The sequence below is a fragment of the Xenopus laevis genome, chromosome 8S, assembly GCF_017654675.1.
Source record: "Xenopus laevis strain J_2021 chromosome 8S, Xenopus_laevis_v10.1, whole genome shotgun sequence".
NCBI lineage: Eukaryota > Metazoa > Chordata > Amphibia > Anura > Pipidae > Xenopus > Xenopus laevis.
The window spans coordinates 19172906-19461263 of NC_054386.1; the positions used below are offsets into that span (position 1 = coordinate 19172906).

Genomic DNA, 288358 nt, shown 5'->3' on the forward strand with positions numbered 1-288358 from the left:
ATTTTTTGGACGCGCGTCCGTAAAGTCGATCGCGTCAAAATCTTGCGTATCAACACACCCATTGACGCCAACTAATGCTTGGCGTCAATTTCCGTTTTTCCAAATTTTTCGTGAAAATGTCAGATTTTCACGATTTTTCCGTGAAAATGTCCGAAATTCACTGGGTTTTTTTTTCGTGAAAATGTACAAATTTCACTATTTTTTTCGTGAAACTTTCTGATTTCACGATTTTCTAGCAAACGGGAGAAATTCGGCCATCACTACTTGCAAAGCCAATTGTCATATCCTAATGCTAGTTGTTCTGGAAGAGCAGAAGCAAATATTTGTCCTTTCTGTCATTGTTGCCCAAGTGTCAGGGACCGAAGATAAACCTGGATTTCTGTCTAATTCAAATGCCAATTGACAAGCCACAGTTCAACCTCCACACTAATTATGCAGATTCTACATCTACATCTAAGTCATTACTGGTATAATACATATACAATACACAAAAGCCATGAATATCCTGTAAATTATATCCTTATAAACGGTGAGTTCTGATGTCATCAGTTATAAACGGTGAGTTCTGATGTCATTTCTGTCACATGACTCAATGAAACTTGTGTATTATAATAAATAAAGTACCCCCTCTTGTAAAATATGAGGATATTAGAAGTTCCCTCGAAGTTCCATGACCTGTATAAAAACACTCGGCCTTCGGCAGAGACGGAACTAGGTGGGGGCAGGCCCTGGTGCGGGCCGTGCAGCCGGGCCCCGCCCCCCACCCTCTTCTGTGCGGCGCTGCAGTGGGTGCGTGGGGCGCGTGACTGCCGTTGGGCCCTGCAGGGGTGCGGGCCCTGGCCCAATTGCACCCCCCGCTCCCCCGGTAGTTACGCCACTGGCCTTCGGCCTCGTGTTTTTATATGGTCATGAATCTCCTCGGTAACTTATAATATCCTTCGATTTTACAAGAGGGGGTACTTTATTCACTATATCTTGCATGTTAGGTGGTGTGCACATGGGCCGCCCATGAACTCCAATTCATACACTACTTAAGTGTCATACAAGGGAGAAAAACCAGAGGGGAAAGAGTAAATAGGATCCCTGTACTTAGAGGGGTTGTTCATCTTTGAACTAACGTTTAATATGATCTAGAGAGAGAGATTCTGAGATAATTTGCAGTTTATTTTCATTGTTAATTATTTGTGGTTTTGAGTTATATAGCTTTGTATTCATCACCTATCCAGATTGCTATATTAGATATCTGTTGCTAGGGTCCAAATTACCCTAGTAACCATGCAATGATTTGAATTATAGACTGAATTATGAATAGGAGAGGGCCTGAATACAGTATAAAGATCAGTACAGGTATGGGATCCGTTATCCAGAAACCCACTATCCAGAAAGCTCTGAATTACGGAAAGTCCGTCTCCCATAGACTCCATTATAAGCAAATAATCCAAATTTTTAAAAAGTATTGCCTTTATCTCTGTAATAATAAAACAGTAGCTTGTACTTGATCCCAACTAAGATGTAATTAATCCTTATTGGAATCAAAACCAGCATATTGGGTTTATTTAATGTTTACATGATTTTCTGGTAGATTTTCTGAAGATCCAAATTATGGAAAGATCCGTTATCAGGAAAACCCCAGGTCCCGACCATTCTGGATATCAGGTCCCATACATGTAATAGAAAAAAAAATCTTTAAAAGTAGAACTAGCAATACATTTGTAGCTGTACAGAGCATTTGTTTTTAGATGGGATCAGTGACCCCCCCCCCCCCATTTGAAAGCTGGAAAGAGTCAGAAGGCAAAGGCTAATGATTAAAAAAACTATTAAAAAAAAATGAAGAGCAATTGAAAAGTTGCTTAGAATTGTCTATGTTATCACATACTAAAAGTGAACTTAAAGGTGAACCACCCCTTTAATGCCTGCTCAAGCCAGTGTACAAGGGTTAAATATAATATTATGGGGCAGATTTATCAGGGGTTGAAGTGAGAATTAGAATTTCGAATTTAAAAATTCCAATTTTCGAGTTTATTTTAGTGTAATTCGACTAGGGAATAGTTAAAATTCAATTCGAGGTTTTAAAATAATTCAAATTTCAAAATATTTATCATGTACTGGCCCTTTAAGAATTTGACTATTCGCCACCTTAAACGTGGCAAATTGCTGTTTTAGCCTATAGGGGACATCCTGGAATTGGGGTTTTTTTTTTGGTGATAAAACTCGATGTTTGCTGGTCAATCACCTGAATTTGAAAAATCCTATTTTTTAAAAATAAATTTGATTGGTCATTTTTTTTTTTTTACAAACTCCCATAAACTCGAAATTCGACCCTTGATAAATCTGCCCCTAAATGTATGGCACCCTAAGGTAAAAGATTTTGGGAATGTTAGCGTAATGCAATTTCTGTTATCAGAAGTGTTCTTTGTTTTCTTGAAGCAGGTTTACTAATTAGATGTAGGCTGCAACTGTAGTCCTATGGGGATGAAGATGCAGAACAGCATCAGTGGCTCTGCCTTAACTTATCCTATCTCTGAATGATGGAAACCAGGCAGTAACAGGTAGGCAGCTCTTTTCTACAGCATATGAGTAGCTGCACTAGTTCTGTGCCATGTTTTCAAGGTGCATAGGGAGCTTGTTTTGCTTTAAAGTAAATCAGATTTAAGACATTAAGGGGCCCATTTACTTAGCTCGAGTGAAGGAATGAATAAAAAAAACCAGATTTCGAATGTTTTTTTGGCTACTTCGATCATCGAATGGGCTACTTCGACTTCGAATCAAACGATTCGAACTAAAAATCGTTCGACTATTCGACCATTCGATAGTCGAAGTACTGTCTCTTTAAGAAAAAACTTCGACCCCTAGTTCGCCACCTAAAAGCTACCGAAGTCAATGTTAGCCTATGGGGAAGGTCCCCATAGGCTTCCTAAGCATTTTTTGGTCGAAGAAAAATCTTCGATCGATGGATTAAAATCCTTCGAAACGAAAGATTCAAAGAATTTTTTCGTTCGATCGAACGATTTTTCGTTCGATCGAACGATTTTTCGTTCGATCAAACGAATATCGCTAAATCCTTCGACTTCGATATTCGAAGTCGAAGGATTTAACTTCGACAGTCGAATATCGAGGGTTAATTAACCCTCAATATTCGACCTTAAGTAAATTTGCCCCTAAAGGGGTTGTTCACCTTTGAGTTAACTTTTAGGGGGTTATTTACTAAACTCCAAATGCAAAAATCACAAAAAAAATTTTTGGGAATTTATTAAACCCTGAGGATGGAAAAGTCAGAATCTGTAAATCTCAGTCCTGTCGAGGTTGCATATAAGTCAATGGGAGAAGTCCCAATGATTTTTTGATGTGTGCTGGGTTTCGTGCAATACACCCAAAGTTTTCTGCGTTTTCGCGCAAAAGGATAAGAAATCTGAGATTTTTTTCCCGCAAAGCTAATTTTTAGGAAAATGTAATAATAAATAAGTGTAAAAACCCGAGCGGATTTGATTTACGTTGAGATAAAAATCAGACTTTGATAAATAACCCCCTAGGGAGTTATCAAGACATCTAAAAGCTCTCGAGGTCCTCTATAAGTCAATAGGGAAGGTCCCAGTGCCTGCGATGATGTCCATACCGATATCCAATGATTTCGGCACAGAAAACTCATGTTTTTTGCAGAAAACTCCAAACAATTCAGAGTTTTCGGAGAAAGCTCTGAACATTGCCCGACCCTATATTTTCAGGCTTTTTTCCTTCATAAATAAAGTCCATTCGGGAATTCGGAGTTGCTTGAAGTTTGATATTAGAAATACTGAGATAAAATCGGACCCCCCGGAGAGTATGGAACGTGTTTAGGGGACTGATATGCTGTGAAATGTTTAGCCAATGATGATTGGAGATGCAGAATATAAAGCAGGTTAATGCTGATGGGTTAGTCCAGTTCTGTCATTGTCTTAAAGAACATTCATATATCATCGGCCCAATAATTAAAATAACTTATCCACCAGCTGTTTTTTTTTTTTTCTTTTCAGATTGAATCTGTATACTCCAATTTGCATTTTAAAAGCAATAATTAGCCCCTCCGAGTGCCTAAGCACGGATAGTGGCATAACTGGCCATGTAACCACAAGGGAGCCCTCCCTGGCGCATCCATTGAATCTCATGCGCACAGCTCGTTGCACGGCAGCTTGAGACATGTATGGAGACTTGTCCGCTTTGTTTTTAGAGCATTGTGAGACTGTAATTTGGGATCCCTTCTTTCTTGGATTTCCCCCTTGCTTTGAAATGCAATGTTTGATCTTTCAGATTGTCAAATTTTTTTCTCTCTGTTCCAAAACCTTTCTGAGCAGCAGAGGAAATACCAATGTCTTTGAACACATTGGGGGAAATTTACTAACCTGCGAAAATTCACCAGCGACGGCTTCGCACCCATCGCAACACTTCGCCAGACGAAAATTCGTTCAGACAACGCTAATTGACTGAAATGCGAAGTTGCGTCCAGGGCGCTGAACGTTGGCGAATTTTCACTAGTGTTACTTTGACAATTATGCATAGCGTTCAATTATGCATAGCGAAACTTTGTTAGAGGTCTTCACTCAGGCTAATTTGCATACGGCGGGAGATGATAAAGTTGAATGGATGCATATGTTGCAGCAAATACATTACATTACACAAGTCCAGGGAACCTTAATAAAGACAATAGAGTTGTCTAACAGTTCAGGGAGATTAGTCGCCCCGAAGAACAGATTTGTCGCCGGAGCGACTAATCTCCCCAAATCTGAGCGTGAGCCCTGACGCTAAAGTTTCTAATGCTAACAAGACTCCTGCTGCACAAATATGGCACAAATAGGAGATCACAGGGAGTCAGAACGGTAATGTAAAAGAATTGGGCAAATACTTTATGGCAAAATTATAAGCCGAGAATAAAGGAAAGCGTTGCTGCTCTGACTCACCACCTGGATCAATAAGTGAAGACTGGTGGCTTGTAAATGGTTGGGTGCTGGAAACCTTTTGCGTCCCGTGCATATTTGAAGAACGGAAAAGAAGAAGGTTCCGCACACCAGCGTTTTAAAAGTCCAAAATTGTATTCATCCATTGGGTAAAACAGGCACTTATGCAGAAGCTTGACCCGTTTCGGGCGCATGCTAATGCTAACGGACTCCTGCTGCACAAATATGGCAGCCCCCTCATAAGCGACACAGGGAGTCAGATAGGTCATGTAAAAGCATTGGGCAAATACTTTATGGCAAAATTATAAGAAGCATGCAAAGTCAATTTGATGGTAGATGTAAAAAAAAAAAAGGTTCATTTTCTGGTGTCAGTATCGCTTTAAGAGCACTTTTGTATGTGCCCTCATTGCCTTTATGTATTGCAGGTTGACTTGGCTCAATAGTCAATACATTTTTTAAGGAAGGTGGGAAGGAAAATGCCTTTATAATTACCTTATTACTGCACAACGATTATTGCACCTAGTTCCATAAATAGTAGCTATATGGTAAGAGCCTGTTTTTCCTATGTATATGGTTATACAGTACTAGGCAGCAAATATTTCAGTCTCAGATCAGCAGAGCATAAAATCTAATTTTTCTTGCCAGAGGCGCAGAAAACAAACTGCCTTGTCTTTGGTCATACTCAGTTGATATGGGAATTGCCCAGTGTCATATCCACCAAAGCACTTCCCCTTTATATGCAGACTCTCATGGCATATTAATGTCCCTAGAAAAGCTTTACATATAACAAAGTGATCTTTCTGAAAGCACGCAGGGCTTCTCTAGCGAATGCCTTCGATTTATGTTATTCTGCATCTGAATTTGGGAGCTCTCTAAAGCAGCCAAATGCCGAGATGGTGCGCCCAATTACCCTGGAATGAGTTGGACAGTAACAATGTGCATCTCCAAGTACAACCTGCTTCAGTGAAAATGATCCCAGTCATTATCTTTTCAATCCCAGCCCTTCTTCCTGCCTTGCCGTTAGTGCCCACAGAGTGCCACCAGGACATGGCAGTAGACAATACTGCCATTGGCTTTCTGACAGTTTAATTATACAATGCCAGCTATTACCCATTGACTGGAGTGATGGCTCTGTGATTCAGAGTGCCTCAACACCCTCCTACTTTAAGGCAATTGGACTGAAGAATATGCTGAAATGCCTCGAGATTACACAGCATATTGTCTTCATCCACATTAAAATCAAGGCTTTCAAAGCTAGAGATTTTCCTGCTGTAAGTGAAGAGTTTATCTTGCATTGCTTTGGATTTTTTTTTTTCTTTTGAAAATTGCAAATCAGATCATGGGCAAGACCGATTAACCCTTTGTCGGCCTCACATGTTATTGCGGCTCGGAAGAACTTTTCTGATTCAGACTCGTAGCAGACTGATTTAAGAATAAATCCTTTTAATAACCAAAGTAAGGAATGTCCGGCTAACCCCCGCTGTGTGGAAAGAAAAATATAAGAAATTAAACAGTACGTTCAGTTTATAGAAGATCAGTATATGAATTGTGTGAATTAAAGACATATAGGGGCCCATTTACTTAGTTCCAGTGAAGGAATAGAATAAAAAAACTTTTTTTTTTTTGGCTACTTCGACCATCAAATGGGCTACTTTGACCTTGGACTACGACTACGACTTAGAATCGAACGATTCGAACTAAAAATCGTTCGACTATTTGACCATTCAATAGTCGAAGTACTGTCTCTTTAAAAAAAACTTCGATATTCGAAGTTGAAGGATTTCCATTCGGCAGTTGAATATCGAGGGTTAATTAACCCTCGATATTCGACCATAAGTAAATTTGCCCCATACTGTAGCTATGCAATCATAAATGCTCCTTGGAGATTTAGGGGGTTATTTATAGTCCGAATTTATCTCAACATTTTCTGAAAAAAACCTTTGACCAAATCCGCACGGGGTTTTTTTGTCTTATTTATTAATACACTTTCACGAAAAAAAAATTCGAAAAAAAAAAATGAAAAATCTTGAAACATACGAATCGTACAAATATGTAGATTTCAGAAATCTTTGGTTTATTGCGCGAAACCCATCGTTGGGACTTCACCCATTGAGGCAGATTTACTAAAGGGTGAAGTGACTAACGCTGGCAACAGTTCGCCAGTGTTGCCGCTTTCAGACACTTTGCGATATATATACTAACGGGCGCAGGCGTAACTTCGCTAGCGAAAGAGACAACCGCTAGCGCTCATTCTCACTCTATCGCCAGGCGAATTTTCTCTCTGGTGAATGGACGTTACTCCGCGAATTCACTAAGAAGCAGATTTTACTGAATGTTACCTCTTTCGCCAAACTTGCCTTTGCCAGCTCAGACCAGACAAAGAGCATTGGAGTACATAGATCTTCCCTTAATCTTCTGTTACATCATATTTTTAGTCCCAAAAACCGCTTGCGTCTTTTCCTTTTTTCAGAGTGATAGCCTGCAAAAGTCCTTAAAATGTTTTTGGGTAACCAGGTTTCCCCATACATTCTCTAACATATGGAACATTAACTATACAGTGGGCTCATGTGTAGGGCAATATAACAACTCTATTGTCTTTATTAAGGTTCCCTGGACTTGTGTAATGTAATGTATTTGCTGCAACTTATACGTCCATTCAACTTTAAACTTCCCACCGTATGCAAATTAGCCTGAGCAAAGACCTCTAATGAAGATTCGCTAGGCATAATTGAACACTAGCACATGTTCGCTTTGATTGCCGAAGTAACGCTAGTGAAAATTCGCCAGCATTCGGTGCGCTGGACGCAATTTTGCATTCTAGTAAATTAGTGCTTTCTGAGCGAATTTTCACCTGTGTAGTGATGTTTGCAAAGCCGTCTCCGGCGAATTACGCAGCTTAGTAAATTTCCCCCATTGACTTATATGCAACCTCGACAGGTCTGAGATGCAAGATTTTCAGATTCAGACTTTTTCCATCCTCAGGGGATATTAAATCCTGAAAATTCTATGGGTTTTTTCCACTAAAAATTTGGATATTATACAAAAAAAAAACAAAAAAAAAAAGTTTTTTGGCATTCGGAGATTAGTAAATAACTCCCTAATAGTACCTGAGGTACAGACATGAAAATGTGTTTAGAGGAGCCCCAAAAGTATCATGGCAATGTAATCAGTGTCGGACTGGCCCACAGGGATACCAGGAAAACTCCCGGTGGGCCAAGGTGTCAGTGGGCCCTAATGCTGCTAAACTTTTGGCCTATTTCATGGCCTTTCCCTATTCTATGAGAACAAAGAGGCTAAATAGATGTAATAATAGATTATAGTATGTAAAGAAAACAAACTAGCAGAATAGAGGTTAATTGAGGAGATTAAGAATATTAGTACTAAGAGTGGGCCCCTGGTCTAAGGTTTTATGGTGGGCCCCTGGTCTAAGGATTTTGGGTGGGCTCCTGGTGTCCCAGTCCGACACTGTATGTAATTGTTATAACTACCAGAAAATCATAGGAGGGTGTTCATCTTTACAAGCATGTGTTGGGAGCAGACACAGAGGGAAGAGAGGAATTGGAAAAAAGAGGCCTGTGCTCAACAGAATGAGATACTGGGAATCATAACATTTTAATAGATAGAATAACAAGGAAAGTGAAGAAAAAATACTAGGGGGCAATTTTACTTAGGTCTGAATTTTCTCTTTGGAAATCTTCGCCATACTTATTCCTAAATAATCGGAAGGGGTTTTTTTACAGTGAGAGCTGTGAAGATGTGGAATTCTGTCCCTGAATCAGTGGTACAGGCTGATACATTAGATAGCTTTAAGAAGGGGGTTGGATGGATTTTTAGCAAGTGAGGAAATACAGGGTTATGGGAGATAGCTCATAGTACACGTTGATCCAGGGACTAGTCCCATTGCATCTTAGAGTCAGGAAGTATTTTTTCCCCCTCTGAGGCAAATTGGAGAGGCTTCAGATGGGTTTTTTGCCTTCCTCTGGATAAACTGGCAGTTAGGCAGGTTATATATAGAGTTAAAAGGTTGAACTTGATGGACATGTGTCTTTTTTCAACCTAACTTACTATGTTACTTCGCACAACTACGTCAGACATTATTTTGCTACGACTACATGTATTCATCAAAATGCAAAAATTTGTCTCAGGCAAATGATCGCTGGCATATTTTCGCTGTCAAAAGTTTCTTAGCGAATTTCCTCTTCGTTACTTTCTTCCTAGCGAAACTTCATTTGTATGTCTTTATTAGAGATGTTGGTGACATTGCTGGAATTGGCCACTTATTATTATTAAAAATGTCCAAGGAAGCAAAATAAAGACAAAAGAGATCCTCTGTTGTCCTAAAAATGAGCCCACCCTAAAACAAATGTGGCTGGAGTTTCAAATGCTCAAAAATTGTCTAAATAACATATTTAACATATTTAGATATTTAACAGTTACAACTTTTAAACATAATCCCCCAACAAAAATATGGGAAAACGCCAGTGTTTTTTCTTGTTTTACGATTTTTTTTAAACACAGGATATGATGTCACTGATGTAGTAATGTTGGGGATGTAACTTCAGCTTAACAATGCCCCAGGTAGAACCAGTCAAAGTAGACTTTGGCAAAAAGGGTAAAGTGATAAATTTGCTGATTCGCCGAAGCGAAAATTCACCTGGCGAAATGGTGCAAAAGTTCTCTAGCACTGAGTTTTTTCGCTAGCGAATTGTCTTCTTCTTTGACTTTTAGTAAATTTGACGAATGCACTGGAAATTGTCATTTTGGTGAATTTTCGCCAAAAAAAACAGGGCAGTGCCATGTTTACTGTTGTCGCAGGCAGTGGGGGATTAATGACATGTGGGGCCCCTAGGCTACATCCACACAGGCCCCCACAGGCATGCACGCAGTACCTTGCCTGCCTTCTCACAGCAGGTGTGCCTGACCATTCCCATCAACACAAATAAGAATAAATATTGAAAGGGCCTCCAATCACACACACAAGTCCCTAGGCTAGTGATCCCCAACCAGTAGCTCATGAGCAACAAGTTGCTTCCCAACCCCTTGGATGTTGCTCTCAGTGGCCTGAAAGCAGGTGTTTATTTTTGAATTCCAGGCTTGGAGATACGTTTTGGTTGTATAAAAACCAGGTGTCCTGCCAAACAGAGCCTCAATGTAGACTGACAGTCACATAGGGGCTACCAATAGCCAATCACAACCCTTATTTGCACCCCCAGGAAACTTTTTCATGCTTGTGTTGCTCCCAAAATCTTTTTACATCTAAATGTTGCTCACGCATAAAAAAGGTTGGGGAACCTAGGGCCCTAAATTTTTTTTTAGGGTACCCGGCTTACCCCTAAATTTCCTATCATATGGCACCTAAACTATACACTGGGCTCATGTGTAGGGCAATATAACAACTCTATTTTATTTTATTAAGGTTTCCCGGGCTTGTGTAGTGTAATGTATTGGCTGTAACATATACGTCCATTCAACTTTAACTTTCTGCCGTAATTAGACAATGCTAGCACAACTTCGCTTAGCTTGGCGCAGGAACGCTAGCGAAGCGTTCAGCTCTCTGGACGCAACTTCGGATTTTAGTGAATTAGCCTTGTCCTGGCAAATCTATGCCTGGCAAAGTGTTGCGCTGTGAGCGAAGCCGTCGCTGGCAAATTTTTGTCCCCTTTATATCTATCCTATTAGTGCTATCAACATACAGTATGCTGCTGGTGTGCAGGTGTTCAGAAATATAACTATAGAGTGTTGTCTTTTTCTGTCCAATGTTTAGGCGATCACTGTAGGTGTCTTACATTGCCATTTTCTCATTATATATTTGATCACAGTTTAAAAAATTTCCAACAATTAAAACCTGTATTATTTGTTTAGTGTTTACATTTTTTTAAGGATGTGCCCTACTGTGCTATATATTTCAGTCACCCTCCCTATCAGGTCGTTTCTCACTAGTATTGTGGCGCCATAGAGAGGAGCTAATTGGATTTGTTGTCACCTCTGGAAGCTGCCAGGAACTCACGTCTGCTCTGGTTACAGATGAAGACATCACAGTGACAGGCTTAGAGACGGCTCAGCTGCCATCCTAGGGCCACTAATAAAGCCATGTTGATTTGATGTCCGAGTGGAGAGGTATGGACAAGCTGCTCAAGTCTTTGCTTCCAAACAAAGCAGGAATATGCCGTGGGTACATTGTAGATCAGTAAGTAATCTTCTGCGCCTCTGGTACAACCTAACTCAGACTCCAACAAGAATTGGAGCCAGTTTGTTCCCAGAGAAAATGCGATCCTTTATTTTGCCACATTTATACCCACAAAGAATAATTCTAAACAGGACCGTTTAGCTAAAACCATTCAGTATTTATTCTGTGACTGATCTGTGAACAACTTCAAAAAAGTTGTGGGCTCTTAGTATTTGCCTCTTATTGAACCTAAACTGTCTCCCGTCAGTTCTAAGACCTTTGCATGTGATTGCACCTCTAAAACCTCGTTGTGCTCATATACACCCCAGTTCTTGCTACTTTGTGTGTTGTTCTGTGAATGCAAAATAATGACTCCCACCTTAATCTTAGAGATGGTGTAAGAGAAGAACAAAACCAAAGCTGAAGGCCGTAATACTACACTGGTTAAACATTATGTCAGTCCTCTTGGACAAAGGCCTCCAGACTGCCAGGCTCACATGCAGGCTCGGACTGGCAATCTGTAGGTTCTGGCAAATGCCAGAGGGGCTGCTATAAATTGCCATAGACAGTCACTATTTATTGGGCTAGTGAGGGGCTGCTTGGGCCTCTGTGTACTTGGAATGCCAGGGCCTATTTTAACCTGCTCACATGTGGGGTACCTGGAGGAAAGCTATGTGCAAGGTGTCTTGTATAAGTGCTGCATTAATGGAGGCATAATTCAAATACACCAGTTTGAGAGAATTCCTTAAACCTCACCTACTAAACTTGTTACTATGGGCAGCTTAATTGATCATCAACATGGTCAGTAGGACATGGTTTAAGGAGAACTAAAGCCTAACTAAAGAAGTAGACTAGAAATGTTGTACATGATGTTTTGTGCTTCTGTACCAGCCCAAGGCAACCACAGTCCTTTAGCAGTTAATATCTGTGTCTCCAAAGATGCCCCAGTAGCTCCCCATCTTCTTTTCTGCTGATTCACTGCACATGCTCTGTGCTGCTGTCACTTACTGAGCTTAGGGACCAACTCAAAATTAACAGTACACGTAGAATTTAAGGGCGTTATTTACTAAACTCCAGTCAGGCTTTTTTAGGGCAAAACTCAAGTTTTTTGATTTTTTTCTTTTTGTCCGATGCAGTAAAAAGCCAGATTATTAAAATAAACCATCTCAGACCTGCCAAGGTTGTGTATAAGTCAATGGCAGAGGCCCCTATACTATTTTGACGTTTCTGTGGTCTGCGGTGGAATTAGCCCAAAGATCCAACCTTTTTGGGGTTTTCGGCAACAAATCAATCGATTCGGGTTTTCGCTCTAATTTATCGTGTTTATTACCCGAACCGATTAAATTGAGCTTTTTTAATAATAAATAGGGTCAAATCGTGGATTCTAGTTTGGTCTGACTTTTTTTTATTTAAATAATCAGAAAAATTCAGATTTTAGTAAATAACCCTCTTAATATATAATAATAATATATGGCTGATTAGAAATTAATACAGATAATTACTACATGGCAGCTCAGAAAACAGTGCAATTTGCATCATAATTGAATAATCAGCCCTGTAGCATCAGCTTATATTACAGACAAACCTCCTTTTCTGCTGGATATTTTGCAATAAGCTTAGCTTCTCAACAGCTGCTCAGAGCCCACTGAGCATGTGAGTGTCACAGGCACTTTCCAAGATGGTGACCACCTGTGACAAGTTTGATCTTTTGAATTATTGCTGCTAATGAGAAGCTGAAACTTTAGACAGGTGCAATACAGTATGTGCCATTTTTAGCCATAGGGTTTAATTATCTTTTATTCTGGACATCTGGGGGTACCAACAATAATTTTAATTAATAAACAAAAACTTAAATTAGCAATGTCTGACAAGCTGCCCTTTTGTTGTACAAACCTCTCCCCTGATATCTGCTCACAAGAGGCCACTTGGCATTGTGGTTGTCACACCTGGAGGGCTCAAAATTTAATAAAAGTCTTTATGTAGAATATTAATGGTGTATGGCCAAAATGACAACAGCAAGATTAAGGGCAATTGTTTCCAATATTATTCGAAGCACGTGCATAATTGCATCTGTTTTAATGCATCTGCTGCATTTGCATCAAGAATTAGGGGGGAAATGCACTCGCACGGCAACTTGCGCCCAAATTTCACTATGCACACTGCACTTGCATTCGTAAACGAGGCATCAAATGTTACAAATATCCTCTCATACTGTATGTAATATAATAACAGACTTTTATTTGTAAATCATACAGGAACAACAGGAAACATTATTCTTGTGTAACAAGCCCATAACATTTATATAGATCTACAGTATATTATGATATAATACACAAAAGCCATGAATATCTTGTAAATTATATCCTTATAAACGGTGAGTAGTGATGTCATCAGTTATAAACGGTGAGTAGTGATGTAATTTCTGTCACATGACTCACTAAAATTAGTGTATTATAATAAATAAAGTACCCCCAGTTGTAAAATATGAGGATATTATAAGTTACCTCGGAGTTCCATGACCTGTATAAAAACACTCGGCCTTCGGCCTCGTACTTTTATATGGTCATGAAACTCCTCGGTAACTTATAATATCCTTATATTTTACAAGAGGGGGTACTTTATTCACTATATAACTAACAGCAGTACTTTACCCTTTATAGAGGATATTGACAATGATTAAAAACATTTAAAATATCTGTTGGACGATTTCCTCGCGATCCGACACGCTGCGCAAAAACGGTAAATAAGGTAAGATATGGAAATGTCGGATGAAGTCGCATTGGTGATCCAGCGCGACACGACTGGGGGATGCAGACGCAGCGTGCAGCGTCTGCATCCGACAGCCGTGTTGCATCGGATCAACGCTGTGACACCATCCGACAATGCTATTACTTACCTTATTTCCATCGCATCCAACCTGAGGTGTGTATTTTTACGCAGCACGACGGATCACGCCGAAATCACTCGTGGAGTTCCTCATTGTCAATATCATCTATGAAGGGCCTCTCAAGTGAAATTGGTCATCAGCCTGAACTGAACCATGTCAGTCGCCCCAAAGAACAGCTCGCCCATCTGTTACCTTTAGGGCTGAGCTACACGGGCGTTATTCGGCGGATCAGCGCGCGGCAATGAAACGCAGACGGCAAGTCGGATGCAATTGCAGGTGGCAAAATATAATCGGACTCAATGAAAAGTCGCAGATAAAAACTACATTACATCTGACGTGGCAGGACTGTCGGATATGACCGCAGAAAGCAGCGTCTTCATCCGACAGTCTAAGCGTGTAGTTTTACCAGCGACTTTTTAGTTGAGTCCAGGCCTGGACTGGCAATCTCTGGGTTCTGGCAAATGCCAGAGGGGCTGCTATAAGGTGCCATAGACAGTCAGTATTTAGTGGGCTGGTGGGGGGCTGTTTGGGCCTCTGTGTGGGCTGATTGGGCCTCTGTGTACCTGAAATGCCAGGGCCTATTTTAATTCTCAGTCCGAAACTGGTTGAGGCCCATTATATTTTGAAGTCTGCGACTACATCCGACCTGCCGCTGCGTTTCGACGCTTCGCGCCGATCCACCGAAAAACGGCGGTGGAGCTTAGCCCTTAGTGCAAGATAATGCCCAGTAGGATTAGCAGCAAAGCTGGCATTGTTGGGTTGAGGTTAGGGGCAGCTTCCAGTAGAAGAAGAAGGGTTTAGCATCCCATGCCAATGAGCTATGCTTGAGTTAGCAGATATTTCATAAAACATTTCCTAATGGAGCAGAAATGCGAGGGGTTAAACGATAATACTGCCTCCCTCGTTCAGGCTGCCTAGAGGGAAAACAATTAATTCCTTCATACATAAATTTTTACTTAACTATGTAATTATAGATGAATCCTATTAGTTTTAAAATTGCCTCAGTGGTTAAAAAGGTGTTTAAAACGAATGTGCTCTGGTAGGGAAATTAATTCCTTACTAATTTTTTTACATATACCGGTAATGATTGGGTATTCACATTTGTTCTTCTAATTGTTTTATTATCCTCTCACCAGTATTGAAAAAGCAATAGCGCCGTTAAGCACGCCGGCCTATCACAAAAGTTACATTTTCATTTAGGAAATCTTCAAATCGCTCTCCATTACATTTCATGGTTTCTATTTAGCTCAGAACCCAAAGCACATGAAACTTAACAAGAGGTTTTATTGGTAAATCATACGGTAACAAAGAGAGCTTTAATTCTTGTGTAGTGGCTACTTACACGGGTATTTATTCTGGCATCTCTAACAGCAGTGCAGTACCCTGTGATACGCCTTCAGAACAAATATCTGTCTGTCCAGTTGCAATTTAATCTATTTTATGCAGGATCAAATCATTATGAGACATAGAACTATTTCATACAAGTAAGCAAGACCCTGAAGCTGATTTCAGAACGACCTCTCGTTTCAAAAGAAAAGATTATCTTAGAATTAATTAGTAGAATGATTATTGATTTGACACGTGTTTGTGATGTTTTGTGATTGAGGGGGTGTTTGTTACTCACAGGAAAAAGTCATGCCTCCACTTGTGTTTTAAAAGGAATGCTTATCATATGGAAGCATTAAAGGACATGTAAACCTGCCACGCAAAAATGTAATCACTGAAGAGCCTCTTTGAAATCTCTGAATACCTGCCACTTTGGTTGTTCAAAGGTAAATCGTAAGGCTGCAGCATCCCCTTAATCACTTAGGATTCCTTCTGCTCTTCTAACCCACTCAGCCCCCTCCCTCTGGAAATTCCTTTGGCTGTTGGCTCATGAGCATGCTCAGTTATTCTCAACTTAGATTAATAAACACATCCTCCAGTCTAGCAGCCAATGAAGAGATATTATTGCTGGTTCCCATAAAAACTCTGCTCTAGCTGTCTATTTGTAAATCCTAACCCCTCTCCTAAGCTCAGAGTGACCGTTACAGTACGTCACTCAAAGATCCGGCTGTATCCACCCCACTGCCCGAGGCAGTCTAGATGCACTTTTGCAAAAAATTTAAATACGGCGCATGCTTGAATAAGTAATCTTCCTTTCATCCCAGCTTGCGGCTAGATTAATATTTTTGGCTCAAGCGCAGAAGCACAAGGAAGTAACAGTTACCTTAAGCAACATGGCGGCTGCGTCCTAGACCCGGGGTAAGAATTCAGAACGGCAAAAATGAATTATAGAGGCAATATGGTGACCAATAAAACCTATCGTTCTGTTACTACTCAAGGAGAACTACCTTGGATGCCAGGGGTTTTTTTTGGACATTTTTCGCCTGCTTTTTGTGTATTGTTCTTATTACTGTTGGGGGTCTTCCAGTTTCTCTCTTACAGTAATGGGGGGGGTAAAGTAAAAAGATGAGGGGCATAGTATAAATTGAATTGTGCTATTCCTGAGACCTGTACATTGGTTAACTGTCTTAATTCTTCGTAATTCTTTATCAAGTAGTTTATCATTGCATTGTAAGACTGAAAGCTTGACAAAAGATATCACTAACAGGAAAGAAGTATTTTCTTTTGCCGAATGTGAGATTAATCAGATCTTTTGAAACTAGTCCATAGAATACCTTTGGCCTGGATAAACCACAGGATATTCGTAGAGACCTAAAATAACTTAAGAATGGGGAAATGGAAGTCCACTTACATGGGGTCACACTGAGGCAATGCTATAAATCCTGGTTTCAGGAATGTTAAAATTCAAAACCACAAAGAGAGTACAGTAAAAACAGAAAATTCACCAGTCCAAGCTTTTATTTGAGTGTTATTCCAAATTTTACTAATTGGTGGTACAATGTTACAGTTCATGCATTTGCAATGTAAGGAAATCTTGCATTTTGTACCCAAGTTCTATTATGACTTTCTGATTCCTGCAGAAACTCTTGGCAAAGTTCTAAAGTCCCTGTTTAAATGAACTCCTGAACACAGATGTCCCATTTGTGCTGCATTAGTATTGTCTTTTCTCCAAGGATTTAATCCGGTGCTCAAAGCAAAAATGACCTGGCTCACACTGTTCTCTCACCAGCTGGCCTGGGACCTTCTTTACCCTGACCAGGACCTTCTCAGCTGTCAGCCATTTCCAGTCAACTGGACAGCTCAATCAGCAGGAAAGAGAATAACCCCTTGTTGCAAGGTCCCTTTTCCCAGTCTCAGTGTATTGTATCAAAAAGTATCCTTAGAATGCAGCTGATAACCAAAGAAAATGTATATAACTGTAAAAGTTATGATAACCTTTTATAAAAGAATGACAAATACATTTAAATGGTCGCTATTCAGTATAGTGACAGGTATAGTATATATTCTAGGCACAGCAATATCTGTGTAGGAGGTCAAACAATATGGCATCTCCGGCTCATGCATATTAACACAAAAATGCAAAGAATAAGGAGCACATTTACTAAGGGTCGAATTTCGAAGTGCTAGAACTTTGAAATTCGACCATCGAATTGAAAAAAATCGATAGTCGAAGTTTTTTTTTATTGAATTTAGCTGTTTTCGATCTAATTCAAATCATTCGATCGATCGTAGAATCGTTTCGAACTACTTAATCGATCGAACAAACGATTTTAAAAAAAAACAAACTTTGATTTCTAAAAACTTAGACAAATACTGGCTATAGGTTCTAGGAGGTCCTCATAGGCTAACATAGCAATTCGGCAGGTTTAAGGTGGTGAAGTGTCGAATTCTAAGTTTTTTAAAGAGACAGTACTTCGATTTTCGAATCATCGAATATTCAAAGTTTTTTCAATTCAAATCGAATTTTGGCCTATTCGATGGTCACAGTACCCAAAAATTACTTCGAAATTCGAAGTTTTTGAATTTGAAAATTCACTTCGAATTCACTTCAACCCTTAGTAAATGGGCCCCTTATGCACTACAATACATACTGCTTATGCATTGGGAACATTTTTCTTTAATAACTGCATCGTCATTTATAAATGATGGCATGAGATACATGTAAGGGAGTATTTTAGCTGAAGGCAAGCCAGCTTGCAGTACTGTACGGGTATGGGACCTGTTATGCAGAATGCTTGGGACCTGGGGTTTTCCGGATAACGGATCTTTCCATAATTTGGATCTTCATAACTTAAGTCTACTAGAAAATCATATAAACATTAAATAAACCCAACAGGCTGGTTTTGCCTCCAATAAGGATTAATTATATCTTGTTTGGGATCAAGTACAAGCTACTGTTTTATTATTACAGAGAAAAAGGAAATTATTTTTAAAAAATTTGAATTATTTGATTATAATGGAGTCTATGGGAGATGATCTTTCTGTAATTAGGATAACGGTTTTCCGGATAACGCATCCCATACCTGTACAAGCGGTGTAATAGATTAGTAGCTGATGAGGCATGTTTACTGCAAATGGTTTAGAATAAAATGTCAGACAAAATGTGCACTTCTTTCATACAGGTCATTCACACAATGATAGAAGGGATGCAAACTGTTCTATATGAAATTTCATTCCTTAACCAGCAAGTGTATTTTTTTTAGTTGTAATATTGGAGTATAGGCGCCATCTCAGGTCATTTTGTGATTTCAGAAAGAGCCAGCACTTTAAGATGGAACTGCTTTCTGGCAGGCTGTGAATGTGTCTTACTGGGACCTGGATTTGACTATTGAGTGCTGTTCTTAAGGTGGCCATACACGGGCCGATAAAAGCTGCCGACAGACCGTGTTGGCAGCTTATTGGCCCGTGTATGGGGCCCCCCGACGGGCTTCACCGATCGAGATCTGGCCGAAAGTCGGCCAGATCTCAATCGAATGGCACGAAAAGTCTATTCGTTGATGCGGTCCCACGATCCGACCGCCCATTGCTATTCGTTAGGATCCGATCGTTGGGCCCTAGGGTCCACGATCGGATCAGCCCGATATTGCCCACCTCAAGGTGGGCATATCGGGGGGAGATCCTCTCGTTTGGCGACATCGCCAAACGAGCGGCTCTCTCAGTGTATGGCCACCTTTAGATCTACCAGGCAGTGTACTCAATGTAACTGAAGGAGTCGGAGTGGGATATGGATTTAACTATTAAGTGCTGCTCTTAGATCTACCAGGCTTTTATCTTGTGTTAGGGAGCTGCTTTCTGGTTACCTTCCCATTGTTCTGTTGTTAGGCTGCTGGGGGGGAGGAGGTGATATCACTCCAACTTGAAGTACGGCAGTAAACAGTGACTGAAGTTTATCAGAGTCACATGACTCGGGGCAGCTAGGAAACTGACAATATGTCTAGGCCCATGTCAGATTTCAAAATTAAATATAAAAAAATCTGCTCTTTTGAAAACCAGATTTCAGTGCAGAATTTTGCTGGATGATGCGTTTTGAAAAAAAAACAAACATTTTTTGCCATGACAGTATCCCTTTAAGCCACTTTATAAACACTGGGCAGTATAAATCCCCATATACCCCATGTACTTGTATCACCTGGACAGCAGCTCTAGGCCACTTAATACAGAACCCCCATATGTACCTAACTTTCCTGATGCAATCACTGTGCCATCCTTTCCCAGGTCTCTGGTGTAGAGCATGCACAGTGTGACCCAGCCCGACATGTACGGTAATTGTTGGACATTGGCACCCATACCTTGCAACAAGGAGCAGTGCATCCTTATGTGGGTTTTCCCTGGAACAACAGGAGAAGGGTGGCAACTAAAGCAAGAAAGTAAGTAAGGTATAATGGTTAGCTCTATACAAAGTGCCAAAAGGCAATAAGCTGTGGTCCATCAGGTCTATTACCTGGCACAGAAATTATTGGGCCTCAAGTTCAACCCATTTCTCTTTCATGCAATTGTTTGCTGAAGTGAAACAAGAGTAAACATCATCACATCATATCCAAGCCAGCTGCAGAGAATGCATGGAAATAGCTCTGTAAAATGTACCAAATGATACTAGAATTTATCCTAATTACAAGACATCAATTAGTGCTAGAAATCAGCCAAAATGAAGCATAAATTAAGCCAACAGTGCACATTGAAATTGGCTGAAACATACCAGAAATAAAACATTTATAAAGTGAAGCTGTGATCTGTAAACCCTTAGCTTTAGCAGAAAGGGCACGCAGAAAAAATCATGTTTATCCATAGGCCGAGAAAACAGCCTGATTTAACTGTGGCCTAAAGCATTGTGAGTGCACAGCAAGTAATGATTGAAAGGGGTAATATAAACTGAGTAAATTGTTTTAGTCACCCTCCCCAGCAAATGCCACTGGAAAACACTAGCACCTGGGTAGGCATACCTCTAAACCAAATTTAAGATCCGTTATTCGGAAAGCACCATGTCTGGAGCATTCTGGATAACAGGTCCCATACCTGTATCTGAAACCTGTTATCCAGCAATTAATTTTTTTTTAAATTAATTGCTTTTCCTCTGTACTGTACAATGGAAACAATACGTTGTACTTGATCCCAACTAAGATAGAATTAATCCTTTTGAAGTTGTGATGTGCGGGCCGGCCCAATACCGGTGGGATCCACGGATCAGGCGGGTTTGGACAGACCTCGCACTCTTCTTCGCGGGTCGGGCAGGTTGAGCTCTTCTCCTGCTCTCCCCGCCTGCCACCGCCAAATGCCTTCAGTCTTCCAGGTTCTTGTTTTATAGACGATGCGCCTGCTCATCCCGCCCCTTTTGTGACATCATCAGCGGGGCAGGGCAGGTCTATAAAAGGAACTGGAAGTCGGATGCGGGTGGGCGCATGCTAAGGGAGGGCAGGTTAGGGTTGGCGAAATCCCGACTAACAAATCATTATTTTGAAGGCAAAACAAGCCTATTGGGTTTATTTCATCTTTAAATGGTTTGTAAGTAGACAGGGTATGACGATCCAAATTACGAAAAGACCCCTTATCCTGAAAACCCCAGGTCCTGACCATTCTGGATAACAGGTCCCATACCTGTATATCATTGGAGTTTGCATGAGTGTGAAAGAAATTCTATCTTTGGGAGGGGGGGGAACTCCTGTTGTAGTCAAACCAAACAGGGAAAAAGAACTAAACTTTGCTTTCGATCTGCCGGATAGAGTAGTAATTCCTCTGCGGTGGTTGATCTCAACACACATCTGATGCATTTAGGGAAGCAGGCTTTGGATTAGGCTGGGGGTTGTTCATGACATGGGCAGGGACAAATACCTACCTTTTTCCCCCAAACTGGCCTAGGAATAACCAACTCGCTCACCATACATTTTATTTGTCGGAGTCTTTTGTCCACAGCTTTATTGCACAACAGATTATTTAAAAATAGATAACACATACATCAATAACAATTATATTAACAACATTATAAACATACAAATATGAACAGTGATGTACCATTAACTTTTTAATCCTCTGCAAGGCCCCTGGCAATGGACCCAATTAGGTGCATGCAATCGTTAAGCCACCAGCCGCTTGTGCCTTCTAGCATGATGGGTACGCTGGATTGCATGGTACCACCAATACAACATACCCTCCCAGAGACCACTGCTCTTAGAGAGGAACACCACCAACAAGTTCCATTAATCAACTTGGTACTTGGTAAAAACTCCACTTAATTAACTCTCCCCATTGCCAGGGACCCACCGCCCAGCTGTGACAACGGGCTATTCCCTCTCATCACCTCTTGGTTAGTCAGCCCAATACTCACCATTCCTCATCAACTTAACCTGTGCCCCACTAACCCAGGCCACAATTGTGACAACTAGCACAAAGGGTTAATACAAGGGAGGGAGGGTGGGACTCCTTTTCTTTTTCCAAAATGGATGCCCTCCTTAGCAGTTAGTGCTACACATCCCTTTACAACTCCACCCCCCAACTACGTCACTAAACCCATTGCTAATCCCCTGCCAGGCAGCTTTGTCCCGCCCCTGACATGTACCCTTTGCCAGCATGCACTGTCCTGGGTTTCACTTTCTGCCTCTTTTGTTTCGCCTATTATTGGGAGATGCTATGACAAAGGCAAGCAGAAATGGTTTTTTTCGACATATAATAGAGATATGTATTTCTGACTATTTATTGCCAGTATAATTTCAGGTTACAGCCAGTAAACAGTAATAGTGTAATTCCACTTGCAAAAATCCACAGTCGCTCTCAGACAGTGCCAGCTTCATTCTGTACAGAAGCGAGTTTTGCTCTACTTGTGCGTGATCAAAAATGGATCTTTGGCATTTGTATGGTTAATGTTCACGCGAAAAATTGTCATTTTGCAGCACAGCAATCTGAGGGAAAAACAGCGTTGGGGAAATGACGGTTCTGCAGCACTAGACTTCAGCACTCGAGGGATCAATTATAAAAACACTCACTCAGCGATTTCTATTCAAATGAACACCTGAAGAGGAGGTCTCAGTGGTTGAGAAGCGTGTGGAGATTACCAGATAAATGTTAGCCCAATAAAAGAGATCATCATCTGCTATTTGTGTGCATTTAACTCGACACCAAAATGATCTTTGTGGATTGGAGCTATTTTTCCCTTCTTTTACCACTTTCATCTCAAATTCCCTTAACACTTTGTGATCTGAGCCGAAGCCAAATGGAAATGGAGAGTATAGCGGGGAGAATATGAGGGCCTCGCACACCTGAATACTGAATTTGTCTGCTACTTGTGCCTATGAATGTTCAATGATTTGCTCAGAGACGCAGCCATAAACCTCAGGGTGAAAAAAAATCACTTCTGGGTGTTTAAAAATAAGTATTTGCCTCCAGGATATTGAATGGATTCTGTCATGATTTTTATGATGTATTTTTTATTTTTAAATTACACTGTTTACACTGCAAATAATTCACTTTCACAATTCCTGAACCAGCAACTGTATTTTTTTTTGTTGTAATATTGGTGTGTAGGCGCCATCTCAGGTCATTTTGCCTGGTCATGTGCTTTCATAAAGAGCCAGCACTTTAGGATGGAACTGCTTTCTGGCAGGCTGTTGTTTCTCCTACTCAATGTAATTGAATGTGTCGCAGTGGGACCTGGATTTTATTATTGAGTGCTGTTCTTATATCTACAAGGCAGTTGTTATCTTGTGTTATCTCTTTACCTTCCCATTTTCCTGTTGTTAGGCTGCTGGGGGGGAGGGAGGGTGTGATATCACTCTAACTTGCAGTGCTGCAGTAAAGAGTGACTGAAGTTTATCAGAACACAAGTCACACGACTTGTGGCAGCTGGGAAACTGACAATATGTCTAGCCCCATGATTTCAAAATTACATATAAAAAATCTGTTTGCTCTTTTGAGAAATGGATTTCTGCTGGAGCAGCACTATTAACTGATGCGTTTTGAAAAAAATTGTATCTCATAACAGTATCCCTTTAACCCTTTCGTCTCCGTGCAATAAATCAAGTCTTCTCTAAAACATTGAACGCACTTGAAGTGAGTGCCGCTAGCTGGATCTTTGGTTTCTCTCCCTCTACTATTTAGACTTAAATGTTGTTGAATATCTAACAGAGCACTCCATTCTAAACTGGATTATGGATGGGATGATTGTTCACATTAGATTAGAGATGCAGTGCCTCTCTCTATGGGGCAAATTCACTAAAGCGCGAAGCAAATTCGCCAGCGTGACGTCATTTCGTTACTTCGCTGATTTACTAACGGGGGCTGGCGTAAATTCGTTAGCGAAGTGGACCTACTCTAGCGCTACTCCGCACCCTTACGCCAGGCAAAGTTGCGCTAAGGCGAAGGGTCGTAACTACGCTAATTCACTAACTTGCGGATTTTCATGAACGTTAACTCTTGCGCCAGACTTGCCTTCGCCAACTGAGACCAGGCGAAGTGCAATAGAGTAGATAGGGATTGCTTCAAAAAAAGTTGAAATTTTTTCTAAGTCCCAAAAATCGCTGGCGTCTTTTCCTTTTTTAAGGGTGATAGGCTGAAAAAGATCCAAATTTTTTTGGGGGTATCCTCCTTCCCCCCTACATTTCCTAACATATGGCACCTAAACTATACAGTGGGCAGGGTCGGACTGGGGGGCCCGGGGCCCACCGGGACCGCTGTCCAGGGCCCCCATCTGGCCCCCGCTACCTACTTTGAGCCGAAGCGCCGATCAGCATACTCCGTCAGGTGGCGCATCGCGCATGCGCAAAAATCACTAAGCGCGCATGCGCAAAAGGCGCGGGTGCGCAAATGGCGCGGGTGCGCAAATGGCGCACCAAAATAGTTTTTTCCGAAAAACTGTTTGGGAGAGGGGGTCTGGCCCGGCGGGGACCCACTAGGGTTGGGGCCCTGACACTGACAGTGGGCACATGTATAGGGCAAAATAACAACTCTATTTTATTTTATGAAGCTTTCCCAGGCTTGTGTAGTGTAATGTATTTGCTGCTACATATACGTCCATTGTACTTAAACTTGGTATCGTATGCAAATTAGGCATTGTTATCGTAACTTCGCTTTGCTTGACGAATTAACGCTAGCGCAACTTTGCTACCGTTCGCCTCCCTGAGCACAACTTCGCATTTTAGTGAATTTGCGTAGCGCTGGCGAGACTACACCTGGCGAAGTGCGGCGGAGTGTGGCGAAGGCATCGCTAGCGCATTTTCGCTGCTTAATGAATTTGCCCCTATGATTGCCCCTATGATTGTTTGGAATATGGTTGAATTTACTGGACTGAGTGCAGCTAGTTGGATCTTTGGTTTCTCTCCTGCTCCAAAACATTATCTTCAATTATTACATCTTACTCTTTCCAGACATGCCGAGTCTATAACAACATGGCACCACTTATTTTATGCTCGTTTTAGACCGCCATTTAAAATAACCAAATGAAATAACTAACTGCACAGTCACAGTACCTTTTTTTGGCACATTTACTTCTGTATCCACTGTATGAATGGGCAATTCCATGTTTCTTGACTTAACATTAGGCTTCACTAGTGATTGGTAGATAAATTTGGCAGAAAAAAAAAAAAAAAATTGGCGAGCGTCAAAATCATTCGGACGCTCATTGACTTTAATGCATTTGGACCAAATAGTCGTGCGCATAAAAATTGACGCTCACGTCAAAATTATTTTGATGGCCATTGACTTCAATGTGTTTATTTTGAATTTCGCAGTAAATACGCAAATTTTTCAGCGAAACCGCACAGATTCGCCCGTCGCTATACTTCACAATAACAGCATTGCTCATAATGATTTGGCATGCAACCATACACTAGGGGGGTTATTTATCAAGGTTCGAATTAGTATTTCTAATATAAAAATCCGACTGCCCGAATGGACCTTATTTATCATTGAAAAAGTCCGAAAAAATTGGATCGGCAAAAATCCGATAACTTCAAAGCTTTTCTTGAAAAGTATGAATTTTTCATACTTTTCTGCAAGTACAGGTATGGGACCTGTTATCCAGAATGCTCGGGACCTGGGGTTTTCCGGATAATGGATCTTTCCGTAATTTGGGTCTTCATGCCTAAAATCTACTATAAATTCATTTAAACATGAAATAAAACCAATAGGCTGGTTTTGCTTCCAATAAGGATTCATTATATCTTAGTTGGGATCAAGTACAAGCTACTGTTTTATTATTACAGAGAAAAAGGAAATCATTTTTAAAAATTTGGTTTATTTGGATAAAATGGAGTCTATGGGAGACAGCCATTCCGTAATTTGGAGCTTTCTGGATATCGGGTTTCCGGATACGATTTTTTCGGACATTTTGGTCCAAAACCCCCTGAATTATTGGATATCAGTATGGACAGCAGCGCAGACACTGGGACCTTCCCCATTGACTTATACAGGACCTCGAGAGCTTGAGATGCCGGATTTTCAGAGTCTGACTTTTAAGACCACCAGGCTTTAATAAGTTCTGAAAAATTCGTAGTTTTCTTTTCTAGTCCGAAAACTAATTTAGAATATTTGGAGCATAATAAATAACCCCCACACACATTTAGTTAATGGGGTGTTTATTCCAAATTCAAAATGTCAACTTATATAACCATCACAGATAAAAATACTGGGGTCTTTAAAACCCAACAAAAAAAAACATTTGCTTTAGATTTGACACTCCAAGTGCGGTTCTGCAATCCACGGAAACAGTCTTTCCCAAGGTTTTTCACACATTGCTAAGAAAGCTTATATTAGAGACAGAGAAAGAATAAGAATGCAGAGTGAATGTCATTGCATTTCAGATCATCTACTTGGAGACTAATATAAATGTCAATAAACTCAAGGCCAGTGTGAGTGTTCACCTTCGACCTATAGTTAAGCATTTAATCTTGTGGTTCCAACTAGAGGAGCAAGAGGTCACAGAGAGGGAGGATTAGAATGAGCATGATGGACAACATGTCCCGTGGACATCCAATCATAATTCAGATAGACATTTAAACTGTATTATGGGGTGGTGCCTGAAAGGGAATATCCTTGAACTCCAACCAAGCAGCAGTCAATTCAGTTTGTCATGGAAAATGGTGACATGTTCCTCCAAAAGAGTTGCAGAATCTTGCAAATACCATTCCAAGGCTCAGTGGTAAATACATGCCATTATCTCTCCATCATAGTCCCTCTGATTTCTACTTGTTTTTCTAACAGTTTATCCCTTTAGACAGTATACAATAAACCGAAAACTTGTACTGTAAGTTACCATGATACCACAATGCCACAACGCAATCACCTTTTATATAAGATTATACAGCAGCATTAAACTTAATTTACAAAAGCACAATTCTCATACTTAGTCTATTAGGTTCAATCCATGCACACAAGTTTGCATCATTCTTTGCAAAGCTTTACTATTATTTCAGGCTTGAAATAGCAAACAGTAGAAAACCAAGCAAGGTGAATGTCTTTCTCTAGGCTTGAACTGTATAAAATGCAGATAGTCCCATATGGATTCTATAAAAACCTCCAATTATGTCAACAATTGTTTTTTTTACAGATGCTCCTGGCCAATGTGGAATCATGTTTAATACTCAGCAATTGCCTTCACACCTTCACATGGATGTCATACAGCACACAAATAATATAAAGGATAGGTGCAGGTGTATCCATGTGCAAGCACTGTGTAAGGGTACAAGTACACGAGCGACTTTAAGGCGATTCCAGCGAATTCGACGCGGTGCGAGAGAAAATAAGGTAAGAAATACAAATGTCGGATGGTGTCGCAGCGTTCATCCAAAGCGTCACGACTGTCGGATGCAGGCGCAGCGTGCAACGTCTCCTTCTGACATTCGTGTTGCATCAGGTGAATGATGCGACATGAGGCCTGCGTTTGGCGCACTGCGTCGGATCCACTGGAATCACGCTGAAGACGCTCCTGTAGTTGAAACCATAAAAAAAAAAACACATCAATTAGGTACTTAAAGGAGAAATAAAACCTAAAAATTAATATGGTTAAAAATGCCATATTTAATATACTGAATTTATTGTACCAGCCTAAAGTTTCAGCTTGTCAATAGCAGCAATGATCCAGGACTTCAAACTTGTCACAGGGGGTCACCATCTTGGAAAGTGTCTGTGATACTCACATGCTCAGTGGGCTCTGATTGGCTGTTGAGAAGCTAAGCTTAGGGCTCGTCACTAATTATCCAGCAGAAAATGAGGTTTGTCTGTAATATAAGCTGAAGCTACAGGGCTGATTATTAAATTCTGAAGCTAATTGTACTGGTTTCTGTGCTGCCATGTAGCAATTATCTGTATTAATTACTAATCAGCTTTATATTGTGACATTTCTATTCTGTATATACAGTATATTGTAAATGGGGCCCTAAGCTCAGTAAGTGACAGCAGCACAGAGCATGTGCAGTGAATCAGCAGAAAAGAAGATGGGGAGCTACTGGGGCATCTTTGGAGTCACAGATCATCCCTGCTAAAGGGCTGTGGTTGCCTTGAGCTGGTACAGAAGCCCTACACATAATGTACAACATTTCTAGCCTATTGTTTTACTTAGGCTTTAGTTCTCCTTTAATTCATCCTTATCATGCTAGAGAGATAGGAGATCTATCAGGTCACCTAGCTCCATTCCTGTTTTGACACATACGACCATCAAACTGGGCACCGTAGTAATCAGTTTGAATTAGTTTGTACACAGTCAATTACAGTAAAAAATAGCCCAATCAGTGGCTCGTGAGCAACATGTCGCTCAGCAACCCCTTTGGATGTTGCTCTCAGTGGCCTCAAAGCAGGTGCTTGTTTTTGAATTCCGGGCTTGAAACAAGTTTTGGTTGTATAAAAAACAGGTGTACTGCCAAACGGAGCCTCCTGTAGTCTGCCAGTCCACATAGGGGCAACCAAATAGCCAATCACAGCCCTCCAACTCCAACATTTGAATGTGGTTGATGGGTAAAAAAGGTTGGGGGCTCCTGGTCTATGTAATGTCCAGTCTACTTTCCACAGAGCAGACTGGAAATTCCCTAGACCAACATAAGGGTACTCTGAAGTGGTGGAGCAGCTTGTGTGTATTTATCAATAGAAATACTCTAACAACTTATCAGCTCAAGATCTCCAATAACATGGCAAAGGATGAAATGCTGATCATCTCTTCCAATAAAGCCAATAGAAATACCTAAAAGCTTTAAAGCTTCTTGACACCGGCATGCTAGTGACTTGACTAACCATAGCTTTAGGACAGTGATCCCGAACCAGTAGCTCGTGAGCAACATGTTGCTCTCCAACCCCTTGGATGTTGCTCCCAGTGGCCTCAAAGCAGGAGCTTATTTTTGAATTCCAGGCTTTTAAGCAAGTTTTAATTGCAGAAAAAATAGGTGCACTGCCAAACAGAACCTCAATGTAGGTTGACAATCCACATAGGGGCTACTAAACAGCCAATCACAGCCCTTATTTGGCACTCTTTTGGGAACATTTTTCATGCTAGTGTTGCTCCCCAACTCCTTTTTAATTCTGAATGTTGCTCATTGGTTCAAGAGGTTGGGGATCCCTGCTTTAGGGAGTGCTTGCTAAATATATAAACATATATTGTACTAGATGCTATTATAACAAGCAACTTTCCAATATGGATTTTAAATTCTTTTGAACTAGTTTGCCCTGTTCACATTTGTACATTTGCGAAAGGTGCAAAAGATGAAAGGCTCAGTAATGTAATGTGTAAAGTCTGATTCAAATAGTTATTTTAGAAGATGCTAGTTATTTCTTGTTTATTATGCCGCACTTTGATGGCTGCTTTGCTGAAAACCCCCAAATCTATTTCAGCAGCATTAGGAATCATTCTTTGGTCGTTGAAGCTTAAAAACCCGACGGAAGCGCGGATGCAAATAGGAAGTAAGTGGAAATCGGCAAAATGAGAGAAACAGATCAGGATAAATCATTCTGAAATGCAGAGATTGTTTATAATTGTGCAAATGTGGTGTTTGCAGTAACCATCAAAGGAAAATCCACGGAGGACCATAAATGTTAACATAGTGTGCTAATCAGTGTCATTTAGCCGGCTGCTAGCTTTGAAGTCCTAGTATCCAGGTGGGGAATAGCTGGCTGTGAAGATTGGCGTTTAATGAGAATATTGTATTTACGCTATAAATATATTGCAGGAAAAAAATATTTCAGCATGCAGTTTTAATACACATTATACAAAAGAGCAAAGTGCTCCAAAACGAGGAGAATCAGTAACTGCATTTCTTAAAATGAAAGTGCTGTGTCCGGGTCTGTGCAGTGTTTCTTATGGACAGTATTGTCTATCTGGTGGTCAAACAGTTAAAATCAGAGTTTCAGGGATTTTGTTACAAAAAAAAAAGACATACATATTCAAAAGCTCTGATTTTCATATCTGCGCATACTAAGATTGTTGCCTGCTTATGCATGATGATATCCAGGCTAAGTGTAAATAATCCCTTATGCTTAACATCTCAGATCAGCAGTTTCTTGCCTACACCTGCTTGGCCTACACTGGACAACTGTGTTTGATTGGATTGGGTCTGCTATAAATGCAGAGGGGGAGGGGAGAGATGGGAAATTGAAAATGATCATCAAAACTGTCTTGGGCAAAAGAATAATGTGGCATCTCTCCAGATCTACTTGAATATTACCAAATGGGTGTTTTTCTAGAAAAAAACTAGTTTTCCAAATGGCGTGTGGTCTGCAGAATAATTTACTCTTCACCAAAGGAGTTGTTTACTATTTTTAGGGCAGGGTGCAAAAAACAGGGGCATTCAGCCATGTTTTTTGTGCTGTACCCAGCAGGTTGAAAAATTACTGCAGGCCTTTAGTTTCCAAAATGGAGCCCAAAGACTGTTCTTTATTCCACGAATGCAGGACTGTTTCCAGCAATGCTGTATTGATATGGTTTGGAGTGAGACACATAGTCATCCACATAATCGTATAAAAAGGATTTTCAGTGGCGAATGCAATAATAGTTGGGGTTGACTTACCCGGAAAAAAGAGGGGGTCCAGGTGCTTAAGCTCCAGACCTTCAGCTTGGGGAGGCAATTTAATGCAAATAGGAAAATAATAAAGGGCTGGCACATACCAGACCACACTCCACAATTATTTTAGTAAAAAAAAAAAAAAAAAAGGATTTTCATTGTAGCAAAAACATCACAGCAAAAGCCTTATGCGTTAATCATAGGCCTATGATTAAGTGCCCCCAAAACTTCTAAGTTCCAAAAACGCTGGCGTCTTTTCCTTTTTTTCAGGCTGCAAAAGTCCTAAAAAAATATGTAACCGGTTTCCCCCCATACATTTTCTAACATATGAACATTATTTTACAGTGGGCTCATGTGAAGGGCATTATAACAACTCTATTGACTTAATTAAGTTTCCCTGGACATGTCTAGTTATCAGTGTCAATGTAATGTATTAGATGCAACATGTAACAGAAAAAGGTCCATTCAACTTTAAATTTTCCACCGTATGCAAATTAGCTTGAGCGCAAGACCTCTTAATAAATTTGCGCTAGGCAGAATTGAATGCTAGCGCATTTTCGCTTTGATTTGCTCGCATTGCTGAAGTAAATTCGCCAGCGTCCATCGGCCATGGACGAAACTTTGCATTTCAGTAGATTAGCGTTATCCCAGTGAGTTTTCGCCTGGAAAAGTGTTGCGATGGATGCGAAGCCGTCAATGGTGAATTTTCACCACTTAGTAAGTTTACCACTTGGTTTCCACTGATTGGTTACCAAGCAGTAACCAATCAGTGACTTGAGAGGGGGGCCACATGAGTCGTAACTGTTGCTTTTGAATCTGACCTGCATATTATCGTAGGAAGAAAGTTTATGTACAATAATCGGTGCATGTGTGCAATACTGGTCGTCTCGCTGATTCTGCAGGATTGTATATTTTGATCGGACACCTTAGAACAGGGTTCCCCAACCTTTAGAAGCCGTGAGCAACATTCAGAAGTAAAAGTAGTTGGGGAGCAACACTAGCATGAAAAATGTTCCTGGGTGCCAAAATAAGGGCTGTGATTGGCCATTTAGTAGCCCCTATGTGGATTGTAAACCTACATTGAGACTCTGTTTGGCAGTACATCTGGTTTTTATGCAACTAAAACTTGCCTCCAAGCCTGGAATTGAAAAATTAGCACCTGCTTTAAGGCCACTGGGAGCAACATCCAAGGGTTTGGAGAGCAACATGTTGCTCGCGAGCTACTGGTTGGGGATCACTGCCTTAGAAGATGCCAGAACATCGTAACGTTAATGCTGAATCATCGGATAGAGCTAAAGAATTCTTTATTTTTTTTTTTTTCTACCTGCATATCTGACAATACAGCTTTTAACGTTAGTAGATTGAATGAAAGATTTCTCACGACCGATGAACGCGGGAAAGATTGTAATTGTAGCATGTATGGCCACCTTAAGAGTTTAATGCCAACGTTTTTTTGTCCAATCAAAAGGATGCCCAAATCCTGACTTGGGATCTGGATTTATTAAAAAAATGCAACTGACAACCTCCAAGAAAAATTGATAAGATATAGGGCACATAGCAGATCTGAAAACAGGACAATAAAAAGTCTTGCTTTTCTGTATCAGATGGACCTTGGTCTTTCTTCTCTTCTTCCTTTATCTTTTTGTTCTTCACTTTTGTTTTGTTTTTCTGCATTTTTTAAAAAGTAATAAATGAAACTAAGGAAACAAAAGAGGGACATACTGTACTATATATGCATACTTGGTATACATGGGTAATAGTAATATGAAGGCATATAAAAAAAACTAGCAAACTGAATCAACATTTTTTAAATTAAGAATACAACTTCACATCTCACTCTTCCAGCATCAGCGCTGCAAAATATGTTGGCGCTTTAAAAATACATAATATTAATATTATTACACATACTGGCACAAGTTTGCAAAAACTTATTACACAGGAGGAAAAATTGCTCACTCTGTGTATTTTTAGTACATTTACCCAATAGATTTCCAATGAATTAATGCTCAATAGCCTTTATTTAAGAAATGTAGGGTGGAAATATCCTAATGCTAAAAAGCTAAAAAGACTCGATGTAGTGTCCGAATCCTGAGCACATTATTTGTTGAGATATACAAGAATTTGATGTAAAATGTTAGCAGCATAGAGATGAAAGTAAGGAACCTCCGTGTATCAGGCTGGCTGCAGTAACCTCCACTCGTATTCAGTGAAGTTAGATAAATCCCTTATTTCAGATCTTAGAGTGACACCTGCAGCTGAAAAAGAGTCTCACGATGAGAAAACTATGTTAAATAGTTTTTTCCTAAACAGTAAATTAAAATAGTAGCAGTAAACACACATTGGCTCCCTGGTATTTGATGTTTGGGGAAGTGACCCCATTTCTTAGAAGGGGGAAAAAGATTACCATTTAGCATCTAAATAAATGGCATATCCATCTCTCAGTAAAATAACGTGTGTTTTCTGATAGCTCACCTTGGCCCCTGAATCTCTGAAACAGAGAACATGGTTATGAATTTAGAGTAAATTTAGAGTCACACTCAGATGCTGGAAAATAGGGAGTCACACTCAGAAGTTGGAAGATGCAGAACAACAATGTACAGAACAGTTCTCTTGGCTTAGTACCATAAAGCGGAGCAAACATGGTAAGATTGGTTTGTATGTTAATGTTGCCAAACAAGCAGATCATTACAACATTTAGCCACCAAACTCATTGGTCATCTCAGGACGATCTGATCATTTGGCCTCTTGGCTACTAATCAGAACATATTCAGGAACCAGTTGAGAGAAGAGCACATTAATGTACCAATGCTATCTTCCCTGATGGCATTTAATAACCTGCCTATTTAATATCTGGCTGGTTTTCATCCAGATAGTGATCAGGCAAGACCTCCCATCAGTGGTGTAACTATAGAGAAAGCAGACCCTGCAGTTGCGGGGGGCCATGAGGGAAGGATTTTTAGGACATCGTCAGGGGAAATTGTTATCCTGCATGCGCTGTCCTAAGCCAGAGGAATGCAATATAGCAAGCTTTTTTACTTGCCCATCCTCAAAGGCAGATGTCACACCTCGCTCCTCAGCCATCAGCTCTTGCTCCTCAATCCTTAGGGTGCACATATTCAGCCCTGCGCCCTGATAGTTACTTGTTCTCTGCGCTTTTTTTTTTTTTTTTTAACCTTCCGGTTTTTTTTTTCCATGTGATGCCATTTCTTTTAGCCAATAGGCGTTCCTGAGGAGCAAGAGCTGACGGCTGAGGAGGGAGAATCGAGGACCCAGGACTGATGGCTGAGTAGGGAGGAGTAAGAGCTGATGGCTTAGGAGGGAGGAGTAAGAGCCGACAGCTGAGGAGGGAGGGGCGAGGAACCAGGACTGATGGCTGAGTAAGGAGGAGTAAGAGCTGATGGCCGAGAAGGGAGGAGTGAGGAGTAAGAGCAGTGTCGGACTGGGATGCCAGGGGCCCACCAGAAAACCTTAGGTTGAGGGCCCACTTTCCAAACTATTATACTTCTTCTCCTCACTCAACCTCTTTATTCTCCTAGTCTTTTTTCTCTACATACTATAATCTAATCTACCATTATAAAACCTCTTTGTTCCCATAAAGAAATATGAAAAAGACCATGAAATAGGCCAAATGGTTAGAGGCAAAAGGCCCACTGACACCTGAGCCCAGCGGGAGTTTTCCTGGTATCCAGGTGGGCCAGTCCGACACTGAGTAAGAGCTGAAGGCTGAGGAGTGAGAAGTAAGAGCTGATGGCGGAGGAGGGAGGAGTAAGGGCTGACGGCTGAGGAGGGAGGAGCGAGTACCCAGGATGGGGTTATGACGTCTGCCTTTGAGGATGGGTGAATGAAAAAGCAGGCGATGTCGCATTCCTCTGGCATAGGAGATCGCATACAGTACAGCGATTTTGCCTGAGGATGTCCTAAAATATGATTGCAGGGTCTCCCTGCTCACTCCTCCTCCTTACTCTCTCTGCTTCACACAATGAAGGCGTGTCCGGGGGGGAAGTGCCCCCCCCCTTGCCCCTATGTGCAGACGCCCATGCACCGGTCCCCTCTGAATATTTCTTTGCATGGGGGGCCTGGTGCACTCTAGTTACACCACTGCCTCCCATGGCCATTTACACAGCCAATAAGCTTCCAATGTGATCTGAGTTTTTTTTTTTAGCTTGTATATTAACAGCTTTACTGCATTCAGTGTAGACTCTTAAAAAGTAACTGTGCTTTACTGTACAAAAGATAATTTGCCCAGTTTTAGTAAATAAATTCAAATGAGTATGGCAGCTGGAGCAAATGCATGATTTACTCGTCAATGTTGGTTTGGCAGCAGAACTGCTCTCTGTTTTTATAGGCTGCAACATACCCTGATGGAGACACGAGTGATAGCAGCAATTATAAAATACCAAAATCAGTCACTAGAAAGCATTAGTTTGCCAATTATATTAGTAGGTCTTCTGTAGCTCTGCTTTCCTTATATATGAAAGATTATTTTGCAGATCTCAATTCCTTGCAGCAGATCATTTCGAGATCGCAGATCATCTTTATGGCGTAATTAATACTCAATTTCCTATTAGTATCTGCAAACAGTGGTGGTTTAACACTACTTTAGGCCCCTAGGCTACAGTTTCCACAGGGGTCTGCCGGACCCACCGACCCCCTGCCCCTTTCCACAGGGCCCCCCCCAGCTGCTGCTGGACCTGGTTAGGTGCCATGCTGCCCCCCCCCATGCATGGCCGGTACCGGCTTTCTCGCTGGGAGAAGATTAATAAGGCACGTGTCTATGTGTGCTCAGGCTCAACATGCTGCATCTGCCTCTGCGCGTGGCGATGACATCACTGGCGCTTGCCAATTCCCCAAAGCCATACTCGCGTCTTGCTACCTTGCCTAATCCTCTATAAGCCAGCCAGAAAGTAGGTACCGCCTGTGCAGGAGGGCCCCAGAAGCAGTTTAAAAAGGTTTGTTTTAAACAAAATAAAAACAAATTGAAAAAGCCCCATGGGCCCCTAGGCAATAGCCTAGGTATTAATCCGCCCCATACAAAACTAAAGCTAGATGAAGTACCTAAAGATCTAATTAGATTTTTGACCACCCAACCGATGGACCCAGTCAGATCAGTAATGACACCGTATGGGCCTTTGCAGAGATGTAAGCTACAGACTGCATGTTTTAGAGTCCTGCAGTGGGTCGGGTACCCGCTGGTTACCTGCAAAAAAGCAGGTAACCTGCGTGTTGACGTTTTCGGTGTAGACGCGGTTCTGCGGGTAGGGTTGCAGGTCTTCTCAATATATATATCTTGGAAAAGGGATTATTTGGACCAAAATAAGTATAAGGACAAATCAAGCAAGACTGGCATTAAAGCTACAAATATGAATAATTTATAGACTTCAGAGAATTCATATTTATGGTTTTCACACATGAGAACTCACCTTTGATCTAATTATTTTTGTTACAAATATGGGCAGTTTTAGCAGGGGTCCGTTAACCTGTCTGTATGGGGTTTTTGTAATGCGAAAATTCAATAGGAATAATAAAAGACACAGAGGCCTTTTATGTTTTTGATTTAACACTTTTCAAGAATACATTATAGGCAACGTATTGACTAGTAAGGGTTTTTAGAAATTATTGCTTTTGATTTTGTGTCTGACTTGATTATGTAACCATTAATTGGCTCCTGATATATTACCATATTATGTATGTGATAGAGACCTTAGATTGTAAAATCCACTGGGGCAAAGACTGATAATCTCGGATATAATCTCCATGAAGGGCTGGGGAATATGTTAGTACTGTAGAAATAAAGGATAAAAATGTGTGACAGTAATACAACTTAGTTTTGGCATGGATGATATGGATTCAAAAATAGCTAAATGAATATAACCAATTGTGATGGTAAATATAAGCATGGAGACGTGAAAGCTGCAGACTGGAGAAATACTGTACATGGAAGACAAAAATGTCCCACCTGCACAAGAATAATATAAATAAGTAGCACAAACTATAGGAGATGAAGGTAAAATAACTATTGCTGAAAGCTTGCTTATTGGGTCATCTCAATTCAGGAGCCCCAGAAAGTGGAGATTTGGCTGGATAGTTAATTGTATGCAAAGTAAAAGCAATTCAAAACAATGACCATAGCATAAATAACAATACATTTATATACAGTCCAATACTAATGTATTATTACTATTAACAAGTACTTATAAAACACAAACATAAGGGCAGATTTATTAAGGGTAGAATTGAAAATTTTAATTTTCTCATTTTTTTTATGGTCAAAACTGTCAAATTCGACTAGGGAATTATCCAAACTCCATTCAAGTTTTTAAAAAAATTTAAATTAGATTTTTCAGATTCATCATACTCCGGCCCTTTAAAAATTCAAATGCGACTATTCGCAGTGGCGGAACTACCGGGGGTGCGAACGGGCCAGGGCCCGCACCCCCTCAGGGCCCCCCCGGCAGGCCATGCGCCACTGAAAATGCGGCCGTACGGAGGGGGCGGGGCCCGGCTGCGAGTCACGCACCAGGGCCCGCCCCCCTCTAGTGACGCTATTCGCCACCTAAAACCTGCCAAATTGTGATATTAGTCAATGGTTGACGTCCAGGGATCAATATGGAGATGTTTGCAGCCTTCTTTTCAGAGAAAAAACTTGAATCGAGTTTGATCCAATTCGAATCAAATTCAAAAACCCGAGTTTTCGGGTCATTTCAATTAGATTTTTTTAAATAAATCTCCCTAAGTCGAATTTTGGATTCATTCGAATTTAAGGGAGATTTAAAAAAAAAAAAACACCCATGAATTCGAAATTTGACCCTTGATAAATGTGCCTCCGTGTGCTGCGCTATACAGTAAATGGGTGCATACATGAAACATACTAGAAAACATACAAAATAACCATTGCAAAATAACCAATGTTTTATCTTCATTGACTCAGTCCTACCTTGTGACACATTCAGAAAAACTGATTTGTGGATAAGATAGTGAGAAGGGAAGTAATAGAAAAACACTGACATAAGCTAAAAAGTACGGTTTAAAGAAACAGTTTTCACTTGCATTATAAAAAAGCATGACAACCCATTGAATATGTTTTTTTAAGCCATTAATAACATTTGATGAGCCTTATTTAGGAAAAATACCCCTTATTTTTTTTGGGGGGTTCAAAAGGGATGTTTGTTTTTTTATTGTTTGTAAAAATGATTTATACATCAACATTTTTCCTAATGATATGTATTATAACAAAAAATAAATTAACATAGCATCCTTGAGTATTTAGGGTAAGCGTGTATATATGGGTGCCTCAGTGACAGCTGGTGGCACCTTAAGGGCAGAAACACATGCGAAAATTCGGGGAGATTTAGTCGCCCGACGAAAAATCGCCTCTTCTTTGGGCGACTAATCTCACTGAAAAGTCTTCTCACTGGCCAGAATCTAAATCGCCGGTGGCATGGCATTTGAATTGAGTTTTCCAAAGTCGCCCGAGGTTGAAACTTCAGGTGACTTTGGAAAACGAAGCACTCCGAGTGCCATCCTGCTGGCGATTTAGATTCTAGCCGGCGGTATGGTAGTTCTGGGAGATTACTCGCCCGCAGAAGAGGTGATTTGTCACCGGGTGACTAAATCTCCCCGAATCTTTGCATGTGGATACTACGTAAGCTTTATCAGAAAGGTCTATATAAATACACCAGTAAACCATCAAAGTAATGCTGCTCTGAGTCCTCTGTCAAAAGAAACACAGCATTTCTTTCCTTCTATTGTGTACACATGGGCTTCTGTATCAGACTTCCTGTTTTCATCTTAAACCTCCAGGGCTAGGGCTTGAGCATGCTCAGTTTGCTCCTCTCCCCCTCCCTATTGTAATCTGAGCTCAGAGCTATGAGCAAGCAGGGAGAGACTCAGGAAGTGATGTCAAAAGCTAGTATGGCAGTTGCTATCCTAAACAAACAGAGACAGTGTCTAATGCGGTTTACTCAGGTATAGAGAAGAATTCTAAAGAATAAAAATGGTGTTCTACCTTACACTGTTGTGGCTAGTCTATTGGCAATAAACTGCCTTGGTAGCTTTCCTTCTCCTTTAACCTTTTTTAAAGTTAAGCTAGGCAGGCAGGGTGACAAAAATAAGGGGTTAACTCAACTGTCCTGAAAATAAGGCACGCAAACACAAGTCTCTCTCATATATATATATATATATATATATATATGTTCTATTATCCGGAAACCTGTTATCCAGAAAGCTCCCTATTGACTCCATTTTTAGCCAACAATCCAAATTTTTCAAAATGATTTCCCTTTTCTCTGTAATAATAAAACAGTACCTTATACTTGACCCAAACTAAGATATAATTAATCCTTATTAAAAGCAAAACCAGCCTATTGGGTTTATTTAATATTTACATGATTTTCTAGGATCCCCCAGTTGTAAAATATGAGGATATTAGAAGTTACCTCAGAGTTTCATGAACTGTATAAAAACACTCGGCATTCAGCCTCGTGTTTTTATATGGTCATGAAACTCCTCGGTAACTTATAATATCCTTATATTTTACAAGAGGGGGTACTTTATTCACCATATATCCATCTATCTCCATCCATCTCCATCTATCTATTTGATACTATGCAACAATAAAATTACCAAGTTTTTTAAAGGGAGTGCTGGTCTGAAGATAATTGATATATATATATGTGTATGTATATAAAAACCCTTAAGCGTTACACGTGAAAATATGTTTTTAAGTCCAACCAAATGATTTTTTACAAAAGTAAAGTTGCCATGTTGTGCATCTTTAGAAAACTTCCAAGGTTCTCCTGCCTGTCCTATTTACAATTAAACTGTAATGGAATTGTTTCATAGAAAACACGAAAAGGATGGCACACAATGTGAGTTTTGCAAGAAAAGCAGAGCGGATTGTTTTTAAAGACCCTTTAAGAGACAATCCATTTTTATGAGCAATGTTACAGACCCACTTTTAGTATTTGATGAAAGAAAGAAAGGTAAAATTGATTTTTCTGTCCTTAACCTTCAACTGGTGAACGGAGTCTTTCCCTTTCCAGCTCTCAGATGTGGTCTCTCTGCAGTATGCAAATCCCTTTATGTTGAGCATGTCTGAGTGAACAAAAAGATTTCTTTGTAAAGTTCCTTCAGTGTTTTCTTGATTCCCAGCTCAGTGGCAGATGTGCTTAATGGCGCATAGACAAGGCACATTCCCTAATCCCTAAATGAACTTCTCTCGAAATATATACAGGATGAGCTTTATAGACTCCACTTTTACTACTAGACTATTAAGTCTTCTAGAAATGAATCGTTTAAGCGGACGGGGAAACAAAAAAAAAAGATAAAATAAAGTGGAATTCACAACTAAACACCTGTTTCTAAAAGTTAAAAGAGGGTAAGTAAAAGCAATGGCAGCCTCGTCTTATTGATATTACTTTGGGCCTGAAATGTAGAAACGTTGTGCGTCTCTCGCTAAAGCTTTTCATTTCTGTTTTACGGATTACACGAGAGACGTAAAATGTAATGATCCCACATTAAAGCAGTAAGGGTCTGGGTAGTGGAACACTAGGAAGATAATGTTTATTATTGTACGTGGAGGATAAAGCGCATGCTGATTCTGCTATGGACAAGAATAAGCCTTATGTTCATGGCTGACACAGGGGGCCCAGTATGAGTGGTCACGCCTTTTGCTTCATGATTAAAGGAGAAGGAAAGTCTTTTTATACTTGGGGATGCCAAAAGTTAGACACCCCAAAGTGATTGTATTTACTTACCTATCGGTAGAAAACTGCACCAGCCTGGGGTTCTTCCAGCGAGCAGCACAGAGAGATTGGCTTCCATCTTCTTCTTTCTTCTCGCAGTTGCACGCGCGCGGTAGAGCGAAAAGCCGAACTTCTACGAAAAAGCCGGCTATTTAGTTCTACTGCACATGTGTCTGCCCCTGGAAATTTGAAGAGCGACGACGTGAAGAAGACTTACTAAAATATTTTTGTATTTATATATTAATGTTTGTCTATGGTACATGTATTACTCTGTAATTGGGTATGCAATCCCTTTTAATCGATAATAGACCTTGTATGTCTTTCCCTCCCCCTATTTGCTTATTGCTGTTTGGCCCTTTAAATACTCACCCATTGTTGTAAGTGTCCAAGCCTATGATTAAGTGTCATAGTGACACGAAACGCGTTAGGCTAGACATGATTGTTTAAATAAAGATACAGGTATTACCTGTAGACCTATTATCCAGAACGCTCGGGACCTGGGGTTTTCCAGATTATGGATCTTTCCATCATTTGGGTCTTCATACCTTAAGTCTACTAGAAAATCATGTAAACATTAAATAAACCCAATAGGCTGGCTTTGCCTCCGATAAGGCTTAATTATATCTTAGTTGTGATCAAGTACAAGCTACAGTTTTATTATTACAGAGAAAAAGGAAATCGTTTTTAAAATTTCGAATTATTTGGATAAAATGGAGTCTATGAGAGATGGCCTTTCCGTAATTCGGAGCATTCTGGATATCGGATTTCTGGATAACGGATCCCATATCTGTATTTTCACTTATTGATTTTTGGTCTGATCTACTGTATATGTGGCTTACTAGAGTGCCATGAACCAATTTTTGCTTGACTGTACATGAGTTGTCCGCTTGCTTGGGCTGAGGACCTGGGGCAGGAGCACCTGGGCCACTACTCTACTTTGGTGAGTTACTCTACAATGTTTGGTTATGTTTTATGCTTAAATGCGTTTGGTTTGGATAACTTTTGGCACCCCAAGTATAAATGACTTTGCTTCTCCTTTAAGTCCACTACTTTTGCTTAGCAAACTCTGACAAACAGTAGAGCATGTAAAGTAACTTTCAGTTTGCACAGACTAAGGTCCTCCTGAACTTACATACATACAGTACATACATACATACATACATACAAGTCATATGGCTATAATGGCCCAAACTGCTCAGTGTCTGAATATGGGAATGTATAAACAGTTTTAAAATCTTAAAAAAGGTTGATTCCAGTACAGGTACAGGACCCGTTATCCAGAATGTTCAGGGTTTTCCAGATAAGGGATTTTTCCATAATTTGGATCACCAAACTTTAAGATTTATCAAGGGTCGACTTGAACTTTCTAATTTTTAAATTCGAAATTCAAGTTTATTTTAGTATAATTTGACTAGGGAATTGTCCAAATTCGATTTGAGTTTAAAAAAAATTCTAATTTTGAAATTCATCATGTACTGTCTCTTTAAGAATTCAAATTCAACTATTCGCCATATATGCCGAATTGGTGTTTTAGCCTATGGGGGACCTCCTACAACCAATCTGGAGTCATTTGGTGAACTTTTGAAAATCCTTTTTTTTTTTTTTTTAAAACTCAAATTGAATTCGATTCAAATTTGATTGGTGTTTGTGCTCTGGGCCAATACATGCTTCTGGAACCAAGGCATTTGCATGAATTCTATGGGGTAAATTTACTAAGCGACGTAAATTCACCAGCGATGGCTTCGCAACCATCACAACACTTCGCTCAGGCTAATTTGCATACGACGGGGAATTATAAAGTTGAATGGACGTATATGTTGCAGCAAATACATTACATTACACAAGTCCAGGGAACCTTAATAAAGAAAATAGAGTTGTTATAATGCCCTACACATGAGCCCACTGTATAGTTAATATTCCATATGTTAGAAAATGTAGGGGGGAACCTGGTTACCCAAAAAAAAATTTCAAGGACTTTTGCAGGCTATCACTCTGAAAAAAGGAAAATACGCAAGCGTTTTTTTGGACTTAGAAACTTTTTCCACTAAAATATGATGTAAGTAACAGAAGAATGAGAAGATCTATGTACTTCAATGCACTTCGCCTGGTCTGAGCTGGCAAAGGCAAGTCTGGGCGAAAGAGGTAACGTTCATTAAAATCTGCATTTTAGTGAATATAGTGCGTAGTAAAAAATTCGCCTGGCGATAAGAGTGCGAATGACCACTAGCATCTGTCTCTTTCGCTAGCGAAGCTACACCTGCGCCCATTAGTAAATCGCCAAAGTGAATGAAAGCGGTAACGCGGTTAAATCGCTGCCAGCGTTAGTCACTTTGCCCTTTAGTAAATCTGCCCCCATGCATGAAGGAATGAGGCTACAATGTGCAATATCCATGGAAAATTCTCAACCCCAAATAAAGCACAGCGACATACACACCCATTATAGTACAGTGCTATAAGGAATACGGAAATCCTAACAAAAGAGGGAAAGGTTTTGTATTAGGATTAAAGTGTGAAAATATACCCCATAAGAATGTACAGGTTGCATTTTATGGGGACGACTTATCAAGATTCAAATTAGAATTTTTGCCACAATTACAATTTTTTTTCACTAAAACAAATTTAAATTATATTTTCAAAAACTCGAATGCCTGGTATCAAAGGGGTTGTTCACCTTTGAGTTATATTTTATTATGATATAGAGAGTGATATACTGAGACAATTTGCTATTGGTTTAAATTTTTATTATTTTGGAGTTATTTAGCATTTTATTCAGCAGCTCTACATTTTGCAATTTCAGCCATCTGGTTGCTAGGGTCCAGATTACCCTAGCAACCATGCATTGATTTGAATAAGAGACTGGAATATGAACAGGAAAGGCCTGAATAGAAAGATGAGTAATAAAATATAGCAATAACAATACATTTGTAGCCTTAAAGCTAATTCGGGTTTTAGATGGTGTCAGTGACCCCCATTTGAAAACTGGAAAGAGTCAGAAAAAAAAGGCAAATAATTAAAAAACTATAAAAAATAAATAATTAGGACCAATTGAAAAGTTGCTTAGAAATAGCCATTCTATAACATACTAAAAGTTAACTTAAAGGTGAACCACCGATTTAAGTAAAAAAATAAATAAATAAAAAAAAATGGGAGTTGTCCTAGGCAAAATGTAAGCTATTTTTTAAATTCGAGTTTTGAAGTTTTAATTCGAATTTTTGTGTTTTTACACTCACAAATTCAAGTTTTTTAATCTTATAAACTCAAATCAAATTTAGGGATTTTTTTTCACAATTGTATCAATTGAGTTTTTTTCAATTCAGATTTTTTCATAAATAGGCAAACTTTCGAGTTTTTTTTAAAATTGTGAGTTTATTCAAAGTAGGGAAAAACTCTAAACTCAAAGTTACAGAATGGCAATCCTTTGAGGGGTTCTTCACTTATTTTGTATTTTATTATGGTGTAGTTTTGTAGTTTCATTGTAATATAATAACATTCAACTTATAGTATAAAAGGGAAAACTTTGGGACCTGTATACTTAGTTTAGGAGCCCTAAGCATTTAACACAACCAAAAGGATTCAGCTTAAAAATCAGTTAAAACCAGGTCCATTTTTTCCAGAAATAATTTGTGGAGGCTACTTGGACAGGGCATATCCAGGCTCAAGCAGTAGATTTATATTGGGATTAGGAATTCCTTGATTAAAACCACAGTTAAAAGATACTAGAGGAACTGCCAGTTGCTAGACGTGAATATGTAATGAAAAGAAAAGGTTTTATTCTTGGCTGGAGCTTTTCTACCAGCACTTCTGCCATCAAAAGGTGCCAAAGACAAATACATTCAATTTCACACAATATGTTACAAAAAAAAAAAAAAACCCCCAGAGCCTTGGTTTATCACACGAATGTATCCTAAAGTTCTGCGCATATCTGTGCAATACATGTAAGAATCTAGACAACACATGGCCAGAATCAGCTGGAAAGAGTAGATAAAACAGCAGTGACATATGGAGTGAAGCTAGAGGATGCTCTATGAACACTGCCGTTCCTTGATGGTGGCTGAAAACAATCAGACAGACCTATGGCTGGAACACTAAACGCCTCCGTCCATCTGGGAATCTTTTATTCCAACCCTGTTGTATCAAGATTAGATTTCTCCTTTTTTTCCCTTTTTTTATGGACTTATAGGGGCAAATTCACTAACGTGCGGAAATTCGACGGCTTCGCTTACATCGCCACGTGAAAATTCGCCAGGACAACGCTAAATTCACTAAAATGCGAAGTTGCGTCCAGGGCGGCGGACGGCGAAGTTTCACTAGCTTTAAATCGGCAAGCATATCGAACTTGTGCTAGCGCTGGCTAATTTGCATACGGCGGGAAGTTAAATTTCAATGGACGTATATGTTGAAGCAAATACATTACACAAGCCCGGGGAACCTTAATAAAATAAAGTTGTTATATTGCCCTACACATGAGCCCAGTGTATAGTTTATGTGCCATATGTTAAGAAATGTAAGGGGTAAGTCGGTTACCCTAAAGAAAAAAATACGATCTTTTGCAGCCTATCACCCTGAAAAACTGAAAAGTCACCGGTGTTTTTTGGGACTTAGAAAAATGTTCACATTTTTTTTTTGAGGAAGTCCCATCTACTCTATTGTACTTCGCCTGGTCTGAGGTGGCGAAGGCAAGTCTGGCGCAAGAGGTAACGTTCATTAATATCCGCCTCTTAGTGAATTTGCATAGTTATGTCCATTCGCCAGAGCGCAAATTCGCCTGGCGTTGAGTGCGAAGTAGCGCAACAGTCTCCTTCGCTAGCGAATTTTCACCAGCGTTAATCACTTCGCCCTTTAGTATATTTGCCCCATAGTTCCCAAATATATTACAAGCGAGTGTGTGTAAATACAATGGTCTAAACATCCACAGGCAGGTGGGAGATAGTTGGAATCCGGCTATTCCTCTAGCTGTTGGTGTAGGTTGCTGAACTGAGGTTACCCAGGATGTAGAAAGAATTGGCCCTGACAAAGTCATATTCATTCATCTGAAAGCTTTGCATCAATAGACATAGTAGAGGCTGCCGTTCCTCATGCTCCTAACAGTCTTGGCACAGTGACCAGGCACTGTCTGAACTCTGCTGGATGCTGTGTTCTTGGCTGGGAAAACAGGGCATGCCCTCTGTCACTCATGGAGAGCAGCCCTCTCCCAACTGTCTCTTTTCAACAACTTTATCATCAATCTCACTGTTAACAGCTTCACTGCAGACGGAAACTGCAAAACACGGAGCAGCGCCTGTGCCAAGTTTCTGGAAAACACAAGGAGCCCTAGAATGGGAAAGTTACTGAGCTAGAGAGGAGGATCTGCAGCTAATAAGGGTGAAAAATTAAAAAACCTGTTTTTCACTTTCTGTTTTCCGAAGCTGTATCAGAATATTCCTTTTCCACTCTCTCTCTCTGCAGCCCGAGGCCTTAATTTAAGAACAATCTAGAAGTCCAGCTGATTCTGAAAAATCAATTTTAAAATTCTAAAACTTCCCCCTAATCCATTCCGCAGCCAAACTCATTTTGAAAAATCATATTAGTCAAGGGTACATGATCTAATAAACCATTCAGCTTTAATAATTCAAGGTTTTTTTATGCACAAACCATATATATATTTTATATATATATATATTTTTTTTTTTTAAATGCCTTAGGACTTTATGTTATTGGCAAAAAAACCATCATGCAATATTGAGATAATTGGTTCCAACCAACCTGAACAAATCTGTACACTAAAAACAAACAATAGTTTGAGCAATTGGTTGATCTATTCTAATTCATTAACTCTAATTCCATCCTCCTGAGGAAAACAAACACACGCACCTTCAAGCAGTGCCCCCCATCATAGCGTAGACCCTGCAGCCTGCCCCTGGTACAGACACACACCAAAGGGCAGATTTATCAAGGGTCGAAGTGAAAATTCAAAGTAAAAAAATTAGACTAGGAATAGTCCAAATTCAATTTGAAAATGTGTACAGTCTCTTTTAAAATTCGACTTTGACCATTCTAAAATGAATTGCTGTTTTAGCCTATGGGGGACTGCCTAGAAACTATTTGGAGTCAATTGGTGGACTTTGAAAAAAACTTTTTTTTTTTTAAAAAAAAAAAATCGAATTTGATCTTACTTCGATTCGATCTTATTTCGATTCGAACGATCGAATACAGCCTATTCAACCACAAAAAACCCTTAAAATTTTTAGTTGGTCTTTTTTTATTTGAATTTCAAAGTTATGCGAGTTCATATGTCACCACTTCCCATAGTAGTCTATAGGAGACGTTCTGCCTCACAGGCACAAAAGCTTGGTTAAAGGAGAACTAAACCCCTTATTCATAAAAACCCTACCCTACCTAGTCCCCCCCCAGTCTAGGTGTAAACTCCGGTAATAGCCCCTAAGTCTTTACTTACCTCTCTTTAAAGATTCAGCACAGCGGATCTCACGGGGACCATCTTCAGCGCTTCTGTAATCTGGTAATCGGGGAGATTAATCGCCCCGAAGAGATTTGTCGCTGGGCGACTAATCTCCCCGAATCTGAGCGTGTCTCTGCCCTTATAGGTAATGTGTTGCTACACTCATTTTACTGCTTAATATTCTGACTCAATCATCACAGAAGGGATCAGATCTGGCAGATTATGTCAAATGTGGCGATTTACAGATAATCTAATTGTTTTATAAATGCACCACACCTCGGCTATTAGCAAAGACTAGGTCACCAGTGGGCTAAAAGCCTGTTAACTCACTGAGATCATCTTGAAGTCCCCAGGACATCTCATAGGAGTCTTATGCCAAACACATTCTGATAAAAAATATTACGTTGTTTGCAAACATATATGGATTGATGTTGGGTAAGTAGACTAGAAAGTTAGCAGGTTAGTGAACAAATCGGCACTAAACAGATTTTTTTTGTATAAGCTAGTGGTTCCCAAACTGCAGGGATGACCATGAAGGGGTTACCATGTTTCGGAATGTAAAGAAGGCTCTGTACATGCAGTGGTCAAGATCCTTCTGGGTAACTACTCCCAAATAGGCATGTACCCAAATTGATGGAGCTCAGTGGTGAGCGCAATAAGAAACTAGTAATTCTGAGTGTGGATCTCCATTGCTGCTAACCATGAGCTGTTAATTGTATTGTAAGTCTCAACACTTCCCAAACAGATCCCGACTGTCATACGTATGGACTCCTAAAGTAAGCACTGGCACAAACTTATTTTGCAAAGGAAATGGAGACCCGGCCAAAAGCAAAATCTTAAAGGAACAGTTCAGTATGAAAATAAAAACTGGGTAAATAGATAAGCTGTGCAAAATAAAACAAAGATGTTTTCGATAGTTAATTACCCAAACATTTAATCTATGACTGGATGTCCAACATAATAGTCAGAACACGGCTTTTCAGCAGTCTTGGTTTCCAATCAGTGACTTGAGGGGAGGCCATATGGGTCATAACTGTTGCTTTTGAATCTGAGCTCAATGCCGAGGATCAATTGCAAACTCCCTGAACAGTAATGAACCATGTTGCACCCCTTAAACATACTACTTCCTGCTGAAAAGGAAGTTGTGTTCTGTTCTATCAGACATCCAGTCACTCAAGCCTTTATACATTATATTTTTGGATAACTAACTATATTAGAAACATTTTTATTTTGCACAGCCTATTTACCCAGGTTTTATTTTAAACTCAACAGTTCTGTTATGTTTTGGGTAGCCATATCCCATCCTCGTCGCCAATTTGTTATGTTTTGGGTAGCTGAGGATGAGTAGAGTATAAGTGCTTTATTAGCAGGCTCATGCAGCCATTACACAACAGCAAGCAACTCGAACACCACAAGCTGTATAGAAAGTATGCACAGTATAAGTCTTGAGCACAGTGACATCTACAGGCCATTTGTATAAACACCACATATTCCTTTAAGACTCCCAGTAACTACAATTCGTGTTGTGTACCAATAATTATTTTTAGCACTTTTGTAATACTTAAATGGTACTGAAAATTATTTGTTTCAGTGTCAGACACTACAGTGCAGAAAATGCTGGGTTTGCTGGACAGTCGACCTGCTAGAAGGAGGAGGCGTGTGAAAGAAAATTTCGACAGAGATAAAGAGTTGCACCGTGGAATTGTGCTGGTTTTTATTTTTTTTTTTTCCAATGGAGAAATACATCTGTTTACAAAATAGATCTTGAAAAATACAAGGAGTACAGGTACTATAAAACAAAGCAAACTCCAGTCATGAGACAATACGTACATCATGCGAAAGCAACAGTCTAATCCCTGGATAATGAAAACTACAGATAAAAAGTCACTACATGGAGAGAGAAACAGGGGGGGAAAGCCACATGTATTTTAAGAATTCTAGCTCCACTAACATATTTAGGGAAGAAAGAGGTGTAGAGGCACCTACAGATAACTGTGTGTAAACAGAGGAATATACCCATTTTGTGCCTTCCGTCATAGCCCTAAATTGCATTACTACACAAAATACACTTGTGACCTTGCATCGCTTATTCTGTGTAATATCAGTGGGGGGTGTAAGTTTATAAAAAAAAAACACCAGTTCTAGAAATATACATTGTTTGGGAACACTGGAACTGTACACATGTGAGATGATGTGAAAATGTGATGAAACTGAAAGGGGGAGTAATAACCACTTATTTTAAGAACAGGCAAAAGTTCATCGTCAGCTTCCCAAGTATCCCCCCTTCTTTCACTCTTCTAACATTGCTACAGGCACTGGTACCCCTTTTTTTACCTTGCTAAAGCCACATTTTTTTTTAGCAGTTGAGGATAAGACAGAACATAGAATCAAGTGGATTAATGCTACAGCCGAGGAATTTAATGTTACCACTGTGTAAAATGCCCATTTGCCAGCGCTTACCTAGCTTTCTAAAACAATCAAATAAAAACTGCAATGAACGGCAAAATTTTTCTCCAGATATATCATGTTAAACACATGGTACACACATATACATATATATATATATTATACACAAAAGCCATGAATATTTTGTAAATTATATCCTTATAAACAGTACTGTTATAAACGGTGAGTAGTAGTGATGTCATTTCTGTCACATGACTCACTGAAACTTATGTATTATAATAAATAAAGTACCCCTTGTTGTAAAATATGAGGATATTAGAAGTCACCTCTGACTAGAGTTCCATGACCTGTATATATATATGGTCATTAAACACCTCGGTAACTTATAATATCCTTATAATTTACAAGAGAGGGTACTTTATTCACTATATAAACACAAGGTGACTTCTAATATCCTTGTTTTCCAACAAGGGGTACTTTATTTATTATAATACACAAGTTTTAGTGAGTCATGTGACCAAAATGACATCACTACTCACCATTTATAACTGATGACCCCATTTATAAGGATATAAAGATATTCATGGATTTTGTGTATTATATAGTGAATAACGTACCCCCTCTTGTAAAATATATAGTGAATAAAGTACCCCCTTTTGTAAAATATAAGGATATTATAAGTTACCGAGGAGTTTCATGACCATATAAAAACACGAGGCCGAAGGCCGAGTGTTTTTATACAGGTCAGGAAACTCCGAGGTAACTTCTAATATCCTCATATTTTACAACTGGGGGTACTTTATTTATTATAATACACAAATTTCAGTGAGTCATGTGACAGAAATGACATCAGAACTCACCGTTTATAACTGATGACATCAGAACTCACCGTTTATAAGGATATAATTTACAGGATATTCATGGCTTTTGTGTATTATAAGGATATTATAAGTCGCCGAGGAGTTTCATGACCATATAAAAACACGAGGTCGAAGGTAACTTCTAATATCCTCATATTTTGCAACTGGGGATACTTATTATTTATTATAATACACAAGTTTGAGAGAGTCATGTGACAAATGACATCAGAACTCACCGTTTATAAGGATATAATTTACAAGCTATTCATGGCTTTTGTGTATGTATGTATGTATGTATGTATGTATGTATGTATGTATGTATGTATGTATGTATGTATGTATATATATATATATATATATATATCTCTCCTGTGAGTGCTGCATCCTGCTTTATATTTCCTTTATGCTTTCACCCGGGCGATATAGATATATATAATATATGCCATTTTATTATATATATATATATATATATATAAAATAAAGGCCTTTTAAACTCTACAGCCTGTTAACAGTTAAAAGGACAAAGGCTAGTCGATCAGAACAGCAACTTCTACAGATGGGTTTTGCTCCTAAAGAGAATCAGAAATCTATAAGTAAGTGCATTTGCAGGACACTACGTTTGTAATTGAGTGGGAATATAGAAAAACATTAAAAGGAGAAAGAAAGAAAAAAAAAAGGATCATCCTTCTCAATGTATTACTGAAGCAAAAGCCTATAAAAACCTAGGTGAGAAAAAAAAAAAAAAAAGAACCCTCAATAGATCTTAAATAATGATCTCTGTGACATTAAAAAAACAGTTTAAACTCATGAAGCTTCCAGTGTTGTGATCCATCGTGCAGACCTCCAGGAAAATGAATGAAGTCAGAAATTAAAATAAAGAGGAAATCTAAAAGTTCCTAGCTACTGTTAAAATAAAACATAAAAGTGCATCAGCTGAAAGATTTTAGGCCAGTTGTATTTTGCAAATAAACATCAACCATTATTTCAGTCAGAATGTTAAGTACAGACAGATATGCAGTAATATTTTTTCATCTCTTCTTGAAAGGGAATAGAGTCCTTTAGTTATGCTGTCAACACATTAATAGCACTTTATTCTCGTCATACTAACCTGGACTTCCAGAAAGGCTGCCTGTAGCCCAGGACACCTTCAGAATAAAAGTCTAAAGTGTCAGCGGCGTGCCCTGCTAACCTCCGCAGTTTAGGCCTTGCAGCAGGAAAAAAAGCTGAACTGGTGGACATTGTTTATGGACCCTGAGGAAATTGTGTTTATCGGTTCAGTCTTAGTTTTATTGAATTCTTGATAACAGGAATAGGAGTAGCAGGGAGGACAGAAATATCAGACAGATCTGTACTTGATTGCTGGAGAAGAAAAATATAACACAAAAAAAAAAAATGATGTTAAAAGTTTAAGATTTTCATTATGTGACGGGGTTTTACCAGATATTCACATTCAAACTATGAAATTATAATGACTGTTTGCAGTTATTTATGGTGGGGTTTTTTTTTCTTTAAAGCAGCTGGCAAATAGAAACATGATTAGCACAAGAAGTTTCTGTATAACCAATAATTAATAACTGCAAAAGGTCATATTCCTACCTGGCACACAGGCTTGCCAAATATCTTCTATGTCTCAAATACTGATGGGCTTGAAGCAAAGACAAGCAGGCAGAGATTAACATTTTTTATTATGAAAAGAATTTAACAGGTGGCATTTAGGTGGCTAACACTTGCCTGCCCAGAACTGGCACGTGCTTCTTATGAAGAGAAGGAGGCTACTAGTTGACACAGTTTTAGCCTACACAATATTTCAAGGAAAAAAGTGTAATAAAGGGGCAAATAATAATAAATGTCTTGGCTTTGTCCATCTACTGTGTCTCATATATTAATATTACTTGCAGGAAAAAAAAAACAATCGTATACAAGAACCTTTCAACAAGCAATGTGTTCCCTATGAGTCCTTTGAACGCCAGACATGGAGATAAAAGCATTTTACTCTTCAGTGGCTAACCAGTATAGGAGTGCCATCTAGTGGACAAACCTTGTCAAGCACATGTACTAAATGCAAAAACAAAATAGTAGATTTTTACAGTTGGCTGCATTATGGTCCAAATTTAAAAATGAACCAGCAGAAAATGAATTTGCTTCCCCGTCTATTGTACCTATATGACACTTTACCAGTAGCGGTTCCTAGGCGGACCATAGATGATCTTCAGCGAGCAATCACAAAATTTTTATGGAATCATGAGACATCGTGTGGGACAAAAAGTGCTGATGGCTCCTAAAGCCTTGGGGGGTTTATCATTGCCCAACCTGTATAGCTACTATTTAGCGGCCCAGGTCAAACAGGTAGCGGGATGGTTCTCGGAGTTTCCTTTGACTACGTGGGCGGAAATTGAGAGGAATTATATGCTAAAGGGGTCCCCTGCATGCACACTGTGGACGAGATGTAAGCAGGCTGCTCGTATTCTCCCTTTAGAATCTATGAAACAGACGGCCTCCTGTTGGAGTACGGTGTCTTCCCACTTAGGATTCCAACCTCACTTATCTCCACTAATCCCGCTACTCGATAACCAAGACTTTCTGCCAGGTCTGACACCTTCTACTAGGGAACAACTAATTTTGGCCAAGATCACCCATCTTTACTCTCTATTTCACAAAACGGAAGGTACCCTCTGCACCTATAGGGATATAATTGGGAGGGACGGTGGAGGCTCAATTTCTCCTTTCTTATATATACAGTTGAGACACTATGCAATGACCATATTTCCAGCGGCACGACTTCCGCAGAATCACCCTGCTCTGGCACTTTGCAGACTTGCTCCTACTCAAAAGGGTTTGATTACAAGGTGGTATCTGTCTCTTAATGCACTGGATCTTAAGAAACATCCTCATAGGTATATGGCACGGTGGGAGCATATGCTGGGAACTGAGATCCCTCTCTCAACTTGGGATAACATTTGGGAAAATGCTAGGGCGACCTCAGTTTGCGCTACCATTAAAGAAAACATCTATAAAATTATACTGGGTTGGTATCATACCCCACAACTCTTACACAAACTGTTCCCTGATTCAGCTGATTCTTGTTGCTGGAGATGTGGGGATGTCGGGGGTTCGCTTCTCCATATGTTTTGGACCTGTCATAAATTGAAACGGTTTTGGGATATGGTCAGGGGTTGGGTTGAAAAGGTAACTATGATAATAGTGCCTCTGGATCCCTTAGTGTATGTGCTGGGCAATAAAATCCCTGTGATTCGGCATCCCACACAAAAAATGGTTAATTGCATACTTACAGCGGCTAGGGGTTTAATAGCTAAAAGTTGGAAGGCTTTGGCTGCCCCATCTGAGAAGGAATTCCTGGATAGAATCCGATATGTTCGGAGGATGGATTATCTAACGGCACTCAAACATGATGCGGTAGATCAGTTTAATAAGATCTGGGGTAGTTGGGATGCTATTGAGGCCTTGTCACACTCTTGCGCTACTGTCGGGAATTGATGTGTAACGGGTTGTGGGGATGTTATATGCTGTCAAATAAAGTCAATAAAGATGTCTTGGTGGGACGGTCGGGGATTTGATATATCTGTATTATGGGGAGGGGCAGGTTGGTGATTTGCCGGTATCATTGGGTCAAATATTTTACGGTCATGCATAGGAAAAGTTCTGTTTTCTGTGGGCTTGTATTATGGAAATTCATTTTGAGATGTTTATTTTGTCATGAAAGAACATGTCATGGCCCTCTGAGGGCAAACTGTTTGCTGTCTGTGTGAAATTTGAAAAATAATAAAAATTTTCTTTCAAAAAAAAAAAAATGAACCAGCAGCTCAGGGCCGGGCCAAGGTATTTTGGCACCCTAGGCAAGGGCTTCAATCAGTGCCCTCCCACCCAGTCCTGCATTACCATTTCCCACCTTACCATTCATATTGCCCCATGTACCTATGCTAGCACCCATCATATTGCCCCCACTTTTACTTATGCCAATGGCAGTCAATCCCTCAGATTGTCCCCAAGCCCCCAAACTTTACCTGTGTCAGAAAAGCCAAAACATCCATCATATTGTTTCCACAAATCTGTACTTAAGCCAGCGGCAGCCAAAAAAATCCATCACATTGCCTCTGATTTGTACCTGTGCCTGCAGGAGCCAAATATCCATCACATTGTCACAAACATCTGTGTACCTGTGCCAGCAGCAGCCAATCCCTCATATTGCTCCCAAATATGTATCTATGCCAGCAGCAGCCAAAAAAATTGACAATATTGCCACACATATGTACTTGTGCCAACAGGAGCCAAAAATCCATATTGTCCCCAAATATGTTCCTGTGCCAGCAGCAGCCAAAAATCTATCATATTGCTGCCAAATATTTATCTGTGCCAGCAGCAGCCAAAAATTCATCAAATTGCCGCATATCATCTGTTTACTTGTGCAAGCAGAAGCCATGTACCTGTGCCAGCAGCTGAGAACAGGGAGATGAAAAAAATTCCACTTAAAAGTGCGCCCCCCCCCCAATGATTGCGCCCTAGGCGGGCGCCTGCTCTGCAAATGCCCAGAAATGTGGAGGGTGTTTTTTTTAGTACAGGTGTTATATTCACTTAAAGTGATACTGACACCAAACAAACAGAGCATCCAAACATACCTATAGGTCAGGTTAACCGTTTTTTTCCTGAAAGTTCTATTTCGCTAAGTAAATCCTATTAGAGATTTTGGAACAGACTTTTTGGCAACCCGACTGTCTTCTGAGGCGGTCTGTCAAATGTGGAGTAGTGGACGTCAAAAACTGGTAAGATCCTAAACTTACATTTGCCTTTGCTTTAAGCCAGAGTAACAAAACATGTGACCTGCACCTTCTTTCCCAATGCTTATGAGCCTGCAGCACTGACCTGTCAATATGTTCAATTGCTGTGTGAGAGTCTTTCTTGTAGCTAATATTTGTTATGCTTCTCTCCCCCCAACCCCCAACACGTGCAGAGAAATAGAAAATACACTTTCTTGCTGTTCGTTGTCTGCCTGCCTAAAAGGGTTCTCCCCCTCCCTTTCCCCCTCCTGTTACACACACAGAGAAATTTAATTCTCGTTGTCCGTTGGCTGCTTCAAAGGGCTCTCCCTCTCGCCTTTACACGTAGAATTAGCAGAAACTGTCAATCTTTCAGAGTTAAGGTCCGATTCCAAACCGTAGGGAATTAGCAGACACAGTCAGTCTTTCAGAGTCGAGTTGAAGCGATATTTCTCCAAGTTTGTAGTTTGGTCTGGAATCGAACCATGATTCTGATAGACTGACTGTGTCTGCTAATTCTCTCTGTGCATGTTACGGGGAGGGGAGAGCCCATTGAAGCAGGCAACAGACAGCAAGAATGAAGCTTATTTTTTCTTCTCTGAGGGGGAAAAGGAGAGGGAAAGCCCCCTGAAGCAATGAGATTAGTTGATTTTTCCCCTTTTTTTCATGGATGCGTTTACATGGTAGTGAAGAAGAGCAAACATGGCTGTAATGCAACCCAATGTTGGACATTTTTTAAGGATCTAGAAGCTCATAAAAAAATAAAAATAAAAAAAAAAATAAAAAGAAAGAATGCAAGCTGCAAAATAAATAAATAAATATATAAAAAAAAAAATGTGGGTCAGTATGACTTTACAGTGACTCAAAATAGCAAGTCACTATTCTTTATTACAGCAACAGCAAATTGATGTCTTCTTGAGAAAGTTTTTTTTCTCCCCTCCAAAAAATTTAAATTTTTTGCATTTAAATTTTTAGTGCTTTTCCCAATTACACTAAAAAACAGGAATCATTTTTAAAGTTCAAGGAAAACGATACCCCCGAACAATGTAGATATTGCATAAAACAGCTCCTATGTAAAACCCTGTTTCGTGTAAATGAAGCAATTTCATAATAATATACGTTTTTAGTAGTATGCCACTTCATATGATATAAACTGTTGCGTAAATATTCATTTTAGGGGTAAAGTTTTCCTTTAAACTTTAAGCAGTAAAGTACTTGAAATAAAAGATAAGCAATACAATATTGAATCCTTAAAAATGGTCTGTAAATGGGATAATGGATCCCCAAACAAACATTAACTTAAAGAATAGGTAAAAAAATAAAAAAAAAATAAAACTATCCAAACAAAAAAAAAAGACAAAAGTTTATAACAATAGGTCCATCGATAACATATTAAAAGTCAATTTGAACGCAACTTCTGGTTCGTCACGAGATCATGGGTAATCGGACATTTTATTAAGCGAGAAAATGCACCAAAACAATAAGTTATACCTGAGAGGATGGCAGTGAACCTGGCACAGGGGATGAGGATTTTGCTTCACTATGGACTTCCTATGTAAATAAACAAAATAAAATGAATAAAACAAACTGAATAAAGCTGGGCAGAGCTAGGAAGCCTTTTGTTTTTATTGACTTATGTTCATAGTACCAGCTATACCACAATGATCCTGTGCCCCTGTGCTAATGGGGGGCACAGGATCAAAGATGAACCAGGGAAAAAATGCATGTACACAAAAAAAACAATAAAAGCACTCTCTAAAGTCTGAAATGCCATCTAATTTTGGTTTCTCCAAGATGTTCAAGACGGTCACGTAGAGCAAGAGCATTTGTCCAGTCTGGTGCACCAACACTCACCTTTAGTTCTTCAGTTTCTAATTTGTTTTGTTCATCCACATCTGCGGAAATACTGCTATCATTTTCATCCTATGGAACAAGAGGGATCAACTATGTATGTATGGAATATCTAGCAGACACAAACTACAAAGCATATGATTGTTCTTGAAAGATTAGCATTTTTACTTTATAGAACAAATGCTAGGGCCTATTAAAATTAAGAAAAAATACACCACTTTCTAAATACAATCAATTAAAAATTAATCAAGTTTATCTTCTCTATTCCTCTCTCAGCATCTGTTTCTCTTCATTCTGTTTTCATTCAGGAGTTGGGTGTCAGATGAATGATCCAATATATCTTATATTTGCCTAGAAGATGTATTAGAGCTCACTCTATTGACATCACCAGACTGTCTCTCTACATGCAGAATTTGTGCAAAAGGAATCAGTTGAGTGAGCTCTAATAAATCTGCTTGGAAAGGGAGCCCCCTATAAGATATATTGGATCATTCATCTGACACCCAACTGCTGCATGAAGACAGAATGAAGAGAAACAGATGCTGAGAGAGGAATAGTGACCATAAACTTGATTATTTCAGAAACAATGCATAATTTTTAATTGCTTGTATAAGAAGTTTCTTATTTCACTATGAGGAAGCTTATATTAAATTTTTATTTTTGCGATAGTTCCCCTTTAAAAACAATATACTATATTTATAACATAAGGGTGCACACATCATATGGTATAAATAATAATTCATTGTGTGTGTGAATGTGTGTATATATCCTACATTTTATCTCATTTTCATTTCATGTATTGCTTATAATATATTTGCCATATATATTTGTTATATATATATATATATATATATATATATATATATATATATATATATATATATACATATACACAAATATAAGAGTCCTCTGCACTCAACCCATTATCAATATATTTAAGACAGAGACATTTTGTGCATACTGCTACTGAAAAATGCCTTACCCTTTAAACAACACAGGGATTGTTTGTCCATATATTACAATATATTTAAGCTGGCCAACTACGTCAAAGTCATCCCATATCTGGCCAGTCCTATGCTCAATTTTATCTGATTCATTAAGAATTCTATTGCTTCATTATACATTTTACAAAGGGACTAAGTTTTACCTGCAACTTACTAGCTGCTTTCAAAGTAAAACTCCCAAACTTGGCTGCCATGACTTGGGGCAGCTGGGAAATTGACAATATGTCTAGCTACATGTCAGATTTCAAAATTGAATATAAAAAAATCTGTTTGCTCTTTTGAGAAATGGATTTCAGTGCAGAATTCTGCTGGAGCAGCACTATTAACGGATTCATTTTGAAAAAAATTTTTTTCCCCATGGTCTTCCAGCTTTCAGAGAAGTTGTTAGCTTGAAACAGACACATTTGTAGCTCTGTGACAGAAGGAGGGCCACCTGCTCACATTTAGGAATTCTTTTTTCTCATTATTCAATAACATATCAGAACTGCCTGCACTCTTGCCTGGAAGTATGTATTCAAAGACAGCTGATATGTACTACTGCATAATGACATGTGAGCAGTGCCATCCAGTTGAACCATAAATGCCTGCACCACTGCTTGGAGATAAATGCGACCTTCTGATATGCACAATTGGATACTGCCAAATAAGTATGTTGTTCATGTGTATGGTCCCCCTGCCCCCAGCTGTTATATAACAATAACCGCCTGCATCATTGGCTAGAGGGTAGTTAAATTGGGATGGCTGGGGTCTACTGTCTGATCTATACTATATTGACGGAGAAAGAAAAAAAAATTAATAAATGCTGGCGTTGTGGCAACAAACGTGGCACCTTATTATACATTTTCTGGGAATGCCCAAGTATACAGAAACAATGGTGTGAATTGATGGCTATTTGCAAGAATAAACTTCAGATGGATATCGGCAAAACAACAGCAACCATATTGCTCAACCACAATGTGATGCCGATACATATCTATAAAAATACCCTGATGCAATATGCTCTAAACGCGGCAACAATTTTGATTCCCCGAAAATGGAAATCCACACTTGTCCCTACAATACCCGAATGGGTCACAGAGATCGAAGAAATCCGCAAATTTGAGGAAATCAATGCCGAATCTCAAACTGCCATACGAAAACACTGGGCTACTTGGTTACCCTGGACTCAATATCTAGAGGAATTTAAACATTGAAAGAGAGGTGTTTGACCTGCCAAGCCTTATCAAGCCATACCAGGGAACCTCCCTATGTTTAACTCACTCTAAAGCTGACTTGAGTTATGATACTTAACCACTTATTGTCAACTCATTTGAATTGAAATGTTACTTTTTTACTGTCTAAGCCAGGGATCCCCAACCTTTTGAACCCGTGAGTAACATTCAGAAGTAAAAGGAGGTGGGGAGCAACACTAGCATGAAAATAGTTCATGGGGAGCCAAATAAGGACTGTGATTGGCTATTTGGTAGCCCCTATGAGGACTGATAGAATATAGGAGACTGTTTGGCAGTACAACTGATTTTTATACAACCAAAACTTGTCTCCAAACCAGGAATTTAAAAAATTATCACCTGCTTTGAGGCCACTGGGAGCAACATCCAAGGGGTTGGAGAGCAACATGTTGCTCACGAGCTACTGGTTGGGGATCACTGAGTCTAAGCTCTATTGTTTTAGGCCTGGAATCCCTTTCCTTTACCCCCACTTCCCTTTCCTGTCCACCCCAACTCTCTCCCAACCCAGCAGACGCATACTTTCTAAGGCACCAGACTAAGAACAGGACATTGTAGTTAGCTTTAAGAGGACATTGCAGTTACAATTTAGATATTTTGAGGTATCAATGTGAATAATAGAAAAAACAGAGCACAGATCACATATTTTTGAAATTGCACTGATTCTTGAATGTCATTATGTGAAAAGAGATGTACAATGTTCTCCAGAATATGATGAATGTGTACAGTGCTGGTTGGCTTTTCCCTGTTAACTCTAAATAAAAAAGATTTAAAAAAAAAAAAAAATGAAATCACAATTTGCTTAATTTAAGGAGGGTCACACCATAGGATCCATCATATTAGACTAATGAAAAATTAAGGTATATTTCCCCTAGGGATGCACAGAATCCAGGATTCAGTTCGGGATTCGGCCTTTTTCAGCAGGATTCAGATTCGGCCGAATCCTTCTGCCCTGCCGAACCGAATCCAAATCCTAATTTGCATATGCAAATTAGGGGTAGGGAGGGAAAACGTGTGAATTTTTGTCACAAAACAAGTAAAACATTTTCCCCTTCCCACCCCTAATTTGCATATGCTAATTAGGGATCGGATTCGGTATTCAGCCGAATCTTTGGATTCGGGGGTTCAGCCGAATCCAAAATAGTGGATCCGATGCATCCTCAATTTCCCCTTTGAAAGCCAAAATGAATCTATCTACATTATAAGCTCAGTACCTCCTCTGTTTTGTTTTTTTTGGGGATGTCTTCATTCGAAGGAGAAGATGTCCTTTTCACACCTGCCACTGGACTGGGCATTTTTGTAATTGTGTTTGAGACAGGCTTTTGAAGTTGGTTAACCAAACGCATGGAAGAAACAACTCGGGTCACCAAAGGTTTTGGCGTTGAAGAAAAACCTGGGTGTGTGGCAGTTTCAGGAATGCTTTCATTCAAACTACCTGCAAGCAGATCAAATGAGATATTACACAAGCATGTAAAGGAAAAGTTACAATAACCACATAGATGCAGCACAGTCATCTCCGCCCAACACTCACAGCATTTTTCTTTGCTTAGCGTAACTCTATGCAACTTTTTAATAAGTTTTTTTAAAAATCTTCAAATATTTGAAGTTATTTGTAAACGGCAACTGAAAGCAGTTTGATTCAGAGATCTATGAATGAAGCAGCAATGGACAATGCATCAGAAAACAGCTCTTCTCCAGCAAAGACTCCAATACCCACAATGCCATGTAGACTTTTGTTGTTCTCCTCCTTTCTGGCATTGTAGTTATATGGAGTTTTGGTTGCAGAGGAGCCAACTACCAATATTGCAACAGTACAAATGAAATAGGAATTTTAATATTGTACATGGGAAAGCTGCTTAGAATTTGGCTTTTATTATGCCAAGGACAGTTTTTGGATAGACAACACTATAAAGTCAATACAACTTATTAAAGGACCATTAAGATCTTACCCCCTAAATTTTCAGTGGAATTATTCTGTGGCACCATCACATCAGTAGCCTGGACGTTGGTCACAGAAAAGGATACTGGTGCTGCTGGGCTGTTTCTGCTTTGAGAAAAGAAATTCCGCATGTAAAAATGATCTGACCTTCTATAAGGCAATTACCATAGAAAGCATACAAAAATGTGTGCTGTGCGGCAAACCGTGAATGATCCCTTTAGGGCTTCAGCATACGGGCAGATTTAGTCGTCTAGCGACAATTTCCCCAAACTGCCTTCCCCCTGCATTCCGCCTGCTAAAATGAAAAATCGCCTGTGGCAATGTACTTGCGGTGCTTCGATTTCCGAAGTCGCCCAAAACTTTGAAAAATCACCTGCAGCATTTCCCTCGCGGCGCTTCGATTTCCAACGACGCTAGAAACTTCGGAAATCGAAGTGCCGCGAGTGCATTGCTGCAGGCGATTTTTCATTTTAGCAGGGGGAAAAGCAGTTCAGGGAGATTGTCACCACGAAGAAGAGGCAATTAGTTGCCAGGCGAATAAATCTCCCCGAATCTGCCCTTGTGCTAAAGCCCTTAGCCTCACTGATAAATGCGATTATTTATTGTATGTACTACCAGATAAAGCGATTTGTGTACAACAATGCATGTTTCTGTTATGCCACGATCTTCCATTCTTTAAAGGAACAGTTCAGTATAATAATAAAAACTAGATAGATAGGCTGTGCAAAATAAAAAAAAAATTCAATATAGTTATTTAGCCAAAAATGTAATATTTAACGTGACTGGATGTCTAACATAATAGCCAGAACACTACTTTCTGCTTTGCAGCTCTCTTGACTTCCACTGATTGGTTACCAGGCAGTAACCAATCAGAGACTTGATGGGGGGCACATGGGCTATAACTGGTGCTTTTGAATCTGAGCTGAATGCTGAGGATCAATTGCAAACTCACTGAACAGTTATGTCCCATGTGTCCCCCCTTCTTGACTGACTAACTCAGAGTTAGAGAGCTGAAAAGCAGGACACGTTGTGTTAGACATCCAGTCATTTCAGGCTTTATAGATTACATTTTTGGCTAACTATATTAGAAACATTTTTTTTTAAATATTTTGCACAGCCTATGCATTTCCCCAGATTTTATTTTTATACTGAACAATTCCTTTAAGGCGTATAGCTGCCGCATTTCTCAAGTTCATCAAGTTGCAAATATGCAGAGAAAGCATTTTTTGCATCATGAGAGCAGCCATATTGCTTGGCTTGAATGAGAGCTTTTTATTGAAGAGTGTAAATACAGTGTTTCCCGACACGTATCCACACTCATCTAATTGAGATGCACGGTCAGTTATAAATGCATATTGTTGGAAAGGACCAGCGCTCTTTTGTATTCAATTTAAAAACAGAAAACTATTGCACATAAAACTTGTGTACAACGTTTCGGTCCACATTAGGACTTTTATCAAGGATTCCATCATATGTGCGTAGTTAACATATATTCCCACTACTACTTTTTACTATAAATACATGCTTAAAAAAGGAGGATCATTACCCCTGAGACAATCCAGAAGAATTTAGTGGACTGGTTCTTGTGGCATTGGTAGGAGAAGGCACAGACATGCTGTTGTCACTGTCCACTGATAAATCAATGCTGCTGTCATTCAGAGATAACAGTTTTACACCTTCAAATGAATGCTGAAAAGTACAAAGGGTATTAGCAGTTGTAAAAAAAAAAAAAGCTTTTTCACTGTTCACAGCCAAAACCTTTTAAATATTTGAAAAACTGTGATGTCAGTTTATTGCCACAGAGGGCTGCACAGAGTACTTAGGGCTATTCCACACGGGCAGATAGCGACGCGTTTGCGGTCGCGGCGACAAAGCGCCGCGACAGTCGCCGCGACAAAGCGCCGCGACAGTCGCCGCGACCGGCGCAGGCGACAGTTTTGTATGGGCGCCTATGTAAAAACGCCTGTGCTAACCACACGAGGCGATGCGCTTTTCAACAGTCGCCTGAAAAAGCCTGGCGAGGCATTTTCAGGCGACTGTTGAAAAGCGCATCGCCTCGTGTGGTTAGCACAGGCGTTTTTACATAGGCGCCCATACAAAACTGTCGCCTGCGCCGGTCGCGGCGACTGTCGCGGCGCTTTGTCGCCGCGACCGCAAACGCGTCGCTATCTCCCCGTGTGGACTAGCCCTTAAAGGTATACTGTCAAGGGAATTTTTTTTTTTTTCTCCAAAACGCATTAGTTAATAGTGCTGCTAAAGCAGATTTCTGCACTGGAATCCTTTTCTCAAAAGAGGAAACATATTTGTTTATATTTAATTGTGAAATCTGACATGGGGCTAGACATATTGCCAGTTTCCCAGCTGCCCCCAGTCATGTGACTTGTGCTCTGATAAACATCAGTCACTCTTTACTGCTGTACTGCCAGTTGGAGTGTTATCACCCCCCCCCCCCCCAAGCAGCCTAATAACAGAACAATGGGAAGGTAACCAGATAAGTTACCCAACACAAGATAAAAGCTGCCTGGTAGATGTAGAGCAGCACTTAATAGTGAAATCCAGATCCCACTGCGACACATTAAGTTACATTGACAACAACCTGCAGTTCCATCCTAAAGTGCTGGCTCTTTCTGAAAGCACATGACCAGGCAAAATGACCTGATATGGCTGCCTACACACTAATATTATAACTAAAAAAATACACTTGCTGGTTCAGGAATAAAATTTTATATTGTAGAGTGAATTATTTGCAGGGTAAACAGTGTAATTTAGAAATAAAAACTACATCATAAAAATCATGACAGAATCCCTTTAAAACTTAGCGTGTCGCAGCCACACAAAGAGGTGTTGCATACACAATGGATCAGTGTGACATGCCACTGCAAAACAGGATACAAATATTTAGTTATAACAGAGATTTACCTTTTTCTTTTTGGGGAGCACATGACTAGGAAGCAGTTGATGAAGTTGCTTCCTCTTGACGTGCATTGCAGCAATTTTCATTTCAGTTTCAAACATTTTGCTGTTAATGGCCTGCCGGTACACTGCACAACACAAACAATTTAATGTAAAAAAAAAAAAAAACATATAAAAATATTTTTTAGACACACGCTTAAACAGAAGCTGGAAGTACGCGACATATTGTATATCAAATTAATATTCTAGATTTCTCTAATAGAAGCAAATTAATATTCTAGATTTCTCTAATAGAAGCAGGAACAGCTAACAAATATCTACTTTTTAATAAGTAGAACGAAGTACGCACTGTTGCAAAGCTGAAGTTCAGAATAGAGCTTAGCTAAAATAGAATGTTATAGAATGGCTAATTCTATGCAACTTTTTCAATTGGTCTTCATTATTTATTTTGTATATTTTTTAAATGATTTTCCTTTTCCTCCTGACGCTTTCCAGCTTTCAAATGGGGTCACTGACCCCCATCTAAAAACATAAGCTCTGTAAGGCTACACATTTATTATTATTGCTACTTTTTATTAATCGTCTTTCTATGCAGGCCTCTCCTATTCATATTCCAGTATCTTATTCAAATCAGAATGCTGAAACTGCGAAATAAAAAGCTATAAATCTAAAAAAAAAAACATAAAAAATGCAAACCAAATGCAAATTTCCTTGGAATATCACTCTCTACGTCATACTAAAAGTTACCTCACAGGTAACTAACCCCTTTCAGTTCAGCTACCCAGCATCAGTGCAGAGCAGACCTGCAGGCACTGCACATGTTACGTTATAAAAACTGCATTATTCCTAGCCATATGCATTTTAGATTTTCTTTCTCGCAAACCATTACTCCATAGGTGTTTTTTATTTAACTGATTTTTTATCACTTCTATCTACTGATGAACCGAATTCACTATTCGGGATTCGGCTGAATCCCCGAATCCTTTGTGAAAGATTCGGCTAAATACCGAACCAAATCCTAATTTGCATACACAAATTAGGGGAGGAAAGGAAAAAGTGTGGATCTGCATATCCGGATTATATTCCAAAACAAAATCCTGGATTCGGGGCATCCCTACCTCTAACATGTCAGCATATTTTAGTAGTCCAGGACTTATAATGTTGCATCATTAGGATTCTGGCCTTTCAAAAAGGGACGTACAGTTGTGTTCAGAATAATAGCAGTCCAACTTTACTAACCTGATCAATCACTGTTTTTGGATTATATTTCTACATGGCAAATAATTTAATTGTAGGTGTAGCAGAGTAATAGAAAACCAACAGACCCAACAGTCATGACATGCATGCTGCTGATTCTGTGTCATTGAATCATTAATTGAGGTTTGTTCCAAATAATAGTGTTCAAAATAATAATAGCTTGTTCCAAATAATAGCAGTGTGGAGTTCAATTAGTGAGCTCATTCATTCTGTGAAAAAACAGGTGTCAATTATGGCCCTTATTTAAGGAAGGAGCAAATGTTGTGCTGCTGGTTATAGTGCATTTTTCTGAAAATCGGAGTAAAATGGGTTGTTCCTGACATTGTTCAGTGTACTTTGTTTTCCTTCTCCAATCAACTTTTTAATCAAAGAAGTGCTGAAAATGATAGGCTGCTCAGCTAAAATGATCTCAAATGCTTTAAAATGGCAACCAAAATCTGAAAAATGTGGAACAAATGAAAAACTATCATTCGAATGGATAGAAGAATAGCCGACATAGCAAAGACTCAGCCAATGATCAGCTCCAGGAAGGTCTAAAAGGTACCTGAGAGTAATGTTACAATTAGAAGATGCTTATGTGAAGCCAAGGCCCATTGTTGAAAAAAAAAAAAAAAAAAACAATTTGCCAAAGAATTGCAATTTGCCTGGCTTAAAGGGATACTGTCATGGGGAAAATGTTTTTTTCAAAATGAATCAGTTAATAGTGCTACTCCAGCAGAATTCTGCACTGAAATCCATTTCTCAAAAGAGCAAACAGATTTTTTTATATTCAATTTTGAAATCTGACATGGGGCTAGATATTTTGTCAATTTCCCAGCTGCCCCTGGTCATGTGACTTGTGCCTGCACTTTAGGAGAGAAATGCTTTCTGGCAGGCTGCTGTTTTTCCTTCTCAATGTAACTGAATGTGTCTCAGTGGGACATGGGTTTTTACTATTGAGTGTTGTTCTTAGATCTACCAGGCAGCTGTTATCTTGTGTTAGGGAGCTGTTATCTGGTTACCTTCCCATTGTTCTTTTGTTTAGCTGCTGGGGGGGGGGGGAAGGAAGGGGGGTGATATCACTCCAACTTGCAGTACAGCAGTAAAGAGTGACTGAAGTTTATCAGAGCACAAGTCTCATGACCATGACAGTATCCCTTTAAAAATATACTTTAGATGTCACAGTCACAAAATGGCGCAACATTTTGTGGACTGATTAAAGCAAGATTTTTCTTTTTGGGTCTAGGGACCACAAATAGTTTGTCAGACGACCCCCAAACACTGAATGAATTCAAGCCACAGTACACTACATATGATTAACAATTATATGTGTAACACTTCTTACCTGTGTCAGTGAAAGACTGAATGTCATAAGTTAGATCAACACTCAAATTTTCGGAATTTTCCATTTTCTTAAACACTAGCCCTATGACCCACATTGTACGGAATTCTTCCCTGCGCGAGAATTAGATTATCAAAGAAAGAGTAGGGTGAAAATGACCATATTTTTTTCATTACAATAAAGAAGAGCAAATAGTAAAGAAAGGCTAATTTTTAAATTCAGTAGCATGCACAGTCATTCCTTTGTCAGCACAAGGAAAATACTTAAAACAAAGACTAAGTAAATGCAGGACAATACAACATAAACATTTAAAAAAAAAAAAAAAAGTCTCCAACTGTGACCATCTTTAGAAAATTTAAAACAGGTGATTAAAAAAATAGGTACATCACTTTAAAAATAAATACACGTTTTTGTCTTTTCTTTCAGAGAGCAGTGTTTTGGATTTCATTTGCACCTCAGTATGTACACGTAAGCGTTTCATTAAAAGATATACTAAAAAAAGAACCAAATATGAAAACTGCTTACACACTTTATTTTTGCATGTTTTGTGGGAATCATTTCATTTTGGGGGAAATATTTGTTCTATACTAAGGGGGTTATTTATCAAGGTCCGAATTTATCTCAATATCGGCTGCTACAAACTCCGATCTAACCCGCTCGGGTTTTTAACGCTTATTTATTATTACTTTTTCCCGAAAATTTGCTTTGTGGGAAAAGTTTAGATTTTCACAATTTTTTTTCATGAATTTTCCCCGAAAGCTCCAAAAACATTGTGAAATTGCCCGAAACCCCCGAAACAACCAGAAATTAATGGGACTGTTCCTATTGACTTTTATGCAACCTCGACAGGTTTGAGATGCCGTGGTTTTATATTCGGGCTTTTTAGCCCTCTGGGTTTAATAAATTCTGGAAAATTCGTGATTTTTTTTTTTTTTAAAAAAGTCCAATTTAAAAAAAAAAAACACAAATTTTTCAGATTTTGGGTATTCGGGACTTAGTGAATAACCCCCTAAATGTTGCAAAAGCCAGATAGGCTTGCCATATAAAAACAGCTTCATGGAGACAAAAATGAGATACAAAACTTACTTTTCCATGTTCTCAGAAGGTGCTGGGAATGACCGAGGGTTAACGTGAGCCAGTGTAATGAATTCATTTTTCTCTAAACTTCCAACAAGAATGCGAATCTTTGACTCTACCAAGCCTACCCTGTAGATGGAAGTAAAAAATAAAAAAAAATATTCAAGTTTTTGCTAAATAAAATCATGAAGTTCTATGCAGTGAAACTATATAACGTTTGAAGGGGTTTTTTGTTTTTTTTACCTTCCAACACTTTTTTTCAGTTCTGTTGATTTTAAATTGCTCACCAAAAATAAAGATTTTTTCCAATTACTTTCTATTTGCGACCGTTATTTTAATTTTGAACTAAAATTTAATGTTTCACCTTCTAAAGCAGCTGTCTGTTCTAAAAACTGCTACATTAAGTTGATACATTTCTTATGTTTGTGCCTGCTGAGCAGAATCACTGGGTTTAAAAGGATTAAAGGCAGCTGTTAGGATTGATACAATAGTTGCTAATATTCCACAGATACTGCTAAGAAATGTATCAATTAAATGTAGCAATTTATAAGTATTGTTACAATTAAGGGATAGTGCACACGAGGAGATTCGGGGAGATTTTGTCGCCTGGCGACTAATCGCCTCTACTTTGGAGCGACAATCTCCCCGAACTGCCTCAGCGTGTTTCGTGCTACTATGGAAAACACATTGCCGCGTGTGCTTTAGCGCAGGCGACTTTTCATTATAGCCTATGGGAAAACACGCTTAGGCAGTTCGGGGAGATTATCGCTCAGGAGACGAGGCGATTAGGTGCCAGGCGACAAAATCTCCACGAATCTCCTTGTGTGAACTAACCCTAAAGTTCAGAATTGGCACCTGGATTACTGGGCTGCCAGACTGAAACGCCAGAGACGGAACATTCAACTTTAGACCAAGTTTGGAAAAAGTGTAACAAATAAAAAATGGAAAGCAATTGAATAATCTCAAAACAACTAAACTGAAAATGTGTTTGGAAGGTGAACAAGCCCCTTTAAAACATCTGCTTACAAATTGGTTAAACAGTGGAAAAGGAATTCCACGTCTACCTTAAAGGGGTTGTTCGCCTTCAAATTAAGTTTAAGTATGATGTAGAGAGGGATATTCTGAGACAATTTGCGATTAGTTTTCATTTTTTATTATTTGTGGTTTTGAGTTATTTAGCAGCTCTCCAGTTTGCTATTTCAGCAATTGGGTTGCTAGGGTCCAAATTTCGCTAGCAACCATGGACTGATTTAAATAAGAGACTGGAATAGGAGAGGACCTGAATATAAATATGAGTAATAAGTAGCAATAACAATATATGTGTAGCTTTACAGAGCATTTGTTTATAGATGGGCTCAGTGACCCCCATTTGAAAGCTGAGCAGAATCCAAAGAAAAAGGCAAATATCTAAAAAAAAATATGAAGAGAATTGGGCAATCTATAACCTACTATAAAGGTGAACCACCCCTTTAAAGGGATTGTTCACCTACCAGCACTTTTTCAGTTCAGTTGGTTTCAGACAGTTCCCCAGAAATAAAGACTTTTTCCAATTACTTTCTGTTTTCTATATGTGACCGTTTTTCTAATATTGAAGCAGCTCTGGGAGGGAGGGTCGCTGACCCTGTGAACTGTTCTAAATTGATACATTTAGTGGATACATTTCTTATCGTTGCCCCTGCTGAGCTGAATCCGAGTCTCATTACAGGCAGCTGTTAGAATTGATACAATAGGAAAAAGGAAAGTAATTGAAAAAAAGTCTTTAATTCTGGAAACAATTGAACTGAAAAAAGTGTGTGGAAGGTGAACCACCCCTTTAAAGGGGTGTTCACCTTTAAGGTAACTTTTAATGTGTTATAGAACGGTCAATTGCATGCAACTTTTCAATTGGTTTTCATTATTTTTTACAGTTTTATAGTTATTTGCCTTTTTCTTCTGACTCTTTGCTTTCAAATGGGCGTTGCTGACTCCGTTCTTAAAAAAAAAAAGCTAAATAACTCGAAAATCACAAATAATAAAAAATTTAACTAAATTGCCTCAGGATATAACTCTTTATATCATACTAAAAGTTCTCTCAAAGGTGAACGACCCCTTTAAGACAACTTTATAGGTTTACTGTAGTGATGTGCGGGTCCGGACCCACCCGATATCCGCCCTCCCACTACCTGCGTCTGCTCAAGCCCGACTTCCATTTATAGACCCACACTGACCCGCCGATGATGTCACAAAAGGGGAGGGGCAAACAGGTATGCAGCTATAAAACCGGAAGCCAGCAGTGTAAGGTGGTGCCTGCCACCCGCAAATGGGGGTGCGAGGTCGGCCCTAACCAACCCGCAGGTCCGGCGGGTATTGGGCTGACCCGCACATCACTAGTTTACTGTTTGAAATATGAAAAAGAAATTGGTAAATGTGTCATGTCTTCATCTAAATCATGATGAAAATCAAAGTTAATATACTTGCCATTCCAGCCGCTGTTTTTCCGTTGGTGCACTTGCAAGTAGGAGAATATAATGCCTTTGAAGATAAAGACAATATGACATATTTAAATGGGCATACGCATGATATGGATATACTTGCTGTAATATATTCAACATTATCTTATTCAAGTTAGCATGGTTTATTTAGCCACACAGATACTAATAACAGAGGCATAGCATAGTTTACCAGTTTTACATGTACACACCTAAAATCTACATACAGGCACAGTTCACCTTTAAATTCAATTTTCGTATACAGCAGACTGCAATATTTTGGGACAATATGCAAATTGTCTTAATTTTCCATGGATTGTCTTTTTTCTATTTTTTTGCAGCCGTAATCTTCAGTTCAAAAATGTAACAGCTATTTGTTTGACAATACAAGCCTCTGCATTGGCATAAAAACAATACTTTCAAGGTTGAATAATTATTCTGTGATAAGTGCTACTCTCCACTTCCTTTCTGGGTGTGTGCCATGATATCGAGAGAGCATTTTCATGGCTGAACATTTCATAGGGAAACAAGTCATAAGCTAAGGCAAAAATCTTAACATTTGGATCACCTTTAGAAAAGTAAAAAACCTGCAAGAAAAGAAAAAAAAAACATGCCTTATAGAAAATACGGTAGCAATGAAAAATCTTACAAGTGATTAGGCCAATGGAAAAGCTGAAATAGTAATAGTTTGAAAAGCCACTCAAACAGAAGACAACGGTTTTAAAAATAATTAAGAAAAGGTTAGTTTGGATGGTGAAAGCTGTGGTTGTGGGGGGGAGTATAATTTGTTTTCGTAAAATGAACCACATCAATTTTTTTTTTTGGCAAAGTTGCTCCCATGAATTCTGACCAGGCTCTCCACCTTACTGGATCCGTCACTCACACTAGAGTAGCACAATCGTACGGTTTATGTAGTGAACTCAAGCCTATGCAATCACCACACTGCCCCCAGCATGGTTGACCTACAGAGTTTCTTGCTTCCCATCACGGATTGAGAGATGGATGAGTAGTGCTGCACTGGAAAATATTTAGGAGCAGTTTGGTGAAAATGAGCATTGCTGTGGTTTATTACAAGTAATACTGGCGTGCCAACCTCTGGAATAGGTCAGTATACTTTATTGTTTTGTACGTATACCTGGTTAAATTAGTTATCCATGCTTTATGGATGCTTCAGCTTTACTGGAGTTTCCTGGTTTGATCATCAAATTTGTGAAATTTCCAGAAGTCCATCATTTTAAGCATAATCAGATATAAAAATGCATGCATTTCTTAAGATGCTTAGATCTACTTTTGCATGTGGCACTGTACTTCATCAATACATCCTCATAAATGGGTTTGTGTCATTAAGCCTTTCTATTGACTTAAAATGCACGTGTATCTGCACGTCAAATATAAAGTGCTTAATAAGAGCTTTCACAGACCCTTAGTACACCAGTCATGCAAACAGTCCAACAAATGCAAGCAGCATTCCATTATATGACAATAGAAAGCCTTGGGCATATTACACCATGGGACATGATAAAACAGGTCTGAAACATTTGGGAAAAAGATAAAGCAAATACTTGTGTGTACAAGCCCATAGACTCGCATTGGTCAAACTCAAGTCTAAGCTGCTCTGTGAGAGATCGGTCCTTTTGGATTTGATGGCTAGTGAAGACACCTATGAAGAGAGAATTTTCCCGATACCCCCATTAAAAACACCTTGACTAGTTATTCCAATAACAATTTTGAATCAAACTGAATGTCAGTAGCGCCTAAGCAAAAAGCAACCGTAGCTGCAAAAACTCTTACTGCTTACTGGCAATCACAAGGTGCCCCACAGAACATTTTGTATGATCCCCATTCTAAAAAGGAACCAGAAAATCCCAATTCCAACCTTGACAATCACTTTCACTTTAGTTAATACAAACCTTAAATAATAGAATACCACTATGTATGGGCAAATTTGACCAATTTTGCTTTGCCAAATATTTGCCATGGGCGAAATGTCGCTGACAGCCATGAAAGTCTATGGGCGTCAAAAAAATTTTTTTGACGCGAGACGCCATCCAAGTCTATGGTCATCATTTTCATGGCGAAACAAGGCAGAAAAATTCGCCCATCCCTAAATACCACTGTCACAAATAAAAGAAAAAGTAAACATTTTTTAAATGTTTAACATCAGTTATTAAAAGTGTGAGTGCCTCTTTAAAGAATGACAAAGCAATAGAATAAGACACATCGTTTCTGACTAACTCCAATACCATAAAAAATGACGAACCAGATACAAGGACCTAAAAATCTTCAAAAACAATTTTTAATCAGTGACAAAGAGAGTCATTGAGTTAAGCTGAGTGAGTGAAGTCAGCTTAAACATGGAAAGGAAGCCATACTTGGTGGTTTACAATGTGAATGGTAGACAGCATGAATACTGTTCAAAACTGCCAAGATGTGTATATAGACAGGTAGAAGGAATGACATTAACTTACCAGTCAGAGGAAGGTAAAAGTGCTTTAATCAAGTTGAACTTCCTTATTTTTTGCCATTACTAAACCCATTTAGGGAAACAAAACACAGAGACACTCAATTTTCTTTTTTTTTTTCTTTTACTTTTTTTTTTATTGGCTATTTTTTTTTATTGACTATTGATATACAGTCATGTTAAAATTTGATACAACATATAACCCATGTCACTTTGAAATTGCTGGAAAAAAAGCAAATAAAATTGTTACACTGTAGTATCTCTAACAGGTAAAAAAAAAAATAGCAAAGATATGCATACTACCCCTCTGCTAAATTCTGGATATATACAGTCATATGAAAAAGTTTAGGAACCCCTCTCAGCCTGCATAATAATTTACTCCACTTTCAACAAAAAAAAGAGAACAGTGGTATGTCTTTCATTTCCCAGGAACATCTGAGTACTGGGGTGTTTTCTGAACAAAGATTTTTAGTGAAGCAGTATTCAGTTGTATGAAATTAAATCAAATGTGAAAAACATGCTGTGCAAAAATGTGGATACCCATGTAATTTTGCTAATTTGAATGCATGTAACTGCTCAATACTGATTACTGCCAACACCAAATTGGTTGGATTAGCTCGTTGAGCCTTGAACTTCATAGGCAGGTGTGTCCAATCATTAGAAAAGGTATTTAAGGTGGCAAATTGCAAGTTGTGCTTCTGTTTGACTCTCTTCTGAAGAGTGACAGCATGGGATCCTCAAAGCAACAAAGATTGTTCAGTATCATGGTTTAGACTGTCAGTTTTAACTGTAAGGAATGTAATCAGGAAATGGAAGGCCACAGACACAGTTGCTGTAAAACCCAGGTGTGGCAGTGCACTTCAGGATGGAACTGCTTTCTGGCAGGCTGTTGCTTCTCCTCAATGTAACTGAATGTGTCGCAGTGCAACCTGGATTTTACTATTGAGTGCTGTTCTTAGATCTACCAGGCAGCTGTTATCTTGTGTTAGGGAGCTGCTATCTGGTTACCTTCCCATTGTTCTGTTGTTAGGCTGCTGGGGGGGAAGGGAGGGGGTGATATCAATCCAACTTGCAGTACAGCAGTAAAAAGTGACTGAAGTTTATCAGAGCACAAGTCATATGACTTGGGGCAGCTGGGAAACTGACAATATGTCTAGCCCCTTGGCAGATTTCAAAGTTAAATATAAAAAAAATCTGCTCTTTTGAGAAACGGATTTCAGTGCAGAATTATGCTGGAGCAGCACTATTAACTGATGCCATTTTTTCCCATGACAGTACCCCTTTAAGGTTAGTATCACACAGGGACTTAAATCAGCCTTCTGAAATATGCAGGCCAAAATCAGTACCAGGTAGTAGCACCCTATTCTGTTCACATACAAATCTGTTGTGCTGGCTCCGGAGCAAACACACTCGGCTGATTTCAGCACGGAAATGCAAAGTCTTGCTTTCGCCCCCAACATCAGTCGAGTGTGTTTGCGCTTATGCTAACAGAAGAGGGAGCTACTGCCTGCGTATTTCAGATTGTTTCATCTAGACTGCACATGTATTGCAACGCAAAGCATAGAAAGATCAAGGGTACCCCCAAAGAACGGGTTCCACGTTAGGTTACACACAAAAAAAAAGTCCTGAAATAATTTATAGTGGGTGCAAATTTAATCTGTAGGATTTATATATAAGAGGTATGGCATCTATTATCCAGAATGCACAGGGCTTGATGAAGGGCTTGATAAAGACTTTTGCTAAATGGGAGAATAATGCTTAAAGGGTATTAAAAAGCATGAAAACACACACAAAAAAGCAGGTCTGATTACAGTTAAAGCAGATTTATGCTTGCACTAGTGAGTAAAAAAAATGATTTAAAAAAATAAATCAATAAATAAATTAAAAAAAAAAACACCCCTTGGGAAGCTGCAAAACCATTTTTTAAAGCTTACTTTAGATATTGGATACCTGTGGGTCTCATACCTGTATTAAATATTATATTAATGTGCTGTCAAAATCTATTTCTCCATGGAGCAACACATTTAATCATACAGTGTGACCCAGTGAAAAACTTCAAAATGAAGAACAAAGTGTTTGAAATAAAGCTAATCTCGCTTCTATTTGTGAAAAAGGTATTAAACCAATACTGTACCCTGAATTACAACAGATTGCCCAACCAGTCAACCTTGTGTATAGTACAAGACTTTGGTTTGATTTCAGAAGCAGACTGCAGTAGCAAGCATAAGATAAGCACAAGAACAAATATCAAGCACTATATTTACCATCTTGATATATACAATATCAACATCACTTTACACTGGATCTTTAAGAAAAATGGAATGTCTGCAAGCTTAAAGGGGGAACGATAGCAAAAATTTAAAGAGATACAGACACCAGAAATTAAACCTTTTTTACATCTATCATAACTTTGTGTTTGAATGCTATCTATAATTTTTCCATAAAAGTATTTACAGATGCCTTAACATTACCCATCTGATCCCCCATGTTCCTGTATGAGGGGGCTGTCATATTTGTGCAGCAGCAGTCCGTTAGCATTAGAAACTCTGACAGGTTAAGAAGGGACAGTCAGGTTGGCAAAACAGTCAGGTTTAGGAACTTTAAGTAACAATTACTTACAAAAGCAACCCTATGAGTAAAAAACAAAATGACCTATAGGTAACGATGTACATTAATATTGTGAATAATAATGTTTTAGTGTCAGTATCACTTCAATATAAGCTTCTGCATAATGAATTAAGAAACTTTCTAAATACATTAGATTAAAAATTCTGTACTGTTTCTCAAATAATCAAGTTCATCTTCAGTATTCCTCTCTCAGCATCTGTTTCTCTTCGTTCTGTCTTCAAGTCTTCATGAAGGAGATAATCATTGACCGTTAGATCCAATATATCTTATAGGGGGGCTCCTTTTGCCTAGAAGATGTATTCGAGCTCACGCTATTAAAATCACCAGACATCATGTCTCACTACATGCAGAATTTGTGCAAAAGGCAGTTATTTTGTTAGATTTTGTTTGTACTGGAATCAGTTATTTGAGTGAGCTCTAATACATCTGCTAGGAAAGGAAGCCCTCCTATTAGATATATTGGATCGAACTGTGAATGACTGACACCCAACTGCTGCATAAAGACAGAATGAAGAGAAACAGATGCTTACAGAGGAATAGTGAACATAAACTTGATTATTTCAGAAACTATGCAGAATATTTAAATTATTGTATTAGCAAAGTTTCTTATTTCAGTATGCTGAAGGTTATGTTATGGTGTTCTTATTGTGATAGTTCCCCTTTAAAGCAGAACATTTTCAAGCTTAGGCAATAATTAAAAACTGCTATTTATTCAAACAAAAATTATTATTTAATGGTAAATTATACCTTCAGAACAAATACTTAACCAGAAAATTTATATTTAGATCATAACTGAGCTAGCAAAGAATCTTGTCGAATTAACATTCTTTTAAGTGATCATTAAATAATTCACATAATGGGGATTCTAGCTGTTACAAGTATGGGACCCGTCATCTAGAATGCTCAGGACCTGGGTTTTCTGGATAATGGATGTTTCCGTAATTTGGACCTTCATCCCTTAAGACTACTAGAAAATCATTTAAACATTAAATAAACCCAATGGACTGGTTTTGTTTCCATTAAGGATTAAATATATATTGGTTAGGATCAAGTACAAGGTTCTGTTTTATTATTACAGCGAAAAACGTTTCAGAAGAAAGTTCAAAAGAAATCATTCTTGATAATTTGGATTATTTGATTATAATGACTCTATGGGAGACTGCCGTTACATAATTCAGAGCTTTTTGCATAATGGGTTTCCGGATTACACATCCTATACCTGTACAGGTATGGGACCAGTTATCCAGAATCTGGATAACGTATCTTTTCCGAAATTTGGATCTTCATACATTAAGTCTGCTAGAAAACAATTTAAACATAAAATAAACCCAATAACGATTAATTTAATTGTAGTTTATTACCGAAAAAAGGAAATCATTTAAAAATTTGGATTTGGATAAAATGGACTCTATGGGAGACGACCTTTCCATAATTTGGAGCTTACTGGATAATTTCTTGATAACAGATCCCATACCTGTATAATTAAATAAGTTTCATTTATGGAATGTTTTATGCCATATGGACCTGTAATTAATGGGTATAATTTCCCATTAGCATTCATCTAAAGAAATAAAACAAACAAGTGCCATCTCTAATAGCTAAATAGGGAGGAATGAAATATTTAGACAAAAAAATATATAATGGCCACAGAATTTAATGTATAGTAAATGAAATTGTTCTGCAGTTTGAATATTATAGCATGAACACCACCCACTTACTTTAGTGCATTTGGCAAGGCAAAACAGGTCAGATCCATCCATCACTAGAGCTATACAATTGTTAAATATTTTAACTGCTTCTTAAAGAAAAAAAAGTAAGTTTATGATGATCATAAGAGTGACCACACTAATTTAAAGAATGCCTATCACCTAATACTTGGGTTTACATACAGTACCTCCGCATGTAATTTTTCATATTTCATCTTCCTCTTTTCATCTTATGTAAACTGTTCTAAATTGATACATTTAGCGGATACATTTCTTATAGGGATGCACTGAATCCACTATTTTGGATTTGGCCGAATCCTTCTGAAAGATTAGGCCAAATACTGAACCGAATCCTAATTTGCATACGCAAACTAGAGGTGGGAAAGGAAAGTGGAAAAAGAATGTTTTACTTCCTTGTTTTGAGACGAACGAACATGATTTCCCTTCCCACGCCTAATTTACATATGCAAATTAGGATTCAGATTCAGTTCGGCCACACACAAGGATTTGGCCGAATACTGCTGAAAAAGGAAGAATCCTGCCCGAATTCCGAACCGAATCCTGGATTCGGTGCATCCCCATTTTCTTATTTGTTCCTGCTGAGTAGAATCTCTGAGTTTCATTAAAGGGGAACTCTGGCTTGCAAACCAAAATTTTATATAGAGGCCCACATAACAGAAAACCCTAATATACCCATCACAGTTACCGGTTTTAAGGGCATGGTTAACTAAATGAGATTGCTCTAGTTTGTATTAGAAAATACAGTGTTGCTCCAACACAGCACAACCAAAAAAGAACAATTCTCTATTATCAGTTTCATGATGTAGACAGATTCAAATTAGAACTGTGTTAAGATAAGATATTGGTTGCTTTAAAAATGTGCATAACCTTTAATGGACAACCTATGCAAAGTCTTATTTAATTATTAAAGTTCGAATGCCAAAAACTCTTAAAGTTTACTATAGAATACAAATTATTAGCTCGGAAACAAAAACTCATTTTTCGTGACTAATTATATCCCCCCGAGGATGGAAAAAGTCATCTCAGACCTGCGAGGTTGTATATCATGCAGAAATCCAAAGATTTTGCAATTTTCAGGCAAAAAAATACAAAATAGAGTTTTTGGGCGGAAAATCTGAAAAATTCGAATTTTCGTACAATTTTCAAAAAAAATTTCAAGCCTTTTCCTGCACTGGATTTTTTTGGGGAAAATGTATTGATAAATAAGGGTAAATAACGAACGCGAATTTGGTCAGAGTATATTTCAGAAAATTTGGATAAATAACCCCCTAAATGTATATAAATAATTTTCTATTCTGAATAACAAACAAAAAACTAAAAAAGAAAGAGTTGGGCTGCAAAGAGAACTGGTCAGTTATTTAGCCCTTAAATAACCCTACAGGCTGAAGATCTTGCACAGACATACATGTCAAATAATAAAGCTGTAACAAGTAAAGTAACTCTGCAAATAATTATGGTTATATATGCAGTTTAAAGGAAATTGTGTTTGAGCAAGTTCATTTTCCAACTTCGCCTGTCAGAGTCCAGGTAAAAAAAGTTATCCTATCTGTATATTTTATGTTATACGATTATATATTCTGGTGAATATGACCTGTGTATTCATAAGTGTTTAAAACTTTAAGGTTGGTTATTTCATGGATTCAACTTAAACTACACGGATAATAAGGAAGATGGGTGAAAAGAATCCTTTTTAATTAAAATTGTACCAGTGTGTAAATGTTTCAAGGTGAAAAAATTTTTACTATAAAACGCAATGGGTACAAATTAAAAAAAATTTACTCCACACATACCTCATTAAAGTATAACATCTCTTTTTATTTTTATTGATGATTTTACCCCAAGCAAACATTGCCAACAGGTTGTAAAATACATACTTGTACTTTTGAAAGAAGTTGGGAGCATCAAAAAGTTTGGACCACTCTGCTTTACCAAGCAAGATTTCATCTGTAATGGCCAGTCCTGAAAAAAAAAAGACTGCAGAGTCATTGAAAAGCAAAGTCATAATTACACTACAAAGTGATCATTTTTATTACAGGTATGGGACCTGTTATCCAGAATTATCGGAATCTGGGGTATTCAGAATTATGGATCTTCCTGCCTTAAGTTTACTAGAAAATCATATAAACATTAAATATATCCAATAGGCTGGTTTTGCTTCCAATAAGGATTATTTATTTCTTAGATGGGATCAAGTCCAAGCTACTGTTTTATTAAAGGACAACTAAACCCTAAAAAAATAGATAAAAATGCCATATTTTATATAATGACCTTTTTGCACCAGCCTAAAGTTTCAGCTTCTCGATAGCAGCAACGATCCAGGATTTCAAATAACGAAAATCCTGGATCGGGTCACCATCTTGGAAATAGTCTGTGACACTCACATGCTCAGTGGGCTCTGAGCAGCTGTTGATAAGCTAAGCTTAGGGGTTGTCACAAATTATCAAGCAGAAAATGAGATTTGTTTGTAATACAAGATGATGCTACAAGGCCGATTATGAAATTCTGATGCTAATTGCACTGGTTTCTGTGCTGCCATGTAGTAATTATCTGTATTAATTACTAATCAGCCTTATATTACAACATTTGTATTCTATGTGTACTGTATATTTTGAGTTGGTCCCTAAGCTATGTAACAGACAGCAGCACAAAGCATGTGCAGTGAATCAGCAGAAAAGAAGATGGGGAGTTACTTGAGAATCTTTAGGGACACATCTTTATTGCCTTGGGCTGATAGAGAAACCCAAAACATAATGTACAACATTTTTAGCATACTTCTTTAGTTAAGCTTTAGTTCTCCTTTAAAGAGATAAAGAAAATCATTTTTAAAAATTGTGATTATTTGATTATAATGGAGTCTATGGGAGATGTTCATTCTGTAATTTGGAACTTTCTGGAAACGGATCCCATACCTGTACTACTTATTCATAATCATCTCTGCAATATTACCTTGTTTGAACTCTTCAATCATAACTGCGCGAGTTGACACCGAAACATTGTATGTAGAATTTTGCTGAGGGTAGGCTGGTGTGATTATAGGCATAAGGTGGTACCTATCACTGGGATTCACCTGCAGTATTGAACAAAATTAAACAAAAATTTCTGCATCAAAAACATAAAATGTCAAAAACTATAACAAGCAATTATTTCTGATATTCTGTTTTTTAAAGGGTGGTTCACCTTTGAATTAACTTTTAATATAGTTACATAGTTAAATTGGGTTGAAAAAAGACAAAGTCCATCAAGTTCAACCCCTCCAAATGAAAACCCAGCATCCATACACATACCCCTCCCTACTTTTAATTAAATTCTATATACCCATACCTATACTAACTATAGAGCTTAGTATCACAATAGCCTTTGATATTATGATGTATAGCCTTTGTTATTAATATGATGTATACTGTAGAGTGATAGTCAGACAATTTGCAACTGGTTTTAATTTTTTATTATTTGTGTTTTTTGAGTTAGTTTTTATACAGCAACTCTGCAGTTTGCCGAATTATCCTATCCTGGTAACCAATCAGTGACTTGAGGGGGGCCCACATGGGTCATAATTGTTGCTTTTGAATTTGCGCTGAATGCTGATGATTAAATTGCAAACTCATTGAACAGTTATGTCCCATATGGCTCCCCTTCAAGTTCGCTGACTAACTCAGAGTTAGAGAGCTGAAAAGCAGGAAGTTGGGTTTTGGTTATTAGGTTAGACATCCAGTCACTCCAGCCTTTATACATTACATTTTTGGCTAACTATATTAGAAACATTTTTTATTTTGTACATACAACCTATTTACCCATTATTTATTTGTACACTGAGCTCTTCCCTTTAACCTGATGATTTGGCTATACTATCCGTTTAAACGTAGAAAATCTGTAAAATCCTCATAATATAATGCTGATAAGTCTTTTGCAGGGATGCAAATACACCAGCATATTTAGCAATCTGCAAAAGCCACCAAACAACATAAGGAATTGAGTTAGAGAGCTGAAAAGCAGGAAATTGGTTCTGTTCTGGTACACATCCAGTCACTCCAGCCTTTAGCACACTGGCAGATTGGGGGAGATTTAGTCAGCTGGCGACTAATCGCCTCTTCTTCAAACAATCTCCCCGAACTGCCTTCCCATTGCTAAAATAAAAAATCGCCTGCAGCAATGCACTGGCGGGGCTTCGATTTCCGAAGTTGCCCCATGAGGAAAGTTCAGGAAATCAAAGCACCGCAAGTGCACTGCCGCATGCGATTTTTCATTTTAGCAGGCGGAAGGCAGTTCTGGGGGGATTATCGCCCCGAAGAAGAGGTGATTAGTTGCCGAACTAACTATATTGGAAATATATTTTTATATTGCACAGCTAATTTATTCAGTTTTTATTTTTACACTGAACTGTTCCTTTAAAGACAGAATTTTTAAAACTTTTGTTCTGACAAGCATCATTACAGCCCAATTAAAGGGATGTACAACAAAAAAAATAATAAAATGTTGTCTAATGAAAGAAATTGTAACTAGTGCTTAGCGAAATTTTCACCTAAAAAATTACACTCAAGACTTCAATGGAATAAAAAAAAAATCGCTGCATCGAGCGTCAAAAAAAGAAAAATAAATAAATTTGATGCCCAAAGACTAATGCATTTTGGCAAATTTACACCTTTTCGTGAATTTTTGGCAAATCGAAAATGGTCAGATTCACCCATCACTAACCGTAACTAATATCCAATATATGGCTACATTTTATTTTGTAGGCCGAAGCAGTTTTTTCATGGTTTAATTGAACAAGAAATATATTTTGTACAAAAAACTTAAAAACACAGGAATACTAAATCTAACTAGTCAGTAATATAGTTTGCCATTTACTTTAGTGAATTCAGGGAGGAGAACTGCAGCAAATTAAGCCTTTTGCATGTCACTTTGTGCTATATAACCATCAAGCTGAAAATAACTATTTATCTGGTAATGAAAAAAAAATTGGGGGTAAAAAAAATTCTGTAACAAATGATGCATTTCAAAGCAAACAACCAACTAAGTTTTACTGACCCTAGGATCCCAGACAGGTAAATTCAGATTGCACTCTTCTGGTTGCTTCAGTAGCACAGGATTAGGCCATTCCCTAAAAAGAATAAAAACAAGATTTAGGGGTTATAATTCAGTGTCATAGATTAACCCTCAGCAAAACAAAAAAAACCATGAAGACAAATCAAACGTTCAAATCACAAAGTCTTTATTAAGAAATAACTTACCGAAAGTCCGCTTGCGCTCGTCTTCAGAAAAGGCGATGAGGCAACGATTCATCTTGTGGCGCTCGATTTCTCCTCCCTGGCTATAAGGAAGGCAGGGAGGAGAAATTGAGTGCCGTATGATGGATCGCCCGGTCGCTTTCTGAAGAGGAGAGCAAGCGGAGTTTTGGTAAGTTATTGCTTAATAAAGACTTTGCAATTTGAATGTTTTTTTTGTTTTTTTAAAAAATTGATGTTACTGTTTCTTTAAAGGGATACTGTCATGGGAAAAAGAAAATTTTTCAAAATGAATCAGTTAATAGTGCTGGTCCAGCAGAATTCTGCACTGAAATCCATTTCTCAAAAGAGCAAACAGATTTTTTTATATTCAATTTTGAAATCTGACATGGGGCTAGACATTTTGTCAATTTCCCAGCTGCCCCCAGTCATGTGACTTGTGCTCTGATAAACTTCAATCACTCTTTACTGCTGTACTGCAAGTTGGAGTGATATCATCCCCTCCCTTTTCCCCCCAGCAGCCAAATAAAAGAACAATGGGAAGGTAACCAGATAACAGCTCCCTAACACAAGATAACAGCTGCCTGGTAGATCTAAGAACAACACTCAATAGTAAAAACCCATGTCTCACTGAGACACATTCAGTTACATTAAGAAGGAAAAACAGCAGCCTGCCAGAAAGCATTTCTCTCCTGAAGTTCAGGCACAAGTCACATGACATGGGGCAGCTGGGTAATTGACAAAATGTCTAGCCCCATGTCAGATTTCAAAATTGAATATAAAAAAATCTGTTTGCTCTTTTGAGAAATGGATTTCAGTGCAGTATTCTGCTGGAGCAGCACTATTAACTGATTCATTTTGAAAAAAAAATTTTTCCCATGACAGTATCCCTTTAAGGTACATGATCATGTTTCAGATTTACACAAAATAAGAAATTTAAAATCATTTTATTTAAAGGATGTCTGTGGGAGACTTTCTGTAATGGTTTCTCAATAATGGGTTTCAGGATAACAGATCCCATTTCTGGGATATCACTTTAAAACAGATACTGCACTAGCACAGCCCTTAACCCAAGAACAAATGCCTAATTATACAACACTTTCATTGAAATTAGGAACACAGGGTAATGTATAAAATGGTTTACTTCAAGTTATTACACATTAAAAAAGTGGTGATAATTTGAGGTTTTAGGAACAATTCAGCTATGTTCTGTTAATATTTTTCAAAAGAATAAATATAATTGCTCCTTTATATAAAATAAAGATTTTTTTAACTCACCATTTTGAAAACACTAGGAAAAATTTATGAACAAGAGTCGATGCAATTGCATTTGGATATAGTTGGCATGTCCTTGCTACCAACATAGCCCATGAAACACCGCCAAGAAAACCAAGTATATTTGAGTAGATGTTGTGACCTGGATACAGATAATGGGAACAACAACATAAGCAACTACTAGCTGAACAATATATTTTTTAGGGATGCACCAAATCCACTATTTTGTAGGCCGAACCCGAATACTTTGTGAAAGATTCAGCCAAATACCGAGCCATATGCAAATTAGGTGTGGGAAAGGGGAAAAAAAATTACTTCCTTGTTTTGTGACAGTTAAATGATTTCCCTCCCCGCCCCTAATTTGCATAAGCAAATTGAGATTTGGTTCGGCCAGGCAGAAGGATTCAGCCGAATCCTGCTGAAAAAGGCTGGATTCTGTGCATCCCTAATATTTTTTAATTACTAAATTATTTAAAAGACTTACGTTTGGCCCATAATTTGATTGCTCTGAGAGTTAACCTGAAGCTGTCTATGTTTGGTACTAAATGAAGAATTTCATCAGTCACTCGGCAACCTGTAAATATATGAGCATGAATTCTAATAAATAAAGCTGGAACAACTTAAGCAAGTCACAATAACGATTTAAAATAATTACAATATACAGGGCCACAATTTAAAGGATGTTTATTATATGACTTGGCAGATAATCTTAGGGTTATGAATGAACTTGCTGACTAGGAGTGAAAAACTGTGCCCTCTAGTCTCCAAGTTACAAATTATTGAATAGGAGTAGCAATGGCAAGAGCAAGATATTAATAAAATCAATTACACAAGTTTTCCAAATTTCAATTCAACTGTAAAAACCTTACCATTCAGACTACGTATACATCGTATGTCTAAATTTTTCAGCAGGCTGTCATCTCGGAGGTCTAAATCCTCAGGTATTGTCTGCAGTGCAAGTCTTGCAAATAGGATATCAATCTGAAGAGAATAACAAAATTACTTATTTTAACAAGATTTCACTTTAGTGCAAATTTCCCTTAAAAGACCAGCAAATCGCTGCAAAGAAAAAATAAAATCTGCATTTTTTTAATAAACATGATATTTGCAGAAGACGACAATTCATTTGCATACTATTTGCTTTAATCAAATATTGTCTTTGCTGATTTTAATGGGACACATTTGTTTCTCGAGAAGACAGGAAGCACATATGGGACAAACAGTTATTCCCAATTATTGGGTGGCTCTAAGGAGGTTATTTACTAAACTCCGAATGGAAAAACATGTGATTTTTTAAAAACATCTGACTTTTTAAATATCACAAATTTTTTCGGAATTTATTAAACCCCGAGGATGGAAAAGTCGGAATTTGAAAATCCAGCACCTTAGACCTGTCGAGGTTGCATTTAAGTCAATGGGAGAAGTCCAGATGATTTTTTGATGTGAGCTGGGTTTCATGCAATACGCCGAAATTTTTGAGCAAAAAGCTTAAGAAATCTGAGTTTTCAGGTGAAAAAATCAGAGAGAAAAAAACTTGAAAATCAGATGAAAAATCCTAAAATCGTGAAGTTTTCAGCAAAATGTAATAAATAAGCGTAAAAAACCAGAGTGTATTTGATCGGAGTTTGTAGCAGAAATATTGAGATGAATTCGGACTTTGATAAATAACTCACTAAGTGTTCCAAAAGAGAACCTCCATTGCTGTACATGAAGGTATGCACAGTGGCATGACAGATAACTTAACCAAATGCTGGTATCTTGGAATTCCTTTCTCGCCCATCTGTGCCTACAAAATTGATAGGATTCATCTGGACTACAATGTGACAGGGCAAGTATGCATATCCTATGATGCACCAGAAAATCAACATGCCTGCTTCATTGTATTTTTTGTATAGTTTTTTTTTTTTTTTGGAAGTGACACACAGGGAAATTTATGGGTGTATGCCCACAATTATTCTTGCTCTCCTAAACACAAGGTGTGAACTGAGTCGCGATTCTAGGCGATTACCTGAAAACATCTATGCAATTCCCACTGAGGCCAACACAGTTCAATGTGTAGGCAAATGTACTTAAAAATAACTATAACACACAAGATCGTCCAATGTGCCTTGTCATAAGCATGACATGGCTATTATATATGAGAGAACTAGTACAGTATCAAGCAAAAATGTCATGCCTTATTGCAAATATTCATTGTAAAGCAAACAGTAAGTTGAATATTTACCTCTATCCCATCAAAGCACAATTTAATCACTGGTACAAATGCTTCTTCAACAGACTAAAAAGAAAAGAACCAAAATTATTCTTGTTTTATAATATGTTTATTAACCAAGGAGAATGTTATACAACCCATGCTAACCGAGAACTGAAATTGTGCTTAATGAGCTACTGGTTCCCTTAAAAGATGGGATTACTGACCTTTTAGTTTTCTTAAAAAGGCCATTCTAAACCCATCCCCCTGTTCACCTTTAAAGGAGAAGGAAACCCCCTGGGCGCAAAACCCCTCCCCTGTGTTGCCCCCCCCTCCCTCCTCCCCCCCCTGGAATACCTGTCCCCCTGGGCAAATGCCCCTAACTTGTTACTCACCCCTCTGCGCAGGTCCAGTCCACGGAGTTCACAGACGCCATCTTCTCCCAAGCGATCTTCTTCCTGCTTTGACCGGCGTTTTTGGGCAGTAGGAGCATTTCGCCAGTACGGATCTACTGCACATGCGACAAAAGTCACGAAGTGAAATCGGAAAACTTTGTGACTTTTGGCGCATGTGCAGTAGATCCGTACCTGTAAATGTTCCTACTGCACATGCACCAGAAGACGCCGGTCAAAGCAGGAAGAAGACGGCGCCTGTGAACTCCGTGGACAGGACCTGCGCAGAAGGGTGAGTAACAAGTTAGGGGCATTTGCCCAGGGGGACAGGTAGGCCAGGGGGAAGGGGGGGCAACACAGGGGAGGGGTTTTGCACCCAGGGGTTTCCTTCTCCTTTAACTTAAAGGAACAGTAACACAAACATTTTATGTGACAAATCCACTATAAACTGCTTCAATAACAGCTCTATTGTACATAAAGTTTATTATATTCAATGCTTTGTCCAAAAAACATTAAATCTCTGCTTCCAGATGTACACTGTAGAATGTCGAAAGGGCGATTCTGCTAAATCTGAGGTAGGGCACTCCACATCTCTGCCTAGACTGCTGAACCGGAAGCTAGTTCTTGCTGCTGTACTGAGGATTTTACAGACCTCTGCAGGATTTACTTCTGTGCTGCAAGCAGGGAAGGAATGTCCGTAGCGTAATTTAATTCTGGAAGTGGGTCCACAGCGGTAATTTATTGGGTCCTGGGTGTTAGATTTATGGCTGATCTGGGTGCTACCTTTACCGTTCGCAGCACTGAACGAGCTAAAGCAAGCTTAGGAATAACTGCTGCGGGGCATTCCTTTTCCACTCTCAGCACTCACAGAAGTAATATATATATTTCTGGCATGGCATAAAAGAGATTACAGTGAAGGTAGCTAGAATCTTACTCTCAAATCTTTGACTTCTTCCTGCTGCTTCAACTTCTCATAAAAAGATGAAAAAAAGTCACTTCTATCAACATGCCTTGGAGCAACACAGAGAGCATCAATATCAGCACCTGTATATCAAAGGCAAAACACTGATAATTACAGATGCATAGGAAATCCATTTCTTAATTACCAGACCAAAGCCAATAACATTTCACAGGGTTGTTCACCTTAAAATTAAAAATTTTAGTTATAACATATTGAGACAATTTATCACTGTTGTTCCTTTTGGTTGCAGGTTGAATATTTTTGCTTTGTTCACCAGCTATCGATATAACATCCAATTTACCATACCAACTAGAACATGGTTTGAATTTGTTACTGGAATATAAATAGAAGAAGGCCTGAATAGAAATAATAATAAAAATTAAGCCTCATAGTCCAATTTTTTTTTGTTTTTGAAAAGCTGAAAGTACATAAAACAACCAAAAAAAAAATTAAAAAAAAATTAAAATCTGAAGACCAACTGAAAAGTTGCTAAGAATAAGACATTCTGTAACAATACTAAATTAACTTAAAGGGGGGGAACAAACTGAAAATGTAGTATCAGCTGTACCTTACTGTCATAGAGGCAGCCATTCAGAGCTGAGAAAGGAGAAAAGCACAGGTTAAACAGCAGATAAAAGATAAGTTCTGTGGCATACAATGGGATTCTTCAGAGCCTGTTATCTACTGTATATCCTGTGCTTGAATGGTTGCCCCCTTGACTATACAGCATATAAACTATAGTAATGTTTCTGGAGCAAACACACCAATTTTACCAGTGCAGCGCAACACTACATATATTCTCATTCTTTTAAAACATTTTTTTTGGTGTTTCTGTTCCTGACTTTACATCCCTTTTAAGTTTTCATTTTTGTGATAGATCCCCTTTAAGCTATCAAACTAGATAGTTATAGCAATAAAGCATTGCACGGCACTGCGGTTCCTTAACAGCACTTTACAAATAAAGTAAATGAAAACACTTTTGCTGTTACCTTACCTTTAGTATGAACACCTAATCGGTATGATCCAAAAGTAAAAATCTTTCCACCTACATTTTCAATGACAGACTGTGGAAGATGCTAGTGAAATAAACAGAAAGTTAGCTTTGTAGCTGATCGGTCCAACCTTTCAAAATTAGTGATCAGCAAAACTTTAAATAAAATTTATTTTTGAAGATGTATTCATTGAAGCCAATCTCTCATCAAATAAAAAACAATTCCAGAATTGTCTGGTCCTTTCTACGCATATGTACATGTATATAAATACATTTTTTTATCTTGTTAAATTTTAGTAAGACCCCTGCTTGTTTTAGATTATTTTAAAACCCTGAGTAACTAGCAGGCATTATAAAATATGCATACACAATGCAATACATGTTTGCTTGGGTTAAAAAAATATATCAATTAAAACATTGAATCTCTTTTTAAAGGGGTTGTTCACGTTCCAAACACTTTTTTCAGTTCAGTTTTCAGATTGTTCCCCAGAAATAAACTTTTTTCAATTACTCTCCATTATTTTTTATAGTTCTTGCAAAATCTAAGTTAAGGGCAAGGCCACACGTGGCGTTTTTACGTTGCGTTTTTAAAAAAGAAACTAATGGAAAACGCACTAAGGCAATTCTCACAGGGCGCTTGCAAGCTGAAATCCGCAACAGGACGCCAGTATTGACGATTATAGCAGAAACGCTGATGTGTCAAGAAACTACCAAATTAATACTCTATGGCAGGGGTCCCCAACCTTTTTCACTCGTGAGCAACATTCAGATGTAAAAAGTGTTGGGGAGCAACACAAGCATGAAAAATGTTCCTGGGTGGTGCCTAATAAGGGCTGCGATTGGCTATTGGTAGCCCCTATGTGGACTGGCAGCCTACAGGAGGTTCTGGTTGGCAGTACATCTGGTTTTCATGCAACCAAAACTTGCTTCCAAGCCAGGAATTAAAAAATAAGCACCTGCTTTGAGGCCACTGAGAGCAACATCCAAGGGGTTGGGGAGCAACATGTTGCTCGCGAGCTACTGTTGGGGATCACTGCTCTATGGGATCTGCAAGTTTGAAACCAAACTTTACGTAAATACGTAGCGTATTTTAAATATGGCGTTCCAATTCTTGTGAGATAAATGACGCATATACGTTTTTACAACCGGTTAGGTAATTATGTTGTGAATTGACAATCATTCCTGATCCATTTTGCATGTAAATAATTTTTCTATTTCTTAATAGCTTTTCTATTTCCAGCCAGCTGAATTATGGGGAACAAAACAAGGAGAAGTGCATGTTGGGAAAAGAATCCTACGTGCTGAAAAACGCATGTTGAGGGTCGCATGTGGTTTTAGTGGCGTATTTAGGCAATGTAAAAACACCATGTCTGGCCTTGCCCTTGTTGATTGTTCTTAGTAATTCAGGTGCAGACTCTAAACTGTTACAAATTTGCAACATTTAGTTGATACATTTCTCAGCAGGATGTCTGGGGTATTAGCAACTATTGTATCAATTCTAACAGCTGCCTGTAACGAAACCCAGAGATTCTACTCAGCAGGGACAAAGATAAGAAATGTATCAACTGAATGTATCAATTTAGAACAGTTTAACAGGGTACGTGCCCCCACCCCCATGCCAGAGCTGCTTTAGGGTCAGGCCACACAGGGCGCTTTGGGGACTAATCGCCTCGTTTTTGCAGCGATTCGTTTTCAGAAATTGCCCGAAGTAAGAAACTTCGGAAAACAAATCACGCTTGTGATTAGCGCCAGCGTTTTTTTTTTTCATTTTAGCCGGCGCAGAGTCAGGGAAGGCGTTTGGGGAGATTGGTCGCCGCAAAAACGAGACGATTAGTTGCCAGGCTACCAAATCTCCCCAAAGTGCCCTGTGTGGCCTGACCCTTAAAAGGTGAAAAATTACATTTTAGACTTCAATATTAGAAAAACGGTGACACACAGAAAATAAAAAGTATTTGGAATTTCTGGTGATCGATCTGAAACCAACTAGTTGTTTGAAGGTGAACCACCCCTTTAAGGCTATATAGAACTTTTGGTGACATTGAATATGTAATATTACCTTGAGCTCACTGATTTCCCGGATCCATTCTTTTACCAAGTTGTTTAATTTCCCCAAAATTAAAATTCTGCAAAAATATTCACATAAAAACAGCAAAAGATTAAACATGTTCTCATCCGAATTACAAAGCATTTGACATATCCTTTGGAAGAAGTTATAAACCATTTTGGAATTATTTGCAATAAGGAAAATGCTACAAACTCAAAGGAACAAGACGATTGTATTTACAAAAAACCTGCAAGGGCAATATCTGATGTATTTCAGCTTTGATGTTAGTGAAGACTTTTGAGAATACTCTGAACTGCAAGGAAACCCAAAATGATCCTTCACCAAATCACTGAAGAGGAAAACGTCCAGCAAGAAGACGGTCATGCTAAAAGTGATATACTCAAACAAAACTAAATACAGGAAATGTTTTAGAACCACTAGCCATAATCACTAGGGGCAGATTTACTAAGGTTCAAATGGTAAATTAGAATTTTCAAATTTGTTTGGTAAAAACTCAATACAGAGTTTAAAACCACCAACTCGAATTCTAACTCAAATGTGAGATTTATCCCACCTCGACCCTGGAAACAGCTAGTTCAATTCTTCACCACCTAAAACCTGGCAATTTTACGTAGAAGTCCCCTTGAACCATTTGAAGATGTTAATAGCCTTCCTGACAGTTTTTTTTTTTTTTCCAAAGGAAAAATCAATTCGAATTTTCAGGTCGTTCCTATTTGATCGAATGTTAGACATTTGAGTTTTTTCATCAATGACATCCAAATCAATTTGTGAGTACATTTGAATTTATTAGAGTTTTAAAATTTTACATAACTAAAATTCGACCTTTCATAGAGAGTCAAAAATCTGCCTTTTAGTACTTAATAAGAAATCAATATGCAGGCTGCAGAAAACATTGTGTTAATTTACACAGAGCAGTAGTCTGTTACCAAAGGTAACTACGAAAGTTAGGATTTGTTTCTAGTTCGACAGCTTTTTTGTTTCTGCACACTAAAAGGCAGGCTATAAAAAAAAAAAATTTAGGAAAAGAAATGTAGTTCAGAAATTAAGTGATATCAGAGGCAGTCTAATATCTAAAGTTAGCCTTTAATACCATTACTTACCTATGCTGCAACTGCTCTTCCTCTTCGAAAACTCCATAAGGTTTTAAGGTTTCAATTAGTTTTTGCGTGAGGGTACAATCTGTATCTTTGGGTGCGGCTAAACTTATAGGTGAAGTAATACCAAAGGTCTTCTGTGACTGCTGTGATCCCTGGCTCACTAGAGGACTGAAAAAAAAACAAAAAACAATGCAATGTTAAAATATTAGCTTTAAAATATAGGCATTAACAGTCAAAACATTCTACCCCATTTGAAGTCAGCCTCTAGGGCACTACACTGTATAAATTAGTTATAGGGATCTTTTTAAACTGATATGGACACAAAGTTCTGGAATGTACACGCATTACTTTAAGGATTGTTAAGCAGCCAATAACACAGAAAATCATAATTTTTCATTTTTCTTTTTTTACTACAACAGTGGTGTACGATTTTTTGTACTGCCCAATAATGTCACTGTCTACATCATACTAGTAGATAATTTAAATCTATAGCTTAAAGAAACAGTTCAGTGCAAAAATAAAAACTGGGTAAATAGATAGGCTGTGCAAAAAAATTTTTTTCATTTAATTATTTAGCCGTAATTGTTAATCTATAAGGCTGGAGTGACTGGATGTCTAAAATAACAGAACCCATCTTCCTGCTTTTCAGCTCTCTAACGCTTAGTTAATCAGCCTTTATACATTACATTTCTGGCCAACCAACTATAATGAAAACATTTTTTATTTTGCACAGCCTACTTACCCAGTTTTTACTTTTATACAGAACCATTTCTTTAAATGCTGAATAAGCACTTTCCATTTACGTTTATGGAACCATAGCAAGTTTTAGGGGAGTTTGTTTTTCATTTTTGTGTGCGTTCTTTTTGTTTAAAGGAGAACTAAAGCTTAACTACATAAGTAGCTAGAAATGTTGTACATTATGTTTTGGGCTTCTGTACCAGCCGAGGCAACCACAGCCCTTTAGCAGTAAAGATCTGTGTCTCCAAAGATGCCCCAGTAGCTCCCCATCTTGTTTTCTGCTGATTCACTGCACATGCTCTGGCCTGCGGTCACTTACTGAGCTTAGGGATCCTCACAATATACAGTACACTTAGAATGTAAATGTCCCTTTATAAGGCCGATTAGTAATGAATACAGATAATTACTACATGGCAGCACAGAAACCAGTGCAATTAGCATCAGAATTTAATAATCAGCCCTGTAGCATCAGCTTATATTACAGACCAACATCATTGTCTGCTGGATAATTTGTGAAAACCCCTAAGCTTAGCTTCTCAACAGCTGCTCAGAGCCCACTTAGCATCCGAGTGCCACCCTGTGACAAGTTTGAAGTCCTGGATCATTGCTGCTACTGAGAAGCTGAAACTTTAGGCTGGTGCAATAAGTTCAGTATATAAATAATTTTTAGCCACATGCATTTTTAAGGTTTAGTTCTTCTTTAAGGGTCCTTTAAAGGACAGAAGGCTGGATGTGAAGACTATGGGCAAAGTAAAACATTCTGAGGAACATGATAGATGACACACAAATAAAGGACTAGGAGAGGAAGCGAGTGTATTTTTAGGCCAAAAAGCACAAATACTTGCACTGGTCAAATGCCACTGAAGTGAAAAGCAACTGTGGAAGGTAGTCATGGGCAATTTGCTGGCCTGTGTGTCTAAGGACTTTTGACCAAGTCTAAGTTTTACCTACACATCCAACTAGAAAGCGAGTGTATCATGAAGAAGGTGGAATGATCATATCCGATAAAGGAATTGTTCAGTATAAAAATAAAAACTGGGTAAATAGATAAGCTGTGCAAAATAAAAAAATGTTTCTAATATAGTTAGTTAGGCAAAAATGTAATGTATAAAGGCTAGAGTGACTGGATCAGTGATGTGTGGGTCGGGATTTACCCACACGACTTCCGGGTTCCTTTTATAGACCCACGCTGACGATGATGTCACAAAAGGGGTGGGGCGAGCAGGCACAGCGTCTATAAAAGAAGAACCTGGAAGTCGGAAGCTGGCATTTGATGCTGGGGGGCGAGGAGAGCAGAAGAGCTCAACCCACCACCCACGAACACGACCCATGGGTATCGGGCTAGCCCGCACATCGCTAGACTGGATGTGTAACATAACTAGAACACTACTTTCTGCTTTGCAGCTCTCTTGGTTTCCACTGATTGGTTACCAGGCAGTAACCAATTAGAGACTTGAGGGGGGGGCACATGGGTCATAACTTGCTTTTGAACCTGAGTTGAATGCAGAGGATCAATTGCAAGCTAACTGAACAGTTATGTCCCATGTGGCCCCCCTTCAAGTCCCTGACTAACTCCGAGTTAGAGAGCTGAAAAGCAGGAAGTTGGTTTTTGGTTATTAGGTTAGACATCCAGTCACTCCAGCCTTTATACATTACATTTTTGGCTAACTAACTAGATTAGAAACATTTTTTTATTTTGCACATACAACCTATTTACCCATTATTTATTTGTACACGGAGCTCTTCCCTTTGGCTATACTATCAGTTTAAAAGGCCTATGTTTCAGACTTTACAATGCAAAGAGAAATAAATAACACCCCGAATATAATTTTTGCTTAGCCAGTGACCAATAAACACCTCTTCCCATCCTTAAATAAACAAGTCCTATGAAGACGGGGACGATGACTTGCAGATCTAAATGTGAAGAGCCACAAGATGGGCATCCTAATGCTGACTGCTCGTTAAAGGAACAGTTCAATGTGAAAATGAAAACTGGCTAAATAGGCTGTGCAAAAGAAAAAATGTTTCTAATATAATTAGTCACAAATGTAGTGTATAAAGGCTGGATGTCTAACAATAGCCAGAACACTGCTTCCTGCTTTTCTATAACTCTAAGATAGTCAACGACTTGAAGGGGAGGCCACATGGGACATAAATGTTCAGTGAGTTTGCAATTGATACTCAGCATTCAGCTCATTCAAAAGCAACAGATATGACCCATGTGCCCCCCCCCTCAAGTCTCTGATTGGTTACTGCCTGGTAGCCAGGGTAACCAGTCTGTGTAAACCAAGAGAGCTGAAAAGCAGGAAGTAGTGTTCTGGCTATTATGTTAGACATCCAGTCACTCCAGCCTATTTAGCCAGTTTTAATTTTTACAGAGAACAATTCCATTAAGTTTTAAAAGCAGTTGTGCTGTAGAGCTGCAGGCAGGGTATTACTGCACATGTATCGATGAGTAAGTTCCGCAGTGTTTGTTTATATAGGAGACTAGTCCGTGAGTGAACCATGAGCCAACACTCCACCAGGGCTGCTTCCTCTACACTGACCGACCTTCAGCTTTTTCGCAGTTCATTTCCCCAAGCTCTGACTGCAGAACACACAAAGCCAGTCACTTCCCCTCTACAGTCACCGCATCCGAAGTTTCCGCCAACCTTTCCGACCAATAATGTCCACCATTTTAAAATATTCCTTTAGCCCAATGTTGCGGGGCATTACTTCCGACCCATAAAAAGCGAGCCGTAAATAGAGACACGCCTGGTTTAACCCACGGGCCCCTCACCTGTTCACAGGACATCGCCCTTTATACTTACAACGGCATGGTCACCCTCCCCTCCCGCAGCAGCAGGGCATGATACTCCGAAGGAAGGCGGCGGAAGAGGAGAATCCCCTCTTCTAGAAACCGGTTCCGACGAACAACAATGAGCTACCCTAACCGGAAGCTTCCGCCTAATAGCTTCCTGTCTGTTCTAACATGGCGCTCACTGCTACCACAGCAACCTCCTGCGTTACGTAACTCCCCGGGGCGGAGCTACGTTTCATCAACAACCCTGACGAAACCGAGGCGTCAAGAGAGATGTATTGAGGAAAAATATCATTCCTCCCATGTAGTGGGAGGAGCTTTGCGGTGCTAATTTCTAACACACAGCTGTGGGCTATGGTTGGTGCTTCAAGGGGAACCAAAATTAAATAAATAGGCCCACATAGCACAGAAACCATGTGCGTCCACATATAGGGGCAAGGGGGGGCACTGTCCCCTAAACTTGTACTTCAGGCCTATCTTGCCCATGTGCCAATGCCACAGCCCGGGACCCTGAGGGAGAAGGCACTTACCCCACCACACGATCATCATTGTCAGACTGGGACACCAGGGGCCAACCCAAAAACTTGAGACGGGCCCAATCTCAGTACTATTATTCTTCCTCTCCTCGCTCAATCGCTATTTTCCTAGTCTGTTTTCTTTACATAATATAATACTATCATCTATTATTCCATCTATTTCAGGCAGTCCAAAATGCGGCCCCGGAGTAGGGTTGCCACCTGGCCGGTATTTTAAACACCTGCCAAGGCCGGGGCCAGTATTACAAATTTACAGGCAATGTAGCTGTCGGAAAATTTGTAATACACTTAAAAAGACCGCTCGGCCCGCCCCCAATCCCCAGTAAACTTACCTTGTCCTTCGGTTTTTGTCCTGGCCGCGACGTGGCCCCGCCCCTTTGCATCACAACTCGCCCCCTTTGACGTCACACCACACCCATTTTTGTACCCGCCCCCCACCAGCCGGAAAAAAAAATTGCAAAGGGTGACAACCCTACCTGGGAGCCAATTTCAAATTTACACCAGCCCTCAGCCTCCATCATGAAATTAATAATAATGCGGCCCCCCAGCACAGTGCAATCAGGAATCCCATAGCAGTAATATTAAGGTACATTAGTGAAAACGATCTGCCACTTGGTCTATACTGCTGCCTGTGTGCTGAAGGTTAGCAATAGACACGGACTCTCATGTAGAGACGCGTTGTTTTCGCATACTTCTTTAGCGCTGAAGCAGTGCCGTTTCTGTGTATATTGCGCCTGAGGCGGCTCCAGTAATGCTGCCCCCCTAGCCCGATTCCATTTCCGGGGGGATGCAGCAATGCTAGTGCGGAGAGCGCAATTCCACTCTCTCGCCCTAGTAAAGTCGAATTTCCGGTTTAAAAAGCGGCTTTTTGCTGCCCCTGGAAAACAAGCTGGCGATGCCGCCTGAGGCGAGCGCCTCAGCTCGCCTCATTGGCGGATCGCCCCTGGGCTGAAGGTGTCAATAGACGTACTGACGTGCCAGTAGAGTAAACTAAAGAAGTATGGCATCACTACGTGCCGTTACGTGTCTATTGCTAACACCTTCAGCACACAGGCAGCAGTATAGACCAAGTGGCAGAACATTTCACTATTGTACCCAAATATTACTGCTACAATTACTCGATTCCTGTAATTTAATGTTAATGGTTCAAAGAATGTCGGGCTGAATGGTCGGCCCCCCACACATTTTCACCAATCTGGCTCTCGTTGCAAAAAGTTTGGGCACCCCTGATCTATTTAGTCTTTTTGTCCTCATAGAAATAAAGAATGACCATAAAATAGGCCAAATGTTTAGCAGCATGAGGGCCCACTGACACCTGGGCCCAGTGGGAGTTCTCCTGGGATCCCGATGGGCCGGTCGACACTGACTCTAGCATACCTCCCAACATTTTGGAAGTAAAAAGAGGGATAAAAAAAATTTCCGCACGTAGCGCAGCTAATTGTTTGAGCACGCCCCTTTCTGTGACCATGCCCCCTAATTACCATGTTCGTTTAACAAAATTTGTCTGGTTATGAAAGTTTGAAAATATTTCTCCTTATCTAAACTGTTTATTTGTGTCTCAAAATTGTTATAAACTATCTTATTTGCACCTGTTAGCTGTTCTGTGCTCTCTGCTAAAAACCAATTAAGTTAGAAACTTTGTTTCTTTTTATGGCTGTTCAGTGCAGAGAAAATACAGAATTTTTAGTACAAATGAGGGACTGCAGGTTGAGCTGTCAAAAGAGGGACTGTCTCTCCGAAAAAGGGACCGTTTGGAGGTATGCTCTAGGTCAGTGATCCCCAACCAGTAGCTTGTGAGCAACATGTTGCTCTCCAACCCTATGGATGTTGCTCCCAGTGGTCTCAATTTATGTATATTGCAAAGTTGCTTGAAATGATGTTTACTTTTCAAAAAGCTTAAGTTATGTTTTTGTTGAGTTTCCCTTTCAGTGTTAATCCTAGTAAAGAAGAAGCTGAGCCAATTTTAGATTGTGTAATATATGTATTTTTACAAACAAAATACATCATATGTCAGTGATGATCTCCCTTTCCCTCACTGTCCTACTACTGTATTTTGTAGTTTATAAACTCTGCTCTTACTTCAGTGTTTTTCACTTGTTCAGTTTAAGAGCACAACATATATGTGACCATGGATGAATTGTCAGTAGTGATGGGTGAATTTATTCACCAGGCGCGAATTTGCCCATTTCGTCGGTGGCGATGGTTTCGACGCTGGCGTCAAAGTTTTTTAGACGCCAATGATGGGTTGCTGCAATGTATCACTAATATTTCACAAATTTTGCGAATTTCAATGGACAAACTGGACAAATTCGCCATCACTAATAGTCAGCCGTAGATAATTTCAAAAATATCTAGGACTGAAAGTAACTGTTCAACCCAAATCTTGCTGTAAATGACCCTCATTGTGGGCTTTCAGACTTTTTTTAAGGCAGGTTGTATGTGGCAAGCTAGGGTTGCCACCTCGATGGTATTTTACCCGCCTGGCTGGTAAAAATGATAGTTGATCCCATTGTTATTAATAGGGAAAAAGATAAATATATAGGAAAGCCAGTATTCTTTTTCCAGAAAAGGTGGCAACCCTAATACTATCATATAACCCATTTCAAGTTAATCTGATAAAATTATTAAAGGAGAACTATCATGAAAATGAGAATTTAATATAAGCTTCATGCTGAAATAAGAAACTTTCTAAATACAATCAATTAAACATTCTGCATTGTTTCTGAAATAATCAAGTTTATATTCACTATTCCTCTTTCAGCATCTGTTTCTCTTCATTCTGTCTTCATGCAGCAGTGTGTCAGATGAATGATCCAATCCAATATATGTTATGGGGGCTCCCTTTCCTAGCAGATGAATTAGAGCTCACTCAGATAACTGATTCCAATACAAACAAAATCTAACATGATAAATGCCTTTTGTACAAATTCTGCATGTAGAGAGACAGGATGTCTGGTGATTTTAATAGAGTGAGCTCTAATACATCTTCTAGGCCAATGGAGCCCCCCTATAAGATATATTGGATCATTCATCTGGCTCTAACTCCTGAATGAAGACAGCATGAGGAGAAACAGATGTTGAGAGAGGGACAGTGAATATAAACTTGTTTATTTCAGAAATGGTTTCATTTGATTGTATTTAGAAAGTTACTTATTTCAGTATGCTGAAGCTAATATAAGTTATCATAGTCATTGGTGGAGAAGCAACTGCAGATTTTCAGATCGGTTCAACCAAAAATTTGGTCAGGAAATTATATCTGTCAATGGATATAAATAAGCAAATGTAATCATCTGGCAATCTCCTATGGGTGATAGCATTACTGAATGTAAACAAAATGGCAAATCTAGGAAACTATACATCCTTGCCAAGAGTGTGGTTTGCATAACATTTTAGAAACTGACTGCTGCAATATACAGCATTGTTCCTCCCACTAGCACTTGAGGAAAAAAAGACAATATGCTCTTATAAATGTCTGACACCTCCTAAAAACTGATACCACAAATTGGTTGGGCAGCAAAATAAGATGTGGTTTCTAGAAACTCTGAGGTATAAAAGTGCATTACAATTGTCATTACAAAAACACATAAAGGGGAACAGACCCTGTAAGTTTAACATACAAAACCATATATTCAAAAGTACACATTTATACAGATTCTCTCCATTCTGTGAAAGTGCAAAGCTTTACTATATTTATCTTTTTATGAACAAGTTAGTTATGAAATATCATAAAATTGTCTCAAACCTTGCAATGCCCTTAGGTACTAAGATAGATATGAATGTCAGAGTTCTTCTGAACAGTTTGCTTCCCATTGATCAATGTGCAAAGCTGAACCTGCACTATACAGCTGACTAGATGCAGGTGAATATCTAACCACACGAAGCACACTCCAAGCGATTTTAATATCTTCATAATCTATTTAGTAAAGGTGATTCTCACTTTTGAAGAATTGTTTCTCCATATGCTCCGTATCTTTATATTTGTCTGTTAGTAAGGATTTACCAAGTACTGTATCTGCTATATTTATACAAACTTCTGCAGCTTATGGTCATAGAAACACTGCCATAGAATCACTGTCATAGAAGCACTGTCTTGAAGTACTACTTAATACTGTATGCCCTGTCTCTTCCTCATTCACTTGCATAGTATTAATTGTAATGGTAGTGACACTTCAGACTCTTCTGTAATGCGCATGTAGCTGGACAGAGCTAAACTAGAGGATGGGGCAAATGCCTAAATACTAATTTTGGCAATAGTTGCAGTTAACTAAAGGAAAACACTCCTTTTTTGTATTTATATAGCCTATGGCAGTGCTGTCCAACTTCTGTGGTACCAAGGGCCGGAATTTGTCTGGCCTATAAGGTGGAGGGATGATAATGGAAGCCAGTGTTGACCACTCCCTGTTTTTTTAACCACAACCACTTTAAACCACACCCATGTTACCACAAGACCATGTCCATATTAATGGTGGTAGCACACCAAAAAAACAAATGGCTGGCGATCACTGCAGAGATATCACTTATCACTTATCACGTGAAAAAAGTTGTAACATTAAGACATACCCTTAAATCCATATGCCTCATCCTCCCCTGTGGATAACACAGCACCCCCAGCACATGATTAAATGCCTTAGGGCCCCTAACAATAATTTTCAATTGTTAAAAAACCCCAGAACAAACCCCACCAGGCTTATGTTCCACAAGCAGAGCGAGACACATACAGGCAGAATATGGCACAAACAAGGAGCATAGGATAGCCAGAGTATGGCACACATAGGCAGAGTATGGCAAAGCCATTGGCCATAGGGCTGGCAGAGTATGGTACACCCAAGGAGAATAGGGCAGGCATAGCATGGCGTACCCAGGGTGCATAGGGCTGGCAGAGTATGGCACACATGGGGAGCATAGGGCAGGCAAAGTATGGCAAATAGAGGGAGCATAGGGCAGGCACAGTATGACACTCACAGGGAGCATAGGGCAGGCAGAACAGAGCAGAGACAGGGAAACCTATCAGGACCACTCTAAGATGTACTACATACAGTGACACAGTGCTGGTGCCCCTTCAGCAGTTTTAATGAGTGTGAACAGGTGAACAATGTGGGCACTTTCACTCTGGGTCTCAGGTGTGAACAGTACAGGGCTTTAAGGGTGTGAAAAATAGAGGTGTTACAAGTGTAAACAACACAGGAGGGATTACATGTGTGACATATACAGGAGATTGAAGTCTGAATTTGAGGTGCAAAACAATGTAAAGGTAACACATGCAAAGCAGATACAGCAGGCAGACTTTCATGTGGGGGGCCACACAAGGGGGCGGACTGCAAGTTGGACAGCCCTGGCCTATGGCATTTATATAATATGAAGCATGTGGATATACTTTGAGCTACAATTGTTCAAACAGGCTGACAATACCCCGATTTAGAATGGTCAAAACAAATGCTATGTTACAACACAAAAAAGTATTTTTAGCTTTACACTCAGACCACATAAAAATACTGTTTTAATCAAACACCGCTTGGTTCCCAGGCTATTCTTCTCACAAGCAATGCTTACAACTTAGTTTGAGCTTTTACCTGTACTAGTACTTACTTACCACCAGTAATGTGCTGCAGCAACTGAATGAGAAGTCCCCCAAGGTTAGCAAAATAATGGGGTCTTTGTTTGATATTGCACACTTGCTGTGCTGTGGTGGGCTGACATAAATGATTAACCCTTGGGTTAATGACAGAATCACATGGGGTTCAATGCAGACATGTCAGTTAAGAGAAATATCTGCTGTTGTATGGGTCTTCTTAAAAGTACACACTGAAGTCATCTGTTTTTACTTTATTTAGGCAAAATACTGAGAAAATATATTTTAAAAGAGACAATTATGCATTTGAAAACATAATGTTCATTCTGTCTGAGGGTTGTTTCTGAAGATATATTCTGCCTGTAAAACAAGAAAAAAAGAGAACATTCAAGCCATTATCTTGAACCACATTACTTTTGGCAAAATTAAAAAAAACAAGGTGAGCAAACTAAAATTCTTCCTTTCCAATTGTGGAAGGACCGGCTTTTTAGCAGATTTAAATAATTGATATAGTATAAGTATAGTTTATTTTGCTCAACAAACACAAGAGCAAATTAATAATTCCATTTAATGATAATTATTTTTAAATTATTTTAAATATAGCATTAAGTAACAATTAATGCTAGTCTTTGGGTGGCACTTTGGGGTATAGTACAATGATGGTGGCGCTGCACAGCAATTTCAGCAGAAAGGAGCACTGGGGCTGGCGTCAAATTTTAGCAGTTGAATTCACTGGAGGATGCCATTGGCATACCCAATAAATATCACTTTACTTGTCCTTTAAACACATGACTTTTTTTTAGAGGCAGATTTATCAAAGTGTGAAATTAGAGCCCACCACCCACTTTTTGTTCATTCCTATGGGATTTTTAGAAGCACATTTATTGCTGGGTGATTAAGGCAAGGGCACACCAGTGTATTGCTTGCTTCTCTCAGATGCACTGAAATCAGCGGCTGCATTTAAAAGTACAGAATCCACGTGTGTAGCTACACAGAGCTGATCGAAGATAGGCTTCAAAATGCCTGCTTTCTTATTTTTCAGGCTGATCTTCACTCGGCTCGGCTCTGTGTAACTGTACACAAGCAGAAAGCACTTTCATTGCATCTGCTTCTCTCCGCCTCATTTATATTCATCAGACAGAGAGAAGCGGGCAATACACTAGCGTGCACTTGCCCTTAGAATTCACCATTTGAAAAATCCTCTTTGCTGATTTTTTCTGCAGTGACACTGCAAAGAGCTTTGTAATATGCCTGTACTATTTTAAGAGTAAGAATAACTCCTTTAAGCTACATTTCTTCTATACAGCCTTCCTTACCAGAAAGTCTACAGGGTCATCTGGTCTGACTTTACAGCACTCATTCAGCCCTTGCATGAGAGTTGGCATAACATTCTTCATGAGATAGTTTCTCAATGGAACAGACTGTGCTTCTAGTAATTCTCGCTCTTGTCGCTTCACTTCATCAAGACGTCTGTTCTACAAAAAGAAAATATATATGAAAATGAGGCGAAGTATAACTAATAACTTGAAATGCAACTCCACGAGTAATGCTAACACTTTACAGTCAAAAGTGAAAATCACTAGCAAGAATTAGTTAAAGCTATTCAACCTTAAAGCTTTTAATTGCAATAACAATTTAAATTGAAACAAATACATTTCTTTCCCATATAAACGTTGTAGTGTTTCTGATGCGAACACGCAGTTCTACCAGTGCAGGGCAACAGTACATTATATTTTAATTACTTTATAAAAAATTTATTTTTTGATTTTCCTTTAAGACAGATCACGGACTCCCTAACTTAAAATAAGATACATTAGTTGATACATTGCTCAAAAGCACTGGCAGCAGCAAATTAACACGGCATCGCCCCCTACCCCCAGGAAATAGATAGCAGGGCTGAAGACACTTTTATTGTATATCTAATGTGTCAAGTTGAACACATACTGTAACATGCTGCCCCAATTATAATAACCCTGACAACCAATAACTGTTATGCAAGCCATTGCAATCTGTTTCTGTACCGGTATGTTGCAGGTTGTTTCCTTTCAGGTTGTATCCTTGAATTTTTAAACTTGTTACTAGGGATGGGCAAATTTGACTCGCTTAGTTTCGCCAAAAATTCAACGCCGGCGAATTGTCGCAGACGCCCATTAAAGTCTAAAAAAATTTTGCCGCGCGTCTTTTTGTTTTTTGACGCACAACACCATACAAGTCTATGGGCGTCATTTCCACGGCGAAACAAGGCGAGAAAATTCGCCCTTCCCTACTTGTTACTCTTCAGCTTTCGGTGAACCAACACTACCAGTTTCCTCAGTTGTTGACTGGGAAATGTTAAATCTCTGCTTTAAAGGAAAACTATACCCCTGAACAATGTAGATCTCTATTAAAATGTATTGCATAAAAAATCCATTTGAATAACACTGCTTCTTCGAAATAAACAGTGTTCATAAAAATATACTTTTTTTTTCAGTAGTATGTGCCTTTGGGTAATCCTAAATAGAAAAATGCCATTAAAAAATGAAGGGCCATCCCCTAGGACTGTACGATTTACTGTGCACACAAACAAACCAACGCACACATACATGTTATGTCACATGAGACATGAGACAAAGTTCTGTCTTTTACTCTCACACTTCTTCCTGTTACAGAAAGAGCTGCTTTATTTCTGGTCAGGTGATCTCTGAGGGAGCACAGAGAATATCTTAAAATGGGAACGCAACGTAAAAGATGTACAAGTGCAATATTTGCTGATATCTATATTTCGGTTTGGTAAGATTCTTTAGTAGGCTACATATTATGATATAAGCTTTCTATTGCTTAAGTATTCATTCTGGGGGTATAGTTTCCTTTCTAAGTAAGTTGTCTTTGTACTTATCCAGAAATAAAATGTCCTTAATAATATAATTAATATATTTGAACTGACTCTGTTTTAAACATACCCATTCTTCCCAGCGAGCAACTTTTTCTGCTGCCTCCTCTGCCTCTTTTCTCTCCAGCTCAGCCTTTCTTTCTGCTTCACAAGCTAAAGATTCTTGTGCAGCTTTCAACTCCTGTTCAGCAAGTTCTTCAGCCGTCAGACCATAGTTGCGAGATTCTCCAACCGCTTTACAAATCTGTTTGACTACATCTTTGTAATAGGGATCATCATCTTTAGTTACGTCTAAAAAATGAGAGATAAGTTAAGCAAATTCATTTTTTACTTAACTGTTATTATAGTTTTAAACTTACAAAGTGATCTGAATAATCCTGATTACAATGTGTAAAACTGTCCAGTGTATACATGTGCATGGCTGCTTGACGATGCAAACTAATTCATGAAAACACTGTTTGGTTCAGATTACTATACTGGGCAGGCCATAAACTGGCTGGCCCTTCAAAGTCAGCTAAACAATCAGTCAATGGCCAAACATATAACACACAATTTACCCAGGGATGGTCAAATGCTATTGTTTTGGTCTGTCAGGACAAAAGCCTGGATTATTGGAAGTTCAGGAAGTGAAGAACTGTTGCTCCACTTTACTATTCATCTGCTTATTGGCCAACAAAGGGTGGACAAACATCACTGATTATGTTGCCCCTAGCAGCAAATCAGATCTTTGCTTTTGTTTTCTAACTTGTAGGTGACTGTTCAAATGTAATTGCTGATTGGTTGCTGTGGGCAACATCATCGTTGATGTTTGTATCTAATGTTAATATGCCCCAAAGTGTACTACCAAGATCACAGCATGGTTAGTCGAAGCTAATTCCTCAAACTGCCAGACATGCCCAAATGGTCAGACATTACTATTGAAATCAGCCAAACTGCCCAACAGTGTTGTCCCACCCTGCCTGGACCTTCATGTTTGTGCCAGTATCACATCAGGTTTTCCTTCAATGTATTTCTGTTTTCTGTAAAGTAGTACTGGTATTTATATATTATATAAATAAATAAATAAATATAAATGATATGGTAATATAATATACATAACATTATTACTACGTCTAAATATACTATACCGATATGTAGCGGGTGGATTTCAGCCTCATCAAAATAGTTGAGAACAGTTTCATCTTCTGTGTTTAAATCTCTAAACGTTGCAAGAGATCTCAAAAACCTGTCCTGAGCGTAGTGTGTTCCAACAACTACACTCTCTGGGAGATTAATCACTCGATTTTTAAGAAAATCATCAGAAGCATCCAGAGAGAATACAAAATCTGCAAATACACAATAAATACAAAGTTTTAAAGCAGGAATCAACTAGTTGTCCTGTATCCACTTTAAATGAAGAACAAAAGTAGCTAAACCAAGCTACATTATATCAGTAATTTTGAAGGTAGTTTTAAAATTTGGGGAGGCCTAATGCCTAAAAGGTCCCATCAATTTCTTTGCTTGACATCATACTATTTTCTTGTCATGTTGAGATCAGACATGTGGTATACAGAGGCCTGCTATTTGCACAATGCCGTACTCACAATGATAAGAACATCCAATTGCATCCTTTTTTTGCACTTTGCTGACTGTGTGGGGTATTGTAAATAAGCCCTATTGCCTTCTGTGACCCCCTACTGCTATCTCATTGTTTTGTTCCTTTTCATCTTCCAGTAGTGTGCTAAACCTATCTTTCTTCCAACAAGTTGCTATTAATCCCAGAAACTGGACTGTGTTACCGCAAGACCAACATACACACATTGATCATATAATTACAGCTGAAAACAGTCAAGCAGTGTTGGGGCAAAAATATTGCCAAAGTTTTGCACCCTCGCTAACATAAAACTGTAACGGTAAAAAGGGCTCTTGCAGTGCAAACAAAAAAAGCACAAATCTGATTAAATGATATGGTTTACTGGACTGAAGCAAACATTACCCATTTTACCATGTATTTATGCAAGTGATGCAAGTGATGCAAGCAGATTTACTAAGGGTCGGAATTTCGAAATTAACAAAACTTCGAAATTCGACCCTCGATTTGAAATCCTTCAACTTCGAATGTCGAAGTCGAAGGATTTTTAGCGTATTTGAGCGATCGAGTAGAAATCGTATGATCGAACGATTTTTAGCGATCGATCGAAGGATTTCTATTCGATCAAAAAAAACTTAGAAAAGTGCTGTGGAAGGTCCCCATATGCTAACATTGCACTTCGGTAGCTTTAATTTGGCAAAGTAGGAAGTCGAAGTTTTTTTTAAAGAGACAGTACTTCGATTATATTCGAATAGTCGAACGATTTTTACTTCGAATCATTCGAAACAAAGTCGAAGGTCGAAGTAGCCTATTCGATGGTCGAAGTACCCAAAAAATTACTTCGAAATTCAAACTTTTTTAAATTTGAAAATTCACTCAAGCTTAGCAAATCTGTCCCTAAATGTTAGTGAAAAAATGATCATCACAATAAATTCTAATTCTTCATTATCAATGATTTTTGATTAATTTGCTTATCCTTATTATCCATTATTAGATAGATACATTCTTAACCTTCTAATGAGATTCTAGCAAGTTGTGCATCTGAAAATTATTTAGATTTTTATGATAAATTCCTTACAGAATTTAATTAAAGCAAATGTATTATAATATTATTTTCTGTGATTTGTTCTGACAAATATGCAACAAACCTGGGGTGATAGTTTTATCAAAAGGTGGAGCTTTTCCTCTGCTTTCTTCCTCTTCTTCCCCTTCCTCCGCTGAAACACAATACAGCCATGCAAATTAGCCAAAATTATAGGCCAGTGTCAATAACTATTCAGTCTTAGATGTTAATTTATAGACAGTACTCCCATCAAATTTTACTTTGTGCTCAAAATACCAACTACTGCCTATTATTAGGGGTAAACCAATACTCTGATTTCAGCCCCTGTGGCACTTGATCTAGAGTAAGGTTGGCACAAAGAGCCTCTATGGCTTTACTCCAGAACGCAACTAAGCTTTTTTTGCCATTGATAATCAAACCAGTACACCTATCTAGTATACTAAAGGTTAATAAGTGTAATAATCTATTTAATTCACAAATATCACTGGTATGTATATCAAGCATCAGATGAGCTGCAGGAATAATACTACAGGATGAAAAGTGGGCACACTTAAAAAAACACACACATCTAGCAGAGCCCTCTTGAAGACCAATACCTAATTATAATAATATGATGTTTTCAATATAAATAGGGAACATGTGGTTAAAATCTAACAGACACTATGGGACCGATTTATCAATATGTAGAGCTCTCCACAGATACTCACCCACTTTCTCACTTTTCTATCAAATGGTGAGCTCTAAATTTCACCCTTTGAATGATTAGAAAGTGGATACGTTTATCTGTGGCGAGCTCTAATTTCATATTTTGATAAATCTTCCCCAATACGATTGCATTTTAAATCCCTTTCTTTAGAAGTGGTTTACATACAATTGAAAAGCTCCTTTGCTTGCTCGTAGGTCTTAGGATACCCATCAAGGACAAAGCCTTGGTTCTGGCAAGGCATGGATTTTAATTTTTCCCTCATAAATTTGATCACGTAGGTATCATCAAGACGTCCTATATATACAGAAAAAAGACAAATTATTTCATGATCAGGAGTTACGAAGCAGCAGCCCTTTGGTTATCTTGAGCATACTAGGGTGAGGAGAGATGAAGTGCAGGCACAGTTGTAGTAGCACAGTTGTAGTAGACAGCACTATATCTTCAATGCATGACTAAAGGTGGCCATACACGGGCCGATAAAAGCTGCCGACAGACCAAGTCGGCAGCTTATTGGCCCGTGTATGGGGGCCCCCGACGGGCTTCCCCGATCGAGATCTGGCCGAAAGTCGGCCAGATCTCGATCGGATGGGGTTAAAAATCCCGTCGGATCGCGGCCGCATCTGTTCGTTGATGCGGTCCCGCGATCCGACCGCCCGTTTGGCGAACGCTAGGATCCGATCGTTGGGCCCTAGGGCCCACGATCGGATCAGCCCGATATTGCCCACCTCAAGGTGGGCATATCGGAGGGAGATCCGCTCGTTTGGCGACATCGCCAAACGAGCGGATCTATCCGTGTATGGCCACCTTAAGGGTACAGAGGGCAGTTAAACATCCAAAACCATAGCTTTAAACTTGAGGTATTAAAAAATCTGATAGACAGATGCTGTATATGTATATATATATCTATATATATATATATATATATATATATATCTATATATATCTATCTATATATATATATATATATATATATATATATATATATATATATATATATATACATATGTATATATATACACACACACAGCTCACAGATGAGTACATGTATTAATCACCTCCATTTTGATCCATGTTTTCTTTCACAGTGTCTAAAAGCTCCTGCCAGTTCTCTGTTGGCTCCTCCCCCTCCTCTTCTTCTTCCTCCTCCGAAGATTTCACAAGCCTTTCCTGCGGACATACAGAACAGAGACCCTTTCATGTAAAATTAATAAAAATTCGATACATTATTACAATTTTTGGTGCAGTATCTCAGACCCAAGTGTATAATAGTACTATAGGTATGGGATCCGTTATCCGGAAACCCGTTATCCAGAAAGCTCCAAAGCTACGGAAAGAATCTCTCCCATAGACTCCATTTTATCCAAATAATCCAAATTTTAAAAAATGATTTCCTTTTTCTCTGTAATAATGAAACAATCTTTTACTTGATCCCAGCTAAGATATCATTAACTTTAGTAAAGTTGTAAAATAGCACACAACCGATGTGCTAACAGGATCACAAGATAGGGAGCTGCAGTGGACACCCCTGTAAATAGCTGCTGAACCTCTTTAATGCTTACCAACTTTTCAATGGCCTCAGTAATGACATCTTTTATTTTTATGTGATGTAGTTTGTAATGTTTGCAGATTAAGTCAGCGGCAGTTGTTTTCCCTACTGCTGGTGGACCAAGAATGCAGATTCTAATTGGCTGGAACAAAAAGAAAGAATGGTCAAAATGTAATAATAAAGTTATACTTGTATTCTAGTCTTTGAATTCAATGTTTTTTCCTTTTTTAATCTCTCGTTACTTTCCAAGTTTAGTGCTTCAGTGTTTTATACCCACTCAAAACAAAGACTTGCCTTACATAACAACATTCAACATCTTTGTCTCAAGGGGTCTGGTCGAAATGTATTAACATTGGTTTATTATCGAAATGCCAGCCCTAAGTTAAGTCAAATTAATCATTTTCATTTTTAGTGTAATTGGTCCTTTAAGAATGAACAGACATTATTATTAATTATGGAATTAAGGTTACCAGAAGTCCTCGTGTTTGCTTGAATTCTTTGATGACCAGTTCAACATTCTCCACCAGGCCTGTCTGTGTAACCCAGTTAATATTAAAATTCTCTTTCAAGAACACAGCTTCCATCCTCAGATTCACTAGCAGGTAATCAACATCTAACTGCTAAAGAAACAAACATCAATATTAGCAGGAGGCAGTCTAAGGTATGTTATCTACTGGAAAAAGTTGAAAGGAAACACCAGCCTGTATTAAAGGAGAACCAAAGTTTAAAGGAGAATTCAACCCTAAAGTAAAAAAAAACCCTACCCCCCTCCCTCCTCCCCCCAGCCTAGCTGCTACCCCAGGCAAATGCCCCATACTCTTTACTTAACCCTCCGTGCAGATTCTGACCAGCGGAATTCACAGCAGCCATCTTCTTCTGTTCGGTAATCTTCTGAATGACGCCAGCGTATTGGCGCATGCACAGTTGGAGCAATTTTCTGTTTCATGACAACTGCGCATGCACCGGAACTCACAAAAATTGCTGAAGCGCCAGTCTCATTCCAAAGATTACCAAAGTGGCTGAAGATGGAACAGAATATACATGGAGGGATAAGTAAAGAGTTAGTAGCATTTGACCGGGGTAGCAGCTAGGCTGGGGGGGGGTCTATGTTGGGTAGGGGTTTTTTAACTTTAAGGTTTAGTTCTCTTTTAAAGTCGTCAGCTCAAAACGTTGTTCATTGTGTTTTGGGCTTCAATACCAGCCCAAGGCAACCACAGCCCTTTAGCAGGAAAGATCTATGTCTCCAAAGATGGCCCATCTTCTATTCTGCTGATTCACTGCACATGCTCTGTGCTACTGTTAGTTACTGATCTTAGGGACTGACGCACAATATACTGAACATATAGAATATAAATGTCACAATATAAGGCTGATTAGTAATTAAAACAGAGAATTACTACATGGCAGCACAGAAACCAGTGCAACTAGCATCATAATGTAGTAATCAGCCCTGTAGCATCAGCTTATATTACAGACCAACCTCATTTTCTACTTGATAATTTGCAATGACCCCTAAGCTTAGCTTCTCAACAGCCGCTCAGAGCCCACTGAGCATGTGAGTGTCTCAGACATGATGAGATGGTGACCCCCTGTGACAAGTTTGAAGTCCTGGATCATTGCTGCTATTGAGAAGCCGAAACTCGAAAAGTCAGAGATTTTTAATACAGTGCATAGTTACAACATAAATTGATGTGGATCTGATAAACTTCAGTCACTCTTTACTGCTGCATTTAAAATTGGAGTGATATCAACCCCCTACCTTTCCTCCCCAGCAATGGGGAAGGTAACCAGATAACAGCTCCCTAACAGAAGATGAAAGCTTCTTGGTAGATATGAAAATAGCACTCAGTAGTAAAATAGCCTGCCTGAAAGCAGTTTCATCATGAAGTGCTGGCTCTTTCTGAAAGCACAGGATCAGGCAAAATGACCGAGATAGCTGTATACAGACTAATAGTACGAGTAAAGAAAAATAAACTTGTTTCAGAAATACCATTTTATATGGTAGAGTGAATTATTTATGTAAATTAGAAAAAATTAAGAATGCCGTTTGCCTGTATAAATGTTTTAGATCTGCCTATCTGCTCACATGCAGAGGGGGTAAAATATAACACAGATTCAAGTTCCCTGTCAGCAACCTGATGGTTAGTATGAACCTTGAAAAATTAAATTTACTGTTTTTAAATCTGCCCTCATCTTCTAAACCAGGGGTCTCTGTGATTGGCTATTTGGAAAGCCCCTATGTGGAGTGTCAGTCTAAAGGAGGCTCTGTTTGACAGTAAACCCTGTATTTTTGCAACCAAACTTGCCCTCAAATCAGGAACTCATAAATAAGCACCTGCTTTGGGACTACTGGGAGCAGCAAATGCAGCCAGTGACTCAAAGCATTTCAGTTGTTTGCAGCTGAGAACATTTGTGTGGTTTAGAACACAAATACAATTGTACTTAAAACATAATAAACACTATTTGTGAAACAGGTTTATTAAATATCCACTACAGTTTAAATCAGATTTTATCAGCAAAGAAATTTGAAGTTAAAGTTGACTTTTTATCAGTATTGCATTGTATTAGGACTGCATGCATAACTGTAAGACCTATATAAACAAATAAAATATGTAAAAAAAAGCAAATAAAAAAAAACAGGCACACCTTTAATTCTTTCCTTAGAAATGCATTTTCTTTAGGAACCTTCTGGATTTTTCCTGGGCCAAGACTGATACTTATACACTATAAAAACAAAAGTCATTATGGTAAACATTTTTTACAACTATAAATTCAATATGTGACTCAATTTCCACAATATATATATATGTTTTTCTTTATTTGATCGTTTACATTGTTTCTGGAGATAAATAAACATTGCAAAGATTTACCTTAACAATTTCTTCCAATGTGTGCACAGAATCATCTACAGCTACAAGATAATGAGTTCTTGGTCTTTGGTCTGCTATGTTTTGCACCACCCTAGAAGAGAATAAAAGTGCAAGAAATTAAGTTACATGTATTGGATATTAACCTAATGGATGTGACTGCATAAACTGCTAATTATAGTAGAAACCTGGGGTGTATGGGATACTCAGCTGTTCATAAAGTTATATTCTGTAAGTATCTTTGAAGGTAGAGAAACCTGTGGTGGGTAAAACCCTCTTGCTAATATAAGAAAAGGTACAACGTTTGCATGTCTTGTCACCTATAGCAACTAGTGAGCAACTAATGAGTAGTTGGCATTTACTGGCCACTTGTTTAAATGCAAACATCTTATTGCTTGCTATGGTATATTGCAAATGGGCAGACTTTTCATACATATGGGGGTAATATGTTAGGGTTAGAAAGCTTAATAATACTTAATTGAATTACACCATGTTAGAATAATCCTGTGAACTTTGGAAAGCTCGGTATTTGCTAATTAGGTTGTATTAACCAATGAATATCTTAGTGGTGTCATTAGTTATTATGATACCACTAAGTACAATTAGCTACAATTTGTCCTTTGTTACTTGTGTCACAACAATTATTGACACTTATGTAGCATAAATTCACTTGGGCCATGACCTTGTACATTGTATATTGTCCTACAACTTCTTTATATCCTTATAATACACAAAAGCCATGAATATCTTGTAAATTATATCCTTATAAACGATGAGTTCTGATGTCATCAGTTATAAACGGTGACTTCTGATGTCATTTCTGTCACTTGACTCACTGAAACTTGTGTATTATAATAAATAAAGTACCCCCAGTTGCAAAATATGAGGATATTAGAAGTTACCTCGGAGTTCCATGACCTGTATAAAAACACTCGGCCTTTGGCCTCATGTTTTTATATGTTCATGAAACTCCTCGGTAACTTACAATATCCTTATATTTTACAAGAGGTGGTACTTTATTCACTATATATTGTACAGCTGGGGTATTTTATTCCTTATATATTTTGTTATAGGAAATCAGTCAGGGTTTTGCATCTCCAACTCAAAACACCATTCGGATTGATATTGAAACTTTCAACCCTGACATTTAAAGTTGCTCACAGCTCTGCCCCATGCTCTATCTGTAAAATTATCTCCAAATATTCACTAAATATCTCATCATGCTCTTCTAATGAGCTGCTCCTTGGTATGATCTCTTTAAACATGGCTTAACCCCATCTAGCATAGCTCTCCTTTCACTCCTACGTGATACTCTGCTCAGTAACATACATCAAACGATAACAGATGGCACTCAAATCCATCAAATGTGCCAAATCATTTTCTTGTTTATTGAGATGTCTGCACACAACATTTCTTCCTGGTACACTTTATATTACAGGATATATAGAGTTTATTGGTGCCTGGAAGAGCTAATCAGAAGTAATACTAGTGTGAATTCTTACCCAGCCAAGTCATTGATGTGAATCAGTGGGATATAATTGGAACCATCTCCAAAGACTTGCAGTGCAGGGGTTTCCCCAAGCCACGCTTCCTTCAGAAATAAGCATATATGGTAAAAATCTGTACCATCAAAGGTTTTCAGGCATTTGTTGTTGTTTTAGCCCCCCTTTTATAGTCCAGTGTCTTTAACTAATTAATCAAAAGCAGCTTGGCATTCACAAAAACAAGACTGATATCACCTTGTATTTGTAGTTTGTTGGAGTGTGGAGTATCTGCAATATTGTGCATTCACAAAAACAACTCAGGTCTAAAATAGTAAAAATGTTTATTGAACAAACCATATCAAATAAAGATTTACGCATGTTGTGCTCAGTGCAATTAGTCATTGGCACCCAATAGCTAATATCCATGTTGCAAAATGGAAAACCTTATTGTACCAGTCACCCTTCTATAATTCAAGGTCAAGGGAGATCTAATGCAGTGAATAAGCATTGCTTTCTATAATGGGTTAAGTCGAATTTAAAAAATAATATAATGACACTGTTATGATATTTATGCACCATTGTTACAAGCACCGGGTTACCTTGCTCACATGGATGGTCAAATAACAGCATGGACCCTTTGTCTGGCATGTCTAATGCATAAAACTGATTTCTGTGAACAAGGAAAACTGACTTTGTAACTTGTACTTACCCTAAAAAATGTATGCAGGATACCCTCTTCAGCGCCATATGGAAGTCCTGAAGCCACAACATAAGTTGAGAATTTACCTTTGTTCTGAAAAATGGATCATACTGTTAGTCCATATATTACCCTTTCACAAATTCAGCAAATATATGTTTTCATGTTGAGTAAAGCATTCCCACTGTAATTCTTAAGGGTAAGGGCCCACGGGCAGATTCGGGGAGATTAGTTGCCCCGGGCGACTTTGGAAAACGAAGCGCCGTGAGTGCCATCCCGCTGGCGATTTTTCATTCTAGCCGGCGGGAAGGCAGTTTGCGGAGATTGTCGCCCCGAAGAAGAGGAGATTTGTTGCCAGGGCGACTAATCTTCCCGAATCTGCCCGTGTGCCCTTACCCTTAATCACATTAGTTTCAAAGATTCATAACTTCTATGGGTGTAACATAGGTACATCTCACTTTTTTTACTTTTTGTACAATCCCTGTACAAATTATTTATATGTGGCCCCCCATGAACACAACAAGCACACAGTAATAATTTTTTTTAGCCACACCACTTGTGTCCTAATAAATGAGCAAGCAGTTATGTAGGTTTTGCTAGGAGAAAAAGGTGAACTTGTTGGGTGTATTTTTTTTTTTTAGTCACAACTACTATGGGACAATCACAAATTTGAGTTTTTTGAGCTTGTAAAATCACAAATTCGAGATACTGTAGTATTCAATCAAGTTTTTATATTCAGATTTTTTAATAACTAAGCAACATTTGAGTTTTTCTAAATTATGAGTTTATTCAAAGTAGAAAAAAAACTCTCAAATTCAGTGGAACTGATAAGTAGCTGCAATATATGTTCATGGAAAATGTCTTGTTCCTAAAGTTTGTTCCAATGATTTTGCTATGGGGCCCAGTAACAAGTCTGTAGTAGTTCATATAAATAGTAGAAATAATTAATTATTGCGCTAATAAGTCAGTCAGGGGCAGTGGAATTGACTTTTTCATTTATTGGAGTTTGTGCTAAATTAAACTCTACCAATCTGCCTATTACGCTAGTCTGCCCAATCACTGAATAAGTTACATAAGTTTCTTACATGAACTACATATGTTTTTGCATATGTAACATACATCTTTGCATAAGTGATGTAAATGTGTAAGTCTAGAAGGTCTAATGATATTGCTGTGGGGCCCAAAAATGAGTTATTCCAGTGCTGAAAAGTTCACATAGGAGACACTCTATAATTCAGTAAATTGATCCCAATAAAACAGCTGATCTTACTCTATAAAAAGCAGTTCATAAAATAAGTTAATAAAATAATGAATGTGCTAATAAGTCAGTGATTGGGGGTTAGTAGAATTTACCTTTCGTTTTTTTGCCATGATTTTAAACTTTGACCTCGTGCCTTTTTATGGTCATGGATCTCCTAGGTGACATAATATCCTTATATTTTACAATACGGGGTATTATTTATATGGTCATGAAACTCCAATGTGACTTATAATATCCTTATATTTTACAATAGGGGGTATTATTTACTTCAGAATTTACTATAAATAGCAGAAGGTTACCATGCATCAGCCTTTGTAAATATAAAGGAACCCTTTAATGAGGTCACAAATATGAGCTTGCCTATATCTGATACCAGAATCATAAATAAGTTACTCACTGATTTTCCAAGTTTAATTACAAGTTTCTCAACAGCTAAGTGATCTTTAAAATTCATGTGACATTTTCTTCTTCGATAGTCATCTTCAGTAAATGGAATGTCTGGATCATCCTATTGAAAAATAAAATGTAATTTTATTGTTTTGAGACAGAAGAAACGGTGAAAATTTACAATTGTACATTATAAGTACATAACAATGGTAAATTGCACCTACCGGATCAATAGGTTTGCTTCGGGCCCAGGTCAGAATGGTAGAAATCAGTATGAACATTTTGGGGTTCTCAAAATTATCTATTTCGGTATGTAATGCTAAATGAGACAAACAACAAAGTTACTAACAACGTTTTGGAAAAACCATACTATATGTACTAAGACAGTGGTTCTCTGGGGAGGAGAGTTAAGTACAAAGGTTAGTGAGGGAGAGAATGACAGAAAATGCCCATTCGCTTTTTTAAATTCGCATATTCACCTGAAAGCCGAGTGTGAAGATTAGTTAGGGTGAAATTTAGTGATAGTATATATTTGTTGTCCTAGTTTTTCTTGGCACTATAACTAAATGACTGATGCACCAACTTTTTACTATTTCTGTCCTCATTTCATGAGCTAAATGGGGCCCTGATCAAATGCTAAAAGCTGAAACTTCATGTGGGGCTTGAAATGAAAAAGTTTGACAATCACTGTACTAAGAGGTACAATCTGTTTTCACTTATCTAGTTTCCATGTGTGAAGCAAATCAATATTTCAAAAGCGTAGTACAGGGATATGTCAAGCACAGATACAATTATATTAAAGTGGTTTCTTGGCTGCTAGGGGGCATCCCAAAAAAAACATCTGCACTTAAAATACCAGCTTTTCATTAGAAAGATCTTATAGGAATCATTTTAGAAAGTTAATGTAAAAAGAATATAAAATAATGTATATCTTTCTGATGATTAATAATATATATCTTTAATATATATATATATATATATATATATATATATATATATATAATATTTCTGATGATTAAAATAAAGGTACTGTCATATCTGCAAAAAGCCAAAACTTATAGCAAATAAAAGTGTTATCGAGGGACCCCCATGCTATGGTGGGCTCTGGGCAAATGTCCCTTCCACTCATTTATTAAAATGACTTTTTCTGAATAAGTGCTCATTATGTTATTTTAGTACATTAAGAAATAGTCATACAAACCAGAAACTGCCCATGATGCCTCATCAAGCTGAGAAATGTCCTCTGTGATATTGTAGACAATTATATCACATTCCAAAAGCTGACCTAATAATTCTTCTCTCCTGGAAACCTAAAAAACACAAAAATGAAAAGGTATACCATAGAAGGCCTGATAAAGTATTGTGATTGGAGTAAGTAATGTAGAAAAAAAGGTATCATAGTTAAATTACATCCCAGCTACTGTATTGCATTTTTGTGACAATTAAACAAGAAACAAAACTTTACTGTGTAAGTTTCCACTGGGAAGTTCAATTTTGTGCAATTAGGATTCAACAGTGTTCCCACTATTTGGAATAGTCCTTCTTTTTGTTTAGTGGGTGTATCCTCATTAATCGATAGGTTATCATCTTCTTCGCCCTCTTCAGCAGGTTGTTCAAATGTGGCACCAACTATACAGCCAGATAAATACTACAAGAGAAAGATAGTTAAGCAATGATTAGTGCCAGAACTCCAGGTACATATATTTAAACAGATTTAATAAATGATATAATAATAATCCCACCTGAGCAAGTATGCGGTTTAACAGGTATGGGGTTACCTTAGCAGTTTAAAGCATATGATTATTACAATATTTATATTATTCTTAATACAGCAGATTTGTTTTTAGGGGATGCACATCAAAGAGCAGTTGACAACAAAGCAAAATGGGTTTGTAGTCAGGGCAACATAGTGACAGTAACACTTTACATGGTAGTACAATTTCAGTCATCCCCAAAGTTGTCAAAAGTGTCAAAAACTGTGCTTCAACAACAGTTGGTGGGCTACAGGGTTGACAGTTATGTTTTCACTGGGACTAATATGACTAAAGACAGCCCAGCAGACAAGCAATATTGGAAGTATTGTTTCAGTATTGTTAAAGGAATTGTTAAGTATAAAAACTGGGTGACTAGATAAAAATAAATAAAAAATGTTTCTAATATAGTTATTTAGCTAAACATTTAATGTATAAAGAATGGAGTGACTGGATGTGTAAAATAGCCAGAATCCTGCTTTGTAGCTCTCTTGGCTTCCACCGGTTGGTTACCAGGCAGTAACCAATCAGTGACTTGAGGGGGGGGCACATGGGTCATAACTGTTGCTTTTGAATCTGAGCTGCATGCTTAGGATCAATTGCAAACTCACTGAAGAGTTATGTCCCTTGTGGCCCCCCTTCAAGTTGCTGACTAACTCAGAGTTAGAGAGCTGAAAAGCAGGAAGTTATGTTCTGTTCTGTTATGTTACACATCCAATCACTCCAGCCTTTATATTATTTTGTACAGCCTATTTACCCAGTTTTTATTTTAACACTGAACTGTTCCTTTAAGCAATTTATGATTATAGGGCGGTGTAAAGGTAACATAGACAATGCTATAAAACAGAAAGACAAAACTGATTCAGGGTTTACAAGATACAAAATCATATTTAATAGTATTAAGCATAGTCAGATGTGTGTTAAGGAAGACACAGGGTAAGTAACTGCCTTGGGCACATTTTTTAGAGAGCTTAGTGACATGGTTGGTTCTGTAAATACTTCATGAGTACTTTCATATTAGGTAAATATATACACTGCTTTTGTGACAAAATTACACTCTATGAGCATTACACTTTATTTCCCATATAGACATTTTAACTAGGGCAGCATCATAGGAGAGAGGATGGCGTGAGTGCCAATAGAGATTTTTTTTAAAAGTATTCTGTTGTGATTCTTATGATGTTGTTTTTATTTCTAAATTACACTGTTTATGCTGCAAATAATTCACTCTACAATATAAAATTTCATTCCTGAACCAGCAACTGTATTTTTTTTTGTTGTAATATTGGTGTGCAGGCAGCCATCTCAGGTCATTTTGCCTGGTCATGTGCTTTCAGAAAGAGCGCAGCACTTTAGGATGGAACTGCTTTCTGGCAGGCTGTTGTTTCTCCTACTTAATGTAACTGAATGTGTCGCAGTGGGACCTGGATTTTACTATTGAGTGTTGTTCTTAGATTTACCAGGCAGCTGTTATCTTGTGTTAGGGAGTTGATATCTGGTTACCTTCCTATTGTTCTTTTGTTAAGCTGCTGGGGGGAAAGTGAGAGGGTGATATCACTCCAGCAGTACAGCAGTAAAGAGTGACTGAAGTTTATTAGAGCACAAGTCACATGACTGGGGGCAGCTGGGAAATTGACAATATGTCTAGCCCCATGTCAGAATTCAAAAATAAGTATAAAAAAAATCTGTTTGCACTTTTGAGAAACAGATTTCAGTGCAGAATGCTGCTGGAGCAACACTATGAACGCATGCGTTTTGAAAAAATAAACATTTTTACCCATGACAGTATCCCTTTAAGTTATCTTAATGCACTTCTTAATATTTGCTGCCAAATCTGAGGAGCTGAAGAGTAAAAGGTAGACATCCCCAATCCAATGAGTCCGCTCCATTACTAGGGCAGGACTCTCACTGCAGAGCCTTCCCGCCTGCACAACCAGAAGCAGTGGCTTAGCATGCATGCTGGGAACTTTGTCAGGTGGTGCAATCAAGGTTGTGCTGCGCCTGCTACATGAACCTAGGGAAAAGCTGCTGTGTGTGTGTGCATCTGAATATGTGAGTATTCATGTTTGTTTGTGTGCCTTTGTATTTGTGTGTGTGTCTGCCCATATGCATGTACTTATTTGAATATGTGTGCACATCACTGTTCATATCATATGAGTTTTTTAAGCCTGGTTTGTATAATTTTTCAGATGTTACATGTCGTATATGCCAAGTCGCAGTTGCAGCAGATTAAAGGAAAAAAGAAAACACTGGAGATGTTGCCACCTCTTACCTTGCCAATATTTTTTCCTGTGAATGAATCTATCTGGTTAATGAAAATTCGCTTTGGTCTCACAGTTTTCTCTCCTGATTCAGCCATTGTACCGACAGAATGTTTTGTCTCAGGCGGTTGCTAAGCAAACAAAAACCAGTTGCCGAGCAGGGTCCTTCCCTGTTGCTTGACAAAGGCACTGAGAGAGACACCTCTGGGAGACATTAACCCTTTTTACTGCCAGACAATTTGCATACTATAGTTGCACACAATTTTCGTTATTTTCTTCTTTTTTACTTTAGGACATTTTCTTAGCAAAGCTAAAAAATAAAATAGGATCCCTTATCCGGAAACCAGATATCCAGAAAGCTCCGAATTACGGAATGGCTGCCTCCCATAGACTCCATTTTATCCAAATAATCCAAATTTTTTAAAAATGGTTTCCTTTTTCCCTGTAATAATAAAACAGTAGCTTGTACTTGATCCCAACTAAGATATAATTAATCCTTATTGGAAGCAAAATCAGCCTATTGGGTTTATTTAATGTTTAAATGAATTTCTAGTTAACTTAAGGCATGAAGACCCAAATTACGGAAAGATCCGTTATCCGGAAAACTCCAGGTCCCGAGCATGGTGGATAACAGGTCCCATACCTGTACTTTATTTCAAGCGAATATAAATTTTATAAAGACACTTTAGAGACCAATTTATTGATCTGCACAGCATACACACTAGTTCTATAGACAACAGCATCAGATAAAGCACCACATTTTTAGCTTTTGCTTTTATTGTTAAAGCGGTTGTTCACCTTTAAACAAACTTTTAGTATGATATAGATAGTGATATTTTGAGACAATTTGCAATTTGTTTTCATTTTTAATTATTTGTGGTTTTTGAGTTATTTAGCTTTTTATTCAGCAGCTCTCCAGTTTGTAATTTCAGCAATCGGGTTGCTAGGGTCCAAATTTCCCTAGCAACCCTGTATTGATTTGAATAAGAGATGGGAATATGACTAAGAGAGGGAATGCAATAACATACAGAGCATTTGTTTTTAAATGGGGTCAGTGACCCCCAATTGAAAGCTGGAAAGGATCAGAAGAAAATGGCAAATAACTCAGAAAGTATAACATATAAATAATGAAGACCGATTGCAGTCACAAGTAGGTAGGAATTGGACATTCTATAGCATACTAAAAGTTACCTCAAAGGTGAACCACCCCTCTAATGATATATATACTGCAACCTTATATTTATGACAAATATAATGGGTGGTTTAAACGTTCACTGCAGAGACTTATTTCTTTTACCCGCCTTGTAAATCTTGCTAGAGAACAAAATATTAAAAAGTGTGTGCAAATGCAGTATGCAACTCAACTGACAGCAAAAGGGTTACTTGGGCCAGGTCTGGACTGAGAATTAAAACAGGCCCTGGCATTTTAGGTACACAGAGGCCCAATCAGCCCCCACCAGCCCACTAAATACTGCCTTTCTATGGCACCTCATAGCAGCCCCTCTGGCATTTGCCAGAACCCACAGATTGCCAGTCCGGGCCTGCTTGGGGCAACACAGAAGTCCCTAGAGCAACTAATGCCCAATTAATGCAGTTTTCTTTACCCTTGGACTATCTTGATTTGGAGCCTTGACTTGCACATCTATAAGGTGGGTGACATACAACTGCAAATCCCTGCATCATAGCACATAGGAAATATAGACACGCAGCTACCGCTTACCTTGCCAATATTTTTTCCTGCAAATGAATCTATCTGGTTAATGAATAGTCGCTTCGGTCTCACAGTTTTCTCCCCTGCTTCAGCCATTGTACCAGTTGATGTCTTGTGTCAGACAGTTGCTATGCAAACAAAAATGCTGCTATGCTGGGTGGGGCCTTCTGTGTTGCTTGAAAAAAGACGCTGGCTGAGACATCCATTGCAGAATGTATTTGCATGTGTTTTTTTCATGATTTTGTTATTTTAGGGGCTTTTCCTTTTAGTTTATCTAGGAAAACAATATTTTTTTTTTAGACAACATAAGCTTTATAAAAATATATTCAATGCAAAGGTCTATTTTTGCCATATATACTGTAGTTCAATGAATGAATGCATCACTCACAACTTTATTAACAATGAGTCTTTGAGACCCAACAGGACTACCCTTCCTTGCAGCACCATATAAGCAACCCTGACATGCCAATCGGTAAAGTTGAAACAATTGAAAGTCCCTGCATCGTTTCAGATAGATAAACAAGATGGTGTGACTATGTCTAATATTTTTTACCAATACAGGTATGGGAACTGTGGTCCAGAATGCTCAGGACCTGGGGGTTTCCGGATAATGGATCTTTTCGCAATTTGGATCTTCACCCCTTAGGGTAGGGGCACACGGCGCGATTTCGCCGCGATTCTGCGCTAAGCGAGTTGTCGCTGCGTTTTTTAAGCCGAAATAGCTTTGCTAACTTTGGCGCTGGCGTCAATGCAAATCGCGGCGAAATCGCTGCGCTAATTCACACGCGGCGATTCGTTTTCTATTGTCGTCCGAAGTTGCCTCGCTGGGCGTTTCCGGGCGACAGTAGAAAAAGAATCGCCGCGTGTGAATTAGCGCAGCGATTTCGCCGCGATTTGCATTGACGCCAGCGCCAAAGTTAGCAAAGCTATTTCGGCTTAAAAAACGCAGCGACAACTCGCCCAGCGCAGAATCGCGGCGAAATCGCGCCGTGTGCCCCTAGCCTTAAGTCTACTAGAAAATCATGTAAACATTAAATAAACCCAATAGGCTGGTTTTGCTTCCAATAAGGATTAATTCTATCTTAGTTGGGATCAAGTACAAAAAGAGAAAAAGGGAAGACTTGGATTATTTGATTACAATGGAGTCTATGGGAGACAGCCTTTTCAGTAATTCAGAACTTTATGGATAACAGGTTTCCGGATAACAGATCCCATACCTGTACCAATATAATTGTCTGTGAATTTATGGATGCAAGAGTTAAAAAAGCTGCGAGGCTGAACTGAATTTTTATAAACTACATTTAGGGGCACATTTACTATTGGTCGAATATTGAGGGTTAATTAACCCTCGATATTCGACCGTCTAAGTAAAATCCTTCGAATTCGAATATCGAAGTCGAAGGATTTACCGCATTTCCTTCGTTCGTTCAATCGTAGGAAAAATCGATTTTAATCCATCGATCGAACGATTTTCCTTCGATCAAAAAAGCTAGGAAAGCCTATGGGTGCTCGGTAGGTTTTAGGTGGCGAAGTAGGTGGCGAAGTAGGTGGTCGAAGTTTTTTTTAAAGAGACAGTACTTGACAAGGCAAGAGTTGGCCAGTTCTCCATGCTCTTCCATTTGCATTTGCATATCCTTTCAACTTTATGCCCTAAGGGCTCTTACAGACAAGCGTTTTGAGCTGCACTCCTCTGCGTTCCGGTTTCATGCATTCAGCTGCAGGGGATCGCAGGAGTAGATGCACTGAATTATTTTCAATGGGGCTGTACGCAGACGCATGTAAGCGCTGAACGCAGGATGGGGCGCAGCATGTTGCATTCTTCCTTCGTTTCCTACATGCGTCTGTGTGAGTTGAATTCATTGCGTCTACTCCTGCAATCCCTTGCGGCTGAACGCATGAAACCGGAATTCAGGGGATCGCAGCTAAAAACGCTTGTCTGTAAGAGCCCTTATAAAGGGCTGCATGGCAAGATAGTCTAGATGCCTCTTGTTAATAAAGCTGTCACTGACGCACCCATCCAGAGAGCTACAGTATATGCCATGCTGATCAATAAACTGGTCTCTGCAGCAAATATATTTTTATAACAATAATGTTGTCCTGTAAAACACATAGGTGTATATTTATCAAAGAGTGACGTTAGAGATGGCTACAGTTCGCTAGAGTGAAATTCTGCCACTCTCCATGCATTTCTATGGGATTTTTAAAAGAGAATTTACCAATGGGTGAAAGTGAAAATTCACCTTTTGATAAAAACGCCTTTCAAAATCCAATAGAAATAAATGGAGAGTGGCAGAATTCCACTCTAGCGGACAGCGGCCATCTCTAGCTCTTTCATTAATATACCCCATAGTTCTCAGAAAAAGCACTTAATTTGAAAGTGAACACAATATTGAATAACTGCATGCAAATGCTGTATGCAAATCGGCTGGCAGTGATAGGGTTAAAAGGTGTTTCCGCAAGTGCTTTTCCATACTTCCCAACATTTTGGAAGTAAAAAGAGGGACAACATTTTTTTTTCCGCACGTAGCGCAGCAATTTTTTTGACCACACCCCTTTCTGTGATCACACCCCCTAATTACCATGTTTGTTTTCCAAAATTTGGCAGGTTATGAAAGTTTGAAAATATTTCTCCTTATCTAAACTGTGTTTTTGTGTCTCAAAATTGTTCCAAAGTATCTTATTTGCACCTGTTAGCTGTTCTGGGCTCTCTGCTAAAAGCCAATTAAGTGAGAAACTTTGTTTCTTTTTCTGGCTGTTTGGTGCAGAGAAAAGAGGGACTTTCCAGTACAAATGAGGGACTGCGGGTTGAGCTGTCAAAAGAGGGACTGTCCCTCCGAAAAAGGGACAGTTGGGAGGTATGCTTTTCATAATCAACAGAGAAAGCTCTTTGTTGCCTAGGAACTGCCTGAGACATGACATCTAATAGGTACAATTGCTAAAGCAGTAGAGAAAACTTTGAGACCAAAGTGAATTTTGGTTGTGCAGCGCGCATGCGCACTAACGTGGTGCTGCGCGCGTGCTCACTGACACGCATACACATACCCGGCACCGGAGTGCCGGAGTGGCAGGGGTTCTGGAGGGGGGCCCATAGCCCTGGTGTGCCCCAAGCCCCCCAGTCCGACCCTGGGCAGATCATTTCACTAATCATGTACCCAAATATTACTACTACGGCTATGCAATTTCTTGTTTAAATGTGGTTCAGAGAATACAGTAAGTCCAAAGAGACTCCACTTCTCCACTTCCTAAACGCCGTGTACACATCCATCTCCACGAGTGAATGATCCTGATCACAAGCTAGCTACCTCGGAATTGATGTCAGGTTCAATGGTCGGCCACACATTTTCACCTCACTAAATCTGGCCCTCGTTGCAAAAAGTTTGGACACCCCTGATGTAGAAACAATTAATTTAATAAGCTTCTAAATATAAAGTAGGATTTAGCTAAAGTCACACGGATACTAAAATGTGTTTATTCTCATTATAAAATAACAGCCGTGCACATTGTTAATGCATATGATGTACAGTATATTCATTGGTGGCGTTTTATATCAAGTGGAGATAATGTTAAGTATCATTCCCAGTATTCAGTCAGTTTTCATTTTATTGGCAGGTAACAAAAAGAAGTCCTGTTTGCCGGCACACCAAACATACTCGACCCTCATTAAGTAAATAATATGTGATAAGCAAAAGTCAAAAAAGTTAAATATAAGAGCCAGCATATAAAATTCCAAATGCATTTCTCAAAGTTTTTTTTTTTATCTTTCTGGAAACGAAAAATATACAAAAAATATACAACTACTGTCTTCCACATAACCCTGATAAGGAGCATTTCATACGGCTAGAAATCTTTCTGCAATTTTGTTATCATTCGAGAGATGGCTGCACATGAGAAAATGAAAACTGCACAGGTCAATGCACCTCAGTTATTTAGACAGGACTGGTTTGGACGAAAAATGCACATGTTTATCAGTTGTAGGGGCCCCTACGGGTTAATCTGCCCTGCAGCTTTAAGGCCCCCACCTTTTTCTTAGAGTGATCTGCCAGGAGAGGTGTGACAGCTTCCTGCTACACTGCACTATAGTGTGTGTAAGGAGTGGGCTCTTCCTCTTTCGCCTCTGGATGCTGATCCAGCTGGGTGTGCTCAGGGGGACTGAGTACACCAGGCCCAGAAGAAGGCATGTGTCCAAGTCAGGGACCAGGCAACCCCATGAATGAGGAATAGATATACTAGGGCAGACTTGTCATAGTCTCTCTAGGAGTATAAGGCAGTAAGGTTAGAGAGAAAGAGCAGCTGAAGCTCCAACAAGGATTTGCAGTAAGGGAGTAGCTTCCCAGAGGCTTTATGTGTTGCCTCCAGTCAGGGACCTCAGTGAAGAGGGACTGTAGGGTAGAAGCTGCTTTCCTGACAACTTCCAGGAGGGAATGTGTGTGAATTCTGCAAATGCCTAATGGAGGCTCTTACTCATGTCTTCCTCTTCCTGTGTCTGCTGTAGGTGAGCCTGCCTGCAGATCTGTGTGACCTCTCTATATGCTGTTGCCTCAACTCCTGCGTGAGTACAAACCTGATGTCACTTGCCTCGTGCATAGTAATAAACCTTGTTCCTGTGTTATTGCACAGTAGCCTGTGGGAGTTGTAATTACACTACACCACACCTTTAAAGGAGAAGGAAACCCCCTGGGCGCAAAACCCTTCCCCCCCTCCCGTGTGTTGCCCCCTCCTCCCTCCTCCCCCCTGGCCTAATGCCCCTAACTTGTTACTCACCCCTCTGCGCAGGTCCTGTCCACGGAGTTCACAGACGCCATCTTCTCCCACGCGCGTCTTCTTCCTGCTTTGACCGGCGTCTTCTGGCGCATGCGCAGTAGGAACATTTACCGATACGGATCTACTGCGCATGCGCCGAATGTCACGGAGTGAAATAGGAAAACTTTGTGACATTCGGCGTATCCGCAGTAGATCCGTACCGGTAAATGTTCCTACGGCGCATGCGCCAGAAGACGCCGGTCAAAGCAGGAAAAAGACGCGCGTGGGAGAAGATGGCGACTGTGAACTCCGTGGACAGGACCTGCGCAGAGGGGTGAGTAACAAGTTAGGGGCATTTGCCCAGGGGGACAGGTAGGCCAGGGGGGAGGAGGGAGGGGGGGCAACACAGGGGAGGGGTTTTGCGCCCAGGGGGTTTCCTTCTCCTTTAATCTTCCATATAGCGAAGGCCCTAACCTGAAGTGTTAGAGTCACGTGTAACCCATGTTCTAGTGCACTAGCTGGTGAATTAACCCCGTATGGCCCAAATAGGTGTTACACAGTGTTATTATTAACATGTATTTTTAGTGCACCAACATATTTCTCAGCACTGCCTCTGCACTAATTCAGCCGTGTAGGTCTGCGCCTACTATTTAGTAATCACACCAGGCTACCATCATTGAAGGTATTTTTTGCTGGTTCTCTGTTCACGTTGCATCGCCTTTATTATGTAACAATTTGAGTAAACTGCAGTTAGTACAGCAGATTGGAGTCACAAACATGCTTGTTCAAACTCTCCCCCATTAAATACAATAGATATAGATATAAGTGGATTCTAGTCCACTTCCACCTATGGGGCAAATTTACTAAAGCGCGAAGCGGCTAACGCTAGAGCAAATTCGTCAGCGTGACGTCATTTAGTTACTTTACCGATTTAGTAACGGGTGCTGGCGTAAATTCGCTAGCGAAGTGGACCTACTCTAACGCTACTTATCACCCTTACGCCAGACGAAGGTGTGTTATGGCGAAGGGACATAACTACGCTAATTCACTAACTTGCAAATTTTATGAACGTAACGTTACCTCTTGTGCCAGACTTTACTTCACCAGGTCAGACCAGGCGAAGTTCAATACAATAGATAGGAGTTTGTCCAAAAATAGTTGAAATTTTTTCCAAGTCTTTTACTTTTTTAAGGGTGATAGTATGAAAAATAACGTACATTTTTTGCAGGTACCCTCCTTCCCCCCTACATTTACTAACATATGGCAACTCAACAATATAGTGGGCACATGTGTAGGGCAAAAGAACACCTTTATTTTATATTTTAAAGGTTTCCTGGGCTTGTGTAGTGTAATGTAGTTGCTGCAGCATATACGTCCATTATATTTTAACTTCGCGCCGTATGCAAATTAGGCATCACTAGTGTAACTTCGCTTTGCCTGACGAAGTAACGGTAGCACAACTTCGCTACCGTTCAACTCCCTGAGCGCAACTTTGCATTTTAGTGAATTTGCGTAGCGCTGACAAAACTACACCTGGCGAAGTGTGGCAAAGCTGGCGCAACTTTGAATTTGCCCCTATATATTTTAAAATCTCTACCTATTACATATCACCTAGGGTCTCTAATGACAAATTGGTGGACTGGAAACTACCTAGTATTATATATTTAGCTGTATTTTGCAGCACAAATTATTTATTTTTTAACACAATTATTTTTTAACACAATTATTTATTTTTTAACACAACAACACAAGTGATATCATAGCCTGTATGCCGAAAAGTCCTGAAAATTTTAAAAAATTGCTGGCGTTTTTTTCATATTTTAAAGCGTCTTTTAAATTGTCTTTAAAAATTCAAACTATTACAAATTTTTATTTTAAATGTTTATTTTTATCATTTGAGGGGCATGCCACACTTGTTTTAGGGTGATCTCATGTCTAGGGCATTAGAGGTCTTTTATTTTGCTTCCTTGAACATTTTTAATAATAAGTGGTGACTTCAAGCATTTGCACCAACATCTCTAATAAAGACATATATATGACCTATATGAACCCGCCCTATTCAAATTGACCTAAGTATAAGAGTACTAACGAAGTTTCTCTAGGCAGAAATGAATGTTAGCGAAAGTTTACTATGAAATGCTCGCGCTGACGAATTACCGCTAGCGAGACGTTCAGCTGAAGAGACGCAACTTTGCATTTTAGTGAATTAGCATAGTGGTAGCGAATTTGCGCCTGGCGAAGAGGCTAAAAGTGTGCCGAAGCCTTCTCAGGTGAAAATTCAGCCTTTAGTGAATTTGCCCCTTGGACGGAGGCTACACATCAAGTTGCTGTAAATGAAACGTTTATGGAACCTAATCTTTTTTTTTTTTTTTTTGTGTATTCACTTTTATTAGTCAGAAGCATATCCATACAATAGAAAAAGGTAACATTGTACACAGTGGACGGTAAAGATACATCAATTTTTTCGCAATACATGTACAATGTCAACAATCACAGTACATAAAGCTTAAGACTTCCTCAAAATTTGTCACACAGTTTAATTAACTGAACAAAACATCCAAAACTGTTGCTGCCTGATTACCTACTTAATATTTAAAGGGTATTTGCTCCAAACCTAATTCTATCTCCCTCCCGTCTGGTCGTATATTTCAATGATGAGTCCTAATCTTTTTTTTTTAATGGTCCCACACTGTATCTACACAAACCTTGAGGGAAAATTATCTGTTTTGCATCAAGCAGAAACCACCCATATACTGGCATAGTGCATTGTTACATTGCCTGTCTTTGTTGCTCTGCCCATGCCAAAGCTGTATTTCAATTCAAACACTATTTGGATTAGCTGCTAAACAGTTGGCACTAGATATTACCAATATATTGGTGGCATCAGACAGTTTCACGCTCATTAATAAATCCACTGGTGACCCTCAAGTCTTGTTGCACCCAGATAAATGTCAGGACATATTTGTAGGATTTGGAAGGAGTGGGTGGTGTTGAGGTCAGCTGCATCCGTGCCCACAGCAATAAATAATGTTTAGAAAAATACACCGTTATGTGCAGATATATGTATCCCATCTGGGATAAACAAAGTTATATAATTTCTTGCTGTCTCTTAGAAAACGTGCTAAATAATAAACATCCTGAATGTCAACACTCCGTTAGTACTTTCCAGGGTTTACATAGTTACATAGTTAAATCAGGTTGAAAAAAGACAAAGTCCATCAGGTTCAACCCCTCCAAATGAAAACCCAGCATCCATACACACACCCCTCCATACCCTCACATAAATTATATATACCTATTTCTTCTAGTCTAAAGGGTTGGCCTCTGGTACGGTGATCCACATGTAACATAACTGTTTGTACTACAAACTTTAAATGGCAATAAAGCAGTGCCACAGTCCTCTGGGGGGGGACCAGGGCCGCCATTAGAAATCAAGGGGCCCTGTACAACAAAATTTTCTGGGCCCTGACCACCAAGTTCCACCCCAGATCCCACCCACACCAGAGTTAAAAGACCACACAGACATCAGTGCTAAAAACCCCACAAGTTATAAAAATCCATTGATGGTCCAGGCCCCCTTATAAGTTAAAAAAAATAATTGGTGACCAGGGCCCCCCTGTAAGTTAAAAAAAAAACATTGGCACCAGGGCCCGCAATAAAAGTTTTTAAGAAATCATTGGTGGTAAGGGCCCTCCATACGTAAAAGAAAAAAAGTTTACGCCAGGGCCCCCCATAAAATTAAAAAAAAACAAAAACATTGGATGCAGGGCCTATAGCGTATTAAAATAATACATTAGTGGCTAGGGGTTTAATTAAATAAAAAAAACACACACTAATGTTCAGTAGAACTGAACTCGTGGCTTCAGGACTTCAACTTCGGCTCCTTTTGTGACTTCGGGTCTTTTCTCGGCTTCAGGACTTCAACTTCGGTTCTTTTCGCAGCTTCAGGACTTCAGGTTCGGCTCCTTTCGTGGCTTTGGGTCTTTTCGCGGCTTCAGGACTTCAACTTTGGCTCCTTTTGTGGCTTCGGGTCGCAGCTTCAGGACTTCAAGGTCGGCTCCTTTTGTGACCTTGTGTCTTTTCTCAGCTTGGGGACTTCAACTTCAGCTCCTTTCGTGACTTTGGCAATTTTCGCACCTTCAGGACTTCTGCTCCTTGTGTGGCTTCGGGTCTTTTCGCGGCTTCGGGTCTTTTCGCGGCTTCAGGACTTCAAGGTCAGCTCTTTTTGGTCTTTTTGCAGTTTCAGGACTTCGCTGTTCTGGACCTTGACTTTTCATCGTTTCGGGACTACGGATGATGCGACGCAGCTTTGGCGCTGTCAGGGGGAGCCCGGCTATTTAGAAAAGTGCAGCACAGGCGGGCCCCCTTTTAGGCCTGGGCCTGTTACAGTAGTACCCTCTGTGCCCCCTGATGGCAGCCCTGGGGGGGACCAACCATGAGTCCAGGCTAAAGCCGGTGTCTTACCTACTATATACTACTACTATGTGTATACTACTACTATGTATGATGTACATCTGTCTATAATTTATATTCATAGCATATATCCCTTCAGTTCAGTACAAAATCATCTTTGGACAGATGCCCTTCTAGGCAGTCTTGAACATCCTAAATATGGGCTGCTTTATATATATACATTATAATCCTTACTTCATCCTAAAACTTTAACAGATTCCTTTGGTACTTTCAGATCCTTGGAAATTAGAAATGCAGAGCCCAATGAGAACCAGAACAAAGTGAAGCCACTAACTAAATCATTTACATCAACCACCATCATCTGCTACTGCTACTGTTATGAAGAGAAGTTGAGATCGTGGGTGAGTGCTCAGGTTAGTCTCCATAAAATCTTCAAATTTATAGATGGAAGTCTGCAGGTTAGATGTTCAGTATATGTACATAGCAGTCTCAAAGTGACTTCAGTCTATAGATGTGTACGTAAGAGAGAACTGTGTCTCAAAAGTCACCCAGTAAATCTGCACATTAAACCTCGCTGCCTTTTAACTGGCAAAGACAATGGGATAATGGTGAGAACAGATATTTACTCCCGTGATTGGGTCCTCCTTAATTCTTGGTGCCATAGCAGCTACTGGGTCTACTGGATCCAAGTTTCTTGCACAAATTCTCTGCCATTCTTTTGCCATACATAGAGGTGTAGCTGTATCTATGGGTTGGAAGCTAAAAACGGGTCCTGTGCTATTCAGCTTGGGTACTTTAATTAAATATAGTAATTTAATATTTTTAGTCATTTAAATATTTAGTAATTTAAACAAGAGGCCTCAAAGCAAATCTGCAACATAATTTGGGTCTTCAAAATATCGGGAGAAACCATCTGGATTAGGGTCCAAGGCTGAGTTGCCTTTGAGGTGACAGTTGACACTGGGGGGTGGTGGTAAAAAGCTTTAAATAAAGTAGCCGTTGTGGAATTGCATCGGTCAGTGTTTTATGGAATTAAACAGGGTTTGAGTATATTATGTAAATATTAGTATATTATGCTATGGACCCTACTTGTGACCCTGAGTCAATTAGTGATACTGGATCTGCTCAATAGTAAACTAGTATAAAGATAATCTTCAAGTATTCCCTTTTTTCTCTCTCTTTTTTAACTATGTTATTTCACATTATTCCATCACCCCTATTGTAGCTTTTAACACCTCTCCACTTGCCTTTCTCCTTTTAAACCCTCACCTTTCCTTTCCCACCTTTCACAGACCCGTTTTTACCAGATAGTTCCACGTAGATTGTGACAAATGAAATCTAGGCACTAGGCTACTTTGGGGTGATTTTCTACTGGGTAATCAGGGCACTCACTATAATTGAAATGCAAATTTTATTGTTTTTAAAGAGGCTGTTCACCTTTAAATAAACATGTATTATGATTTAGAGAGTGATATTCTGAGACCATTTGCAACTGGTTTTCATTTTTTTGATTTTTGAATTATTCAGCTTTTTATTCAGCAGCTCCCCAGTTTGAAATTTCAGCACTCTTATTGCTAGGGTCCAAATTACCCTAGCAACCATGCGTTGATTTGAACATGAGATTGGAATACGAATAGGAGAGGCCTGGATAAAAAGATGATTAATAAAGTATCAATAACTATATGTGTAGCCTAATCTAGCATTTGTTTTGTTTTTTTCAATGGGGTCTGTGATCCCTATTTAGAAAGTTGAAAAGAATCACAAAAAGAAGGCAAATATTTTAAAAACTATAAAAAAAAAAAGAAACAACAAAGACCAATTGATTGCTTAGAATTAAGCATAAACCACCCCTTTAAGAGTAAGTTTTTTATGTTACTTATTATTTTTTCCCCCACCCTATCAAAACAATTAAAGGGACAATGCTATGTCTTCTGCCAATAAATGAATAATTGTGCTTGTGCCCAGTCCACATCTTCAACTGTATTCTCTTGAGCCATTGATGGCTTTGATAGTGTAGAGAACATCTCATTTTGCCCAAAATAAATGTGTGTGAGCATTTAGTAGAGGTGCTCCTTGTATATACGGGTATGGGATCCGTTATACGGAAACCCATTATCCAGAAAGCTCCAAATTACAGAAAGGCCCTCTCCCATAGACTCAATGTTATCCAAGTAATCCATATTTTAAAAATGATTTCCTTTTTCTCTGTAATAATAAAACACTCCCTTGGATTTGATCCAAACTAGGATATAATCTTATTGAAAGCAGAACCAACCTATTGGGTTTATTTAATGTTTACATGATTTTCTAGTTTTTTTTTTTCTCAATTGAACTTTTATTGAGTTTTCAAAAAATAAATCAGGGCTACAGAAAAAAAAGAAGGGAGGGGGGAAAGACAGTATACATAATCAAAGTTGTAATCTGAAATACAATCAATAAAAAAAGCTCTATAAGCTCCAACAAGACAGGAAAGTGGAAGGTGTCAAGACAATAGGGTCCCGTACAACCAACATGTTGTCTAGAGGTTTGTTGATTTTCTAGTTTTAATGTGTGAAGTTCCAAATTATGGAAAGATACATTATCCAGAAGCCCCAGGTCCCGATAGGGTTGCCACCTTTCCTACATTCAGAATCCGGGCAAGGGGCGGTACCCGTGACGTCAGAGGCGGGACAGTGATGCAAAGTGGCGGGCCTGTGACGCAAAGGGGCAGGACTGTGACATGGCAGCCTGTGATTGGCCATAACACCGGAAAGCGGGTAACAGGCTTGTCCAGTTTTCTAACTTCTGGGCAGGTGGCAACCCTAGGTCCCAAGCATTCTGGATAACTGGTCCCATACCTGAACTGCACTGGACTTGATCATAAAAAACAACTTATTAGAATGGTTAACTAAGGTAAAAAAAATGCAAAATATAAAATAAAACTCTTACGTGACAGAAAGGCTCTGTTGAGAGGAGAGTCCGGCTGGAAAGGAAAGAACAGCTGATGGGATTGAATTCTGCATCCTGAAACAATCCAAGCATATAAGGTCAATGACGCTTGGTAAGTGTGTGACTAATATACTAACACGAATACTTTAATCTCGTTCAATAGTGATTATTTAATGTGCCCACCCTGGGGCAAATATAACCGCTGACTGGAGACACTGAGTCTAAAAGGCACATGGTACTGATTTAATAGAGCAGTTGCAAAGCTTTATTTGTAACACTAAAGGAAATCCGGCTGTATTTCAGGATATATTTGAGCTTTACCGTCCGCAAACTAACGTTTTTGTACAGTAGGAATGGCTGCAATGTAACAAGAGACATTAAAGGAGAAGGTAAGGCTTGCAGCACTTGGGGTGCCAAATGTTAGGCAACCCCCAAGTGATTATATTGACATACCTGAAACCCAGGGGCCGGTGCTCCTTTCAGCAGAAAACTGCACTGGCCTGGGGTTATTCCATTTTTTTTCTTGACCTGCACATCACTACAGACAATATAAATGAGGGCCTGACTTTGAGTATAATTGGAAAATAACCCATGCTGTATTAGAGTAAAAATTAAGAGTCTTATTTTTAAATATTTTTGGTTCTGGTAATACAAATATCAGCCACCACTTGGCTGCAAAGACTGCACACACACAAGTTGATATGTTTAAGTTGCATTTAAGCATAAGGCCTTATTTCTAAAGTCTTGGACAAGGTGTAAAGATTAGAAGTATATTAACAGGCCAATCCCTGAGACACAATTCATTTGGCTCTTATAATGGAGCCCTGAGAGTTGCTCCGTTCTCTGAATGCAGTGCTGAAAGAGTTTGGAGGAGCTGCACCAATAATGGGTGGCATGAGGGTGTCCTCTGGAATATCCTTTAGCTTGCACATCATTCAGACTTGTTACATACAGCGCAGGACCTAAATAATATTTAATTGACTCTACAGCAAAGTCATGTTGGGCCCCTGCGGGGGCATAACTGTACAGGAAGCAGTCCCTGCAGTTGCAGGGGGCCCAGGAGGTAAAGGGGCCCCATAAGGGCCTAATTCATATACTATTTCAATAAATATTTATTACAGTGTCTCTACCTAGACAGGTTACCCCTGGGAAATGGTAGGTGTGCAGTTGAAATACTTGAAAGCTGAAATTAAAAGTAAAGGTATTGGTGCTGGGTAGATATTCCAACTGTCCATGTTTTGGTGGTATTAATTCTTCATTTTTAGTTTGGGAATGATGGGAGGTTAGATATGTCAACTAACCCCATGTCCTTGGGGAGATAATGATCCATACTCTGGACGTTTGGAGACTTTAGTTCATGTAACCATTTAGAGTGAAGAGCAGGGAGCCTCGACCTTTTTTGAGCCACATACAAGTATAAGGTTGGAAACAACACAAGCATGAAGCCCTGGGGATGCCAAATAAGTAGTACGATTGGCTATTTGGTAGCTCCAATGTGGACTGGCGACCTACAGGAACCTCTGTTTGGCAATACACCTGTTTTTAAAGCAACCAAAACTTGTCTCTGAGAGCAGCATCCAAGAGGTTGGTGGGCAACATGTTGGTCACAAGCCACTGGTTGGGGATCACTGGTGAAGAGGATCCAGTGACTGGATCATTATCACCCAAATGACATGGAAATAGGAGCTTCTCAACCATTACTAAACACTGAGTGCTTGGTGTTATTAGGCAAAGAAAGTCACTTTTGGTGCTAATTCTAATCTCTTACATTTTACCCCAAGCCACTGCTCCTCTATCATGAACAATGCAGTAGCATGGAAAAGTTTTTGGCAGGCCAGGCCACGATTGTGTTCTTTGCCTTAGTATGAACCCTATGCCCAGAGTCCCCCAACCTTTTATACCCATGAGCCAAATTAAAATATAAAGAAGTTGGGGAGCAACACAAGCATGAAAAAAGCCGGGGATCACTGCCCTACACTGGAGGCAAACATGAAATACAAAATGTTTCCCTACCAGTTCTGTACTACCCATGTGCATGTTTTACAGAACAGGATTTCCAGCCCTGGGTAATAAGTTAATGATTAGAGTTACTAACAAAATGACCCTTTGCTCCTCTAGATCACTCTAGATGGGCAATGTAAAGAACTAAACCCCCTTAGGTACAACAACCCCCCTTTTCCTTCACCCCACCTCTCCATCCCCACACAGTCTATTACATAGAATGGTGCCCCTATTTTAAAACCTAAGATAAAAAAGCAGATCAGTACAGCAGAGAACACAGGTGCCATCATCTTTAGCTCAGGTTTCCAAACAGGGGCACTTTTTTTAACTCAATAGACTGTGCGGGAAGGGAGAGATGAGGGGAGACTCTTGTAGGGGGGTTTAGTTCTCCTTTAATGATTAGCAGCATAAACCACAGTAGAACCAACTATAACTACATCTCACTTCTTGGTCCTGTAGATGGAGACTGACTAAGTATTTGTGAGCACGAAACACACACAATCAACTTTTTCTACTCTTTGTTGAACAACCTGATGGAAGATTGCCTTTATTCTGAGTGCCTGCTCCATTGATATTTTCTGTTGATGGAGACTGCCAGTAGAGCCTGGGAAAACTCACCCAGTTTGCCAGAGCAGAATTCACCAGCAGGCCCTGGCTCAGGAATTCAGCCACCGTCTAGCGTGGGAGCCTCCACCGGGGTCAACTACAGCTCATTTGGAGATGTGTCAATGCCACCCATGCCTGTTGCTTTAGTTGCACCATCTGCCTCCATGCCAGGTACACATTTCATTTCAAAACGTTCCATTTCCCTTCACACCTGCAGGCTCAAGCTTGGTTTGCGAGGAGGCCTCCCTGTCTCCCAGTCGCAAGAAATTTACAGCTCAATGCAGCCGTTTAGGAAAATGCAGCAAATCTTTCATGGCAACCATCATTTATGCAGAGAAGTTTGGAGACCTCCACCTTTCCTACTTAAACACAGCAGGTTTAACATGGGACTATGGCAGTTAAGACGTTTCTTCATTTGTCCTAGCAAAACAGTGAAAGGGTTAAGGTTTTGCCTTTGCATAGTTTCAGATCACATGTAGTCCTGACTGAAGAATCTGTTTTTATTTGCAGGTTCTAGGTGTACATGCAGCCGAGTCTTTCTCAGCCCAGTGCCATGGTACTGACCAGTGATACAGACCTCAAGCCTCCATATAACCCTTTCCCTGGCATGCAAACACTGGAAATGAACACAACCCAGGCCACATCCCTTTTATCAGTCCCTGAATGGAAGCCAGCAGATGGTGTATGAAAGCCAGCTTAATCAGGCCTCCCAGATGATGGGCTCACAGCTCACACAGGTAAGCAGACAAGATCATCATTCTTGGGCTTTATAAGGCTTTGAATTGCTTAACCTATTATTTATCACCTTCTGCAGTTAACCAGGCCAATGCCAGGCTCCCAACTTCACATGCCCCGATACAGTTCAGGATAGCAAACCATGATCTTGCCACAGTCCATTCAGCTTCCTCAAGCACAAAACCTGCCTGTAGGGGCTCCTCAGAGAATGCAGACTCCAGTGCTGATGTTGCTGAATGTGGCCTTGGGCAAGTCAGAGGTGTGAATTTGTGTGCTGCTGTCACCCCTTCCATAGGGTACCCCCTTCCTTCCCTCTCCCCTCCTGCTTCCAGCAACACGTGAGAGAGTCTGTCCCAAGCCATGTCTGATGATCAAGTAAGGGTTATAAAGGCAAAGTTAACTAGTGTTCTACTGCCATTTGAATATAGAAAGCAGGCAGTTTATTGGTTGCTGTGTGTAAGGTCAAACCTTGTCAGCATTTGTGTATAAACCTGTAAGTGCTATTTTCAGCTCTGTCATGGAACCTGCCGAGCAATCAATCTAGAGGAACATGCTGTGTAGGTTAGGATAAATAATGCTTCCTTTCCCCATCTTTCCTTATAATAATCCAGTCCTGCCTCTCTCATTCCATGCAGTGACTTGGCCATTTCATTGGCTGCTGCCTGAGCGCCGTCTTTCAGCATGTGCCTGGCTATGATGGCAGCCTACTTGCTTGTGTGCTTTAGTTTAAGGCAGGTAGCTAGACTGGCCAACAAAGACAGGCCAAGAGTTAATATATATTATATTATATTTTCTTGTATTCACTATAGACTTGTCTCCCAGGACAAAGCAGTGGTACTTACCCTTTAATTGCTGCAGAAAGCTATGGGATAAGGATCAGTATGTGGCAAGTAGTGCCTGTTGGTACTGTCCTGATTGCTTTATATTTAGAAGCAGAACGAGGGTGTAGATTGTGTCGTAACATTTGGAAGTCATACGGGCAGAATTGAGGTGTTGATTGATGGCACATACTGTTAATAATGGTGCCATGTGTCTGTGGTTTGTCCAGTAGCAAAGCAAGTAGTCTCCATTTATTCCATTGCTCTCTCCACACCTGGGCCACTTGGTTAAGGTTTTGTACTTTGCCTCTTCTTAAATGGTTGTCTTTCATTTTAAGGCCGAGTTCAGCTAGCCCCAGTGGAAAATCACTGCATAAGTCAGATTGGTGTGAAGCGACGGTGGCCGAAAAATTGTCTTGTATTAAGCTTGAGCCAGGTGCGGGGAGCATCACATATCTCTCACACGCTCACCTCCATGCTGCACGTAACATCCGTCCCCCTCGGGGTCAAGTCCATGAAGTTTTATCCAAAACGGAGCACTCGGAGTGATGTGTTAAAATCATTAAACTTTAATAATCCAAGTTAAAAAGCAGCGTGTCAACATACAAAGCATCAGATCATACGCTCATAGCATCAGATCATTGTATTAAGCTTGTTAGTGACCCACATAAGCACGGCCTATTCTGTAAGGCAGATTGACATCTTTAGACAACACTGCTTTATGGACCGGTCAAATTGTGTCTTTGTATGGGGCAGACGATCCAGTGTTTCTAGTGCCAGCGCTCACCCATTATGTTTGTGACCAGTTCACAAGCTGACTATCCCGGCTGCAAAGGGGTCTGTTCACTAACTAATCAAAAGTGTAAATATAGGCAGTAGTAGATACATCTGTAGCGGTTATGACTAACCTTAGAATATGTACCCGGCTGTGGCTTGGGGCTTCTGATCAGTGACAATCTAAAGGTGGTATGGGGGGGGGTTGTACCATAGGCTAAGTCGCAAGCTTACACTGTTGCTGTATAGAGAGACCATGATATATACTGTATATATATTAGAGTTTCCCTCATTTATTTCTTAACCAAATGATAAGATTCCACTTATTATACTACTTATCATATCAGTAGTCGCAGGCAGATAGACAAATGGCTGTCTCCTTCAAACACAGGCTGATGAGAGTCGTAACTCAGTCACAGCATTAGCGACACTCTTTTCCAGCAACCCTTACCCGACCCTTATCACTGTCCTCATTTCTCGTTATTGCTACTGTAATAGGCAGATAAATAAGGAGGATGCAAAGGTCACCTCCAACCAGCAGATGGCAATGTTAGGCAACCCGGAAACAGCAAGGCTGATGCCATGTGACTGTGTGAGCGATTCTGGGAAATATGAAGTGGAGGCAACAAGGCCAGGAGAGAGCATGCTGGGAAAGAGGGAGTGAGGGCAACAAGGCCAGGAGAGAGCATGCTGGGAATGAGGAAGTGAAGGCAACAAGGCCAAGAGAGAGCAGACACAAATCTGGCAGCAGCAGTATATAGGTGTATATAGGAATATACTGAGGGGGCTGCATGTCTCTGGTCCCTTATTAGGGCCACACGTATTTATCCCTCGTCCTGTTCTGTACAAGGTCAGTGCAGTATATAAAACCCAGCTGATTAGTTGTTGAGCCCTGTGTGCAGGACAGTGGGCATTATAGTGAAGTGATAAAGCCAGAGCTGCCATGTGGATGAGACCTTAATTCTGCTTGTTTGTCTGCACGTATGAGAGAGAGTGTTTGTGAGCATTACAGTGCAGTAAGTGTGCCCGTGGCTACCTATTGCTGCTGCACCGAGTTAACCCACCAGATGCCACTGTCGAGCTGAATGCAGAATTTATTCTGATTTCCTAGTGCCTTCCACCTGTAAGTCACTTGTGGGATTTATAGTTCAGCAAGAGGCAGAGGGGTCTATCTCACTCCTTCTCTATCTCATTCTGCACAGGGCCACCATCATGGGGGCACAGTCATCCCGGGCCTAGTGGATTTCAACTTACAAGGGGGGCCCAGGGAAGAAGAATCTGTTGCTGTCGCTGGAGAAGGGTGAAGGAGCCGCTGGATAAGATGCCACCCTAGGAGAGTGAAGAAGTATTTGCTGCTGAACTTTAGAGGAAATTTTTACTGAACCCCAATGTTTCTTTTTCCCTTAACCACCAATATCTTCACCATTCCGTAGGGGTCCTGTTCACCAATGTATGTATACAGATGTGGTTATGTCTCTTTCACCTTTAGAGTACATATGGTCTGGCCTATATAGTACATACATGTGTCAGTAAGACCCAGGGTTCATTTATAGTGGAAGTCAGCGTGCAAAGTGCAAAGAAGAAGTGCAAGCCACGATTATCGGACACTGCCTTTTATTATATCACTATTCATTATTTAAATTGGTACAGGACTCTGTGCCCCACACGAAGCAGTTGCTTCATGAATACAGATCTGCTTGCTTCTCCTTGCACCCCTATCTGTCTCCTAACTTGTACCCCATCGACCTTGGTCAGTTTGGGAATCAGATAGGTTTATAAATATAATCTGCCAGTACATCATGTTGCTCAGTTTAGGGGATTTTGGCAGGTAAGATAAATAGAGAAGCTGCAGCTCTGCATTTTGCATGTGCTGTTTGAACAAAAGATCAGCACAACAGAAAGCCGGGCCATACTGTGTGTGGCCCCTTATACGTGTATGAACAGTTTGACCTAAAAATACACCCAAATGTCCCATCTATGGCTGCCTTTAGTCGAGAGGGGGGTAAAGTCCTAACTAAGGCCTAATGCATAACATCATACAGAGGTGGGTTGGCCGGCAATGGAAGACAAGCACTGTGGGTAGATCACAGGACACAGTACAGGAGATATAGTGTTAGGTGCAGCAACCTTGTACATTTATACTCATTTTTATTAACATCTGTGTATCTGGGGCTTTACATGTATCCACTGAAATCTCTGTATATCCATAATGATACCAATCCACTAAAGATACCAATCCTAAGTAGGGTTCTGCATTCATTATTGTATGGACACTGCCACCATTCTAATAAAGCTTTCAGTTGGCAGATCTTGCACTGCACCCCAATGGCACACTGTACCCTGCCCATTATATGTTAATAGGGGGGAGATCATCTCTCTCTTCTAAGCATGCAATCACTTTCCGCTTGTGTTTCCCCTGTGTCTAGCCTTGAATATCTGGAGAAAGAAGTATTTACTAACAACCTCACCGCCCACTGCCCAGTTCAACACTACCAGCCGCTGACTGATTGGACCTCACCACGGTGCTACCTCCTGTCTCCATTCAGACCTCGGTGATGCACAGACCTGGGACATGTCTATACTTTTCTGGGTTTGTGCCTTAAACAGACCAATTAAAGGGGAGATTCACCTTTAAGTTAACTTTTAGCATGTTATAGAATGACTAATTCTAAGCACGTTTTAAATTGGCCTTCATTTATTCTTTTTTATAGTTTTTGAAACATTTGTCTTCTTCTTCTGACCCTTTTTAGCTTTCCAATTGGGGGTCACTGACCCCATCTCAAAAGTAAGGCTACACATTTACTGTTATTGCTACTTTGTATTACTCCTCTTTCTATTCAGTCCACTCCTATTCATATTCCTTTCTCATATTCAAATCAAAGCATGGTTGTTAGTGTAATTTGGACCCTAGTAACCAGATTGCTGAAATTCTAAACTGGAGAGCTGCTGAATAAAACGCCAAATAATTAAAAAAACACAAATAATAAAAAAAATGTAAACCAATTGCAAATTATCTCAGAATATCACTCTATGTTAACTAGAGGTGAACAACCCCTTTATAGAGTGGCATTTGGGAAAAATCCCGAATTTCACTTTTCTCAAAATTTAGGATTTTTTACGGCTTCGATCATCTAAACCATAACCCAATTGTTCTCTTTAGAATATTACAGTGAGATATGTTAAAATACCAATCGGTTTGAGAATTGTAAATCTGCATTCTAGCAATTGTAAACTAGACCATATGAGGCCCCACAGCAACATCATTTTAGCACCCACTAAATTTATGGAATAAAATATTTGTTGTGATACTGCTGATCAGTCATAACCCCCCCCCCCACCCAGCAGTGGCAGGGTCTACTTTCTATAAAGTTACACTCCCTCATTCTGCCCTAACCAAGATCTATTTTTGAAATAAAATTCTGGGGGCAGCAGATGTAACAGCAGGACACGGGATCCATATACAGTAATTGGAAAAGGGAATAGATCTCATAGAAAATAGTTAACTGTGTGTCACAAATCAGAAAGAATTTCCCTTAGTATGGGGGTTCTATAACATGGATGGATTCTGTACATTATTGTTCTTTTGCTTTGCTTTGAGTACACAGGGATAATGACTGCACAAGTAAACCTACAGAGACAGGTTTAGGCTTTTTTACCCACCAGCAACTTCTTATCTGCCCAATGAATATTGTGTTGTGCACTTTAACCTTTACCCCTAAAGGAATGGCACAGAATATGTCTGACTATGAAAGGGAGCATGGGATCCTACCTGCTGAATTGTGCCTTATGGATAATATCCCAGTGCACTGAAATACAGTAAATATGTGTGTTGTGTTTTTACTTCCCCTTTAGAGGGATTTGTTCTTACTGCGATACATTTGAGTCAGTATCACTTTAAAATAAATTATGTATATTTTTATCTTTCCCTCCAGCTTTGTTATGTCTGTATGTGCCAGTGGGTACATCAGTATACAGGCTACATTCCATGATAGGGAATGGAGGGAGATTCCCAGGAATGACCATTAGAAACAGAATCTCCAGCCCAGTGTAAGAATGCTTGGTGGAGCAGCTGTACCCACAGGAGGACTGGCATGTGTCACACACAGGTACTGAAGTGCTGGGTGGGGTGTAAGGAACACACTGACATATACCAGGAAAAGAAGGGTTTCTTATAAAACAAGAACATCAGTAAATTTCACTTTCATTCTTCTTTAACTTTTCTGTGTTTCTTCTCACCTTATTCATTCCATTTTCACATCCCCCGCCCTCTATATGTTACCCTTCCCAAATGTGACCAGTACCCAGAATAAAGACACACAAACAGCAGCTTGGTGTTAAATCTGTGTAAGTCACAGTTTATTGATAATAATTAGATTAATTGCGCTATTTGATCCTGAGGAAGGCAAAAAACCTCTAGCAAGCCCAATCTGCTTCACTAGAGGGAAAAATTCCTTTCTGACCCCTTAACGGCGATCGGATTTGCTCCCAGGATCAATGTGCCAAAATAAAGCAAGGGAAGCAGGGTGAGGGAAACAGAAGGGAATATGGCAGCATACAGATTAACTCCATTAAGCGGCTAGGTGAATGCTGCATTCCTCTCAATTCCATTGGATCCCAGATAGCCTACAGACCCGGCTTTGCAGACTGTGGGATGGAGTGAAAAGGAATGCAGGGTCTACAAAGCAGCTTAAGGGTGTTCTTGTCTATGAAACCATATTTCAGGTGTAAGTGGGGGGCACTGCTGGTGGAATTACAGTGGAGGGAATTGAAACAGAGGGGAATATGGTAGCATACACATGAGCGCCATTAAGCTGCTAGGTGAACACTGCATTCCTTTAATTCCATTGGACCCCAGGCAGCCTGCAGACCCGGCTTTACAGACTGTGGGATGGAGTGTAAAGAAATGCAGAGTCTACCGAGCAGCTTAAGGGTGCTCCTGTCTATGGAACCATATTTTAGGTGTAAGTGGGGGCACCGCTGTTGGAATTACGGTCGAGGAAATTGAAACAGAGGGCAATATGGCAGCATACACATGAGCGCCATGAAGCTGCTAGGTGAACACTGTATTCCATTCCATTCCATTAGACCCCAGACTTTAGACCCGGCTTCTGAAGTCTTAGGGATGGAGTGGAAAGGAATGCAGGTCTACCAAGTGGCTTAAGGGTGCTCCTGTCTATGGAACCATATTATAGTTATAAGGGGGGAGCACCACGTGTGGAATTATGGTGGATTAGAGTGGAGGCAGCGCTGGTGGAATTGCGAATGGCTCACTCACCTCTGTGTCATGAAGATGACCTACACAGAGTTGCATCGGTACTTGGTACCGAGGAAACTGGCAGTTGTGTTGGTGGCCGCTTGTTGGTTGCGAGGGCTGTCTGCAAAACCAAACAAAGTAACGTTAAACTCATACCACAGGTTTTTACATTAGCAAGTGATATCTCTGTAAAAATTTCTTTACATTTTGGGGCATTTTAATCAGAAATATGGCAGTTAAGCCAATTAAAATTACTAACTGCGTTTGCACCATTTCCCTCGACTTTCTGTGATTATGGGACAAGTTGCAAATCGCAGGTTTCTCTGCATTTTCAAGCCTTTTGATCCATCCCAATTCTTTGTTAAAATGAGGAAGATACACTTCCTATTGGTTTCTATGACATCCCAATAGGTTTTCGGTTACGCAGGAGTTATATGTTCTTTTTGTGCTTGTTTTTCACAAAATTGCAGAATTGCAATTGATTTCAGTACATCAGCCCCTTATACTTTCCATTACAAAATAGTAATATTTTAAGAAATATATTCATTGGATACTGTACCTGGATATCTCTCCATGTTCTTCGGAGAATGGCCTGGTTTATCGCCTCTAGTATTTTATAGAGGTATCTCAGTTGGGCTTTGGCCTTCCTCTTGTCCTGCTGGAACTCGGACATCAATCTTATCTTCCACCACCTGGTGTTTCGCATGCTGTCTTTGGCCATCCAGTAATCATAGAGTGCCCATTTCATTTGGCATATGATGTCCTGCCTCATGCAATTCAAATAAAGAGCTGCCAGTGGACCCTCAAAATCCATGATCTCACAGATCCCCTCCTCCTCCATATAGATCCTCTCTAAGCCCTAGAGAAATGTAAGAAACAAGAAGACATTAAGGTTTCCAGCAGTTTGTGATTAATCCCCAGTAATAATGAGAATATCAATTTCTTCCCTGAGGCACAAAAAGCAAAGCAATATGTATTTATTACCACTAGGGGAGCTGTTACATTGATCTCTATAGACAGAGCAAATAACATGGCAAGTCTCACTAGTAAGTTCTAATAATAAATATGGGAATTGTAACACTCGGGGCAAACACTTGGCTAAACCCTGTTATATTTCTATTTAATCACATTTACATGGAAGATACACAATGTTTACCATTGGGTTAGTATCCCCTTTAACCCCTCGAGTACCTGTGTCATCAGCCACTTTAGAGAGCAGACTTACCTTCTGATAGCCTTTTAAGTAAAGGCGGTCCTTGATGGAACGCAAGCCCATCTCCGACGCCCCTGCAAAATAAAATAGAGATTTGGGAAGGTTAGAGTTAATGTGGAGAGGTGCCATATATATAGGGACAGCACATAGGAACAAGCACATTTACTAATAGGATTTATTTGCCATAATATTATGCCCAGTGCAATAGTAAATGAGCCCTATTTTATTGTGCTTTTAATGAACCTGTTGAACTGGAACTTTACTAATGCTCTGATTGGCTCCCCATCTGCTCTAAATTGCATAATACATCATTTGCCCCACCTCCAGCGGAGCCCAATATTAGGGGTGCCCTGGAATTGGAAAAATACAGTCCAGTTTACTAGTGGGATAAATTGCATTGCTGGGGTGGGGCTGTACAGTGAATTTCAGAGACAATAGTGGGTTGGGACCAACAATTCTGCTTTCAAGAAATCTCTGAAAACGCACTTCTTTCGAGAAGCCTACCCTCACTCTGCTTAACTACCAAACGCAACACCACATACAATACCACATTTCTCACCCACTTAATTCGATCTTGCCCACTCCCACACCTTGTGTATTACTCCCTTCCCTTTAGACTGTATGCCTATGCATAGGGCCTTCCTCACCTTTTTGTATCTGTATTGATTGTAATGTATGTAACTCCATATGTTCTATGTATATAACTCATGTGATTTAGTTGTATAATCACATTTAATTTAAAGTGCTACGCAATATGTTGGCGCTATATAAATACATGTTAATAATAATAATAACCTGGGGGGACTGCCATGTACAGGGACAGATAAAAGATGAATCTCTCGACTCACAAATCTACAGGTGAGAATAGAAGAACAGCTTTAGCTACATCTATAATGAGCAGCATGGCAACTCCTACAGCCAAGGGATAAGCTAATCTTACTGTTCCAAGCACATGTTATAGAGGGGGAAATACAGGACCAGTACCTTTGTCCAGAGGATCCCAAATGGATAGATGTTATCTCTGGCAGGGGGTCACTGAAGTCTTCTTTCTTCTTTGTCTTCTTCTCTTCTTCTTTCGCTGTCTCTCTCTTCTTCTTTCGCTGTCTCTCTCTCAAATCGATGTCTCTCAAATAGATGTCTCTCTCTCAAATCGTTGTCTCTCTGTCACAATATCTGTCTCTCTCAAATCGCTCAGGATATTCCACTTTTTGGGGAGAAATAAGAGATTGTTAGAAGGAGCAAATAAATGCCAATGCATAAACTACAGATCCCATAATGCAGTGTGAGGTCTTTACCCACTATAAGGCTATTACTGGAAGTGAGGGAGCCTGACTGCTGTTGTGTGTGCTATTTAGCCGACAAAAATGTTGGGCTACCAGGCTGTAGACTTTTATCACTGGCATGTGGAAAGAGCCTTCATCTTCCATGATGCACTATAAGGGTTGACCATAAGAGGTAGGTAGCATTTGTATTGCTTATAATGTCATGATGAGGGCTGGCATGTAACAGGACTACAGATCCCATCATGCTCTATGATTGGTTATATTAATACAGGGGTCATCTCCATATTCCTATTGAATCCCTTTCCCCCTGCATGTACCCAGTGTGCCTGCTTCCCATAACCAGCTCTGCTCTGATCAGTGCCCCCTGCACCAATAATGCCAGGAATCCTAAGGGCAGACATTTATTCTTCTGATTTGTGCTACTTGTCTTTCTACTTAAGCCTCTCTGAACCGTCACCCACTCTAGTGCAGAGGCCACTGACTGTTGCTAGGATTAGTGTGACCGTTGGCAAATGACCGTTGGCAAATGACAGTTGGAAAATGACCGTTGGCATTTACAGGAAGAGAAAATCTGTCTAATGGTGTCTAATGTCTAATGGTTCAGAAAAAACAAAAAAAACAAGTAAACCAAACACCCATTGCCTTAGAACTATAAGTTTTTATGCTCTCACTCCCATTAGAGAGGCATATGGGGAGATTTTAGGCACTTTGACACCCACATGTGTTAGTAGATTGGGGGGCAGGGCTGCCATCAGAAGCCCATTTTCAGCTGATTCCCTGTATAAGTGTAATATGTAGGTGTCTGTATCCAAATAAAAAGACAAGTCAGTATTAATTGAATATATGTTCAGTGCCTCTCAACAGGCTGCAGTCCCCGTGTACAATTACAGACATGTCACATGTAAATAAAGTAATACCCAGAGAGCACAATGTATCTTATACCATCATAGTGTATTTATTGCAGGAAAGTCATGCCAAGTTGCCTTAAATGACTCCCCCCTTTCCTGCTTGTCACACACATGTCATTTGGAACAGTTTCATGACAAGCAGCTCCCCAAGCAATTAGAGTGGTAGACAATGGGACAATTTTGGCAGCGATGGCCCCACTACCCAAGCTACTATAAATGATGGGTGACAAAACACCCGAAATTGCCCTTTGTATCATCTAAATATGCCCCCCTGCTCCCCATAAATGGATTGGCTGCACTTACCTCTGAATCCAGAAATGAAATAACGGTCATCTGTACCTGAGCCGTTACATCACCTTCCTTGCAGCTTTCAGCCAATCAGAGCTGAGCTGGGAGTGATGTCACGGAGATAAGGCATGATATCCCAGTAACTGAAAGCCAATCACATACTCAGGTACAGATCAAACTTGCACAGTCTAAAACAACACTAATAAACTCCAAACATAAGCAGCTTTAGAACCAGCACCCCCATCAGATCTCCTGGGACACCTGACTGGACTCCCCCTGTCCCCATTTAGATCTCTGTCTGTCAGTGAACTACACCTCAGCTACTAGTTATCACAGGGACTGCTGGGTAGTTTATCAATGGCTAGAGACATACAGAGATCAGTGAGACAGTGATGGGGGCAACCACTGAGGGGGTACAGGGGGTTCTGCATTCAGCGTAGGAAGTGTAACTTTAGTACCAAATGTCACATATAGAACAAAAAGTTTGATCCTGTTGTGCCACATATTCCTGTATCTTCCACTAGCAGGGAGGATGCTGGGAGTTGTATGCCCCAGTATCTAAAATAACATTTTCTATTGCTGCCGGCCCAGTCCGACCCTGTATGTTGTTGATCCACATCTTGGCTATTGGGCTGGAAGCTGTAGCCCTGATCCAATGGACTGTTAATTGCCTATGACAAAGCTGTAGCTACAATGGTGCATTATAATTGTATAAATATATTATGTTTTATATTCAGGAATGTGTGTTTGTCCCTCTTTTGAGTGAACCATAGATACAGAGGTTTTTCTGCTCACAGTGAAAGCTGCAGGGTCTGTTGTGAAGCACTCACTGAAGCACTTAGTTACTCATGTAACCCAGCACCTAATCATTTGCCACTTCTGCAATATGTTTCCTTCTCAAGTGATGACAGATTCTCTTTAAGTGGAAAGAGATACAAAAGCAACAAAACCTCAATAACCCTCAAACTGACTTTTATACAAAGGGAAGTATTCTTAGAGACTTAATTATGGGAGATAACCGTATGAGCTCACACTCTGGTTTGCTTCCCCTTTATCCATAGCTATGCATGGTGTAACTCTGCCCCATTTTCTCCACAGATGAAGGAGTATCACAGAAGGCGACCATTCCAGCACCAACGGGAGGAAAGTCCAAAGAATGTGATCCTGATAACCCGTCACAGCTCTCTCCAGAGCCAGTGAGTCAAACTGCTCATTCATTGATCATCCTGCACTGTGTAACACTCTGCTGTATTTATAACAATTTCTCCTATTCATATTCGATTCTCTTATTCAAATCAGTGCATGGTTGCTAGGGTAATTTGGACCCTAGCCACCAGATTGCTGAAATTACAAACTAGAGAGCTGCTGTATAAACAACTAAATAACACAAAAACCACAAATAATAAAAACCAATTGCAAATTATCTCAGAATATCACTCTTTACATCATACTAAAAGTTATGTTAAGGTGAACAACCCCTTTAAAGGAGAACTAAACTCCCTTTAGCCAAAAGTCCCCACTGCTCCCCCTGCACAGTGTTAACCCTGAAATAACACTGTACAGGGTGGGGGCAGCAGAGCGAGCCATTGGGGACTTTTAAATAAAGGGGAGTTTAGTTCTCCTTTAAGATAAATGATGGGTGCCTGTATAAGGAACACCTTGGAGTAGAATAAACATGGTGGCTCCTCTATTAATATCCAAATACTCAATGAGGTTGTTAAATAAAAAGGAGAAGTGGGCAGACCGAAAAGGTTAAGTATCATCTCCACTGTCTTCTCTTAATGTAGTAAGACTCTTCTTGTGATAGGGCCATAATGGGGGGCTGTTCCTGCTGAATTGGGCTTAGTACAGGGGAATACCTATACTGCCATAGTTTTATCGGATCTCTTGGTGCTGGTCTCTTTATCATATTTAGGGGCTGTTGCTGTTACATTGTGCTTAGTACAGACGAGTATTACAGACTATGGGGCAAATTCACTATCATACGTAGTTGCGCCAGCGTCCGCTTTGCCACACTTCGCGAGGCGTATTTTCGCCAGCGCTACGCAAATTCACTAAAATCCGAAGTTGCGGTCTGAGGAAGCGTAAGGTTGCGAAGTTGCACTAGTGTTAATTCGCCAAGCAAAGCGAAGTTACGCTAGCGATGCTTAATTTGCATACGGCGCCAAATTGAAGTTACAATGGAGGTATATGAAGCTTCACTACATAAGCCTGGGAAACATTCAAAAGTGAAAATAAAATTTTTATTTTGCCCTACACATGTGCCCACTGTACAGTTAAGGTGCCATGAGTTAGGAAATGTATGGGGGGGAAGGAGGGTAGCCCCAAAAAATTTTTTTCGATCTTTTTCAGCCTATCACCCATAAAAAAATAAAAAATGCCAGCGTTTTTTGGGACTTAGAAATTTTTTTAACTTTTTTGGAAGCAATCCACTCTATACTCTATACTCTATTGCACTTCGCCTGGTCTGAGGTGGTGAAGGAAATCTGGCGTAAAAGGTAGCATTCAGAAAAATGCGCACTTTAGTGAATTTGCATAGTTAACTCCTTTGCGTAAATTCTCTAGGCATAAGGGTGCGAAGTAACACTAGCGAATTTACGCCAGCGTTCGTTAGTGAATCAGCGAATTAATGAAAATGCGATACGCTAGCGAATTAACGCTAGCGTTAGGCGCTTCGTCCTTTAGTGAATTTGGGCCTAAGAGAGAACAGGGAGATGCCAGTGAAATCAGGGGTGTAAGTGTTGCCTTGACAAAAGTGCAAATGGAATATCTGCTTTACATTCACTGACTATGTCCCATATAATGTCAGGCCATTCCCCCTTTTCCCTGCAGGTAAGTTACGTAACACATAAGACAAGGGGAGAAATCAGAATACATTTCCCTCTTACTATTTCCATTAGACAAACGGACAATAAAAAGTGAATGTGAAAATCAGATTTTATTAAGTGCGGGTGCAACTGGAGTTCTGCAGGAGTTCATTTCAGAGCAGATTTGCTGCTTTGTAACAACTCTCTCCTGTTCCGCCATATTGGAGAATGAAAGGGATCTAGGCCTTAACTCCCACCTGATCACTGTTACTTTCTTTTTAGACTGAGAATCACTGCAGCCAGATTTCCAGCATGACACGCTCCAGTTACTGTTGAACTACAAATCTCACAATCCCTGGATGTTGTTGGGAGATAAGAATCCCAGGCAGCATAAAAGAAGAAGATGATTGGTTGAAGAATGGGATGGTATATTCCACTGTCTCACAGCAGGGGGGTTCATTGATGGTAATGTTCCAGCCATGAGACGTCTATTCCGTTTATGAAACAGAAAGGTAAAATTCAACCATTATTCATTATATTCTCCTAAAATCCCAGCTTGAAGGTCAGTTAAAGTGAGATTTGGGTAAAAGCTAATAGTTACATACGACTGTAACCTTGTTATGAGCAAAGGGGGCAGGTCAAATGTTGTGTCTCAAAGAGGGGCTTGAAGTCTGAAATCTACTGATCTAGAGATACTGGTCCTTATTTCTGTAGGTAAATGAGAGCAAAGCAGGCATCCAACACTTTCCCCTTCTCTCTATCTCTATATATTAGGTACCGACCTGGTGCTACCAACCCCTATTTCTGCAGGGTAATTAGAGCAGGCAGTGACTCTCAATTCCCTGTATAACTCAGCCTGCAGCCTTGTGCCTTTATATGGTCACAGAACCCCTCAGTGACTTCTAATATCCTTATCATTTACAGTAGGGGGTACATTATCCCTTAACATACATTAGTGATACTCAGAGTTCCCTGTATAACTCAGCCTGCAGCCTTGTACCTTTATATGGTCACAGAACCCCTCTAATATCCCTACCAACTTCACCAATCATTGGTTACTGCTCACCATTGCCTGCCGAATTCCATAAGATCTTTGAAATATATTCTTTCTGTGGAGTGTAGAGTAAGCCATAAATTAAACCGGAAAGATCTTACGGAATTCGGCAGGCAATGGTTGAGCAGTGACCAATGATTGGTGAAGTTTCCGTGGTTATCGGAGAGCCCTGAAGAGCGGAACTTCCAAACAGTTATGCGTGTGAAGTAAAGACCCTGCGGAACAAAAGGACAGGCCTCGCCAATGTGAAAGCTGCGCAGCAAGATCTGGTAAAGTAAATCTTTCCACTTACACTGATGTGTCTTAATGTTACTTGTCACTGAACTACCACAAGCGCTCACTGCCAGAGCCAGTCACTAATGATCAAAATATATTTTTATTTTTTTACTATTCTACTTTTTAATGTGATTTACCTGTATACTGCTATCACAAACAGGCGGCTGATTGAAAGAGATCTGCACAGGGATCTGGACTTTAAACCACAATGATCACTATCTCTCTCAAGATTTATATGAGGCGATTGGCTGCGGTTAGTAACTGACACTTTAGGAAACGGTTGTGGCTGCTGAAGGCTCCTTTGGGACTCAACCTCCCACTTCCATTCTTTAGGAATTTTATCAGAAATTGGTCTCACTGGCTCAAAAATTGAATGGAGAACATGGTTAATAACTTTATTTGATTAAGTTAGATTTATAATTAATTCGTTTTTGTATTTGGGTTTTGCACATGAATTCAGGTATATAAAAATGTGACTAATTCATGAGGTTAAATGGATGATGGATTCTTTGATTACTTTTGGGAGTTCAGAATAATAAAATTTAATGAATTGAGATACTATTCACAGAGTGCGTGTTTTGAGATCCCTTTTTCATAAATTTGATTTTGTCCTTTTGTATCTCATACACCGCTGTTGATTTGCTGGCTAATGTTTATCTCTCTTACGCAGGTGAGTGCGCAGCCGTCTATATATTTATATTTAATAATCGAAACATCCCAACAACATCTCTTTCCCTCCCTACCCAACCCCCAACTTGGGTGGGCTTAGTATCCTTAACTATGAAACCAAGAGGTTGGTGTGGGAGTGTGACAGGCACCCACAACATGTACAGCTTTTTACTAATACGTCTTTAGTGTCTGGGTGCTACTGCCATAGTTCGAGTTCTCTCCTCCTGCCAAACCATCTGCCTATGGCCTTCAGTTAATTATATGTCTATGATGTGGTAGATCGTAGCTTCACTCAGGGGCTGCCGTGTGGGGTCCCAGTAGTATGAGGATGATGAGCGGCCCGACTTGAAGGTGCTGGTTGCCATTAGTCACATGCATTGGAGGGGGTTGCTGTTTGTAGGTCGCATGGTGTTAGTTTTGCCGGGCTGGTGGTCTGGGGCCTTCCTGGTGTCTGATGAGATGATCTCTGCCTTCCAGCCACTGCTCAGCATCAGTCGGGGGGTTAAGGAATACGGTGCTGTCTCCATCTTGGATTCTCCAACGGAAAGGATGAGCCATACTGTAGGGGATGTTGGCCTCCTGCAGAGTGTACTTTATAGTTGTGAATGTAGCCCGCAGTTTTTGAAGTGTTGGTGATTAGTCCGGGTATATGGAGAGCTGTACTCCATTGACCAGTAGCGAGGCTCTGGTGCGTGCTGCTGCTAGGGCTGCATCCCAGTAGTTAAGAAGCTTTGCTAAGTGTATGCGGGGCTCCCGAAGGTAGTGGTCTTATAGATCCCCGTGCACTCTTTCTACAGCAAAGAAGGGTGAGAAGGTCTCTGCTCCTAGTGTGAATGTGAGCCATTCCTCTAGCTATTTTACTGGGTTGTGGCCTTCTGTTTTTTTTTTTAGGGTAGGCCCACTAACTATAAATTAGACCTGAGCAAGCAGTTTTCCAGGTCGTCACTTTCGGAGAGGACTTGGGTGATTTGTTGTTGAAGCTGTCCTACTGCGTTGCAGGGGTTGTGTCCTCCACCTCAGATACTCGCCTCTCCAGGGAGCCGTTCCCGTATGGTCTGCAGGTCTTGCCTGAGTAGTGGCAGGTCAATACGCAGAGTTTCATTTGCGATGCCCGGGTTTTCTGTATTGCGCCGAGCATTTCACTGAGAAATGGTTGTTGCTCCTCAGTCTGCTGTGTTTGTGGATCAGGTGGAGAAGTAGGTTACGAGTCTTCGTTTCTGCCCGGTGACTGTGGTTGTGGTGTGTAAGGTCATGAAGCTGGAGGACTGGCCGTGTTTTGGCTTGCAGGTATCTGCAGGTATCTGCAGGGATCTGGTTTATTTTTATGTCCACCCATACTACCAGCTTTTGGGCACATATGGGTTCAGGATTTTGTGCAGGATTTCTGATGGCGGGAGAGAGTTCTCAACTCACGTCTGCTCAGAGCACCATCTTGGGCATGTCCCTGACTTTCTTTAACTCTGAAACCTTTCCAGATGTCCCAGAATCCTCCACTCAGTGCCGCTCGATAGCCGATGAAGGTAGAAAGCATTAAATACGTCATTGTTGATTTGACTGTGTATTCCTACGCTGTCATTATTGGGATTTATTCGGGGGCTGCTACGAGACACTTTGCTTTTATTTAACTATAAACAACCTGGATTAGATAATGAAGTATCTTGCTGTCCAGAGCTCTATTTATAAGGGGGATTGAAACTTACTAATATGCTCTAATTTTGTTTCTTCTCCACACAGAACATTCTGCTCGTAGGACTTGGACATGTGTTGTGTTTAGCGTGCTCCAACTGGGATTTCTCTAAGAGATGAGTCTCCTACAACAGAACCATTGAGTTGGCAGTGGATGGAGCATGTGTCTAAATGCCAGCTTGACTCTGTGTGCCAGTTGAATAAGATTCTTCCATCCAAAATGGGACCATCTTTATCTGCAATCAGTGATCAATATTTGTCTCATGTTCACATCCAGGGAGAGGGGTCTCACACTTAATCTTGTATATGCTGGACACAGGAGTGTTCAGGTCTCTGCAGAAGGACTTGAGCCACAGGATACCTTGATACAAACTATTGTTTTCATTAAATACATAGCTCATACAACTTCCAGCAGCACATTAAAGGGATTGCTTCCTCTATATATATATATATATATATATATATATTTATATTTAGGTAAATAGGATGTTTAACGACTAACATCATACACTCAACTGACTTTATTTCTCTATAAATGAGCAAATCACAGGGAGAGGTTTCTTTATTGAGATTCACTTTGAAATTAGAAAGATGGAGATGCACTTATGGTAGGTGTAGGTGAGATGTGCAAAAACCACATGAAACTGCCAAATCCTTTGCACTTTACCACTTCTTGGACTCTTTGACGGCAATAGGTGTGTGCACAAGTGCTACACAGGAGCAGTGTATCCCCCTCGCTTGCACCTCATTCATTTGGCCTGGGCTCCTGGGGGAGTTGGACAGACTTTGATGGGGACTTGGATAGGAGGCAGGGGTTAGAGTGCTCCTTCCTGGAGGATATGTGCCATTCTTTTAGGTGCCATGACCGAAGGCCAAGTGTTTTTATACAGGTCATGGAACGCCGAGGTAACTTCGAATATCCTCATATTTTGCAACAGGGGGTACTATATTTATTATAATACACAAGTTTTAGTCATGTGACACAAATGACATCACTACTCACTGTTTATAACTGATGATATCAGTACTCGCCGTTTATAAGGATATAATTTACAAGATATTCATGGCTTTTGTGTACTATAAATATATAATTATAAAATTATATAAATTATTAAATATAAATTGCTAAATCTGCATATCCTGAACTCTGCAATGATTACTATTTTTTGGGCAATCCTTTTTTTCAATCTGCTTATAATAAGTGCTTAAGAGTAAGCCTTGGCTTACAACACTCATCTCCTCCAATTTTCAGCTTTCCACAGTGCACAGTTTGGACTTTGTTTCAGCCAGGACCATTTTGATGATGCACAGGCATCCAATTAATGGTAGGTAATATGTAGGCCACCCTACAAATATGACAAATTAATAGTCAACAAATGTCCAGCTATTTTATTTAAAAAAAAATATGGAAGCAGGGGTTAGAGTCTTATGAGCTTTATACTATATTGACTATGGCTTTATTCCCATTTAACTGTAGTTGGCTGTAAGCTTTTCATAGGATATCTCTGCATTTGGTTTTTTTTTTATAACTTATCTTATATTTTATCTGATTTCCCTTCTTGAAGCAAAGGGAGAGTTACTGTATGTGTTGCTGAGAGTCTTCAATATGTAGCACAATACTGGGCATACTGGCCACATTTTCATTTTTTTTACACCTTCAAAACTCTTACCCTTAACCTAGCTTCAGTGAGTTCCAGGCAGTATCTGGTTCCTATATTTATTTCAACATTGATGTATGCAACATCCACAGCTCATGGTAGAGTTTTTGAGACAAACATGTTACCAACAGCAAACAGTACATCATTTACAATAGCTTCAGCCTCCAAACACATATCTTTCACATCTGTTCCTTCTAAATCTCTGAATTCATAATCATCTTCAAAAACAGTGTTAATTGGCAAATCCATTGTAGTCTATTTCCATTTTCTAAAAAAAAAAAAAATCAGACAAAGCAGTTCAGTGAAATAACAGGCTTTGATTAGTTCCTGCTATACATGTGAAAAGTTATTCTAAACATAATTGTCCATTTAAGAAAATGTATTATTTTGAGCAATTCTTCAAGTACTTACTCCTGCTTTCAATGTTCTGTAAAGCAGACCATAATTTTCCACAGCTATTTTATTTCCACTACAACATATCAGCCATTGCGTCATAGGCCTTAAAATAATACCTTATTTATGATGGCCAAATCCAAATTTACATGTAAAACAGTGGTCTAATACAAATTCACATATCAGGCTGATCTGATCATTTGGCTCTCAGGCTATTGATGAGATAATAATCACATTTGCTCACAAATGTGGTCCTCTTCCACATCATCGCCTTGGGGGAAAAATCAAACTTGCCAAATCGATATTGGGGCAGCCCATCAGCAAGTCTTATACAGAGGCCAACAAGCGCAGCTTTTATTGGCTTGTGTATAACGACCATAAGTTATTTTTGAAGAGCAATATATATCTCCCCTGGCACTCGTTGATACTGAATGCAAGCTGCAGAGAGCCAGAGCCAATTAATACAACCAGCCTGGTTAAGAGAACCTCAAGACAGACATAATAATGTGCATAAGTGTAGAGGAAAGGTCCCAAAGTATGATTGCCTCTATTGAGTACAGAACATGAGTTATTGTGGGCAAAAAAAAAATGCTTAGTTTAGATACTTCCTACAACAAATTTCACATGGTTTCTAATTTTTAAATATGCTTAGCTGTTTGGGTACCCATACACATGCAGACACTGGCTACCATTTAGCACTCTCTTGACCCAACTACTCACCCCAGTTTATGACCAAATGAGTTCCTTCCTGATCAGGATCAAATATTCATTGTGTTGGTAAAAAAAAAACAGGATGTGGTCAATAGCCTGGCCTAGGGGTCAAATATTTAAATTGGTCATATTTGGCAGAACACTTAGGTCACCATGAGGCAAAACGTTCACTAGTTTAGTAACATGGCCAACCTTATACTATAAGGCATTGTAAGAATAGGTTTCCAAATGCCTTGTGTTTTGGTAGGCTATAAGGCTTATAGCCTACCAAAACACAAGGCATGTTATTCAAATGCAGTAAGTGTTACTAGGCCCCACAGCAAATTAATTTTAGGGCTCTCAGCATATCCAGAGATTCTCCTGTTTTACCAATATATGTTGAAATCACTCATTATTTGGTTCTCCTGGGCCTCCCTGCAGGCAGCCACAGGGTCTGCTTCCTCTTTAGTTATGTCCCTGTTCAAATGGGTTTGCCTGCAGGCCTGCAATCTACCTAAGCTGATAGCTTCTTTACCTATTAGCTCTGGAAAGTCTCACTTGTAGGGTAAGCATTCAGATGTCCTATGGGAAAGATGATGACAAACACCTAAGGATCTATAAGACAATACTGATACTTGTCTTTTAGGGTACTGCTGAGATCGGAGTTTCCAAAACGGTGGTCTAATGCAAAGTACGGATTGGCCGATAACTGCATTCTTTAAAACTTAATAAGATCGAAATCTCTTCTAGCATTTCATTTAACGCTAATGCAAATTACGATTATTCTCGGACATAAGAGCGGAACTAGGGTTGCCACCTGCCCGGTTTTGATCAGGACAGCCCGTTATTTTTGAAGGGCTGCCCTGGTCAAAACTGCCTGCCCGTTTTTCCAAATTAGGAAAACCGAGCAGCATTTTCTATGATTGACACGGTGCCCGCCAATTGTCGATCGCCTCATCATAGCATTGCCCCTGATGTCTCAGTCCCGCCTAGGGTTGCCACCTGGCCGGTATTTTACTGGCCCTGCCGGTAAATTTGTAATATGCTTAAAAACACTCCTCGGCCTGCCCCCAATCCCCTGGAATTTTACTTTTCTTTTGCTTCTTGAAGTGTCCGTGGCGCGGCCTGCCCCTTTTGACATCACGGGCCGCCCCTTTGTGTTCCCACCCCATACCTCCCAACATTTTGGAAGTAAAAAGAGGGACAAAAAATCTTTTTCCGCACGTAGCACAGCAATTTTTTGACCACACCCCTTTCTGTGGCCACACCCCCTAATTACCATGTTTGTTTTACAAAATTTGGCAGGTTATGAAAGTTTGAAAATATTTCTCCTTATCTAAACTGTGTTTTTGTGTCTCAAAATTGTTACAAAGTATCTTATTTGCACCTGTTAGCTGTTTTGGGCTCTCTGCTAAAAGCCAATTAAGTGAGAAACTTTGTTTCTTTTTCTGGCTGTTCAGTGCAGAGAAAATAGGGACTTTCCAGTACAAATGAGGGACTGCGGGTTGAGCATAGAAAAGAGGGACTGTCCCTCCGAAAAAGGGACAGTTGGGAGGTATGCCACCCCCCAGTAAAGAATTGTAGAAAAAGTGGCAACCATAGTCCCGCCCCCAAACATGTCACTGCCCCGTCCCCTACCTGGATTCCACTGGGCGAAAACAGGTGCGATTCGCCAATGGGGAGCTCAGGCGGCAGCGCCAGATAAGTTTACAGGGGTGGCACAAAGCCGCTCCTGTCACTTTAAAGAGCCGAATTTCTGGTTTTGAAACTGGAAATTCGGCTTTACTAGTGCGAGAGCGCAGTTGCACTCTCCGCAATAGCGTTCCTGCGAGGGGAGGGGCGGCATTTAAGGAGCCGCCTGAGGAGGTGTCTTAATTAGAATCGGCGCTGCAACCCTAAGCGGAACCATAACCAATTTACCGGCCTGGCAGGTAAAAATTATGGTTGATCCCAATCTTATTAATAAGAAAAAAAAGATAAATATATAGGCTGGTATTTTTTTCCCCCAGAAAAGGTGGCAACCCTAGTTACACCATACACTAGAAAAGCGCCCCAGGAATATTACTTCCCAGCACCTAGTTATAGTAGGGTTCTACAAGCCCTATTTGTGTCGACTTTATCAGGCCGGAGCTTTCTCACTTTATAAGGCGTATCACGCACATTTACCTACACACAACTCAACAATTCTGACCGAAGCCTCGCACTTCCTGTTCATGTCAAAATTCACAAACTTTCAACAACAATGATTTGGGCACGCTAGGACCAGAGCCGTTCATTGCGTGCCCGAATTAAAAATGGCGTCTGTAGAACTGCGTTGTTCTCACAAACCTGGAAGTGACGTCATTGTTTATGTCTGGATTCCCTGAGACAAGCTGATCCGGAGTTATGGGAGAGTGAGAAGGCAGCTTTTTTGGAATCGTCAGGATCAGAAGCTTGTAGTATGGCTGACAGTAGGGCACCTTCATCCTCCTACAGAAAACCTACGAATGGGATGGCTGAACCTCCACTGCTACGCTAAGCATGGGCAGAATATACAGCTGATTGAACGTGGCTTGCAGGACTTTTATAGCTATACGAAATATTGTGTGACTTTTTAAATGCCCAGTGTGTTGGTTGAGTGATCAAGTGAGTGACTAGTTAAAGGTGGACAAGTAATGGTCCATAGGTATAAATGAGGCTCAGTGTGTGCATGGCATATGCATGTTGTGTATGTTACAGGAGAGTGTGCTTTCCTTGGCAGTGAACTGCTTCCTAGGGTGTCACAATTAAAAGCTCTGCGGGATCTCATACTCACTAGTAATCATGCCTTGGCCCTTCTCTGAGTCCATCAAGAAGCGGGCCTGCAGATACCTGCTGCAGCGATATCTAGGGCACTTTCTTCAGGAAAAACTTAGTCTGGAACAGCTCACCTTGGACTTGTATCAAGGCACTGGCTCTCTGTCACAAGTTCCTTTGGACAAGTGGGTAAGCTTAATATATGCATGCAATGATAACGTGGCATCTCACGACAAACGCAGTGTTGCAATCGTTGAAACAGCCTACACCTTAAAGGAGACATTTTGTGTGAAAAATAAGTGCATTATATTCATTTAGATAGAGAAGAATTGTGCTTTAAAAAGTAGCGTTTCAGGCTGATTTATTGAATATTTCTGCAAAAACCCTAATAATCCCTCCCTTCTCTTCCACTTCCTGCTCCCTGAAATTCACAGGCTGTACAGGGGAGTTGTTTGCTCTCAGCTCACTGTACTGTACGACAGGAACCAATCAGCAGCTAGCAGGACCTGATAGGGAACTGAAGCCTTGTGTGACTGCAGGGCTGTGATTGGCTGTCTTTCTCCTACTGTGCATCTGGCAGGGACCGTTAGGACACGTCCGCCCTTCTTTCGAAACACAGACAGGGACTAGAAAACATCTATAGGGAGCTCCAATAAAGGGGCTATTTTTAAAGATATTAATTTTTAGCACCATCTAACAGCAACACCATATATTACTCATAATTGCCTACAAAATTAAGTTTTTTTTCTTTTCATTAATCCTATATGTCGCCTTTAAAAAGAGTAGTCGTATTTGTTTACATTATAAGAAAAATGATTAGTTGATGCATTCATATACTTTTTTTAATTCACATAAACAAATCAACCGTGTTTTTTGTCGGTGCATTGCAAATTACCAGGTCATGCTGGACTTAAGTTGAAGAATTCACAAATCATTTGGAAATTAGCTTATGTAAAAGTATAATAAATACTATTTGTTGTTGGTTCACCTTTAAAAACGTTGTTCGTTAGATTGATTTCTTATATGTTTTACTTTAGATTGAAAGTAAATTTCTTAGTACTTTCTTGTAGAGTCCTGTAGCGGGGCCAGTACCCGCGGGTTGCCCACAAAAACCTGCGGTACCCTGCGGGTTGTGGATAGAAGTTCCGGGTGCGGGTATAGACGCGGGTTTGCGGGTTGGGCCGTGGGTCTTCTCAATAGTGATTTTTTACTCCTGTTTTCTGGTCATGTCTACTTCCGATGAAGCCACTTCCGGTTCACAATGACAGCACTTCCTGTTTTACTCCTTTTTTCCTGATCACGGCTACTTCCGATGATGTCACTTTTACACGGTTTACAATGACAGCACTTCCTGATTCTTGATGGTCAGCTGGTCGCGGGTCTGGGTTGCGGATAAGGTACTTGCGGGTCGGGTTGGGTAGCTTGTCCAAGCGGGTAAGAATGCGGATTGCAAGTTGCGGGTACAGGTCCCAAAAAATGGACCCGTGCAGGACTCTACTTTCTTGTCTATACAGCAGCTCTTAGGTTCACACATGCTGTTTGGTAACTTTTTAAGATAAAGTAACAAGGGAAAAAAACTGTTCAGTGTCCTCTCTTTTCAAAGCTGAACAGCTGTCATTGTCTTTAATTTAAATAACATTTCCCCTGATTTTGATGTAACTAGTTTTCTTCTTCCTATTCAACTTACTGGTATGACTTAAAGGGGTTGTTCACCTTTGAGATCACTTTTATTATGATGTAGAGGAGGGGTCCCCAACTTTTTTTTTTTTACCTTTGAGCCACATTCAACTGTAAATAGAGTTGTAGGGCAACACAAGCATGAAAAAAAAGTCAGTGGGAATGCCAAATAAAGGCGGTGGTTGGCTATTCGGCAGGCCTTATGTGCACTGACAGCCTAAAGGAGGCTCTGTTAGGCAGAATACCTGGTTTTAAGCAACCAAAACTTGCTTCCATGCCAAGAATTAAAAAATAAGCACCTACTGGGAGCAACAGCCAAAGGTTAGTGAGCAATATGTTGCTCGTGAGCCACTGGTTGGGGATCACTGATGTAGAGTGAAATCCTGAGACAGTTTGCAATTGTTTTTCATTTTTTATTATTTAAGTTATTTAGCATTTTGAGTTATTTAGCATTTTATTCAGTAGCTCTTCGATTTGCAATTTAAGCAATCTGGTAGCTAGGGTCCAAATTACCCTAGCAACCATGCATTGATTTGAATAATAGACTGTCATATGAATAGGAGAGGCCTGAATAGAAAGATAAGTAATAAAAAGTAGCAATAACAATACAATTGTAGCCTTACAGAGCATTTGTTTTTTAGAAGGGGTCAGTGACGCCCATTTGAAAGCTGCAAAAAGTCAGAAGAAAAATGCAAATAGCTATAAAATGATAAATAAATAATGAAAACCAATTGCTTAGAATTCTATAACATACTAATAGTTACCGTGAAGGTGAACCGCCCCTTTAATCCTCGTGGGTTTTTTTTACCTATGGCATGATGAAGCAAGATTAAAGCAGGAAAATAGTTTATGGTCTTGATTTATTGACCCCCAAACTGAACTAGCTGGAAAAAATGTTTTTAAATCTAGGCTTTTAGGCTGTACTGTATATGCCTAAAACCCAAGTATAGTTCTTTAACATTCCTCAAGATTTACTAAAATAGTCTGTATTACCACACTTTATAGATGTGCTAGATATGCTTAGACTTTATCAATAGCAGAAACATTTTAATAAGCTTTTTTTAATTGGATACATTGAGGAAAAGAACATTTGCTATTTTATAGTTCATTGTATTTATTATATATATATATATATATATATATATATATATATATATATATATATATATATATATATATATATATATATATTATTTATTATTGATATTTACAATAAATATTGATATTTTTTTTTTGGAATTTGTCTTTGCTTATGATGTAATCAGTTCCTCATTGTTGTTGTATTTATAGGTCCTAACAGAATATTTTTCTGATTATAGTTTATTATACTTAAGTGGGAAAGCAGGGTGCGATTTCTCAACAAGAATTTTTAAATGCGCCAATATATTGCGCATTGTTTCACACATGAAACAATGTGTACAATGCATTTCTTAAAGTATTTTTCTGTCTAGAGTCTAAATGAAATACTGGAATCAGCAGATGCACCTTTGGAGGTCACAGAAGGTTTTATACAAACCATCTCTCTCTCCATTCCATGGGGCTCCTTATTGCAAGATAACTGTGCACTAGAAGTGAAAGGACTTGAGATGGTCTTCAGGCCAAGACCTCGGCTAAGTAAGAACATTTTCATGCTGCTTTTTATATTTTTTTTATATAAAAATTTAATAAAAAGCAAATGTATAATAGGTATCTGAATGAATGGGACCTGGGGTTTTCTGGATAAGGAATCCTTCTGTAATTTGGATCTTCAAAGTCTACTAAAAAATCTTGTAAATATTAAATAAACCCAATAGGCTGGTATTACTTCCAATAAGGATTCATTATATCTTAGTTTGGAACAAGTACAAGATACTGTTTTATTATTACAGAGAAAAGGCAATCATTTTAAAAAATTTGTATTATTTTGATAAAATTGCATAAAATGGGATACAGGCTTTTCATAATTCAGAGCTTTCTGCATAACAGGTTTCTGGTTGACGGCTCCCATACCTGTAGTCACACTCATACTTATGTGATGTTTCCTAGTATGGTCACCATGTGCTTTATTTGTTTAGTGAGTGAATAGTCTTTATGGCTGCTCCTGCCATTTGTGAAAACAAGGTCCTTTCTTCTGTTTAATTTATGTCTTTAATTTTCACAGTATAGTCAGCAGATTTGGAAATAGTTTGATGCAGACAATTGTGGATTAGGCACAAGGCCTCCTGGGATCTGGCGTTGAGCTGTCAGTGGTAGGGAACCCATCCAGAGCAGGGAGCAGTACTATCTTTGTTGGTAGTGGTATGAACTCCAAATCACTCAACTGTCTTAAAGGATAAGTACATTTACTCTAAACAGCCCACAGAATAACATACCTACATGTCTACTACGCATGTGCTCTGTCTCTTTTGCAATGGAAATTAATCAAGCATGTTCTGTAGACACCTCTATGAGGTCTTCACAGTCTGAGAGAGAGTAAGAGATTGCAGAAAAGAAAATGGAATGGAGCTTGACCTCTACACAAGGAAGTAGCTGAGAGCTGCAGTTGCCTTGCTTGTGATATAGAATATACCTGAGACAGAATGCAGGCACACAGGTTTGCTATTATCAGGACTGTTTAGAGTAATTTTAGAGGGAAAAATAAAAAGTTACTTATTCTTTAAAGCTAAATGTTCTAACAATACAAGTCTGGAATCTCCTATCTCTTATAAACGTAACTTTTTGTACTGTAACTACAGGATCAGGATCTGAGCCCATGTATTGGTCAAGTTTTATGACTAGTAGCATGCAGCTTGCTAAGGAGTGCCTGAGCCAGAAACTGACTGATGAACAAGAAGCATCTCAGCCATTTGAGGGGTTGGAGAAGTTTGCAGAGACCATTGAAACAGGTAAGGTTGAAAATGAAGGCATAGTAACATTTGCTACATTAAAATTTGACAATGTATGATTTCAGTTTCTTCTTTATTTCCGCTCAGCCGCATTCTAAGGAGTACTGGGGATGTGTACTCCTACACACATAATACACAGTGCTCCAACGGGGGGGGGGGGGGGGGTTTGCACTCTTCCGCAGTCACTAGGACCCTGCGGCCTTGGGGTATGCCATTCTATTTTTATACATGTAAACAAAATGCTGAAACTCTGTGCATATTCACCTTTTAAAATGTGTTATGTCTTGATATAATTTACCATTATTGACTGTTAATGCATATTTGTGTTTTAATCCTGTTTGAACATATTTATTAAATATATAGCAATATTCTTTCTATAATGTAACATTTTTCTTTGATCTTTTTGTTTTAGTCTTAAGGAGGGTCAGAGTCACTTTCATTGATACAGTGTTAAGAATAGAAAATGTTCCAGAAAATTCTAAAACTGGTACTGCACTTGAAATTCGAATAAGCAGGTAAGAATGCCTGATAAATTTGGCTGCCAGAGCCGTAATTAGGAGTAGGTACAAGAGGCACCCGCCTAGGGCGCAATGATGTGGATGCGCTGGGCAGGTGTCTGTTCAAGGGTCTTCTGCCTACTCCTAGTCCGGATTCACTCCTTTCTGCCTCTTTTGCATTCTTCCTCTGTCAATCTCCCCTTCCTACCTCCCTTCCACCCCTGCCCTCCCTTCCTCTTTGTTTCCCTCCCCGTTTGTTTCCCTCCCTCCACCCGCTTTGTAGCCCTCCCCTGTTTCGACGTCCTCCCTCCCCCCACTTTGTTTCCCTCCCTTTCCCCTCTTAGTTGTCCTACCTCCCCCTTGCCCTTTCTTCCCCTCTTTGATGCCCTCCCCCAGCTTTGTTTCCCTCCCTTACCCCTGTTAGTTGTCCTCCTCCCCGCTTTGTTTCCCTCCTTCCCCCCCGCTTTGTTGCCCTCCCCCCTCTTCGTTCCCCTCCCTCTTCGTTTCCCTCCCTTCCCCCTCTTCGTTGCTCTCCCTTCCATCTCTTCGTTGCCCTCCCTTCCCCCTCTTTGTTGCCCTACCTCTACCTCTTTTCATTTCCCTCCCTTTTGTTGCCCTCCCCTTCATTATCGCACATGCGCACGCGGGGGGGGGCTGGGGTTTGCCGACCGGGTTACCTATGGCGCCTGACCATGTTGGCTGTACATACATTTTTCTAAGTCTGTAAATATAAACTAATTTTCTTGCTGTGTGTTTTCTCGTAGAATTATATACTCTGACGAGACAGCAGATGATCACTCTGGAGTGAATGTGCGCCAGCCCTCAGCATTTGCCCATAAAGCTTTAGAACTTTGCGGGGTTTCTATTTTTTGGGATGAATACCCAGCATCTGCAAAATGTTCCCCTGTATGCTCTACATCACAAGTGGTAAGCAATTTGCAAGTTTTGTTTTCTGTACAGGGGGTAGGATAATGATAAACTACCGGTATGTTTATTTCCAGAAGGCTATAAACAGTTTTTAAGCTGCATCCATGTAAGTGATCCACAATGATTCAAATGGAAATGGGTTTTTAGTGCTGCTAAAAATACAAACGGCAAATTAGACCTTTTCTTTCTATGTGCCATTCCAATCCTTCTTTAAACCCCTACTAATTAAATGCATATTAATACCTCTTCCTATGTACAGCTGTTTGATATTCTAACCTAAATGGTATTGGCAATTTACATTGCTAAGAAAAGCCTGTAAATGGACCAATATGAATGGATTTGTGATACCAGTAGACATATCTTAGAGTGAAGCCACGGGGGTAGTTTCATCTCTTGCTGGAGGATGTATACATATAACTCTGGGTATCTGCTTAATTAGATTTTTTCTACTTTTTACTTTTTCCCTTGACTAGGAAAATGAGCCCAAACTGTCACCCAGCTGGAATCCAAAGCCTGTATTTGAGCCACATCCGCAGTTCACAAGGAATATAACAGAGGTTGCTCATTCAGGACCTGTACAGATTGCAACATTGCTTGGGAAAATTGAGCTGGGCCTCATCCTCAAGCAAAAAGAAGTACTTCCAGGAACAAAGGTAAACACTAATAATGGCCTCAACCAGGGCATTTTTTTTGCATACTTAAAGAGATACTGACACCAGAAAATAACCTTTTTTTATATCATATATGTCATACCATTGTCTTTCAATGCTATTTATAATTTTGCCATAAAAGTATTTGCCTGCTGCTTTTACATTACCTTTCTTGAGGGGGCTGCAGTCGTAGTCCTTTGGCATTAGAAACTCTTAACTGACAGGTTAAAGGCGTTGTTCACTTCCAAACATTTTTAGTTGAGTTGTTTTCAGATTTTTCACCATACACAAAGACTGTATTCAATTGCTATCCATCTTTTATTTTTTTTACTGTTTTCCCAAAATGTAAGTATAAAGTTTAATGTTCCTGTCTCTAATGTCTCAGCCTGGCAACTCAGTGACCCAGGAGCATCTGTTCTGTTACAATTTGCTACATTTAGTTGATACAATTAGTTGATACATTTCTCAGCAGTATCATTGGAATAGTAGCAACTATTGTTTCAATTCTAACAGCTGCATTTAAAGGGCACCTGATGGGTAAAAATGTTATCCCCAACCAAAGGTGAGGGCTAGCAGAGCCCGCATTCCAGTTGGGGATAACGGTAGTTTTTTTTTAAAAAAAAAATGCCCCCCGCCAACGATACGCTACCCACACTGGGAGCGAGCATAACGTGCATGTGACATCACGCGCATGAGCATAATGAGCATTTCGGGGCAGGTATACATTATGCGCATATGCGAGTGACTGGACATGGCTGCTCGCACCGGGAGCTCCCTCTTGAAGGTGAACAACCCCTTTAAGAAGGGACAGTCAGGTTTCAGGTTGGCAAAATAGTCCAGTTTAGGAACTTCAAGTAACAATTACTTACAAAAGCAACCCTATCAGTGAAAAATGATCAACATGATCTATAAGTAACATTTAATGTAGATTACTATTTTTAGAAAGGAAATTATGGGGCACATTTACTTAGGGTCGAAGTAAAATCCTTCGACGTCGAAGGATTTACCGATATCCGTTCGTTCGAACGATCGTAGGAAAAATCGTTCGATCAAACGATTAAATCCTTTGAATCGAACGATTCGAAGGATTTTAATCCATCGATCGAACGATTTTCCTTCGATCAGAAATTTGTTAGAAAGCCTATTGGGACCTCCCCCATAGGCTAACATTGATGCTCGGTAGGTTTTAGGTGGTGAAGTAGTAGGTCGAAGTTTTTTTTTAAAGAGACAGTACTTCGACTATCGAATGGTCGAATAGTCGAACGATTTTTAGTTTGATTCGAAGTAGCCAATTCCATGGTCGAAGTAGCCAAAAAAATACTTCGAAATTCGAAGTATTTTTTATTCTATTCCTTCACTCGCGCTAAGTAAATGTGCCCCTTAGTGTCAGTATCTCTTTAAATGAGAAAGATATCTTAAGGGAGTTTTGATCTCTATGGATATAAATGTAACTCTTTCAATAATTTATATGCTACTTTTTAAACATTTTAAGTATCAAAGGAATTGTTCAATATAAAAACAAAAACGAGGTAAATAGATAGGATGCGCAAAATAAAAAATTTTTTCTAATATAGTAAATTAGACAAACATGTAATGTATAAAGGCTGGAGTGACTGGATGTCTAACATAATAGCCAGAACACTACTTCCTGCTTTTCAGCTCTCTTGGTTTCCACTGATTGGTTACCCTGTAACCAATCATTGACTTGAGAGAGGGGGGGACACATGGGTCATAACTGTTGCTTTTGAATCTGAGCTGCAAGCTAAGGATCAATTGCAAACTCACTGAACAGTAATGTATCATGTGGCCCCCCTTCAAGTCGCTGACTAACTCAGAGTTAGAGAGATGAAAACAGGAAGTTGGATTCTGGCTATTATGTTTCATATAATAAAGGTTTTGAGCTGAGATGATAAAGAATTAGCAATATGTTTGTTTCCTAACTTTTCTTTAGCTTGACGTGGATGGTCGCATTGGTTCTTTTCATTTCTTCCTTTCTCCGCGTCAAGTTCACCACCTTCTCGACTTGATGGCAGTAATAGCTGGTCCTGGTAAGTATAGCGCCCCCTTTGTCAGCAAAAACATAATTAATTTCATGAGAATTTTTGTCAATAAAAATGCTATATAGATGAAAATAGGCATTTAAAGTTGATACCTAAAAACTTACCCAAGTTCCATTCATTCCTATGGGATTATTAGAAGCATATTTATCAGTCAGTTCACCATTAGATAAACACTTCTAAACGTCCCATAGGAAGTAATAGAACTTGAGTACGTTTTTTCTAAACTTACATCGTGATAAATCTGCCCCTAATGGTGGCCATAGACGCACTGATATTATTCGTACAAAAAATATTTCATACGATAAGCCTTGGATATCAGTTGTATCGTCGATCAGGCAGGATAGAAAATTTTGATCGGACATCTTTGAAGGTTCCTGAACATCGTAATGCATATGAAAACACAATAATAACACAATTTTGCAATAACATTGACAGTACTAGTCACTGCTGTTCAGTGAAATGGACCTTATATGTCAAGAAAATCTACATAAAGCAGCAACATTGAAAAATGGAAATCTGTGGAATAAAAAAAACCAAAATATACTATACTGTACAGGTTCGCTTGTCTTTTAGGAAAAAAAAGAGTCTCCCATGTTCTTAGTATAAGAACTTGGCCATAGATGTTAAAGGAGACATATAGGATAAATGAAGAAAAACCCTAATTTTGTAGGCAATTATAAGTAATAAATGTGTTGCTTTTACATGGTGCTGAAAAATTAATATTATCTTTAAAAATAGCCCCTTTATTGGAGCTCCCTATAGATGTTCTCTGGTCCCTGTCTATGTTTCAAACGAGGAGTGGACGTGTCCTAACGGTTCCTGACAAGAAGCACAGTAGAAGGGGGACAGCCAATCACAGCCCTGCAGTCACACAAGCAAAGGAAGTCCCCATAGGCTTTCTAACAAATTTTTGGTCGAAGGAAAATCGTTCGATCGATGGATTAAAATCCTTCCAATCATTCGATTCGAAGGATTTAATTGTTTGATCGAACGATTTTTCCTTTGATCGTTTGATCGAACGAATTGCGGTAAATCCTTCGACTTCGATATTCGAAATCCAAGGATTTTACCTCGACAGTCAAATATTGAGCATTAATTAACCCTCGATATTCGACCCTATGTAAATGTGCCCCTTAATGTATGATTTGTCCTTCAACTAAAAAGGCCATTTCAAGTGAAACAGTTGAAGCTGTGAAAACTGTGGGTAGCTGCCTGCTTAGACCTGCAAACAGTTGGACAATGGATAACTTTCGATGTGAACAATGAAAATTTTCTAATCTTACCGATTGGTTGTTAGGGAGATAAAAATCTTAACTTCTATGGCCACCTTTAGATTGTAAGCTTTACAGGGCAGGAATCTCCTTCTTCTTGTCTTTTTCACCCAAAGCTCTTAATCTTTAATGCAACTGTACTTTTTATTTACTATTGTAATGACCCCTGCTTGTTCTATTGCTTTATTGTTCTGCTGTACAGCACTGCTTACATAAGTAGAGCTACATACAGTAAATAAAAATATACATCCATACGTTTAATTGATTTTTCCAGAAAGTTTTGGCCGCCCACCTTTATCTAACAAAGAAAGAAGGAACCGCCCAATGCAGCAGGAGGATGAATTTCATATACAAATGGAACTAAATCGTTATATACGGAAAGAGTCCTTACCTGGAGGAGTATCTTCTGAACACAGCTTTTATGAAAGCGACACTGCGAAAAACCCCTCTTGTCATGGTACCTCTTTTGTAGAAAAGCATAAATGATACACCCCAGTATTAAATAATGTGACATTTATAGCACTGTCCATATATGATAAAACCAAAGATTTTCTTTTTCCGTCATTGCTTAATTCATTTTAATGTTGTTACATTTGCACATAATGGTGTATGACTTGATGCTATTGTAGCTGAAGATTAAAGTGGCTTCTTTCCTGCCCTAGATGAAGAAGTTTTCTTCTCAATGGCAGATATAGACAACTCTCATAGTCTTTCAACTCTTCCCCCTCTTGGAGATCCAAATACAGTGGACTTAGATCTGTCTTTACAAAGTACTTACACTAATACTCCAGCAGGATCGCCTCTGGGCCCCACTATGGTATGTGTTATTTTGTCAATGCTTTATTTAAACACTTTGAAGGTTATGTTGCCTATAAATCTTATGGACTGTTCTTCAGAGCTAAGGATTATTTAGGGACTATAGAAGATATGCAGACCATCATTATTTATGTTTTTCCCATTTATTTTGCTATACATTTTACTTTGGAAGTTCAAGAAAAAAATGGAAACAAATATTACACTACATAGATGCAAAATTTTATCTAAATGACTTACTAGAAAAACACAAAGCAGGCAGAGTTTGGCCTGTTTATTTAAGATTGATATTTATATCAGAAGAGCAAAACAGTGTACAGTAGAGTCCTGCAGCGAGTCGGGTAAAAACAAAAAAAAAAGTGGGCACCCTGTGAAATGACGGGAGGATTTCGGTGTCGGTATATCCGGGGGTCTGTGGGTCAGGTTGCCAGTCTCATCTAAATTTCTTATGTAATATTGTCTATATTTTACTCCTTTTAAATAACGTGTTTCTGTCCCGCCCACTTTTGATGACGTCATTTCCGATTTGCAGCACCATCACTTCCTGTTTAATGGTGGTCGGCGGGTTGCGGGTCAGGTTGCGGATAAGGCAGTTGCGGGTCTGGGTCGGGTAGCTGATCAAAGTAGCAAAATATGCGGGTTGTGGTTCAGGTCGCGGGCTGCGGGTCCGGGTTTTAGAAATTGGTTCCGCAAAGGACTCTAGTGTACATTGCCCATAAGAATGACAGGAATAATAATTCTTGTTTGCAGTATTCCAGAGTCCAGTCTTTGGGGTTTGCTAAAATCATATGACAAATGCTGACATAAGTTCCTAGTGTTACTAAGAAGCACTAATGTCCAGCTCTTAGTAGATTTTTATTTCTGTTTTGTTTAGATGCAGCATGCTTGGGCTGACTATCACGAACATCGTAAACTAGAAGAACATTTAATGAGAGGAACTTCTTTCAGACATCCCATTGTTCACCCAAACTCTCTTAGAAGAACTTGTGAGTAAATCTGATCTGGTTTGTCAGTTTTTACCTGTTCCTTGTGTTCCGCAGCCCAAGCTAGCTCCAAGGAAAACATTCTCATCCCTAGAACAAACATCCTCTTGAAATATGGGGTCTTAAACTGGCCATACACGTACTGCCAAAACTGTTTTGAAGGTTTTTGGGTACGTGTTTGCTGATCATAACCAGCGTACGATATTAGTGGGTTTGTCTGGTTGAGCAGATTTTAAAGTTTCAGTTGCTGATCCACCATGTGGGTGTATGGGGCATGGGCAGATGAGAAAGTGAAGAGCAGCCACAGCTGCTCTTCACCTGTTGCTGATTTGATTGCTCCAGCTGTGTTGGTCCGAATGGGAAGAAAAATGGCCTATCATGATATATAGATATCTGTTCATAGCAGGGGCGATCTGTCAGAGATCATACAGGATCATCCTCTGTATGTCCCCCAAATGAAGACACCCTTTTCTCTGACACTGCTCATCCCATTCTAATCAATATATATATATATATATATATATATATATATATATATATATATATATATATATATATATATATATACATACTGTTTGTAGATAGATAGATAGATAGATAGATAGATAGATAGATAGATAGATATGGGATTCTTTTTCACTCTCTTTCTGATTTTTTCTTTTGGCTCTGCAGCATTGCCTTCCCGCTCTGTATCCATGGATGAATCCAGGCCTGAGCTTGTATTACGACTTGCCATAGGCTCTTTATCGGTATCTGTTCTTCACATTGACCCTCTCTCACCAACTGAAACCAACTCAAACACCAACCCCCTTACACTCATGTCACATGATTTCTTCAGCCACATTGAAAAAATGGATCCAAAAACATTTCCAAAGGATGACTTCTTATGTGTGCGCAATATTTTTGCGGAGGCATGTCCTCATGATCATCTTAGGTATGATTTTTTTTTCTGATACGTTTTTAACCCATTTTTTGCCGTTTACAGCTAGAATGTTTGCTTTAATAGAAAGTCAATTTTTCCTGTCAGCTTAAAATATGTAATAGAATAGGCAGGGGCAATTCATTTAGTAAATAACTTAAAAACAACAGTAGAAAATCACACTTCAGTCTTCATACTGCAAGCATGTGCTGATTTAAGTACTCTGGCAATATACATCTGTTGTTATTTTATTTTTCTTGCTTTCCTTACTGCTCACCTAGTGACTATTTGAATTCCACTGATTTATATTCATTTTATCCCTTGGATCAACACTGACGTTAGTCTCCATGACTGCTGTCATTCTTTGGTTATAGCCAGTGAGCGATGCAAGCAGCTCTTTAGGAACAGTTCCTGGGTAAACTGGTAAGAATGAAAGTTTGAAGGTAAATATCCTGTAAACATAAAATATAGATGGAAATGTTCAATGCACATAAATTAGCACATCCTTGCAATATCTGCCATTTATGGAAAGTCGCACTACATTAAGCTGCAAACTTTATTTATTCTTGTGTTTATATTGGTGGACAGGGTAGGTGCTAAAGGAAAGTTCAAGATTGAGGGAAACAATGTTTTTCTTATAGAACTGCCAATTTCTATAAAAGTAGATTTTAAAGTACTTTTATTCTAACAATACAGTATTTGTAAAAGATTTGTAATAAAGAGTGCTTTGCCAAAGGAAACAGATGAATCTGTGTACAGGAATGGGACCTGTTATCCAGTGTTCTTAGGACCTGGGGTTGTCCAGATAATGGATCTTTCTGTAATTTGCAACTTTACACCTTAAGTCTACTAGGAAATCAGGTAAACATTAAATAAACACAATAGATTGCATTTGCCTCCAATAAGGATTAATTATATTTTAGTTGGGATCAAGTACAAGCTACTGTTTTATTATTACAGAGAAAAGGGAAATTATTTTTAAAAAGTTAGATGATTTGATTATAATGGTGTCTATGGGAGATGGCCATTCTGTAATAAGAAGCTTTCTGGCTAACAGGTTTCCGGATAATGGATCCCATACCTGTAATATGTTTCTAAACTGTTTTGGGGAACATTGCATACAATTTTTTTGAGGTACCAAATTAGCATTTTTTTATGTTATAGTAACCCATTTAGAAGCCAAGAAACACCCTTAAAGGAGAAGGAAAGCTACAGAAGCAGTGTATTGCTAATGGATTAGCCACAATAGTGCAAGCTATAGCACTATATTTATTCTGCAGAATGCTTTACCATACCTGAATAATCCGTTCTAGAAGTTCTCTCTGTTTGTTTAGGATAGCAGCTGCCATATTGGCTTGGTGTAACATCACTTCCTGCCTGAGTCTCTCCCTGCTCACTCATAGCTCTGGGCTCAAATTATAGCAGGAAGGGGAGGAGGGAGGGGAAAACTGAGCATGCTCAAGCCCAAGCCCTGGAGCTTTATGCTGAAAACAGGAAGTCTGGTACAGAAGCCCATGAGTACACAATAGAAGGGAAGAAATGCTGTGTTTATTTTGACAGAGGACTACTTTGAGGGTTTACTGGTGTATTTATATAGACCTTTCTGATAAGGCTTATTTAGTTTTTGCCTTTCCTTCTGCTTTAACGTGTTTTCTGGCATCCTAATAGATTTTTAGGTACAGATATGAAAATCTCCCATCAGCAACGACAGAGGTCTGGTTTGCGGAGCTTTAGCACTGATGTCTCTATTGGCCATACTGAACTCCTAGAGTGCCTCTTTCCTACTGATTCTCAGTCTGTTCCTCCTCAATACACAGAGGTAAAAGGCAAATTACATTGTTCTTTGTTCTAGATCTTAATGGAAACTCATCAGTGTTCTTTTTATTGTGTTTTATTTTAGCTGCTAAGATTCGACTGCGATAAAACTGGGGAGACTCGCACCTCTCCGTGCATTCATCTATACTATAAACATTCTGAGAACAGAGGGCCCCAGGTAAGGCGATGTGGGGGGAAAGGTATGTTCAATAAGTTAAAACCATGTTTGTTTATAGCTTTATGATATCTGCACACACCTCTTGTTACAATATTGATGAGGTCAGGTCTATTAATTGACCTGGCCTGTCTTCTTGTACATTTTTTTAGGAGCCAGAACCAGCAGAGTAAATAATATATAAACATACAACAGGTACTGCTTTCAGTAGAAATGACTTAGACAGAGTTGTTTAGAATACATTTACTTTCATAAGGGTGACTCCATACTTGGCTGTTTGTCAGCCTGTTTATAATATGGTCGAAAAACTTCCCGTCTGCTCATATCTTCAGTTTTCTTTGTCTGCACCTGGAGCCACTTTGTTGAATTTTGGCTCTACAATGCATACTCACATGCAGACACAGAAGACTGCAGAGATGAACGGGAGGGCACTAGCCTTATGCAGAAAACAGTTGTTCCAATAAGGACCAGGTATTTTCATATATTATTTTTAAAGGGTCAGTTAACATTATTTAACTTGTACTGTGATTCATTTTTTTTAATTTTTTTGGTTTTTGAAATAGGTTAAAGGGCCAGTTATGTAAAAAATGTAAATATATATTTTTCTATTTTATATGAGAGACGTTTTCATTTTAATATCCTGAATGGACCTGAATGAGATCCATGAATGGTATTCGACCGCTGTTTATGTTCCTGTATAAGAATTGCATCGATTGTATTTCATCTCCTTTCTAAACATACTTTATTGCCCTCTTCAGCTTAAATGATTGACCCATGGCTACACAGTAGCTTCTTTGATGTAATAGTGTTTAAACACAAAATTGAACAGAATTAAACACAAAATGGTCAGTGCAGTGTTACAGTACAGTATATTTAAATGTGTATAAAAACTATTTTTTCGTGTTACTTGTCCTTCATTTCAGAGACTTTTGGTGTTTTCTTTCTCTATCATCTGATACATCATTATTTAGTATTGAAAGACCGAACCCCCGAATCCTTCGTGAAAGATTCGGCTGAATACCAATCCGAATCTTAATTTGCATATGCAGATTAGGGTTGGGAAAAGGAAAACATTTTTCCCTTCCTTGTTTTGTGACAAAAGGGCCTGGTGAGCTCGAAACGTTGCCTTTTTGTGTGCTATGGGCTACATAAACTCTGCATTTGAGCACTTTTGCAAATTTAACAGTGTGCTGCTGGATTTTTTCGATTCCTTGTTTTGTGACAAAAAGTCACGTGATTTTCCTCCCCATCCATAATTTGGATATGCAAATTAGTATTCGGTTCGGTCAGGCAGAAGGATTCGGCCAAATCCGAATCCTGCTGAAAAAGGCCGAATCCCGACCGAATCCTGGATCCCTAATTGAAAGACAAGAAACCAAATAAGTGTTTAAATTCTATACTGTAGACCTTCATAAAAAATTTGTATTTAAGGGGGTATTCACCTTTAGATTAACTTTAAGTATAAAGAAGAGTGTTTGAGAGTGATACTTTGAAACCATTTGCAATTGGTTTTAATTTTTTATTATTCAGTTTTCAGTTATTTCTTTTTATTCAGCAGCTTTCCAGTTTACAATTTCAGCAATCTGGTTGCTAGGGTCCAAATTACCATAGCAACCATGCATTGATTTAAAAAAGAGACTGGAATACAAATAGCAGAGAACCGAAATAGAAAGAGAGGTAAAAAAATATCACTAGCAATAAATGTATAGCCTTACAGAGCAATTGGTTTTTTTTTCAGTGGGGTCAGTTACCCCCATTTGGAAGCTTGAAAGAGTTAGAACAAAAGGCAAATAATTAAAAAATAATTTAAAAAACTATACATAAGTCCAATTTAAAAGTTGCATGGAATTAGACATTTTATAACATACTAAAGTTATCTTAAAACAGAATCACCCCTTCAATTCAACACCCACAAAGAATGAAAGATGAACACCAACTTCATATAATTAACTGTCGACATAATCTGTTATATTGTTATTCTTATGATTACTTAAAACTGATTTAATTAAGAATAAAAGTGCAAAAATGAGTGCAAACACCTATTTTTTTCAACTTGACTTAATTACAATTGTGTTCTGCTAGAATGGAGCACAAAGGGGGTTGGTTGCCTGTCTTTGGATGCAATGCTTCATGCAGTCAGCAGCACTACATACAGAAGAGACAGGAGAGTGGGAACCCTGCTTATTAGAACAATTCCCTTTTTAAAAAAAATTATTCACGTATATAGGATGGAAAAAACAGATATTTAATAATGCCTATGTTAATACAGTATTTTCATACTTTATAGGGTAGCTCAGGAAGGCTACATTCTGCACCTCAGAGATCTGAACTACAGATTAAATTATCTCCTATCTCTTGTGAGCTGGACATCAGTATAGTCGACCGATTAAATTCACTTCTTCAGACTCAAAAAAAGGGAACAGTAGAAATGATGACATCTCATTTGTATACCTCTTACAACAAACACATCAGTCTGGTAGGTAGTGCCTATGTTTATCGGCACACGTATGGGATCCATTGTCCATAAACCTGTTATCCATAAAGCTCTGAATTATACAAAGGCTGTCTCCCATAGACTTCATTATATAGTGAATAAAGTACCCCCTTTTGTAAAATATAAGGATATTATAAGTTACCTAGGAGTTTCATGACCATATAAAAACACGAGGCCAAAGGCCGAGTGCTTTTATGCAGGTCATGGAACTCCGAGGTAACTTCTAATATCCTCATATTTTGCAACTGGGGGTACTTTATTTATTATAATACACAAGTTTCAGTGAGTCATGTGACAGATATGACATCAGAACTCACCGTTTATAACTGATGACATCAGAACTCACCGTTTATAAGGCTATAATTTACAGGATATTCATGGCTTTTGTGTATTATAATCAAATAATCCAAGTATTTAAAAATGATTTCTTTTTTTCTGTTATAATGGAACAGTACATTGTACTTGATGCAAACTAAGATATACTTAAACCTTATTGCAAGCAAAACCAACTTATTGGGTTTATTTAATGTTTACATGATTTTCTAGTACGCTTAAAGTACCCAAACGATTTAAAGATCTTTTATCTGTAAAACCCCAGTTCCCGAGCATTCTGGATAACAAGTCCCATACCTGTATTAAAATGTATTCCTCTCTATTGGACAAAGTAAAAGTTATCTGTTGGAAGATTTATGTTGTGAAACTATTCATAGTCCTTTTCAAAGGGAAAATAATGGAGTTGTTCTTGGAAACTATACAGTTCTGCAGTGCTATGAAATGTTGTAATCTGATTGGATAATGGGAGGTGTGTGATTTGGAAATGAACGTATGGCACCTTTTATAAACTTACATCTTTCCTTCTTTTCCAAAGTGTACTGCTGAGTAGTTCTGCAATTCTGTGAATTAGTTGGTTGATTAGATGGGGAGGCTTGTTATTGAGGGAAAACAACACCTTTTCCAAATTAATCTGAGGTTGCATTAAAAAAACATGAGATATACAGGCCTTCTGCACCTGGGGGCTTCAACCAGTGTTGAAATTTCACAAAAATCCCACAGGCATGCTGTTTGCAATAAAAATTGTTGTTTATTAGTCCATATTTAAAATATCAAACAATAGAGCCTAACACGTTTCATGCTTACCTAGCACTTAGTCATAGACAATCTCTAATATGTCACATCCTTTCTAGTACTTAAATACCAGCTTTAATAGACCCTCCCATAATTAAAAACCAATCACTGTCTAACACATATGTTGTATATATCGTCAATTAGAGCCTGGGCCATTGGCTCATTCATTTAGAAACACGTAGTATTTGTATAATATGCAATCCATGTTGCAGGGTACAAATAGAATATCAGTTAAAGTTGCTTTATCTGAACAAGTAGTAAATACACTTTTACATAGCACGAAACATCAAATGTAAAATTTAAACCTAAACCTAATCAGGAACAATTGAAACTTCCTGCATGCTTTTGGCGTAGATACGTTGGGTTGAAAAAAGACCAAAGTCAAAGTTCAACCCCTCCAAATGAACACCTGTATACACATTCATTCCTATATACACACATATAAATACTATATATACCAATTTCTATACTAATTGTAGATTTTAGTCTACAGAAAAGCCTATGATATTATGCTTGTCCAAGAAATCCAATCCACTAAGGAATTCAAGGCATTAACAGAATCTGCCATGGCTTTAACAGAGGCTAATGCGTTGACATCATGAAACGTTTTGTGTTTACAGCACAAAGCTTTTGCAGAAGTTTTCTTAGAGGATTCTGGATCGCCTGCTAACACGCGAGTTTCAGTGATGATCTCTGCACCACTATTAAACCTTGCGGTACGTTTCCCTATACCTGACCTCCGATCAGACCAGGAGCGCGGCCCATGGTTTAAGAAATCGCTCCAAAAAGAAATCCTACAATTACAATTTTCGGATGTAGAGTTTAAAACTGAGATCTTTAACAGTTCGACGCCAGAACAAATGAAACTTGAATTGACCTTCAAAGAGTTAAGTGGTATGTATGCATCATACATTTTAGAATACAATACAGCATTGAGGAGACTAGGGAATGCAATTCACATTGTATTTTTTGCATTGTATCGTTTTAGGAGCCTTTCAAGAAGATTATGACAAGCCCCCGATCCATTTTTTCAGAGTATGCAGCACCCTCGATGGTGATATTACGCCATCCGACAATTTTGATTGGCCAAGGTTTGAACGTGATTTGTCAATACTTGTATTTGGTTATAAAAGCTAAAGAGAGGCATGAGATAGAATAAAAGGTGGGGTGCATTTTCACAATTTCATATATATTTCAGGCTGAATTTTTGTTACTTCCAATGCATGCCTGCTTAAACCCCTTGTTCAACATGAGTTTATTAAATAAAGATAACATAGATTTTCCTTCTTGTTTTAATCAGGAACAAACTGATTTTTGTTATTTCTTGAGCTAAACCGGAAGATTGAAGCTACTCCATGGCTGACCTTTGTTAGGTAGATAATTATATTACCCCTATACAACCCCCCCTCCATTCACTTCATTGGGACTGTTTCATAAGCATGGGTTCATTAAATAGTAATTTAATTATCTACCTTGTGAGTACCAGGCATGGAGTAGCTTCATTTTCCCTGTTTAATAAAGAAATAACAAAAAAACAACGCTTGTATTTGATTAAAACAGTAGGCAAAAATATGTGCAGCACAAGCCCTGTTTGTTAAATGGGGTTCAATAAAGGGGTATACTGCCCAGTAATTACACCCATCAATGGGGAGTAGTCCTGAGTTGATCAGATAACAAAAAAGTAGAACTCTAGAGAGAAAACAAGTAGTTTAAAGTCATAGGGGCAGATTTATCAAAGTGTGAAATTAGAGCTTAGAGTAAAATTCTGACACTCTCTATTCATACCTATGGGAGGTGTAGTAATCAATGAGTTAGAGTTCACAACTTTTTAAATGTGTCTCTAAAAATCTTAAAGGAAAACTATACCCCCCAAACAATGTAGATCTCTATAAAAGTATATTGCAGGCAGTGCCGGGCCTCGCCAGCCAGGCGCCCTAGGCAACCTGGCCGGCAGCTGTGGCAAATAGCCGCATACATGCACTCCAGCGCATGTAGGCGTGCGCACCTGCGCCAAAAGATGTGCATGCGCACTAGCACCAGTAGACGTGCGTGCGCACCAGCGTGGATAGACGTGTATGCACACCAACGTGGATAGATGACCGTGCACACCAGTACAGATAAATGGACGTGCTCACAGTTGGCAAAAGGGCAGAAAGGGGACCGGACTAGTAAGAGGAGGCAGAGAAGGTACGTGTCTGGCGCCCCCCCAGCTTTGCGCCCTAGGCACGTGCCTACTCTGCATACCCCTAGTTCCAGCCCTGATTCCAGGAAACAGCTGATATGTAAAACCCTGCTTCATGTAAATAAACCATTTTCATAATAATAATAAATGCCATTGTCTAATCATAAATAGAAAATTGCCATTTTAAAAAATAAGGGCCGCCCCTGGGATCGTACGATTCACTGTACTCACAAACATGCCAACAAACCATACATGTTAGGTCACATGAGCCAATTAACAGACAGTTTTTTGCTTCCACACTTCTTCCTGTTACAGTTAGAGCTGTAGTATTTCTGGTCAGGTGATCTCTGAGGCAGTAGATGTAAATGGGTAATATTTACTTAAATATATAGACCAGTTTGGTAAGATTCTTTAATATGCCACTTAATATAATGTAAACTTTCTGTTGCTTAAGTGTTCATTTTGTGGGTATAGTTTTCTTTAAAGTAATGAATAGAGGAAAGTGGAATTTTATATTGTGAGCTCTAATTCCACACATTAAAAATCTGCACCATAGACTCTGAAGGCCATGACAGACATTTTCTCACTGAACATACTCATAACTGATGTCCAAGGTTCATCTGCTATTCAGTGCAGTTTATCACTGCCATAGTTTATCCCTTCTTTGGCTTCACGTGGGCTAACAAGTTTCAGAAAATTTGTATCTTTTAGGATGTAACATTGCCTACCTAAATCAGCTTTTTAAATTGTTTTTGAAGGATTGTGCTGAAAGTCAACCCAGTAGCTGTGCACTCAATCTTAGAGAGAATGGCTGCAGAAGAGGATGATGAGGCAGATGGACAATTTCAGGAGGATGATGAAGGAGCCTCTCATTCGCTGAAAGATGTTTGTGACCTCCGACGTCCAGAGCCTTCTCCGTTCTCCTCTAGAAGGGTCATGTTTGAAAATGAAGAGGTACAGAAATATAAATTAAATTCAGCTTGAAACTGGGTTGAGGTTGCTATTCTCAAATTTGATTTCTAGCTAAACATAAAGCAATTTTAAAGATAAATGCAAATGGAAAATAGTTTACAGTTCTGTTAATAAGTGACTTATGGTTTTCATTTTGGTTCTCATTGCGCATCCACTGTGACATTTCATCAGTGAGGTTATTTGACTTTAAAGTGTCAGGCACTGGGATAAACAATGTCCTACCTTTACAGTAGTTTGTGTATGTGTAATTTCAAGACTTAATATCCACATGCAATCACATACAGTAAAATAAGCAGCACAGTCTAGTTGCACTTGGGGGTGCCTAACATTTGGATTGAATTGAAGTGATTGAATTGACTTACCTGAAACCCTGGGCCGGTGCGCCTATCAACAGGAAACTGCACAGGCCCGGGGTTATACCAGTGAGCACCATGGAGAGACCTTCTTCCGGCTTCCTCTTTCTTCGCGCGGTTGCGCATGCGCAGTAGAACAAAAAGCTGAACTTAAACTAAAAAGGCAACTGTTTAGTTCTACTGTGCATGCGTTTGCCCGGGCAATTGGAAGAAAGAAGACGCCAGAAGAAGATCTTTCTGTGGTGCACGCTAGAGAAACCCCGGGCCGGTGCAGTTTTCTGCCGATAATACCAATTTCTCCCACAGTAAAAGAATATGGCAGCAGCATGAGGGCATTTTTGGGAGAAAACACATTCTATCCACTGAATATTTTATCTCTTGAGCTATGGTGAATATTATATTGCTCCAAATGTATTTGTGACTTGAAAGGACAGGTAAAGGCAAAAAAAATAAAATCCCATTTTTAATTTAATGAAAAATAAACTTATCTTCAATATACTTTATTTAAAAAATGTGTACCGTTTAAAAAAACCTGACTGTATGCAGTGAAATTCTCCCTTCATTTACTGCTGTGGATAGGAATTGTCAGATGGTCCCTAACTGCTCTGCAGGGAAACAATCATACTTATGAACAGCAGGGCCAGCCAAGCAGAACTCAAGCAGCTTTGTTTGTTTCCCTGTAGAGCAGTCGGTGACTGTGTTGAGATTTGTATTGGATTTTAATTTTGCCTTTACATGCCCTTTACTGTTTCCACCTCCAGCTGCAGGGACAAAGATCATGGAGCCAGATTTAAACAGATAAACTGGGATTCTATTTGGAGGATTATTTTGCTGCATTCACTGGTTCTGCAGAGTTGGTTGAAAGTTTGTATTAAACAAAACAAAAACTATAAAATCCACATTAGATTACATGACAACACAGGACCCCGTGCAGTCTGTATATTCTGATTATTAATCAGTCTTGCTGTATCGGCTTCTGGAAGATATTATTTGACTTGTGCTGTTTTGATCATTTATGACGATCCCTAAGCAGCCCAGACCACACTGAGCATGTGCACAGTCTTGGTCTTGCAAAGATGTATAACAAAGTTACAAGATGGTCACCCCTTGTGGCCAACTTTAAAAGCATAAATCATTTGTTTAATTTGGCTTGTGGTGCAGTAAGTTTATGTTTAGTATACAAAATACAGCATTTCTAGCCTTATTCTATTTGAGACTTTACTTCCCCTTTTAATTTCTTAGATGGTAATGCCTGGAGATGCTATTGAAATGACAGAATTTCAAGAAAAAGCCATCAGCAATTCACACTATATCCTAGAACTGACACTGCCTAGTGTGTACCTGACTCTACCAAACAAGACATTCTATGAAAAACTATATAACAGGTTGGTGAAATTGAAACATTTCTGTTGATGGCAGATGTGCAGCATTGTCACTGGATGATTAGTGTTGTGTTTGTGGTGAAGAGGAAGCCCTCTGACTGTTTATAAATGGGAATACTTGTAAATACTGAAAGAGAGAAATAATGCCCTAATATGTACACACCTATAAGGATTAATTACCCTAATGTATTTATCTTGCTTGGACAGCAATTAAATCTGTTGTGTTTCTTGCTATAGTGAATCCGAATGGTGTCTTTTTAGACTCTATTCTGTGTAAAACAAATTAAACTACCGTATATACTCGAGTATAAGCCAAGTTTTTCAGTCCCCAAAATATGCTGAAAAACTCTACCTCGGCTTATACTCGGGTCAAAAACGGTCGCCGGCGTCTAAGAATAGTCGCTGGCGTCCAAGAATGGTCGCCGGCATCCAAAAACGAGATGCCGGCACCTCCAATGGGAGCAGAAACCCTCAATTTTTTGATTGAAACTTACCAGAAGCTGCTGCATTTCTCACCCTCGGCTTATACTCGCGTCAATAAGCTTTCCCAGTTTTTGGAGGTAAAATTAGGTACCTCGGCTTATACTCTGGACGGCTTATACTCGAGTATATACGGTATATTGACAAGTCTTTGCATTGACAATTTGATGCTTTGGTACCTGCAGAAAAGGTCTTGAAGTAGGCAATAATGATGTCTTTTTGAAATAAAACTTGTTTGTACAGAGTCTGGACATAATTTCCTTCTCCCACAATGGCCCATTTTGTCTGACAAACCAGTTGCTACTTTGCAGCCTCTCGAACCACTAGGCATCCCAGTAAGATATGGCAAACATTCACATACAAATATCTAAAAGCTTATCAGCAGCTGAAGCCCCTGTGACAGGTGGTGCCATTTTATTTACAATACCTTTTTACGTTTTAGAATTACATTTTTCTCCTTGATGCTGAACACTTTTCTGTTTCTCTTTTTTCAGGGTTAGCAACGATTTGCTCCTTTGGGAACCTACTGCTCCGTCACCTGTAGAAACCTTTGAAAACTTATCTTATGGGATTGGACTTTCAGTTGCTAGTCAACTGATTACCAACTTCAGTAAAGATGGCTGTAATCAGTATAAATCCGGTCTTTATGGTATGACATTATTGTATTTACAATTGAAACCCTGCATGAAACAGTTTTTTTTTGTGACAAAATGCAATCTTAAAGAGATACTGACACCAGAAAATTAAACTTTCTTTTAAATCTACCATAAAATGTATTTTGTATGCTTCTTATAATTTTGCCATTAAGTAATTGCCCAATGAGTTTACATTACCTATCTGACTACCTGTGATCGTCTATGAGGGGGCTGCTATATTCATACAGCAGGAGTCCGTTAGCATTGGATCAGAATGGAGGGCATATGGGCGGCCAGATCGCGAGACTGCATCAACGAAAAGATGCCCCCAGGCCCGGATTTGTGGCAAGGTGAAGTTTTAGGGGCGGGATGCTGCCCAGTCGAATTAGCAACTCAACGTTCCTGTGCTGCAAATGCAGGGGGGTGCACGCAAACCGTGGCGCTAGGACTGTGGAGCTAGGACCGTGAGACCTCAGACGGCGGACGCTAGGACCACGAGCCCTTGGGGTGCCGCCGATGCAAATCCGGCCCTTGATGCGCCGCGATCCGACAGGATTTTTTAACCTGCCCGACTTTCGGCCAGGTATCGATCGGGAATGCCTGTCTGATGACCCCACACATGGGCCTATAAGCTGTCAGCAGCTTTTATTGGCCCGTGTACGAGATGGGACAGTCAGGTTGGTAAAAAAGTCAGGTTTAGGAACTTCAACTAACAATAACTTACAAAAACAAACCTCTCGGCAAAAAACAATCAGCATGATCGATAGGGAACTTTTAATGTACATTCATATTTTAAAAAGAAGTTTTTTTAGTGTCAGTATCTCTTTAACATAAAGGGAAAGTTTTTATTCTCTTTCAGGATCATTATATCGTAGTATAGTATAGCCAACTTCAGATTGTTTTCTGCTGACCCACTAATAAAGCAAAGTGCTGTACCATGACAGCAAATAAGGGAGTCACATCCTTTAGTCTGCTTTGAGTAGACGGGCATCCTGGGAATTTCCTAACAAATATCTAACAAATGAGACTTTCCTAACAAAATCTTTTTCAATTATATGGTTTTCTGTACACCCCTTTGTCCTCCTCCTCTTTTTGATTTTGCTACAATAAACTCCAAGCAGGAGCCCTGTAGAATTACAATAAAGGAGGAGGTAGAGTGTTCTTAATTTTTTAACTCCGTGTGCAGATTTAACCTCATAAATCTGCACTCATAGTATAGGCCTAGCAGAAATGGATTTACTTGTAAAAAAAAAAAATCCTTTATTTTGGAGTTCATTAAAATTTTGCTGTGACATATTTATGCGAACCAAACTTAATTGTGACATATTCTGTAACTTGTTAAAGAAAGCAGTCAAACACTGTGTTTTCTTGCAGAGGACGACAGCGGTTCAGAAGAGGAGACCATGCAGCATGAGTATATCATGGATTCAAATTTTCACTGTCGCAGGAAAAAAAAAACTGAATCCCTTAATAAGCAGAGCCAAAGTTTTCTGTCTGTACTTGTGAACATTAACCATGGGCTGATCTCTTTATTTTCTGATGTTAAGGTACAGTTTGCTGAATTTTTTTGCTAACCATTCTTTTTATAACTCCTATGTCCATTGCATTCATCTAGTATCCCGTTTGCAGACAAGTGGAGTTCTGAAAAAACTAGGGATGCACAGGGTTCAGAATTTTGTTCCGGTTTCGGCCTTTTACCGCAGGATTTTGATTTGATGAAATCGAAATGCCTGGCCAAACCAAATCCTTAAAATCATGTGACTTTTATCACACTGTAAAAGAAACTTCCTATGTTTCTATTTCTTTTCGTTATGTGTGCGGTTCTTCTTAACATTTTCTTGTCGTCATTTGCATATTCAAATTAGGGTTTTGATTTGGTATATCCTTACAACCAACAAGTGAATCAATAGAGGGGGTTCATTAATTGTCAATTTAGCCTTACAACCATAGGAAAAATAAACTTCTTCACATTCACCTAATTATTAAGCTGCAAACTGGCATTTTTTTCCAATACAGGTATGGGATCCGTTATCTGGAAATCCATTATCCAGAAAGCTCAGAATTATGGCAAGGCCATCTCCAATAGACCCCATTTTATCCAGTTTTTTTTTTTTTTAATGATTTCTTTTATCTCTGTAGTAATAAAAGAGTCCATTGAACTTGATATAATGAATCCTTATTGGAAGCAAAACCAGCCTGTTGGGTTTATTTAATATTTACATGATTTTCAAGTAGACTTAAGGTATGAAAATCCAAATTACAGAAAGGTCCATTATCCGGAAACCCCAGGCCCTGAGCATTCTGGATAAAAGGTCCCATACTTGTATAGCCAAACTGCGCCATATATAGCAACTTCTCTTTATCCAAACTGTTAGGGGTTTATTTATTAAAGTCCGATTTTTTTTCTGGTCAAACTTTTAAAGGGGAAAACCACAATTTTTCAAATTTTTCAAGATTTATTTAAATTTTTTTTAATAAATTCCGATGATGTTAAAAGTCAGAATAAAAAAGTACACCAACTCATACCAGCCAAGTTCATGTAGAAGTCAATGCCAGATGTCCTGTTGATATCCTGATCTGCGCTGGGCTATGTTCAATAATAATAATAATAATAAAAAATAATAAAAAAGAAGATTTTGTGGTTTCGGGCATCAAACCTGAAAAAATCAGGGTTTCAGGCGTCAAACCTGAAAATATTGGGTTTTCGGACTTCAAATCCAGAAAAGTCGGATGTTTCTGCGTCAAATCCGAAAAAAAATCACAGTTTTCAGCAACAAATCCTAAAAAAATTCTACGATTTGGATTTTTCACTATTTTAGTAATTTTTATTGATTAATAGGGAAAAGTAGTGCGAATTTGGCCGGAGTAGTTTTCAGAAAATAGCAGAGAAGTTTTCGGATTTTGATAAATAACCCCCTTTTGCCAAACCACAATCACTATTGCAATGAAACATCAAGCCTTTTTTTTCCGCACAAAAAAAACTAATGAATACTCTCCTCTCAAAGGGGATGATAAAGTGCTTTGAGTGATTTTGAGTAATCATAAAAGCACCAGCAATGAGTCAAATAAACATTTTAGCTCACCATGTAAAATAAAAAAAAGTTGAAGAATTCCAACTAAGGTACTATTGCAGCTTTAACTGGTCAATTTAAAATGTCCTATTTAAATATGAGACTTTTATATATTTGAATATGAGACTTTTAACAGCTTATTTCATTTTCGTAATACAGCTATCTGATGGTACAGTAGTGGAAAGCAAACATGGGGAATTCTGGCTGGAGTTTCATAGTGGCTCGTTGTTTAGTGTAGCAAAATATGAAGGCTTTGAAGACAAACATTATATCTGTCTTCATTCAAGCAGTCTGAGTCTCTACCATCAAGGTATGATAAAAAGTGTTCCCTTCCTGCTCATGTCTTTACATACCTTAAGCTTTATAAATAAGGGAAACATTACATTCTTATTTTAAAATTAAGGCTGAGAACATTAATCTTCAAAAAAGTTTCTGTTACTATTATATAGGGATGCACCGAATCCAGGATTCGGTTCGGGATTCGGCCAGGATTCGGCCTTTTCAGCAGGATTCGGATTTGGCCGAATCCTTTTGCCTGGCTGAACCGAATCCAAATCCTAATGTGCATATGTAAATTTGGGGCAGGTAGTGAAATTATGTGACTTTTCCTCACAAAAGAAGATTTTTTTAAACTTTTTCCTCTCCTGGCCCTAATTTGCATAGGATTCGGTTCGGTATTTGGCTGAATCTTTCACCAAGGATTCAGGGATTCGGCTGAATCCCAAATAGTGGGTTGGTGCATCCCTACTATTATATAGTGTACAGGTATGGGACCTGTTATCCAGAATCTTTGGGACCTGGGGTTTTCCATAATTTGGAAAACTTATTCTTCATACCTTAAGTCTGCTAGAAAACCATGTAAACATGAAATAAACCAAATTAACTGGGGTTGTGCCTTATTTTGAAGCAAGTACAAGGTACTGTTTTATTATTACAGAGAAAAAGGTAATCATTTTGAAAAATTTGGATTATTTGTTTATAATGAAGTCTATGGGAGACGGCCTTTCCGTAATTCAGAGCTTTCTGGATAACAGGCTTCCGGATCAAGGATCCCATACCTGTACATTTGTATTTTGGCATATTTTCCAAATATATATATTTAAATAGTCATCACAGCTATAAACGTACCAGCATGTGGTTCCATAGGTTTATTACAACGTGGCCAGATCTTCGAGTCCATGGAACTTAAAAAAGTAAAAAGCAAAGTACCATGCAGAGATATATGCACACACATGTAGAGAAACAGATGTCGTTTCCACTGAATGGTTGGTATAAACAACACTATTCAGGGGCAGACTTATCAAGAGCCAAAGTGAAAATTCGAATTAAAAAAATTCGAATTTCGAGCTATTTTTGTGTACTTCGACTAGGGAATAGTCCAAATTCGATTAGAATTTGAAAACAATTTGAATATCGAAATTTATCTTTAAAACTTCGACTTTGACCATTCACCAGCTAAAACCTGCCGTATTGCTGTTTTAGCAATCTTACTTCGATTTGTACTTAGGATCGAATACAGCCTATTCACCCGCAGAAAAAAAACTTTTTTTAAATAAATTTCCATGCTGCATTTATGGTGTTTGCTCACCAGCAAACTTTAATAGTATTTTACTGTCTATCTTTTTGGTACCACTCTTCTATACTAATTTTGCTACATCTATAATTACTTCTTGCTATTAACGTAGGTCTACTGGATGGAGGAATCCCTTCAGATGAGATCCAGCTTCCCAGCATGACCCGTCCTCATTGGTTAGAGCCAACCATATATTCATCTGAACAAGATGGTATTTATAGTCGCCCTTCTTCAAATGGAGTTGGTATAGAGAGCCAAAGCATGTTGACAGTGGCAGTAAAAATTCAGTCTGATAAGACTGAAAGCAACACAAAGGTTATTTTCTTTTTTTTTTTCATGGTACAAGAACTTTTAAGGTTTAAACATAAATAGCAATGTTGCCGTTGTAGTCATTGGATCCTGTTATTTAATTTGACAGTGTGTAATTTTACTATATGGGTTTTTGGGCCACTGAGAGTAGTTCTGAATGATTAATATCATTGAAGAAAGGAACTCCCCACAGTTTGCAGGGTGATCTGATATTCTGGAAAGACTTATAGGCATAATTAGCACAGTGCTGTCTACAGTATGATCTTGTCACATATTTCATTGCTGACCATAATCTAGCACTGGAAATCAGGAAAAAAAACATTCTGTGTCACTTTTGTCACTATTGAATGGCAGCCTCAAGGGGCCCTGCATGCCATTTTCATTATGGCCAGATTTACCTTTAAATTTCCCTTGAAAGTATTTTGGTCATATATCATATTTGTGGAGCTCCTCCTCTTAGTTGCCACTGTGCTTAGTTTCCACTGTTCTTAGTTGTGACTGTGGTTGTAATGTGCTGAGTGAGGAAAAATGTGATAGATCAGCAGCCGATAATAGTTGTGAAAAATATTAAAGGAGAAATAAACCCCTTATTAAAAAAACCCAACCCCTACCCTACATAGACCTCCCTCCTCCCCCCCAGCCTAGCTGCTACCACGGGCAAATGCCCCTAACTTTTTACGCAGATTCACGGCATAGGAGTTTGCGGCAGCCATCTTCTTCTCTTCGGTCTTTATCGGAAAGTAAGCTCTTTATCTGCGCATGCGCAGCTGGAGCAGTCTTCGGTTTTTTGTCAAAGGAAATTGCCGAAGAAGAAGACCCAAAGATTACTGAAGAAGAAGATGGCTGTCGTGAACTCTGATGCCCTAAATCTGCAACAAAGGGTAAGTAAAGAGTTAGGGGCATTTGCCATCTTCTTCTTCAGTAATCTTCGAGTCTTCTTTTTTATCCTTTTGCTTTGCTTTCTGTGTTTTCCAGAGGTATGCCTTTTAATTTTGCTCAGTGTACCCAAGCCTACATGTGTTCAATATTAATATTTTTTTAAATAATGATAATTTCCTATTTCAGGAGTTCCTTGTTGCTGTTGGAGTGCGAGGTGCGACACTTCAGCACAGAGTTCTACCTTCTGAAGTAACCTGGCATGAGCAGGTGATTTTTAAAGAATAATTCATTTCCAGATTTTTGTCCCTGACGGTTTAGTCTGAAAATTTTAGTTTTGTGACTTTCATTTTCAGATATTGCAGTTTTTGAATATTCTGGATGAACCAGTTTTGGGTTATAACCCACCAGCTTCCATAACCACATTTCATGTTCACCTATGGAGTTGTGCTCTTGATCACAGGTACCTTCCATCTATTGTCACGAATGTCCTGCAAACACGTCCTCTTAAAGGAGAAGGAAAGCTACTGAAGCAGTTTACTGCTAATAGATTAGCCACAGTAGTGCAAGTTAGAATTCTGTATTTATTCTGTAGAATGCTTTAGGGCAGGGCACGGGCAGTTTTTGGGAGATTTAGTCGCCTGGCGACTAATCGCCTCTTCTTCGGGGCGACAATCTCCCTGAACTGCCTTCCTTCTGCCTTCCGCCGGCTATAATGAGAAAAGCGACTTCGGAAATCGAAGCGCCGCGAGTGCATTGCCACAGGCGATGTTTCATTTTAGCAGGCGGAAGGCAGTTCAGGGAGATTGTCGCCACAAGAAGACTAAATCTCCCTGAATCTGCCCATGTGCCCTGCCCTTACCATACCCGAGTAAACGGCTCTAGAAGCTCTCTCTGTTTGTTTAGGATAGCAACTGCCATATTAGTCTCTCCCAGCTCACTCATAACTCGGGGCTCAGGTTACAGCAGGGAGGGTATTATGGGGGTATAGAGGAGCAAACTGGGCATGCTCAAGCCCTAGCCCTGGAGGTTTAAGATGAAAACATGAAGTCTGATACAGAAGCCCATGTGTACACAATAGAAGGAAAGAAGCTCTCTCTGTTTGTTTAGGATAGCAACTGCCATATTAGTCTCTCCCTGCTCACTCATAACTCTGGGCTCAGGTTACAGCAGGGAGGGGATTATATGGGGGTATAGAGGAGCAAACTGGGCATGCTCAAGCCCTAGCCCTGGAGGTGTATGCTGAAAACAGGAAGTCTGATGCAGAAGCCCATGTGTACACAATAGAAGGAAAGAAATGCTGTGTTTCTTTTTGAAAGACTCAGAGCAGCATTACTTTGAGGGTTTACTAGTGTATGCATATAGACCTTTCTGATAAAGCTTACTTTATTGTAGCCTTTCCTTCTCTTTTAAGTAGATTAATTTATATTAGTGATAATATTGCTGTAACTGCAACACTGCTAGCCTATTTAGCTAGATAAAACATGCATGTTTAAAATAAATAAGAATGTAAAACATGATCCCTGTAAGCAACCTGTGTATTGCATTTTAGGCCTCTCTACCTGCCTTTGAGGGCTCTCTTGACTGTGGAAACCTTCAGCATTTCTTGTAGTGTTGCTTTGGATAAATCCTCCTCAAGCCTGCGGTAATATAACATGTTATTCTTCTGTTTTATTGGCCCTGTGAAATGTTGTCTGTTATGAACATAGGTACAATGTGAGCTATTGTGTTGGGGTGGTTCGCCTTTAAGGTAACTTTTATTATGTTATAGAATGGCCAATTCTAAGCAACTTTTCAATTGGTTTTTATTATTTATTTTTTATAGTTGTATAGTTATTTGCAGTAACGGAACTAGGTGGGGGCAGGCCGTGGCCCAGTTGCACCACCTGCTCCCCCGGTAGTTACGCCACTGGTTATTTGCCTTTTTCTTCTGACTCTTTGCAGCTTTCAAATGGAGTCGCTGACCCCCTTCTAAAAAACAAATGCTCTGTAAGGCTACAAATGTATTGTTATTGATACTTTTTATTACTGATCCTTCTATTCAGGCCCTCTCCTATTCATATTCGAGTCTCTTATTCAAATCAATGCATGGTTGCTAGGTTAATTTGCACCCTAGTTACCAGATTGGTTACGATGCAAATTGAAGAGCTGCTGAATAAAAAGCTAAATAACTCAAAAACCACAAATAATGAAACATTAAAACCAATTGCAAATTGTCTTATAATATCACTCAAAAACCACAAATAATGAAACATTAAAACCAATTGCAAATTGTCTTATAATATCACTCTCTGCATCATATTAAAGGTTATCTCAAAGGTGAACAACCCCTTTAATAATATAAATTATACCGGTCTTTATTGTAATTGCATGCTTAAGGTTATATTACTATATAAATTTTTGTTGATTTTGTTTTAATATTGCTTTCAGAATCATCATGGAGGAGGCAGCGCTGCATTTGTCGGACAAATGTAATGCTGTTGCAGTCAATTTAAACAGGGGTAAATATATGGAAAAAAACATAGAAAATCAAGACTGTCTCGAAATGATATGATATTTGACAGTGTAATCTATAATCTTGTATTTTCCATTTTTCTTTTTATTCTTGTTCAAAATAACCTGGTAGAATCCCCTTGGTGTCTTATATAAGAATGGCTTTCTTTTTATTGGCTTCTCTTTATTTAATGTTCTTGTGCTACATTCCAGATTATGTCCGTGTTCTAGACATGGGCATTCTAGAACTGACTATCTTGTCCGTGAAGACTGGAGAAAAGGTGAGCTTTTTATACCTGTGTTTGTATTGCTTACAGCAAAAACAGATACATCTAATTCACCTGGGCGGATTGTGACCTGAGATCAGCAGAATGGCACCCACTCGTATATAGAGGCTTTGGGGCAAATTCACGAAGCGCCGAACGCTAGCGTCAATTCGCTAGCGTTGGGCATTTTCGTTACTTTGCAAATTCACTAACGAACGCTGGCGTAAATTCGCTAGTGTTACTTTGCACCCTTACGCCAGGCGAATTTTCGCTACGGATGTAACTAGGCAAATTCACTAACGCGCGTAGTGTACTGAACGCTACCTTTTACGCTAAACTTCCTTCGCCACCTCAGACCAGGCGAAGCGCAATAGAGTAGATAGGGATTGCTTCAAAAAAAGTTCAAAGTTTTTCTAAGTCCCAAAAAACGCTGGCGTGTTTTCTATATTATGGGTGATAGGCTGAAAAAGAGCGAACATTTTTTTGGGGCTCCCCTCCTTCCCCCCTACATTTCCTAACTCATGGCAACTTAACTATACAGTGGGCACATGTGTAGGGCAAAATAAACATTTTATTTGATGTTTTGAAGGTTTCCCAGGCATTTGTAGTGCTTGTACGTATTCCTCCATTGAAATTTGAATTTGGCGCCGTATGCAAATTAACCATCGCTAGCGTAACTTCGCTTTGCTTAGCGAATCAACGCTAGCGCGACTTCGCAACCTTTCGCTACCCCTGTGCGCAACTTCGGATTTTAGTGAATTTGCGGAGCGCTGGCGAAACTACGCCTGGCGAAGTGTAGCGAAGTGCGGCGAAGTTGCGCCTGGCGCAACTACGAATCTTAGTGAATTTGCCCCTTTGTCAGTAGGGAACTAGTAGGATGAATAGTAGTGGGTATTGATTCCTTGGGGCAAATTCACTAACGTCCGGAAATTTGTTTGCCATTTTTCATGTGAATTGTTCTGAATTCGAAAATTCGAATTTTCACTCCGACCCTTGATAAATCTGCCCTATGAGTCACCGTGAGATCTTGGAAAAATGAAAGGTAGCAGATACCCTGAATTTAAAATTAAAATATAGATTGCATGGTGCATCAGTTGGGAACACAAGAATCGCTGTAGTGGGTTGTGATTTTTTTTTTTCAGATAAGGGAACAAAGACCATGATGGTACAGAAGGAAAACTAAATAAGTCTGTGCATTTATTACTTGATGTCATTTTTTCTGTCAACCAGTCAAAGCCACGTTTTGAGATGCACTGTTCTAGTGATGTCATCCATATCCGGACTTGCTCTGATTCCTGCGCCGCGCTTATGAACCTTATCCAGTACCTTGCTAGCTATGGAGACCTCCACCCACCCTCTCACACTGAAACCTCACCTGGCGCACACAAGAAAAGCAAAATGGTACGAAATGTTGGCTAAAAATATATATTTTTAAATAGCAGGTATAGGATCCCTTTCCGGAAACCCGATATCCAGAAAGCTCCGAATTACGGAATGGCTGTCTCCCATAGACTCCATTTTATCCAAATAATCCAAATTTTAAAAAATGATTTCCTTTATCTCTGTAATAATAAAACAGTAGCTTGTACTTGATCCCAACTAAGATATAATTAATCCTTATTGGAAGTAGGGATGCACCAAATCCAGGATTTGGTTCGGGATTCAGCCTTTTTCAGCAGGATTCAGATTTGGCCGAATCCTTCTGCCAGGCCGAACCGAATACGAATCCTAATTTGCATATGCAAATTAGGGGCGGGGAGGGAAATCGCGTGACTTATTGTCAGAAAACAAGGATGTAAAAAATGTTTTCCCCTTCCCACCCCACCTTTGCATATGCAAATTAGGGTTCGGATTCGGTTCAGTATTCGGCCGAATTTTTTTAAATTTTTAAAATAGCTCAAATCAAATTTGAGTAATTCCCTAGTCGAATTTGACAGTTTTGGCCTTAAAAAAAACCTCAAATTCGACATTCGAATTTTCAATTTGACCATTATATGAGAAATTTTATTTTTTGCCATTTTTCATTTGAATTATTCCAGGCTGATCCAGTATCTCAATCAAATATACAAGGCCCAGTCCTGGCTGAGGCAGAGCAGCAGATATTAAGTGATCTGATGAGTGATGCCATGGAAGATACAGATCTTAACCATACTGTTTGCCCTTCAAAGCCACAGCTGAATGGTAAGTTTTGTGATATAGCAGATGTCATGTGACATAAATATTTATATTTGATGTTTGTTTAATTAATGCTCTGGCCAATCTGTGTAGGGGTATTTTCAGCCACAAGTGCAAATGAGCAAGATGCAATTTTGAGAACAGTCACCATGTTGTTTCCCTTTAATGCATAGTTTTTCCAAGACTTCGAGCATCACTGGGCACAACACAGGGAGGTGGGGGCAAGTACCCTACACCTATTGACGAGGAGAACTGAGGGAACCCTGGAGCTGCCACCTCGTCTGGAGGTGTTTTGTAGCTCTTTGTCAGTAGTTGAAATAGAATATAGGTATGGAATCCATTATCCGGAAACCTGTTATCCAGAAAGCTCTGAGTTATGGAAAGGCCATCTCATATAGACTCCATTTTATTCAAATAATCCAAGTTTTTGAAAATACTTTCCCTTTTCTCTGTAATAATAAAACAGTAGCTTGTACTTGATCCCAACTAAGATATAATTAATCCTTATTGGAAGCAAAACCAGCCTATTTAATGTTTACATGATTTGTAATCATTTTCAATGACTGAAAAGTTATATGTAATTGTTATTGAAAGCAGCATCTTTCCGTCCTTTACTATCTCTTGAACTGTTGGTTCAGACTACAATTATAAATGAAACAGTGTCTGCTCTCCTCCAGCAAATTCACACAATTCCTGCATAAATTAGGTACATGTTCTCCTTTCTACAAGCATACATGTAAGTGAACAGTGTAGATTATAACTACAGACGCACCTTTACCCATAAAGCCATACTTAGGGATGCACTGAATCCAGCATTCGGTTCGGGATTCGCCCTTCTTCAACAGGATTCAGATTCGGCCGAATCTGAATCCTAATTTCATTATGCAAATTAGGGGCAGGGAGGGAAATCGTGTGACTTTTTGTCTCAAAACAAGGAAGTAAAAAATGGTTTCCCCTTCCCTCCCCTAATTTGCATATGCAAATTAAGATTCGGTTCGGTATTTGGCTGAATTTTTTCGAAAAGAATTCGGGAGGTTCAGCTGAATCCAAAATAGTGCATTTGGTGCATCCTTGCCCAAAACATAAACTCTATACAACATCTCATTACAATTCGCAATAAATATATGAGCAATACATTATATCATAATAATTAATTACATACATAGGAATGTTATAATATAATGTGTTGCCCATTGAGTGATGTAGGCTTCATGTTTTGTGCTCTGTATGGCATTATGGGTAAAGTTGAGGTAAAAAATGGAGACTACTGCCAAGCATGAAACTTTTTGCTTGATTGAGCTTGTTAACCCCCTTAATTCCCTCTTTAAGCTCAGTGGCATGGTGATCATTGTTGTAGAGGTCGATTGTGCCCTGTGCTGGAGGCCCATCAGTCTTGCTATTGGGTCCAATTAGTTTATTGATGTGCTGGGGTTATTATTTTGTAGAAATATCAGTAAACCCATTAGATAAGGTGATGTTTGATTCTTTGTGCACCACCCCTTCCCCTCAAAATATTGCCTTAGCAAAAAGAAATTGGAAAGAAATAAGTCATGTGAGAGAAGTACAGAGAAAAAAGTACAAGATATATAATTGCATATAATTTAAGCAGTATTTATTTTACCCAGGAATTTCTGAAGGCAGATATGAGACCCAGGAACCTCCATGCTCAGATCTCTTCCTCTTCCCCGATGAAAGTGGAAATGTCTCTGAAGAATCGAGTCCCATGTTTCCTCCCACAACTCCCCACCTTCTTAGTGAAGCCATGCTGGATTTTCCCTCAGAAAGTGATGACTTCTGCATCCTGTATGCTCCAAAAAGTTCTGTTTCAGTAAGTAAACTTTAGAATTCCTGCTTTGGATAAAAAGCAATATACACAGATAGCCAGTATAACCATGGTGTGAAATCCTGCTTCTTATTATTTACAAATACATTTTGTAGACTTCAGTCGAATGCAGGAAGTGGAATTTCATATTTGCAACATTCTTCATTTATAGTTTATGCATGTCAACTCACCTCATATTTCAGGAGTCACCCTACAGTTAGTAACAGGTCCCTCAGCTTCTCTCAGTAATTTGCACACAAATTCTTACTTACCCTTGCTTGAAGTGAATTAGTTTCTGAAAGCTGCAAAGGTGTACCATATTAGGCTCAATCTTTAACAGCTTTTGAATGTAGCATCTAAAAGAAATGGCCAAATCCTTCTTTTAATCAGTTGGAGGTGCTCTACAGCATATATTTTACAAACAGTGTAGTTTATAGGACAGAGGATACTGTATTTCTAAGCAGAAGATATATGACTACATCACAATAAATCTCTAAAGGAGAAGGAAAGCTACAGAGGCATTTTATTGTCAATAGATTAGCTTCAATAGTGCAAGCTAGAATGCTATATTTATTCTGTAGAATTCTGTTTGTTTAGGATAGCAGCTGCCATATTAACTTGGTGTGACATCACTTGAGTCTCTTCCTGCTCACTCATAGCTCTGGGCTCAGATTACATCAGAGAAGGGGCGGGGGGAAGAGGAGCAAACTGAGCATGCTCAAGCCCGGGGCAAGGAGGTTTAAGCTGAAGGCAGGAAGTCTGATACAGATGCCCATGTGTACACAATAGAAGGAAAGAAAAGCAGTGTTTCTTTTGACTCAGAGCAGCACTACTTTGAGGGTTTACTGGTGTATTTACATAGACCTTTCTGATAAGGCTTACTTAGTTTTAACCTTTCCTTCTCCTTTAAAAATGTAGTGCTTGCTAAACATTACAATGATTAAAGGCCCAGATGAAATTTTACAACTCTTAATTAGTATTGTTATTTTAACATTTTGACCCAAAATGTTTATTTTTTTTAAGGAAAAGGACGAAGAACCCTCTGTGAAGAAACTTGTTGATGATATCATATTAATTAAAGAGAATCACTTTAGCCTGCCTCTGCAAAAAATGGATACCAGTAAAGCCCCGTTGCACTTTCCTGTGCCAGTTGTACGTTATGTGGTGAAAGAAGTTTCACTTGTTTGGCATCTTTATGGCGGCAAAGATTTTGGCAGTGCTTTACCACCACTATCACCTGCTAAACATTATATGTAAGTGTGTAATATGTAAGTGTCCTTCAGATCACAGTTATCATTCACAGATAAAATAGACATTCTCTCATATTAGCTTTTAGCGCATAGGGGTTTGGTTTGTGGGTAGTGGGCAGGGCTTGGGTTGATATTGGGGCAGGAGCCCTCCCAAAGCTTGATGTCTGATTCATAGCAGACAATCGTCAGGCAGCAATTACTGCTGTTCTGCTCTTTGGAATCAAATATTTGATTAGCTGTTGTGGCCTATTGGATATGAGCAAAATGCACCTGCTGTTACATTGGTCGATGCGTGTTGTATTTTGCCTATTTTTATTATAATGTTTTCTCAACCTTTCTCAAAGGAGTCCCCATAGCTCTCCATCACATACCCCCACTAGGCGTGGAAACAACTTGGTGCGTGGTGGAAGGGGGAGAAATCAAGAGCTTTTGATGGAAATACAGTTTACTAAGGTAAGATGCATTTTTGGGCAAGGCCGCTCTATCTACCCCTATGCTCAGCCTGAACAGCTTGTACTTAGTCTGTTAGTAGAAAATAAGTATGACAAATGTAATGAGAACAAGCACAGGGGCAATTCTATGGAAAATGACCTTGAATAAACATTTTGGTACAAGAATAATAGTACTAATTACTAGTTGTAACAGCACATTGAAAAATTAAAATACGTATAAGGTAAGCAACAGTGTTGCATTCTAACCTGTGTGATTGTCATGGTACAAAAAAAGTTGGGACACTCCACACACTGTCCAAAAATCATACAAATATTCGATTCACACAACTTTATCTTTGTAACCAGCTTTAGATTTGCCCGTATCTTAGGATTCCACCTTGAAAAAAATTGACCAGTTCATTCCTGGGACACTGCAATATGTTTACTCTTTTGTTACTATAAGGAATGATATTTATTGCTTTTTTTTTTATTATTATTTTTGTTACTCAGTACTCATTTTGGATGTCTTATTTGTTTAGTAGCATAATGCTCATGGCAATGACTTAATTTCAACGGCAAGCAATGCAACTACTGGGCTAATAACTGGGGATGCACCGAATCCACTATTTTGGATTTGGCCGAACCCCCGAATCCAAAAGATTCGGCCGAATCCTAATTTGCATATGCAAATTAGGGGTGGGAAGGGGAAAACATTCTTTACTACTTTTGTTTTGTGACAAAAAGGCACGTGATTTCCCTCCCCCCGCCCCTAATTTGCATATGCAAATTAAGATTCAGTTCGGCCGGGCAGAAGGATTCGGCTGAATACGAATCCTGCTGCCTTTTTCAGCAGGATTCGGATTCAACCGAACCGAATCCGAATCCTAATTTGCATATGCAAATTATGGGAATCCCGAACAGAATCCTAGATTCGGTGCATCCCTATTAAGAATTGATCAGCCCTGCAGTCCATACATTTTATATTATTCCATTTGTGATAAAATTATCTGGCAACCATATATTTTTATAGCCATTAGGATTAATTATATATTCGTTAGGATCAAGTTAAATTGACCCTTTTATTACTACAGAGAAAAAGGAAATAATTTTTTTTAAAAAATGGATTATTTGGATAAAATGGAGTCTATTGGAGAAGACCTTTACTTAATTCTGAGTTTTATGGCTAACAGGTTTCCAGATAAGGATCCCATTCCTTTAGTATAACAAATGGACTTACTCTGGCAGTCAGAACATTTTTGGGTGGGACAGACCATGCATTTCGCTAATCTACTCAGATTGTTTTTCTATGAAAAGAGGTTAAATCAGCTACTATTTTTGCATCTTATGCCACAAAATATGTTTGGTTACCCTTTTATTAGCTCTGTGAAATACATTCATTCAGCCCCTCTGCCGAGACTGAGCATTAGTTGGTTCAGCATTAATTCTTCAGTTCACTAATTAGCGAAGAGGAAGGGTAAATCTCACTAGGTATTACTACTGAAGAGTTATAGAGACATAAATGCATATGGAATTAAACTGTCTGTAATTTACACTGTTTGACTGGAAATTTCTCTGGACACAGGTTAAGTTTCAGCATGAAGTATACCCTCAGAATGCATCCACTGTAGAATCGCCATCGATGGAGCAGCCAGTATCACGTCAGGTCTTCATCGTGCAGGATTTAGAGATTAGGGACCGCCTGGCCTCGTCTCAAATGAACAAATTCCTTCATTTATACAGCAGTAAAGAAATGCCAAGGAAAGCACATTCCAATATGGTAAGGCATGAAGGGCATGGCTGTATCTGCCAAACGGATATGGACAGACTACATGGTTATGTGCAACATCATACTGTGCAGAGTGAATTTAGCATTAGCTATTGCTGGATAATCTTGTAAACCTTTTACCCAAGCTGCTTCTTAGTATATACTCCAGTTAACCCTTTTAAGTCGAGTAGGTGCTTTGATCCTGCCATGTGTTGCCAGTAAACCATTAAAATGAAACCTGCCACCATAAAATCTATGGGATGCCATACACAGGTGATTAAAGGGGTGGTTCAACTTTAAGTTACCTTTTAGTATGTTATAGAATGGCCAATTCCAAGCAACTTGTTTATTTATTTTTAAAAGCTTTTTAATTATTCGCCTTTTTATTCTGACTCTTTCCAGCTTTTAAATGGGGGGTCACTGACCCCATCTAAAAACAAATGCTCTATGAGGCTACAAATCTATTGCTATTGGTACTTTTTATTAGGAATGCACTGAATCCACCATTTTGGATTCGGCCGAACCCCCGAATCCTTCGCGAAAGATTTCAGCCGGATACCGAACCAAAATTAAATCCTAATTTGCATATGCAAATTAGAGTTGGGAAGGAGAAAACATTTTTACTTCCTTGTTTTGTGCCAAAAAGTCACGCAATTTCCCTCCCCGCCCATAATTTACATATGCAAATTAGGATTCGGTTCGGTTGAATCCGAATCCTGCTGAAAAAGGCAGAATCCTGGCGAATCCCCAACCGAATCCTGTATTCAGTGCTTCCCTACTTTTTATTAATCATCTTTTTATTCAGCCAATCCACTATTGATATCACAGGCTATAGTCAAATAAGTGTATGGTTGCTAGGGTAAATTGGACCATAGCAACCAGACTCCTGAATCGGTTGCTGAATGAAAAGCTCTAAAAACACAAACAATATAAAATAAAAACCAATTGCTAATTGTATTTGAATATTACTCTCTATATCAGTGATCCCCAACCAGTAGCTCGTGAGCAACATGTTGCTCTCCAACCCCTTGGATGTTGCTCCCAGTGGCCTCAAAGCAGGTGCTTATTTTTGAATTCCAGGCTTGGAGGCAAGTTTTGGTTGTATGCACTGCCAAACAGAGCCTCGGTGTAGGTTGGCAGTCCAGATAGGGGCTAAAAATAGCCAATCACAGCACTTAATTGGCACCCCAAGAACATTTGTCATGCAAGTGTTGCTCCCCAACTCCTTTTACTTCTGAATGTTGCTCACGGGTTCAAAAGGTTGGGGATCCCTGCTCTATATCATAGTAAAAGTTAACTCAAAGATTACAACCCCTTTAATCGCTGTTGATTTGGATGTTTTATGCTAAGTTGGCAACTTATTGAAAGGGGTCCTCCCAATGGTCAGCCTAACGGGCATCTGGGCAGAAATCATCCATTTTTTTTATCAAGTAGGATAGAAAAACCCAACAAGTGAGGACCACGTCTGTGTTTTAATGCCTGGGGTAGTTGGAGACCAGATCAGATGAAGATCTGCTATGTCAGCAAATGACCTGATCTTGTAATGTGTGCCTTCCTTAAGTCCATAGTTTCCTATGAAACCTATGAATAGCAGCACATCACAGCTGTAATTTAACCAAATTAGCGACTTCACCATCATTTCTTGGTTGTCACGTTTCTAGTTATAACCTCTAGGCAGCTGTGAGACGTATAGCTTAGGAAATGGTCTAAAATGACAAGAATGTTTCATTTGTTCTCTCGCATTCTGTTTAGTAATGTTTACAGTAGCTACTTTAATTCTAGTGACTCAAACTCTTACAGCTTTATGATGCATGCCTTGTTAAATAAAATTCTTAACTCTTGCAGTTAACCATCAAAGCCTTACATGTGCGTCCTGAGACTGGTCAGTCCCCGCAAGAATGTTGCCTGAGAGTGACCTTAATGCCGCTTCGACTTAACATTGACCAGGTCAGTAAAGTTATTTACTTACAAGTGCTTAACCATTAAAAATAAACTTCATTGGTTGTTAAGTTCTACAGACAGCAAAATGGTCTTAGAAGGGCACAACACTATTTATAAATCTAGGACCAGCGTTTGAGATGACTCTAATGCAAAAAAAGAGCTGAGGTCTCCATCCAAGGGGATTACAATGAGAAGCTTGAGGGCTGCACATCAGATATCCTTAATTATTATGTATTAATCAAAATACATAATATTAGTTTCTTTGTAGTTGTCTCATCTCTGGAAAATGCCCTTTTGTTCACTGCCATAAAACTAGCCTTCCATACAAATATAGTTAATTGATTGTTTAGTTCTAGAGACAACTCAGTGGTCTTACAATGGCACAACACTATGGGGCAAATTTACTAACGGGCAAATTTTCACCAGCGACTGCTTTGTAACACTCTTCGCCAGGTACAAATTCGTGACCACAACAAAGTTGTTTTCTCTCGGCAGCTATAAGCTGGCGAAATTTCGCTAGTGTTACTTCGGCAGTGAGAGCATTTCATAGCGAATTTTTGCTTGCGTTCATTTCTGCCTAGTTAATTTGAATAGGGCAGGTACCTAAAAGTCATATGGACTTCTTTATTAGTAATGTTGGTGCAAGTGTTTGAAGTGGCCACTTTTTAAAACAAACGTCCAATAAGCCATAATAAAGACAGAAGAGATCCTCTAATGCCCAACACATGAGCCCACCCTTATATAAATCTGGCATGCCCCTCAAATTAGTTAAAAAAAAATTGTTCACACACAAGTCTTTAATAGTTTGAACTTTCGAAGGCAATCCCGCTTTAAAAAAAGAAAAGTCACCAGCGTTTTTTACAACTTTAATACATTTCCGGGTATGATGTCACTTACATAAGATTGAGGAAGATGCAGCTTTGTTTTATCAGTTCGTCTGGTCTGAGGTGGCGAAGTAAACTCTGGCGAAAGAGGTAACGTTCAGTAAAATTTGCATATGAGTGAATTTGCAAAGTAACGACCGTTCGCCAGAGCGAAAAGTCTCCTGGCGAAAGAGTGCAAAAGAACGATATTGACGATTTTGTTCGCTAGCAAATTGTCCTCTACGCATGTTAGTGAATTGAAGGGATGCACCGAATCCAGGTGCATCAGTTTGGGATTCGGCCTTTTCCCGCAGGATTTGGATCCTTGTGTGTAGCCGAACCGAAACCAAATCCTAATTTGCATATGTAAATTAGGTGTGGGAAGGGAAATCACGTGACTTTTCGTCTCAAAACAAGGAAGTAAAACATATTTTCTTTTCCTGCCTCTAATTTGCATATGCAAATTAGGATTCGGTTCGGCCGAATCTTTCACGAAGTGGATTCGGTGCATCCCTAGTGAATTGACGATGTCCCAGTGGGTGGGATTTCTGGTGAATTGACGCTAGCGTCTGCCACTTTTCCCTTTAGTAAATTTGCCCTTATTTATAAATCTAGGATCAGAGTTTGAGATGACAGCGGGTGGGGGATTACAATGAGAAGCTGTAGGGCTACACGTCAGATATCCTTGATGTATTAATCAAAATACACAATATTATATTTATTGTAGTTGTCTCATTTCACTACCAAAAAACGCCTTCCATAAAGCTAAATCTATAAACATTCCTATATTTAATCAGCCATTTGCATGTTTATCCACTTTATTTCAGGCTTTGTGGGAGTGAATAGGGGGAATGTGGTGCACTGGTACTAACTCTCTCCAGATAAATACATTTGCACACACATACATTTGCATTCCACTGTATGAGAATATATTTAACTCAACATATTACTTCTTATAATTAGTTTCCAGATACCCACTACATTTTGCAAAGTAGTAACAGTACACACATTTTATTTCTAGTTTATGAATTATTCAAAGTTTAAGACAATGTATAAAGCTTTTATCTTTGACAAAATAAAATCAAGGAAAATCCACTCTGTTTTCATATATTTAGTAAGTGTGTTAAGTTATATTTGCAAATCATTCATGGCATCAATGCATGCAACAACTGTGTCCATGTCCTGTGGCTTTGTGCTGTGCTCATAAATGAGCTCTATTATATTGTGGGCTTTTGCAACCACATTCCTTTAACAGTAAATATCTGCGTCTCCAAAAATGACCCCTATAGATCCTTGTTTTCTTTTCTCCAGATTTAAGAGCCATGCTCTGGACTGCTGTCAGTTACTTAAACTAAGAAAACTAACAATAGAGTATAAGGCTAATTAACAATTGATTGTTTTTTTTTATTAAATTATCATTTTTTTAAACTCTTGTATCAATAGTTTTTGTATGTACTTTGTATGTTCAGTGTATGCACCCATTTATTATACTATAATGTGGAATATGTTGCTGCTTTATGAATGTCCCTTCATAAAACAGTGCAGTCTGCATCCAAGTTTAATAATCAGCGCTATAGCATCAGCTACTATGACAGATGAACTTAACTCTCTCATTTTTCAGCATTTCTGGTCATGTCAATTTTTAGACTTTTTGAGGCACATTTATTAAGGGTCGAATTTCGAATACATTTTTTTTAAAATTGATCCCATTGACTTATACAGTAATAAGGCAGGTTTTTGGTGGTGAATAGTCCAATACTCAAATTTAGGGATGCCAGTGAAATGTCGCCGATGCCCAAATCTATGGGCATCACAAAATTTGGCGCACAGCGAAATTTTTTTTGACACACAACGCCAAACTATGGACGTCATTTCCCAGGCGAAACAAGGCAAAAAAATTCGCCCATCCTTACTCGATTTGAGTTCTTAAAAGGCCAGAGTATGATAAATCTCGAAATTCGAATTAAAACTCGTAACGAGTTTGGATAATTCACAATATAAATTTGAGAGTTTTGACCAAAAAGAAAAATTCGAAAATTTTAATTTGAATTCGAATTTTCACTTCGACCCTTAAAAAATCTGCCCCTTTGTCTTGCTTAAAAAAAGAATCAACACCTTTTAAGCTGGCCATAGACACACAGATCCTATCGTACGATTCGAACGATTTTCGGATCGTGTGTGGAGCGTGCCGACATCTTTCGTCCGGCAGAGATCGGTCGTTTGGTCGATCGGTCAGGGTTGATTTTGACCAGACCGATCGCGCCGGAGCCAATTGCGCATCGTAATTGGATCATTCGGCCATACGGCCGAACAATCAGATTACCCCCGATATAGCCATGCTTGTTAATGGCATATCAGGGAAAGATCCGCTCGTTTGGCGATGTTGCCAAACGAGCGGATCTTTGCGTCTATGGCCACCTTTAGTTCCTAAGCAATTGCTGAATTACAAACTGTAACGTTGCAGTAGTGTTGCTGACTGTCAAGAGTTGCGTATACAGATTTAGTGGTCAAAACATGAAGTACAGGTATGCGATCCGAATTACGGAAAGCCTGTCTCCCATAGACCGATCGCGCCGGAGCCAATTGCGCATCGTAATCAGATTACCCCTGATATATCCATGTTTGTTAATGGCATATCAGGGAAAGATCCGCTCGTTTGGCGATGTTGCCAAACAAGCGGATCTTTGCCTCTATGGCCACCTTTAGTTCCTAAGCAATTGCTGAATTACAAACTGTATCGTTGCAGTAGTGTTGCTGACTGTCAAGAGTTGCGTATACAGATTTAGTGGTCAAAACATGAAGTACAGGTATGCGATCCGAATTACAGAAAGCCTGTCTCCCATAGACTCCATTTTATCCAATTAATCCAAATTTTAAAAAAGTATTTCCTTTTTCTCTGTAATAATAAAACAGTACCTTGGACTTGATCCCAACTAAGATATAATTAATCCTTATTGGAAGCAAAACCAGCCTATTGGGTTTATTTAATGTTTACAAGATTTTCTAGTAGACTTAAGGTATGAAGTCCCATATTACGGAAAGATCCATTATGCGGAAAGCCCCAGCTCACGAGCATTCTGGATAACAGGTCCCATACCTGTAGTTGTTTGCTCTTGCTTTGCACTTTACCAAACTGGCAGAAAAATGTTATTGCTATGCCAGAAATCTTGTATTGTTTAACTGCTCTACTTTCATAGGGATAGACTGTCTGTCTTCTGGTTATGGAAATTAGCAAATTGAGCACTGCAATATAGGTTCCTTTACCTGATGGCTAGCCTAGGTCAGTGCTGCTAAAAAGCAGTAAGCAACATGGCATCTTATTTGTGTAGAAAAAAACCTGAAATGCATTACTACATACATTTTTATAGCACTGGTTATTTATTTTAAATATGTTTAAATCAAGGTGAAAAACAAAAATAACTTCTTCTGTTTGCATCTTTTCTTGTTCCCCTAGGATGCCTTGTTTTTCTTGAAGGATTTTTTTATGAATCTTTCTACCGAGGTTGAAATACTGGTCACGCCAGATCCAGAAGGTGATTTTCTAGCAGAATCTTGCACATTTTCAATGGATAAGGCTTTCAAAATTCCTCTTGTGTTTAGTCAAAGTAAACTTTATTGTCATCTCAGCAGTATACGAATATACAGTGAGATGAGACGACGTGGCTCCAGCTAGTACATATCACAAAAAGGCACTTAAAAATACACAATAAATGTTAGATTGAACGTTTTTTAATTATTCGTATTTTTTGCTTACATATTATTGACATATTTTTATGTTTGCACTGAGAAGCACCGTAAAATGCAGCTGCAAAGGGAGACTCAAGCCGGTCATTTGGGTCAGTAACGAGGAATAATAGAATTGTTTGTTAGTAATAGTAATAAATATTTTTAAAGTGCCCACATATTGACTCTCCTTATACAATAGAACATACAGATTACATACAGAAATAAAACTGATAGAGCTTGCAATCCTAAAAGGGTTGTTTACCTTGCAAACACTTTTTTCAGTTCGGTTGATTTCAGATTGTTCACCGTAAACAAAATCTTTTTTGCAATTGCTTTCCATCTATTATTTTTTACAGTCTTCCCAAAACGTAAGTTTAAATTTTAATGTTCCTGTCTCTAGTGTCTCAGTCTGGAAGCTCAGTGATTGTGGAGCAGATTCTGAACTGTTAACAATTTGATACAATTAGTTGATACATTTCCCAGCAGTATCTGGGGAAAATTAGCAACTCTTGTATCAGTTCTAACAGCTGCTTTTAATGAAGCTCTGGGCTTCTGCTCAGCAGGGAAAGGTTAAAGTGGCCATAGACGCAAAGATCCGCTCGTTTGGCGATGGGGACAAGGATAAAGGTGGCCATAGACGCAAAGATCCGCTCGTTTGGCGACATCGCCAAACGATATGCCATTAACGAGCATGGCTATATCAGGGGTAATCTGATTGTTCGGCCGTATGGCCGAACGATCCCATTACGTGGTGCAATGGGCTCCGGCGGGATCGAAACCAAACGACCAATCTACGCCGGACGAAAGCTGTCGGCACTCCCCACACTGATCCAAAAACCGTACGAATCCTCGATTCGCACGTTAGGATCTGTGTCTCTATGGCCACCTTAAGAAATGTAGCAACTGTATTAATTTAGAACAGTTATAGAGTCGGTGACCCCCCCCCCCCCGCCCAGAGCTGCTTTACACTATACACTTCAATATTAGAAAAAGTCACAAATAGAAAATAACTGGAAAAAGTCTTTCTGGTATTTCTTATAAGGCCAAATACAGTCAGCATCTGTACACATAAGGCAGATTTTGGACAGAGAATGCAAACAGACATTTTCTGGCTGAAATCATTATTGTGTCTGCAGTGTCTTGCACTTTGCCCACCAAATAGAGATGTGATTAGGACTGAACTCCGGCAGCTAGTGTGGAAAGTGTTCAATAAGATTTCGGGTTATTTAATCAGAATCTAATTAACCGAACAGTATGGTTTTAGATGGTGGGAGAAAACCCAGTGGAACCAAAAAATATACAGAAACAATGCCCCGGTCTCAATCAAATTCAAGATCCCTGTACTGTGTATATTATGAGCACTGTGCGTTAATCTTTATATATCACTATTTTCACATGACAATATAAATGGGATCATTTTAATTGAATGTGTTTGTTAATGATGTTTTTTTTTTTGTTTTTAGTAAAAAGACACCCAGCTTCTGATGTTACATGCAGTTTGCCAAAGCACCTCTATTCGCAAGAGAGAAACCCTATTATTTCATTTATTGGGCAAACTGATCCAGGGGAAACTAGCAGCATCGGTTTGGAACATATTGCACAGACTGACTCTGACGAGGTATCTTCATTCAGTGACCAGCCTGTCTTTTTCCGGTAAATATTGTGCAAGCAGTGTATTTTTCTTGAATATTTATGTATGCATTCATGAATGTGATATGAATCACTCTTACTTATGCAGGGAATTCCGATTTACTTCGGAGGTTCCGATAAGGCTGGACTACCTTGGAAAACATCTCTCAATGGACCAGGTACATACAAAGTTTATCTTTCCATCGGACACTTCCCTTAAAAGTTTGGATAGTTACCCTGTGCCAGATAATGTACATGCCTTCCATTAATTAACTAGCCCTGTTTCTAAGTATAACATTGCTTTTGGGTGTTGGGAGGGATGTTATTTTCTCTTCTCTTTGATCTACCCATCAGAAGTTAATAATAAACTTTACTGTACCATGGTAAAATAATCAAATCCTCTTCCATGACGGACAGCTTTTCTAGTCTCTAATTAGAAAGCCTCAAAAAGAAATCTGATTTTTTTTCTTTAAGGGACAAGCAAACCCAAAATACTGATTACATAAGCCGTATTATTCAGAAATCAGAGATGATAAGAAAGTCAAGGCAGAAATAACTGCATTAGTGTGTTTAATCACACAACAGCTCTCTTATTTGTGAACAATACTGCTATTGAGTGTGCCTGGAGGGGATGTCTAAGCACATCATCTAAAGAAGTACCGTTGTGTTCAGAATAATAGCAGTGTGTTTAAAAAAAAGTCAATCCTTATAACCACTTTTATATCCATATACGCAAATGCATTGGGAACGCTGCACATTCTATTCCAAATCAAAACATGAAGAAAAATGTATCCAGTGTGTGTTATTCCTTTACAAAACATGAAGAATGGGGAATATTAGGCTGTTCCTAAAAATACAATTTGTAAAAATTTGCAAAACAATACAGACTCATCCCCTGCTCCTTGAATTAAAGAGGGACAGTTGAGCATTCAGTGTGTTTTTTCTTTATTGGTTTTTTTCCAAAAAATAGCAGCGACTGCATTCTTATTTACAAACGCAAACATTCACTGTATAAACTGAAAACTGTTTAAAAGATTTTGCATTCCTTTGAATCTCTGAACTAATATTAAGTTGTATAATCAGTGTTTCTGAGAACTGCTGCACATCTGTGTTACATGGAGTCCACCGACTTCTGGCACCTGTTACATTTCACACAATTTTCCTGCATTTCATGGTTTTGCCTAAGGCCATGTGTATCACAACACAACAACAAACATCTAAAAGGTGTCATGGGTTACTATGTTAATATATTTTCTAATTTTCTTTAAGGGAACACTAACTGGAATTCTTATTGGACTAGCTCAGTTGAACAACTCGGAACTCAAGCTGAAGAGGCTTTGCTACAGACATGGGTAAACTATTCAGTGTCAGTCATAACTGAACAGAAAAATACTTAAACGGAAACTAAAGTCTAAAATAGAATAATGCTAGAAATGCTGTAGTTTGTATACTAAACATAAATTTATTGCACCTGAAGCCTAATTAAACAAATGATTTATGCTTTCAAAGTTGGCCACAGGGGGTCACCATCTTGTAACTTTGTTAAACATATTTGCAAGACTAAGACCATGCACATGCTCAGTGTAGTCTGGGCTGCTTAGGAATTGCCATAAATTATCAAAACAGCAGTCAAATAATATCTGCCATAGAAGCAGATACAGCAAGACTGATTAATAATCAGAATATGCAGACTGCACTGGGTCCTGTGTTGTCATGTAATCTAATGTGGATTTTATAGTTTTTGTATTGTTTAAACTTTCTCCACCTCTCCAGAACCAGTGGCTGCAGCAAAAATTTTTTTTTGCCCTCAGTTTATTAGGTCTGGATAAACTCTTTTCCTATGCTATTAATGAATGGCTTACAGATATTAAGAAAAACCAACTACCTGGAATTTTGGGAGGTGTTGGGCCAATGCATTCTCTAGTGCAGCTTGGTGAGTCCTGTTGGTTTCTCCTATTTACTGGAAAAAAGGGAATTCCAACATTTTATGTACAATCAACACATTTCCATTTTAGTTCAGGGACTGAAGGACTTGGTGTGGCTTCCCATTGAACAATATAGGAAAGATGGACGTATTGTACGGGGTTTCCAGAGAGGAGCTGCATCTTTTGGAACTTCTACTGCCATGGCAGCCCTTGAACTGACTAACAGAATCGTTCAAACTATCCAGGTATTCTTTACTTACATCACTAGGAAGATTCATTAATGTGAATTACTGTTGTCCTTTTCTTCTATGCAAAATGATATAGGCATAATATACAGTGTTTTTAATGTCATTAATAAGAACATAATATTGAATAAACTTTTTACAAAAGGAGTGAAACTGTCTAAAATTGATTTATTTTCATTCTGGAAATGTTATCTTTTATTATTTTGTTATATTTACTGATATACATAGAGCATTTTATGTTGGAACCATATTTGGGGCCTGTCTCATGCTTTTTCTAAAGCATAAAGATCTTAAGATTTATTTTCAGATGTACCTTTCAGTGCTGATCTGCAATCCTTGTGATCGATTTCTGTTTTTTTTTATAATCAGGCAGCTGCAGAGACAGCATATGATATGGTGTCCCCTGGGCCAAGCCCCGTTGAGCTTAAAAGAGCAAAACGATTTTCTCATCACCGACTGGTGCATCAGCCTGTGGATCTAAGGGAAGGGGTGGCTAAAGCATATACTGTGGTTAAAAAGGTAAACTTCCCCTTGTCAAATTAAAGCCTGGTCATAATTCAAACATTGCTTTAAAGTGGACCTGTCACAAAGCTGTATAATAAAAGCCCTTTTCAAATTAAACATGAAATCCAAATTCTATTTTTTATTAAAGAATTATTATTATTATGATATCCTTGCTCAGCTTCTTAGAGGCTGTTCTGAAAGACAGATTGTTTATATAAAAAACTGCAGAAATATATTGTTTGCTAATATGTCTATCTGCCCGATAGTTTTATTGTTGTCTTCTTTCCTGTAGGGAATTACAGATACTGCTCAGACGATCTATGAGACAGCAGCCCGGGAGCATGAGAACAGAGGCGTGACGGGAGCGGTTGGAGGAGTTTTAAGACAGATTCCTCCTGCAGTTGTTAAACCTCTGATAGTAGCAACTGAAGCCACTTCAAATGTTTTGGGTGGAATGAGGAATCAAATCAGGCCTGATGTTCGAGAGGAGGAGTCTCAGAAATGGAGGTTGGAAGAGGGTTAGTTTCATGCTTTGTGGCTATGTGTTTGCCCAAGAAGTAACAGAAGACCATGGGGTTGCAATTTTGGATGTTTCAGCAAATTTGGCTCAGGAATCCTGTTAAATGTTTAATGACGAAAAGGGAAAAAATAGACATTACACTTGCTTCTTCATAGCTCTTGAACATGATTATAGACACAGACATCTGCAACACATACAGTTGTCCATCAGTGTGCATGGTACTCTAAACTGACGGCCACCTCAGCTGGATCGTTTCCATTCTTTTGGCATGTGTGCTTTTTGCAACATACCCTGAACAATGTATAGCTACAAATGAGCCTAGGACGAACAATCGGCAAAATCTGCCCGACGAAAAAGTCAAATAAGCGTGTTTGCTTTATGGACTCCTATGATTCTCATTTTGTTTAAAGGGATACTGTCATGGTAAAACATGTTTTTTTCAAAACACATCAGTTAATAGTGCTGCTCCAGCAGAATTCTGCACTGAAATCCATTTTTCAAAAGAGCAAACAGATTTTATTATATTCAGTTTTGAAATCTGAAATGGGGCTAGACATATTGTCAGTTTCCCAGCTGCCCCCAGTCATGTGACTTGTGCTTACTGCTGTACTGCAAGTTGGAGTGATATCACCCCCTCCCTTTCCCCCGCCAGCAGCCAAACAACAGAACAATGGGAAGGTAACGAGATAGCAGCTCCCTAAAGGTGGCCATACACGGAGAGATCCACTCATTTGGCCCGAAATTGAGGTGGGCAATATCGGGCTGATCCAATTGTGGGCCCTAGGGCCCAATGATCAGATCCTAACAAATGGTAACGGGCGGTCGGATAGCGGGACCGCATCAATGAACAGATGCGGCCGCGATCCGACGGGATTTTTAGTCCCAACCGATCGAGATCTGGCCGACTTTCGGCCAGATCTCGATCGGGGAAGCCCGGCGGCGGGCCACATACACGGGCCAATAAGCTGCCGACTCGGTCTGTCAGCAGCTTTTACTGGCCCGTGTATTGCCACCTTAACACAAGATAACAGCTCCCTGGAAGATCTAAGAGCAGCACTCAATAGTAAAAGCCAAGTCCCACTGAGACTGATTCAGTTACATTGAGTAGGAGAAATTACAGCCTGCCAGAAAGTAGTTCCATCCTAAAGTGCAGGCACAAGTCATATGACTGGGGCAGCTGGGAAACTGACAATATGTCTAGCCCCATGTCAGATTTCAAAATTGAATATAAAAAAAATCTGTTTGCTCTTTTCAGAAATGGATTTCAGTGCAGAATTCTGCTGGAGCAGCACTATTTTTGGAAAAAACATGTTTTCCCATGACAGGATCCCTTTAACGTTGTTTATAAAGTTGTTTTGTGTTGCTATTCAATTTTGGAAAGCCTGGATACAGCAGAAATCTGTAAATTGTAGCTCATATTCTGTAAATTGTACTTGTTCATAGTGTGAATAAAGTTGATGTTCTGGTGACATTTGGTAGTTTTTGTGGAACAGGGAGTTCATCGTGTGTTTATTGCCCTGAGATGCAGTCCTGAGTTTACAAACCTGATCTGGGTCTGATCTGAACTGGGGCAGATGTTTTCTTTTTAAAAGGGTTGTTCACCTTTGAGTTAACTTTCAGTATAGTGTAGAGAGTGATATTCTGAGACAATTTGCAATGTGGAACCTTTTGTGTGCTACAATTTGTAGAATCAAATCGGGTTTTTTACGCTTATTTACTATTACATTTTCCCGAAAAATTGCTTTGCGGGAAAAAATCCAATTTTCATGATTTTTTTCAAATTCTTCACCTGAAAACTCAGATTTCTTATGCTTTTTTGCCAGAAAACTTCAGGCTATTGCACGAAACGCAGCGCACATCAAAAAATCATTGGGGCTTCTCCCACTGACTTTTATGCAACCTCGACAGGTCTGAGATGCTGGATTTTCAGATTCTGACTTTTTCCATCCTCGAGGTTTAATAAATTACAAAAAAATTGTGATTTTTTTTTAAAAGTCTGATTTTATAAAAAAAAAAAAAAACACGAATTTTTCAGGATTTTTTTATTCGGGGTTTAGTAAATAACCCCCTTAATGACAGGGGAATTGGAATTGGATCAGCCGGCACACTGGATGGATTTTGTGTTGAAACCACAAAAGTGAACAGAAATCTGCCCCATACGCACACGGACTGACGTAGCTGCTGCAACATGAGACGGTTCTAAGCAGATTGGTGTTTTATCCACCTGCATAAAAGAGCCATGTGTTCCATTACCCTTATGGGGTTATTTATTCAACTCCGAATGTAGAAATCTTGAAAAATTCAGATTTTTTTCACAAAAAAATTATTTTTCGTGATTTATTATACCCTGGGGCTGAAAAAATATTTGAAATCCACCATCTCCAAGCTCCCGTGGTCCTTTAGAAGTCAATGGCAAATGTCCTATTTCAAATGCCGTCTGCGCTGATTTTTGGGCAAAAATCAGAAAAACATGAGCGTTTTGGGCAAAAAAACCCGAAAAATTCTGATTTTTCTTTTAGCAAAAATCCAAAAAGATTTGATTTTTTTTTTTTTTAGCAAAAATCCGAAAAATTCATTTTTTTACAGAAACATTTTTTTCTAGCTTTTTCTATGATATATAAGGTCCACTCGGGAATTCGGAATTGGTCGGATATTTTTACAAAAATTAGGAGATAAATGGGCTTCCCTCATGTCTATGTGATTGATGTTGCGGCAGCAAAAAAAAAGTATTGTCAGAGAAAACAATGCTACTCACTACAGTTAAACAGAAACTGCTGCTTAGGTGCAGTGGATTCCATTCATTTCTAGATTCCATTTTTTCTAGCAGTGGAAGTAAAAGAGAAAATGGCATCACCTTACCTGCACTGTTCAGCTTCAAGAAACATATAGGTTTTAAGTATTATGGCATAGGACTTCTTGCTACTCCCATAGTCGGCCTCCCAGTGCCTCTTTAGCTACAGACTGCCTTATGCCATAACATACCTCTCAACTGTCCAGTTTTTAGCGGGACTGTCCCTCTTTTGACAGCTCAACCCACAGTCCCTCGTTTGTACTGGAAAGTCCTGTTTTTCTCTGCACTGAACAGCCAGAAAAATAAACAAAGTTTCTAACTTAATTGGCTTTTGGCAGAGAGCCCAGAAAAGCCACGCCAGAAAATGAGATACTTTTGTAACAATTTCGAGATAAGCAAATAATTAATTGTAACAATACAATATAACAGGTCCCTTGGGAAAAGTTAGACTCACAGCTTAAAGGGCAATTCACCTTCATAAGCAAAACTGTAATAACCGCAAAAAAAAACAAAAAAAAAAAACACAAAAATATGTTCAAACTTTAATAACCTGACAAATTTTGTAAAATGAACTTGGTAATTGGGGGTGTGGCCACAAAAATGGGCGTGGTAAAACAAATTCGCCCTGCTATGTGCGGCAACTTTTTTGTCCCTCTTTTTATTTCCAATGCTGGGAGGTTTGCCGTAATACTAGTACTCCAAACCAATACTTCTTTGGAGCATTACTAGCCCTTTAAGATGGGGCCAAAACATTGAAATATAATTTGCAGCGGGAAATCAATTTCACCCTGTGACTTTCACAGCACCACAGTTATTCTGGCACTGGGTTCTAAAATTGACAGGCAAGGATGGGCAAAACTCTTGAAGTTTTAGGTCCCAATATTTCCCATTGCCTTGAAACAGCGCCAAATTGCCGCCCAATTGTGTGCTGAGCGGCAGCTACTGGAGAGCCACATCGTAAAACCAGATCTCTCTCCCCTTCAAACAAAATAATTACAATTGGTTTATATGTGCTTATGGGGCTTTCTTCTCAGTCTGTTCCTTCTGTAGGTTTTTGAACTTTTTCCTGCACACTGAAACCATAACATTTAGGTGGCAGATTTACTAAGGGTCGAGGGAATTTTCGAAAGTAAAAAAATTCAAAATTCAAAGTAATTTTTTGGATACTTCGACCATCGAATAGGATACTACGACTTTGATTCAAAGTAAAAATCGTTCGAATATTCGACCATTCGATAATCGAAGTACTGTCTCTTTAAAAAAACTTCAACTTCAATACTTCGCCAAATTAAAGCTGCCGAAGTGCTATGTTAGCCTATGGGGACCTTCTACAACATTTTTCTAAGTCTTTACACAGCGAATAAAAATCCTTCAATCGATTTCTAAAATCGTTCGAATCGAACGATTTAATCGTTCGAATCGAACGATTTAATCGTTCGATCGAAGGATTTTTATTCTACCGCAAGATTGGCAAATTTGTTAAAAAAACTTCTAATTCGATATTCGAATTCAAAGTTTTTTAATTCGATGGTCGAATTTCGAAGTTTTTTGTACTTCGGAATTCGACCCTTGATAAATCTGCCCCTATGTACCACATTCTTTAATGTCCTGCAATGTCAATAAACATTTATGGGAAGATCCAGGCATTTTCCTGTGTACATCAATGTTGTGAGGGAATAATAAAATGAAAACGATGTTGCAATTTTTTCTGTGGTGTGGCCTTCATGGGGAATTCGAACTGGTTTTCTTATATAGCCATACAGCAATATACTGTTTTATGTTTATTATTTCTACTGTCTTCATAACCAACTTTGAAACTGTCATTTGATTGGTGCTTCAAGTAGAATGTCTCCTGTTTCTTTCCCATGTCACTTCCGCCAAATAATTTGCTTCTTTATTTCAAATACTTATTCCCATTTAATGAGACTCCTAAGCGTTGAAGGGCTCTATAAAAATGTTCACATAAAACAGCCCATGGAAAATGCTGTTTCGTACACATAATGAAAATATTCTTTACTTGTACTGTATGTGCTACTGAATAATATAATATTGACAAAGTACCATTATAAGTCCACTGTCCGGCTTGTGCTGTAATTAAACATAAACCAAGGACACACATACATGCGAGGTATATCAGCCAATGAATAGACAGATGTGTCTTTTACTTTTACATCACTTCCTGTTTCAGTTGGGACTGCGTTATTTCCAGTCAGGTAATGTATAAGTGACATACAGAACGACACACAATTGTGTCTCAAAATAAAAATGTAAAAGGACAGTATTTATTGATAACGAAAGCCTGGTATTGACTGTCTAAAACTAAAATGAAATCTCAGAAACCACTAAAATAGAAAGACCACCCTTAGAAAAACACAGTTGAAGGAACTGCCTGACAGCAGGTACAGGTGATTATCTTTCTGAGAATGTTCTAATGCAGGAGAGCCCATACTTTATCAATGCGTTGTCTACTTTTAGTGATGTTGTCCCACTATGATCTATATCAGGGCTGTCCAACTGGTGGTCCCTTGTATGGCCTCTACATGAAAGTCTACCTGCTGTGATATTTTTGTGTGTAACATTTAAAAGGTATCAGTGCTTAGATTAACTGGCCCCTGCATTGTTTAAAAGTCAAATACAGACAGTAAATTCCTGCATTGTTCACACCTGTAATTCCCCTTGTAATAGCTCTATTGTTCACACCCCTAAAGGCCTGTACTGTTCACACCTCAGACCCAGACTGAAAGTGCCCACATTGTTCACCTGTTCACACTCATACAAATTGCCAAAGAGACACCAGCATTGTGTCACTGGATGTAGCACAATATGAACTGTCTATCTAAAGGTGGCCATACATGGAGAGATCGCCAAACGAGCGGATCTCCTTCCCATATGCCCACCTTGAGGTGGGCAATATCGGGCTGATCCGATCGTGGGCCTTAGGGCCCAACGATCGGATCCTAACGATGCCTAACGGGCGGTCGGATCGCGGGACCGCATCAACGAATAGATGCGGCCGGGAACCGATGGGTTTTTTTGTCCCATCCGATCGAGATCTGGCCGACTTTCGGCCAGATCTCGATCGGTGCAGCCTGTCGGGGGGCCCCATACACGGGCCAATAAGCTGCCGACACGGTCTGTCGGCAGCTTTTATCAGCCCGTGTATGGCCACCTTTAGGGTCCTGATAGGTTTCCCTGTCTCCTGCTCTATTCTGCCTTCCCTATGCTCCCTGTGTGTGCCATACTCTGGATTCCCTAAGATGGGCATGGTTTTAAAGGAGAAACAAACCCCTTATTAAAAAAGCTCCTACCCCACATAGTCCCCTCCTCCCCCCCCCCAGGCTAGCTGCTACCCCAGGTAAATGCCCCTAACTTTTTACTTACCCCTCAGTGCAGATTCAGGGATCGGAGTTCACGGCAGCCATCTTCTGGGTATTTGGTAATCGGACAACGAGACCAGCGTGGCGGCGCATGCGCAGTTGGAGCAATTTACCGGTTTGCGGCAACTGCACATACGCCGAAATTTATGGAAATTGCCTAAGCACTGGAAGAAGACACAAAGACCCGGAAGATGAACACACTGAAACGCAACTGGAGTTAAACGCGACTCAGAACAGCACAACCTGCCACAATAAAATGGGATCAATTAGCGAATGCATTTATTTGCAATCAAACGTGCGATTGCTTAATTACTTTTTCATTCTGTCCTATCAGCAGGTGAAATAATCCATACATGAACGCTGGCACAGATGGCCAGGGAAATAGCTTTAGCTGCACAGGACCGCTGTGTGTTGGAAGTAGAACAGTAACCCTGTGTCTAAGGGTAGGATTACACAAGCGTTTTCTGTGCGATCCGACGCGCTGCGCAAAAATACATGCATCATGCATTGCAGTGAATGCATTGTCGGATGGTGTCGTAGCGTTGATACAACACGACACGACTGTCGGATGCAGACGCAGGGTGCACCGTCCGCATCCGTCAGTCATGCCGCGTCGGTTCAATGCTGCGACTTCATCCGACATTTCTATCTCTTACCTTATTTCTGTTGCATCCGATTTGACGCCGGCATACCTATGCCAATAGCAGCCAAAAAAATCCATCATATTGCCCCTAATTTGTACCTGTGCCTACAGGAGCCAAAGATCCATCATATTGCCCAAACATCTGTGTACTTGTGCCAGGAGCCACCATATTACCCCATGTACCTAAGCCAGCAGCAGCCAATCCCTCATATTGCCCCCAATCTGTACCTGTGCCAGCAACAGCCAAAGAATCCACAATATTGCATGTACTTGTGCAGCAGGAGCCAAAAATCCATCATATTCCCCTAATCATCTGTTTACCTGTGCTAGCAGCTGCCAAGAGGAAGGTGGGGAGTGCAAAAGGGGGTTGAAACAAGCAGTTTATAAAATTAAAAACTATTAAAGGCCAAGCAAACCAGGGGTTAAAAAAAAGTGCGCCCTGGTTCAGGGTCGGACTGGGGGACCCAGGACTGCCATGCAGGGGCCCTCACCTGCCGTCCAGGGCCCCCTGCCTCCTCACCACCTCCCCTACTCACTCACCTCCCCTATTGCAGCAGCGCCGGGCACTGACGTCGCTACCCGGCGCGCCGCGAACCACTGCGCATGTGCGCCTGGCACCGCGCGTCAGAAACTTTTTATTTTAAAATTGATTGGGATTGGGAGAGGGGGTATGGCCCAATGGGGTTTTTTTTTCGCAGTATCCCACCGGGCCAGTCCGACACTGCCCTGGTTTCTCCAATATAATCATTTATTGTCAGACCAAATATTATCCTACAAATGTGGCTATGCAGTGTTCCACAGGTGGACGATCAGACATGAGGGGTGTCTGATGTTCCAATTCCCCATAAAACATCCCCATAACTGGTATAGGGTGGCCTATTTGGTATCATTAGGAACCATATGATCTCCTCATAATCACAATATAATTTGAATGATTTACAAGATGTGAATCCAAAGTCAGAGGGTAACCCCTATCTGTAACCCCTATATTTCTCATAACTGATTCCCTGCAGCATCAGTGCTATATTATCTAATGTAGGGTCTCTTTGTGAGCCTGAGACCAAAAGCTCATTTAGTAGTGAGCAAAGTTCAATTTCAAGCACCATCGTCATGTTTTCCTACAATACAGTGTTTTTTTCCAGCAGAATTCCAGCATCATTGTGTTTCCAATGGGGTACTTGGTGCGATTGGGGGTCATTTATCAACACTGGGCAAATTTGCCCTTGGGCAGTTACCCATAGCAACCAATTAGTGATTAGCTTTTTCAAGCCAACTGCAGGTAGAACAATGAATGCAACAATGTGATTGGCTGCCATGAGTTACTTTTAATAAATCACCCCCATTGTGTCCAATTAGCCAAAATGAACAAAACTAGATGCAACTGCCAGTGTTAGGACACTCCCACCGGGAGGAAGCTCCTGGTACAATCTGCCACAATCTGCTCATCATGCACATGTGCTAACATTTTAGCCGAACAGTTTTCCAGGCATGGATTCGCTGTGAATATTTTGCCCTGCTGTTCATAAGGGCTCTTACACATGAGCGTTCTGACCTGCGCTCCCCTGCGTTCCGTTTTTTGGCGTTCAGCCGCAGGGGAGCGCAGGAATAGACGCAAGTCATTATTTGAAATGGGGCTGTACTCACTCAGGCGCGTGTAGGCGCCGAACGCAGGTTCAGACGCAACATGCTGCATTTTTCCTGCGTTCGGCGCCTACACGCGCCTGAGTGAGTACAGCCCCATTTCAAATAATGACTTGCATCTATTCCTGCGCTCCCCTGCGGCTGAACGCCAAAAAAGGGAACGCAGGGGAGCGCAGGTCAGAACGCTCATGTGTAAGAGCCCTTAGTATGATTGTTTCCCTGCAGAGCCGTTAGGGACCGTCTGACAATTCCTATCCACAGCAGTAAATGAAGGGAGAATTTCACTGCAGTCAGGTTTCTTATAAAAACAGTACACATTTTTTAATTAAAGTATACTGGAGAAAAAAATGGGATTTTATTTATTTTTTTTGCCTTTACATGCCCTTTAACAATTGGAGTATCGAACATTTGTATTTGACCATTGGAGCAAACATAAAGCAGTTACAAAAAATACCCTTTCTGAAAACATTTCTTCTTCTGCATTTCTTCACTTTACTGTTAAAGGTACTTGTTCTCCCACCAAGAAAAAGCAACACATTCACACAGGGAGTTGTAACTCAGTTTAAATATTCACAGCAGAAACACTAGTGGGATTCACTCAGGTATAAAAGGTGCAAGGTTTGTTACAGGTCTAATTGCCTATAGCTACCAATCATCAGATACCATGTAATGATCACATTAATATACTGAACTGCCACATTGATTGACTATATCACTTTGTGTGTGTCCAGGTTATAGAAACCACTTTATCCCTTCATGAAACTGTATCTAATAAGAGGCAACCGTGTAGAAATGACAGCAGTCAAAACCCTACAGTCCTAAGCAGTGTCAGACTGGGATGCCAGGGGCCCACCAGAAAACCTTAGATCTTGGGCCCACTGGAAAAGCATAGACTGTGGACCCACTTTTCAGACTATTATTCCTTCTCTACTCTCTCAAACTCTTTATTCTCTTAGTCTTGTATTACTTACTTCTACTTCTACACTATATTCTTCCATTATTAAGCATTTTTTCCCCATAAAGAAATAGGGAATGACCATGAAATAGGCTAAATGGTTAGCAGCAAGAGGCCCACTGACACCTGGGCCCACCGGGAGTTTTCCTGGTATTCCGGTGGGCCAGTCCGACGCTGGTCCTAAGCAAATAACTATTCAAAGTACAATAACTATTTAAAATGTAACCTGTTTAAAAACAATGTGTGTCATTTCTCTTTTGGGAAGGCAATAGTTTCTCACTTCCTATGTTGAAGGGAAAACAGGATCTGTAATGTTCAACTCCATTTCCTCAGGGGAAAGCTTTTTGCAAGGCTCCTTTTGTGACCTTGTTTGTTGCACTCTAATTGTTAGTTAACCTTCGAAACAGATGAAGCTTTAATAGCAGACTGTTCCTCCTAGCATTAGTCCAGTGATTAATGGTATATCCTGAAATATTAGATAAACATATCCTTTCTTTTAGCCGAACAGGCTGTAATGATGGAAAGACTAGAGCTGAGCTACGGCAGGGAATACAATATGCCATAATATCTTTACTGACATTATTGGAAGGTTCACAATGATTGGTTGCACCTCCAGGTTAACTTAAAGGGATTCTGTCATGATTTATATGATGTATTTTTTATTTCTAAATTACACTGTTTATACTACAAATAATTCAGTCTACAATATAAAATTTCATTCCTGAACCAGCAAGTGTATTTTTTTGTGTAATATTGGTGTGTAGGTGCATCTCGGGTCATTTTGCCTGGTCATGTGCTTTAAAAAAGAGTCAGAACTTTAGAATGGAACTGCTTTCTGGCAGGCTGTTGTTTCTTCTACTCAATGTAACTGAATGTGTCGCAATGAGACCTGGATTTTTACTATTGAGTGCTGTTCTTAGATCTACCAGGCAGCTGTTATCTTGTGTTAGGGAGCTGTTATCTGGTTACCTTTACATTGTTCTGTTGTTTGGCTACTGGAGGGGGGGAAGGGAGGGGGATGATATCACTCAAACTTGCAGTACAGCAGTAAAGAGTGATTGAAGTTTATCAGAGCACAAGCCACATGACTCGGACAGCTGGGAAACTGACGGTATGTCTAGCCTCATGTCAGATTTCAAAATTAAATATAAAAAAATCTGTTTGCTCTTTTGATAAATATGGAAATACAGATGAATGGAGGGCACACCTTATTCAAAAAATACAAGAGAAAACAATGCAGTGGGAGGTGCAAAATAACCTTTAGGTCACCCCTACAGAGCAACCAAATATAGTACATGCAAAAAGTCAGGTCTGCACACTCAAATACGAATCTTGAGACTCAGGTGGTAAAATTGAAATATGTTTTACTGGTTAAAAAAGAACAAGCAAACAAGAAGCATAATGTTTAACAAAAACAGAAAACATTTCACATGATGCTAATATACATACCACCCTTAAGGTACAAGCAAGGCAGAAAAGAAGACTACAAGGAGCGAATACACCTGCCAAAATGAGAATAACCCCAACGTTTCGGCAAATAGCCTTTGTCAAGGGGATTCTGATGTGTAAGGGGATTAGCAATGAAATAAATACCCTCTTCAATAATGCATTCATTTCTGTTTTCGCGCGCTACCCGTACGTTCGTGTCTGTGATGTCACATGCGCCTACGTCCCTTCCGACGTTGATACGTTCGGCGTGGTGACGCGGCTCCCTAACCGATCGTTTCCTCGGGTAAACATCGCGCGAGAATAGACTATGGGTGCTCTTTCTTAAAAAAAAGTAAATGTGCAATGAGAACTATATTGGCAGTCACGCCGTATCCTAGCAACCCCAATATTTTCGCAACAGATAAAAGATTTAGACATTGGATCTAGTGTTATAATAAAAATCTCAACCCCCTTAAAGTTACATAATCCATTTAAAGTGATATTGCAATAATTAATACAGACAGTGTTTAGACATTATTCTATACATGTCATTCATAGATTATATATCGTGATAATCAATTGATCATATTATACTCATAAAATTGCAGAATAAGTATAAAAATTTAGTGTCAATCTTAATAAATACATGTGGTAGAATTATATACCATAAAGTGCAAGTGCATAGTACCATAAATAGAGGTTATTAGAAAAAGAGGTTATTAAAATATTTCATACAAAAAAATACATATTACAATTCCTCAGGTACTAATCTAGTACAAATATGGTGTCCAGTGCAAATCGATCACCAACGTGGTATGTCCTCATCAAACCCATAATAAAAGTTAACGTGAAGATACTCATAAAAAATGTTCATGTCAATCATAGATAGGGGTAAATAGCACAGATTCAAATCCGTCACCAATGTCCTATTAAATCTGAAAGAATAACGGTATTCGTTACGATCAAAACCACAAATATACACAAAATACTACACAAACACCAGAATACAAAATAAAACCCATTTTATACACAGGCTGAGGTCATAGACAATTAATAACTATCACAGCGGAGTCAGAAAAATAGGGACAGCTCCCTGTCCTCATTTAGGCCATTAGGGGAGAGGCAATTCAATTTGTATATCCATTTCAATTCCCTCTGTTTGAGAAGTAGCTCTCTATTGCCACCTCGAGTTGGTCTCTTGACCAGCTCTATTCCCATGAATCGTAACTGATTCACTTGATGTTGTGCCTGCATGAAATGTCTAGCTATCGGGGACGAATTTTTACCCAGTCTCACATCGCTCCGATGTTCTCCAATTCTCACAGTTAGGGATCTAGTTGTCTCCCCCACATAGATCTTTCCACATGGACATTTCACCATGTAGATGACATGATCTGACTGACAATTGATGTAGTCCCTCATTTCATAGCTTTTGCCACTCATTGGATGATGAAATTTGTCAGTACGAACTACAAAGTTGCAGTTAACACACCTCCCACATTTAAACATCCCCTTAGTTCCACTCAGCCAAGTACCTTGTTTTTTAGGAGGTTCACTCAGGGCATGTACCAGCTGGTCCCGCAAGTTTGTCGCTCTTTTGTACGCCATCATTGGAGGATCAGCTACCCACGGTCGTAACCTATGGTCCATCTGTAACAAATGCCAATGATGATTTATTATATTCTTCACCTGCCCTGATTTAGTGGAATATGTGGAAACAAAAGGCAATCTATCTGTCTTTTTATTCTGTGTCTTCGTCAATAAAGTAGATCTAGGTTTTTCCTTAGCCCTCTGTTTGGCCTCCAAGAGGACACCAGTCTCATAACCCCTGCTCTTAAAGTGGGTCAACATTTCTCCTGCTCTCTCATCAAACTTGGTATCTGTACTTACAATCCGTCTCACACGTAATAGCTGGCTATAGGGTAAACCCCTTGTGGTTGAAGGTGGATGGAAACTGCGGGGATCAAGGTAGGTAATTCTATCTGTAGGTTTCCTATAGATATCCGTCATAAGTCTCCCTCCTTGTACCTCTATAGTCACATCCAAAAAATGTACTTGACATCGATCAAATTCTAAGGTGAACTTAATGGTCGGAATTCTTGTATTAAGGTATTCCTTAAAAAGATGTAGGTGATCCTCAGAGCCTTGCCATATGAAGAAGAGGTCGTCTATATAGCGAAGCCAAGTGACAACAAGGGGCCAGAACTCCTGGTTGTCGTATACAAAATCCTCCTCAAAACGTGCCATATACAGATTAGCATATGCTGGAGCGACGTTTGACCCCATTGACGTCCCTTGGCTTTGCTCATAGTATTTCCCCTCAAATAGAAAGTAGTTCTTAGTTAAGACCCATTTAAGGAACTGTAGTAGTAATTCGGTCACCCCATCTGGTAATTGCTGTTCTCGTAGAGTCCTGTCTATGGTCTCAATACCCTGATCGTGTGGGATAGAGGTGTATAGTGAGGAGACATCCATTGTGCATAGAAATGCATCCTGTGGAACCATGTCTATGGCATTTAATTTGTTTATGAAATCGGTAGTGTCTTTCACATACGATTTAGTACATACCACAAGGGGGTTCAAGACACTATCCAGCAGTATAGCCATCGGTTGAAATATGGATGACATTCCCGCCACAATGGGTCTCCCGGGTGGTCTTTGCATATCCTTGTGGATCTTAGGAAGAAGATAGAACACAGGTATAATTGGAAAACCTTTCTTAAGGCGTTCTGTAATAATCCCTTCCTCTTTACTAATCTCCAAGACATGATCAATCACCTGCTTTAAGTCACTCGTGGGATCACCCTCCAGCAACCTATAGTGTGAGGTATTACTCAATTGGGAAGCAGCCTCCTCTCTGTAGTAATCAGTGTCCATCACCACTATTGCCCCTCCCTTGTCCGCTGGCTTAATGGTGATGGAGGTATCTGATTTAAGATTATGCAGCGCATCCTTTTCAGCCCTAGAAAGGTTCTGTGCTTTATGTCGTTTAATGGGCCATTTAAGTTTGTTAACATCCCTTTCTACAGCCTGAACAAAGGTTTCCACACAATGGTTGGTCATGGGGGGAAAAAAATTGCTACGTGGTCTACATTTAATGGTGTCATACCAGGGTATATCCTGCGTAGACGCCAATTCTTGCACACCATCTTGCTCTTCCTCATTACTTGGTAACTTATCATCATTATTGAAGAGGGTATTTATTTCATTGCTAATCCCCTTACACATCAGAATCCCCTTGACAAAGGCTATTTGCCGAAACGTTGGGGTTATTCTCATTTTGGCATGTGTATTCGCTCCTTGTAGTCTTCTTTTCTGCCTTGCTTGTACCTTAAGGGTGGTATGTATATTAGCATCATGTGAAATGTTTTCTGTTTTTGTTAAACATTATGCTTCTTGTTTGCTTGTTCTTTTTTAACCAGTAAAACATATTTCAATTTTACCACCTGAGTCTCAAGATTCGTATTTGAGTGTGCAGACCTGACTTTTTGCATGCTCTTTTGATAAACACATTTTAGTGCAGAATTCTGGTGGAGCAGCACTATTAACTGATGCATTTTGAAAAAAAATTTCCCATGACAGTATCCCTTTAAGTACTAGAGTACACACAGGGGAAGATTTATTACATGGTGTAAAAAAAAGGGTGTGTCAAAAAATGGAGTAAAAATGTCGTCATTTATTACAAGCTTTTTGCATGAACTCACAAAGGTCTGAATCGGTGTAAGATAACGGCAGAAAATCTGGCGTTCGCATGGCGTAAAATAAAACAAACCATGATAAATTCAGAATTTATTTTACACCGTTTTTTCTGTGAATTTCATTTTGCACAGCATAATAAATAGGCCCCTTAATATAATCAAGTATTAGTTAATGTTTAGCCATGTGCCAGTGCTGGACATCAACTTATGTTCTATACTGTATATTTCATAACAAAGACAATGCTTTGTTGATCCATGCTGGCATATCCAGGCTATAGCTTTCTGACTGTGATAGGAAATGCTACTCATCACCAATCTGGGGGTGTAGGCACCTGAACTTCAAAATAAAATGTATTGAAATGTAAAAAAGAAGCAACCGATTTTTGAAATGACATTTACAATTTAAGATATGTTTGAGTTTTGCCGTATTACTTTTATATACAAATACATACACATGCAGTATATATATATATATTTGTGAAAACTCCTCTACCCCAGCAGCAAATACAATATTCAGCAGGTTGGAGATGGAAAATTCTGATGCATTGCTCACTGTAAGTTATTGAGGATATATTACCAGTAAAGGAGCAAAAAATTGTAAGAAAGATAGGATACACTTGTCTTTCTACAAAGAGATCATTCAATTTAATGTATGGCTATGTTTGCCATATACAATTAGATATTTTATGATGAATTCAAACTAATTACATGCATGGACACCTTTTATTTAATTTGTGTCTCGTTGAAGGACTCATTTGGGCTATAAAATCTGAACATGCAGTTATTCTAAAGTTTGAGTGGAAACATGCAAAATATGTAAATCTTGAGATATGGAGTAGCCTTACCCTAATAAAACTGTTGGATATTTAGATAGCACATGCACATACATTACATTCATACCCAGTCAAAGTGCATGGACACTGGCTTCAACCACTGAGTGATCTGAATATAGAGCCAACCCAGATTTCGATGGGAGGAACCCCATACTAATTGATCACTTGCCCCATTTAGAGGCCAAACAACATAGTTATCTGGAAACCTGTTATCCAGAAAGCTCAGAATTAACAGAAGGCCATCTCCCATAGGCTCCATTGTAATCAAATAATTAAAATGTTTAAAATGATTATCTTTTCCTCTGTAATAATAATAATAATAATAATAATACAGTACAGGTACCTTGGGATCCACACAAATATTTAATTAATGTTTATTTGGAGACAAACCAATCAAATTTGGGTTATTTAATGTTTAAATGATCTTTTAGTAGACTTATAGTATGGTGATCTAAATTACAGAAAGATCCCTTATCTGGAAAAACCCAGGTTCTTAGCATTTTGGATAACAGGTCCCATACCTGTAAATCACTATCAAAATCCTGTATGTTACCAGCTTTACTTTATCTCAATGTTTTTAACAGACATTAAAGGGATTCTGTCATGATTTTTATGATATATTTTTTATTTCTAAATTACACTGTTTACACTGCAAATAATTCACTCTACAATATAACATTTATTTCCTGAACCAGCAAGTGTATTTTTTTTAACTTGTAATATTGGTGTGTAGGCGCCATCTCAGGTCATTTTGCCTGGTCATGTGCTTTCAGAAAGAGCCAGCACTGTAGGGTGGAACTGCTTTCTGGCAGGCTGTTGTTTCTCCTACTCAATGTAACTGAATGTGTCAGAATGAGACCTGGATTTTTACTATTGAGTGTTGTTCTTAGATCTACCAGGCAGCTGTTATCTTGTGTTAGGGAGCTGCTATCTGGTTACCTTCCCATTGTTCTGTTGTAAGGCTGCTGGGGGGGAAAAGGGAGGGGTGTGATATCACTCCAACTTGCAGTACAGCAGTAAAGAGTGACTGAAGTTTATCAGAGCACAAGTCACATGACTTGGGGCAGCTAGGAAACTTGAGAACAGGAGGATGCTGTTGAAAAACAGATGGAAGACTGCAGGATAGAATCAGCAGATCAGAAACAATGCTAGAATTACGGCCCAAAAGCATGCAAGATGGACCTTTCAATTGTACCAGAACTGGTGAGATTTAAACGATCAGAAATAATTCCGGATCATATATTCAGAATGACGTTTTAAATATAAATAGCTTATTAACAAAGTTTTATCCAACATTAGATATGTCTCTTTTTCAACTCCAAAATGTTATCAGGCTCGGAGTAATATCCTGTTCTTCTGTGGTCCCATAGAGATGGAAGTACGTATAGTATCTGCTGTAAAATCGGTGGGAATTGACGCATTCCTCCCTCTTTGCCTCCTTATTCGAAATTGATTATAAACCTCCTTGGTTTTCTTCCGGAAATGATTTCCAACCATAACATAGAGCAGTGGATTGATGCAACTGTTGCTGTAGCCTAGGTACGTGGAAATCTGTGAGGCAATTTCAACAAAATTAACTAAAGCACAGCCATCGAACAAATTCAGCATATGAAATGTATCAATAAACGTGGTAACGTGGAAGGGAAGCCAACAGATGATGAACACTAAAAGGACGACCAACACCAAGACCGAGGCCTTCTTCTCTTTATTAACTTCCTTAAATTCTTGCATGGAATTGTTCCTTAAAACCTTCGTTATATGGAAAGTGCAATATAAAATAACAGTTACAGGTATAAAGAAGCCGACAAGAGTGAGCAGTAATCCGGAGACAACGTTCCAGTGTGGAGAAGGAGGGTCAATGATGCAGGCCATGACATCGAATTCCGGGAAATATCGGATCCTTCTGAAAATTGTTTTAGGCAGGCTTGCTATTACTGCAAATGCCCAAATGATCAGGCAGTTTATCTTTGCGCATCTCACTGATCTCATTCTTCCAAATGACATGGTTTTGACAAGTGCCAAATAGCGGTCGATGCTCACCATCATAAGGAAATAAATGCTTCCATTTAGGTTCAACAGAATCAGGCCATTGAGGAAAACGCAAAGAAAGCTTCCAAAGGGCCAGTGAAAATTACTGGAAATATTAATGGCCCAGAATGGTAAGCCACACACAAGGAGTAAGTCCGCAGCTGCCAGGTTTCCAAGGTATATCTCAGCCACAGTAGAGCGCTTTTTATGTAGCAGGAATACCAGGAGGACGAACATGTTCTCTACAAATCCAAGCACAAAAACTATCCACATGTAAATTGGTTGGAAATACAATATCCTTTTCAAGCTTTCTGATAATGCGCAAGTGCTATTGGACTGTGTCAAAGCATTCTCAAGATGAAGGGAAGAGTTACTGAAACTCCCGTTGGTGTAGCTTGCATTCAACATCATGGTTATCCTGAAAAATATAAAAACATATATTTCGATTTTAAAAATAAAATAGTTTAGTTCACATTTTTACTTCTCCGTTATTTCATTTCAAGTTGACACAACCGTCCTCAGTTTCCCTTAATCATACTACATACATCACCAGAATTACACAAGAAGGGTCCCCTGGTAATACAGGAAGCCTGAACCCCCCTCCCTATGGTGCTCCCCAAATCAGAGATGACCCACCTGGGCACTAACAACATTTCTGTGGTGTTCTGTGAGGGTGGCAATTAATAAACATATAATAAATAAACATTTGCTAGTTATTTTAATTACTAATAAATCATTTTAACAGTCAAAAGGGAAACACTAGCTGCAGTGTGCAGAAAAAGCCTTGCTTGCCAGGAATAAACCTTAGGCAATTACAATCACGATTAAAAATGTCCTTGTAAACATTTACTTAAAGGAGTGGTTCACCTTTAATGTAACTTTTAGTATGTTATAGAGTAGCCATATCTAAGCAACTTTTCAATGGGTCTTCATTATTTATTTTTTATAGTTTTATAGTTATTTGCCTTTTTTTGTGCCTCTTTGCAGCTTCTAAATGGGAGTCGCTGACCCCATCTAAAAAGCAAATACTCTGTAAGGCTACTAATGTATTGTAATTGCTACTTTTTATTACTCATCTTTCTATCCAGGCCCTCTCCTATTCATATTCCAGTCTCTTATTCAAATCAGTGCATGGTTGTTAGGGGAATTTAAACCCTAGCAACCAGATTACTGACACTGCAAAATGGAGAGCTGCTGACTAAAAAGCTAAATAACTCAAAAAACTTAAATAATAAAAAATGAAAACCAATTGCAAATTGTCTCAGAATATCCCTCTCTACATCATACTAAGAGTTAATTTAAAGGTGAACAACCCCTTTAAGCTTCTGTCAGTGCGCTTAAATATTCATACAATAGTCCTTTACTGGAACATTAGACTTTCTTTTGGAATTATCGAGGCTCCATCCAAGTTTACACTTGTCTTTGAAATCTGCTGATGTGTTCAGAAACTTCTGTGCACCAAATGTTCCCAGTAGGGATGCACTGAATCCACTATTTTGGATTCGGCCGAACCCCCGAATCCTTCGTGAAAGATTCGGCCGAAGACTGAACCAAATCCTCATTTGCATATGCAAATTAGGAGTGGGAAGGGGAAAACATTTTTTACTTTCTCGTTTTGTGACAAAAAGTCACGCAATTTCCCTTCCCGCCCCAAATTAGGATTCGGAATCAGTTCGGCCAAGCAGAATCCTGCTAAAAAAGCCTGAATGCTGGCCGAATCCAGGACCGAATCCTGGATTTGGTGCATCCCTAGTTCCCAGTGAGATTTCAGATGACTCTCTCACTCACTGTTTTATAGTTTTTTCCTATATCGGCGATTCACCCCTGGAACAGAATCCTGTGTGTATGGAAAATACAAAGTAAAAGTATAAGTTCTCGAAGGCTCTAGTTGTTGGAATACAGTGGAAAAGTAGGGCTACGGAATGGTAGGATGTGTTTATTTTACTATAGCACACATTACGTTATAAGTACTTTAGTGTGGCACTATATTATTGGTGTTTGAGTTGAGCCCCCGTTTACATAGTAACATAGTAAGTAAGGTTGAAAAAAGACACATGTCCATCGAGTTCAACCTTTTTTTTTTGTTTATTAACTACCTATCTGCCAGTTGATCCAGAGGAAGGCAAAAAACCCATCTGAAGCCTCTCCAATTTGCCTTAGAGGGGGAAAAATTCCTTCCTGACTCCAAAATGGCAATCGGACTAGTCCCTGGATCAACTGGTACTATGAGCTATCTCCCATAACCCTGTATTCCCTTACTTGCTAAAAAGCCATCCAACCCCTTCTTAAAGCTATCTAATGTATCAGCCTGTACAACTGATTCAGGGAGAGAATTCCACATCTTCACAGCTCTCACTGTAAAAAACCCCTTCCGAATATTTAGGCGGAACCTCTTTTCTTCTAATCGGAATGGGTGACCTCGTGTCAGCTGGAAAGACCTACTGTAAATTTGTAAATACTAATTATATCCAAAGATGAAAAAGGGGAAGCACATGCCCATATCTTACACCAACAAACACTGTGCATTAGATACTGCCTTGGCTGCATTTTTCAGAGCTGCACTGTAATTACTGCCCTCTCCCCTTCGAGTTCTCATTTTGAATTTCCCTTTAGTAAATAAACAGAGATTTGTAATAAATGCATTCAGCCCACAGAAATGTTCGTAAAAATCAAGAAGATGTAATGGATGAGCAAATATCAATTTTAAAACAATTTATCCCACAAAGGGGCCCGATGGCAGGGGATAGCCCCAGAATTGGGAACATGCTGTAAATGATTCCATTTCTTGGATTCGGCCAAATCCACTATTTTGGGTTCGGCCGAACCCCGAATCCTTCGCGAAAGATTCGGCCGAATACCGAACCAAATCTGAACCCTAATTTGCATATGCAAATTAGGGATGGGAAGGGGAAAACATTTTTTACTTCCTTGTTTTGTGACAAAAGTCATGCAATTCCCTCCCCGCCCCTAATTTGCATATGCAAATTAGGATTCGGATTCAGTTCGGCCAGGCAGAAGGATTCAGCCGAATCCTGCTGAAAAAGGCCAAATCCTGGTCGAATCCCGAACCGAATCCTGGATTCGGTGCATCCCTATTTTGCACTCTATAAACATGTTCAGTTAAACATGTATCCTATAGTTTTGAGCATGTCATAGTTCATTATTTTGTGGTAAAAGAATAATTGCACGTACTTGGGGGCCTATTAATTAGAAATAACAAAAAAAGGGCGAAAAGCCAGTTTCTAGAACTACTACAATATAATAAGTATAAGAGCAGTAGTAAAGCATGAATAAGTATAATAAAGGAATGAAAAATATATGCATATATACATACCAATAGCAAAAAGATGTGTTTTTTTTCAAAAAATAAACATTGGGGCACTTTCTCATAGGCTATAAGTGCCCCAATAGGCATGAAATGCGTTAGGCCCTCATCTGTATTGTCCTAATAAATGTATTTGAACTTTTAAACCACTTTCTGGTTTATTTTTTTTGAAAAAAACACATCTTTTTGCTATTGGCCCATTTATTATGCTGTGTAAAACAATGTAGATACATTGCTAGTGATGTTGCCCATAACAACAACAACAAAAAAACACTAACTATGACATGCTCATGTCCTACAGAACAAGATGATACAGGTATGGGACCTGTTATCCAGAATGCTCGGGACCTGGGCTTTTCCGGATAATGGATCTTTCTGTAATTTGGGTCTTCATGTCTTAAGTCTACTAGAAATTCATTTAAACATTAAATAAACCCAATAGGCTGGTTTTGCTTCCAATAAGGATTAATTATATCTTAGTTGGGATCAAGTACAAGCTACTGTTTTATTATTACACAGAAAAAGGAAATCATTCTTAAAAATGTTGATTATTTGGATAAAATGGAGCCTATGGGAGACGGACATTCCGTAATTCGGAGCTTTCTGGATATCGGGTTTCAAGATAATGGATCCTATACCTGTACATGTTTAACGGAACATGCTCATAGAGTGCAAACCAAGGAATGAAATAATTTACAGCATGTTCCCAACTCTGGGGCTGTCCTACCATGGAGGTCCTAAGGCAGAGCATGGGAAGCATCCGACTAAAGGCCAGTTAGATTGAGGGCTATTTTGCTGTCCGACATATTCCTGGAACTAGCAGAATGACTCATAAAATAGCCATAGAGTATCTGAATCCTTGATATTGATATAGGGGGGACATGACCAGGAACCAAAAGCAACGACCTGACCAAATACTGGACCTTAGTCGAACCAGAAGATTTTTGATCTTTTAAGGAAGTGATTTCCCATGGTACATGAAATGAATTAATTCTAATCATATCCATGTCATGGTTCCTATTGCAGATGTCTTGCTGTACATATTTTACAATTTCTTAAGGAGTTACGTAATCTGAAGCTGCCTATTGAATAACGTTTTTTTGTTGTTTTTTTAAATTTCACTAGATCCTATGCCTTTAATGGTATAATGCTATAAATGCAGGACAAACAAATATGGTGTAAACATTTGTCGATACTTGTCCTTTAATTTGGAAAAATTCCAGGGTACACGGAGTTCATTATGATACATCACCAACATTAAAATGTTAAATGCTAAGGCAGGGATTTCCTTGATTTTGTAATAGGTGGGCCTTCTGCATCCAGACTCAACATTGAGCTTCAACACAGTGATTTTATTCATGTGAGTCACTGTATTACATGAACAGGCTTTTTCCAGCCAGGAGACGTAGAATACGACATTGTGAAATTGCACTATAGACCTATTTATTTATAATTGTATTCATTTCTCCATTTTCCATGCTTATGAAACAGGGATTTTGGTGAAAGATGTAGCTTTGTGAAAACTTTCCAGTTATTCATCATCATCATCATCATCATTTATTTATATAGCGCCGACAAGATACGCAGTGCAAGACCCAATCATATTTGTTTGCTTTGGATTAACACCAAGACTTCCACAGATGTATAAGAGCCAGGCAGGGCCGCCATTAGAAATCAACAAGATTTTTGGGGCCCCCTGGGCCCTGCCCACACTGACGACCAAGCTCCACCCCATATCCCGCCCACTCCACATCGCAGTTAAAAGACCACACAGACATCAGCGCTAAAAAAGTAACCTCCCCCCCCCACACAAGTTGTAAAAATCTATTGATGGTCAGGGCCCCCTTATAAAAAACTTGGGGCCCCAAAAAAATTTTTTTAATTTTTAAAAAAAAAAAAAAAAGGGGGCCCCTTATAAGTTAAAAAAAACTTGGGGCCCCAACAAAAAAAATGTAAAAAATTTTTTAAAAAAAACAAACATTGGTGGCAGGGGCCCCCTTATAAGTTAAAAACAAATTGGGGCCCCAAAAAAAATGTGAAAAAAAAAATGTTTGTAAAAAAAAAAAAACAAAAAAAAAAACATTGGCGGCAGGGGCCCCCTTATAAGTTAAAAACAAATTGGGATCCCAAAAAAAAATGTAAAAAAAACATTTTTTTTTTTAAAAAAAAACAAACTGGTGGCAGGGGCCCCCTTACAAGTTAAAAAAAATTGGGGCCGCCAAAAAAAATTACAGTTTTTTTTAAAAAAAACAAAAAGAAAACAATGGTGGCAAGGGGCCCCTTACGAGTTAAAAAAAAAATTGGGGCCCCAAAAAAAAATGTTTTAAAAAAAAGATTGGTGGCAGGGGCCTATAGAATATTAAAATAATACATTGGTGGCCAGGGGATTTAAAAAAAAACACACAAACTGGTGTTCAGTAGAATTGAACTCATGGCTTCAGTACTTCAACTTCGCCTCCTTTCGTGACTTCGGGTCTTTTCACCGCTTCAGGACTTCAATTTCGGCTGTTTTCGTGACTTCGGGTCTTTGCGCTGCTTCAGGACTTCGCCTTCGGCTGTTTTCGTGACTTCGGGTCTTTTCGGCGCTTCGTGATTTCGGGACTTCGGCTTTTTCCGTGACTTTGGGTCTTTTCGGCGCATCGGCTTCGGCTTTTCGGCACTTCCGCATTCAGCAAAGCAAGAGGCAAGACGTACGGCTCGGGCGCTCGTAAGGGGGGCCCGGATCTTCAAAAAATGCAGCGCTGCCGGGCCCCCCTTCATGCCCGGGCCCGGTACGCTTGTCCCCCCCCCTGTCCCCCCCTGATGGCGGCCCTGGAGCCAGGAGACACAGACACACACTGATCACAGCCAAAAAGCCTAGATCAGGAGTTAACAAACATTGGTGCTTTTGGTATTGTACGACGAAACTCCCCCAAGGTCCGAATTTATCTCAGTATTTCTAATATCCAACTCCGAGCAACTCCGAATACCCGAATGGACCATATTTATGAAGAAAAAAGAATTGTTCAGAGTTTTCTGCAAAAACGTAAGATTTTTTTTGAGCTTTCAGAGTTTTATCGCTGAAACTCCAAAATCATCGGATGTCGGTACAGACATCAGCGCAGACACTGGGACCTTCCCCATTGACTAATACAGGACCTTGATAGATTTTAGATGCCGGGTTTCGGATTCTGAGTTTTTAGACCATCGGACTTTAATAAATCTCGAAAAATTTGTGGGGTTTTTTTTTTTGCTCCGAAAACTACAAATTATTCGTGGTTCAGATATTCAGAGCTTGATAAATAACCCCCCTATGTGTTCTGTTGTTTTTCTCTCCCTCCAGGTTTACCAGCACAGTGTGTGATGTTCCTGTGACAGTTACACCATTTAACAGAAGGCATATTTGATAACAAGCCTCAAACAGACTTTCACTGAAATGCACCTTTTTTAAAGGGGAACTATTGCGAAAATAAAAATGTAATATAAGCTTCCTCATACTGAAGTTTGAGTTTCTAAATACAATCAGTTAAAAATTCTGCATTGTTTCTGAAATAATCAAGCTTATCTTCACTGTTCCTTTCTCAGCATCTGTTTTTCTTCATTAGTATTATGGCTTGTAAGGAACTATATTACATGTAAGAATCCTGCCAAGAAGCTGAGAATATGAATGAGCGATTAGAAGTTATTAAGAAGAAATCTGATCCTGAATTATTAATAGGGGTTCCTTGAATGCATCTTAATCTAGAGGTAATGTGTTTGCGGCTCATAATTACCATTAAACGGCCATTCCCTTGGGGGGCCCGGTGCCACACTCTGATGTAAAAAGTCATAAATTAAAAAGCGTTTGGAAGTACTTATCTCTAACCTCCATTACTTTCACTTATGCCAGCGACAGATTTTCCCCAAAGCCTAAATTCCCAGGCATATTTGTGAGCAGATAAAACAAGAGGCAGAGTAATTAATTTTTGTATTCAAACATGAAAATTTGCAGGTTTTTTGTTTTGCGATAATGTTTCCCCTCTCCTATTCATCCTCCAGTCGAGCTTCCAAACTACTGTCTCGTTGCCATGGTAAGTGGCGAGCTGTTGAATTTCCAAACGTAAGTATAAAATGTGTAATAATATGTAACGTGTATTTTTGGTAAAAATGCTTTACTGCTTGAAAAGTTATTGTGACTTTGTATGCTTGTCTTCACTTAGCTTGAATAAAGTGGTATTTTCACGTAGGGGCCATTTACTTAGTTCGAGTGAAGGATTAGAATAAAAAATACTTCGAATTTCAAGTTTTTTTTGGCTACTTCGATCTTCGACTACGACTTCAAATCGAACGATTCGAATTAAAAATCGCTCGACTATTCGACCATTCGATAGTCGAAGTACTGTCTCTTTAAAAAAAACTTCGACCACCTACTTCGCCACCTAAACCTACCGAGCACCAATGTTAGCCTATGGGGAAGGTCCCCATAGGTTTTCCTATCTTTTTTTGATCGAAGGAAAATCGTGGATTAAAATCCTTCGAATGGTTCGATCGAACGATTTTTCCTACGATCGTTCGAACAAATGAATTGCGGTAAATCCTTTGACTTCTATATTCGAAGTCGAAGGATTTTACTTCGACGGTCGAATATCGAGGGTTAATTAACCCTCGTTATTCGACCAATAGTAAATGTGCCCCCAAGTGTAGTCAGTTCCTAATGCTTTGGAAAGGGTCTAAAAAAGAGCTTCTGAAAGGCAATGCATATACAAAGGTATCCGATTATGGTTATATTCTTGGCTTTTCTACCATGTATTTAGATGGGACTGTCTCATATATTTTTGATATTTCTAAGAAACCATATTTAATCAAAGCCATACTATTTAACTGCACACTCACCCCACTGCAACCAATGGATATTAGATAATTCCAGAGCTGGAGCTTAGGGTTCAACAGTATAATTAATTTCCAAGTTTTGGATATATTACTTTTATGGCACTCACCAATTTAAAACAATTTAAAGGGAACAGGTGCATGTTACACGGTGTCCACTTCAACTGGGTCTCATGGCCAGTGCAGGGCCTGAAACGTTGATTTATTTAAGGGCTTTTTAAACTAAAGAACCCTGGATGGTGTCGTGCCTATCGTTGCATAACTTCCATGGAAACCAGTGAATTTAGGAATTCAACTTCTCGCTGAAAGAGGAACAATGAAATCTGGGAACCGGTGTTAATGGAAGTATCCCTCAGCATTCAGCAGCTTGGTGATGGAAAATTAAAGCAACAGGGACACACCCTATTTCACCATAAATCAACTATGGATATAAATTCCTAAAGAGACAATGGCGGGCATGGAAGCTCCGCAGAAAGAGCAACCCTGTGACCTTCAATCTCCATTATCCTGTGCCAGATACATTTTAGAAAATTGTCTATAGTGTTGGCAGCCATATGCTTGGTCTGTTCTCATTGGAATACCACAGGGTACCACATGTAGAGTATGTGCAGAAGCAAAACTAATGGAAAGGCCACAAAGGCTGGGTCCCAGGGGATGAGAGACTATGTGCTAACATCAGCAGATAGAAATGCTTTTTGGAAATATATCACTTTATGTGGTGATCTTCATGATATATTTGTAGGAATTTCGAGTCAGCTCAAATGCCCCAGTTACACAAGTAAAGAGGTGCACGTACCATCAGCGGTCCATCCTCCACTCCAATTAGTAGAATTAGTTCAGCACCATGTGGTTAAAAAATGTCTTTATTCAAATTCTCATGGCAGACCCGTTCAGCAACGTTTCAGGCCTATATGCGGCCTTTTATCAAGCTCAAGATCTTCATGATATAGTCCCAGAAATGTTACAGGTCAAAAAAAGGGTAGAAAATGACATTATACGATTGTGTTTCATTTTGACAGACCCCCCTCCTTAAACAAAATGCCTGAGAACTGAGATCAGCCGCCTAAATGGCTTACTTCCAAATCCTCAGCCAGTTCAGTTATTATTATACGATCTTCTTTGTTGTTCCTGTAGCACTTCCATTATGGTACCCTCACAGGCTATACTCACAGTCCTAATGTACAAACCTCTTGTAAATCAAAAGTGGCATTGTAGTGGCTAGTTATGAGTTTTCTATGGCTTCTAATACTCCACTGAACAACCATACTGGCAGCTCCCACTCAAAAGCATACAGACAAAGAAAGCCCTATAGCCTTTTAATAATGTTTTTTAAGAAAATCAAGTAAATACAAATGCTGCTTGTAACTATACTATTAGCCACAATTCCAGGCAATAAAACCAAAAGCCATATAATGAATGGTGCGGACATGAGAGCAAGACAAGAGGGTGATTTTTCACATAGCCAGTTGCCTATTATTTAATGGAGGATACATTACACACTCCAGCGTTGACTTTGTGTTGGACTCCTTCTGAAAAAAGCACAACTCCTGCTATACTTATGAATGTCTGCTTTCCTAAATCTTATGGGACCTATAATTCCACACATGCCGGATGGTTTGAGACTGAACATTACAGAATCCGTATGTTTCTAAACTATGAAACTCCCTGCTGGTAGGACCCAAACAAACGGATGGCTGTAAATCTGAAGGACAGGGTGATATACAGACTGGACCTGCCCTGGAGAATAAGTGGTTATAATACACAAAAGCCATGAATATCTTGTAAATTATATCCTTATAAACGGTGAGTTCTGATGTCATCAGTTATAAACGGTGAGTTCTGATGTCATTTCAGTCACATGACTTACTGAAACTTGTGTATTATAATAAATAAAGTACCCCCAGTTGTAAAATATGAGGATATTAGAAGTTACCTCGGAGTTCCATGACCTGTATAAAAACACTCGGCCTTCGGCCTCGTGTTTTTATAGGGTCATGAAACTCCTCGGTAACTTATAATATCCTTATATTTTACAAGAGGGGGGACTTTATTCACTATATATATTGATTTAATCTATTTAATCTGTAACCTTGTAATAAAATAAAGGGTTAATTAGGGGATTGAACACAAAAAGCCTTAACACCTCATCGGTATCATCTAATAATAATAATTCCATGACATCAGAATGCGGATATCCTAGACTTTTTGAGTGTGGCCACTATTTCTGTGATCTTAGACACAGCAAATTAAATGTCCATTTCCTTTTCTGAGGATGCAACAGTAGCGACTGCCAAAGTGAGCTCTATTATTATAATCAATTTAAATAGCTCATTTTGTGCTTGGTACAAAGTAGGTGTAAAACAGTGACACTATAACAATAACACACAAGAGTGAAGATCATGGCAGGGGGTAGGCATTGCATTCAGCAGCCATTGACCTTCTGTACAAGTATTTTTCATACAGGGGCAGAAAGAGTTGCTGCCAGTGGGTTTTCTAGCTTTGCAATGTATTTTTTTTTATTGTTAGCCAATATAGATATCACTTCTACAATACTTTTTGTATGTGTTTGTTTTATTATTTGTTATTTTTGCTACTTGCTAACACGCTACCGTAGTTTTTGTTTTCTGCTCTCTTCTGGAAACGGAATGCATTACTGACAACTGAAAAAGAAATCACAGCCTTGGTCTCTTTTGCTTAAAAGACTAAAGGTGGCCATACACGGGCCGATAAAACTGCCGACAGACCGGGTCAGCAGCTTATTGGCCCGTGTATGGGGCCCCCCGACGGGCTTCCCCGATCGAGATCTGGCCGAAAGTCGGCCAGATCTCGTTCGGATGGGATGAAAAATCCCGTCGGATCGCGGCCGCATCTATTCGTTGATGCGGTTCCGTGGTCCGACCGCCCATTACTATTCGCCAGGATCCGATCGTTGGCGAATCCTGGCGAATAGTAATGGTCCTTTCTAGTTGTGGTTTCCAACCAATCTTTCATATGGATTGGTTGGAAACTACAACTAGAAAGGACCACAACACCACAATTTTTTCTAAGATATGGATAACATACATAGAATCCTTACCACCACATATTAGACATCTTACAGTACACACATTTAGATGTATACACTTAGGGGCCAATTCATTAACTTTGAGTGAAGGAATAGAAGAAAAAACTACTTTGAATTTCGAAGTGTTTTTTGGCTACTTCGACCATCGAATGGGCTACTTCGACCTTCGACTACGACTTCGAATCGAAGGATTTGAACTAAAAATCGTTCAACTATTCGACCATTCGATAGTCGAAGTACTGTCTCTTTAAGAAAAAACTTCAACCCCTTAGTTCGCCACCTAAAAGCTACCGAACTCAATGTTAGCCTATGAGGAAGGACCCCATAGGCTTGGCTAAGTTTTTTTGGTTGAAGGATAATCCTTCGATCGTTGGATTAAAATCCTTTGAATCGTTCGATTAGAAGGATTTAATCGTTCGATCAAACGATTATTCCTTTGATCGTACGATCGAACTATTTGCGCAAAATCCTTCGACTTCGATATTCGAAGTCGAAGGATTTTCATTCCCAGTCGAATATCGAGGGTTAATTAACCCTCGATATTTGACCCTTGATGAATTTGCCCCTTAGTATGATACAGTACTACTGACAGAACAGCCGTTGGTCATGGAATCGTTCCACTACCTCAGAGACCAGCTACAAGAGCAGCGACAACTAAACCACGCACCCCCAGGAGCCACCTAACTAACAGGTTACTAGCCACGTATCCACAGACCCCTAGATAGGGTCCTACTTGTTGTTTGCCGTTTGAGCTGACAATTTACTTTGTTATTATAGTTAATTGTTATTATGTCATAAGAAGCTTGATACATAATGTAAACGGAACAACACGGAATTTTGCTGTATAGTCATAACTGCATATACATTATGTAAAAACAAGTTTAAAAAAATCATGAAAAGTCTACATATTTTTAAATTGATATATATTAAACAGTTACTTGAAATTATGTTTACTTTTCAAAAAGCTCGTTATGTTTGCATGGAGTTCCCCTTTAATGTCCCAGTCTCTGGTGTTTCAGTCTGACAGCTCAGTGATCCAGGTGCAGACTCTGAACTGTTACAATTGTGCAACATTAAGGGGCCCATTTTCTAAGGGTCGGAGTGAATTTTTGAATTGAAAAACTTTGAATTTTGAAGTAATTTTTGGGTACTTCGACCATCGAATAGGCCAAAATTTGTTTTGAATTGAAAAAACCTTGACTTCGAAAATCGAATTACTGTCTCTTTAAAAAACTTCGACTTCGCCACTTCGCCTGCCGAATTGCTGTTTAGCCTATGGGGGACCTCCTATAACCTTTCTGAGTGTTTGGCTAAGTTTTGAGTAGTCAAAGTATTTTTTTGTTAAATCATTTGATTTAAGCGATCGATCGAACGATTTTTACTTCAATCGAAAATGGACGTTTTCGATCAAAAAAATACTTCGACTATCGAAGTATCAAATTCCATGGTCGAATTTTGAAGTTTTTTAACTTCGAAATTCGACCCTTAGTAAATCTGCCCCATAGGGGCAGATTTATCAAGGGTCGAATTTCGAATATAAAAAAATTCGAAATTCAAATAAAAAAAGACCAACCGAAATCTACCTTTTTTTTTGGGTGAATAGGCTGTTTTTGTTCGCATACGAATCATATGAATATAATTAACAGCATATTCGTTCAAATTCAGGGGGTGATTTTAAAGGGGTCCTCTAATAATTTTAGAATTTTTTTTTTTAATTTTTCAAAGTCCACCAATTGACTCCAAATGGGTTCTAGGAGGTCCCCCATAGGCTAAAACAGCAATTCTGCAGGTTTTAGATGGCAAATGGTAGAAGACAAATTTTTAAAGAGACAGTACATGATTAATTTCGATATTGGAATTGTCTAATTTTTTTCAGATTAGAGCATCTCTGGAGTATAAGCAACTATTGTATCAAGTCTAACAGCTGCCTGTAATGAAACCCAGGGATTCTGCTCAGCAGGGACAAAAACAAGAAACGTATCAACTAAATGTATCTATTTAGAAAAGTTTACAGGGTCGGCGACCCCCCCTCCCAGAAGTGAAAAATTACACTTTACACTTCAATATTAGAAAAAATGGTCACACATAATAAATAAAAAGTAATTGGAAGAAGTGGTTATTTTTGGTGATCTATCTGAAAACAACTGAACTGAAAAAAAAAGTTTTGGAAGGTAAACAACCCCTTTTAACCTGGTTTCTGTGTTGGAATGCAATAGATTGTAAGCTTTACAGTACAGGGAGCTCCTAGTACATGTACAACTGGCTACAATACTGGTCTCACTGCTTCCCAAGAGGAATATCATATGGACTATAAATGATAGTGAGCCCGAGAAGCTGTACTAATAGAAACGTCGGTATTAATGGTGTAAGCACCGGAGTTGGGAAACAATTTAAAAGAGACCCTCGTGCAAAAGTCCCAAACCCCGCCGAGCTTTTCAGCTTGCACTCGTGGCGGCAGCGACTTTAGTAGTCTGTTAGTTGCATAGAAGGCACTCGCCTCATTACTCGCCTCCTCACTCACCTCCGCCAAGTGCGTCCCAGCGAGAAATCCGGGAGTAGAAGCCGCTGTGCGAGAGTCTGGCGCGTCTGTGCGCTCAGCTGTGTGTGTGGCTTCTCTGCTCTCTCACTACTCGCCGCTGACTCTCTCAGAGGGCGGGGCAGTTATCCAACAGATGTTCTCGTTTATGCGTTTGCATCATGTTTCATTATTCTCCGGTTTGCGAGGAGTGAGCTGCTTGGGTTTTCCAGTAAGAAGGTTCCTTAGCAGCTTCTGGATATGAATCTAAAATAGCAACTATGTCAAGGAAATTGTATCATGGGGTGTATTTAAAGGGGTCCTCTAATCAACTCATTTTGGCATTAGGAAAGTAAATACCAACGACCTGATGGAGCAAATAAAGCTGGAAAGTTGTTACACCCGCAGGTCTGTAATGACAACAATACAACAAACATGTAAAGAGCTATGGGTTGTAACCCCTAGGGATCAGAGGTACAATCCCTGGCTCAAATGCAGACCAGTTCTGGTAATAAGTATAGTATGACTAGAACAATGCTGACATTAAGGGGCCGATTCACTAAGCTCGAGTGAAGGATTCGAATGAAAAATACTTCGAATTTCGAAGTATTTTTTGGGTACTTCGACCACCGAATGGGCTACTTCGACCTTCGAGTACGACCTTCGACTTCGATTCGAACGAAAAATCGTTCGACTATTCGACCATTCGATAGTCGAAGTACTTTCCCTTTAAAAAAAACTTCGACCCCCTACTTCAGCAGATAAAAGCTACCGAAGTCAATGTTAGCCTATGGGGAAGGTCCCCATAGGCTTGCTAAACTTTTTTTGATCAAAGGATTTTCCTTCGATCGTTGGATTCAAATCCTTCGAATCGTTCGATTCGAAGGATTTAATCGTTCGATCGAACGAAAAATCCTTCGATCGATCGAACGAACGTTTAGCGCTAAATCCTTCGACTTCGATATTCGAAGTCGAAGGATTTCAATTCGAGGGTCGAATTTCGAAGTATTTTTTACTTCGAAATTCGACCCTTAGTGAATCGGCCCCTAAGGGACAGATTTATCAAAGGTCGAAGTGAATTTTTAAATTTCAAAGTCATTTTTGGGTACTTCGACTAGGGAATAGTCCAACTTTGATTCCAATTTGAATAAACTTCGACTTCGACCATTCGCCACCTAAAAGCTGCCGAAGTGCTGTTTTAGCCTATGGGGGACCTTGGTCTTTTTGAATTAAAAGTTTGAAGTTTTTTTAATGGGGCAGATTTATCAAAGGTCGAATTTCGAATTGAAAAAACGTCGAAATTCAAATTCAACAAGACCAACCGAAATTAAGTCAAAGGTTTTTTTTGGTCGAATAGGTCCGTATTCGGCCGAATTCGAATCATTCGAATCTAAAGTAATAGCGCATTTGAACGAATTTGATTCAAAGTTTTTCCCAAAAAAACGTAGCTTTTCAAAGTCCACCGATTGACTCCAAATAGGTTCTAGGAGGTCCTCCATAGGCTAAAACAGCAATTCGGCAGGTTTTAGATGGCGAATGGTCGAAGCTGAAATTTTAAAGAGACAGTACATGATAAATTTTGATATTCGAATTTTCTAATTTTTTTCAAATTCAAATCTAATTTGGACTATTTCCTGAATTTTTTTCATTTGAAAATACACCTTGACCTTTGATAAATCTGCCCCTAAAACTACATTATATTTAAAATTGATAACCTGGGCCACGCCCACACAGAACACCAACAAATATTTATAGACTCACTGCATTACGTAATCTGTGCAGTGCAGGACTTTTGCCTTAAAAAATAATGACAATAAAAAGCCACAAAAGGTGGAGAATGAGGGTGTCAACTACACACTCCTACAAGTAGTAGTACTTCCCCCACTGTCCACCTACTAATACCCTGACGAAGCCGTGGTAACGGCGAAACGCGTAGGGCAGCGTAAGTGGCCAGTGGGGTAAGTAACTCCCATCCAGTCCCAATTTATCTAGGTAGAATTGGCCTATGGGGACTCAGGTTTAAGAAGGAAGGGGACTTACTAAGTACTCATTAGAGTGGATTTAAACTAATAGCAACAAACTACTTGTATGAGCTTGAAGTTAGAGGGGCATATTTATCAAAGGTTGAACTTCGAAAATTCGAATTCAAAAAGACCAACTACAATTAAGTCAAAGTTTTTTTTTGGCCGAATAGGTCCATCTTTGATCGAATAGGTCCATATTCGGCCGAATACGAATCGTACAAATCGAAGTAATAGCACATTCGATCAAATTCTAATCAAAGTTTTTCCCCCAAAGTCCACCAATTGACTCCAAGTAGGTTCTAGGAGGTCCCCCATAGGCTAAAACAGCCATTCGGCAGGTTTTAGATGGCGAATAGTTGAAGTCGAATTTTTGAATTTTTTTCCCTATTCCCTAGTCGAAGTACACAAAATATAGCTCGATATTCGAATTTTTTTAATTAAAAAATTCACCTCGACCGTTGATAAATCTGCCCCTTAATGTCAGCATTGTTCTAGTCATACTATACTTATTACCCGAACTGGTCTGCATTTAAGCCAGGGATTGTACCTCTGATCCCTAGGGGTTACAACCCATAGCTCTTTACATGTCTGTTACATTAGTAACCGTAGTAGTACTTTGATACAAAGTAACTGTAGTCAGCCAGCTCAGCAAAGTAGTCAGACAGATCAGCAGAGAGCAGGGGGTTAGGTTTAGGGAACTGTTCCAAACCATTAAAAATCAGCCTGCAACTAATTGTATCAACTAAATAGCAAATTGTAACAGTACAGAATGCTTCTGGATTACTGAGCTGCCGGACAGAGACACCAGAGACTTTAAATGTAAGTTATATGGCATTGTGTTGGGGGGTATTTATATTTGAGAAGATCTGGGGATTAAACAAGATGTTTAATTCCATGAGGCAGTGTCTTTTGTTGGCCACTAAAGCAAATAAAGTGCTGTCTTGAAAAAAAGTGCATTAACCTAAGAGTTAAAAACATAATTTGCCTCCTAATAGGACCCTGGTAAAGCCTCACCTTGAATATGTGGTGCAGTTTTGGGCTTCAGTGCTTATGGTAGGGCGTAGGTTTTTCTAATAAGGGTTTGTTTCTTCTTTAAGGAGTGCAGAGATGTGCCACTAAAGTGGTAAACGAACTGGAAGTATTAAACTATGAGAAAAGACTATCGAGGCACTTGAGAGAGGACATGATTACTCTTTACAATTACATTAGAGAACATTATAGACAGATAGTTGTGGAGCCTTTTCATATAATTGTAGGGGTCTGATAACTGTATCCCCAATTACTTTGCATTCCCCTAGGGATTGGCCACAAAGGGGACCTTTAGTCTAAGGAAGGGAGTAATTCCCTATTTCCTGGGTTACAGTATGACCCTTAGCTATATGGGCTGCGAGGTGGCACTGTGTAATAATATATAATGACTGTGCCATGATTTTATTCTGCCAGATGCCTCTCCCAAGGACTCTCCAAAAGGGAAAGAGTCCCACGTGGAGCCATCAGTAGCCAGGACTAGTCAGGGGTCACTAGGTCCTGTTATAGTCTCACTAGCAGAGCCAGAGAGATATAGGGCTACTAGACTGGGCATTTTTGACCTCCACCAAGAAGATTAGAAGGGATTAGATTCCCCAAAGGCATTTTTGGCCCAGCCAGGGGACCAGAGACAGGTAATAGGGACTTAGTTAGATTCCCATCTGGGTTTTATATGAGAAGTGTCCCAGAGGTAACAGGATTAACTCTGAGTGGACAGATATTCCCCTCTTAAAAAGGGAAGTCTCTGCTCTTGGTCTCTATTGTGAGTATGTATTGACCATACAATATTTATATATATATGCTCTGTATCGCATTGCTACTCTCCCCATGTGGATCTCTGCTGAGAGAGGTCTGAACTTGTAACCAAAACATACATTTTGCACAATTAAAGAATGTTTTGAAAATCTATTCAAGCCATGTGTGTATAGGTGTATATAGCATGTGTATAGTATGTGTATATATATATATGTGCAGTGGGGTTCATTTGGAGGAGTTGAACTTGATGGTCCTTCTTCAACGATTAACGTTGTAACTATGTAACATAATATAGTATGTAAATGCTATTAGAGCACTTTTGTTTACTGGTGTTACATACCCTTTAAAGTAACATCATTTATTTATATAAGTCATGAAAGTCCAAGAAGACTTATTTTGTCCTTGACTTCATTTAGAACAGGGGTAAATTATGTATGATAGTACATAAGAATGTCTTGTGCAACATTTGGGGGTTAAAAAGATCTCCTCATCCATTAGAATGACGAGATTGCAATGATTGCTAGTTTAACCCAAAAACATTTATAATTTAAATGCAGAAAGAGACACTTTAATACACAAAAAATAAACAATATTCCCTTTAGCAAATGGTGAAATCTGCTGCAAAATGCACTGAAAGTGGTATATTTATCAAACAGTGAAGTTAGAGATCACCACAGTCCTTTAGAGTCAAATTTCGCCACTCTCCTTTCATTTCTATGGGATTTTTAAAAGAGTATTTATCAATGGGTGAAAGTGAAAGTTCATCCTTTGATATATGCACCTTTCAAAATCCCTTAGAAATGAACTGAGAGTGGCGGAAATTCACTCTAAAGGACTGTGGTGATCTCTAACTTCACTGTTTGATAAATATACTCCTATATCTGTAGGACACATGAAAATCAGCATTTCAAATCAATGGTTTTTCCTGCAGTCATAAGAAATACCTACTTAACTCTCTAAAGACTCTATAGCAAGAAACCTGAATAATTCTGCAGTTTTTTTGTGCTGTGTGAAAATGAACTGGAACTGGTACTTTTAGCACTTCCTTTCTAATAGTAGATTTTTTTTGGTATTTTTTTCTGCACCCTACAGGGTTAAACACTATATGATCCATGTTCATTGGTTGGAAATGGTTTTCTTATTGGTTTGCCACTTTTGTATTGAGCCTTTCACTTATTGGTTAAGACTAAGGGACATATTTATCAAGGGGAGAATTTCGAATTGAAAAAACGTCAAAATTCTAATTCAAAAAGACCAACCAAAATTAAGTTGAAGGTTTTTTTTGGTCGAATAGGTCAATTGAAAAGGTCCGTATTCAGCCGAATTCGAATTGTACGAATTGAAGGAATACTGCATTCGATATCATTCATTTCAAAATTTTTCCCAAAAAAAATTGGATTTTTCAAAGTCCACCAATTTACTTCAAATGGGTTTTAGGAGGTCCCCCATAGGCTAAAACAGCAATTTGGCAGGTTTTAGATGGCGAATGGTTGAAGTCGAATTTTTAAAGAGACAGTGCATGATAAATATCGATATAAGAATTTTTTATTTTTTTCAAATTCTAATCGAATATGGACTATTCCCTAGTCGACGTGCACAAAAAATTTGATTTTTTTAATTCGAAAATTCTCCTCGACCTTTGCTAAATCTGCCCCTAAGTGTGATGTATTGTATTTTAATTGGTCGATACCCCTTTATAAGGATTATACCAAGGGGAGACCTACAGCCTATGAGTAAGTGCCCATTTAGGCACAAAACGCATTAGGCTTCTTGTTTGTTCTAATAAAGTCTTTTTAACTTATCTAAATTGAGCTACTGGTTTACTAGCAAATGGACCTCATCCCACTTTGAATTATTCACCAGTCAGTCCCTCAAATTCCAAGGGCATCTCTAAGATATTAGAGGGGGGTGCCCGAAACTCCGGAATATCCATATAAGCTTTTTGTAGGAGGGGCCAGTGTCTATAAATGATGTGATGTATCTTGCGTACACTGTGCTTACGTGCGTGCTGTAACAAAAAAATAGTCACTGGAATATTTCTCCAACAATATTCCATTTGATATTTAAGTATGACTTAGCAAGGCTTGGTTTACAGCATGGCATGCAGAAGCAGCTACTTTATATCATGTCAGAATAAAATCAACATTTCTGTCAAGCAATAATGACCTTTAATGTTACTTTGATAACTTTAATGTGCACTGACTGGATGCTATTTTGCTAAATCGCAGTTGCTATTACAGTATAAATGCCTTATTAGGAAGAGGGGACTTTGCTCCTCATATCCTCCCACTCGCAGAGGGTTGTAAAAATCTCCACTTGACCATGTAATTTTTTTGTATTTATTTTAAATAAGATACGTCAGAAGCATCGCTTCAGAGGTCTTTGGAGGGGCCCCCGCACGCACAGTCCCTTCTTACCACCACTCACCCTGTCTAGCTAACTGCACTCTCATTTGCTGTGGGTGGAAGAGTTAAAGCAGCAGAAGATGCTGAGAAGGGGGAATACCAGAGAGCAGAATCGAAGGCCCCATAGTTACATGGTCTGATGAATGATAGTTATGCTGCTGATATATTTGTGCTGAAATAAGAAGGCCCAGCGTGTTAGCATACACTACTAATCTGTAAATTTATTTTACACGTCTTTGCTGGAATAAGTCCCATTGTAGATTTGATAAGGTAAACATGAAGCAGCAGCTGTTAGCAGTGTCTGACCTGATACTGGAATCTTCTGGTTACTGGCCAGGAAGTGTCGGGAGTTTGAGGGCATGGCCTGAATGTGGTGAGAGGAAGATCTACGTAGGTGGAAAACTACTTTACAAAATGACTGATCACGTTAAGATTCAGGGTGCTTCAGCTGCGCTTCGGGGCTGCTGCCACCTCCCCTCCTGCTCCGGTCTTTCAACTTTTAGCATCGGACTGGGTCCAGGAGGGGCCACATCGCTAGTGTTGAACTCGTAGAAGTTGGAAGAACCAAAAATAAAATAGTAGGGATGCACCAAATCCAAGATTCGGTTCAGGATTCTGCCTTTTTCAGCAGGATTCGGATTCGGCTGAATCCTTCTACCCGGCCAAACCGAATCCGAAACCTAATTGGCATATGCAATTAGGGGCAGGGAGGGAAATCACTGGACTTTTTGTCACAAAACAAGGAATTAAAAAATGTTTTCCCCTGCCCATCCCTAATTTGCATTTGCAAATTAGGATTCAGATTCGGTTTGCTATTCGGCCGAACCTTTAGCAAAGGAATCCAAAATAGTGGATTTGTTGCATCTGTCAAACATAATCAGGTCACTGGATTAGGACTTGTCCCAAAAAACTAAAACTGCTCATTAATTAGAGCCTTACTGCCCCCCCCCCCTACAGCAAGATCAGCTTCCTCTGGCGGTATGGGATTTACACATTCTAGTGCCACTTACAAGATAAACATAGTAACCAACAATCTGAACTTTCAAGCTAGTGGCAGCACTGAGGGTGGAAGGGGCAGCCCACCACCACACGTTTTAGTAGCCAGAGATTAAAAATATAGATTGGGTGCTGCCAACCCCCCTGTGCAAGTATATACCTTATATTTCAAATTTGCTTCATTTGCCTTTAAATTATTATTTAATATTAAAATTGTTCCTATATGGGTTACTGAGCCATTCGGTGTTTGGGAATAAATCTACCCAGATGTGTCACAATTATACTACACAGATAAAAGACTTAACTATATGACAATGGACTACATGAAAATACTTCATGGCAGTCCAGGTGCCAAAAGAATAAAGATTTTGTTATATGCTATTTATTTTGTTGACATATCTTAGAAAATCAAACAGAATGTTCAGTCAGTCTACTGGCAGAATCAGGAGAGCATTTTATGGGACAGAATGTTTTGATGAGCAAAACTGTTAGATTCGTTTAATAACAGTTCTCCTTGGACACTACACAGTTGGCTAGGAATGCTGTGTTTTCATGCACATTTGTTAAGCTGCAAATCCCAGTTTGAGCCCCATGTGTGGAGCCACTTGAATGTCAAAATAGACTTGCCTGTCACATCAATATTTTTGCCCATAGTGCACAAATTAAATTAGCCGGTCACTGAGTGTGTTAAACAACTGAGGAACGTAACCTTAATTTTAGCTGACCTTACTGAGTTGTCTAATATCTGGAAAATGTTACCATTGGCTTTCTAGTGTCTAATAAAAAAAATCATGTGAGTCTGGATGAAAGCCACCATGTTGATGCCTAAAAAGAACTGGCACAAATAGATGCAGCTTGTATCTCTGCAATATATATCATTTAGATGTTTAGATTTTCCCTCTGCACACAGCTGCTATCCAAATGCTGCTTAAGTGCAGCTACAATGTCTGCCCAATCCTTCTACACTTCCAAATAAGTTAGACATTAAAGCAAATCAGGTTGTTTTAGGAGAAAGGGGGGAAGTAACTGAGACTGCAGCCTTGACCTGGCATGCATCAGATTGGCATTTTTTCTGACCAAAGCAGAATTAAATGAGCAAAGAAACAAATGCCCCGGGCGTCACAAATGTACAGTGCCATTTAGCATGGATGTGCCCACCGGCAGCCGTCGGAAAGGGAAAATATAATTGGTAAAAGCAGCAGATTATCCTGGAGCTGGTACATATAACAATTATGCATTAGCCAGAGCAGTAGGGTCACTAAGATACATTTAAAGCCTGAGGCACTCTGGGGAGAACTGGAAATGTTATGAAAGCTTTTCCTCAGCTTGTGATGAGCAAATATTGCTTGATTCCCAACTGTATCAAGGGAAGTACTGGCCAATTGGGGGGACTAATAGTTTACAGTACTGTAGACAATGGCTTTAAAGGGATTGTTCAACTTCCAAGCACTTTTCAGTTCATTTGTTTTCAGACTGTTCCCCAGAAATAAAGACTTTTTTCAATTACCATCCATTATTTATTTTTTATTGTTTTTCCAAAATCTAAGTTTAAAGTTTAATGTCTCTGTCTCTGGTGTTTCGGTCTGGCAGCTCAGTAATTCAGGGGCAGACTCTAAACCAGGCATGCCCAAACTCAGGCCCGCAGACCAATTATGGCCCGTTTTCAATTTTAGAGTGGCCCGCCCCCTTAAACAAGGAATCACACATTCCTAAGGCAGGCATGGATAAAACTTGGCACCCAATTGGCTTGAGCCAGGAGTCGGTAGCTGATCAGTGCCATCTATCTTCTTGGCGCGCTGGCTGCGTGCAATGACATAATCGCACGTTATCGTGTGCGCCTGACGTCATGACTCCACTGGATTAGGCGCCAGAGGCTGCCACGGAGCTGTGCACAACAGAGCCATACTTATGACATGTGAATTAGGCTGCTAGCTGCAATCACCTGCATTTTTAAAGCGCAGGCAACGCACAACAAAGCTACAGTAGTACTGTATTTCAGGAAAAAGCTGTCAGGACCATTATGGTTAAAAAGGTAAATAAATCAATACTAAATATTGTGTATTCTGTGGATATAATGTTCTAAAGAAGGCACAAGAAATTCATCATCTCCCAAATAAATCTTAGTTATAGCCATTATTATACACAGTGTATTCTCTATCCTGGCACATTCCCAGGAGCTGTCTGGATGTTCCCTGGTCAGTTCCCTTGGCACAAATCTATCCACTCCTCAGACTCACGCACACTCACCCCATCTATTGTTTAACCCACTGACCCCCACCACTACCTGTAATTCACACCCATAGGGTGTGAAGAAATGACAAGTAGTAAGCCATTTGCAATATAAATGTCATAAAATAGTTTGCATTTATGTTATGGTTCAAAGAACGTAACACTGAATGGTCGGCCCCATACATTTTCACCTCACCAAATCTGGCCCTCCTTGCAAAAAGTTTGGACACCCCTGCTCTAAACTGTTTTTTTGCAACATTTGGGGGCCAATTCATTAACTTGGAGTGAAGGATTCGAAGTAAAAAAACTTCGAATTTCGAAGTGTTTTTTTTGGCTACTTCGACCATCGAACGGGCTACTTCGACCTTCGACTACGACTTTGACTTCGAATCGAAGGATTCGAACTAAAAATCGTTCGACTATTCGACCATTCGATAGTTGAAGTACTGTCTCTTTAAGAAAAAACTTCGACCCCGTAGTTCGCCACGTAAAAGCTACCGAACCCAATGTTAGCCTATGGGGAAGGTCCCCATAGGCTTGGCTAAATTTTTTTGGTCGAAGGATAATCCTTCGATCGTTGGATTAAAATCCTTCGAATCGACTATTGCTTCGATCGTACTATCTAACTATTTGCGCAAAATCGAGAGTTAATTCTTGATGAATTTGCCCCTTAGTAAATACATTTCTCAGCAGCATCTCTGGAGCATTAGCAACTATTGTATCAATTCAAACAGCTGCCTGCAATGAAACCCAGAGATTCTGCTCAGCAGGGACAAAGATAAGAAATGTATCAACTAAACGTATCAATTTAGAACAGTTTATTGGGTCGGCGACCCCCATCCCAGAGCTGCTTTAGAAGGTGAAAAATTACACTTTACACTTCAATATTAGAAACATGGTGACAGTTAATAGAATAGTAATAGGAAAAAGTTGTTATTTCTGGTGATCTATCTGAAAACAACTAGTTGTTTAAAGGGGAACAACCCGTTCAATAGAATAATTCTTGTTGTTTTCGAATATTTACCCTTGGACATGCTAAGATGGTTAGCATGATTATGTAAGTCTTTTAATTCAGTTTAAATATGAAATGTATTGATAGACGGCATTTCCAGCTTTATTGTGGCCCCGTATGGTCCTCTACACCAATTATTCTTCCTAGAGCAGTAAATTCTAAATCTTATTTTTGCAGTATTGATTTTTTTTTTGTTCCTTCAAAAAGTAATAAATTAATCAAATGCCCTGATATTGGTGTCAGGGGAGACTGGAGGCAAGTGTAGTGTGGTTTAATTGGTTCTGTTAGTATTTTATATTTAAAATGAAAAATATAATTAGGTATAGATGTAGTTTAATGTTTCTGTCACAGGGGGCTGTGGTTCTGGGAGGCATTGACGTGAAGGCTTGAATTATTATGCAGTTTTTGGAAGGCCAAAAGCAGCTGTGTTTAATGGGCCACCTCGGGCATGGGGTCCCTTGGTGGCAGCTGTATGAATATCATTAAAGGGGAACTATCACGAAAATTTAAATTTAATATAAGCTTTAGCATACTAAAATAAGACACTTGCTAAATATAATGAATTAAACATTCTGGATTGTTTCTGAAATAATCAAGTTTATTTTCACTATCCCTCTCCCAGCATCTGTTTCTCTTCATTCTGTCTTCATGCAGAAGTTGGGTGTTACATATTCATTGACTGTTAGATCCAATTTATCTTATAGGGGGGAATTCTTTCCTAGCAGTTGCATTAGAGCTCACTCAAATAACTGATTCCTGTACAAACAAAATCTAACAAAATAACTGCCTTTTGCAATAATTCTGCATGTAGAGAGACATGATGTCTGGTGATTTGAATAGAGTGAGCACTAATACATCTTCTAGGCAAAAGGAGCCCCCCTATAAGATATATTGGATCTAACTGTCAATGAATATCTGATACCCAACTCCTGCATGAAGAGAGAATGAAGAGAAACAGATGCCAAGAGAGAAATAGTGATGATTATTTCAGAAACGGTCCAGAATTTTTAATTGGGTTAGCAAGTTTCTTATTTCAGTATGCTGAAGCTTATATTGAATTAAAATTTTCGTGATAGTTCGCCTTTAATGATATTCATACAGCTGCCACCAAGGGACCCCATGCCTGAAGTTTCTTATTTCAGTATGCTGAAGCTTATATTAAATTTTCATTTTCACGATAGTCCCCCTTTAAGTTGGTATAAAGGGGAAGCTAGGGATGCCATTCAGCTGGTAATTAACGGATAGCTGCTAAAACATCTGCCTAGGCTGCGGCTAATTTTAAAAACTTGACAGTAACCCATCACAACCAATCAGCATGAAGCATTTACTGGTCTTTTAAAAGCAAACTTTTGCTACGGGTTACCGCACTTGGACAAAGCTAGTTCCTTCCTTTCATTACATATATGAGGGCCTTGTGTTTTAAAATGATTTTCAGACTGGGCTGTTCATTTCCGTATAAGCAGAGTCTGGAAAATGACATCTTACATCTGTGAAAACACAGTGAGAGTGAGGGCTGTGTTTGGCCTCGTGGTCCCTCGGCACATCTGTATTGTGTAAAGGAACAAGCTGCTTTATGTTATGATGGAGCAGTTAGAAACTAGCAGCATAGCCAGATCACACATTCCTCAGTAGCAAACTTGATTTCCAGATATTATTTTAGTGACAAAATGGGCTTTCCTGGACTTTCTCAGAGCTTTTGAACAATATTCGTAATTGCTTTGGTGTATGCTTTTTGACCCAAGCTTTAAAAAAAGTCTTACATATAAAAGACTAGTAACACCAAAAAATTCAAGTGTTCTACGTGCATTTAAATATAAAGCTGGTAAAACTGTATCTTTGCTTCAGAATAGATGCCAATATATGCCAATATATACTGTAAAGGTATGGGACCTGTTATCCAGAATTTTAGGAGCCTGGGGTTTTCTGGATAACAGATCTTTCTGTAATTTGGAAATTCATACCTAAGTCTACTAGAAAATCATGTAAACATTAAATACACCCAATAGGCTGGTTTTGCTTCCAGTAATGATCAATTCTATTTTAGTTTGGATCAAGTACGGGTTTCTTCGGCTCCTTGAGTAGCTTTGGGTCTGTTCGCAGCTTTGGGTCTGTGGCTTCGGTTGCTTTCATGGCGTTGGGTCTTTTCGCAGCTTTGGGCCTGCGGCTTCAGTTCCTTTCATGGCTTCAGTTCCATCGCAACTTCGGCTCTTTGGCGCTTTGGGTCTTTGGCACTTCAGCACCTCGGCGTGTGCGTTCTTAAGGGGGGCCCGCTTAATCCGGAAAGCACAGCCGGGTCCCCTTTTGACCTTTAAATTCTGCCGTGCCTGGGACAACTGTCCCCCCAATGGCAGGACTTAATGGGCCAACCACCATGCGAACCACCAGACACCAGCTCTGGGAGCAGGTACCTCACCCCACACCTCTATTTCCTGGGACCAGCCCCCAAGGAGATACTGAAGCACATTATACTGAGCAGGAGTATATGCTGTGACTGAACCAATGAACCCCCAAACCTTAATGCGTGTGGCAGGTGGGGATGTTAGCACCCGTGCTGTAGAAATGCAAGAGTAATCCTCATCTCTCAAAGATAGCAAAATTTTATTGAAATCCCATCTTTTTAATTGCATTTCAACAACTGTACCAACTTGAACAACTCAAGTCAAGGATTTTTTACTGATCACCATGGAGTTAATGGGTTCAAGAGCACAATCCTTAGAACACCCACTTAAAGGACAAGGAAAGGCAAAAAAATAAAATTCCATTTTTACTTACCTATCTCCAATATACTTTAATTAAAAAATGTGTACCGTTTTTATAAGAAACCTGACTGTATGCAGTGAAATTCTCCCTTCATTTACTGCTGTGGATAGGAATTGTCAGATGGTCCCTAACTACTGAGGAGGGAAACAATCATACTTATGAACAGCAGGGGGAGCCCCCACCTTACTTCCCAGCCATGCAGAACTCAAGCAGCTTTGTTTATGACGATCCCTAAGCAGCCCAGACCACACTGAGAATGTGCAGGGTCAGGCAAAGATGTATAACAAAGTTACAAGATGACAGCCGCCTGTGGCCAACTTTGAAAGCATAAATCATTAGTTTGATTAGGCTTTGTGGTGCAGTAATTTCATGCTTATGTTTAGTATACAAAATACAGCATTTCTAGCCTTATTCTATTTTAGACTTTACTTGTCCTTTAACAAACAAACACTTGCATTCCAGGAAATGCTGCACTCTGCATTGATGGCTGGATTAAAACAAAATGCAGCCTGGTCTATAAGGAACACATCTGATACACAAACCAGATCCAGTATCATTGTAAAAAAAAACTCATAGTACAAAACCCCAGAGAGAAACCCCAGTTACTGGAATATCATAGCCATTAACATAATCCCATTGATTCTTTAGGAGGTGGAAAACATGATATAAACATGTACTTTTGTAAATATGTGTTTAAAGTAGAATATTGTTATATAAAAATGTAATTAACAAATAACCGTATTTAAACCTAGAAGGAAGTAATTAAAAAGGCCCTTGACAGACTGCAGTACAAAAATAGATGGGGCGAGTGGCAATGACTGCAGGTGTTGTATTTCCTGTAGCAGGAGATGCGTTGTTGTTTTTTTGTGTTGCTCGAAAATAGCATAAAGCAGAATTGGCTGACTATCTTGATCTATTTGTGGCCAGCATTCGACTATTTATTTAATTTATTTAAATGTTTTATTGCTCATTCACAAGATTAATGTTTTTTTATTGTTTTTATTTTTATCTTGATATCCGTGTCTGTTGTGCGTCTTCCTAATCTTGCTGTGGTCATGTTTACAGTAACCGAGCTTTTTTCACTAAAACGGAAGGTTTCGCATTTATAATGCCTGGGGAACATTGTGTGAACCGGATTTGCAGCAAGTGAAAGTATCATTTTTCTCTCCATGAAACCAGCAGACTAAAATTGACTGGATTCTAATCTGGCAGTTTCAGGAAATATTTACAGCATTAGACATGGTGTATCCTAGACAGGGAACCTGAGTCAGATAATTGAGATTTCGAAAAATTGTTATTTCAGTATTTGAAAATAGCTGTTACCAAGATCTTTGTATAGCGATTCAATCTCCGTTCAGGAGTGTTTAAAGGCCCTAGGAGGACTTCAATAAAAGCCATAAAGCTTGCCTAGATCTAGTAACCGATAGCTGTGTAACCTTGTCTCAAACATTTAACATTTCAGTAAAAAACATTCTGAGTAAACTTACATCAGTTACTTTCTTGGGGTTTAACTGCTTTAAGGAATTCTCTTTTTAGGAGACTTGCTTATGCCCGACAAAACACCTACCTATGTTATTCGGGTTTTATTTATTCCTCTGTCTGGAAGCAAAAATCCAGCGTCCAGTGGCGTATCGAGATATTATTGGGCCCCACAGCAAATCATTTTTCAGGCCCCCAAAAAGTTTAGAGGTTAACTTGTCTTACCACTATTTATTGAAACTGTATATGAATTAGGGCCTCATGGGGCCCCTATACCTCCTGGGCCCCCCTGCAGCCTCAGGGTCTGCTTCCTCTATAGATATGCCCCTGTCCGGGTTTATAGGTTATTAGAATGCACCAAAAGTGCAGTAGTGCTGACACAGTATGTGTGTGCAGGGTCGGACTGGGGGGCCCGAGTCCAATGGGGCTGCTGCTTCAGGACCCCCCCTGCCGTGCCAGCCTGTGCACACACATGCCTCATCTGTGCGCCTGCATGTGGCGCCGTGGTTCTGTGCATGAATTTTTTCCCCCGCAACCTCCGATAAAGGGGGTTGTGGCATTGAGAACCAGATGTGGGTGTGGACCTGGGCCGGTGGGGCCCACAATGAAGTTTTTTTCCCGGTGCACGGCCTAGTCCGACCCCGTACGTGTGTTGTGTCCAAAATAGTGATGGGAGAATCTGTCCTGTTACACTTCGCGGAAATATTAGCCAAACTCTGAAAAAATTTGCGAAACGCATTGAAGTCAATGGGTGTCAAAATAATTTAGGCACCCAACTCTTTTGTCCAAATGAATTGAAGTCAACGGGTGTCCGAATAATTTTGATGCAAAACAATTTTTTCCACTGTGAATTTTTGCAGCAGTTTTGAGAAAACATTTTTTTGCCGGCGAATTGTGTAAATTTGCTGCAAATCCATGCCTGCCGATTAAATTCGCCCATCACTAGTGCAAACACATTTCTCCCACATTAGCATAGTTGCACTTAGTGACATTGTGACTGTTGTGCCTCTGCTGATGGATTGTGTAAGTTTGCCTTATGACACTGGGGAGCAGGGCAGCCATCGGGGGGGGGGACAGGGGGGAGAGTTGTAGGGGGCCACGGCCACGGCCACGCCACACTTACTTGATTAGCTGGGCCCCCCATCTTTCTGAGAGCTGCTGACTTCGGGAAGGCATGGACGTTTAAGGGGCCCTGGCCACCAATTTTCTTATAATGTGGAGGGGGGGGGGCCCTGGCTACCAATTTTGGCCACCAATTTTTTTTCTCATGTGGGGTCCTAGCCACCAATATTTTTTAATGGGGGGGGGGCCTGGCCATAAACATTTCATTATGGGGGCCCTGACCACCAATATCTTTTTACTTTTTATTAACATGTGGGAACCCTAGCCACCAATATTTTTTTTGTTTTTTTTACTGTGTGGTGGGAAGGGCGGACCTGTAGGTGGGGCTTGCGGTGGGCGTAGCCCAGGGGGCCCAGGAGATTTTGTCGTGTGGGGCCCTGTGATTTCTGATGGCGGTCCTGCTGGGGAGCCTACACTAGGCTGCATCAATTGGCACAAAAGAATTGCATGCAGTCCACTGTGTGAGCTGCATGAGTAGTGGTTAAACGTTAATGGCGTTATCCCTACAGACAATTTTGACTGCCATTGTGTGTCAATGTTACAAAAATTAGCATTTTGCATTTGCGAATGTGTCTTCTTAGTCATATGGTTCACACTTGTGGCATGACCACAATTAAACTGTAAACGGTCTCTGCAAATAATATCTGAAGGGCACATGTCATAATAGAGTTCTTTATCCCTATGGCTGGCTGTAAGGATAGGGATGCCTTGTGATCACTGACACTGTGCTTTGGATCTAACTCCAGATTTCAATATAATGCTAGGTTCAGAGCGAGAATGACCCCTACAGTGTACTATAAGGAGTGCAGGGTGTATAGATTTTAAATATTTTAAAAAATATATATATAAAAATTAATTGTACACCTAAATGTATTTGTGCCAGTAAGGCCTTTCCCTGGGAAAGTTAATACTTTCACAGCAAATACATTTACTGACAATATAAGGATGGTGACTATAATGACTGCATGTCTGCTGGGAATTGTTTTTGCTTGGACAGGAAGGAAACAACCTCCTCCTTTTTACTAACAGGGTCAGAAATTCCTACTGTAGATGACCTTTTTACTTATGGTATTTATATTGTGTATATATTCTATGATAGGCATGCGTAGGCATGTCATATCCTGTATGATAAAAAATGATTTTTAGACAACTTTCAGATAACATGTCTAAGATACAGTAAATAATTCTGGATTATCCATGTTAAAGTAACGTATTGAGTAATATCCTATTTTTGGTGCATTATGACATATTTCACATAACAAACTCAGCAACTAAACTATATTTTCCAGAGCAAAGCTTTCCAGAATATTCAAAATAGTCAAACTCATAGTTCTTCTATGATTTTGTGATCATCTTGGTGGCACAGTACAGCAGTATCTCCCCAATCTTTAAAGGGTTGTTCGCCCTCCAAATCCTTTTTTAAGTTCAGTTGTTTTCAGACTGTTCAGTACCAAATAAAAACTTTTTTCCATTGATTTCCAAGTTTTATTTTTTATTAACATCACACTCACAGGGAAGAGAAACTTTTTCTTACTAATTAAGATGGACAATTCTGAGTTGGGTACTGGAGTTCCTGTGATTGGCCTTCTGGAGCACAGGTTCTTGGCCTCCTCTCTATCTCTACATCATTTTTTCCTGGTCCTCTGAAAAATGTAAAATGAGGATTCTAATGTTTAGTAGTGTTTCTGGAGCAAGCAGACCAGTTTGACCCGTACAGAGCAACAATAAATTAAATATTTATTATTTTAAGGGGGTTATTTATAAAGTTAATTATACAGAAAAAGGAGAAAAAGTATGACCCATATTGTTGCACCTTCCCACACTGAGTAACTGAGTTCCCAAAGCAAAAAAGTAAAACGTAACTTTTATTAATCACATCCTAAAATTAATATGAAACAAATGGGTATAGAGTGTATCTTAAAACCAAGGTTAGGTGAGGAAGCTGAAATAGACTCACGGTCAACAGCTAATAAACGGTATTAGAAAGTTGGAATAATGTGGGCAATTTAGTCCCAATATTGGCAACTTGCCCACATCTATCCCCACAGTATTGGATTGCTGGTGGTCCACCGTGTGTATACGGACCGGGTGGAATATAGGGTCAGGTAGGTACTATGTATATGAGCCAAATATAGTTGTAGATGGGCCCAAGTCACGCAGCACACACCTTATTTTGTCAGTCTGTCATCACTTGGGATGCGTTTAAGAGCAAGTGTAATAAACATTAGTATACATAGATATACTGAGACAGAGGGATTTGTCGTGCTTCGACACCCACAACGTCCTTAAAAGCTAATGTAATTCTAGCAGGAAGGCGAACGGACCTGCCCAGTTATATGGTCTGCCCGCTTGTTCCTGTCTCAGAAATTAGCTAAGCGTAAGTGCTCGGCGTGCGGATCGGTCGGTGTTAAAACAGTTGCCTGCTTTCCCCCATTCGGTATAACCGTTAGCGTCGGCGAGGGAGGAGCAGACCCCCGTGTTGAACTTAGCTGCCGGCTTATTCCCGCACCACCCTTCCTTTGCGATTACCCTGGACCGCTGAGCAGAAGCTGTCACATTAACGGAACGCTATGACCCATGTTGGCGTGTCAATACAACCCTTCCACCCTTCCGTTTTTCCCACCAGTTTTTCCCAGTACACCGTCCCTGCCTAACAATTTAAAAAAAGGGTTTTTCTAAGAGCGCCTGATGCGCGTTTCGCTTGCTAAACTGCAAGCTTTATCAAAGGCTATTTTGGGCGCTGAAAAAGTGCAGGTTTAAATAGAGAGGTAAATGCCTCCCAGAGTTTGAATTAGCCAATAGCCAATCATGACACAAGGGGTGGAGTTATACATTACACATTGTATCAGCCCTATACCTCTGCAGGGCAAATTGTAATTGGTGTCATTGGCAACAATAGTTAAAGTATATTGAGACAGAAAAGGATCAAACTGGAGAATCTTGGTATTGAATTAGCATACCTTGTAGAGATAACTGAACATGTGTTACGAGAAGCGACATTACATAAGGAAAACCTACTCATTATGATACATTTATAATTAAAAATTAGAAATTAGACAATGTGGGGATGTAGGTGTAGTCATAGCATGGCAATTAGTAAAGTCAAATGAAAATATTCATAGTGATGCTTTCATTGAGACCCTGCGGGCTTAAGGTGTTCATAAGGAAAATTAGTTCACTTTCCTTGGAGAGAAGTGATGTCTCCAAGTCACCTCCTCGGATCCCTCCGGGAAAACCATAGGTTTCGAACGTTAAATCTGAAAAAATCATACGAGTCTTATTTGTTTTATGATTTTATCATGACTTTGTGAAAATTTATGTAAAATGGGGGGGGGGCAGATTTGGTCGGAGTCATTTTCAGAAAATAGTGAGAACTTTTTGTATAAATAACCCCCTAAAAATCTTTTTGCTGTTACTGTTCCTTTAAGGAGGCCAGCCAGTTTTGGAATCGCAACACCAAAGGAACAGCGCAATAATTATTCTTTACTTCCACCTCAAAATATTTTCATCAGACAAATACAAAGGGAAAAAAAAAAACCCAAAACAAATGTAGAGCATCTGTAATTTTTACAATGTGTCTAGTTTAGCTTGACCACTTTGGTCTAAGTAACAAATCTGAATTTTTAAAGGCTCTATTAAATCCTCTGGCCCTCATTTATAATAATAATACTGACATACTGATTATTACATACATACTGACAATACTGATACAACTCAGCAATACAGCAGCACTCTGAATGGAGTACTATTAAAAAGAAATTTTTTTTACATCTACATATAAAATGTAACTAAATACACAATTTAGACAATACTTACCTTTCAATGGCAGCAAGGTAAAATATATTGTTTGTTTTTATTTTAAATGGGTTTGTGGGAAAAGAGCTTTGTGGGAAATTAAATAGTTACAAAGTGATCTCATTTAATGAAGAAGCAAGGGGCAAACTCTGCTGCATCTAAGGGCCCCTTCTCATCGGCTTTTGTTCAGGGTGTTAGTACTGTAGTACAAGATAAAGATGTTCTACTGTCTTACCCAGTCACACAGTTATAGGATAATTCTGTTAATATTGAATATCAATTTAGTTAGACAATGCTATAGTACCAATAGTGATGTGCGGGCCGACCCTAAGCCCGCGGGACTAACACAGTTTACCGGCGGGTCGGGTGGGTTTGGGCTGAACCCTGGACAAAATGCGTGGGTCGTGGGCGGGTGCGAATGAGCTCTTCTCCTGCTCTCCCCGCCCGACCTAGTACTGGCGGCTTCCGGCACCGGAATTTATAGACTTCCGCCTGCGGGGCGGGGCGGGCGTGGGTCTATTAATAAAGGGGAGCAGCAAGCCCGGGTCGGATGCAGGTAGGGAGCGGACGGGTTAGGGTCAGGTGTGGGTCGAGAAATTCTCTACCCCCACATCACTATTCCAGAAGTGAACTGAGAAAAGTACACCTGCTGTTCCATATATTTGTGTAAGGGCATCCCTAGTGGTCTAGCAGGGACTAGGGCCTGGGGGAGGATGCCCACTGCGGGGACACCCACAGCCCTAGTCCTTTCAGTTTCTGCGCCGGCTTCACTATGGCGGGCGAGCCCACGCATTTCCTAGTTTTACATGCTGGCCGCATGACGTCATCACGCCAGCGGCGCAAAATTCAAATATTCAAATATTTAAAGGAGCCTCTTATCTAAACTTATTGCCTGTTGTTAGGTCTAAAGGTGGCCATAGACGCAAAGATCCTATAGTACGAATTGAGGATTCATATGATTTTTAAATCATGTGTTTAGAGTCCCGACTTTTTTTGTCCGGCGGAGATCGCTCGTTTAGTCGATCGGACAGGTTTGATTTTGTCCCGACAGTCCTGCCGGAGACCATTGCGCTCTTATCGTAATCCAATCGTTCAGCCATACCCAGTAGTAGCATATCGGGGAAAGATCAGCTTGTTTGGCGATGTCGCAAACGAGCGGATCTTTGCGTCTATGGCCACCTTAACTTGTTAGTATCTGGGTGCGATTCTTCTGCTGTTTGATTCCTGTTTTGACCCTTGCCTGCCTGACCATTCTGAATTCTGCCAAATCTGACCATTGCCTGCCCGACTCTTCTGATTATCCTGACCTGTGCCTGCCTGACTATCCTGTTTCTACTGATATTGACCCTTGCCTGCCTGATGATCCGTGTACTCTGCCTGTAACGACCCCTGCCTGATTGACTTTGCTTGTATTCTGCCCGCACCGACCCCGACCTGTCTGACTACGCTTTTGTCTGCTCCCTGAACTGTACCTTCCGTCCTAAATCTTGCTAATGACTGTGCCCCTTTGCTCGTCCAGAACCTTTGCTTGGCTCCTCTCTTATTAAGACCTGGCGGCATCCAGGCAGAAGCAAGAGCCGAGACCAGGGAGCCTAGCATTGGATCTGGATTAAGGGTGCCAGTCGTGACAATTTGCTGTTCCATATATTTGCTATACCCTGTGTGTGAAATACAGTAAATATTTATCTTACACAGATAAGCAGAAGTTTATTATGCAGAGGGATTATCTGTCACTGGTAATCTTATTTTCACGATAAAAACAATATGCAAAAAGTATGTTTGGCACAAGTTCGAACTGATGTTGAACAAGATGGTATATTGCTCCTTTAAATGAATGGCATCTTTTAATTCTTTTACTTTACTTATAAACTTTACTGGGTCAGTCTTTCTTAATAGACATAATCCACAAATGGTCATAAAAACATTGGGATGCAGAACATAGTACGGATACTTTGGCTTTATATGAGGTTAGAGTTTTAAAAATGAACACAACCCCACTGAATACTGTTACAGGATCTTTGATCCAAAGAAAAGCATGTGGATAGGCAGAATTAGTAAACGATTGTAGAGAAAATAGATTAAGGGGCCCATTCACTAAGTTCGAGTGAAGGAATAGAGGGGAAAATACTCGAATTTCGAGTAGTTTTTTGTGCTCCTCGACTATCGAATTGGCATAAATTCGCCTGAGTAGAATGATTCAAATAGATCAAGCGCAAAAACGCTGCGACTATTCGCCCATTCGATAGTCAAAGTATTGTCTCTTTTAAAAATACTTCGACTGCCTACTTCGCCACCTAAAACCTATCGAATTGCTTTAAAAGCCTATAGGCTTGTTTTCTACGTTTTTGATCGAATGAAAATCCTTCGATCGAATATTCGATCGTGCGACTATTCGCCGTGTGAATATTCGCCCATTCCACTATTCGCCGGTGCGTAAATTCGCCCGAATTGCCTATTCGATTCTATTCCCCAGTCGAATTTAGAGAGATTTAACCCCTCGAAATTTGACCCTTGATACATCTGCCCCAAAGTGTATGGTTAGCAGCATATAATACTATATAGACAGAGGGCCTGATTTAGGATTGCTTTAGTGTTTTGGCTCGATCAGTTTGAGTTTCAGGTTGAAAAAAGTTCCACACAAAGTGGCTTTTAGATAAAATCGTAACATCGCTGCTGCTTATATATATTTGTCTGTGATGGTTCCCATTCATCCAGATCATGGTATATGTATAGTAATAAGTCAAATAAACTGAACTTGCTTTATTTTCTTAAAAGATAATACAGTTGATTTGACTTATTACTAGAGATATTCTTATGTATATATTTTTCCTAAATAGAGCAAAGGTTTGAAAGACTATGCCCAAAAAATATCTTGGGATAATGCCCATTGCATATTCTTATAATATTGTAATTCTTTTATTTACTATGCATTGTATTAAAAATCTGTATAGTTTATAGAAGCGATTCATAGGTAAGATTCAAATAATACCATTGAGGAGATGAGACTTTAGAGTAGAGTAAGTTGAGCATTTCAGTTTCAGCAGAGCTGATGAGTTAAAATTTCTGGTCTCTTCATCAAACTACACAATGACACAACATTTATCTTAAGTCATAGGCAAACGTCACTGGACTCTTTTTTTGTTTACAGAGATGTTAATATATATTTATAATTACTGTATGACAAATAACAGAAGTTGTTATGTTTTCTCATTTGATTTAATGTCACGCAAAGTTTAACCCTATGCTTTGAGTGTCACAGTTTGAGCTTGATTTAATATGACAATTGATTTAGGATGATTACATGTAAAACATACAGTATATATGTGGTTTATTTGACTTTTCTTGTGGGTGTAGGGAGCTACTTACAGAGGTATTGTAGGAATAAGAATACAAGTTTGCATTTCGCAGTGTAATATTCTTTAGTAATGTTATTGCATTGTGAATTTGAATTGAGCATTAAGCACATATAAGGCATACTTGAGCAAACATAGCTTTTGCAATAAGATGTTTTATTACATACATTGTGCACTGGCGCAAACAGTAAAATCCACAGTTTTTCCTCCACTGTTGGAAGTGGTCACTAAACAGTTTCCGAATCTTCAAAAGTTGTTTGTGCCCAGGCATATGTTTTCACATTGATTTTTTTAGCCGTTACTGACTTTTATTACATTTCCCCGATAGAGCGTTACATCATCGATGTTTTATGTCTTACCGATGTAATAGCTAAATCTGTAGATAAACATTTTTGAATCTAAATATGGGCATAGATAAAAAGATCTTTTCCTTAATTATAAGACCAAGCTTATCCTGAAACGATTGTTTAAATGTATGATTTATCCACTAAAAAGATCATTTCAAGCGATATAGTCTAGTTGAAGCCAGGAAACTGTGGGTAGCTGCCTGCTTGGCCCTGCAAACAATTAGTGCAAATTTTCTAACCCGCCCGATCGATTTTCTGACCAATGTCGGAAGAAAAATCGTTAGATGCATGATTGTTCAGCGTCCACTAACCTCATGATAATTTGATGGATTTGTCGGATCGCACTAAGGGGCCGATTCACTAACTTCGAGTGAAGGATTCGAAGTAAAAAAACTTCGAATTGTTGTGCTCCTCGACTATAAAATTGGCGTAAATTCGCCTGAGTAGAATGATTCGAATAGATCGAGCACAAAAACGCTGCGACTATTCGCCATTCGATAGTCGAAGTACTGGATCGAGCGCAAAAACACTGCGACTATTCGCCAATTTGATAGTCGAAGTACTGTCTCTTTTAAAAATACTTCGACTGCCTACTTCGCCACCTAAAACCTACCGAATTGCTTTAAAAGCCTATGGGAAAGTCCCATAGGCTTGTTTTCCAAGTTTTTGATCGAATAAAAAGGCATTCGATCGAATGAAAATCCTTTGAGCGAATATTCGATCGAACGCCTATTCGCCTGGCGAATATTCGCCAATTCGACTATTCGCCAGCGCGTAAATTCGCCCGAATTGTCTATTCGATTCTATTCGATTCTATTCCCCAGTCGAATTTCGAGGGATTTAACCCCTCGAAATTCGACCCTTGATGAATTTGCCCCCAAAATCAGTCGTTAAGATAAGAAAAATCTTAGGGGCAGATGTATGAAGGGTCGAATATCGAGGGTTAATTAACCCTCGATATTCGACTAGGAACTAAAATCGTTCGACTTCGAATATCGAAGTCAAACGATTTAGCGCAAATCCTGCGATCGAACGATCGAAGGATTATTCCTTCGATCGAACGATTAAATCCTTCGAATCGAACGATTCGAAGGATTTTAATCCAACGATCGAAGGAATATCCTTCGATCAAAAAATCTCAGGCAAGCCTATGGGGACCTTCCCCATAGGCTAACATTGACTTCGGTAGCTTTTAGCTGCCGAAGTAGGGGGTCGAAGTTTTTCTTAAAGAGACAGTACTTCGATTATCGAATGGTCGAATAGTTCGAATCGTTCGATTCGTAGTCGTAGTCGTAGTCGAAGGTCGAAGTAGCCCATTCGATGGTCGAAGTAGCCCAAAAAACACTTCGAAATTCGAAGTTTTTTTAATTCGAATCCTTCACTCGAGCTTTGTAAATGTGCCCCCTAATGTCTATGATGAGTTTAAGGCTATCAACAAATCTAGTCAGGCCCAAGCCCAAGTCTTACTACATGGTAGTAGCTGATGATATGTCTTCAAAGTTGTCTTCCCCTTTTTTAAAATTTATTTTGGCAGCTTTGGCATAATAACTTCAGTGGTTGATCAGCCAAATTAATATTTTTTTTTGGGGGGGGGATTTATGCAGTGGTCACTTTACTACATCATACAATAAAGTCTAGGCAGTTACAATTGGCTTAAGGTTTTGCAACTATGCCCAGAAGAGTCTGTGAATATTAGAGGTCTTTTAAAGGAGAATTCAACCCGTAGTTTAAAAAAACCCTCCCCCCCCACCCTCCAAAACGTACATTGTAATTTTGTCCTTAAAAGGATTCGCAAACATAAGCAGAGACAAGGCTGGTACTAGGGATAGGCTGAAGAGGCACCTGCCTAGGGTGCAACAACAGAGGACAAGTACCTGTAAATGGGTCTTCTGCCTTTTTGCTTTTGCCTCTGCTGCTCTGCTCTCCCCTTTGTCACTGTCTTCTCACATGTGCGCTCACGTAGACGTTGGGGGGGGCAAGGTGGCTGTCCGGGTTGCCAAGGGCACCCAATCAGCTTGGCCCGACCCTGAGCAGAGACATTTCCATGGTGCCTGCTTTGTCCCAACCATGGCAATAAGGCAGATCCTAGAATATAATAGTATCTGCTTTATCCTGATATACTGTATAAATATTTTTGCTTTTCTTCTTAGATGCTGGGTACATTTGGATGTCTGTTTGGAAAAGTCACAGAATGTTTAATTTTTGGGAGGAGGGAATAATGACTATTAAATAAGGCTCATTTTTTCAGCCAAGCATTCCTGAAAGAAATGGAATGAAGGCAAGTAAACATGCAGTGCATTAGGAAAACAAGAAAACATTAGACGTAATGAGGTCACACATCGCAAATCTCTAACTTAATAGTTTTAGTGCTTGTGGCATTTGTTATTATGAAAAGAAGAAGAAAGATTGCCAGCGCATGATTATCCTTTAAAAATAAATATTACAAAAAATGAGGTGTTAGTACCACACTTTGGCCAAAATATGTAAGCTCCCGTGTCACGTCAAGACCCCTCATTGTATGTGAGTTCTACATTAGTAATAAGACCATAGTGCACTTAACCTTAACTCAGGAGTTCTAGTGAGAAATCATGGAATGTAAAAGCCCCAGCCAATTAACATACAATTGTGAATAATTCCCTGTTTTAAAGGTTGAATGGCAGATATAGGCAAAATTTGGCTACAATTTGTACACAAAACTCAGAAAGAAATCACCAACACTCGGTCTAACCCACTCTGTGGCACTGACCAGCTGCTAGAAGCACCCTTGAGCCAGTGCTTGGTCTTATCCACTGTCAGGGCCTCATGGCCCAATAAGCAGAGAAGTCGGACCAAGGAGAAAGCACTAGGTACAAAGTTCAATTTGTGGTAGCCAAAGGGTTAAGGAAGGATTGTGGTCAAGATTCAAGCAGAAGGTTCAAGGACAGGCAGCAATTGGTCATGATCAGGTACAAGGCAGAAGGACAAAAGTCCAAGAATCAGTAAATTTATAATTCGAAAGCACCCAAGAACGCCAAGAAGTGCATCCAATTCTTGGGCATTGAACCTGCATCCTGACGCTACTTTTACTTTGAATTTATGTGCATGGTGCCATTACTTCAGTGTGCAGCCCTAGTGCCGCCGTCTTGAAAACGGAGGGGCTACTGGACCACTATGTCCTATAGGAAACTGTTTATAAAATTCCCTAACCAATCAGGGAGGGTGAACATCAGAGCGCTTAACCCAGGAACATTCCTCTGGCCAAAAACCTTTCCACTGGATAAGGAACTGTAATGATCCCCTGGAAAATCTTGAATCAAGAGCCTTTTCCAATTCATATTCCTTTTGGCCATCAACAGTGACGGGAGAAGGAATCTGTTCAGACAAGAAGGGATTAACAGTTGCTGGTTTTCCCAGAGATACATGGAAAACATTGGGAATATGCATCTCAGGGGGAAGTTGGAGTCTGACAGCAACAGGGTTGATAACTTCGAGAATGGTGAAAGAACCAACAAATTTGGGCCCAACTTGGGAGAAGGAACTTTATATTCCTAGTAGAGAGCCACACTTTGTCCCCTACATTATAGAGAGGATTTTTGGCATGGTCCTTATGGGACAAGGAACTTTTTTCAAATTGGCTTTAGTGGAGGACCAAATAGCAGACATGTGGGCCTCTTGATCATTAGCAGCTGGAACATCTGACAAGAGAAAGTCTTGAGGAAAGGCTTGAGTATGCTGACTGTACACTGTCAGGAAGGGTGATCTGCCAGTGGATGTGTGAGAGGCATTATTGTGAGAGAATTCTGCCCAGGGAAGCAAATCAGACCAATCATCCTGACAAAGGAAGACATGACTTCTCAAAAACGGTACCAGTGCTTAATTTACACATTCAGCTGCCCCTTTGGATTGAGGATGGTAGACAAACTGGGAGCCTCTATCTGAAGTTATCGCTACCGGAAACCCATGTAGATGGAAGATGTATTAGACAAAAAATTGGGAGAGTTTCACTGCAGAGCAAAGCTTCTGGAAATGGATGAAATGTGTCATCTTGCCAAAGTGGTCAATAACTACCCAAATGACTATATTACCTTTAGAAGGTTGCAGCTCAACAATGAAGTCCATAGCTAAGTGAGTCCAAGGACGAGAGGGAATGGGTAGAGGACGAGGTTGCAACAGACCACATAGGTCTAGATAGGGACTAGATTTTCCCAAATTTTTCAGTGAAGCGAAATGATCACTATTGGCCACAAAACAAGGCAACTTTACAGGTCCATAGTCAGGATGCTCGACTTGCTTGGAACAATTGGTGGAATTCTTGCCACGCTCTTTATCTGCTTGATATTCCCTAAGGTGCTCCAAGAGGTCTCTAGACACCAAGTCATCTTTGAGTTTACTTGACAGGCCTTTATAGCAGAAAGCCACATAAGCCTTATTGTTCCAGTGAGTTTCTGCCACCAGGGTTTTAAAATCAATAGTGTACTCACTAGCACTGCAATTTCCTTGTGGAGGAGGCTTTAGCAACATGCCTGAGTGCGTCAAAAACAGTTCAGGATGGAGGAAAGCCATGGCATTATACTGTAGGTCAAGGGTTCTTCTCCGAGAAGGGGGATGCCCATTCCAGAGCTTTAACTTCCAACCTGGAGATTACATACCCCACCTTGGCCCACTCTGAAGCATATTGTGTTGGTTGAAACTTGATCTGTATAAGGCATTGGTTTACAAAGCTTCTACAGGCCTGAGGATCCCCATTATAGGGAGGAGGTGGAGGAATATGGGGTTCATTAATTGGTGTGGAAGCTGGAGGTCCCATCAACTGGTGAAGCAGAAGGCATCCAGGAGAGAAGAGCCTCAAGAACTTGCCATATGCAACTTTACTGAGCTTAATAGGCCTCCATGGCAGACGCCAAACCCGCTGAGTTCTTTCCACATCAGGAGGAGCTTCTATCTATCTATCTATTTATTAACATTAGCCTGAGCACTGGCTATTTCTTTTTGGGTTTTTTAATGTGTAAATTGTAGTCAAATATTGCTTATAGCTGCCATTCAGCCTTTAAAACATGGAATTATAACAGGTGTATGTTAATTGCCTGGGGCTTAATTAAAGGTCCCTGCTTTCTCACTAGAACTCCTGAGTTAAGGGTAAGTGCACTATGGTCTTATTACTCAGACACACTGTTTGCTGGGCACTTCATTTTAACGCACTACAAACTCAGAAGGTTAATAGATAGTGTAGGATAAGAGTAAGTGCATTATGGTCTTACTATTTAGTCACATTGTTTGCTGGAGGACTTGATTTTAAATGACTACAAATTGAGAATGTTAACAGCGTAAGACTCACGTATAATGAGGGGCATTGATGTGGCACGTGAGCTTACATATTTTGGACAAAGGTATGGGACCTATTATCCAGAATGCATGGGACCTGCATAAATAAATAAACCCAATAGGCTGGTTTTGCATTCAATAAGGATTAATCATATCTTAGTTTGGATCAAGTACAAGGTACTGTTTTGTTATCACAGAGAAAAAATAAATCATTTTAAAAAATTTGGATTATTTGAATAAAATGGAGTCTATGGGAAATAAATTTTCCGTAATTCAGAACTTTCTGGATAATGGGTTTCTGGATAACAGATCCCATATTTCCAGGCAAAGAGTTAAGGGCAGGCAGAAATCAGTGAAGTCAGGAACAAAGCAAGAGGTCAAAATCCAAGAATCAGTCAAAATAGCAATTTTGAGCACCCAGGAACACTTCAGGAGTACAAATTATATTTGGGCAGTGAACCCAGGAACTCCAGCATCTTTTATTTTGAATCTGATTGCAAAACTCACTGGCTCTCTGATATCACAGCACACGCTGGCCATGGGCCCCACCATCTGGAAAGTGGCGCCGAAGAGAAGAGGAGTGCCATTTAATTTTAGCTCTCAATTACAGGTATATGATCGGTTATTTTAAACCCATTATCCAGAAAGTTCTGAATTAGGGACGGCTATCTTCCATAGACTGCATTTCATCAAAGTAATTCAAATTTATAAAAACGAAAAAATAATTGAATTAGGTAATAGTAAAACAGTACATTGTACTTGATCTAAATTAAGATATAATCAATGGTTACTGGAAACCAAACAAGCCTATTGGGTTTATTTAATGTTTAAATGATTTTCTAGTAGACTTAACGGAACAGTAACAACAAAAAATAAAAGTGTTTTAAAGTAATACAGATATAATGCAGTGTTGCCCTGTACTGGTAAAACTGATGTGTTTGCTTCAGAATCACTACTATTGTAAATAAGCTGCTGTGTAGCAATGGGGGCAGCCATTCAAAGAAGAAAAGGCTCAGGTTACACATCAGATAGCAGATAAGCTCTGTAGAGCATAATGGTGTTATCTTTTATCCACTATTTAACCTGTGCCATATAGCCATTATACAATTTCCACCATTGCTACACAGCAGCTTGTTTATATGAACTATAGTAGTGCAGGGCAACACTACATGATATTTCTTGCTTTAAAACACTTTAATTTTTTGGGGTTCCTTTAAGGTATAGCTGCTTTCATTAGTAGGGTTTATTCATGCTTTTTATTTTTGCCGAACACCTATGGTTATGCCATGTTTTCACATGGGCTTTATGACAGTACTTTTTATTTTTTATGTTTCCCATTGTATTTGTTTCTACTTATATAATATGAGATCTATTTATTGATATTGCTGCACTTACAACATTTTGGTGCCATATTGTCAGGGTAGGATATTTAGGGTTTTATCAAATGCTTTTTCACTGCACGTTTGTGTGTGAAAATTGACATTGTTTTATTTGCACCACCTATATACATGTAGGTAAATAGATAGGTAGATAGATAAATAGATAGTTGTTGGATCTGTTGTCCAGAAACCCCTTATCCGAATTAAGGACAAATCAAATAAATCAAATTAAAAACAAAATTTCTCTGTAATAATAAAGCAGTACCTTGTACTTGATCCCAACTACGATACAGTGTAATTAAGCCTTATTGAGGCAGAACAATCCTATTAGGGTTAATTTTTGTATAAATGATTTTTAAGTAGGCTTAAAATGTGGATATCCAAATTATGGAAAGATCCCTTATATGGAAACCCTGAGCCTTCTGGATAGCAAGTCCCATACCTGTATAAATATAGATACAGTATTTATAACTTTCGAACGAGTATCCACACTCCAAAGCCAATTTTAGTAAAAGGAGGGGTGCACGGTAATTATGTATACATCAAATAGCTTCCACACTAGCACTCCCTTTTGTGAAAAAATATTATCTTTTTATTGTTGCATAGTATCAAGGATGAAAAAGGTCCCAATGGGGATCGAAACGTTGGGCATTGCTGCTTTGTAATCATTTAAAGCAGTTTTGGGCACAAAAAGACACTGTGGTCACACTTCGTAGAGTTCTCCCCTCTAAATGCCTATATCTACTGTATATTTTATGAGGTGCCCCGATTCACTTTACAGAGGAAATTAACAAGCAATTTTAAGACTTCCATGAAACACAATCATCCTGTGTAATGCAGCATGAGACTTTAACCACTTTGCAGCTGGTTACTGAGGTCTGGTGCCGATGTTCACACCAAAATATCATATATTACGTAGTTTTCTTGTATTTAGCTCCAATTTACCTATTCCATTTATTATCTGTAGGGCCCTATAGGGATACAGGCCCTATAGAGTTAATCTTTTCACCATTTCCTTGGGTTATTGGGTAGAATCCCTGTTACAGAATAACCTTTACAGTGATAGGCAGAGAGATTTGATGACACTGCTCTGACTCACTCCTATATAGTGTGTGCAGGGAGTGGCCTCTTCCTCTTTTGCCTCTGGATGTGATTCCAGCTGGATGTGCTCAGGGGGACTGAGTACACCAGGCCCAGAAGAAGTCATGTGTCCAAGTCGGGGACCAGGAAACCCCGTGAATGAGGAACAGATATACTAGGGCAGACTTGTCATAGTCTCTCTAGGAGAGAAAGGCAGAGAGGTTAGAGAGAAAGAGCAGCTGAAGCTCCAACAAGGATTTGCAGAAAGGGAGTAGCTTCCCAGAGGCTTTATGTGTTGCCTCCAGTCAGGGACCTCAGTGAAGAGGGACTGTAGGGTAGAAGCTGCTTTCCTGACAACTTCCAGGAGGGAAAGGGTGTACTGCATTTGCCTGTGTACTCTCTGTGTGAGCCTGCCTTGTTCTGTGTGAACTCTCAATATGCTGTTTTCCTCAAGCTCCTGCGTGAGTATTAAACCTGTGGTCACTTGCCTCGTGCATAGTAAATAAACCGTTCCTGATTGTTAAGAACCTCCTGGCGCCCAAGTTGTTTTTGTGTGCACAGTAGCCTGGGGGGGATGTAGTTGCACTACACCATAGAGGGAACACTTCCACTTAGCGAAGGCCCTGCCCTGGGTGTAAGTCGTGTGTAACCCATACTCTAGTGTTCTAGCTGGTGGATTAACCCCGGGTGGCCCAAATAGGTGTTACATATCTGTAATAGGGATGGGCGAATTTTTTCGCCTCGTTTCGCCGAAAAAATGACACCCATAGACTTGTATGGAGACGTGCGTCAAAAAAAAAGACACGCGACAAAATAATTTCGCCGCGCGACAAATTTTTTTTGACGCCCATAGACTTTAATGGGCGTCTGCGACATTTCGCCGGCGGCGAATTTTTGGCGAAGCGAAACGGGTAAAATTCGCCCATCCCTGATCTGTAATGCTAGAATTCTGCTAAAATGTAATGGTAGTCTCTACAGCCCCCTCGCTCTCCAAATCTGAGAATCCTTGGGATTCATAATTTGAGTCTTGCTAAAGCTAAAACAGAGCAAGTTTATTAGGAGATTTATCTCAGATTCTGTTTATATTTGGATCTTTAGAAGCTCTTTAGGACATTATCACAGGTTTACTGCCATTTTAACAATATGTTCTTTATTAAAAATAATAAATTATGTAAACATATTACTCCCTATGGTCACATCTGGTAAGTCCTAGGTAGCCAATTAACTATCTGAATGATGTTGGTTAATATCACAGGTCTCAGTGGGTTCTGAGGACACATTGTAGTTCAAAGAAGATTTCCCTAGGCCATTCAGTTATCACAGCACATATAATGCACACACATATATATATATATATATATATATATATATATATATATATATATATATATATATATATATATATATATATATCCACAAACTGCAACTTTAGCTATATATAGGGGCACATTTACTATGGGTCAAATATCGAGGGTTAATTAACCCTCGATATTCGACCATCGAAGTTAAATCCTTCGAATATCGAAGTCGAAGGATTTACCGCATTTCGTTCGATCGTAGGAAAAATCGTTTCTAAGGATTTTAATCCATCGATCGAACAATTCGAAGGATTTTAATCCATCGATCGAACGATTTTCCTTCGATCAGAAATTACTTAGAAAGCCTATGGGGAAGGTCCCCATAGGCTAACACTGGTGCTCGGTAGGTTTTAGCTGGCGAAGTAGCTAGTCAAAGTTTTTTTAAAGAGACAGTACTTCGACTATCGAATGGTCGAATAGTCGAATGATTTTTAGTTCGAATCGTTCGATTCGAAGTTGTAGTCGAAGGTCGAACTAGCCAATTCGATGGTCGAAGTAGCCAAAAAAATACTTCGAAATTCGAAGTATTATTTATTCTAATCCTTCACTCGAGCTTAGTAAATGTGCCCCTAAATATCTGAAAAGGAAGCTTGTGATGAACTGTAGATCCATACATTTATTCTTTTTTAGGGTATACACATTCATGTTTTATGATACTACAAAGTAAAGATCAAATGAAGATTTACTGTATATCCTTACATGAGAAAAAAAGTAAGGCCAAGGTTCCGATACAGCGGTAATGCAAAATATCAACTTCACAGTTTGCATAATATCTAACAGTATATGCTCTCAGAATGTTCTCAGATGTTAGAGCAGAACTTCTTGCTGTGATTGGTTGCACTGACTGGAAGATATGCTCATGTGATGATGTGTTTACATGTTATTGGCTATATATTTATGATAACACCAATGGGCTGATATTTTGGGGTCAGTTAAAAAATGCAATTCTTTATGCTTTGCTTGCTTCTTTAGTTATTAGGACTGAGAATGGTGGCTACCTAGTTTATTGTGTCATTTCTTCTATGACACCATCTGTGTCCTATAAAAAGCAGTAGGGAGATTGCTCCTTATGGATACAGCTGGTTGGGCCTAAAAATAGTCCTATTACAGAGATTTATGAAGGTCAGGGTTTTTTATATGATTTTTTCTCACCTTTGTCATTGGAGGTCTTAATGTAAAATATTCTGAGGCTGAAAGGAGCAGATTTCTCAGTTATTTCAAGTACTGCTTCTTTTATGGGAATTACATCACTGCACTGGGGGCTGGAAATTCATTCCATGTCCACTCCTGACGCAATGCACCCCATCTGAATGAGAGTGCAACTTTCATTTCCCCAAATCTACTGCTATTAAAAAAATATATCTCCACACCAGTTTTGGAAATATCCATATTCTCTCTGTGTCTCATACTCTCTTTCTCACTCCTTGACTCATAATTTTCATTTCTGTACGTGTAACAAATCATTTCAAGTTTTGCACAACATCAAAGAGGTTCTTACATCTGCACTTATTAGAGCCACCTGGGTGGAACATTCCATTTAGAGTTCATTGCCTCTTTAATCTGTTCTTCACCATAAAGGCTGCTGACGAAAATAATAGTTTCTGGTTTACTTCATTTTGATTGTATAGAAATTAAAACAAGGAATTACAGCTACTCCCTTTAGAAATGCAATCTCATTCTATTGCTTTTATAGCTTTTAAAAGTTACTTTTCGAAAGAGTAAGAAAGTACTGAATAATATTATTATTCTCCTTTATTGCAAGATACATAGATATTTCTGGTCAGCTGCTCACTGTTGTTTTATATTGTAGTTGGTTTTATATAATATTGTCTGCATTTGTAGGAAGTCATTTTGAGAGGCGATAAGTCCATAGTTATAATATTCTGGAACTTTTTTTTTTTTAAAGTCTGTATTACATAGTGGATAGTAGTCCATTGTGATCTTGAACTTGAAATTCAAGTTCAAGTCATACTTGCCTACTATTTCTCTAGATAGCACATCTCTCTCTCCAACTAGGAAAAACACAGTCATTGACAACTAGCTACAATAATTCTATGAGGGATTTATCCTCTAAAACTCTAGGAAGAGACTTTGAGGTGAAGGATCCCAACCTGTGGCGATGGTCCTCCTTGGAGGCTCAGCCTGGAAGTTAGTGATGGTGAGATCTGAAGAGAATGGGAGAACTGCAGGCCATAGTAAGGTAGGTGTAAACGTTTCTAGTACACATAAACACTAGGGGGGTTATTTATCAAAGTCCGAATTTATCTACATTTTTTCGAAAAAAACTGAACGGGTTTTTTCACCGTATTTATTAATACACTTTTCACTCAAATCAGAAAATCTTTGGGACTTCTCCCATTGACTTATATGCAACCTCAACAAGTCTGAGACTTTCAGACTTTTTCCATCCTCGGGGTATAATATATCCTGAAAAATTCGTGTTTTTTTCCCCCACTAAAAATATGGATTTTTTACTAAAAACACACAAATTTTTTGGGTTTTTGGCATTCGGGGTTAAGTAAATAACCATCTAAGTTGTTCTGCCCCAGGATGCAGAAATAAGAAGGGGTCCGATTCCATTAGTTATATAAAGTTTTATAGCAAACATTCATTTTCAGAATTTCAGAATTGCAATTTGGAAAAATTATCAGAAAGCTAAAGCAGACTTTATGGCTGGTTCTACATGCTGATGGATTAAGAGCTAACTACACCCTCCAAATTAAGCAAAGTGATTAGCTACTTGGGTGTGCAGAGGAACCAAGCATCTTTTTACTGCAATTAGCTGCACAACAAAAATCACATCACAGAAGCAACCTGCCAACTATCATTCACAATCAGTATACTTCCTTCAACATGAGTTCAATGAATTACTGTTACTGAAAATACTTTTTACCTTGGTTTTTGTTATTTCTTGAGCCAACATGGCAAACATGGAGACTGACTCTGCTCCATTTTGGATCTTTGTGAGGTTGATAATTTGATTAATACTCAGGAAGACCCAGGGCTTCATGAGCAGTAAAGGGTATTAACCTCTAGGATCCCCTAGAGGTTCTTGTGCATCAATTGTACTCATAGTCAAGTCTTCAGTGGTGTTTTTGATGTCTATCAGTCACCAAAAGGCAACAATTGTTACTAAGTACATCATTACTTAGCATTGCCTGAACAACTAGTAAATGCCACCTGTATTTTTTTCTGCCAACTGTTTTATGTCATAAACTGACACTTTGTCATACATACGTAGACTCCAGAGGACAATGCAGGTCATTTCAGGAGAGTTTCTTGCAACAATGAGTGTGTGTGTTATGAAAAAGCAGTTGCAGTCTTTGCTCAGTTTAGCTACTACACAATAAAAAGAGATTACATTTCAGAGAACAGGTATTTAACTAAAATGGCTTTGTAACTGGTAAAATGGAGAGGTCAAATAATTTTCCATTTCTTAACTCAGCTGCAGACCATTAGATCAATCTTACATTGCAACCCCCTCAGTTGGGCCCCTGCAAAGCAGTTAGAAAAATAGGTGTCAGTGGTTCTTAATCAGTGATTTATCGAAAGCTGCAAAAACAAAGTTCTTTCAACATGAGTTCACTGAATAACACTCTTCCTGAAAATACTTTTTGCCATGGTTTTTGTTATTTTTTTAGTCAACCGGGCAAACGGGGAGACTAAAGCCATTTTATTTTGGGTCTTTGTAAGGTAGATAATTAGATTTATGCTCAGGAAGACCCAGGACTCCCTAAACAGTAAGGGCTATTAACCCTTTAGGTCCGTTACAGTTCTTGTGCATCCACAGTAATATAATAAACTGGAGGAAGTATAGTTAAAAAAAAAATTTCATTGCACAACAGTGCTATAGTTACATGACCAGATTAAACTCTATAGCACATTTCTGCATTAGAAATTATTAGATGCTAGCATCAGGATATTTAATAAATCAATTATTCGGTTCAGATTTGACTGTTTGCAGCAATAGGTTGCAATGGAAACTGGCTGACTTTTTATTACGAATCAGTCACTGTAACTCTCAGTCTACAGTAATATCATACAGCCAGTGGACCATGAAGGGCAGGGTACTGCAACACTACAAGTCTTTCCAATTATAAAGCAGAGCTGAGACTTTGGCATGTGGGCAGTGCAGAAAGTGAAGGTAAAACCTGCATTGATCCTGCCAGGCAAGAGAATTCTTTGATATATTTAAGACAAATGCTCTTTGATCTAGGGAGACCCCCAAAACAGAGATGTGAGATTTTGTGATATCAGTTATTTTATTTACAAAGGATAGAGGTGGATTTCCAAAATTTGTATTATTATTATTATTACTACACATCGGATATACATAAACGCAACCGATAACAGATACAAGAGGTAAAGCGAGTCCTCTGCAAAAGAGCTTGCAATCAAAATAACATTAAAAAAATGAAAGAATTATTAAAGCTGAACTAAACCCTAAAAATGAATATGGCTAAAAATGCCACATTTTATATACTGAACTTATTGCACCAGTTTTAGCTTGTCAATAGCAGCAATGATCCAGGACTTCAAACTTGTCACAGGGGGTCACCATCTTGGAAAGTGTCTGTGACACTCACATGCTCAGTGGGCTCTGAGCAGCTGTTGAGAAGCTAAGCTTAGGGCTCGTCACTAATTATCAAGGAGAAAGTGAGGTTGGCCTGTAATATAAGCTGATGCTACAAGACTATTATTAACTTCTGATGCTAATTGCACTGGCATCTGAGCTGCCATGTAGTAATTATTTGTATTACTAATCAGCCTTATATTGTGACATTTCTATTCTATGTGTACTGTATATTGTGAGTCGGTCCCTAAGCTCAGTAAGTGACAGCAGCACAGAGCATGTGCAGTGAATCAGCAGAAAAGAAGATGGGGAGCTACTGGGGCATTTTTGGAGACACAGATCTTTACTGCTAAAGGGCTGTGGTAGCCTTGAGCTGGTATAGAAGCTTAAAACATAATAAACAACATTTCTAGCTACTTCTTTAGTTAGGCTTTAGTTCTCCTTTAAGAGCTAATTAAAAAAATAAGCTATTAAGAATAAGCTGTAGCCAGCTTTGAAAACAAGATGTGATTACATCCTTCAGATGTGTGTTGAGGCTTTTCTTTGACTTCCTGAAAATTAAGTTTCAGAACTAACTGGATCCTTAGAGGCTGGCAGAGATGCTAAAATTATTCATGTCATAGAGACAGTTATTTAATAAGTACAGACATGGAATCTGTTATACAGTAACCAATTATTCATAAAACTCTGCTCATTGCCCCAGATACACTGTCATTGGTGCAAGTGGCACAACGTCACTTGATTAAAGGTATGAGACCCTCTTACCAAATTCTGGACCATAGAAGGCATAAAATAGGATGACATATAAACATTTATAGGTAGAGGTTTTTCTGCATTGAAATGCTGTATACAAACTGAGGAGGCAATGCTGGAGAGGTGAAAGCAAGGGTTGAGACATAAATAAAAGGAAACATTTGAAGCAAGATTTGTTTTGGATATGGCTACTTCATCTTATATAGAGTTTAGTATATACATACTGTATATGTACCTGCTGTTATACTTATTTATTGTGGAAGAAGGTAAGTCATTCTATTACTGATATCAACTGCCACCTACTGGGTAAGATGGAAACTGCAGCAACTACTGTACATAGTAAAGTCCTAAACTGGTAGAACTGCATAGCGACTGGAACTATTGTGTTTATGTTTTTTGTAAACTGCTGCTACAAAGTATTGATGATTTAGCAAAATTCATATGAGGAATCTTGAATGTTTCCTGCAGGATTTCTACACGGTTGATCTTGTGCGAACCTTCCAGGGAATTGATTCCTTATACCAGTGATCCCCACCCAGTAGTTTGTGAGTAACATGTTGCTCCCCAAACCCATAGATGTTGCTCTCAGTGGCCTCAAAGCAGGTGTTTATTTTTGTATTCCAGGCTTGGAGGCAAGTTTTGGTTGTATAAAAACCAGGTGTCCTGCAAACAGAGCCTCCTGTAGGCTGCCAGTCCACATAGGGGCTACCAATAGCCAATCACAACCCTTATTTGGCACCACCCAGGAACATTTTTCATGCTTGTGTTGCTCCCCAACTCTTTTTACATCTGAATGTTGCTCATGGGTGAAAAAGGTTGGGGCCCCCCTGCCTTATACCTTCAAAAGATCAAATGATGTCAAAGTATTTCTTTCCAGGGTATTTGATCAGTATCAGTAAAATATAGATGATAAACGATTCTCCTTTCTTAGAGACGTGATTCGGGAAGACTGATGGATAATCACTACAGAAGAACAATATATATGTTGGGAGGAAAAGAACTCAAGAGTTGAGAGTGAAATAGTTTTTGATCCCTAAATGGAAATGACATCAAATGAGTATGATAATGAAATCCCATTACTGTATCCACTCAATGATTTATGTTTTTAATGAGCTTCTCACACATTTTGTATAAATACATCTCCTTAGCCTCCCATAAGTAATAGGTGGAATGAAAATAATGTAAAGAGAAAGTTGTAACTGAAAATTGGAGGATTGTTATAAATTATTAGAATAGCTGAAAAGTCTATTATAACCATTTTAAAAAAAAAAAAAAAAAGAACTAGTCTTGATCTTTTTTTGTCTAGAAACCAGAGCATCCATTTTCAGTAGTTTGTTTTTGTCTTGCCTGTTCAAACTAAACCATATTTATCATTTTTCCTTTGTATCTCCTATTCTTGCCATTGAGCTAAATAATGCATTAAGTTTCCTGGACCTTTTTTTTCACATCTCATTTGCTTGCTGCTTGCCTCTTGCGTGTCGGCCGTATCTCTCCTTCCTATAATCTTCCTTGACCTTGCATTTCCAATCATTTATAAACTGAGCTTATGTCTGCTCTACCTTTTAATTCCTTACAGGTGGTTTCAGACTGAGAATATTGGAATGTCAAAGGAACAAGTCAATGATTTGCTTTAAAGTACTGCATGAAAACTAGAAATAATATAAAAATCTCTAAAATATTAATGGATAGAATGTTCAGTTTGCAGTAACTGTATCAGTGTAGCAGATGCAACCCCTACAGCCTACTAATGACTCTACATCCTCCACTTGGAAAGCATCACACGTGGAAAGCAACACAGAGAATAGTTGTTTGTCCATCATATACAAGCTTTCTCTAAAGGTGTCTTTGTTTTGTCTTTGTTACTTATTTTATTCCTCAGACTTCACTTTACGCTTTCATGACACAAACCTCATCCAAGATATTTGGGCACCACCCACTTGCCTGGTTGTATTTTTATACTTTCCAGCTTCACCCTGTAAAGAGTAAAACTTATCACAAAAAAGGCACAGTTGTTAATTTTGCAATCCAACATGAGCGGTGTCTACTTCATCATTTGTCCTCTTGTGGTTTGTAAAGAGTTCATCACAACTCACAATGATGTAATATACAGTACACAAATGCCACTGTATAAAGGGGAATGTTGGGAGGTGTACTGTATATAGTTGTGATCTTCAGTCTAGTGATTTGACCCGAAACCTACAGTGACCCTTGGGTTGACCACCGGTTGGTGGGGTTTGAATTGAAATTTGGCCAACCATTATGGGTTATGGTTGTGTGTGAGTCAGTACACTCCTCCACTGCTCTCGAGCATTCTCTGTCCTTGAACCTGAGGCTCATGCAGAAGTAGTGTTCAGAGCAAGAAGAAGTAGGAACGAGTTGGGTGCAGGTCCTACACTGGCAAGATTTTGCTGGTTAGGGATGGTTACGGGTTAAGGTTTCATGGTTTAGGGTCAGATGCAGGTTAAGGTTTCATGGGATAGGGTGCGAGTTAAGGTTTCATAGATTAGGGTTGGGTGCGGCTTAGGGTTTTGTGGGTTAGGGTCAGATGTGGCTTCATAAATAGTTACTAATTGCCAGTCATTATGAGTACAGGTATGGCACCTGTTATCCAGAATGCTCTGAACCGGGGGTTTACCGGATAAAGTCGCTTTCCATAATTAGGATCTTCATACCTTTCATTGTCCTCTCTGAGTGTATGCTGAGTTGTTTAATAGATATTTGGGACCATTTAATCAAGTTTACAAATAAAAAAACAGTTAAACATTATTTTAACTCAATAGTATTGTTTTTCCTTTAATAAGGATTAATTATATCTTAGTTTGGAGATACTGTTTTATTATTTCTGAGAAAAAGGAAAACATTTTTAAAAATTGTAATTATTTGATTAAAATGGACTCCATTTTAATCAAATAATTCAAATTTTTAAAAATGATTTCCTTACTGTAATTTGGAACTCTCTCGATAACAGATTTCAAGAATAACAGATAGAAGCACACCTGTAGCTTAAATTAAGCTGACCAGCTAATTAAGCGAACACACAAAACTTGCATCCTGTGTGGAATTCATGAATAATTTAAACATTTGCCCTACTGTAGTAGTAGTAATAATGCAGGCTTAAAGGAGAACTAAAACTTAAAGGGATCCTGTCATCGGAAAACATGTTTTTTTCAAAACGCATTAGTTAATAGTGCTGCTCCAGCAGAATTCTGCACTGAAATCCATTTCTCAAAAGAGCAAACAGATTTTTTTATATTCAATTTTGAAATCTGACATGGGGCTAGACATTTTGTCAATTTCCCAGCTGCCCCAAGTCATGTGACTTGTGCCTGCACTTTAGGAGAGAAATGCTTTCTGGCAGGCTGCTGTTTTTCCTTCTCAATGTAACTGAATGTGTCTCAGTGGGACATGGGTTTTTACTATTGCGTGCTGTTCTTAGATCTACCAGGCAGCTGTTATCTTGTGTTAGGGAGCTGCTATCTGGTTACCTTCCCATTGTTCTTTTGTTTGTCTGCTGGGGGGGAAAAGGGAGGGCGTGATATCACTCCAACTTGCAGTACAACAGTAAAGAGTGACTGAAGTTTATCAGACCACAAGTCACATGACTTGGGGCAGCTGGGAAATTGACAATATGTCTAGCCCCATGTCAGATTTCAAAATTGAATATAAAAAAATCTGTTTGCTCTTTTGAGAAATGGATTTCAGTGCAGAATTCTGCTGGAGCAGACAGTATCCCTTTAAGTAAACAAGTGGGGCAAAATTTTTTACATCATGTTTTTTGTTTCTGTACTAAATTACAGCCCTCTAGCAGTAAAGATCTGTGTCTCCAAAGATGCCCCAGTTTTGGAATGCAGATGATATTGTGATGACTGACCTTTTATTTTTTTTTTGAGTGGCTTGGATGATTTCTTGTACAATCATAATATCAAAGGCTACTAAAATGTACAATTGGCATAAATATAGGTATGTGAGTTTATGGAGGGTCGGTGTAAGTGTGTGTATTTATGGATGCTGGGTTTAATTTGGAGGGGTTGAACTTGATGTATTTTGGTCTTTTTTTCAATCCAACTTAACTATGTAACTATATAACTTTGAAGGCCTGGGTCATTACTACTGTAGATATGTTTCTAGCCATATTCATTTTTAGGGTTTAGTTCTCCTTTAAAACAATTATTATGATGCTTCTTAGTCCATTATGCCGATTTAGTCCTTACACTGACTTCGACATTTTTTCCTTGTTTTCTAACTAGCCATTCCTTGTAATGAATTATTTTAGCTTTGAAAATTGGTTTTGGCGAATAATTGAAATAAATGTGAGCATACATATAAGGGATTGTGTTATATTGCTGCATAACTAAATTCACCCTGATGTCTTGCCAACACCCTCTCTAGTATCTGGGCAGCGGCTGTCTTTATCATTTACCTTTGAAAGCAAGAAAAGTGACAATGCGTTAAACTTGCACATCACCCTCTGTTATACAATAATGTTCATAATTGCCTGAACTTCAACTCCTAATGGAAGATTTTCTCTCAAAAATTAGATTCTATAGAAATAGACAAAATCAACAATATTCCTAGGGGTCAATTCATTAATTTCGAGTGAAGGAATAGAAGAAAAAAAACTTCGAATTTCGAAGTGTTTTTTTGGCTACTTCGACCATCGAATTGGGCTACTTCGACCTTCGACTACAACTTCGAATAGAATGATTCGAACTAAAAATCATTAGACTATTCAACCATTCGATAGTCGAAGTACTGTCTCTTTAAGAAAAAAGAGGAAGGTCCCCATAGGCTTATTTTGGTCGAAATTCGATTCGAAGGATTTAATCGTTCGATCGAACGATTATTCCTTCAATTGTTCAATCGCAGTATTTGCGCAAAATCCTTCGACTTCGATTTTTGAAGTCGAAGGATTTTCATTCCCAGTCGAATATCGAGGGTTAATTAATTAATTAAAGTTAACTGTCTTGGTGGGTTTTTTTGTTAAAAAGAAAAAAAAATTTACATTTTTTTTATGTTACTGGTCCTTTAAGAAATGTCCAGCTAAGTAGTGAAACCCCTTGAATTTTTTGTATCTTAAAAAGGGTGTCCTACAGTATATACAGGAAAGGATACAGATCTATGAGATCTATATTATATGTACTTTTTAGTACAGGTATGGGATCCGTTATCTGGAAACCCACTATCCACTATGCCAGAAAGGGCATCTCCCATAGACTTCATTATAATTAAATAATCCAGATTTTTAAAAACAATTTCCTTTTTCTCTGTAATAATTAAACAGTAGCTTGTACTTGACCCAAAATAAGATGTAATTCGTTTTTATTGAATGCAAAACCAGCCTATTGGGTTTAAATATTGTTTAAATCATTTTCTAGTAGACTTAAGGCATGAAATTATGGAAAGATACATTATTCGGAAAAACACCAGGTCCTGAGTGTTCTGGATAACAGGTCCCATACCTATAGTTATCAATTAAATGGTTTGTAGCAGGATAGAAAATATGAGCAAACCATCTTAGCTTTGTCAAATGATGGAAAGAGTATTTTGTTCAGGAAAGATGCTTTTCACTTAAAAAGGAGTTTTATAAAGATGTGTAGTATATTGGCAGATGACCTTGCTTTCTGCTCATTCCCTCCTTCTTCTCCATCTTCTCCATCTTTGCAATGACAGTTCTTTAAAGCCCCATCATTGCACGGATTGTCTGTTTTTTCTGCTGTTACTTTATTTTACAGGTATCTGGTTATTATTTGCCTGAACATCATGTTCCTTATATTTACTATATAATTACAAAAGTGAACTAATCCCTATCCTTTGTGAAGGCTGACAGTCTCTATGATGCCCCTTTGGCAAGATTACTGCACAGTGGAACAGCTGGTCCTCTGAAAGTTATTTATAAAAGTCAGTGATTTGTAGCTTGCGCCTGATTTTAGAGGTTAGGGTGCTGCAAAAAGGATGTTATTTTGCCTCTGATAATTTCCTGCTATGATTCCTCATCCATGCTCTCAATTACGCATTCACTTTAGAACAGCTCATGTACCATCAGGCCACATCTGCTCTGAAATATGTGCATGGACAAAAGACAAATCCGGTTATTAAACATCTGGTGCTTTTGGAGAGATAGAAAAATGCAAATTACAATTTCAAATGAAATCGTATATTGTTAGTTTTGCTTGATTTGATTAGCGATAAACATGAAGAAACAACGTGAATGAGTTAAATGTCAAATCATGTCCTGGCTTTCAGAGCTTAAAATATTCTTTATAAGTAGAAAGGCAAGCTTCCATATACCTATTTATGTGTACCTGTAACGGTCATAGAGAATTTTAGAAATGAGAGAGCAGTTATACAAAAAATGTTGGTCTTTAATGGAAAGAGAATACGTTTCAGTAACCCAGTCCACCTACATATATAAACTGATACTTCATGTGGGTCTGGCATTGCCTTTCGTTTTTCTGGCGACAGGGCAAAAATAGTTGTTCACATACTTTTCCTTTATCTTGAAATGAAATGCTGCACAGCACTAATGTACTGTATAACACTAGCTAGGATTCAGAACATGCATGTAAGGAGGTGAAGGTTGGGAGATGTAGCGATTACAGGTAGTTGGACCGTGGTTTCACTGGGGAATAGACCTTTGTGTACATTTCCAAACCCTCCAAAACAGAGGCACAGACAGTTCAGTTCAGCATAACTGGTCTTTGGCCAGTTTATTGGAAGCTTTTCAGTGAGACAAAATACAGAAAACAAAAAAACCAAAGCCTGTTCGGCTATAACTAATACAAAGGTACTTCCCTTACTAACCAAGGACAAGGGCCTTGTGCCCCAATCCCTTACAAAGCAAAATGCACAAATTAAGTTTTTCCACACTTACATGGCAGTTAGAACACAGAACAACAGCTCCTGCTTTCCCCAAGGTTCTCTCTTACTCTCTGAAAAACCCAGCTCCTTTTTGTATGGAGACAACCCCTGTGCAGCGTCAGCCTAATCACCTTGCAGCTACCTGTCTGGGAACCCAATTCACCTGGAGCAGCATACTGGACAGGAGGATTCACCCACCTTTGTCCATTGACTCCAGGACTTCGTAAGCCATCTTTTACTTAAGCTGAACAATAGTAAAATAAAACATTTTATTTTTCCCCATTGCAAAACTCACATTTTGCTGAGGTTACCACACATATAACAGGAATCTAGGGGAAATATACACTGCATCAACCTGTTTCCCAGTGCTTCTCTTACAGAGTTTATATTAAAAGACACAAGGACGTGCCTGGTTTTCAGGAGGGTGAGATGTAATAGGGTAATGTGTTAATGGTTTACTATAAATGTTTAAGTAATGGTTAATATATATTTAGGTTGGCTACTAGAGAGAGCTAGAGGATAACAGTTGTAAGGGAAAGGACCCAGTGGGTGGATAATAGGAAGTTATAAAAGGGAAGGTGATGTCCTTGGAAGAAGAGATGAGCAGAGGCTTCTGCAGCAGTAGAGTCATCTCCTGGAAGAGGTACTGAGCCTAGGTAGTGTGAGACCTAGTGGTGTAATAGTACACTGTAGGGAGTGTAAGTTAGAGAGTTAACTAGCATGGGCAGCTATGGCCCCAACTAGGGATCCCGCCAGCCAGGGTTTAAGTGGAAAAGCTAGAGCCTGCCAGGGACCAAGCAGGGTGCCTGCGAGCGTGTGTCCCCTATGGCAGTGTGCTGTTATGGGCAATGTTCTGCAAAAGGCTGCGAGATTGAGCCCTGTGAATGTTCTGCCGTTCTACTGAGGGCCGTGACAAATAAAGAGAATGTGATTGTACTACAGCTCTCGGCCGGTTTGCTTCACTCAATGGTTCCCTCACACAAAAGGTCAGTGGTATATAAAGGGTTAACAATGGTTAAGGCACAGAAGATATTTCCCCTGTTACATACAAATACACGATTGCATTGGCTGCAGATTGCATTAGCCAAAAGAGGAGCATCTGGAAGCAGTGGTGTATACTAGCATAGGCACTGTCACAAAAAAATTACAGAATTGGCACTAATGCCAAATTGTACATTAACCTGCATGTCTCCGTTTGAATTTATTCCATGCAATCTTGCTATATCTTTTTCTGTTTCCTCCTAAATTAAAACCAAGACATACAGATTTTTAACACAGCCGTTTTGTTTTTTCTCAGTGGCTCCAAACAGCACCAATCCAAGCTTTCTCTTGTTTGTTTAGCTGAGTGGTTGGATTAAGAAAAGGAAACCAAAGCTAATCAAGCATAAATACAGCTATGCAACAAGCTAAAATGCTACAGAAATGAAAGAGAGGTATGCAGAGAATTATATAACAAGACTTGAAGGTGGAACAGAGCTGTATGGGACTAGGCCCAATTATTACTGTATGCCTCTATATTTGAAACAGGAAACTGTATATACAAATCATTCTCTGCCTTCTGTCCATCCAGTCTATTATTAAGGAAATCCTTTATGACTCCAGTAGCTCCTTCAACTCAACGGTGATTTCTTGCATAAACTGGAGGCCGGTGTGTACTGTCTACTCCAGTGGATAATCACTCAGAATGGGTACTCAAAGTGGATCTAATAATACATTAAGAGCTCTGTCAAAATCATACATGTCAAAACATGGGCTACGGCAGCATTATATCACTCACTATAGCTCTGGGTTACAGTGCTCACGCAGTTCTGGCAACAAACTTTACGGGGGAATTATCAAATGAACTATTGGATTTTCTAAACACAGTCTAAACACTTGGGGGAAGTGTAATAAAATTTGCAAAGTCAATACATATTTGTGTGTATATATATATATATATATATATATATATATATAAAATATATATATAAATGTTCAAAGTATAACCCTCGACAAGACTTCTACAGGCGTATAATAAGTTTATGAATATTAGACCACGGAATAGCATGTTTTATTATTTCATAGTTCCATTTTCTTCCTCTGGAAACTCTCTGTAAGTCTGCATCAGTTCAGTTCAGTTGTTGGAAATCAATGTTTTTCACATGCAATTTCTATATGCCGCATTAGATCCCAGCCAAGATGATGCAAAACTCATGTAAAGTTTTGTTAAAGCACTCCCAGTAAACGTGATAACTTCTAAAAGTATGAGAAATGCGTTCAATATGATTTTTATTGTAATCGTCTTCTGGAAGACTCTGATGTAATGACCTAAAACAAATTTTAGGTTTCTGCCAACACTTCTGCAGAAAACATGTAAGAGGAAAGACACGAAAACAAAATACCAGCTTTTATTTGTTTGGCATTGTTTCTCTTATTGAACAGAGTTTTGAAGCCTACTCACTTCATACATAATAGAAAATGTTAGCTGCTTTATAAATATGCAATAATATATTTTACAGTGTACTTCAGTAGTAAAACTTTCTTTGTTAAAATCTGGGCTGCTTAATATAT

At 39.2% G+C, this 288358-nt stretch overlaps 5 protein-coding genes and 1 long non-coding RNA gene across 15 annotated transcripts; 2 read left to right on the plus strand and 4 right to left on the minus strand.

Annotated features, from left to right (window-relative positions):
- Positions 1–50714: 50714 nt before the first annotated feature.
- papola.S (poly(A) polymerase alpha S homeolog) lies at positions 50715–94395 on the minus strand. Of its 4 annotated transcripts, XM_041575282.1 has the most exons (23): positions 94165–94395; positions 90620–90784; positions 89511–89577; positions 87458–87539; positions 86437–86546; positions 85144–85197; positions 83789–83900; positions 83404–83493; positions 82923–83061; positions 81448–81520; positions 79369–79489; positions 78297–78381; positions 69596–69649; positions 67148–67267; positions 66065–66174; positions 63490–63611; positions 62117–62259; positions 60581–60678; positions 59846–60066; positions 56405–56473; positions 56042–56101; positions 53801–53907; positions 50715–51137 (listed from the first exon to the last, which is right to left on the minus strand). In XM_041575282.1, the coding sequence occupies exons 1-22, from the start codon at positions 94170–94172 to the stop codon at positions 53827–53829; spliced, it is 2184 nt and encodes a 727-aa protein (XP_041431216.1). In that variant the 5' UTR covers positions 94173–94395; the 3' UTR covers positions 50715–51137; positions 53801–53826. The 4 variants fall into 4 exon arrangements, with proteins under 4 accessions (XP_041431216.1, XP_018087881.1, XP_018087880.1 ...); XM_018232392.2 differs by lacking the exon at positions 53801–53907 and having other exon boundaries at positions 60581–60675; positions 94165–94394; XM_018232391.2 differs by lacking the exon at positions 53801–53907 and having other exon boundaries at positions 94165–94394.
- A 6103-nt stretch (positions 94396–100498) lies between these two features.
- ak7.S (adenylate kinase 7 S homeolog) lies at positions 100499–120581 on the minus strand. 3 transcript variants are annotated; one of them, XM_018231888.2, is made up of 18 exons: positions 120442–120581; positions 116175–116357; positions 115911–116019; positions 114934–115028; positions 114720–114830; positions 113074–113157; positions 112383–112471; positions 110884–110974; positions 110660–110737; positions 108484–108633; positions 108027–108155; positions 107523–107634; positions 106633–106761; positions 105847–105915; positions 104256–104453; positions 103199–103419; positions 101576–101734; positions 100499–100619 (listed from the first exon to the last, which is right to left on the minus strand). In XM_018231888.2, exons 1-18 carry the CDS (start codon positions 120526–120528, stop codon positions 100581–100583), a joined length of 2133 nt encoding a protein of 710 aa, XP_018087377.1. In that variant the 5' UTR covers positions 120529–120581; the 3' UTR covers positions 100499–100580.
- Positions 120211–150111, plus strand: LOC121397670. Of its 4 annotated transcripts, none has more exons than XR_005963818.1 (10): positions 120211–120370; positions 129860–129998; positions 132521–132625; positions 134974–135291; positions 135631–135857; positions 138650–138897; positions 139874–140037; positions 141380–141553; positions 147492–147589; positions 149483–150111. It is a non-coding gene; the product is annotated as an uncharacterized LOC121397670 (long non-coding RNA). The 4 variants fall into 4 exon arrangements; XR_005963820.1 differs by having other exon boundaries at positions 139874–139999; XR_005963819.1 differs by lacking the exon at positions 120211–120370 and adding an exon at positions 124946–124981.
- A 7428-nt stretch (positions 150112–157539) lies between these two features.
- On the plus strand, positions 157540–210553 carry atg2b.S (autophagy related 2B S homeolog). 2 transcript variants are annotated; one of them, XM_018232394.2, is made up of 42 exons: positions 157540–157557; positions 161530–161692; positions 162793–162942; positions 163355–163457; positions 164204–164366; positions 164840–165019; positions 166968–167064; positions 168622–168804; positions 169010–169164; positions 170035–170146; positions 170816–171077; positions 172731–172881; positions 172963–173055; positions 175340–175528; positions 177292–177565; positions 177660–177762; positions 179612–179807; positions 181421–181563; positions 182535–182689; positions 184050–184222; positions 185906–186056; positions 187432–187634; positions 188694–188774; positions 188861–188967; positions 190057–190149; positions 190935–191005; positions 191211–191278; positions 192494–192664; positions 193303–193444; positions 195064–195266; positions 196284–196513; positions 196855–196963; positions 198524–198718; positions 200552–200653; positions 204965–205043; positions 206700–206889; positions 206975–207044; positions 208135–208217; positions 208677–208798; positions 208881–209035; positions 209405–209554; positions 209832–210553. In XM_018232394.2, exons 2-42 carry the CDS (start codon positions 161665–161667, stop codon positions 210060–210062), a joined length of 5916 nt encoding a protein of 1971 aa, XP_018087883.1. In that variant the 5' UTR covers positions 157540–157557; positions 161530–161664; the 3' UTR covers positions 210063–210553. The 2 variants fall into 2 exon arrangements, with proteins under 2 accessions (XP_018087883.1, XP_018087882.1); XM_018232393.2 differs by lacking the exon at positions 157540–157557 and adding an exon at positions 157856–158590.
- Positions 210554–221132: 10579 nt separating this feature from the next.
- Positions 221133–224042, minus strand: LOC108704524. The gene is made up of 2 exons (XM_018241105.2): positions 222430–224042; positions 221133–221829 (listed from the first exon to the last, which is right to left on the minus strand). Exons 1-2 carry the CDS (start codon positions 223955–223957, stop codon positions 221810–221812), a joined length of 1548 nt encoding a protein of 515 aa, XP_018096594.2. The 5' UTR covers positions 223958–224042; the 3' UTR covers positions 221133–221809.
- Positions 224043–226415: 2373 nt separating this feature from the next.
- On the minus strand, positions 226416–241565 carry bdkrb2.S (bradykinin receptor B2 S homeolog). The gene is made up of 2 exons (XM_018232398.2): positions 241209–241565; positions 226416–227871 (listed from the first exon to the last, which is right to left on the minus strand). Exon 2 carries the CDS (start codon positions 227862–227864, stop codon positions 226755–226757), a length of 1110 nt encoding a protein of 369 aa, XP_018087887.1. The 5' UTR covers positions 227865–227871; positions 241209–241565; the 3' UTR covers positions 226416–226754.
- Between the last annotated feature and the right edge of the window lie 46793 nt (positions 241566–288358).

Excerpts from the sequence above, each read along its gene's own strand:
- papola.S (XM_018232391.2), bottom strand. Across the intron at positions 79,490-81,447 it reads TACCTGTCTGGGATCCTAGG|GTGAATCCCAGTGATAGGTA; the intron begins GTCAGTAAAACT and ends TCAATACTGCAG. Across the intron at positions 60,067-60,580 it reads TTCCACTGAAAATTTAGGGG|GTAGTTTGAATGAAAGCATT; the intron begins GTAAGATCTTAA and ends ATCTGCTTGCAG.
- atg2b.S (XM_018232393.2), top strand. The coding sequence starts at position 158,429 with ATGCCTTGGCCCTTCTCTGAGTCCATCAAGAAGCGGGCCTGCAGATAC. Across the intron at positions 188,968-190,056 it reads AGTTGTGCTCTTGATCACAG|GCCTCTCTACCTGCCTTTGA; the intron begins GTACCTTCCATC and ends ATTGCATTTTAG. Across the intron at positions 206,890-206,974 it reads GACCAGCCTGTCTTTTTCCG|GGAATTCCGATTTACTTCGG; the intron begins GTAAATATTGTG and ends TTACTTATGCAG.
- LOC108704524 (XM_018241105.2), bottom strand. The coding sequence starts at position 223,957 with ATGACCAACCATTGTGTGGAAACCTTTGTTCAGGCTGTAGAAAGGGAT. Across the intron at positions 221,830-222,429 it reads TGAACCTCCTAAAAAACAAG|ATTTAATAGGACATTGGTGA; the intron begins GTACTTGGCTGA and ends TTATTCTTTCAG.
- ak7.S (XM_018231888.2), bottom strand. The coding sequence starts at position 120,528 with ATGGCTGAAGCAGGGGAGAAAACTGTGAGACCGAAGCGACTATTCATT. Across the intron at positions 105,916-106,632 it reads AGCAAAGGAGCTTTTCAATT|CGGAGGAAGGGGAAGAAGAG; the intron begins GTATGTAAACCA and ends ATTGTGTTTCAG. Across the intron at positions 104,454-105,846 it reads TGATAAAACTATCACCCCAG|ATTTTGTATTCTCTCTGGAT; the intron begins GTTTGTTGCATA and ends GTGTATTTGCAG.
- bdkrb2.S (XM_018232398.2), bottom strand. The coding sequence starts at position 227,864 with ATGATGTTGAATGCAAGCTACACCAACGGGAGTTTCAGTAACTCTTCC.